The 243793-nt window shown below is 51.9% G+C and overlaps 5 protein-coding genes across 8 annotated transcripts; 4 read left to right on the top strand and 1 right to left on the bottom strand.

Annotated features, from left to right (window-relative positions):
- Window positions 1-6368: 6368 nt before the first annotated feature.
- RASGRF1 (Ras protein specific guanine nucleotide releasing factor 1) lies at window positions 6369-50179 on the top strand. Its single transcript, XM_075043899.1, has 27 exons — window positions 6369-6865; window positions 19263-19369; window positions 20358-20505; window positions 23973-24065; window positions 25297-25550; window positions 27379-27458; window positions 27940-28133; window positions 28652-28761; window positions 30071-30189; window positions 30723-30883; window positions 31578-31641; window positions 32668-32804; window positions 34124-34206; window positions 34967-35215; window positions 35625-35995; window positions 37396-37521; window positions 38166-38336; window positions 38739-38851; window positions 39572-39684; window positions 40330-40390; window positions 42931-43034; window positions 43414-43498; window positions 43799-43996; window positions 44771-44850; window positions 45952-46069; window positions 46426-46494; window positions 49142-50179. The coding sequence occupies exons 1-27, from the start codon at window positions 6590-6592 to the stop codon at window positions 49232-49234; spliced, it is 3777 nt and encodes a 1258-aa protein (XP_074900000.1). The 5' UTR covers window positions 6369-6589; the 3' UTR covers window positions 49235-50179.
- Window positions 50180-50319: 140 nt separating this feature from the next.
- CTSH (cathepsin H) lies at window positions 50320-58260 on the top strand. Of its 2 annotated transcripts, XM_075044733.1 has the most exons (12): window positions 50320-50463; window positions 50558-50589; window positions 50691-50796; window positions 50894-50964; window positions 51502-51606; window positions 51950-52036; window positions 52920-52975; window positions 54131-54212; window positions 54302-54370; window positions 54809-54915; window positions 56801-56926; window positions 57571-58260. In XM_075044733.1, the coding sequence occupies exons 1-12, from the start codon at window positions 50391-50393 to the stop codon at window positions 57644-57646; spliced, it is 990 nt and encodes a 329-aa protein (XP_074900834.1). In that variant the 5' UTR covers window positions 50320-50390; the 3' UTR covers window positions 57647-58260. The 2 variants fall into 2 exon arrangements, with proteins under 2 accessions (XP_074900834.1, XP_074900835.1); XM_075044734.1 differs by lacking the exons at window positions 52920-52975; window positions 54131-54212.
- Window positions 58261-58804: 544 nt separating this feature from the next.
- Window positions 58805-79290, top strand: BLM (BLM RecQ like helicase). The gene is made up of 21 exons (XM_075044732.1): window positions 58805-59018; window positions 59134-60008; window positions 61178-61367; window positions 61810-61931; window positions 63193-63325; window positions 64344-65086; window positions 65903-66079; window positions 66503-66621; window positions 68102-68215; window positions 68982-69080; window positions 69169-69317; window positions 70168-70274; window positions 71021-71181; window positions 71678-71873; window positions 72309-72499; window positions 73500-73647; window positions 74016-74215; window positions 74971-75163; window positions 75620-75742; window positions 77032-77236; window positions 78967-79290. The coding sequence occupies exons 1-21, from the start codon at window positions 58921-58923 to the stop codon at window positions 79148-79150; spliced, it is 4527 nt and encodes a 1508-aa protein (XP_074900833.1). The 5' UTR covers window positions 58805-58920; the 3' UTR covers window positions 79151-79290.
- A 1008-nt stretch (window positions 79291-80298) lies between these two features.
- WDR76 (WD repeat domain 76) lies at window positions 80299-92972 on the top strand. The gene is made up of 13 exons (XM_075044731.1): window positions 80299-80385; window positions 80694-81035; window positions 81863-81955; window positions 83568-83623; window positions 84462-84582; window positions 85357-85458; window positions 85545-85588; window positions 85677-85830; window positions 87663-87815; window positions 89244-89458; window positions 89967-90119; window positions 91684-91737; window positions 92583-92972. Exons 1-13 carry the CDS (start codon window positions 80317-80319, stop codon window positions 92836-92838), a joined length of 1812 nt encoding a protein of 603 aa, XP_074900832.1. The 5' UTR covers window positions 80299-80316; the 3' UTR covers window positions 92839-92972.
- Window positions 92973-94906: 1934 nt separating this feature from the next.
- Window positions 94907-212163, bottom strand: FRMD5 (FERM domain containing 5). 3 transcript variants are annotated; one of them, XM_075043898.1, is made up of 15 exons: window positions 212047-212163; window positions 124638-124742; window positions 119959-120001; window positions 119295-119373; window positions 112573-112670; window positions 110495-110618; window positions 109324-109411; window positions 106686-106774; window positions 105431-105494; window positions 104608-104699; window positions 102561-102635; window positions 101713-101781; window positions 101424-101530; window positions 97178-97530; window positions 94907-96998 (listed from the first exon to the last, which is right to left on the bottom strand). In XM_075043898.1, the coding sequence occupies exons 1-15, from the start codon at window positions 212146-212148 to the stop codon at window positions 96951-96953; spliced, it is 1536 nt and encodes a 511-aa protein (XP_074899999.1). In that variant the 5' UTR covers window positions 212149-212163; the 3' UTR covers window positions 94907-96950. The 3 variants fall into 3 exon arrangements, with proteins under 3 accessions (XP_074899999.1, XP_074899997.1, XP_074899998.1); XM_075043896.1 differs by having other exon boundaries at window positions 94907-97530; XM_075043897.1 differs by lacking the exon at window positions 124638-124742 and having other exon boundaries at window positions 94907-97530; window positions 212047-212148.
- Window positions 212164-243793: the final 31630 nt, after the last annotated feature.

The raw sequence follows: 243793 nt of genomic DNA, 5'->3' as shown, positions 1-243793 counted from the left end.
GAGGAGGCTGCTGATCTCTGCAGATCAATGCCACTGGGAAGCCATGGCGGCCTGGCTTTACGTCTGCAACCCGGTGGAGCTGCACTGGAGAACCGCAGTGGGCAGCGTGCCACCAGCCCAGTGACGCCCAGAGCCCAGAGGCATCTTGCGCCGCAGGGACCTGGCTACTGCTCTGCCCTCTGCGATGGCAGGCGGTGGCAGGAGCCCGCCCGGCAGCCAGCATCTCGCCGGCAACCTTGCGGTGCTGCTCCACTTGGGTTGTGGCATCCGAGCTCCTGCTCTTCTGCTTCCCAGCCTCAGAGCAGGTTCTTGTGCGGGTTTGCTGGGGCACCGAGAGCAGAGGAGCTGCACTGGCCCCAGGCTTCTCAGCACCCGCCTGCTTAAGCAGGGCAGGGCAGGGCCTCAGCAGCAGAGTTTTGCTCCGAGCATCTGGGGGAGAGGGAACTGCACTGACCCACAGCAGCACAGCTGGTTCTCACCTGGGGGAGCAGCCCCGGGATGTGCAATGGAGCTGCCCTGGGCAGAAAGCAAAGGCTGGAGAGGCTGAAGTGTAGGTAGGGAGAGCAGTACTGCTCTGGCTCGCAGCGGGAGGGGCTGCTGGCTGCAGATTTGCACTCGCAGGTTGCCCCCAGGAGCCAGGTTTTCTCTCTCCCCTAGAGACTCCTTTGTCAGGGAAGGTTAAATGCGTGATGGTAGTGATGGGAACCTGGTCTGCCAAAATGAAACACTGGATGGGGCCAATTAACAGAGAACTGTCTGTGCATGAAAGTGCTGAGTCCAACTCTCCTGACGCTGGTGTATCGGAGAGGGCATTGCTTACCGGGCTGGAGCACTGACATTTTGTGTGAACACAACAGATGCCTACTTGTGCTTTGAAAATCTCTTCTCTGTCCTGCCATCGCCTTAGCAATATTTCTGAGAACACAAAGGAGAGAGCACTGGAGCACTGCTAGGGAATTGGATGAAGATCAAGGGCACACTTGAGAGCAGCTCTAAACAAGGGTGCCTTTTGAATCAGGTTGCTTTGTCCTCTCCACAGATGATCTGGTACACCATCAACTCTGCCAGGGTGCCAGGGTGCCTTGGAAATAAATGTGAAGTTACTATTCCTGCTCCTTCAAAGTTTGCTGCTGAGCAAATGGAAAAACTTTGCTTTTGCACTACAGCCTGGTGGGTTCTGTCTCCCTGCTGCTGGAGAGCTGAGCCCTCATGCCTGCAGAGCTGCTCTGAACATCACTTGTCCCTGCTCAGCCCAGCCCTGCCCCGGGATGCAGGCATGGCAAGCAGGACCAGCTGAAACCTCCTCGAGCGGCACATGGAGCACCGTGACACCATACCCACCAGGCATCTGCTGCAGCTAAATCTTAAGCACAGCTTTAACTTGCTCAACCAAGGACGGGACTTTCAAGCTTGCTGGTGTGATTTAGGAGCCCAAGCCCATGGACTTGACTTTGACTACAGCTTGTGCCTTTTGGAAAGCCCAGTCTGGGCAGAGTCCAAGACACTTCGTGTCCCTCATAGCAGTTGGAAGCACACTGTACACATACTACACACAGAAGAGGAGCTCAGGGGGCAGAAAATGAATATCCACACTCAGTGCCGTAAGTAAGCGTGTCCCTGGCTGTCAGCAGCCTGGAACGACGCTGCGTCCTGGGAAAACGCGTTTTAATGACACGAACATCAGCACCTGCCTGCTCGATGCCTCAGCCCTGGGTTGATGGCTCTGAGCCTGACTGGATAAACATGCCCATTTTACTCCCCGCTCCAAGTGAAGGAAACGAGTTTGTCACCAGAAGTACAACCTCCCATTTTTGGTCTCTGTGCTGTCAGGCTGGGAGCTCCTCAAGCAGCGTCTCGGCTGTGCCTTGCCAGCTGCCTGCTGGCTCTCCCCGCTGCCGGCAGCTTCCCGTGGGTGGCAGCCAAGCCCGGCCTTTACGGGAGAGGCCAAGAGGGAGCTGGGGGAGCCGCCAATAAATACCAGCGCCCACATAACCCAGCAGCATGTGGGGAGCTGGGAAGGCTGTGGGTTTTTTTTTTGTCGTGCACATGTTTAGCTTCAGCATCCTCAGCCTGCAGTTCAGCCAGCGAGATGCGCTCAGCAGCCCAAGGGGCCAGCGAGCATCTGAAATCCCAGGGGAAAGGAGGCAGGAGTGCAACAGGCAGCAAGTTTGACCATCACATGAGCTGCATAGTGCTCTGGGGGAGCAGGGCTGTGCTGCCAGCGCTGACTGTGGGACTCCCCTGCCCCATGCTGCTCCACCGTGGCTCATGCCAGCAGGGTGAGGGGCAGCAGCACGGTGGGTCTCAGCCCTGGGGCTTTTTCTGCGAAGATGCCCTTGGCTCATGGGTGTTTTGTGCTGGCAGCAGAGGAGAGGTCCCTGGCAAGCGGTGGCCTGCGGGGCTCCTCCCAAAGGCATTTCATCTCCACTGGCTGGGTAAGGTGGGTGCTGAGAGCCAGCCCGGCGGGGAGCATTTGCACACAGGGATGGGGAACTGTTCATGTGGCTGAGCAAGGGTGTCAACGACGGATAGTGAGCCATCGGGCACCCGGCCTGTGCACCCCGCTGGAGCTGGATGTGGCAAACTGTTCCATCCAAGCTTGAAAGAGGGAGGAGACTGTATGGGAACTGAACTGGTGAGGAGGCTGCTGGCGTATAAAAGAGCCTGCTGCCAGCTGAGTCAACATGAGCCCCGCTAGTGCAAGAGGTTGAAGCACGGGCTGAGAGCAGCAAGGGCCGTGTTTTCCACAGCTGATTATTTTGGCACGGAAATCACAGGATGCGGTTCACAAGGAGTCAGAGCACAGCAACAGGCTTTGCACCTGCCCGGATAACAGTGGCAGGACACAGGGACAAGCACATCCCAGCACTGCGGTGCTGAACGAGCAGGCAGTCTGCCGGAGACCCGATCTGCGCCGAGACCCCTGTCCTGTGCCACACCAGCGGGTCAGGGCTCAGCCTGTGGCTGCACATGCAGACACCCCCCCAGCCCCTAACAAGCCATGGGTGCTATCACCCTCTCTCCTTTACCTGCCTTATTGCTGGGTCAGGAGATGCTCTACCCTGGTCCCCCAGACCCCGTCACAGCGTGTTCAGAGCTGCTAGGAGCAGCAAGTCTCTGCTGGTGACTGTCCCACTCCTGGAGCTCCCCTGCTGCCAGTGTGTCCCCACAGCCCCCCACTGTCCTGCCTCCCGCTGCTCCTGAGCAGCGTTCCCGGCCCCCCCGGCTCTCCCTTGCGAGCGGGCCCTGTGTCCGCCAGTGTTGCTGCAGTAACTGCTCCTTCTGCACGCAATTCTGCTCAGGCTCAAGCCTTGGCTTGGCACGGGATGCCCACAGGAGCCACTTCAATGTTTGTTAAAAAGTTAAATGAAGAGAGAAGAAGCCACTGCAATTAAAATACTTGGAAACCCTGAGAAATCTTTACTCTGGACAAACTCCCTGTCTCACGGAAGCCAGCAGCAGTGAGTCTGGCTCTTCTGTGCAGCAGCACTCAGGAGAAGTGACGAACGCTTCACCTCTGCTTTCCCAGAGCAGAACGGTCACACTGCAAATGCCTTAGAATCGGTCGAAGCAAACGTCACATGCAAAAAATAAACCTCCCTTTGTTTTAGACATCAAAGTTTCCGTATTTGCTCAAGCCTTGCAAGCTGTCAGATATTTTTTCTATTACCCTCCATATCATCTAAGGGGAGTCTGAGCTAAACCAACACTATCTGGGGAACGAAGTCCAGCTGCCTCATCTGGTACCAACTCCACCACAGCGAAACGCTGCTCATCCCCCCCCAGTGCCGTAAGTGCTGCTGTCCTGGCCACCTGCTCATGCCAGCAAGGCAGTGGGGGGCAGCGGGGACCCTCGCCCTGTGGGCAGTGGGCACACAGCATCCCTGGGCACACCACGTCCCCTGACACACTGCATCTCCGGGCATGGCCCCACGGCTGGCTGGAGGGCTCAGCAACTCCTAGGGCACAAGATGGCTTTTCCACTTTTGTCCAGTATAGGAATTATTGGTAGTGCTGGCTTCCAAGTTATTATTTGATCCAAGATTTTGCAGGCTTCCATGAAGGATCTCCCCTTGTGCAACCGCACCATGTCATATGCAGCAGGTCCTGCCTGACTGTCCCTGCCACAACAGCAGGCAGCACTGCCCAGAGCTCGCTCCCTGTGATGAGGAGCTGTGAGAAGGCTCGGCCCCGCAGCTACGGCCACCACTGCTCAGCTCTGCCCGGCAGCTGCCTGCTTGGCTCCAGCTAATCCACAGAGGGACGGAGGGGATGGAGAGCGTCTCAGCTTCTTCTCTGGGGGTTATTCTGGAGCAGCGCTGGGCTGGCAGGATAGGCCGGTCATGGGGAGCACCTTCTGCTGCATGCTTTGACCCATCTTTCACCCCAAGCAGAGGCTGCGGTGGTGAAACGGGATGTGGCACCTCATTGATCAGGCTGGAAAAACGGAAGAGGGGAGAGCCCTGGCCAAGGAGAAGAGTTAGCCGTGCCAGTGGGGAAAGTCCTAGAGCTAAATACCCACTTGTAATCTGGGTAACAGTGGGTGCATTTGGCCGGGAGGACAGCAGCCTGCCTGCCAGCTGAAGGGGCAGGCGGGCACGGGGTGCAAAGGGCAGCGTGCGGCCCCGCTTCCCGCTCCCGGCCGGGGCCGCTCATCACCTCCCCGGCACCGATCCGGCACCCGGCAGCGCTCGGGCCACGTCCCTCAGGGCAGCGATGGCCCGTGTCCCAGTGAGTACCCGGGCCAAGCAGCTCCATCCTGGAAATGCCAGCACCCTTCCCAATTCCAGTCTGTTCCCTCCTGTTGCCATGGCAACCCGTGACCTCACTGAATTCCTTGGAGATCTGCCAGCCTTTTCAGCGGAAACAAAGCTAATTAACACGGTTTTCCTGATGCCCTCCATGTCTGCAGGGGCTTGGTCATGCTTGGGGCTGGGGCCGGTTCCTCTGCCCATGCGGGCAGGCAGCTGCTCATGGGCAGCAGGGTTCACGTGCCGCCTCAGGTCTCACACGTGCCCATCACCGAGGCATCTGACCAACCCAGTGCTCCTGGCTGTGGGGAGCCCCTGGGATATGGGAAGCACCAAGGCCCTCCCTGCCCTGCACAGGCTCCAGCTGCGGCCAGTGCCTGGTTTTCCCAGCTTTGTCCTGCTTGGTGCAGCGCACAAGGCCAGGACAGAGGAGAGAGATTGAAGAGTGAGACAAACAGAAATCAGTGGAGAAACTGGGTCCTCATCTCTCCCGTGTGTGACATCTGGGAGCGGCTGTGCAGTTACCGGGGTGCCCTAAGGAGAGGCAGAGGGCGGGAAGGGAGAGGACGGTGTCGAGGGGTGCCGATACCTCTGCGTGCGGAGGGACCACCTGGCTTGAGGGACTGCAGCGTTAGGGGTTGCAGTGTGCGAGGACTGGATCAGCGCCATGCTGCTGGGGGGGAGGTGAAGGCTGTGCCTAGGACCCGCCAAGGGGAAGGCCACGAGTGGGGATGTCCCACGGTCAGCAACACGCACAGAGCGGGACACGGGGAGTGCTTCCCTGGGACAGCGGGGGGGTTGGCGCCCGAGGTTGGAGTGGGTGCCTGGGGTGTGTGGAGTGGGCGCCCAGCCGAGCATAACCTCACGCAGAGCCCATGCAGGTTGGGGGTCCCACATGGCCTAGGGGTCCTCCTCAGTCTGGGGCTCACGGCAAGCCAGGGCTTGTGTCAGCCCTGGGCTGATCTCAAACTGGGGCTCCCCACTTGGCCCGGGGGGTCCTGCTTCACCCAGGAGCCCCTGTCCACGTAGGGTCCCACTCAGGCCGGGGGTGCCATTTGTCCCCAGGCCCTTCCTGGCCTGAGGCTCCCTTTTGGCCTGGGGCTGCGCTTCACCCAGGGCTCCCAATCAAGTCTGGGGGTCCCTCTTGGCCCGGGGCTCCCGCTCTGCCCAGGCGCCCTGCCTGCCCTGGGGGTCCCATCTGTCCCAGTGGTCCCCCCTCGGCCCGGGGCTCCGGCTGTGCCTGGGGGTCCCACGTGCCCGGGGCTGCCTCTCGGCCCCGGGCTCCCTCCGTGGGCAGGGGTCCGTGCCGGCCCGGGGGTCCCGTGTGCCCGGAGGTCCCGCGCGGCGCGGAGCGGTGCCGGTGCTGCCGGCGACGGACGGGGCGGGCGTCCCCGGCGCCCCGCGGCCCGGGACGGGGCGGGGGGGGGGGGGGGGGGGCGGCCCCGGGGAGCACGGCGCGGCCGCCCCCGCAGCCGGCGGCAGGGCAGGGCCAGCCCCGCCGCGGAGCGGCACGGCACGGCACGGCTCGGGCCGGCGCTGACGGGCTCCCGGTGCCGCCGGCGGCTCCGGCATCACATGACTCGCCCGTCTGCGGGAGACGCGGCTCCGGGACGCGGCGCTCCCCCGGCAGAGCCGCCGCCGCCGGCGCCGCGGGAGGCGAGCGCTGCGCGGGCAAGGCGCCGGGGCTCGGCCGCGGCATGAGCCGCCGCGGCGGCCGCCGGTTCTCCGGAGGCAGCGGGGGCCGCTGATGCGGGCGCGGGGGTTGCGGCTGCTCGCCAGGGACCCGCCCGCCGGCTGCCCGGCGGGGACCATGTGAGGAGCTGGCGGTGCCCACCAAGATGCAGAAGGGGATGCGGCTCAATGACGGGCACGTCACCTACCTGGGGCTGCTGGCGAAGAAGGACGGCGCCAGGAAGGGCTACCTGAGCAAGCGGAGCTCCGACAACACAAAATGGCACACCAAGTGGTTCGCGCTGCTGCAGAACATGCTCTTCTACTTCGAGACCGACTCCAGCTCCCGGCCCTCGGGGCTCTACCTGCTCGAGGGCTGCGTCTGCGACCGGGCGCCCTCCCCCAAGCCCTCCCTCTCGGCCAAGGACTCCCTGGAGAAGCAGGTGGGCGCGACGGGGGCCCGGGGCCGGCGCCCCCCCTGCACCGGCCGCTGTCGGAGGGGGATGACGCCCCGGGGTCGCTCCGGCCCCGGTTCCGGCCCCGCACGCAGCCCCGTTCCCCGGGGCTCCCGCTCCCGCCGCGGACCTGTCCGTCGCCCGGGACCTGCCCCACGCGTGACCGGGGCGGGGGATGAGGCTGGCCTGTGCCGGGGGAAGGGGGGACGCTCCCCGGGGTTGCAGTGCCGGTGCCCCGGCCGCTCTGCCAGCGCACCCCGGGGCAGCGGGTGAGTTCGCTGTGGGGGTGTCGGGCTCAGCCCGGACCCCCCCTCTTTACACCCCCCCTCCCCGCGGCTAATTAGCCGCCGGTAATTGGCGGCGGGGCTGCGGCGCGAGGCGCCCCCTGGCGGCCGCGGGGCCGCGCTTTGCGCAGCGGAGCCCCGCGCCCCACGCGTGTCCGCGGCGCGGCCTCACCGGCCCGGCCGAGGTTTTGGGGCAGTGGCCCCGGCGGGGTGTGTGTGTGGGGGGCCGGGGCTCCCGTGGGGTCGCTCCGTCCACGCTGTGGCTCGGCCGTTCGGTTCTGGTACCTGACGCAGCCTCCCCCCCCCCCCGCACGCACCCCCCGGGGTTTGCCAGGGTGTGGGGGGGTCAGACCCACACCCGGTCCCGCGGCGCGGGCGGCCTGGGCGATGGGTGTACGGTGCTCAGAGCAGGGGGGGCTAGGGGGTGCAGGGCCTTGTTTTCACGCGGGTTTCACCCCGTTCCCACTCCCCGCACGTGCCGTTTGTGCTCCTGTCACAGAGCCGGCTGGACACGCCGCGCATCCCCTCCGCGGGCGGTGGGGAGCACCGGAGCCGGGGGCCCCCCCCCCGTGCCACAGGCAGGGCCGGTCCTTGGCTGCGGTGCTCCTCGCCAGATGCTAATGTCTGCGGGTGGAACAGCCCTGGAACAGCGAAGCCGTCGCGAGGCCCTGGGAGAATCTGGGTGTCCCCCCCTGCCCCTCCCCGGGCAGTGCCTGGGGACCCGGCCGTGGGGACGGCAACCCCCCACGAGCCCCGGGGGTGGGTTTCTCTCCCCTGGCTGCGCCTTCCCTGGGTGGGCAGGGTGGCCCCGAGCAGCGTGGTGTGCAATGCTGGCGACCTCCGGCTTGTTTGTCGGGCGTCATTTGCTGGAGGTCGGGGTGCGCCTGGGCAGCCAGGTGGGGATGGTGCCGGGCAGGGGGGGAGGAAGGACCGGCTTCCAGCCTGGGGGTGCAAATCCCTGTCCATCGCCACGCTAGCTTCCAAAATCACCGCCAGTCTCGTGAACGTGGAGAGGAGCCCGTTGCAGTTGAGTTCACCCCTCGGCCGCCGTGCGTGGAGTGCAGTCGCACACCCGGTTGGGTGCCTGTGTCGCAGAGGGCACCGGGAAGCCCCTCGCAGGGAGGAGCGGGGGTGGTTTTCCTGGCGCTGGCAGCCCAGGTTGGGCGCTGGCAGCCCAGGCTGGGTGCTTGCAGAAGGCACCGTGCATTTTGGGTCCGGCTCTGCAGGTCTTGCATAATTTCTGCCTAAGCAGGCTCCCAGGGAGGTGGTGGTGAGCATGGCCGGCAGACTGCGGGACAGGCCCCATGGGGACCCGCCTGCGGCAAGGGGCAGCCTGGAAGGAAATAAGCCCCTTAATTGCCTCTGGCTAATCATATCACGCTCAGCACTCCAAAAAGCCCTGCCACAAGAGCGAGGCAGTGCAGCACCACCGCTCCATGGCATGTCTCCTCGCTCCCGGCAGGGATCACGGCAATATTTCCCTGTTCAGATCAAAATACCGTTTTTTTGCAACAGCTGTGCCTCCTTGCAGTCCTGGCCCTCGCGTTGGAGCCACCTCTGGCATGCCACACAGTCAGCTATGGCAGCAAGGAAGGGTCTGTGTCTGCAAGGGGGTCACGCTGCTGTCCTGTTTCGTCAGCTGTGTCTCTTTAGGTAGCAGCGTAATAGATGTCGTTGTGCGTTCCTGGTTTGGCTTCAGTCAAGCTTGCTCGCCAGGTTTAAATCAATCTTGCTCACCAGGTTCTGACTCCTCGTGTTTGTGAAGGAAGGATTTTCCACCAGGTAAACATTAAGGGGAAGATGTCACAGCCCCTTTCCATTTCAAAATGCACCTGGATGATTTATCCTTGGTGTAAATGAGACCCTGCCATACCAAATATTTACCAGGGCGCTGATCTGCACCGATTTACCAAGGTTTAGCGTCTGGCTCGTAATTTTGTGTAATTCATTAGGACAAATTTAAATGAAAGTGCTCAAGCACTTGAATGCCCACTGCTTTGCCAACTAATTAATGGCACACCAGATGAGATAAGCAGCAGAATATTTATGGTGCGGATCTGCAGCAAGGTCTGTGCAGGAGGGCGAAAGCGAGCAAATGGCACGCAAAGCTGGCAGGTCTCTGAGAGGAAGGTGTCCGAGTTCTACAAACCAGAGAGAACGTTTTCTTCCAGCTCACCTGGTACCGAGCTGTGTTCAGCATCACTGGCTCTTCCTTTGAAAGGAAGGTGCTGCGGAAATTTCTGGCATTGCCTGTGATCACCATTAATTGTTTTCTGAGGGCATTTATCTATCCAGGCAGTTACAACGGGAGCTATGAGGACAGTATTCCCTGCAGCAGAGGAGTTTCAGGTTTCGATTCCTTCTTCACTGGAGTAAAGCCTGAAAGGTTTCACATTCTCCACAAAGGAGAAATTTTAAAAGGTGGATCTTTCAAAACCCCCCCTTTTTTGAAGTTCACATATTTTGCTTTGGTGGTGGCTTTTTCTGCTGGGAATGCAGGGTATTTTTAGCATACAGTGCATGTGAGAATAAAGGAGGAAAGTTATTTGAAAAACTGAAACACCAAAGAGGGGATTTGGATGCCTCTGGAAACTTTCTTTTCTGTTTTTGTTAAGTTTTTCCACAAAAAATGTTCTTCAAACCAGTTGCATTTGGAAGATATTATTGAGTGATCTTCAGGCTGTAGCCCAGAGGAGGGGTCTGCTGGGTCCTCCTATGCTGCCCTGCTCGGTGCAGGAGGTTGGCATTTGGGCTGCTCGGGGCAGTGGTGCCAGCGGCACGATGGGTGTGCACCCGGCAGTGCTGGGGTGGCGAGGGGGGTGAACCCTCCCTTTTATTACACCGTGGTGTCTGGGCCACGCCGCCTCCTGGGACCTGCTGTCCCCGGTCCCCCTGAGGGTGAGAATGCTGGGATGTGCTTTCGTGTGGTCACGTCTCCTGCCTCTTGGTGGAAGGGGCCATGAGAGACCCCCCAGGACCGTGCTGCGTTGCGGGGGAGGGCAGGCTGGACAGCGGGTGCCCCAGGTGGGACTGCACGTGGTGGGGCGCAGCCAAGGTGAGATCCCGGCAGAGGAGCTGAGCAGACGCGGGGGTCTGGAGCTGATCCGTCCCCGAGCTCGAGGCCACGTGCTCAGGACCTGGAAGGGCCTGGTGTGGGGTGAGGGCTCTCCATCGCGCTTGAGTTGGGCAGTGGGAATCCTGGCTGGGTTTGCTCCGCAGATCCGGCCTTGAGTCATGTTTGCAGACCTGTACCCTGGTGTTGTGAGTTATTCTTAACCAGCAGCCCTCTGTGTCTCAGATGAGAGCCAACATGATGCTGAGTCAAGTGGTAGCACTGTGTGAAACCCTTGACTTGAAACTCAGAAGCTCTCTGGAGCTATGTGTCTTTTTTCCCGCAAAGCCTGGGCTGCTCTTGTGAACGCATAGCCTATAGCTGGAGATGTTCTTCTCCATCTCTGAAGCGTTTGCCAGGGATGGGTGTAACATTTATTGTCTGTGCTATCAGGGGGCCAGGGAGACTCAAGGAAGCATTTTGTACCATGATGCAAAACTGAGGATGAGGGGTCAGTGGGTGTGTGCGTGAGGCCGTGGTTTCCCAGTGGGATGGGAGAAGGCTTGTGGAAATGGTTCCCACCGGCATGTCAGGGAAGGAGTTTGTCCTCCGTCTCCCTGGAGTGTGTGTCCAGCCCCAGTCCTGCTCATTCGCCTGCACAGCTAAGGAGGGCATGAGAAAGCCACGTCTCTTCTCGGCACCAGCAGCACAGAGTAGTGGGTGCCGAGTGGAGACAAAGCACAGTCACTGAGGGGACCCTGTCCAGTGGCACCCACCCCTGAGACACTGGAAGAGCTGGAGGGAAGTGGAGCTGGGGGATGCTTGGGTGCCTCGAGGACGCCTGCCCTCACAGCACGTCGGGTACCTGCAGCAGCCCCAGCCAGCCCGACAGCCCTGGCTCTCTTGGAGCCGAGCCCCAGGCCCCGCTGACGGAGCCGTCCTGGGTGGCAGGAGAGCTCAGGCAGCTCTCCGAGGGTGCAGCAGCACGGGCCATGGGATCCAGCTCTGCCTGTCCCAGCATGAGGATGTTCACCTGGGCTCCTGGTACTTTCAGAAAGGGCTGCTATGGGTGAGCCAGGGACAAATGCAGTCTCACTCTACAGGTGGGACTGGGCAGACACCCACTGCTGGTCCCTCTGATGAGGAGGGTGATGATGGCCCTTCTGGAGCAGCCAGACATTTGTCCAGACCTTCTCCTCCAGCATTAGATGCAAGTGCTTTTGCTGGGTGCTGCTGTCTCAGCCCCCGTGGTGATGATGAGCAGCATGTGCCCGCCAGGACCCCCCAGCTCTTTCCAGTAATGGCCAGGGGAGCTGCAGATGATGGGTTCCCATCTTGGGCACCTCTGCTTAGTGCCCAGCTGGCCGGGCTTATCTGGGCCACAGGCCATGCTCTAGATGAGTGGGAGCAGCAGCAGAGGACCCACAAGTGGCTTTGAACATGGTCCCGAGTTGAGGTGGAGAGGGAAGGGCTCAGAGCAGGGTGCAGCTCCAGTCCCGGTGGCAGGAGGGAACAGATCCCACCTGCAGAGCAGCTTCTTGCTGGGGCGAGCAGGGCGTCCATGGACACCCTGATCAGGGTTGCCCACAGCCGGGGCACCCTCTGCTCTGCTCTGGGGGTGCGAGGCGATGGGGTGAGGATGCTCCCGCGCAGGGTGGCTGCCTGTCCGCCGGGGCCCAGCATGGAGGCAGCAAAGCAAAATCAGCAGGTTGGTACAACAGGGCTGCCTGGAGACAACGAGCGATCCCCGTGCCACGCAGAAATCCTGTGTTAGCTGTGCATCCAGCCGCAGCAGAGTCTGTGCAAAACATGCTTTGCACAGGAGGGTAACGCACTTCTTGTCTTCTAGAAAAGTCTGTTTTTTCTTCGGGGTATCAGTCTGAGTATGCTGCTGCCTGATTGCTGTCTTTCTGATTATTCACATGATGCTTATTCAAAGGACAGGATAATGTAGTGGGATCTGTGTGACTGATGGCGATGAAGCGATTACAGCTGAGTCTGAGTGCAGGACACCTTGCCTCTGCGGGAACTGGCTTTGTCATAGGATGAAAAACTGTTCCCCAAATTTGTCATATAAATCCAAATAAGGCAATTTTGGGACAACAACATTCTTACAGATGTTCTGTGAACAAAGGCGCTAAAGTCATGGAATGAATTGTTCCCCCAGCAGTACACACAACATGAGCGGATGGGGATGCTGGGCAGGTTGCAGACGGGAGCCGCGGCTGAGGTTGTGCTCGTCACCGTCACCAAGGGCCGGCTGCAGGCCAGGCAGCTCCATGCTGGACAAACCGGCGTTTACAGGACTTGTGAACCAAGCAAGGTGCATATGTTAAAGGTACTCATCCACCAGTGGTGGTCAGGGCCATGGGTTTTTTAAACATTTACAAATGGTTTTCCAAAAGGCTGAGGTCCACTGTAATCGATAGCTGCCTTTTGCACATCATCACGAGTGCAAAGTGTGTGTCCCTGCACAGCCCCCAAGGCTGGGGATGGCTTCCAGGCACATTGGGGCATCGCGTGCTCAGCAGTAAATACCCACCTGTCCCAAGCCCCAGTGCAGGTGTCAAACACCTTCCTGAGGTTTTCCAGATTTGGAGTTAAGTTTAGCATCGATGTCTCGGGTACTTGAGCTCCAGCTTCTAAATTCCGCAGCCGGGTGCTTGAGCAGCAGTCCCCTGTGGGGCGGTGGGAATCCTGTTGGAGAAGCTGTCGGTTGTTGGATTGTTGAGAAAAAGTGGTGGTACAGGCGATGCCTATGTGGTACTGGCGATGCCTATGTGCCTGTCTGCCAGCATCACCGGATAATGTGCCAGAGAGGGGAAAAATTGATCTTTTTTTTCTTTTTACAAATATTTCTGCCCAAGACTTAGGGTGGGATTCACATGGGATGAAGCCCCCCACTGCAGAGGGTGCCCTGCCTGCTCGTGGGTGTGGGGCTTTGCAGCCCAGCTGACACGGCTGATGCTCAGCGCTAGTGCCTGTGCATGAGCATCCTTACGGTCCGTCCAGAAGCAGAAGAGAGAAATTGCAGCCTCTGGGATTTTTTCTTATTGTCAGCAAGCAAATGAGCTGCCCGACCACCCATCTCCTCCTCTGAGTCCCAGGTCCTGTCTTCCCAGAGCACATGGTAATGTAGGTCAGGGAAGTTAAAAGCTGTCATTTCTGGCTGTGGATTTTTAGACTCATCCATCCAGAGCAGGAAAATTCTCCTCCCTTGCCCTTTATGTCAGCTGTAATAACCATCAGCTTCGTGAACAGGCGGCCGCATACCTATCTGCCACGGGCGGATGGAAGGCAGGTGGGTCCCCGGCGTGGCGGGGAGCATCCCTGTTGCAGAGGGATGGCGGTGGGCATCTGCCGCGGGGTGGAAAGGCCCCTGTGATGGCACAACAAAACCGCTTTCTGTGGGAAAGGGTGATGGTCACCGCTTCTGCGCGGGCAGTGTTGCTGGGGATGTTTCTGTCTTGGTCCTCCCGCTCTTATGCTGGCCCCTTCAGCAGAGCCAGGCACCATCTGTGACCAGCCTTGGTCTGCAGGAAAGTCTCTCGGCTGCATTGGTCACAACATCCAGAGCGGTCTTGCAAATTGTTCAGGCTGAAAAATGCCCTGCTCCAAATTTTAAAAAATTCTGGAATATGTTGATTTTATATTTTGGAAATAATGCGTCATTTTAAAGCTTATTTGAATTTATTTATTGTTTACTTAACAAGAAGCAAAGTAAAACCCTTCAAGAGCTTAGCTGGACCACCAGCAGTGGGTTTTGCTTACGGCAGGCCTGGCTCTGCTTTGCCCTTCTCTGCCTTTACTCCAACAAACTGGAAAATTTGCTGTTTTGTCCCCGGCGCTGTGGTGTTGGTGCCTGCCCGAGGGTCCCGCGGCACCAGCTCTTTGCTCCATCTGGAGCCTGAGCCGATGGCTGGGCACTGGTCGGGTCTGCGCGAGCAGAGTGGGATGGCACAGGCCAGCCGGGTGTTGGGGAACTGAAGCCCTGGCGTGTGCGGCTTTGCAGTGGGGAGCGGGCACAGGAGGGCTGGGCAGCTCTCACCGTGGACCAGTGAGGGCATGGCACGGAGGCTGGTGCAGCCGCTGGTGTGCCATGCCATGAGTCCAGCAGGGAGCCTGGCTCCCTGCAGGCGTGGAGCCCCACGGGAGCTCTCTGGCCACCCTTAAACATCCCTGCTGAAACGCCACATGGCACCTTATTGTGGCCATGGGACACGGGGATCTGTGTCTGAGCAAGACCCCAGCATGGGAACCCTGAAAGCACAATGGCAAATGTGCTCTCTGTAATCATCTCATTGGCTTTTACCGAGGATGTGGAGGATAGAGGATCCTGAGTGTCCCAGCCACGGTGGGGGGGAACAGGCGTGAGACGGACATGGGCAGGCAAGCGGGCAAAGCGCATCTTGGGGTGTGCGGGGACCCACATCCCGCAGTGCACAGGGACCCGTGTCCTGGGACAGCAGGGACCTACATCTGGGGGCACACACGCAGGTTTTGCTTCACCGGCAATGGGCATGGCAGGAGAGCAGAGCCATCGCTGCGCTAACTGTGCCAGCCCAGGGACATTAGACATGTGGGAGGACATTTCTGGGGAGATAGTCCCTGCACATTAATCACTCGGGTAGTCTCCTTCATTAATTCAAAGTCATTTGTTGAGGTTCTGCAAGCAGAAATAGCTCCTGAGCAGCACTTTGCTATTATACTCTCCTCAGTAAAAATAGCCAAGCTGGTGCCGGGGGTTTTTTGCAGAAAAAGCGACAGAGGGAGCAGAGTTTGGGCAATGGGCTCAGGGGGGCTGGGGCTGTGGTGGGTGCTGGGCCAGGTCCCCCATGGCTGGGCCACCCTTGAGCAGAGACCCAGGCACGCGCCAGCCGGGGCACCCCAGGAGCAACCGCTGGGAATGGTCTCGTGAGCTGCCGGCTGCTGGCCGGTGCTGTGGGGTCCCTGGAGGAGCAGCCCCTGCCTGTGCAGACATTGCCTGGCCCTGTCCTGCCTGCACCTCCTGAGCTGCAGATGCCCGACACCTCTCACAACAACACTCGGCGTCCAGGTACGGGACTTTGGCAAACTACCTGCTGGAGCTGAAATTCTCTGTGCTGGTATCTGCTGGGGCTGAAGCAAAAGATGTTGTTTGCCTCTGCTGGAAACCACTTGCAGCCATCTCCCCGTGAGCCTCGGCAGCTCGGGGTCTGCAGGACGGGTTCGGCTTCTGCCGGCTGCCAGGGATGCACCTTGTCTTCCCCCGTGAAAAGCAGGAGCAGCCTGTTGAGCCCTAAAGATGGGAGAGAGGAGGGGGTCTCTGGCATCACAGGCTGTGTCTCCTTGAGCCCGGGGTCTCTGCACATCAGGGGCTTCAGTAACGGCCCCCTGTGGTGTCCAGTGCCTGCCCTTCCCTGCAGCAGGCAGGGCTTGGGACAAGCCGGGCAATGGTCGCAGGGCTGCGGCTGGCTCCGGGTGGGTTTTTTAACGTTTCACTTTGTGACCTGAAATACTCCTATGTCAGTATCTCAGGCAGAATTGCTGTGTCCTCCTGAGGTTTCCTGAAATAAAACCTCCCCAGCACCAGGGGCCACGCATCCTGCAGCGGGTGCTCAGAAGGCACCACGGAAATGGGGGAGGCTGGAAATGCCCTGTAATGAGGGACTTACTTAAGGAATTGCATCTGCATAGTTTGCCAGGAAGCGGAGTGAGAGGTGGTTTGAGTAAGGGCTGTCAGTGCCTCCACGGCTGGGAGTTAATGAGGTCTTCACATGAGCAAAAAACGGATGTGAGAAGCAGCAAATTGAAGCTGCGGGTAATTCGTGCTCTGCACTAGGCAGGGGTGGCCCAGCAGCACAAACTGCCCTGGGGAAGCTGGATGTGGGGCGATGCTGGAGGCAGGGGCTGATCCTGCTGGTCCCTGCTCTTCGCCAGGCGCTGGTGAGCGGCTGGTCCCATCTGTGGGTCTGTCTCACTCCCCGGCTGGGGCCGTGCTGCCTCCGAGCCTCAGCCCCCAATACAGCGAGCGCCGCTGGAAACACTCCTGGGCTGTCGAGTTTGATGTGTCACTGTGATAACAGAGAAGGATCATAATTTAGGTGGAGATAAAAGGTGGTGGGAGTTTTATTATTCAAATATAAAATAACTTCCTCCTTTCAAGCACGCTGCACTTCCTGGGTATTGTATGGGGATAAATCAGAGGGAGCTGCGGCGCGTGTGCTCGCAGGAACCAGCTTTTAATTGAACATGGAACAGCAGTTGGGACCGAACCATCCTGGCCGCAGCCCCACGGTGGCTGCCGGAGCTGCCCCCGGCTGCAGTGGGAAGCTTTCAGCCCCACATCGTCCAGCTCCACTGCTGATGATGTTGAAACTGCCATTTGCAAAACCTTCAGGAGTTTCTGGGTTTAAATTAGATGAGCCAGAAGCCGTCTGACCAAATGCTTTTGATGCTGGTGTGTTGAGAGGTGCCTCGATGGACCTGGCGGGGGAAGCAGGGGGAGAGGCAGTGTGGGCAGGGTGGGTGCCTGTCTCGGGTCCCTGCCACAGTCCCTGCCGCAGGCTCTGCCACCCCTTATTTTAAAATCCGATGAGTCCCAAAGCTGTGCGAGGTGCTGCTTTCCCAGAGGACCCCGGTGAAGATCAGGGTGCTCTAACCTGGTGCGATGCCTGGTCCTGCCTGTGGGTGCAGGACTCTGAGCGGGTGCGCTCACCCGCAGGAGCCCACAGGAGTGCTGCATCGTCCCCAAGGACCTGCAGCACATGGGAAGGGCAGCCCAGGGCTCGCCGTCCCATCCCCTCCTGCTAGGCAGGAACCAGTTTGGGGGAGGCACGGAGGCATCTCCCCATGTTTCTGGTCCTGGGGGGACTCAGCCAAGCTCTGGCTGTGGGCATCAGTGGAGTGTGGGGCGGTGAATGCATGTGGCAGCGTTGGGGAGGTTTGTCCCTGTGGCACTGGGAGCACTGGGGCTGAGAAGGGGCTTTCCCACCCCTCGCGTCCCTGCGGCCAGGACAGCGGGGCTGGGGAGCGAGTGCTTGGCAGTGCCCTGGCACGGCTGGTGATATTCCTGAGTCGGTGTTTAAGGGGGAGGATTTCCAGACTTGCCAATCTGACGAGCTCTTTTCACTGCTGTTTGCAAGGGAAGGGATGTCAGAGAGATGGGCATAAAGCAGAGAGGCGTAACTACCCGCACAGTTTAAGACACCAAAAATTTCTGGCAAATTTTCTATCAGAATTCTATCTTGTTGCCAATAAAAGCCTTCGGGGGTGGGAGGGAGAAGAAAGGGGGGTGAGAAGTGAAGGGCTGTCGAGCTGCTGCAGCTCCAGACGTGTCCCACGGACAGAGGCGAGCCACCAGCCTGGCTGCAGCGGGACGGGGAAGGGGTGGGAGAGAGATGATGGTGTGTTTTGCCATGAAGAAGACTCCATAAAGAGAAAACTTGTCTGCAGGATCAGCAATAAAAAGATACTGCACCTAAAGGATCCTGGATAGAAGTAAAGGGGATGCATCTTCACAGGGTCGCAGCAACAACCAGTTGCTCCCCAAAAGGTGAAAGAGCTGTTTCTTTCGGGGCTCTGGCATGGCCCCGGGGCAGCATGGGGTCCCCAGGCTCTCCCTTCTCCTCTGCAGGACCCAGGCAGGCTGAGCGACCTCAGAGGGCGTTCCTCAGGCTGTCACCCAGGGAGACACGAGCCCTGGGTGGGCATGGTGCTGGGTGGGGGAGCTGAGTGTCCATCCATCCATGCTACCTCCACCGGCATCATGCGGGAACAGCGACCGGCTGTGCCTCGGCTCCCCTGTGCCCCGGTTTCACTGAAAGCCTCCTGAATGCATCGGAAGGTCCTACTGCTTAACACCCCTGGGCCTGATTAGGAGTGGGAAGGGGACGAGAGTAAAGGTGCTCGGGGAGGGGGAGGACAGGGGAGAGCTGGGAGGGGTAGGGGTGGGAGACGTAGCCCTGTTTTGGGGAGGTGTGGTGAGCGGTACTCCCCGTGTTCAGCACGGGGATGGTGATGGTGCTGGGCTGCCCGGCTGCACTGGGTGAGTGCCAGCCTTGCCCTGGTGCAGCATGCCCCTGCCCATCCCTGCCTGCAGCCCGGCATGGGGGCAGGTTCCCACGCAAGCTCCTGCCTGCGTTGTGGTGCCCGTCTCCGTTTTCATGGCATGCCAGGGTCTGTGCTTGCAGCCGGCTGCTGCCTGCTGTCCTGGGGAGCCGTGGGGTGCGTGCCAGGGAGCAAGTGGCTGCTGCAGGTTGGGTTTGGGGTTCTTTTTTTGCCAAGATACCTGTTAATTCAGATCCCTCGTTAAACCTAACAGAGGAGCAGATAATGTCAGGATGAGCTTTTTCTAGTGGGTTTCGTTTTAGCCCAGTTATTCCGGGCAGTATCCAGCATTGCAGCGTGGTACCTGTTTCCTAGGAGACTGCACAGGAGCAGCACAAACCCCAGCCGACGCGGGCTGCCACCGCGCACAATTAACACAAATACTGTAAATGTCAAGGGAGGCTAAATATAGTCCTGCGCCGAGTCCTCTTACACCGTTGCCCATTAGAGCCTCCCAGCTCGAGCGGTGCGAGCACATGGGACCAGGGCTCTGCCCAAGGTCAAGCCCCAGGCAGCAGCGGGGCTTTGTTTCGGTGCCCGAGGGTGCTCGCTCCTGGCACAGGCGGGGATGCAGGCAGCCTGGTGCCGGGGTCTGGCTAAACATCCTTGCTCATCTGCCCCTTGCCCCGGGTAAGGGTTGTCCCCAAGGCGATCGCTGCAGGCTTAGGCCTGCAGCCTCCTGGTCCTTGGTGGGTTTAGGTTTATCTGAAACTGGTGTTTGCCCAGCAGGATTTCCCCTCGGAGCATTTCTCAGCCCCGTCCTCACCCGCGGCGTGACTGTGCTGCCATGCCAGCAAGGAGCAGCTTTTCTCCAAGCACTGAGAGCAGCACATCTTGGCCGTGCTCCTGGTGTTTCAAAATGTTTTTCTTTAAATTAAGCGACTTGTAGTGGATCATAAAGTGCTTTTCTAATCGCCCTGTGCGAGTGAGCGGTAACCTCACCCTCTGTTTGCTCCCACAGCATTACTTTACCGTTAATTTCAACCACGAGAACCAGAAGACCCTGGAGCTGAGGACCGAGGATGCCAAGGACTGCGATGAGTGGGTGGCAGCCATAGCTCATGCCAGGTATCGCCCTCCGCCAGCACAGACCCAGGGACGGGGGTGTCGGAGGCAAGGCTGTGCCCGAGGACGGCTTTGGGCAGGGCTGCGGGCAGGGAGCCGTTAAGCCAGGCACTGCTGGCAGGCAGAGCAGAGTGCTTTTGGCCCCTAGCCCCATGTCAGGGACCCTTGTGCCGAGCAGGAGGCTGCATTCAGACATCCCCCCTGGCCCCATGCCTGCCCATCCCCGTCCCCATCCCTGTCCTGTGTGGGGCAGCCGCCCCGGCATACTGGCACTGCCTGTCCCAGCCTTGTGCTGGAGGGATGCCTGATTCATCATTGGCTTCAAAGACCGTTGGGAAGGATTTCATCTGGAATAGCAAAAATGGTCAGAAATGTTTTTCCAAGCTCGTCTTTCTGTGCTGTGGGAATGCTAGTACAGCCCACTTGCCCAGGGGAGAGCGGTCAGGAGCTGGCACGGCGCAGCCACATGTCCGGCAAAGGAGAGTGCTGGGCTGGTGGTGAGAGGTGGGGGGCAGATGAGTTTTGTATGCAGGAAATTAGAGAAGTATCATCTACTGCAGCGCCTGAACAAGAGCAGATGTTCGTAAGAGCTTGTGCCACAAGTGTCCTCCTTCTTGTTAAACTTTTGGGATGTGGTAGGTGACAGGCGTTTGGCCATGGTGTTGTATTTTTTTAGTCTTCTACCATTTCCTTAAAATTTGCATTGTCTTTTCTGTTTGCATCCTTGTGGGGAACCGGAGTCCTCTCCAAATTGGTCAGTTCTGAGTAGCAGCATCCCAAACTGCAAGAGCCATCTCCCGGTTTGTTCACCCTGTGGGTACCCCAAGCCGGAGGGGCAAGGGCAGCATGTAGGCAGCCAGACAGGAGAATGCCCCCCGCATGCAAACCGCAGTATGCAGACACCTAATTTTGTGTGCACATCCTGGGGGGTGCATGGCGGCAGGTCTGCGGGAGCAGAGATGCTGATGGCCGTGTCTGCCTCTGCCTGCAGCTACAGGAACCTGGCGACGGAGCACGAGGCACTGATGCAGAAGTACCTCCATCTCCTGCAGATTGTGGAAACGGAGAAGACTGTTGCCAAGCAACTCCGCCAGCAGATCGAGGACGGGGAGATCGAGATCGAGCGCTTGAAGGCCGAGGTGAAGAGCCCGGTGTCGCCCCACGGATGTGCTGCTTCTCCCCGGGGTGACCCACGGGCTGTGGGTGGGTGGGCGGCATCGCCGCGCTGGCAGGGACCGGGGGACGTCGCAACCGGTGTATTTATGCTCGTTTTAATGACATTAGGCTGACCCCTTCTGTTGCAGAGAGGGGTGAGGGCATCACCTTCGTTGGAGGGTTTTCTTGCAGGAGTTGTGCAGCGAGTGGCTGTGGCTGTGCTGCCCAGCGCGGTGCATGTGCAGGGCTCGGTGGGGTCTTCTGGCCCCAGGACGCTGCCACGGCAGGGAAGGGTTCACTCCAGCAACGAGCGCTGGCGAACGGGCTGGTGAGCCGGTCCCTTGGGTTCAGGAATAGGTGTCGGAGGGGGGGGATGGAGACTTCTTATCGTATGATTTCGCCTTCCTTACTTTCATCCTAGATACCTTGATTAGACCCCCTCTGTGTGCTGTGTGCCTGGTGGTGACATCTGCCAGGCGGTGCAAAGCTAGAGGAGTAACTGAAAAAAGGAAGAGGCGTCTGTGGCCTCGGGAGGGATCCTGTGCCAGGTGCAAGCTGCATAACCCGAGTACATCAGGGAATTAATGTGCATGGTGCTATAAAGGAAACGGACACTTCACTAGGAAGGGAGAGTCTCTTCAATGGGAGCAGCCCATAAAACCTGTTGCCCATAACTTGTCCCAGAAGGTCTCGCAGCAGTTTGCTGTTCAGTAGTGTGCGACGTTCGGTCATAGGAAGGGTGACACAACACGGGTTACGGCAGACAAAGCAACAAAATGCAAAAATGACTCAGCAGACGATGCCGAGGGAAGCTCGCGTCTCTAAGGCATCCGGGGAAGAGGATGCTTGGAGGCGTGGGTCTGCCCCGTGCTGCCTGGTCTCTGCGTTGCACAGCTGTAGCCGGCCCTGGGTACCCTCTCTCTGCCTGGGTTTCAGCTGCTGGTGGGTGTTGGTGCCAGCGGTGTAGCGAGCGGTGGGGCCGGTGGGCATAGGGCACCCCAGAACCAGTGCTGCCGCCGGCCTCGTCCTCGTGTCTGGCAGGGAGGGTCGGGCAGAGGCTTCATGGTGGAGGCTGCTGGGAGCAGATCCTGCTGGGCTGAGATGTCAACCCTGAGTCAGCCAAAATCTCAAAACTGCCAGGAAGGAGGCAACGGCAGAGACACTGGGGACAGGAGTGGTTTGGCACCTCCTTGTGGTGGTCTTTTCCTTAAATTTTGAACTTTTGAGTTAAAAAGTGCAGGTTAATAGCAATCCCTGACCATGAGTCGGGGTATGCTGAAGGCTGCTTTCAGTCTTGGGGAACTAGCGAGCTGCAAGCCTTTCCCAGGAGCAGTTTCGGCACTGCTGAATTTGTGCTCTCCAACAGAACAGGATCAGCACCAAAACCGCCCTGGCCACAGCCTGCGGCACCCACTCAGTGAGGAGGTTTCTCCTGGTCCAGTACTGGCCAGGAGCTCCCCGGGTCCGGTCCAGCCTCCGAGTCGGGCTGAGCTCCGCTCCCCCGAGAGCACGGCCGGCGTAAGGGGCAGGGGACGCGAGCAGCAGCAGTGGGTCATGAGCATCCCAATGAGCTTTCAGTCAGGGGAGGTGGAAGATGTGTTGTGAAGCCTGAAATTAGCTCGGGGGTCGGGATCAGAGATGCCAGCCAGAGCTGCAGCCCATCCCATCCCCTGTGCCCAGGTACTTCTGATTTTACCCTGCATCGGGTTTTGGTTTTTTACGCTTCCACATGCTTTGAAGCAGAGATCAAATAATCAGCCTCTACTTTAATGTGCAAATTTCACTCACTCAATTTAAAAAAAAGAAACCAAAATAAAACCATGGCACCGGCAAACCCGCTCCATGGGTCCTGGCTGAGATGCACCTGGAGCTGGCTTTGGTGGTCGCAAACACTTTGATGCAGAGGGGATGCGGGGGATGTTTGGTGACTTGAGGCTCCATAGGAAGGCACAGGGAGAGGAAAAAAATCTCTAAAGACTCTTCTAAAATCTAATCCCGTGGAATAAAATGGGGTGAAACCGCTAGAGCTGTGTAGGAGCTGAATCAGTGCCTGTGAGCCCGTGGCTGCTTTCTCTGGTGTGTTGCTGCTCCTGCTGAGGGTGGTGAAGCTGGGGGCAGCTCAGCTGGGAGAGCAGGGATGCTGGGGGGCCGGTGCCCTGGCAGTGCCAGTGCAGCCAGCCGAGCCACAGCTGGGTCACGCTGGCAGCGTGCCATCAAGGCGGCAGCAAACTCCGCTTCTGCCAAACCACCCCTTCACTGAGTGGGGCCCGCTGGCTCGAGCTCATCCCCAGCCCCGCGCCCTGCCTCCAGGTGCCTGGCAGTGAGAGGGGCAGTTCCTGGGAAAACACCTTAATTTTGAATGTTGGGAAGTTCGGGTCTCTTTGGGAGACCTGGACACTGAGAGGCAGCTGTTGAGCTTCGTTCAGACATGGTGACTGGACTGACCCACTGCATTTTTAGTTTCTTATGGCATGAAAACATGTAGTTCGGAAGAGGCATTTCACTTAAAATCTTCAGGATTTTGTGGAAGTCACCTCCTTTTCCCAGGCCGTGACAGTGCAACAGAAGCAGCTTCTGCCTCTGTCTGCTTCCCCTGGCAGCTGTCTCTTCTTATCCTTTATTTTGCTTTCCCTCCTAACCACCCAGACACCAAAAAACCAATATGCGCTTGGCGGGTATTGCAGTTACTGCTGCCGTCAGTTGCCAGCGTCACTGCGAAACAGAGTCTCCAAGTAAAAAAGATCTCAACTCCTTTCTCTCCAAAACTTTTTGGAAACTACTGTTTGAAAGTTATTTTCTTATTTTTGTTATTTTCTATAAAATCAAAATTCAAATCACATTTTTCCCAATTTTCATGTTCTGAATGGTACATTTTCTGTTTTCCTACCTTTTTCTGGAGCTTTATAAATGGTTGCGACCGTGGGGGCAGGGACATGGCAATGAGCAGAGGAGTGAGAAAAAGTACAGGCGAGAAACAGTAAGAATGCAAATGCTTGAAGCGAACGAGATTCAATCCAATTTGTGTTGAAAAGCTGTGACTGGATGAGAGTTTGTCCCTGTCTGCAAGTTTTAGGGTGCAAATGACTTGAGATTTTCCTGCCATTTTCTCTCCAACTCATGTTTTAATGACTCCCCCGTGAAGGCTTTCTTAGGAAACAGGGATGTGGTTTGCATTGGGTACCTGGCAGGATTTCCAGGTCCCTGTCTCTGCGGCATGTTCGGTGGGTGCTGAGGGTGCCAGGGAGTCGGCGGTGCCCTGACGGCTCTGCAACGTTTCTTTATCTGCTTCATCTACCAATCTCCCATTAAGACAGAATCAGCACAATAAGTCCCTGTATCTGTAGTTAAGCTGGAGGCACTCGCCATTCCCTGGCACTGCGCCACAGCAGGATTTGTCCTCAGCTCCCGGGATGTGCCGGGGCGGCCACTCACGCCCACCGTGTGCCCGCAGATCGCCTCCCTCCTCAAGGACCACGAGCGCATCCAGGCCGGCCAGACCAGCGCGCCCAGCGATGATGACAGTGACATCAAGAAAATCAAGAAGGTGGGTGGTGGTGGGTGAGCGGCGCGGGGGCCGGAGCCGGCGCTCGGCGGGGTCCCGGTGCTCGTGGCGGCGTGGCAGACACGCTCCATGTCGGGCTGGCGGAGTGGTGGGCCTGGGGGAGCTGTCTGAGGAGGTGCCTCTGCTAATGGGGATTTTTAGAAGGAAAATGTGTTTTGCAAAACTGGAAACCCTTTGGTTGGTTGTGTCTGCTCTGCGGGGCACTCCCTGCTTTCCCCGGGTGAGCAAGGCATCCCTAGCCCTGCTGGCTCACATGCAAACAGCTCCTCTTACATCTCGCTCCTCCCATGGCTGTGGTCACGTCTTTTATTTTTGTGAGGAAAAAGCCACTGCCCCAGCAGCATCCCTGCAGGGAGCAATAGACCCCACAAGCAAATTGCTCCGAATACAGCACTCTTGGGGAGAACAAGCCGCACTTGCCAGCAGACGTGTCGTGCACCCTGCTCCCACAGGCAGTTCCCTGAGCCCAGCAAACACAGAGGTGTGTTGGCCTCCCAGCAGAGCCACAGAGGGGACTGGCACTGCTGCCACTCAGGGAGTGGGTCCTGCCCTCACCCAACCCCCAGGAAAACCTCTGCTGGCCCTGGGCACCCGCTGCCCTGTGCAGGGGATGTGGGGTTGAACCCCACAGACTTGGGGCAGCAGGCAGCAGCCGCATGCACGGACGGAGCTCTGGGCATGGACCGGGATGTGCTGCGGATGCTCATTTACATGAGGAAGAGTCAGAAGCTTTTCTAGGTATCTTAATCCATCTCTGCATGTTTGGGTGCCCAGACACGTGCTGGCTCCAGGGGGGCTTTGGTGCCCCAGTTCACCAGGTGACTGGGACAAAATGGGTAGGACGAAGCACTCAGCAGGCTGGGAGTCTCCATACCCGCACAGTCCTGCTGGCAGGAACGTGCCTGGCATTGTGTCCGTGCCCAGGGAGGTCAGGAGTGAACACGGGATCCTTGCTTCTTGTAGGAGTCTTCCACGCATCTCTGTAAAAGGGAAAAGAGGACTTGCAATAAGCAAGTGCATTTAAATGAGTTATTGTTCGTTTCCCAGCCGGGAGGATTCAGAGCAGCACCAGTAACAGGCACCATCGTGCGCACCTCAGCACAGAGCCAGGGAAAACTCACTGCAGAGCCACTGTCCCTGCGCCGTGCCGAGCGTGGGGTGCCTGCCCGGCTCGTCAGCCCGGACCCTAACACGGCCGCTGCTCCCTCCACAGGTGCAGAGCTTCCTGCGGGGCTGGCTGTGCCGGAGGAAGTGGAAGACGATCATCCAGGACTACATCAGGTCCCCCCACGCCGACAGCATGCGCAAGAGGAACCAGGTCGTCTTCAGCATGCTGGAGGCAGAGGCTGAGTACGTCCAGCAGCTCCACATCCTCGTCAACAACTTCCTGCGGCCGCTGCGGATGGCAGCCAGCTCCAAGAAGCCTCCCATCACGCACGACGATGTCAGCAGCATATTCCTCAACAGGTGAGCGCTCCAACAGCTCTGTGGCACTCCGGCAGAGCCAGCAGCCTCCGGGCAGGTGTTGGTGTCTGCAGCCCGCTGCCCTCCCCCGGGAACGGGTGTTCGGGTGCTCGGTGTCGGTGGGCTCCCTAGGAGCCTGCAGCCTGGTCCCCAAAGCTATGGATGGAAGCTCACCATCCCCATGGGACAGCGGCACAAGCAGCCCACTGAGTGCTTGGCACTGACACGAGGAGGTGCCCTGGGGGCTGATGCTCCAGGTAGTGGGTCGGGGCTGCCAAGAGCCTGTCTGTATGAGGTCCTGGCTCTGGCAGTGGGGTGGACGGTGTCCTTTGGCATTAATGGCAGCTCGTAGGTAACAACGGATGAGTAAAGTGGGGAGGATGCAGGTCTCATGTGAGATGCTATGGAGGGGCAGGTGTAGCCTCTTCTGCAGCTGCGACAGGGGGTCACAGCTGCTGCAAAGCGTGCCGAGAGTGGCCGTGCCTGGGTGCTGGCAGGGATGGGAGGTGGCACTCACTGGCTCCAGCCAGGCCACGGTGATGCCAAGTGTGTCAGTGGTACGTGCCAGGTTTAATGGCAGCTGCAATGGCTCTGTCCCCTGGATGGTACCGACACCACCAGCAAGTCTTACCAGCCAGCCCTGCCAGCCCTGGAGGTGCTGACCACATGTCCCTTGTGGAGGGGACCATCTCCAGGAGCAGTGCTTGTGGCTCCTGGTGTTCGCTCCTGCACCTCTCCACGTCCCTTGCTGCTGCTGCTGCTGCTGTGAGCTTCCCAGACTGCATGGGGAGCAGGGAGGGACCCAAACTGCAGAACCCAAATTCCAGTTTTCCCCCACATCTGGGCTTGCGTGGAGCCAGCACCTCGTCTTAGGCTGGTGCAGGCAAAGCAAGCGCTCCCAAGCACCCCTCCTCTGCCTTGTCTCATCTCCATGGCCTGAAGTAGGTTCCTTGCCGTGAGGTCTCTTGTAGAGAGAGGTCAGCTCAGAGCTCCAGCCAGGAGCACCCTGTCCTGCCGAGGCTGGGGAGAGCAGGGGTGCCCTGGGCGGGCAGCATCATCAGGGCAGGGAGGCAGATGGGCATCTTGAAGGGCTGCACGCCCACCTGGCATCGCCCGCCTGCGGGAGCGGGGCTGCCCTGGCTTGGCACAGCTCTGCCTGCCATTGTGCCCTCCTCGGCAAAAGCTTTTGCCCATTCCTGCTCTGCCTGGCCTGGCGGGCAGCAGGAGTGGTCAGGCAGGGCTGGAGAGTGTGGGGCATGTCTGGGTAGGGCAGAGGCAGAGCTGCCTGGCCAGGAGAATGCAAAGGTGATTTATCGACTGCTGGAAATCAAACAAACCCCATGCCTCACTGTCGGCAAGGGACAGGTACCTGCAGAAGACATCAGTCTCCCAAAGGGAGTGGAACCGATAGCCAAGGGGATTATTAATTAGCTCCCACCCTGCAGCTAATGGGGTCGGGGGTGCGCACAGCGTCAAATGGTGGGTGCTGAGGGCAGGGGAGCTCACAGTGCTTTCGCCCCGCTGTCAGCACTGCTCTGTGGGGCTGGGCTGGGAGGGGCGGCTGGCTCATTCCCCTACAGGAAGGGGGGTCTGGGCTCCCCTGCGTTTCGGGCTTGACTTCTGAGGGGAGCTTCAGGCTGCTCGGTTTCTCCCTCTCCTCCTCTGTCCTCATCCACCACTCCCTGTGTGTGTCTGGGGACCCTCTCTGTACCCCACCTTGTGCAGCCGCCTCCCCAGCCAGTCCGAGGGCTCTCCTGCTGGTGATTTCATCTAGTTACTCATTATTTGCCACTTGTTCATTTGTCTTTTCACCCCTTGGTTTATCTTTCAGCGAAACGATCATGTTTTTGCACCAAATCTTTTACCAAGGCCTGAAGGCAAGGATATCCAGCTGGCCGACACTCGTGCTGGGTGAGTGCATGTTGCCTCTTCACTGTGTTTCCTTCCCACTCGCTGGTAGAGCCGAGCCCGTGCTCCTCCTCCTCATGCAACTCAACAGGCATTTTGCAGGAGTGAAATGCATTGCACAGCACGTCGTTGCTCATTCACGTTGGTCGCGGAGGCGAGGACCGGAGCAAAAAACCCCAGAGAAACCCAGTTCCTGCGTTCCTGGTTCTGCTGGGCGGTGGAAGGGGTGGGCTGGACCGTGCATGGGAGAGCTGATGCTGAAGAGCATTGCTGTGCCCGATTAGACCCTCAGCTGGCTCTCCAGGGTGTTTTTAAAACCCAAACTGTGCAGAATTGGGGCTTGCACAAGCAGCAAGAGGGCCCGGAGGGTGCCCTGGGTGGGACCCTGGGGTGAGGAGGGTCAGGAGCTGGGGGGGCTGTGGTGGGACCCCAGGGCATGGGCTGGACCAGCACACCCACCTTCTCACCGCCTCTCTGCTCGCAGCTGACTTGTTCGACATCCTGCTGCCCATGCTGAACATCTACCAGGAGTTTGTGAGGAACCACCAGTACAGCCTGCAGATCCTGGCACACTGCAAGCAGAACCGGGACTTTGACAAGCTGCTGAAGCACTACGAGGCCAAGCCCGACTGCGAGGAGAGGACCCTGGAGACCTTTCTGACCTACCCCATGTTCCAGGTGATTGCTGGTGCTGGGATCGGCCCCAGAGATGCCACCACAGCGCTGGCAGCGAGGGATGGGCTGGGTGGTTCAAACCCCAGCCCCACAGCAGGCATTGGGTGGTGGGGAGGCAAAGCCTGGACGAAGATGGCCTGGGGCTGCACCCTGCATGGTCCCACACTGCTCCTGGGACCTGCTCAGGCCATTGCTGGGCTCGTTGGTGCTGTGGGAGGACTCTGTGGGTGAAGCTGCTGGCTTCCCGATTACCCCACACTTCTGGGATACGGATGGGGCACAGCAGGGTCCAGGGCAAAACCCCACGCCGTTCCCTCCCTCTTCATTAAGTTTTAGCACAAGGAGCTTTGAAGCTTTCTTAACCTCCCAGATTCGGGGGTCTGAGGCACAGTGTCCCCAGCCACGGCGGCTCTGGGAGCAGCGCAGTGTGGGCGCCCGCAATCCTCTGTGCCCCCCTGCATCCCGCCCGGCCCCTGCACTGTGCCGTGGCTGATGGCCCGCTCTGCTCTGTTCTGCCGCAGATCCCCAGGTACATCCTGACGCTGCACGAACTGCTGGCTCACACCCCCCACGAGCATGTGGAGAGGAACAGCCTGGATTACGCCAAGTCCAAGCTGGAAGAGCTGTCCAGGTCAGACCCACTGCTGCCCATCCCTGCCTGCCCCCATCTGTCCTGGCAGCGGGGGCTACGGGACCGGGAGCAGCTCTTGCACCCGGGTGGTTCAGGGTGGTGGAGGGGCTCTTGGGCAGGCTGCTGGCACAGTGTGCTACCCTTCTGGTGGGCAGGGGCTGGGGCAGGCAGACCCCGACCCACAGGGTTTGGAGAGGGTGCAGTGCCAGTGGGACCGGGTGTTCGTAACAGCACCCGCAGGGTGAAGCCGGTGGAGACGGTGATGGAGGGCTGTGCTGTCCCCCTGGGGTGGGATGCAGAGAAGCTCAGTCCTCAGTTCTCTCGGAGCCCATCGGCCATTCCTGACAAGGATGAAATCCCTCGTGAGCCGTTGGCACGGGGACATCTGCCTGCTCGTGCAGGGGGTGCTGTGGGTGGCATCATCATGGGGAGCTTGCCCAGGTGCCTCCGGCTGCCCACGCACCCTGCCTGCTGCTCAGGCACAGGCAGCAAGCAAAGCCCTGCACCAAAGGTGTCCTGCGCCGTTTTAGCTGGGACCTGCCCTCCCGTTGCCCTCGTCTTCTGTGCTTCGAAGGCTGAGACGTTCCAGTGCCATCTCCTGCCCTCCTGTGCCAATCCGTCCCTGGGGCCAGCAGGATGGGAGCCTGGCTGCTTCTGGCTGTGGGCTGTGTTTTCCAGGGCTCCTTAATGAGGAAATATGAGGTTTGGAGGGATGGGATGGCTCTGAAGGTCTGGCTCTGTCCTCCTCTGTCTGGCGTGGCTTTGCTGCTGGGTGCTGGTGGGGCTGTCCCATGGGAAGGGGCCAAGTGCCTCCAAGATCCCTGCAACGAGCACCCAGGAATTGGCCGCGATTCTCCGTTTCTGATCCTCTCCCTCCGCAGGCCATGGACCGAAGCGTTCTGTGTGTCCTGTGCCAGCGTATTGTGACGGCGCCAAATTCACCAGTGCTTCTCGGTCCTGAGGCGATCCACAAAGAGTTACCATCCCTTTTCCCACTCCTCAAGGAGCAGGGATGTTGGAGGGGGCTGGTGACGGGGGGGATCTGTCTGGCCTAAATCTGAATTTTGTGATTTCCAAGCAAGAAGTGCTCACGTTTCAATATTTAGAAATCTGGAGGTACGGTCCAGGCTGATGTGTAGGTTACCTCCTGAGCTCCCAGGTCTGTATAGATACAGATGACTGCTGTAATTCCCTTGATATTCCTTTGGGTTTGGTCTTATGTAGCGCAGCCCCTGTCGTGTCCAAAGGGATCTTCTGGTAAAAGTGCAAATCTCATCCGAGCTCCAATTTTCTCTTCTCCCTCCTTCAGGATAATGCATGATGAAGTGAGTGAGACCGAAAATATTCGAAAAAATCTGGCGATAGAGAGGATGATTATCGAAGGGTGTGAAATTCTGCTGGACACCAGCCAGACTTTTGTAAGACAAGGTACTGTGTTTGTGTGGATGTCCCTCCCCTCCGCGGTTAATGCAAAGCCCTGCAGCCCCCGTCCACCTGTCCCCGCATCCCTCTGCGGCGTGGTCTGGTGAGCTGTGACATTTAAGTATATAACCCATTTCTGAGTTTTCTCTGCTCCAAAGCCCCTCACTTTCAGACAGTCTCGGCACTGCATTTTTTTGCATCACGGAGCAGGATGTGCATTTTAGCGGTTACTGATTTCCTACCACCAGAGAAGTAGCAGGATGCATCCTGACCTCCTGGGCATGTTCGGTCCCAGAGGAGCACCCATGCGATGTGGGTGCAAGGGTGGGCTGGGGGCCATGGCTGCTGCTCCCCTGGTCTCTGGGGCCCCAATAACTCACACAGCCGGTGGCTCATGGGGCCAGTCCCAGCCCTGGTACTTGGGGACACACTTGCCATTGCCCCGCTCCGGGCACACAGTGATGCCCCGCTCCCGGGGACCGTGCCCTGCAAAACTGTCCCTGATGCCGATGCCAGGGACGGATCTCTCCCCTGCGTAGGGTCCCTCATCCAAGTGCCGATGTCGGAGAAAGGGAAGATCACACGGGGGCGGCTGGGCTCCCTCTCACTGAAGAAGGAGGGCGAGCGGCAGTGCTTCCTCTTCTCCAAGCACTTGATCATCTGCACCAGGGGCTCCGGAGGCAAGCTGCATCTGACCAAGGTGCGGAGGGTGGGGGGGCTTGGCAGCCCCCAGCGAAGGGTCTGGCAGCTGCCGGGCTTGGAGCAGGCGGGCGGGTGAATTTGTTTCACGTGGTCCAGATGCCTTGTCAGTGATGTGCAGAGCTCTGAGTCATGGGCAAAGATGAGAAACTGCAAGTTCTCGATAAAAGAAGTTATCCTGATTTGCAGCAGAAACCTTGACAATCTATTCAGTGAGAAACTTAAATTATAGCCTAGGTTTGTACATAACGCTTACAGTCTCCTCCGGTCCGCTCCCAAGACTCATGCTTTTGTTGGTGGAAGTTTTGTAGCTAATTGAGCAAGAATCTTACAGAAATTGCTCATTACTGGCATTAAATTATCAGTTTGAAAAATTACAGTCCATGGCAAAGAGTTGATAATTACAACAACAGACTTTTGGAAAATTTAATTTAAAGCTCATATTAAATAATTTATAAACAAATTAGTTGATTGGTTATACAAGGAAAACTGTGATATCCCAGCAGTCAGTAACTGCTTCTTTCCCAGTGAAAGCAGACGCTGCGCTGGCCGCTTGCTGTGTGTGCACCCACAGCGGCATCGCCCTGTCCCCATCCCCAGGGCAGTGGGCTGCGACGTGGGGCGGGGGGCCGGGGCAGCCCCCAGCCACCCGGCGGGGGGATCCTGCCACTGAGCCCCGACTCCCACCCCTGCAGAACGGCGTGATCTCCCTCATTGACTGCACGCTGATAGAGGAGCAGGAGAGCACCGACGAGGACGGTAGGTGCCCCCGCGGCCCCGTGCCGGTCAGACTTCTCTTGGGGCATGCCCAGGGCCCCGCTCAGCCCCCACCCGTGGGCACGGGGTGGGGGGGTTGGCTTCTGCGTGTCCCAGAGGGTGCAGTCGCAGCTACTCCAGGACCCTCTTTGCTGAGGTTGCCAGCACCACCAGCACAGCAGACCATCTCCCACTGGGCACCGCAGGCGGTTTTGGGTTTTGCAGCGTGGTCACCCCATTGCCAGGGGGGACAAAGCCCTGACCCAGCAGGGCCAGGGAGGTGCCAGGGCTGTGGGTCCCACTGGAGGCTGCACTTAACGCCAGAGCCTTGGCAGAAGGTTGCTGCCAGCCCCGGCAATGTTTTCCCCGGTTGGAGGCAGCTGCCGTGTTCCGTGGCTGGGGACCGATGGCAGCATGGTCAGTGCTGCCAGTGTCCCTGTCTGCACGTGGTGTCCTCCTGGGCATTGCTGCCATCCGTCCATGTGGCGTAAAACCAACTGCAGCAGAGTTGGAGCAAATTCAGATGCTGAATAGATTCAAGGAAGTCATGATCTACTGGCTGGATTTAATTAATTAAGTAAATTATTTACTGTGAACCAAACAGATGCACATTTATGCAAGTCTGACCTTCCTGAGGCAGTCAGGGAGTATCACAGCTCAGTGGAGCAAGTGGAAAAAGGCAAAGATGCTGGATGTCCTCAGCCAGGCCAGCTTAACTGCAGACTTGTGAAAAAACCCAGGCTCCTTTCTCTTGTCCTTGTGATGAGTTTTCTAACACGTGCTGGGGAGCCAGGTTCTCCCCTGGCACGCAGCGCCGGGGCCCCAGCAGCGAGGCCGTGCTGCGCTCGTGGCGTGCAGACTTTACTTTGCAAACACGGAGCCTTTGCCCAGCAAACCTGTCGTGCCCTTGCTGCAGACAACCCACAAAATGCAACAAACTCCTTAAAACCTTAATAAAAGCTATGCTGGGGGAGAGAGGGTGGGGAAGTCTTTTCACAATCACTGTATGTGGTTTTTCCTTTTCCAAAGCAAAAACATCAGGGCAAGACATCGACCATCTTGACTTCAAAATTGTGGTGGAGCCAAAAGATTCCTCATCTTTTACGGTTATCCTCGTGGCCTCGTCCAGGCAGGAGAAGGCTGCATGGACCAGCGACATCAGCCAGGTAGGACAGACCTGGCAAGGAGGTGATGTTGGGGCGCAGAGTGCCTGGGGATGAGCAGCCACCACGGGATTTCTGCTCGGCTGCCCCTATGCAGGCTGCTGCAGCGGCTCTGGGCACCCAGAATTAATACTTGGCATTTGCTGTGTGGCTGCGGTTCTGCTGCCTGCCCTTGGGCTGTGGCTGCAGCGGTAGTGCCTGGCTGGGTTTGCACCCTGGGTACTTTCCCAGCACCGTTGAGGTGCTCGCAACCTGCTGTGGGCTGAGGTCTCACTTCACTGGGCTGCTGTGAACAGCACGGGTGGATGACCAAGCCTTGGGCACCCAGGGAGAGCAGTTCCATGCAGTGGGTGACTTGGAGCTGGGGTGCACCAAGAGCCCAGCCATCACTGAAAGCTTTCTCGTGTCTGGTAGCTCCAAGAGGAGGAGGTGGAGGAGGAAGGGGACACAGCCACAGCAGGTGGGAGCAGGGTCTGTCCCACTGGTGCTCTGCCTGCACATGTAGATCTGTGGTTTGGATTTCTCCTCTGACTCAGACATCTGGTACAATTTACATGTGCTCATCGTTTGCTTTATGCAAATGACTTTGAAGATATTTTTTCCCAGGTGGGAGGAAGAGAAAAAGTTATCTGTTAAATAGGGATTGCCTCCTGGCCACCTCTGTTGTACCACGTTCTTGCCTGAGTCGCCTTGCCGAGCTTCAGTCCTCAATGAGAGCCATGGGCAGGAGCTGGGGTCTGGCCCCACGCAGGGAGGTGGCTCCCAGCCGCAGTCAGCCAGCAGCTCCTGGTCCCACTCTGCGCAGGGGCTGGGGCCGGTCCTACCCGCATGGGGGTCTCCAGCCCACAGTCCTGCCCAGCAAAGCCCTGGGTGGTCAGCCGGCAGTGAAGGGACTGGTGCCATTCTGCTGCTCGCTGGGTCTCCCTCTGAGAGCATCCAGCAGCGCAGGCTGGGAGGGGAGTTTAATTATGGCGGTACAGGATGAGAGCAGGTTTCTGGCAATTCTCGCAATACCTTTGTGTCTGCCAGCACATCCTGAGCCTGGGCTGGGTCCATAGTGGGAGACCTGAGGAGCAGCTCTGGGTGATGCTTCCCCCAGAACAGGGATGCAGGAGCATTATCATGGAGCTCCTGTTTTCAGGTGGAAGCTCTTGCCCTTCCCAGCCCTGGTGTCCCATCAGGAGCGGCAGATGCAGCTAACAAGGACGTGTCTTGTCTGGATAAGACCAAGCTTGGGCTCTCTTATGGTCCAAGCCGGGCAGGCAGCGGGGCTGCCCTCACTGCCGCTGCCCTCTCCCACCTCCCATCCATGTCTCTTCCAGTGCGTGGACAACATCCGCTGCAACGGCCTCATGATGAACGCCTTCGAGGAGAACTCCAAGGTCACCGTTCCCCAGATGATCAAGTGAGTGCTGCCACGGCTGTGTGCTGCGGAGAGCCCCGGGCTCTGCCCGGCCCCATGGCACAGCTCCCGTGGCAGCCGAACGCTGCCGAAAGCCCTGGGAGCCTGGCGGCTTTCCCATGTGCTCAGGCTCTCGGGTGTGCTGTTCCCAGCACGGTGATTAGGAGTGCTAATTATCTGGGAGAGGAGATTTGTGTGGGGAGGTGGGAAGGTGGAAGGGGAGAGCGCAGAGGAAAAAATAATAATAGTAAAGGGAGAGGGGTGTGAAACCCCCAGAGGAGAGGGGCACAGGGGGCTGTCATCCCTGTGGGTGCTGGGGTGCAAGGGCTGCCCTGGCCTGAGGAGGGACACATGTGGCACGAGGGGTGCCGGGCACAGCCGGTAGGATGGGGCAGTGTGGGGGGCGTCCTCACCACATCGACCACCCACGCTGCTGTGGGCCTGCTGTCACGCATGGGAAAGGGTCTTGGTTCGTGGGTGTCCCCCAGGGACAGTCCTTCCACGTTTTTTGCACAAACCTCAGCTTGTTGAGCACTGTGCAATGTTTCCACCCGTTGTGGGGTGCGGATTTCCTAGCTTTCCCCTGGGAGTATTCCTGCCTGTGTTTTATGTAGGGACACCCCATACGAACGAGGCTCCTTTGCTGCCGAGAACCTGTACTGCTTTCCATGGTCCCCACACATCTCGGGGGGGAAGCTGCTCGCACGAAGCAGCTCTTGGTTTCGTTCCAGGCTGGAACCACAGATATCTTGTTTCTCTGCAGGTCTGATGCCAGCTTGTATTGTGATGATGTTGACATTAGGTTCAGTAAAACGATGAATTCCTGCAAGGTCCTGCAGATCCGCTATGCAAGCGTGGAGCGGCTCCTGGAGAGGCTGACGGACCTGCGGTTCCTGAGCATCGACTTTCTGAACACGTTCCTGCATTCGTACCGCGTCTTCACCACTGCCCTCGTCGTCCTCGACAAGCTCATCACGATCTACAAGAAGCCGATCAGTGCCATCCCTGCACGGTGAGGCTGCGCGCGGCATCGCTGCAAGGGCCCGTGCCGGTGACCTGTCCTGCCCCTGAAGGACCGGCAGAGTTCATGGAGTGGCTGCGGCATCACTCCTCTGTCCCAAGTCAGTCCTCTGCTCCCCAGACCTGCCTGGTCGTGGTGCCACCCCAGGGCTGTTTCACCTGGTCCCCATGAGTTGTGATACCTGCAAATCGGGGAAGCAGATAAACCCGCGCTCTGCGGGTGTCCCCGCTCCTGCGAGGGCCAAGCGGTGGGAGCAGGGCAGCAGGGGCTCGTGCCGGCTGTGCTGTGCCCGGGGGGATGCCCCGGACACCCAGCGCTGCTGGAGCTGCCAATGGGGGATCTCCACGACCTCTTGGGCAGAGTAGGTGTGAGTTCGGCCTTTCCCTGTCTCTCCACCAAGGTCCCTGGAGCTCCTGTTTGCAAACAGCCAGAACAACAAGCTGCTGTACGGCGAGCCCCCCAAGTCCCCCAGAGCCAACCGCAAGTTCTCCTCGCCTCCCCCTCTCTCCATCACCAAGTCCTCGTCCCCCAGCCGGCGGAGGAAGCTCTCCCTCAACATCCCCATCATCACAGGAGGGAAGGCGCTGGACCTGGCTGCTCTCAGCTGCTCCTCCAACGGCTATGCAAGCATGTACTCCTCCATGGCTCCCTTCAGTAAGACCACCCTGGACATAAACAAACTGTACGTGTCCAGTAACTATCCCAATAAAATCCCTGATGAAGGAGAAGCCGCCTCAGAAAAGCAAGAGGAGTCACTGCCAAGCAAGCAAAGTAAGTTGCTGTGGGTTTGCAGGCGGGTGGGTGTCCGGCCCAGGCAGCCAGCAGGGAAGGGGCCGGTTTTGGTGGGTGCTCTGCAAGGGGTACAGGGACATGTGCGGGGGATTGGGCACCCCGTGCTCGGGGGCTTTGTGGCAGCCCTGGCCTGAGCTGGGGCAGGCAGCCTGGCTGTGTGCTGGCGAGGGGTGGATGCAGGGAGCCTCCAGCCCCACAAGCAGGCACGCAGCAGCCCCCCGTGTGCTGGGGAGACCAGTGGCAGTGGTGGTGGTGCTCCTGGTGATGCGGTGGCTTGTGTGGTGTGGCTTCCAGGAAGCCCAGCGATGGGATACTGGGGGAAGAGAGCTGGAGCTGAGTGAGTAAAGCACCGCAAAGGCCACAGGTCATTGCCCCATTGAGCATCCCTCTGCCCCCCTGCGCTGACGTCCCTGGGCATGGCTTTGAGCACAGCAGTGGAGGACGAGGCTCCCCACTGCTGTAGCCCCGCGAGACTGATTCGGCAGTGCAGACCCCAGGGACCCTCTGACTTTAGCACTCGCCGTGGCGTTTGTGGCTGTGGGCTGAGCTGCGCTCCCCACCCACTGCGCAGGGACGGGCCCAGCACTCGCACTGCCCCATCTGCACTGGGATCACACTCAGCACCCAGCACCCTGAGCTGGGACCCACTGGCTGCGGGGCACTGCCTCAGGGCTGGACCCCTGTGCAAGCAAGGCTGTGTGCACGACTCTGGCACTGCTAGCAGTTTCCCTGTCTTTAACAAAAACGGGAACAGGCTGCAGGCTCTCTGTTTGCACCTCGATGTTATCCTCTCCCTTGCCGCAGGTTGTGCGAACACCCTCTGTGCCCTGGTGCCCAAGCAGGGGCTCCGAGAGGGGTGAAGCCGGTCTGTGGGGTAGCCGTAGGTGAGGGCAGAGGACAGCCCAGCCAGAGGCGGGGGACAGACTGCCCCAGCTCCTCCTGCAGCCCTTCTCTGGGTGATTTCCCAGTGCCTGTGCCCTGCGAGGGAGGTACTGCATCCCACCCCATCGCTGCGCATGGGGTGCAAGGGCTGGAGCTCGCCTGCGGTCCGGCTTGCTGTCACCAGCCCTGGGCAGAGCCTCCGAGCTGGTGATGAATGCACCATGCACGGCACAAAGAGCTCCTGCCTCCTGTGGGTTGTGTCCTACCTGAAAGCTGAGTATGTTGTAATAACAAAACAAAAAAACCCACCCACCACAAAAAAAAACCACCCCAAAGAAACCCAGAGTAACTGTGGGAGTCTGTACCTTTCCTGTTCTTGGTTGCTCTGTGCCCAGCTGGAATGATTCAGACTTTAGGGAAATCTGGAAGAGCTAAAATGTGGCTGCAACATGCACGTGTCCAGCAGTGATGGTAACTGGGTTCCCTGTTCCTCCCAGGCTCAGAGGTATCTGTAAGGGAAGAGTCGGACACAGATCCCAACCAGAGCGATGAAGCAGAAGCTGAAACTTCCCCAACAAAATCTCCGACAACTCCTAAGTCCATCAAGTGCAAAAATTCATCAGGTAACAAGTGAGCCAAGACCTGTCCTGCTCAGGAGTTGCCCAGGGCTGCCTGCTGACCTTGAACCTGGCTGTGCAGAGCCGATAGAGGTGCAGGTGTAAAACTGAAGCAGACATGAGAAAGAGCAGGACTTTACCCTTTATTTTCCTGCAAGGGGACAGGGAAGCACAGAACCCTCCACCCCTAACACAGAGCTGTTCTGCACATCTTACCAGGTCTTCTCACCCCTTTCCTCCCCTCTTGAGCCTGATCTGGTGCTTTAGGAGCGAGTTACGCTGCTCGAAATGTGAGCCTGCACTGGCATCAAGCATAATTTATCTGCTCGAGTCTCCCCTGTAGCTATCTTAACACTGTCTATAGCACCTTGTTGGCTTCATTCCTGCTAAAGCTGTGCTGGATAAATTCTTGCAGCGTGGTGGCATCCAAGGCTGCCCATTTCCTTTGCTCCAACCCTGACAGGGTGGAAGCCAGGTCTCCGTGAGGAGCAGTCTCACGTTGGCTGTCTGCACCCACCACCTCCATGAGCCCCGTTCCCACCCTGCCCTGACCAGGGGGGCTGGCGAGTGGGGGTCAGGGCTGCGGGAGGGGACTTGGCTGCAGCGGCAGCGGCAGCCGGAGTGGTGTTGGCTTTCTTCTCCCCCCCCAGATTTCTCACTGTTTTCTTACAACAATGGCGTGGTCATGACGTCCTGCCGGGAGCTCGACAGCACCCGCAGCGCCCTGTCTGCTGCCTCCGCGTTTGCCATTGCCACGGCGGGAGCCAACGAGGGGACCCCCACCAAGGAGAAGTACCGCAGGATGTCCCTCGCCAGTGCAGGTACCCTGCCCCGGGCCGCCGAGAGAGCAGGGACATGTTTTTGGGGTGCCTGTTTCCACCATGCTCAGCTGGATTTCCCTCCAGGAGCACCCTGGCTGGGACCCAGCCCCTGCTGAGGGAGCCCAGAGCACCCACAGCCCAGTGCCTCCCCGCTCCGGGCTGTGGTCCCTGGGTGCCTGGGCACGGAGGCTGCCCAAGGAACATGCAGGTTGCAGGCAGCTCAACCCTTCGCACCCACGGCTGAGCACCCCGCTGCCTTGTAACGCGGAGCCTCCCCAGCACTTGCGTTTAAGAGGCAGTTTAGGGATGCTTGGGAAGAGGGGCTGCTCCTTCTAGCAGTGCTGAAAATACCCGTAAGCAATTCTCAGCGGACCTGTAGCGGTGCTAAGGGGTTGCTGGCAGTTTCAGGCTTTCCGACGGACCAGCGGAATGGAGACAAGGAGTTCGTGATCCGGAGAGCGGCCACCAACCGGGTCCTCAATGTGCTGCGGCACTGGGTCTCCAAACACTCGCAGGTGGGAGGCGGGGGGCCGGGTGGGGGGTCGGCGCCGCGGGGGCCCTTCCTCCCCACTGGTGTGAATTGGGCTGCGTGCTGTGTGGCTCTGCCAGGCTCCAGCTGGAAAGACAATTTGGCGCTTCTTTTTTAATTAAGCAAATGAGTGGATGTGGGGAGGAGATGAAAATTGTGAAGCAGGGGAGCTGGGAGCCCCTGGCGCAGAGCCGGGGGCCAGGCGTAGGATTGCAGTGTTTGCGTATCTGGTGTGCAAAGGGATAGAGCCAGGATCCACAGTCATCCCCCTGGCTGGGCTTGGTGGAAGTGGAGTAACTGGGTTTGATTGCTGTTAGGGGGTTTCAGGCTGGGGTTAGGGTTAGGAAACCACATGACTCTCCTTGCTATCCCTGTCCCTCTGCAGCTGGTTGATGGGGGCACTGGGAGCGGTTCAGTACTGGTTGACACTTGGAAGCCCTCATGCCTCTCCCAGGCCGGGTGATGCCAATGCAATGGTACAGAATGAGCCCGGTGCCTTCCTGGCTGGTTCCCTTTTGCTGGGCACTACAGGCTGGGATTTTGCAGGGAGGAGGGAGCCTCTGCCCTTGGCCGAGCAGCCGCCCACGTTGGCACTGTGGGGTCATCGGTCTTGGCTGGGTTTAAATGGGCAGAGAGTGGAGCTGCTGGGAATCAATGTTATTCACATTATAGTACATTAACACCGTGACTGTGCCGGCTTTGGCAGGACTTTGAAACCAATGAGGAGCTGAAGTTCAGAGTGATCGCCTTTCTGGAGGAGGTTATTCACGATCCCGAGCTCCTGACCCAGGAGAGGAAAGCAGCCGCCAACATCATAAGGTGAAGGGCCGTGGGTGGGAGGTTGCTTTTTCCTGGATGCTGTGCCAGGCTTTTGGCAGCTGCTTCCCGTTCTCGCCTGGGATAAGAGCAGTCACAAGGTCTCCTGGAGGGGCTGTGCCTGCGGTTAGGCCCTGGGGCTCGGGAAGTGCCGAGGAGGAGGATGGGCAATGCTGGCTGCATCTGTCTCCCCAGCGCATCAGGACCTGATCGGGGGCCGCGGGTGAGGCGTGACTCCCCACCCTCGTGCCTGCACACATGCAGGCATGGCCAAGGTGTGGAGTTGAACCCAGTGAGCACGTAGCCCTTCCCACTGTCAGCCAGTGGGATGGCACCGTGTCTCGCCATGGCCAGGGGCTGTGGGCATCTCCGATGAGCTGGGCAGCTCTGGCCACCCAGGTGCACGTCCGCCCCGTGCTGGGGCCAAGGCAGCTGTGTCTTGCCGCAGGAGTGATTCATGTGGGGCCGGCTGTGGCCTCGGTCAAGGATTGTTTTTCTCTTTAAAATGGGAAATGGGACTTAGAAGCATTCTTATGCATGCCAAGTGTTTAATCTGTGAAAAACCACAAAGTCATGCTGCAGCTCCATTGGAGTTGTGCAGGTCTGATACTTTCCCAGCCAGAGTAATGCTGTCTTTTCATGCCGTAGGACCTTGACGCAGGAGGATCCAGGAGACAATCAGATAACCCTGGAGGAGGTTGTACAGATGGTAAATACCCTTTCCCTTTGTCATTCTGCCTAGTAGCTCAGCATGGTGGTAGGGGAACAGCTAAAGATCCCCGTGCTCCGGCGCACCTGGCTTGGTGGAGAGCAGTTCTCCAAGCCTGCTGTCTGGGCGTACGGCTACAAAGCAGGGAAAGGTTTTCCGGGGACAGGGCCAGCTGTGAGCACAGCTGGATCTGTTGCAGACAGAGGCAACACTAACAGCTCACCAGCTGTTTAGTCCTTCTGCACTGTCGGCAGGATGGCTGGAGTGGGCATGGAGACGCGCCTGCCTGCTGATGCCGGTGCCTGCCCGAGGGACGCAGGAAAACCCCACGGATTTTCACCATGTCCTCTCTGTCCCCAAACCTGTGCCAGTGCTGCCGCGCGCTGGTTCCAAGTGACAGGCACTGGCCCAGCTGGTGTCGGTGCTGCTCCCCCAGGACCATAGCCCTGGGAACGTGCAATAGATTTAAAACTGTCAGGGTGGCTGCAGTGCATTTGCTGCCTTCCTGCATTAAAAAAATCCCCGAAGTCTGCTCCCAGAAAAACACAAGAGCCACTTTAAATTGGCCTGGTGCACCTGAAACAACAGCTGCTCTGTCCCCTGGGTGTGCCGGCCAGCTTCTGGAGTGGCTGAGGCCCCTTGGGGTTTTTTAAAGTTTTTGTCTGTAACCATGGGTGCTGGAAACTTCCTTTGAAGAAAAGAGGACAAACGAAACCAGAGGGTTTCGGTCTGCCCTTCAATCTGAGCAGCTGAGCCGCAGTGACCTGCGGTCAAAGGCACAGTGGGGACACAAGGGAGCCCTGGATTTTGGGGTGCACATTGGGGTGATGGGGGTTGTGGGTTCTCTGACCCCCTCCTCCTGAGCTGGCTGTGTGCATTGTGCTGCCTGCTGAACCCTCGGCTGGGATGCCCTCCAGGGTGCTCAGAGCCCTCCTGCATGGCACCTGTGCTGCTGAGTGCCACCGGTGCCACTCACCCACCCAGTGTTTGCTGTCAGCAGCACCCTGTGCTGTGGCAGGATGTGCCCCCACAGCCTGCACCCCTCCAGTGTGCACCCACCGCCCCGCAACCTCTCCATGGGCCCCTGAGCTGAGCAGAGGAAGCCCAGCTGGTGTTTGCTCCCCGGGAGCTGCTTTCGCAACCCCCTTCCTGTGGCCAGGAGGGCATTTTTGCAACGGGCTGTTAACTCAGGCAGGCCACGACGATTCCTGGAGCCGGCTCGCTCGTGGGTACCTGGAGCCACTCTGCTTTTCCGAAACCCCTGCTTCGGAGAGGGTGCTAGAGGGAGGCGATGCCTTTCTCAGGGCGAAGCAGGCACCCCAGAGCAGGGGGCTCAGCTGGTCCATGGCATCGCCATCCTGCACCCCAGCCACCCTGCAGTGTTGTCCCTTTGCACCACTGTCCCGGTGCACCGCTGGCTCTGGCCAGAGGACACTGGAATGCGGCAGCGTGTGTTTCAGTGAGACATCCCTGAGCAAAGCAGGGACAGGGCTGGGCCATTTGCTGTTTGCCTGTGGGCAGTGCTGGGGAGGGCAGTGGGGAGGGTCTCGTAACTGGCTGCAGTGGAGGCAGCGCGGAGCGCCCACACCCACGCTGCGACTGCTGCCCGGCACGCTCTGTGCTTTGCACCTCGGCCCTTGCAGTTCTGTCCCAGAGCCACCCGCGGTTCCCGCTCGTGCTGCTCCATCCCAGTGCGATACCAGCCTGGCCCCTCTTTCCCATGCACCCCCTATGCTGCGAGCTGCTACAGTCCCTTTTCCCGGGACCCGGACAGGAGAGATGCTGCTGCTCGTGGCAGGTTTTTAGACAGTTCCCTGCTGGGAGAACCCTGCGTTTGGGCTGTGTTCACACCGAAGTGCAGTGAAGCCCGTGCAGGCTGTCACTGTCAGCTTGGGTGGCTCCGAGCATGGGGCACACCGAGCCCCCCCGTGCCTGCAAGCGCTGCTTGGCCAGAGCCAGGCAGTGGGGACAGGGGATGTCCCTGTTCTCCTGCTTTTCTGGGCATCCCTTGGAAGAGCCGTCCCAAGCAGCAGCAGGGTCTGGGAGCTGCCGACCCCATGGGCACTGGTGGAGCGGTGCTAGCGAGGCTGGCTGAGCTGCCTGGCAGGGGTAGCTGGGCACGAGGCAGCAGCTCAGCAGCACTGCTCTGGCTGGGATCCCCTGGTGCTTTATTAATTAAACAGATGTAGAGCAAAAAGGCAGCAGTTGCAGAAGTCAGTGTGTGGGGATCCGTTCTGCAGCTGACACCTAATTACTTAAATAGAGAAGATTAGTTAATTTTGTGTCTGTACATGTACATGGATGATAATGTAATTAAAACCATCGGGTTCACAGGGCTGTGTGAAGCCAGCACTTCTCAGTGCTGGCAGGATGTGGGATGCGGTGCCTCTGGACCCTCAGACCAATGCAGCACCGCATACGCCAGCTCTGCTAGGGAAAAGCCTTTGGCTTGGGAGTCCAACTTTGGCTTTGATTTTACATGCATGAAATGCAGAAGTTCTTACTATGCTCTTAACCAATGAGCCCACCCTGTCGCTCAGGCTGAGGGAGTCAAAGCAGAACCTTTTGAAAACCACTCGGCCCTGGAAATAGCAGAACAGCTGACGCTGCTGGATCACCTGGTCTTCAAGAAGATCCCGTATGAGTAAGTGATGCCCATGAGTGAGGAAGGGCTGTTCTGGTCACCCAGCATTCTGCGGCCACCTGCTGCCCCCTGGCCAGCCTGGCCCAGGCTAAACCCAGAGGGTGCAATGCCTTCCCAGCTGCCGCCTGCTCTGCAAGTAGCCCAGGCTGGGCTCAGGCCCAAATCTGAGGCCTGACCCTGTGGCTTATCTGCTGGCATCCCCGGGGTGACCCTCCCATGTCCATCACACTTGCAAGTGCATCCGTGTGGTCCCTGTCGGGCAGCGTGGGGGGCAAAGGCCACAGCTTCTCCATTCCGTGTGGGTGCAGTGGAGCTTGCAGGGCTTGGGCATCCCAGAAAAATGGGAAATAAATGTTGACCTGAACACTGTCGTTTGCAGAGAGTTCTTCGGGCAAGGTTGGATGAAGCTTGAGAAGAACGAAAGGACTCCTTACATCATGAAGAACACAAAACACTTTAATGATGTAAGTGCAGCCACAGTGGGGGACAGGGAGACAGGCAAAGATGAGGCAGCGCAGCCAACCTGCCCCTGGCATTAGCCAGGGACTGGGATGTACGAGGTTTATCTGCCCCCACCTGTGCTCCATGGATGTTACGTGCTTCAGGGACCTGTTGCAGTTTAAGCATCTCCTGGTGCGGTTGCTCCTGCTGGGACTACTGCAGTGAAGGGAAATCTCTTTAAAAAATGCAGCGAGGCTGGAGGGCGTGTAGCTGTTGTACAAAGTCCACCTGATGTGTGGGCTGTGACTGGTGTCTCCCCAAAGGTCAGTAACTTGATAGCGTCGGAGATCCTCCGGAACGAGGAGATCAACGCACGGGTGAGTGCCATCGAGAAGTGGGTGGCGGTGGCGGACATCTGCCGGTGCCTGCACAACTACAACGCGGTGCTGGAGATCACCTCCTCCCTCAACCGCAGTGCCATCTTCCGTCTGAAGAAAACCTGGCTCAAGGTCTCCAAGCAGGTAGGAGCATGGGGCTGACCTCTCATCTGGGAGGCAGAGGAGGGTTGGATGGGCTGAGTGTGATGGTGTTGGGATGACATAAGACACATGCACTGAAAAAACAGAAAACGGAGTAAGGTTTTTGTAGGTCTTTCCCAGGAGAGAGGTGGTGTGCAAGCAGCTCAGACCCTGCGTTACTCTTGGGTTTATTCATCCCACAGGTCAGATGTGCAGTTAAAGAAACCTTTCCTAAAGAGTCATTGTAGCTGTATACACATAGAGACACTTTAAACCGGTTTTTGGGGCTGCTCAGACCAATTATGGATGAGCAAAATGAATTCTTGTGTTATGTGGTACAGAAATAGCTTGTACCTGCACAGTGCAGAGCCTGGTGGAGGCCAGGGGCTGCCGAGCCAGAACTGCTGTGTGGGCTCATCTGAATCTGGAACACCGTCTTTTTTCCTGAGAAGTGATAAACCTGTAAATTAAAACAGGCACTGGCAAAGGCAGAGGTGGGAGGCAGGGGAAGGAAACAAGTGCATAGCCTATCTTTATTATGTGTTGGAGGAACTTTGCTTTCAAGTGCTTGCTCAGCTCCTCTGGATGTCACCAGGAGCCGGTGCAACGGCCAGGACAGAATTTGTACCTGCAAAGGTGTCGAGCAGCCGGACAGGGGTCATGTGCCCCGGCGGGATGAGAGCAACCCTGCGGCTCCACAGGCTTCAACCCCCCTGGCCGCGGGGATTGGGATTTCTTCCAGGGCCTTCTCCAAGTGATACTTTGGGTTTCTTGCAGACGAAGGCTCTGATCGATAAGCTACAAAAGCTGGTGTCATCGGAGGGCAGGTTCAAGAACCTGAGGGAGGCACTGAAAAAGTGAGTGAACGATGATTCTCCTCCTGCACTGCTGCTGTGAGGGGGCTGCTGATGGCTGGCCCAGGGTCCCCACAGTGCTAGGGGACCTGGATCCCACCCCGGCTCCTGCACTGCGAGCTGGGGCTTTGCTCACAAGATCATTTCAGAGCCTGCACTAATGCATGTCTTGTTTAGCAGGCACAGGGCAGTGGCTTGCAAAGTGATCCTGAGTAATGAGCTGCTCCTTTGAGCAGTGGTGTGGAAAGACGAGAATAAAAGGCATTGCAGAGGGGGAAATCATTGCCAGACACCACAAAACTTTTTTTGCCCTGTCTCCTTACAGACTCATAGTTTAAACCCCCAAGTGTACAATATTTAGTCATGGTTTCCCACCAGCCGGTGCATGTCACTCCAGCTAGCGTGACATGCCTTATATGCAGCACACCGGGGTGGCTCCCGAGTCAGAGCATTGCACAGCAGAGAGCTGGCGGTGCTGCAATACCAGCCAGCCCCACACCCAACCAGAAACGACATCGGGCTTCTCTGCCAGCACTCAAGTTCCCCAAATCCTCATTACTTGGTGTTCGCTTGGTCCCGCAAGTCGAGGAGCACGGTGCTGTGGGTGTGTGGGGAGCGGGGTGCTGAGCTGCCCTGGAGCTGGTGCATCCCCATGGGCTTGTGCATGGCAGACACCCACGGGCTGTGTCCCATCAGCAGCGCACAGCAATCCTCCTCGGGGGACTGGGCTGGGGTGCGGTGTGAAGGGCGGGGGGCAAGCTCAGCGCCTGCACTGCCCTCGGCTCTCGGCAGGGGTTTCGCTGGGTGTGGGGGCTGAGGCCAGCAGGGAAGGCTCTGAAAGGTCTTTCCAACCCTCTGCCAAAGCTGCCCCCGACTCACCTCCTGCAGCCCGCAGCTTCGTGCGGGGCATGGCCGCAGCTCATGCTTGTCCTGCTCTGCCCATGGGGATGGCGGCTGCAGGATGTGGCCCAGGAGACCAGCAGCTTTCCTAGGGAGAGAATCCTTCAAATTCTGCTGACTGTGAAGTCTGACTTTCCTCCCCACTCCAAAGCCCCAGAGTAAGGCAGTTTTCTTTTCTTATTTGTTTTTGGCTTGCTTCTGAAGTTGCGACCCTCCGTGCGTCCCCTACCTGGGAATGTACCTGACCGACCTGGCGTTCATTGAGGAGGGGACCCCGAATTACACAGAGGATGGCCTGGTGAACTTCTCCAAAATGAGGATGGTGAGTGTCCCAGTCCCACTGCAGTGGGTGTGTGGGGGACAGGTTGGAGTGATGTGACTTGGTGCCGTGGTGCTGGCCAGGTCTGTGCCCACCCTGTGCAGTCCTCACAGCCGGCCGTCACCTGCACAGCACCAGAAGGCCACACATGTCCCCCTGCACGCGTGCATGCAGCCAGGGTTGTCCCTGGTGAGGGATGTGTCTGGAAGCAACAAAAAATCCCTTTGCATCGTGCTGTGGTTGAAAGGTGCAGACAGAGTGCTCTCCACCAGCTGCCTGTCGCCCTCCCAGGTGGTGGGACGCAGTGCCGGTGGTGATGGCTGTGCTGTAAACGGCTTCTGTGTTTTATCTCCGGACAGATTTCACACATCATAAGAGAGATCCGCCAGTTCCAGCAAACCTCCTACAAGATTGAGCACCAGCCTAAGGTACAGCCTTGTCCTGAGAGCCACGTGCTCCCTCTCCTCCTCCTCTCCCTCTCGAATCACAGTGTCTAAGCCTTCAATATCTAGCAGCTCCTTTGGGGAAGATACGATGCTTCTGTAAGAAATTTAAGACAGAAAATGCTAGCAGAACTAGTGCAGGTGTGGGGGCTTGTGTCAGGTGAGGCATAACGGAGGGGGACAAGCACAGGAGATACGTAGCGACCTCCCTGCTCCTCTCGGCATGCTTGTGCCCTGCCACGCAAACCGTAAAGAGCTCATTGCCTACGCAGCATTGCTGGCAGAGCAAAAGGATGCAGCTTCCTGCCATCCGAGCCTTGGCCAGAACGAGTCAGCGCTGTCCCTGCCTGTCCCTAGCTTTGCTGCCATTTCTTCCCAGCAGTCAGGACTGCCCTTTCACTCTGGTTCTTCCTGCAAGCCACCGCGATTGTGGGCACAAGGGTCAGCAGCCCGGCACGGTCTTGCCCAGTTGGGGCTGGAGCGTGGCTATGGTTGGACAGTGTGGCAAGAGAGCAGCCTGGAAGGGCTCCCGGGGAGTGGGTGGGTGCTGGGGATGGAGCTGTCCTCCACTGTGAGCCACTTTCGGGCAAACGTCGTCCGAGGCAGAGACCTGTGCGCTGCAAAGGTGTGGGCGTGGGTCTTGCTGCAGAGATCCCTGTGCCACAGGAGAGCAGCTCCAGGACTTGGAACTCAGCCAGAGCTTGTGTTTTACCTGGCGGGGGAACGAGAAGCTGTACCTTTCCTCATCCATAGGGCCCTTCCATGGGAATGAGTAACGAGTGTCGGTGGCTCCTGTGACCGCTGCCCTCATGCCCCGCACTCCCTTGCCCTTTGCTGCCCATCTGCTGCAGCAGGAGCATGGCTGATGCCTCCATGCTGGGAGCAGCGTCTGTGCCTTGCTGCAGGCTGTTGGCAGCAGCGCAGGGGACGGAGGGCGGCTGCAGCAGGCTCCCCCATGCCTCCCCCAGGATGCCGCAGCGGAGGCACCGCTGTAGACGGCAGCTACGCCCGGATGCAACAGCCGTCAGGCAGGGCGGGCAGTGTGGCGAATGGCCAGAATGCTCCTGGGGCTGCTCTCTGTGTTTATAAAGTGCATGCATGCTCCTTGCCGGCACAGCTGGGACACAGTGCGGAGGCTGCCCTCCCTCAGTGCCTCCCTTTCCCTGCAGCAGGCTTTGCACAGAGTAGGGCCAGGCTCTGTGTCCCCCCGGGCCTTCCGCGTGCAGGTGAGTTATCCTGGCACCAGCAGAGCCCACCCTGGAGATGCTGAGAAATAGCTATTTTGGGGCAGCACTCCCCACCCCAGGCTGGGAGTAAAACATGTCCCACCCCCCCCGCATCCTGGTGCTGGGTGGCCTTCGCCTCGTGGTGGCCCCCAGATGTGTGATGAGATGAAAGGTCTCAGCCACCCTCGCACTTCCTCTGCTGCGGCACCGCAGAGCCACCCAGGAACTGGGCTGGTTGGCATTGGGGTTTCCACTGTCTCCGGCACTGCTCTTCTCCAGAAACATCAAACCCTCCTGAAACGCTGCTGCTGCCCCACAGGCATCTGCCAAACCTGCCCGGTGCCCTGACTGCCGCGCCATGTTGTTGGTGATCAGGCTGGGCCAAACCGCCCTCCAGTGATGCCAGTTTCCATATGTGGTGGCAGGAACAGCCCAAGTCACTCTGGACCACAACCCCTGGCTGGGCTGGCAGAGGTCAGGGAGCTGCGGGCTCTGATTTTAGCCTCTGCAGCGCCGGGCAGCCCCAGCTCTGCCCTCTGCACTGTTGGTACCTGCCCGAGACTGGGCTCACGCTGCTGCCTTTTCTTGTCCGGGCACCCCAGGTAACCCCTGCCTCCTCCCAGCCTCTGCTGCTCAGGAAGAAGACCAGCATCTGTGAAAGCAGCCCACTGCCCCAAGAAAGCTGGCTGAAAACAGCCAACACCAAGTGCAGCAGGGAAGGGTAGTGCAGGTGGTGCTGTGCGTGGCTGCACATCGCCCTGTCTCCCTGCAGAGGTGGGATACAGCTGTACAGAATGTTCTGGATGCTGTTGCGGGTGACAGGATGAAGCCCCATCTGCACTGCCAGCACTTGCCAGGCAGAGGCTCTGTTGCCGGCTGCTTCTTATGCTGGCTGGCTCTGAACCCCAGGTGCGGTGCCTTGCCCCGGCATGGGCTGTGCCCCTCTTTGGCATCAGGTGCGCACACTGTGCTGCTAACCAGGCCAAAAAGTAATTTGGGAAAAATCTGCCAGGAATTGTGAGTGGATTTTCTGCTAGTACCGAAGCAGATGTCCTGCCCTGTCAGCAGCATTCCTGAAGCAAGAATGTTGTTCCCCACTTACATGGTGCCTTAATTATCAGGATTTTGTGTTCTCAGCAGGAGAGAACTTTGTGCCTGATAAAATTGTACCAGAGAGGAAAACTAAGCAAGAAAAGCAGAAGAACAGCTGAGGACTAGGCAAGACTTTGCAATCCTGGGATGAAATAAGCACGTGCAGTGCCTGTGTTGGTTGGCAGGAACTGCAGGCACTTCTCTGCGACTCAGAGATAGGCTTAGGCCTTTATCATTTCCCAATTTCAGCATTTATCATTGGCTGCAGCAGAGGTGAGTCCTACCCATTAACCGTTTGGCTCTCATTTTTCCAGGTGACACAGTACCTGCTGGACCAGTCATTTGTGATGGATGAAGAAACCCTTTACGAAGCTTCTCTGCGAATAGAGCCCAAACTGCCTTCTTGAGCCCAGAGCAGTGGCCGGTGGCTGCTCGTGTATACACGCTATACCATACTGTATATATCTGTTTGTTTCTGTTGGACGCCCTGGAGTGACTTCCACGTATGTGCTTCTCCAAGCAAACCGCCCCCCTCGTTCTTTGGCCGCAGTAGACCTCGCGTAGGATTTCCCACGTCGTTTAAGGTTTCACGCCTCGACACTTTGCTGGAGTCCCCATTTCTTTTCGATGATGTTACTTTTGTCACTGGTTCTTCTCGAGGGGGCTGGCGGTCGGGCGGGTGAACCCGCGCGTTCCCACGGGGCTCTCGGGCAGCACGAAGCAGCTCTCGCTCAGACAGTATCAGCAGTAACATCCTGTGGCAAACTCTGTCAGGCAGGGGAAGAGAACACGTTAAAAGTTAATCTCTCCGCGCAAAGCTGCCCTGTCTCTGTGTGCCACCCCCTCCGCGCTGGCCCGGCACCAGGGGGGCCTCTCGGCCGCTGCCCCTGGTCCCTCCTAAGTCGGGAAGATGGAAACGTCCCTTTGACTCTCCTCGCTGCATACGGCTCATGACAAGCTTCTGTTGATATGCTATAGATCCGTATACCTTGTGACCACTATGAGTAACATGATGTAGAATTAGAAAAAGATGACCGAGTGTTTTTATTACATATACTGTAATCCTGTCTAACCACCTTCTAGCAGGAATATAGTAATGTAGTGCTTATTCTGTGAATATTACCATGTATTTTTTACATTGTACAGTATATAAACACAGTTTAACTTTACGGTGGCAGGCATGCTCCACTCTAACAACCAGAACACTTTTGCTGTAAGCAATACCTCGTGGTATGAGAATTCTCTTTCAAGCCCTAAAACTATTTCAACTTACAGCTTGTTTGGAAAAATATTTCCATTTTTTTGTAAAAATATATGTTTCCTGATTACCTCTTGCTAATAAATCTATTCTATCTCAGGGTGAACCGGGACTTGGGATGTTTTTATCGGCGGGTCAACGCCTGACCCGCAGACACCCCCCCTCCCCCGCCCTTCCCGCCTCTGCGGGGACGCCCCGCCCCGGGGAGGGACCTCCCCGCCCCCTTCCCCGCCCCCCGCCCCGCCTCTCCGGCAGAGGCTCGGCTCGGCTCGGTTCGGCTCGGCTCGGTTCGGTTCGGTTCGGCGATGGGCTGGGCCGCGTTGCTGGTTGCGGCCGCGCTTCTGGCGCTCGCCGCCGCTTGGGCGCCCTCCGCTGAAGGTAAAGGGGTACCGGGAGGGGGTGGCTCGGCTCGGCTTCCGCGGGGGAGCCGAGCCGAGCCGAGCCGCTGACGCTTCCCCGCTCTCTCCCGCAGAGGAGCTGCAGTTCAAGGCCTGGATGCTGCAGGTAAAGCTCCGGGGACGGGCAGCGGTGGGAAGGAGCCGGGCCGGGGGAGTGGGGGGCCTCGGGGACCCCTCGGGAGCGGCTGACGCCCTGTGTCCCCGTAGAACAACCGGCGGTACGGCCCGGACGAGTACCCCCGCCGGCTGCGCATCTTCCTCGGTAACAAGAGGCAGATCGACGAGCACAACGCCGGCAACCACAGCTACCAGAGTAGGAGCCGCTTCCCCCCCCCCCCGCCCTGGCCTGCTCTCGCTTTGCGCTCTGATCCGTAGTGAGCAAAACGTTCCCGTTTCCTCCCTTCTTCCAGTGAGCCTGAACCAGTTTTCGGATCTGACCTTCGCAGAATTTAAAAAATTGTACCTGTGGAGAGAGCCCCAGGTAAGTCACAGGAGGAGGGGGTCCGGCAGGATGGCGGAGCCCGAGTCGCAGGGTGGGGGGGGGGCTCCGCAGCAAGCTGCGCCCACCCGTGGGTCGGCACCCTGTCACTGTGCTGCCTGAAATCCACTTTGCTAAGTGCAGTGCCCTGTCCCGCCAGAGCTGGGGTGAGAGTGAGGTGAACCCCCCCCTCCATCCCCAACCTTCCCAGCTTTCAGCTGTCTCTGCCTCTTGACCCTGGCTCTAGCCAAATTGTCACTTCTGCTTTCAGCTTTGCAGGTCCATCTTTGTTTTTGTGGGTAGGCCTGATCCCGGCTGGTTGGGGAGTTAGGAGGTCCCTGAGCAGTGGGGGTGCGGGCTAGCAGTGCTCTTCCAGGGCTGGCTCAGGTCTCCCCAGCCAGCGTGGCTGTTGTGCAGTGAGCCAGGGCTGCACAGGTAGCGTGGCAGTCACCGCTGCCTCCACTCTGGGAAGGGCGGCCGTCTGCGGGCCACTGTGCCCCGGCATGGTGGCTTGCCACAGCTCTCCTGCCTCGCTTGCAGAACTGCTCAGCCACAAAGGGGAACTTCCTGCGCAGCTCGGGGCCGTATCCCGACTCCATTGACTGGAGGAAGAAGGGAAATTACGTGACACCCGTGAAAAACCAGGTGAGGAGTGTGTGTCATCAGCGACACACCAAGAGCAGGCCGGGAGAGGGGCTAACCGCTGCGGGCAGGGCACTGTGCCAGCAGGAGGAGTGCTGGGGTGTGCCTGCCCACAGGGAAGCAGGCTCCCCCAGGAGCCCCTCCGTGGCTGGGGCGAAGGTGGCTGGGGCAGGGGGAGGCCATGGGTCCCTGGGCAGGGGCCAAGTGGAAGGTGAAGCCCAGCTGCCGGCAGGGAGTGGAAGCGATGTGCTCCTGGCCTGCCCTTCTGCCCTGGCCCTGGTGTTTTGGGGAGGCTGGTGACCCTGCAGCACATTATGGAGCAGTTCCTCTCCGGTTCCTAATGCAGGGCCCCTGCGGGAGCTGCTGGACCTTTTCCACCACAGGGTGTTTGGAGTCTGCTATTGCTATTGCGACGGGAAAGCTCCTCTCTCTGGTAAGAGATTTTCTTTTCCTGTGCACTGACGGCAAGTCTTGCTTCCAGTTATCTGCCGGGGCTGCCAGCAGGGCCAGCCCACTCCTGTCTGGGACAGCTGCCAGCTGCTTGTTCCAAGTCTGGCTGTACATCACTGTGTGTGGCTGTGGCAGGCACCCCCAGCCCTGCAGACCCCTTGCAGCTCTTCGCAAGCCAAGCAAAACTGCTGGGGAGGTATAAGGCAGCATGGTCGGGAGCTTGCTGTGCCTGAGGATGTGCCTGTCACCATCCCCTTTCGGGGTCTGAGTGTCCTGCTGCCCTGGGTTTGGGCAGAGCCCTTTTCAGAGCAGGATGAAAGTGGAGGGGCTGGAGGCTGACAGGTCCCTGCTGCTGGGAGCAGGCATGGTTAGCTAGAGCCATGTCTGGTGCTGCTAGCCGGCAGGAGCTTCTTGCTGCAAAACAGCTTGCTGCAAGCAGCATATTGTGAGACTGTTTATTTTTAAACTCCCAGAGGATTTACGTTCTTGAAGAACTAGAAAGACATTAGCTGCTTTTATGACTTACCAGAATAGCTGAGGGTTGGGTGTAAGTGTTAAAAACAAACTTGACCTTTGAAAGAGATCTCAGCCAGTGCTCCCGTGGGTGGGACAGTGTCCTGGCAGGCGTGAGGAGGAATGCCTCTTGCAGCTCAAGCATCCTGGGCTGCTGGCTCCACATCTTCCTTGTCCCCCTCCTTGGGATGTGGAGCTGTTCAGCCGGGTGATTCCTGCTTGCAGCAGGTGAACAGCCAGCTACATGGATAAAACCAATGCTCCTCGGTTGCCTGCCACCCGGATTGCATTTTGTATCACTTATTCCGAATGCAGGTGTTGAATATATACTTACTCAAAAAACTTTTCCTTAGGCAGAACAACAGTTAGTTGATTGTGCCCAGGCTTTTAACAACCACGGCTGCAGTGGGTAAGTAATATAAAGTAATAAAGAATAGAAATGGGAGTATCTTATGTTCCATGATTGACAGCCTTCCTCAAGATCTAGTGTCAGGATCCTTCCAGATCTTGGAATGGTTTTTGTTTTCCCTTGGCTGACACATGTCAGGCAAAACAGTTTTGGCTTTGGTTTGGTTTCCTTATTTTAATTTTGCCCTCCCTAGAGGTTAGAATGTTTCACTAAATCTCCAGTATTTCCTAACCTCTGTTGTTCCTGTTGTTTATTAGTTTTTCTTCTGATATTTGTTTTGTTACAATGTCTTCTGACATTGCAGTCACGCGTGCTACATAGCTAGGCTTTAACATGCTCAGGGAAAGCAAGGGGAGTTTTGTCTGGTGCACTGCTTATGCGTCATGCGCATCTCATGGCACTTTAAGGAACCCACAGAAACCTCTGCTTCCCCTTTGGTAAATTCCTACTGGCATTGCTAGAGAAGGCAGAAAATAAAGCTTTCTGAAATCTTCTGTTTTGTGTAAGATAGGCAGTCCCTGAGGAATGCTCAGAGCTGAGCAAAACCACTCTTGGTGCTTTTTACTTTTCTCATGACTCCTCCTTAGTCCTTTCCTTGTCAGCATGCCCTGATCACACTCTCCTTTTCTTCCCTCTGTGAGATGTGCTCCCCAAAGTTGGCCGGGGGAGGAAGCAGCTGCTTGCTGGAGGTGTGGGTCCCTTGTCCTCCCCCGGGCTGTGTAGCTGGGGACCTCAGCCACAGCATCCAGGCTGCAGGCTGGGCAGAGGTCACGGATAAACACCTTGAGTGTGCAAGGCTGCAGAGCTGAGCTGGCACTGTTGGTGCTGTGTGGACAAGGTGGCCTCATGCGTTTGGGCCTCCTGTGTTGGCGTTCTCCCCCAGGGATTAGGCACCCCTGAGAATGAGGTCTTCCCGTGCCTCTGTAGGACCATGCCAAACAGCCTGATGGGCTGGAGTCCCAGACAGGGAGATACTGCAGGAACAGACTGGAGTTTATGCCTATAGAGGGTCTGGGATACACCCTGTCCTTCCCTATCCCCCCAGTTTGTGGGAACGGTCTGTAGGACTGTGGGGGAATGTTCATGGATTTGCTCTGCAGAAGCCACAGCGTTACCATCCTAATGAATCTGCATTCTGGCTGTGTTGTCTTGCAGGGGCCTGCCAAGCCAAGCCTTTGAATACATATTGTATAACAAAGGGCTCATGGGGGAGGACACCTACCCATACCGGGCCGAGGTACTTCCAGCGCAGCTCAGGTGTATTTCTGCAGTGGCAGAGCAGGGTCCAGAGCAGGCTTTAATACCGGTTCCTTTCTGTCTGCACAGAATGGCACGTGCAAGTTCCAGCCGGAGAAAGCTATTGCATTTGTCAAGGATGTTATCAATATCACGCAGGTAAGGCCCTGAGGGTTACTTTTCCGAACTTCAAGGGCTGCGCCAAGCCTCCCCTGGAAGGTGCTCAGAGGCTCCAAGGTGTGCCAGGCTCTGCAGCACAAGCTGCAGCCTGCTTTCTCTTTGGAGAGGAGCGAGCCGCTGGCGTGCACGCTCCTCCTCTCCTGTGTGCTGCTGACTCCCTTTTCTGAAGGTGGCACCAATGAAGTGCTGTAGTCAAAATACAGGCACTAGGTCTGTGCCTGCTTTCCACAGTGGGTGCACCTCCAGACTGTAAGACAGTCTTGGTTCTTGTCTTTCAATGCAAGCAGTGCTTGTTTCCTTGTCTGCAAGCAGAAAGCCAGGGTTAGCCTTCCCCTGTGCTCTGACTGCTGCTCCGGGGTTCTTGACTGGTTCCAGCAAAATCAGGAGATAAATGACCCTAGAATCCTCTTCTTGCAGTATGATGAGGATGGCATGGTAGAAGCTGTGGGGAAGCACAACCCGGTGAGCTTTGCGTTCGAGGTGACAGGTAACTTCATGCACTACAGAAAAGGAGTCTATTCGAAGTAAGTATTTCTGAACCTGGGAGGTTGAGGGTGAGGGGAAGGTGTAGGGCTGGAATCACTCGCATCCCCATTTCTCCTGCTTTGTGGCACTGGACGCCAGGACACTGGACTGCATTCTTGCATTTTCTTTTAAACAGAAAATAGAAAACATAAGTAAACTGAGCCTTGATATACTGATTTCCCTGGGGGATGAGAGCGCAGCACAGGGAAGAGGGAACAGTGTGCTTGCAGCCCATTTACTGCTAGGAACCAGTCCAACCTGAAGACCAGCCTGCGTTTGGAACAAAGCTCAGCAAGTCAGGAAGCTCGGGAGATCCTTCTGCAGCCCTGCCGCAGAGCTGGCGGAAGCCTCTTCCAGGGCTGATGTGTGTGACCGTGGATGGTGGCAGGGTCAGCCCAGGTGTTGTAGCTGAACACATCTGGTTTACTTAGGGCAAGTCCTAACCAAAGTAAGTTTTCTGTGGGACTCAAGTGGCTCTTCCAGTGCTAGACCTCAGAGGGGTGGTGGTGAGCGGTGTAGCTGCCTTCACGCTGCCCTGCACCTGAGCTGGTACGTTTGCAGATTGTGTTACAAAGGCAGGGGTCCCTGCATCGCTGTCCTCTGCAGGGCAGGCAGGTCCCCCAGCACCTCGTGCCAATCCCATCAGGTGCTTACCTGCCTCTGCAGCTGGATGTGTAAGAAAAGCAGCAGAGATGAAAAATTAGGTGGAGACATGAAGTGACCTAGCAGAAGGTCTCGAGTATTGGGTCAGCTCTATAGCTAAGGCAAAGAGCTACTTAAAAGGATTATTATTTTATTTTGGAAAGACTATGGAAGCTAACTGCAGCAGGATAGGTTTCTATTAGGCAAGAAATTGGGAAAGTGCATGTTTGGAGAGAACTAGAAAAATACTTGAGAGTAATGAATCCTCAGTCACGTAGAACTGCAGGGAAAATTAAACTAAGAGTCTAAGCATGAGTGATCTGCCCCAGGGAGCTGCAAGGGAAAGAGTAGGCAGCACCGTGAATTTGAGTGGCTTTGCTGTTGCAATGAAGACAGTAATCTCAAAGTTTAAAGCAAGCAACAGGCAGATGTGAGGAGTTAAAGCAGGTGAGACAGTCAAGATACTTTGTAATAGGATTCCAGTTTGAGGAACACACCAAGTTATCTTGTAGATTTATAGTCTAAGGTAGATTTAAAGTCAGAGTGTATGGAATAATTGATGCTCCAGTGGTTTCAGCCTATGGTCCCCAGACCAACTATTAACAGATTGAAGAAAAGTAAATCTGTTGTGGGGATTTTTGATCTTTTACTTATCTGCAATTTGAAAATGTTTAAAAATAGGTGCTCTAGAGATGGGAGCTCGTACCTTGTGTTGTCTTGTTTTATATCACAGGTGGCAACTTTCATCAAGTGCAATTTAAAAGCTGGAAATTCAGAGGAAATGCAAGGAAACGTGTATTTAGACTGAGGAACTAGCTGTTCCCTGTGCAAAATGTGGAACAGTGCCCCTGAACTTTGGGGCAGAACAAACTGTTACTGGGATGCACTTAAGAGCTTCTGGTTTTCACTGGAAAAATTCCTTTGCTCAGTTTTTTCATTGTAGCTCATTCTTGTGTGACAATGTTGATCTTAATTCTGAACAAAAGCCTGCACCGGGTGCTCAGATCCGTGTAGCCTATTGCCCTGACTTCAGATATGGCCAGTAATAGTTTCTGAGTGAGAACAGAGAGCAGTATCTTCTTTTCTTGGCTTCCCTCCCTACTCTCCACAACTGGAAGTTCAGAGTATCCAGTAGTTCTTTTTGCAGTTGGGAGTGCAATCGAGAATGCTGGCTAATCCATGATTAATTACAGGCTGTTTTTTCATGTAACTAATCTGCATTATTTTCCCTTTTCTTTGCAGCCCACGATGTGAGCACACTCCTGACAAGGTGAACCATGCTGTCCTTGCTGTGGGCTATGGAGAAGAAAATGGAACACCTTACTGGATTGTGAAGAACTCCTGGGGCCCGCTGTGGGGCATGGATGGGTAAGGAGGTCCCAACGCTACCTGACCCACCGTGGTCTCCCTGTACTTGGTAAAAAGACAGTCGTGTCTGTCGGATTCCACCCACCTTCATCAGCCCCCAGGTCGCCCTTACGCTCTCAAGCTGAAATTTCGCAGCTGTTTCATACTCTGGGAGGATGCAGGGGCAATCATCCCAGCCTCGGCAGTGAAGGAGACATGGCTCTACAAACCAGTCCTGGGGTGACTGGTTAGAGCAGACCCGTAGATCAGTAGCCCTGCCGTTGTCACCAGGGGCTTGGCCAGCGTGTGCAGAGCTGCCATACTGGTGGTTCGCCTGGTGCCAGGAGAGCACTGTGCCTCTTCCGTGGTTACATGGCCAGAGAAGAATGGGTTGTGCTGGGAGTGAGTTTTCACTCCAGCTCTGCAAGTATTTCCAGCTGCTAGTGAAATTTTTCAGAGTCAGGTGCTAACTCTGCTAGTTTGTGATATAAGGGGGATGGGGAACAGCATTGCCTGGCTAACTACTGTCACAGGTATTTGGTCCTTGCGCTGGCATGAGAAAGGAGCTTGCACTAATGAGAGCAGTTGTGTTATGCCACTATCTGTCATGCTGACTCCGCCGGAGGAGGGAACACTCACTCAAACACATTTCTTTCTCTTTTTAGGTACTTCCTTATTGAACGTGGCAAGAATATGTGTGGTCTTGCTGCTTGTGCATCTTACCCGGTTCCTCAGGTGTAAGAGGAGAGTGCAGGCTGGGGAAAGTGGGCATAGGAAAAGAAATGAGTGATTGTGTACAAATTTCTGAATGCTAAAATCAAGAAAGTGAGAACAAGATGAAATACCAGTCTGCTGAAAGTTGTTACCTTGTAGGCAGATTCGTTGGCTTGCACACAGCTTCTCCCAGTAGGAAGACCCGTACCTCCTCTCCCCAGCCAAAAGCAAGTGTGCTCCTGTGCCGAGCGCCAGACTCCTGCTTTCTCCTCCTGGCTATGGCATGCTCGCAGTGTGCGTTGCTCGCCCTGTCCCAGCTGAGGCCCTGTGCCTCTGCTGGGGGGCTGTCAGCAGCCAGGGGACACTGCTTGGATGGTGGAAATGCCACGCAGTTACCGGATTTTAAGATGCTGCCCCAACAAAGCTCACCTGTTCTTTCAGGTGGCTGTTTCCCAATCAACGGATGTAACTTCTAGGGATTTTTTTATTTTCTTTGAAGGTGATTTTTCCTTTCTCTAGAGAAAGATGAGTGCTGTGATTTGTACTTTTACTCTATTTTCATTAAATGTATTTAGTACTTTTTGTATTAAAAAAATAGGGTATTTTAATGCAAATAAAGAAGAAATGATTTTAAGAGTCAATGAAGAAAGCACGAAGTGTATTGCTAACAGTTTATAAACACACCTTGGTGAAGGGAGGCCATGCGTCAGTAGGGGGCACGTTTGTTGTGTGTTATTTCATGCTAAAATCGGCCACTGACTGAATAAATCCGAGTCGTCACCGGTATGGTGTGTGCTCTCCGCGGCCCTGTGCGTTACCGGCACCGTGGGAGATGTGGTGTTAAGTCTTTGTTTTCCGATGCCGGAGCAGGATCCGACCCCGGGGGTGCCCGACGGGGGCACCGTCCTCCAGACAGCTCCTGCGCGCGACAAGGCCGTGCAAAGGAAGGTAAAGACCTTCCCGGGATCACGCAACTTGCTTTCATAACCAGCTTTAAGGCGCCGGGGGCGGGGCCTGGGGGCTGGCGGCGGCCGCTCTCCGCCCCGACGGCCTTTCCCCACAGCTGACGGCGCCGCCATTTTGTGCCGAGGGGCGGGGCGGAAGCCCGCCCTTGCCATGGAAACGGAAGCGCCGTGCCGCCACTTCCGCTCCCGGCGCGTCTACCCAATGGGCGGGGCCGGCGGCGTTTTGGCGCCGAATGCGAAGGGGGCGCGCGGCGGCGGCGGCGGGCCGGTGGGGAGCGCGGACCCGCGGCGCGGAGAGCGCCCCCTGCCGGCGGGGTGGCCCTGTCCCTCCCCGCCATGGCGGCCGTGCCGCAGAACAACCTGCGGGAGCAGCTGCAGCTCCACTCGGCCCGCAGCGCCCTCAGCAAGCCGCCCCCGCCACGGAACCGGCCGGCGTGAGTACCGCGGGGCCTCGGGGTGGCGGCGGGCGACAGAGCTTTACGGGTGCAGCGAGCTCACTGGGGAGCGGGAGGCGTCCGGGATGCTGACGCGGGGCTCGTCTCTTTGCAGGGGCTTCACCTTCAAGAAGACCTCCCTGGCTGGCGCCCTGCCCAGGGAGCCTCGGGGCTTCTCTGCCGCCTCTGCGTTAAGGGAGAAAGACGTTAACACCTCCCTGGTTGCCCTCGCCTCACCCCTCCCTGCCTCCAAGGACAAGAAAACCCAAATCCAGGATTTCTTTCCAGTGGCAGCCAGTCCCCACGGACGGGGCCTCGAGCCGGCCTGTGCGAGCCCGACACTTGCCAGGTCTCAGGAGGTGTCAGAAGTCCCCGTGGCCTCTGGAAAGAGGAGTGTGACCGAGGGGCTGTGGGGTGCTCCAGCCCGGGAGGCCGTGCCCAGTCCTGTGGCCGGCCCTGTCATTACCATAGAAGATGAGTGGGATGACATGGACGACTTTGATTTGTCAAGAATCGAAAAGAAGTATTGCAGACCGCCGGTCCTGTCCCCCAAAGGGCAGCGGGCCTCCTGCAAGGCCTCCCAGAGGTCAAACCCTGGCCTGGATGAGCCGCCGGTCCTGTCCCCCAAAGGGCAGCAGGCGTCCTGCAAGGCCTCCCAGAGGTCAAACCCTGGCCTGGATGAGCCGCCGGTCCTGTCCCCCAAAGGGCAGCAGGCGTCCTGCAAGGCCTTCCAGAGGTCAAACCCTGGCCTAGATGAGCCGCCTGGCTCTCCCGGGACCGTGGGTGACAACACGGGGCCTTGCAGCCATGGCGCTTCAGGGTGCAGGGAGAACTCTCCAGAGGCTGAACGACAACCCTTGTCGCAGCAATCTCTGATCTGTCTTGAGGATTCAGCTCCCTGCAGCGGTAACAAGGCTGTGGGTGAGATCCTTTGGGAGAATTTATCTGCTGATGTGATTTTGGATGATGATGGGGAAGAGGCTCGCCCAGGTAACAGTTTATTTTAAAGTACCAATGAGCTAGAAGAAATTATGTTTGTGTTTGCACACAGAGGGCTTGATTTTTCAGAAATCGGAGGGAGCTGCATGCTCATATCTGATGAGCAGTTGTGGGTACGTGGATTTCATCTGGGTAACTACAGCTTGTGAAAGTGCAGGATTGTAAATAGTGGAGCATTGCCTCTGCAGCGGAAGTAGCAGCTGGTCTACATGGTAGTATTGGGGTTGCAAGACTGAATCCCATATGGAATTCCAGAAATGAAGAGCAATAATCTATAGGGATGTTATAGAAAGAAGCATTTTTAAAATTCATACAAAAGAGACATAAAATCATCTTACACCTAAATGTAATTATGAGAAATATTAAACCAGAAAAAGAGATCTCTTTCAATTTAAAACAAACCAACAAAAAAAACCCACGAAAATATCTCCAGCCCTTGATTACGACCAAAAAGTTCATGAGTATCAGTGAGAGTCCTTCCTTGGCAGCTCCTGTGTTCCATGTAGCTTCTCTATTTTATATGGCTTACCTGTTATGCTTTGAAACTTTTGATCTTTATTTGTGAAATGAAATGTTTATGCAACGGAACAATATGGAACAGTATTCTGTGATGCTGCTGTTACACTAAGTGGTGAAAGAATTTGTGAACTGTATTTCTCTTCCTAAGACTATTTTGTTACCTTTCCCCCACTTTCCGTGAAATGAATTTTAATGTGTTAATGATATTGGCCTTTCTTAGTAGGATTTCTCCTAGGTACATGTAAATTTACCTTCTAATTCCAGTATGGGGACTATGCTAGCCAATGAGTCTACACTATTTTTAAGCTAGTATTTAATATAACAATAGTTTTCTATAAAATCTCTTGTAGGAAAATATACCTCTTAAGTTTTTCTTTTCTGATAGGGAAAGGTAACAATAGGCAAGCTGTTTAACTTTTCCACTTAAAAGAGGGTTTGTTGGGGTTTTGTCCATTGGTTTTTAATGGGGGAGAAAAAGGGAGCAGTAATAATTTTTTTTTTCCTTTAGAAGTCAGAAACTGTATTAAATGAGTGTTTTGAAATCTGGCTATTAATTTTTTCCCAGTGTTCCGTTGCATTTTTGTTTATACCAGAATGAGTTTACAGTGTTACCCAACAATATTAATACACTTCTTTTTCAGCTTCTAATGATAAAAGTGGTGAGAGCCAGAAGCCAAGCAGTGATGAGAAAAACAGCCCCCCGGAACTGGATGAGGCTGACATCGGCCTGTTTGCAGGCACTGAGCTTGAAGAGGATGATTACTTAGATACTGTTCCGCCCTCCCCTGAAGAAGAGATGCCTTCCTTCTCGCCTTCTGTAAAAAACATTAGGTAAAACAAAGTTTATTGATAAAACTGTCTGTCTTTAGGATGGTTTTAAAAAGTATGAAAACAGACATGAAACCAGTGCTTGTTAAAAAGTTACAGATTGAGTTGATTGTGTCTGTTGCTTGGCAGGTTAGCGGTTGACAGTTGCTATTAATGTTTTATGAAATACTTTTTTTTATGGCCAATGTTTAAGGTAGCTTTTGCTTCAGAAAAAGGAGAGTTATTTTTCCTTTTGTAGTGGGAGGGGAAAAAAATTATTGAAGAAAGTCTCTACATGTTGGCATGTAGGATGAGTGGCAAACTGCTCAGCTACTTGGATTTTAACAAATTTGTTCATCTTTTACACACATCTTAAATGCTGTTATTCTGAAAGATAAACTTCTTTTATGGAAATGCCTTGATTTACAGATACCTGTATTTTAATGACTTTTTCTTTTGATGTTAGTAATATTTTCAAAGAATCTCCTACTGGTGGAAGATCCACAGCTAGCAGCATTGAGTCCAAGCCTGGGAAGGTTGCCACAGTGCAGCCTGTTGCTAACAGTGATCCTAGTGTGGAGGATGCAGGTACACGAAACATTTTGAAATTTTATGTCTCAGATTTTGGGGATGGTTTGCAACTAATTGTTCTCCTGTGTATCCCATGTAATCTGAGAGCATTAACTAGCAGTTGACTGATGGGGACAAGGAAGCAGAGGACCGAGTCTCATACAGGATTTTCAGATGTTGTGTATACATTGTGTAGACTCAGGGATGTTGTCTGATCCTGATTCTGGGTTTGTCAGTACCAGTCTGGGATATGGCACAGACCTCCTTTTCAAAACTTAAAAGCACGGATCAACCAAATTGTTCCTGAAGTCAGCTATGACACAAAGACACATCACTGTAAGCTGGAGCTGTGCCAGCACTTCCGTTTGATTCCCACAGATTTGGGAAATACTGAGCTAAAATGTTTCTGAGTTTCAGTCACAGAATGAAAAGTTACTAAGTACAAGTGTGGCATAGCCTGGTTTTAAGGCTGCAGGTTCAGACTTTCCTCTCAGGGTATATATGGAAATGTAGCTTATGGTGCTGTTCTGTAGTGCCATTTAAAATATTGTGTTTATAAATGCCCAGAACAGTGTTTTCATATTTCTGTTTTAACAATGCTGTTCTGGAAATCAATTTAGTCAAGCTCCATCTTGTCATACTTTAGTGTACCTATAGTGAACTTCTGATCAGTGGACCATTAGCTTGTTGCAAGAGACGCCCTTCTGACCCAGTAAATCAGAGTTAGGCAAGTGTAGCAGAAGCCAGAATTTAGTCTGAGGGAGCACACCCCCAGTAGCAGCAGTTCGAGGTACAGTGCAGCTCATTGACAAAATCCAGATGGTTCGCAGTGGTACCAAATTTTAAAGGGAAGGTCATGAGGTGACAAATGCTGAGTTTCACTTGTGGGAGGTTTTCTACAGTACTTTCTAGACTAGAATTGCAACGTAATATTTTGAGAAAAGGTGTTTTAATGTGTTTGGGGAGGAGTAATTTGAGATAAGCAAAACATGTAAACTTGAATGTTTTTTGGAAATAAGTTTCAAAGAACTGTAATGAGGTTTCAAAAATATATATAGATGGATAATTAAAAGGCAAGGGCAAAAATATGTAGACTGGGTGAGTTCATGCACACAGATACAGTTTCTTTATGTGAATGGACTTCTTAAAAATATATTGAAAGTAAATTATTTGGACTTATTTGTTTCAATTTACTGTCTTTTGGGAGAGTGATATCGTCTTGTTACATATTCTAATAAAAATTAGTATTACTGTCTGCTAAAATCACTCCATCTAACAGATAAAGGCTTGCATTTGGAACAGCAACTCTATGGCATCATGGATGATATCTGTAAACTGGTAGATACCATTCCGCTTCATGAGCTTAAGTTTCTGTCCTGTGCAAAAGAACTTCTCCAGCAGAGAGATCTCAGGTACGCTTTAATAAGCAGTCTTCTGCGTTTCCATGCTCTGTGTGAAGCGGTGTCGTGCCTGCAGGTGTCTCCATCACACTGAAAAGATGATACGGAAGGATTTTTTAAAAGCTTAAAATTACTGACCGAATGAAGAAAAAGAAAAAAAATCAAAAAAACCTGCTGAAAATTTTAACAATCCCAGTGTTCTACCAGAAGAAAGGGTCCAGTTTCACATTCAGTCTGAGGCATAGGTAGTCCTGTATCTTTTCTCTGGAAGCTGACTGGCACCAGATACTTCCAAAGAGGCAGAGTGATGTGATATAACCTGCTAGGTGTCATCCTGATTTCTTGTAACAGGAGGCATTAATTTAATATTCTGTCTATGTGACTCACTATCACTGACTACAGTGATTATGAGTTCTCCTAATATCCATGTACCTGTCACCTTTCAATCTGATTATTGCTACTGCAGTCTGCTGCTTTAACTTCTGCATGGTTTGATGACATAATACGTGGATGAAGTATTGAGATTTGGGATTTTGTTTTGGTTTTTTACTGGACTGGGACTATGTGCTTTTTCTGAACGTTCTCAGTAAAACTAATTTATTCTATTTCCTCTTATTACCGTAGTCAGACATAGTCTTTATAAAGTACATAAAAACTTAATTTGGTTCAAGCATATTTTTACTTTTTAAACTTCAGGTTTGTGCCTCTAAGGATTTTTTGTTTGTTTGTTTGTTATGCTCTACCTTGCCTAGATCAGTTCCTTGCTATTAGGAATTCTTTTATTTTATGTCCACAGAGAAGATGTAGTAATTTTGTAATTATTTTGTTCAACTGAGTTCTGGTATTATTCTCTCTTCCCTGGATGTGTTTGAAATATTTTTTAAATATAGTGACACAGAATACGACGTAACCACCATATGTTAGTATTTTAAATAGGAGAGAGACAAAACTGTTTAATGTATGTTTTAGAACTTGATAAACCATTGCTTGTGACTAAATATTTTCTTCCTTCCCTTACTATCTCTCCCAGGAGAAAATTGCTAGCTAATTCTGTCACTTTGAACAAAAGTAGCATAAACAACACTTCTAGAAACTGGAAGGCATGTGTGGACCAGGGCCCTCTTGTGTGTCCTGGTAGTACTCTGTGTTCTGGCCCGAACTGGAGCTTCGGTTCTGACAGGAACTCGCCAAAATCCACAAACGTCCCATCTATGTTTTCTGGGACTGTTAATTCAAACAATTTTTCTACCAAAAAAAATCAAACCTTGGATGCCTCTTACGCTTCAAAGCGAAGTATTGAGGAGATCACCTGCCCAGAAACTACAGCACTGTCTTCTTCCAAGGTAAATGGCAAAGAGGGAGCTTCTCTCAGCCTCTGTTCTGAGATGTCCTTGGACAGCAGCTGCTGTGAAAAACCAGGGGTGAGAAACAGTGGAAACCAGCATCTGCTGGAGAGGCCTCTGACAAGCACAGCTCTGAAAGGTCAGAGCAAAGCTCCTACTGGCATTCCTGCAGAAGACAGTTTAGGTATGAATGATACAGGCTTTGACCTTGATCACTTTGATATTGATGATTTTGATGAGGACTGGGAGAATTCGGTGAATGTTTCGGTACCTGAGACACCATCTACGCCGTCGTATCAGCCTGTCAGGGAAGGGCCACCTGCCAAATCGCTGTTGTCAAAGATAATGTCCAGAGCCAAAGGGTCTTCTGTTGTATCAAATCCTGCTGCTCCGAAATCAAGCTTCTTGATGGTAACGAAGAACCGTTCAGGTAAATTGTGCTCATCAGGATTATTGTCTTTCCCATTTAAAATTTTTATTTACTTATTTTTAAACCTAAGGCCAAGTAACTTACTGTAGGTTACATCAATGCCTTTTGTTTCTGTGGAGATTTCTTTTTGCAAAGTCATCTTCTGTTTTTTTCCTCCAAGTGATGCCAAACTTCTTGAATATTTATTTGCCACGCAGGTTGCAGGCTGCTGGGAAGATGAAGCTGCTAAAATAGGAAACCAGAATGTTTCTGTGTTTTAATTAAATAATGATTCTGTGGTTGTTAATTCAAAGCTGTACAAAGCTGTTTATGCAAAATGTTCAAAAACGGGCACTTGTTGAAGCAAATCTAATCCCTCTGGAGCACAGGGGTGGGTCAGTATTATTTGTGGTTACTGTAGGAATGGGTTGGTAAAAGGGGAGGTGAAAATGTTAACCCTTTCCATCAGCTTCTCTGTCACTGATTCAGCTAGCACCTACTGTTAGGTACCCACAAATAGCAAGCCTATTCATAGTTGTTTGTGACAGAGATGAAGTTTGTCAGCGTAGAGACTATGCGTTTTACACAGTCATGGGTGAGAAGCTTGTTTCCAGAGATTTGCATATAATCAAAATTCACATTTCAGCTGGTCTTAAATTCTAGATGAATGCAATGTTTTTTAGTAAGTCATGATTTGAGTTTGAAAGGTTTTGAAAGATTTAAACGGTTGAAGTGGTGGCTAAGCCATCTGTTACAGTGAAGCAGTTTTATGTTGCAAGAGGGATAGCGCAACTTGATATTGTAACTTATTGTGAGTACATTTTCTTTGTCTACTAGATCCACTGGTTAATAACCCTGCACTAGAACGTTTCAAGGGTATGAAATTTTCCCATTCTGAAGAAATGATGAATATATTTCACAAAAAGTTTGGTTTGCACTATTTTCGGACAAATCAGTTGGAGGCCATCAATGCTGCTCTTCTGGGTGAAGATTGCTTCATCTTAATGCCCACTGGTATGTATCTCCAAACATCACACAGCTGCAGGCTTTTGGGTCTGGCACACACTTGAGAAATAAAGACCTGAAGCTCTTTTTTGCAAGGCCTGTGACAAACTTTTCACTTTTTCTGTGCCTTTGTGGAGGTGGCAATAAATTGTGCTGCTTGAATCCTGTGGCTGCAGGATTTCTGGAATATTGTATGCACTGTGGTATTTTGAATGAGGTGATTGAATTTCTGCCTTCCATAATGTTTCACATGATAATTCTTCCTTATCCCATAGGTATCATATTAGAGGCAGTCACTAGTAAAAGTTTATTGTTTCTGAAAGTGCTGTAAATTGGGAAGAAAATAGGTCTCCCATCTTCCGCTCCTTCTCCACACTGTCTCCCTTTCCTCTTGATATCTAACATTTTTTGTGTTCTGTGTAATCCTTACAGGTGGTGGTAAAAGCTTGTGCTACCAGTTACCAGCGTGTGTCTCTGCTGGAGTCACTATTGTTATCTCTCCACTGAGGTCGCTGATAATAGATCAAGTACAGAAACTGAAGACTTTAGATGTAAGTTCAAACAGCTTTATTTAGTTAAACTGTGGATAAGTGAATTAGAAATCTGAAATTTTACAGCAAATCTTGTATCTCTCAAATATAAACTACAAAAATTGATTAGATGGAAGCTGTAAAAGGCACACAAAGTTGTCTAGGAAGAACTAAATTAGATGAACTAGAATACCTTGGCAGTCTAACCGCTAAATTTATTGATGCTCATGTGTATTTGTTATTGGAGTTTAGTTTTCAAGTACAGATGCCTGATTCTAAGATTCTGAGAGTTGTATTTAGACACCTAAATAGGAGCAGCCTAGCTCTGTAGCAGAAATAAGCACTAACAATTCCTGAGTTAGGAGCCTTCTGGAGATGCTAAGCATTTCTAGAAAAGTAATACACAGAGAAAAGAAACGCAAGAAATGCAGAAGATGTGTGTTCCTAAGTCCGACCACTTATGAACTGCTTTTGCCTCGGTGAAGTGTCTTTTTGATCCTTAATGTATTATTGAGATTGAGAGATCAGGGAAACAAAGGTGGATAACATGTTTTAGGGCAAAAATACAGAGATGTTTTGGGGTATGAGACCAAAGGGACTATGACGAAGGGTTTTGAAGCTCAGACAAGTCCTTCCCTCATCAAGTACAGTTTTTGATAGTCTAACTAGATAGGGCCCTCGAATGGTTGTCTACAATTTAGTGATTGTTGCACAACGCTACACTTTGGCTGTGCTCTTCGCTCTTTCTGGTGTTGTGGGGTGCCATGGCTGTAAAAGCCAGTTAAATGGGCTCTGTGACTCCTAGGGATTTGTAGCTGCAGAAGGAATTTCCTCTGCAGAACTGCAGCTGCCTCTTGCAAGAGGAAGAGGAGACAAGCAGGCAGAATTGGCTGTATTGGTATGACCTATTCTTACCTCATTTTTGTCCTTAGGATCCAATTCCTTTGTTACTATTTAGCATGAATATTAAGTTATACTTTCAAATTTAATATTAAATTGCTGCTCCAAGTTGTATTCAACCTCTTCTGATGCTATGTTGTTCTATGTTTGTGGGCACTGTTATTGAAGGTGTTACCATGTTTCTGTCCTTTTTGGAAACTTTGTTTCTTATCTTAAGAGGTCTGTTGTCTGAATTCAATCTCAAACTTACAGTGTATTGAGCAATAAACAAGCATCACATCTATTTTCTTTACTGGAAAGAGAGTTCAAAGAAAGCAGACAATTCCCTAAGTCAGCTGTTGGTCTGCTGGTAGAATTGGGAGCAGAATAATAGAATTTGGCTTATAGTCTTTTGGTTTTATCATTAGAAAAATTCTGTGATATCTACAGTATGGTAGGTGTTCAAATGCTATCTATAATAACACAAAGAAGCATTTAAAATGTGTTCGTTGGGGATAGTAAATACATGTACTTTTTTGATGTGCTTTAGATGTGGGACTGTATTTGGAAGTTATTCTGTTTTGTGCATATTGAAACTTAATATTTTTTTTTTTTAATGTAGATTGCTGCAACACATCTGACTGGTGATAGAACAGATGCTGATGCTTCAAAAATATACATGCAATTGTCAAAAAAGGACCCTGTAATAAAACTTCTGTATGTTACCCCTGAGAAGGTTTGTATTTAATTTGAATTGTAAAATCACGGAGGCAACAAGAGAAGGATTACTATGAAGTATTAAAGGGGAAACACTGAACTTAGAGTAGGCTTCTGGGGAAAAAAAATTGTTAGCATTTTTTAGGTAATTCAGTAAGACTCTGTGCAGATATAACTAATTTCAGTCAGTAATTAACCAAGAATGAGAACTGCGTATGTCTCTACAATCTAAATTCTTTAAAAAAAAAAAAAAATCCCATGCCCATCCATTTTGATATATCTTACTACATATTAGTGGCTAATTGCTGTCAAGTAGCTATTAGAATCTAGACTACTATGAATAGGATAATACAGGGGAAAAATATGGAACTGTCAAGGTCATACGTGATTGTCAAAAGATTGCCTTGTACTTAATTATATGCTGCCATTAAAAATTATGTTATTCCACAAGAGCTTTGTAAGAGAGGACTGTTTAGTGTGCTGATTACGTTTCTTTCTTCAGCATTGTCTTTCTCTGTCTTTCATGACATAAGTCATTTAAATTTACTCAGATTGTAGGACCTCTGGGTAGATGATCCTAGAACCTTGCAGTAATCCCACACCAGCTGCTTCATTGTCAATTAAAATGAAGCTGATTGCTGTCTTCTTTATGCCTTCAAGCTTTACCTGTGCAGTCAAGATTAACTTTACTGTACAGAACAATTGTTTCTGTATCCTTAGTCAGATGGGGTGACACTTTACTCTGTTAGTTTGCTTTCTAATGCTGCTGGTGGATGTGTACCTAGATTTGTGCAAGCAACCGACTGATGTCAGCCCTGGAAAATCTCTATGACAGAAAACTCCTAGCGCGTTTTGTCATTGATGAGGCCCACTGTGTCAGCCAGGTAAAAACCTTGATTTGTTTTTCAAAATGGCAAAAGACTTAGTTGGAGCATCTTACTCAGTTATACTTAAATTTTGTTTTTAAACTAGTGGGGTCACGATTTTCGACAAGACTACAAACGACTGAATATGCTCCGCAAGAAGTTTCACTCTGTTCCTATGATGGCTCTTACTGCCACTGCTAACCCCAGAGTACAGAAGGATATTCAGAATCAGCTTGAGATGCTAAAACCACAAGTGTAAGTTGCTCAGCAGCCTCCTGAAACAATTTGTTTGTGCTGCAGAAATTTTGAATGGAAAACTTAGTGAAGTAAGAAAAGCATTACAGGTCCATCTGAAATACTTAGATAATTGTATCTGATTAAATGAGAATATATGCGTGGAATTTAATGTGAGCTATATGCAAAATATTAAAGTAAGAAGAAAAACACTTGCCAAACTCTTCCTTGCATGATTAAGGAAGCTGTTTAACAGAAACTAACATCATGACATTTTCTATGTCACTGACAAAATGTGCAAGTTGTATTTTAGGGTGCTTTTCATGAAATGGCTGGAAAACTGCAAAAGCTGGAAGTGTTCTTTAATTAGCATTGCAGTAACATAGATAATGAGGTACCATTGGGCCTGGATTGTATTGTAGTCTTTTCATTGTACATGATAGAAATATAACAAAACAGAATGCTTTGTTTTTCTTATTTTAGAAATGTATTTTAGGGAAGAAGGAGGGAGGTGACACTATATTTTGCAAATTTGGTCAGTCAAATGTGGATGCTATTACTCAAAAGGAAAATGAAGGCAAGGCAAATCACTGTGTGCATGTTTGGTTTATGGGCATTTCTTCCTTCTACATAGTGCCATGTAGCTTTGGGTTTTTTTCACAGCCACAGGAAAAACGCAGAAATTTTAGACCCAAAGTATGGGCGATGTAAATCTCTGTGGGCATAGTGGAACAATAATTCTATTGCAAATAATGCAGAACAAGTAGTAGTTAGTTGAATTTGGGACATTCCAGTCAATACCTAGCTTGTTGAAAGGATTATTGCACCCATAAAGCTGACAAGCACCCATGACACCCATGTCATCTTTTAGGTTTACAATGAGCTTCAACAGGCATAACTTGAAATATGATGTATTGCCCAAGAAGCCAAAGAAGGTGGCCATGGATTGCTTGGAATGGATTAAAAAATATCATCCACGTGAGTATTGAGCAGCATAGTGTGCTTGCATGCATTTTTATGAACTACTTCTTAAGGCAGGAAGAGCTTTTATAATGGTGTAAAAACCCGAAACTTGCACCTTTCTGTAAGTGACTAATATATTTACAAGAAAAAACAGGTTGGAGGCAAAATGATATTGATAATGGGAATCAGATTTATGGGCATCCTAAAGTTAAGAGTTAAAGTTAAGATGGAAAAGTAAATTATGGTAATGCTCCTGAGTAATCTTTCTGGAGGTTACCAGACCTTTTAGCATCGTGTCTTCAGAGTATAAAGGTCATCTAATATCCATACTGTTTTAATTGTTTAATTCTGTTGGTCTGCTTATCTATAGTTCCCTTGAAGATATCTTCAGAGATTCCTGTCTTTCTAGGCTCACTTTCTGGAGTCATGCAGTTTCTGCTGCTGGAAGTCAACTATACCAAGCTCCCTTCATAGCTTCTCTAGGGCTGTAACCTAGTATATCATTGACTAAACTGCTCTAGCTCTTGATTTATGTAGTTAGTTATTCACCAAAACCACAGGAAATTGGGTGAGGAAAAACTAACAAAAACATCTAATATTAATAAAATTAATTTTCTTTGTTATTAAGCAGTTATTGCATTACACTTATATTTATTCCAATAGGGAGAAGTTGGTATTTGCTTGACAGGTATGACTATTAAAACAAGTGAAAGGGAATAAAGCTGTATTGTAGCGCAAATCTTTTTTTTATGTATTTGCAGATGACTCTGGAATAATTTATTGTCTTTCACGTCATGAATGTGACACAACAGCGGCTATTCTGCAGAAGGAAGGTCTTGCTGCACTTGCCTATCATGCTGGCCTTGCTGACTCCAACAGAGATCTTGTACAAAAGAAGTGGATTAATCAAGAAGGATGCCAGGTAAAAGAAAAGCAACTGGGGGAAAAAAGTTAATAGAATTTAGAGCACTTTTATCCCTCTTGGCCTAGTAGATGAAAGTGAAGTTGTGTAACGTTATGCCAAATTGGATGCAGTATTGAATAACTGATCCGAACAGATCTGCCAAAACACATTAGCCATCTTCTTACTGGGAGTTTTACAAATCAAAGTCTGCAGCGCAGCACCAGGTGATGATACTCCAGGAGGAAGGAACTGAAGCAGTACAAGGCTTCTGAAACAGCTCTAGGCACACTGCTGAATTGTATATTGAGACTCAAATTTGGAGTTTTCCCTTTGTCTGGAATAGCTCTTCTGAAAGGAGAGGTGTTTTTGCTATTTTGTACTTGTCTTGCAGTGTTACAATTTAAATTCTAGGTTCTGCAGTTTTGTAATCCTGATCACCTGTCTATTTTCGGTGCAGAGTGCTGCATGAATAACTTTCATAACTCTGTGTAACAAATTATTATTTCCTTCCTAGGTTATATGTGCAACAATTGCCTTTGGGATGGGAATTGATAAACCTGACGTACGCTATGTTATCCATGCTTCTCTTCCTAAATCTATAGAAGGTTACTATCAAGAATCTGGCAGAGCTGGACGAGATGGTGAAATGTCTCACTGTCTGCTCTTCTACAGCTACAGTGATGTAACCAGAATTAGAAGACTAATACTAAGTGAGTTTTCATGTTTGTAACTTAATGGAGACAATATTAAAGAAGTCACTTAGTCACTGGTCTCTGTTTCATTTTTAGACTGTGTTATTTTCTCATTTAGAAGTGCCATATATAGTATGGTATTGCAAAATGGGAGAACTGTGCATCTTTACCTGAATAGTTTTCTGTAATGGAAGATTTTTGTCACTTGTACTTAATGTTAGTCAAAAACATTTTGCTTCATACATATCCATCTCTTGATTCTTGTCGTTCTAGTCTTATTTCCCTTCTCCATTCTTTAAAACTTTAGAGGCAAAATCTGTCCCAGGTTAGTTCTGTACTAACCTGCTCATCTTTTTTTAAGCAAAAAAGAATATTATGTTTTGTCTATCTGATAATACATAAAAGCGCAAAGGTGCAGATTTAACAAATACAATTGAATTTATTGCTTTTCAGTGGAGAAAGATGGAAACAGTCACACAAGACAGACCCACTTTAACAACCTGTACAGTATGGTTCACTACTGTGAGAATGTAGTTGATTGCCGGAGAATTCAGCTTTTGGCCTACTTTGGGGAAACTGATTTTAATCCCACCTTCTGTAAAGATCACCCAGAAGTAATTTGTGATAACTGCAGTAGAAAGAAGGTAAAAATCATAGCTCTTATTTATAGTGTCATCAAACTGATTTTGCATTTAGCTGCATTAAAAAATGGTTACATGACATTTGGGAAGGCAAATGGAGAAAATGAATAAGATGTCTTGTATTTTAGTGATGCTAGATGCTTTGGATTATTTCCAGGGTTTAACCTAGAGTAGAATCATACAGACTATCCGTGGACTTATGATGCTCCTATTTCTGTCAGAGGAGGACTAGTGAGGTGTAAGAATGTTCCTTAGTGTCGATTTTTCTTGGCTACGGTGCTTATAGGAGGCAGGAGCTAATATAAGATCCACTGGAATGGCTGTGGGGAAATCCCTTCCAATGCCTATTCTGATGTTTTCAAGGCAGCTTTGTGCTGCCAGAATAGCACGAGTGCCACATTAGGAGGTGTACACTGCTTGAGGTGGCCCAAAGATTAAGGTTTGTGCACCAAGGATTGAAGCAAACTTGTTAGTGGCATGAACAGAGTAGAAGAGAAGATAGCTGTTGAAGCAGACAGGGAAGGGTTACTGAGCTCAGTTTTATATCTGATGATACTGCTTGTCAGTCCTGTGTTTGCAACAAAATTTGGCTAGAATAATGCGTATTCAGTCCAGTCTTCTCATTTTAATGCATATTGGAAGTGTAAGTTCTAGTGCATGGCAGGAGAATAATTACAGGAATACTTTCCAAATCATTTACCTTGATTACCAGTATTCATGCAGCAATCTTGCACCTCACTCTATGGAATTAACACAATAGAGATGATATACAATCAGTTGGTATGTATTATTGCATTTTCCAGGGTATTATCAAATTAAGAATTCCTGTGACTATATCGTATCACTGTAGGTATACTAACTAGAAAATGACTATTTCTCTGTTTAGAACAAAATGAATTCATGAATGGAAAAAGCTCAATAATGAAAAATAAGGTTGTCAGTAACAACTTGCATTAGGACAGAACCACATAACATTGTTTCCTAATCAAGTCTATTTTAATAGGATTACAAATCAAGAAACGTAACAGATGAAGTGAAGAGCATTATAAGATTTGTACAACAGCACTGTGGACAAATGGGACGAATAAATGCGAAGAGAAATACAGGTTCTGGAAGATACACGTTGAATATGATGGTAGACATTTTCTTAGGTGAGTGCTGTTCTTCCAGAAACAACACCTAAATAGACTTGCTGCATAAATTCCTGACTAAGGATCAGGAGGTCTGTGCAATACCAGCAGTGGTTTAAAATAAGATATGTTTTGCAAAATTATTCTTCCCAGGAATCTTTTGGTGGTAAATGATCCAAAATAAATGAGACTAAAGCTTTAATCTGTTTCAGGTTGCTATAGTGATAATATTAGTTCTCTGGTGGTGCTTGGAGTTTCTGGTGCTTAAATGTGGTTTTTCTTATGTGCATAGACTATGGAGTACCCTTGGGAATCTTCCACAGGTCTGTAAATACATATGTACGTAGGCTTTCTAATCACAGGCTAATCCTGTGATTTCTGTTGCACAGGTACGACAAATGCGAAGATTCAGTCTGGAATATTTGGGAAGGGAGCTGCCTACTCAAGGCATAATGTTGAAAGACTGTTTAGAAAACTGGTCTTGGACAAGATACTGGATGAAGACTTGTATATCACAGCTAATGACCAAGCGGTAGCATATATAATTCTAGGAGAGAAAGCTCAGGCTGTGCTAGATGGATTGCTACAGGTAACAATTTATTTTTTTTTCTTGAACATATTGTTTTAAGGAATGTGCTACAGTTTTTATGTAGCATATACCCTAGGATAGTTTAAACATAGTTTGCCTACCAGCTGAAGTACAGGAACTAATCTTTAGCAGATGCAGGGAACAGAATCCAACACGCATGATTTCTAGTCCAGTATTCTAATAATAATGTTGTGAGGCGAAAGGTGAGTTTGAGAGGATTGGAGAGGATTAAATCTTTCTCTTCTCCCCCCATCCATTTGATTCCAGCTTGACAAGAAAGGAAAGTTATGGCCAACACAGAAAAAGCTAGCTAGGAGGAAAAGAAGGAACAGTGCTGCCTTCTGCATTTTCTGCTCTATTTTTTTCCAGTCATTGGTGAGCTCTGATGGAAAATGCACTTCAAGAAGGTCATGGAACGAGTCCCAGAATTGCTTGAGGCAATGTCTCCTCTGCATTAGTGCTGTGTTTGGAGAAGAGAAGAGCCCTCAGCATTAGACCTAGTGACCTCTGTTTGAAGCTAGCTGTGAATTGGGTTCTCAGGATTTTTCTTCCCTGTGTTGTGTATACTCTGCTTGTTCTTTGTAGAAGAAACTTAGAGATGGTCGAGTAGCCTGAAAAAAAAAAAGTCTATACTGGGTAAATAGCGGGGGTTTTTTTTGGTCCTTCACTGTTTTCCCATGTTATCAATCAGTGTTTTAGTGATGGCTCTGCAGTAACTCCCCTGACAGAAGTTATTGATGGGCTTATTTTAACAGGTGGAGTTTCATGTAACAGAAAGTGCCAGTGCCATCAGAAAGCAAAGGGCTTCCACAGCAAAAATGTCACAGCGAGAAGAGATGGTTAAAAAGTGCCTTGGGGAACTTACAGACACATGCAAAATGCTTGGGAAAGTCTTTGATGTGCATTACTTCAATATTTTCAGTACTTCAACTCTAAAGAAAATAGCAGGTAATGTCAGCTTTTCGTTACCTGGAACCCCTGTCGGCAGTAGACTGCATGTGCAACTGTAGCTTTTGCTGACAGAAAATCTACAGTTTTTAACATTTAGCAAAAAACGGTTTAAGTATACATAACTAAGCGAGTCCTATGGAAGTAGCTGACAGCATAGACTCCTTGGAGTGGCAGTTTATGCTGTAGCAGTCCTGCTGGGTAAGTACAAGAGCCACCCAAGTAATCATACTGCAAAACAAACTGGGAAGCACTGTCAGAGAAAACTTTTGGACCAGCTTTTGTCCTAACCAACTAGAAGCAAATCCACTAGAATAAAGGCTTACTTCCTTACGAATATAATGTATAGGGTGGAACTAAAAGGAATTAATTTCCTCCAGAATACTCTACCATGATCTCTCTTTAAAAAAAGTTAGTTTGTTTGACATGTCTAATTGGTACTTTGTTACATTACAGAAACCTTGTCATCTGATGCGGAGGTTTTACTGCAGATTGATGGTGTCACAGAAGACAAATTGGAAAAATATGGTGCAGAAATAATTAAAGTGATGGATAAGTACTCTGGATGGACCAAACCAGGTTTAGTATACTTTGTACCTACATGTGTACTTTCCTGTTTAGTACCCTTCTCTCCTCTATCAGAAGTTTTACTCAAAAGTTACCTTGTTTTAAATACAAATAACTAATTCTTACAGTTTCATAATTACAAAAAGGGAGCAACTGCACACTTTCAGAACGTACAAAGGTCTTTGCTATCTTCTCACTAGTTAAATTCAGCATACCTCTGAAAGGCTAAAAAAGGAAAATAAGAACTAAGCAGAGTGCTCTGCTCCTAACCTATTAGTTATTGGTACTTATGTAATATGCTTAGTTATAATGAAAATTCTGACCTTAAGGTTAAGGGTCTTGCACCTCCTGCATATTTTTCCACCTGCATCTACTATGTATGTGGTAACATTGTAGCCTGGCAGATAATCAATAACTACAACCTTTTTATTTTTCATAGTAATTGAGGTCAGCAAGTTCAGGTCTTCACTGACTAGCCCTTGCTCAAATGTGAAGAACTTTCAAAGCTAGGTGTGGAAAAAAAAAAAAAAAAAAAAATCTATCAGGTCAGAATTGTGGTGTTTCACAGACTTTGCACAGCTCTAACCTGATACACAAAGTTCAGCCTAGTGGAGAATTGAGACCTGAGACTAGTAAATATGGTAACTTCACATGAGCATAGCATGTAGCCTATGTTGTAATTAGAATACTTAATACAGCTTGGCTATCAGATTAGACATCGTGACCTGCAATTTTAAAGTGATTCATGTCTACATTTAAGGAGGCTGTGCTTTCATACACCGCAATGTGAATAAATGCATGTCTACAAACCTGATTTTTAAGTATTTTATTCTACTGCCTGTGCAAAGAATCGCATCCCTCTTGATCGTGACCGACTGAGGAGGAGCTCTGAGCTGTCTGAGTCTTTTGGTGTCTCCTGATGCTGTTTTTAAAAACAAGTGCCATATCTGACTAGTATTTATGGTATATTCCATAACTCTTTCCAGCTGACATGGGGAAGAGAGTGTAAAGGCAAAAAGCCCAGTGTTACCAAAATAGTTTATAGACAAGAAGCAAAGCTAGAGAAAATAGGACTGGCCAGCATTCTTTTATGTCATGAGATAAACCAAAACTGCCTTCTGTCCTTGCTTTACGCCAACCTACGAAACACCTTTAGCTGAGCCTGGAGCATCACCAGGATGAAGGCTGTGCAAAGGAGGTTTTGAACAGCAAGGAGAGAAGTTTTGGTACAATCACGGTGTTCTGACTGGCCCAGGCAATTATCTTGATTTTGTTAGTTTTAACTCACTGTCTGTCTGTAGAAGATGCCTGCCAAAGTGTGGATACAGCTATGGGAAGCACTGGCACACCTGAGAGTGATGAAGAAGCAGAAGGTGTAGTTACAACCTCCAGCTATTTTTGCAATAATGCAAACCAAAGAAGGAAAAGGAAAAGGCCACCAAACTTCAGAGAATCAAAGAGGAAAAAGACAAGTAATGGTGGTAACAAGCAGTTTCATCCCAAAGGGTACGTTGCTTGTGGTTGTTCGTAACTTTTCCTTGTCCAGAATAGCATGATGATGATGAGCCCAGAATTGCACTGTTATCCTGTGTTTTCTTGAGTAATTATGGGCTTTAAGGATGGCATTAAAATTATCCAGGTACCTGGTAACAACTGCTCTGCTTTGGTTTTCTAGCACTTTTTGTTTAAAAAGCTCCTGGTGAGGAAGGATATTTAACAATTGTCCTTTGTTTCTCACTTTTGACTGCTACAAGCTAAGTAGTGACACTAAATTTCAGTGTTCTGCCATAACCATTATTAGCAGGCTGACTGGATTCTGTGCTTGGAAACATAAAGAGGGCTTAAAACTTCAAAGATTTGATGGAATATTTGAACTTAGTTCCCCATCCCTCATTAATTCTATTCTCCCGCTGATTGTACCATACAAGGCAACGCCTACATCAAGAGCATAACGTTTGGATCCAAGAGTCTGGATGGTCTTGAGCTTCTGGGGCAGATCCACCACCAAACTATCACAGGGTGATGAAGAAGCCAGGCTGGGCCTCATCCTTTGAGTCAATGACCTTATTTTAGCAGTTCATGTAGTTCTGAGTCTGGTAACTCAAGTAGTAGCAGTTTGTGCTGAAGGTCCGTGCTTTGAAACATGATGATTAATCGGTGCTGAAAGGGAAAAAACAAAAAAGTTGAAATGGCTGGAGAAAGTCTGCCCTTCCCAAACTCTCTTTAAAAACAGGGGGGGGTTATGTTAGAAAACTTGAGCACCAAGTTCTTATCTGGGTTTTATAGGTAGGCCTTTTAAAGGTTTGCTGTGCTCATAGCTTGCCTTGCACAAAAAGGAATTAAAGTTCCCTGTACTGTGGCATGGTCAGGTTACTTTATCCCTCAGCCTAGAAATTTTACCTCATTTGGTACCTGAGATAGAGAACATGAGGTACAAAAGAGCAGTTATGCAGGTAACCTATGTCTTGCATTTCTGAAATAATTCTTTGAATGGGGTTTTATTCAGTCTATGTGTGTCATAGAAATTGCATTATGTTTCAGCCAGGAGGAGTTAAGGCCATTCGGAAGAGTATCTAAATGATACTAACGTGCTCTCCAAAATGTTCTGTAAAATCCCCAGCTGAAGACTCATGCCTAAATTTTAAAGACTGTTAGGTTTTATTGGTATATTAACTACTGACATTTTACCACTTTAATATTGCATTCATCATCAAAGGGAAAATATGGTCTACCTTACTAAAACTCATTGCTTTCTGCCATTGTCTGTTCTTTCCAAGGATGTGTCCTTCTCTGCCCTGTTTTCCCTCTTTCTGGTCTTTGTTTTTTGTAGCAGATAGCAGTTCCCAGCTCAGTAGGTTTTACTCCCACCCTTTTCAACTTCCCATCTACTAAAATATTAGTCATTAAATGCTGTTGACCCTGAAGTGTCACTTAATGTTGATATTCTAATTAGATTAATAGGAGTCAGGTTGGTTCAGCATTCTCTGTCCCTGTTTCAGGCTGCTTCTTGCCCTTAGGCAAATGCCAGAGCAACAGCTACACTTGATTTACATTTCAAAGGTATTTTTTCAGCCATGTGTATTAAAAAAAAAAAAAAAAAAATAAAAAAAATGAAAGCATAGTCTTCTAGAAAAATCTAAGGGTGGTGTACATGTAAGTAAGCACACCATGGGTGTAGGGAACGTTGCAAGTAACGCAGATGTTTGACACATGTACCTTCTCTCTGAATTTTGCAGTGGTTACAGCAAGTACAGAAGGACCAAAAGGCCATCTAGCTCAAAGGCTCCAGCTTCATCTGGCTGCAGTTCAGCATCGTACAGTGTTAGTGCCACACAAGGAGCTGCTGGAAAGCTGGGGATTATGGCACCGCCGAAACCCAAAAACAGACAATTCCTTCAGCCTTCATATTCAATATTCTAACTAGGCAAATGTAAATACTGTATAAAAGCAAGCCCTGAAGATGTAATCATTGTTCATTAAATTTTTGTTTCATTTGCTAAACCTTCTGAGACTTGTACATTTGTCAAGTACAAAAACTCCCATTAAATAAATGTTTTTAAGCTCATAAGTTTATTTGGACCTTTCTTTCTACTCTAAACAAATAGAGTTCTGACTGGTTTTAGAAACCCTGCTATTTCAGTGAAAATATTCCCTGTAAGCCTACTTCACAGCTACCTCAGGGATGCGCTTGAGACCACAAATCAAAAGCGGTTACTGGAACTGCACATCCCAAAGCTGTGCTTGTCTCTGTTCTTCTCCCTTGCTACTTGTGTAAGTACTTCAGAGCTCGATAGCTGAGCTGCTCTTCTGAATATGTAAGTCTTGGGATGCTCACATGAGATAGAAAATATAATTAACGGTTGTAGGTTGTAAGTTGCAGATACTGAGGCTGAAGGGCCTCCTGGGAGTGCCAAGCCCTGCCCCAGGTGTGCCTTTTTTTTTTAAATAAAAAACCTGTGATCTTGTCACAGGCACGGTGAAGGGCATTTGAGCTGCCCTCGGCTTCCCCTTTCCTGCCTTGCACAGGGAAACCCTGGTGAGTTCAGACGAGGGGTTTAGACACGCACCCGTGGTCTGTACACGCCTGGCAGCGCCCGGCCAGGATGAACCGTTTGCTCGCTTGACTGGCGCGGAGGATTTCATCAGCTATTTCTGGGCAACGAGTCCGCCACGTCTGGTCTTGTGTTTTGTCTGACCCACCCTGCGAGCCTCCAGCCCGTTTCAATTCACCTCACCGTTAAAAAAGTTCACTTTTTCTCTCCCGAGCACGCCAAGCCGCGCCGCGTATTTGTCGAGCCTAATTCCCTCGCCCCTCTGCGCCGCCCAGCGTGACTGGGAGCCCTTACCAGCGCTCCCGGGGCACCTACGAGTAAAGGCGGGGGCCAGCGCGGGCTCCGGGCTTTTGAGGCGAGCGGGGCGGCTCCGGGGCGGCAGGGAGCCAGGCGCGGTGCCGTGCCCGCGGCGAGGGCAGGGCTGCGGCTGCCGCCGCCTTGGCGGGAAGGCGCGGTGGGCGGGAAGGCCGCCCCCCGACCGGAGCGGGAAGCGGCCGCTCCGCCCCCGCGCCCCGCCCGCCGCTCAGGCCTGCCATGGCGCTCGCGCAGGCCGGTACGCTGGAGCCGGAGGAGTTCTCGCCGCGCACCCGGCAGCGGATGCAGGTCCGGGGCGGTTGGGCTAAGCGGGAGCCGATGTGAGAGCTGCCTGCCCGGGGCTGGCGGAGGGCCGGGGCGGGGAGCGGTGGACGGGACCGGCGTGGAGGGGAGAGGGAGAGGAAGAGGAGAGGGCGGGCGGGTGGAAGGAAGGGGCCGGGGCCGTGAGGAGAGGGTCCCGGGGCCGTGAGGAGAGCGGCCGGGGCTGGGGCGGTGTCGGTGAGGAGCGGGGCGGGAAGGCGGGCGTCAGGCGGGGGGGCACCGCGGGAGCCGCCCGGGCTGCGAATCCCGGCCGAGCCCCCGGTTTCCCTCCCCAGGAGTCCACCCCGACGGGGATCGCCGAGCTCCAGCTCAGCCCGGAGCGGGGCGAGCGGCGAGCCGGCGCGTCCCGGCAGCTGCGGGTGCTGCTCACGCCGCTCGCCGTCGCGGGCCGGCGGCTGCCCCAGAAGCGGTTGCTGGGCGCCTACGGCGGCGGCGGCGGGGGGGTTGCGGAGGGCAGGGCGCCGGCCGGCAAGAAGCTCTGCCTGGAGCCCGGGCCGCGGAAAGCGGCCCAGGCCTCGCCCCCCGGCACCCCGCCCGCGGGCAGCCCGGCTGGCGACGGCTTGGACGGCGTGTGGGATGCGGAGAGCGACGGGAGCGATGGGGCAGAGGCTCTACCGGTGAGTGCCCGCGGGGGAACCCTCCCCGCTTGTGTCCGCGCCGCTGCGGGGATTCCCCGGCCCCGAGCCGCTTCCCCAAAGCAGCGGCGGCGCCAGCCGGGAGTTGCTTGCTCCTTGGCTGCAGCGAAGGAAAGGGGCTTGTTCTGCAGTTCGCAAGACGCGCGTTTGTAAAAGTAAAGTCTGGAAGTCTTTTTCCTCTCTATGTAATCTTTTTTTTTTCTTTTTAACTTCTCTGACTGGCAGTATAGAACTTCGTTGTACCCTTTCAGAATGCCTAAAGGATGAAGAAAATGTTCTTGCTATCAGTCAGAGTATAAAACCTGGTGGCAGAAACACCAGTGTGGTCTTGTGCTGTCAGTAGCTGTCTTCCATACGCTTTTATGGATAGATACAGTCATGAGATATGATAGCTTTGCCAATGTTCTTTTATATTTAAATCATCATTTCAACTTGTCAAGTCTACCTTCTCCTCTATAAAAGATAAAAATTGTCTAAGACTGTATGCCATTTATGTGCGATGTTTGCTGTATTGCTGAAGTTTTGTTTATTGAGTCACTTCAGTATTGTTTTCGTTCTAGCAAGATTTTGGTGAACTGCCCTTTTTGTAGAATTAATGCTAGGCATAAGTTTTGTAATGCAAGCTAGTACCTATGGACAAGTGTTGGTATTGATATGGGATCACCTCACTTCGTTTGTTTACAAATACATCAAAACACTTTTAAATAATTTAGAGAATCAATTTAGAGACTCGCTTCCCAGAAGCCTGGGACATCTCTTGCAGGCCATGTAACTGTACGATGAAGAGTAATTGGCTTTTCTTTTTGTAGGATGGATACTCAGAGTTATCAGCTTATGAAAGGAAAAGACTAAAGAACATTACAGAAAATGCTAAATTCTTTGCTGCTTTAAAGCTGCATGAGGTTTGTATAGCTTCTAAGTAGCACCAAAATGTGCTCTCCAAGTGTAATAAATGTTCTGTCATCCCTCTTGTTGTGAAACCCTTTCCTGACAGTGGCAACTGTGTGAGGAAAGCCATGAAAACTTCCTGAGACATCAGGACTGCCCTGACAAGATAAAAAAATGGGGTTTTGTGCTGCTAGTTAGCTTTTTCCAAAGAAGAGAAGTCCTCAGTTAAGCTTACAAAACAGGAAGAAAGCAAAACTCCACTTATAGGCTATTCTGTACCAGCAGTATCCAGCCGTGCTAGCATGCGTGGTCCCAGCACTGCGGACCCAGCGGCACCAGATGAGGTGACCCTTGGGTAAAATGCTCATGTGAAAGTGCTGGTACGTGTGTGCGTTCTGGGCAGCATGAGCACGGTACATGCAGCATCCTGCTCGCTTGTGTAACTCGTGCTCCCACCCCTTCCTGTGTGCTGCGTTCCCCGAGGAGGGCATCGAGCTCTTGCGTTTTAGATGCAGTGCACACAGGTGAGCTGGTTATCTAACTGAAAGGTTGTGGGGCCTGTGAGGCACCAGGTAGCAGGTCTCGGGCTGTTGGGAGAGTTCAGGTCACCACCCTGTGCTGGACAGGCTCTTGGGAAGAGCCTGCGGGGAGTCCTTCCCCCTGTTCTGCCAAGTCTGGGTGGACACAAGTGTGTCATAATTCTTCTCATGTTGGAGAAGTTGTCTAGAAGGTTAAGGCAGTGGTTTTTCAAACGCTATCACTTGAGTAGATCCAAATCTTTGCCCTTCTTTCTGCACTGCTTCATTCTCTTACATTATTTTTTTTAATTCATAATATATCCCTTTTCTGGCTAGTGAGTGAATTACTTCCTTGAATGGCTGCATGCTTGCTTGCTCATTATACCAAGCTGCAAGACATGGTTGAGCCTGACTAGTAGGCAGTAAGACTCCTTACAACCAAGACTGAAACTTGAGTAAAAATAACTCCTTTTCTTCCAGTTATCCTCAGGGAGGTCAGTAAAGGCTAGGCAGTCTGACTGTAATCGCAGCACTGACCACAGAGTAGTGAAGACTGGCAAAAGGAGCTATAGTCATCTCAGTTACCATTAGCACTGGCCAGTATGGGCTGCCAAACCCAAGAAGCAGGTAAATCTTTTCATGGCAGGGTTCATGCTGCTTTGGCAGGAGTCATAGTGGAGCAGTGGTCTTAGTGGTCTTAGCTGGACATGCCTAAACTTTTCTGGAGTCCAAATTAACTAAATGCCTGTCTTCAAAATGTAATGGAGAAGACGCTATGAATGGTGGCCTCTGTGGTTATAGGTTCTACTTTAAAAGTCTTTCTGTGTTTCGTGCATAGCATTTAGAGTATTTTCTTTGTTCTGTGAAGGGAAGGGCTGCAAGACATCCAGACTGTGCTCTGCTCCTGCACACAGAAATCGGGGAATTCTTGCTGGTAAATGGAAGCAAAGTGGACACAACACAGCTTGATTCTTAAAAATCCCTTTTTATTATTGTTATAAATAATTATGATATAGTTTATTGCAGCCTTTACATAATTGTATTTTTTACAGGTTAATCTTTTATGCTTGCTATATGTATTTTTAATCTTTTTTATTTTCTCTTTAAGTCAGCTGCAAAACTTCATCAAATTGCAACTAAAAGACAATCTCGTGTCACCAGAAGGTAAAATAACTGGATATGAGATTTGTATCGCTGTTCTTTCATTGTGTGGTAGCCGTTTTAGCAGTTCCATCTGTACACACAATATACTGCAAAGAGGGAGAGCTAGTGAGGAGTCTCCTTATAAAGCTAAACCTGAATAACTGATTATCTTAAGCTGTGTGAATTCATGAACAGGTAGTGCTTCTCTTCTGCCATCCTTTGGAAGAAAAATGATAGTATTAATGTCTTTTTTGTCAAATTACAGAATTTGTTCTTTTTGTGATATTTGTATTAAGGTATTTCAAGCGCATTTCTTTTTTCTGATGATATTTTTGCATGATGGCTAAAGAAATGTTAAATCATGAAAACAAATGATAGGAAAAGGTGTGGGAAAGAAAGAGAGGGGGAGAACTAGATGCAAGAGATAGGGTAACCAATTAGTGTAGGAGAAAAGACATTTGGCAGTCCCAGGCAAAGCAGAAAAATGAGCTTAAGTCCACATAAAGAATAAGATATATGATGAAAGAGGAAAAACATGACTAGATCAGTGAGTGGAAGGATGAACTATAAATAGGGAGGGCTGGGAAGAGAAGTGACAGTGGCAGGATGTATTACAAGTGAAATAAAAATACAATACATCTATGTGCCTTGCAAAGTGCCCTTTTTGTTGTTCATTGCTCTCACTGAAGGAAAAAGTAATCACAACCCTCCTAAAGTGAATCAGAAATAGTTAGGCTGTAAGTCTGGGCCAAGGTGTTAGAGCTATACGTGTGAACCTGCTCTGTAGTCTTGTACTTAAATGCAGAGGACTTAGGTTATTAATTGTGTCTGTACTTTTGAAATGTTTTAATTGTTCTAGAGCTAAGGCTAAAAAGGCAGAAGATGAAACAGTACGGCGAAGATCTATGCGCTTACAAAGAGTAGAGCCGTCAGGAATTCCAATGCCTAAGATGCCTGCCCAGCCAGAAGCAGAGGAATATGTAAGATGGGGAAGGGTTAGAGGAGCTGTGTATACACAGAAGCTTTATAAAAACAGTGCCGGTAGTTGACTGATAATACTTGTCACTGCTGAGCTTATTGTAAAAACCTTCAGACATCTGGGAAGGTGCGTTACACAGTGGCAATAATAAAAGGTAAATTCTTTCATCCTCAAGCATCTTGAATAGCAGGCTTCCCATATTCTCTCTGAAAGTTAGTCAATGTTCTGTGACTTAAGTTTATGAAATAGTGCAGTTTTGGATGATCAGAAGGGTCCTGAGGTAAAATGTTACGCATTTTTCAACAGCCTGTAGATTGGAGCAGCTTTAAATTCAAAGTTTTATTACTCTGTTTTACCGTTATTTCACTGTAACTTTTGATCTGGTTTATTTTCCTTTGAAATATTTACTACCTTTTTGACATAGTTGTATAGCAACAAGTAAAAATTCTACTGCTCTGAGAGATGGGAATTTAGGTCTTCCATGGTGCTGTAGAATAAAGCTAAATCGCTAATACAGTTCTTGAAGATCAGCCTTACTGGAGTATCAGAAAGGAGAGAAAAAAACACAGGGTAGCTATTTGTCTTTGCTGCTGTGTTCAGTAAAGTTATATTTATCTTTTTAATAAGATTTTGGTACAAACTTTTTTTTTTAATGTTTATTTCTTGTATTGTCGTAGATGTGTTCTCAAGAGTATCCGGTGTGTGGAAAGTAACAATTCACCCTATTTGTAATTTTAGTTGTTTTGAGTTACGAAAATTGCTAATGTCATTCCAGCCTCAAGTTCCAGCCGGACCTTTACCAATGGTTCCAGAAGATCAGATGGGGAACAGTAAATTGGCAGAGAACTTATTGACTACATGGATGAGGATAAGTGAGGTGGTATTATTTACAAGTAGTTATTTTTGGATGACATAATTTAGCTTGGGTTCTAATTCTGATAAATATTTCCTTTCTATCTGTAGATGAAAGCTAATGATACTGAAAAGCGCCCGTGTGACATGAAAAGGTAATCTGAAGCCAGCAGCTAAAAACTGGGTATTGTCTTGTCCTTCTTTCTTCTCATGAATAGCTAATGTTTTAATGATGTTGTCTAGATACGAAGACAGCCTGAACAGCATGGTCCTTAGTGAAGATAACATTAAAAAGGTTGTGAAATACCGAGTGTGTTCTATGGCTATCCATCCTTCTGAAAGCATCATCTTTATAGCAGCTGGAGACAAGTCTGGGCAGATCGGTCTCTGGAATGTGGTGAGTTGTTAGAGGGCTCTTCACCTGGCAGAGCTGTTTGTTGTGGGACAGGGACAGATTGAGCACAGCCTGGACTGTCATTTTTGTCAAGCTTGCGATGGTATTTTAGACTTGTCCTATTCTTACAGGTAACGCCAGGGTGTCTGTTAAATTGAGGCTCACAGAATTGTTTGAAAGATCTTGGTCCTCGGCAAGCCCAGGTTTAATGGGAGTAAAGGTTGCACTGGTAGTTTTTGGGGGCAGCATGGAAGAAAGTGGATCACTAGCTAAAATAGTATTATCAGTGAGGGTTAAAATTGCAATTCACTGTTGAGAGATTCAGGATCTAATTACAGTACCCTTGTAGCAATACCACAACTAGGTTTTGGAGAGTGAGGGGAAATGGATGCTCAAGTATTTGTTTTTTGAGTTTGTACAAATTTGGGGTAGCTGCAGTGAGTCACTGTTTTTCCAGACAGCAGAGAAAAAATTGCTATGCCAATATATATGCTGGCACATATTTACATACATTGTCTCTCAAAAATAGCTTAGCTTTTGGCACTTCGAAAACTTTTGAGGGATTTGCAGATAGTCTCACCATTGTTTCTGAATTGCCTTAATTACTCCTGCAGCAAGAATCCTTATTTATGTCCTTGACTTACACCTTTGTAACTTCCCCCACCCTGAACACTCCGCTTTGATCGTGTGTCATCCAAGCCAGCTGCTTGAAGTTCACACACGTGCAGATTTTCTTTTCGTTTTTTGCAATGCCATTAACCTCTTGAGTTTCAAGTAATTTCTGTTTTGACAACTTCAGGAAACTGATCAACTAAATTCAGCTCTGGGACTCTTACTCAGTTATAAAGAAGTTTTAAACTGCTCCATCCAATTTAGAAAGCTCTGACTGCAGCTGCGGTTACTACCTGTCAAAGAGTGTGATCTGGTGATGGGGAGGCTGAGGTCTCCAGGTGCTGCAGGCTCTCTTTGTGGCCTTGCAGAGATGTTTCAGTGGAAGCCTAGAGTTGTTAAAGCTACTCTTTACCCTCTTGTGCTCTTTTTTTTTTATTATTTTCCTGAAGTGAGTTGGACCTGAACAAGTTTGGGAGCAGAGTAATCTTTGTGGAATGAATGGTTCTTGGTCCAAAATGGTCTATTCAGTTTCTTTGAAAATAACAGAGCTTGAATGATGCCAATATTAGAAGAGAAGATACAGGAGATTATGCTTTACATTTGGTTCGGGCCACTGTAATTTAGCTTGAGTTCCAAGTAACCTAATGCATGCATATTTTGGTGTAAAGGTGTAAGCATACATGTGGTCCTCAGCAAGGTGTTCAGCTGTGGTAACCGAGAAACCAATTCTGTCAGTGAAAAAGAGCCAGATACAGCATTGATGACTGTAGAAGTTGCAGCTCTTCCTAATTAGAAAACAGAATTCTGAAACTAAGAGTAAATTCTTATTGGTCTTTTGAGCTAAGTTACTTGTATAATGGTGAAAATGGTAGCAGGAGGGAGGCCATAGCCTAACAGTGCTGTGTTGAATGGTCCACGTGAGGGCAGTTCTCTCTTCCAAGCAGACGTGAAACTCCCTTTGTTTTCCAGTAAGATGTCAGCCTGGGCACGCTGTGCCCCAAAGCAGTCCTGCTGCCTGTGTTATCTGTGCTGTTGTCTCCACACATCAAGCACTCTACTGCCTCCTTCGTGCAGTTATCCAGAGCAGACTGAGAACATTTGCGTAAACTGAGAGTTTACTTTGAAAGTTGCAGTAATTAATAGTAGTTATTAATAATTTAATAATTGTAGTTATTACTACAGTGATTAGTATCTCTGCCCATTGAATCTCAATTGTTTTCCAGAACTGTAAATCTGAAGAAGGAGCACATGTCTTTATTCCACACAATTACCCAGTCACCTGCATGCATTTTTCTCCATTTAATCCTGCGCACTTGCTGTCTCTAAGCAGTGACAGTCTGCGGTGTGGTGATGTTACTAGAGCTGTCTTTGATGAGGTGAGTGTTCCCATGGTTGTGCTGCAGACTCCTTGGAAATCTCTTGATATGCGCTGCTGTGAAGTTTCAGTCTCCTTGTACCCAAGTTGTTATTTGTTGGTTGTTTTGTTAACAAGAAAGTTCAAGATTCCATTTCCACAAGGACACATGAAGTAACCTTTAATTAATATCATAAAAATACGGAGATGCTTCCTACTCAATAAACATAGTAACAGCTTGGGTACTCCCAATTTCCTTCCTGCAGAGATAGTTGCAATTATTGAATTTAATTTCATATCTCTGTACTTAAGCAATATGTGCCTCTTTTCAAAAGCATTACCTTTTAACAATGACAAACGAGAGTGATTTAAAGAACTAAATCTTACAAACACTCCCTCCCGCCCCAAATAAACACTGTAAAACAACATAAAGCATGAGTTGATTTTGCTTTTTTCAGGCTTCAAGTGAGCAAAATGCTATGACTGTCTCCATGGTGAGCCAGACAGCTTAACTGAGGAGCTTCATGATGCTTGCTTTGTTTGCTTATTTTTGACAGATGCCTCTGCATTGATCAGCTCTCCAACACTGGAAAATATAACAAGCTTACAGCAGTTTAAAGCTTTTTTCCCCAACCCTTACAGGCACCATAATCTTGGTGGGGTTGGAGGCAGGCCAGCTGCTTGGGAAGTATCTGCAATTGGTCGGTCAACAGGACAGGAAGGTCCGGGGGGGACTCTTTGTTTGAGACAAATGCTTGCAAGAATGTGTCTTTAGGTGTCGGGGGAAGAGAAATGCTGTTCTCCTGCTCCATTGACCTTATGCCAATTTACACAGCCTTGTGATACCTCTAGGAGTATTACTGCCATTGGAAAGAATACAACTGCAAATGGGGAGAATCTGCGCACCTAGAGAGCTGGAATATGGAAGTTTTCCTGCAGTGTTATTATGCTTGTGGCTTATTGTTGCTTTGAGAGGAAACTGCCATGGGATAAGGTGGCTTGATGTCCTGACTCTGACCTCCCAAATTATAGGAAGCCAAATTCACATTTCTGCACCCAGTTAAAGGTTCCTGGAGCATTGGAGAAAGGAACAGTATCATTAATCCTTACTCAGTATGCACTCGAGGATAACAGCCAATGGATTACTGGAACATAGAGGTGATAGTGTCTTTTAAGAGTTCTAACAGAGAACTCAAGAGTATGTTGTTGCTAGTTTGTTTTGGATGGTTAATTATCTCCTCTGTGGAAAGCATACCAGTTTTACAGAAAGGTTACCTACATGGATAGCTAAGGCTGGAGCTATAAACTTAGGTAGTCTTCATTAGTATTTTTAGTATATTAAAAAGGGAAACCATAAAATCTACAGCCCCTAGAGTGTTTTGGGTATTAAGAATAACTCTTTGTATTTCATTGAATAGTTTTGGTTACATCTGACCTTTTCTGTGCTCAGATATGCAGAAGTGAAGAAGACTTATCTTCCTTTGACTTTTTGGAAGATAATGCCTCCACTGCAATAGTAGGAGACTGGGATGGCAGTGTCGCTGTTGTGGACAGACGGACCCCAGGAACATCTTCAGAGCTTTCTGCAGACATTGGCTTCAAAAGAACAAGGACAGTCCATGTTCATCCAGTGAATAAACAGTATTTCATTGCTGCTGGCTCAGTGTATGTAGCTCAAAATGAACTGCAGTTATTCTGTGTTTTCAGTGTTCTGTCTGCATTGGTGACTGAAGTCAGCTATAAATGACACATTTGGAGGGCAGGAGCAGCTGTTGATGAGGCAGACAATTTGAGAGCCTTGGTGTATAGTCAGAGCTGCTTTGATCTTTTTAGAAAACAAGTTTTTAGTTCTTAGCAGGATTTAAAATGTGATACGCTTTGACTTTCCTTCACCTTTTGGTAATGGGTACAAAATGGTCTTATGAGTCACTGTTTTTTGACAGATCACAGTGTAGAGGGATTTTAATGAGCTGTTGGTCTGGGCTGGTTCTGGTGCTCTCAAAATCCTTTGGAGCCACTGGCCGTTTGAGTGAATATACACTGCTGAAGTAAAGTTCTAAACGCAGCTCATGTAAAACCCGCAGTGTCTCTTGAGAGTTTTTTGGTAAATGGGTAATAAAAATAATTATTTCACTATCACCTTGTAAAGTATTCTGTGTGGTATGTATTGCAGGGATGTTTGTATTTATGATGTTCGATACCTGAAGCCTAATGGGAACAAGCCTGTGAGCTCTCTTAAAGGACACACAAGAAGTGTTGCTTCTGCATATTTCTCACCTGTAACCGGGAACAGAGTAGTGACGGTGTGTGCTGATGATAAACTGAGGTAAGACGGCATGGGAAGGAATAGTCTTTATGGAAAATGTCAACTGGTGGGGGTTTTTTATTATTATTAGGTCCTATCTGCATTACCCATCATTGAGAGCTTTCTGTCTTTATCACTTTTTCTAAAAGTGATAAAGATTTATTTGCATTGGCATTTTTAATGTTGTTTTTAATGATTTTTTGTTTTGGTTTTTTTTTTCCTGATTCTCATTTTCCTGAAGAATATTTAACAGTGAACAGTAAAATATGCAGGTACTGTTAGTCTTCAAAAACAAACAAAACATATCCAAACAAAAAAAAACCCGAAACCAACCAAAACCCTGGCTTATGAATACAAATACGGTATGTTTTGAAACTGAATTTATTTTTAGCTGCTGATACTTAAAATTATGATAATAGCAGCTCTTTTGTAACTAGTCTTACCAGTTGATAATTTAAACTCCTGTGAGTTGTTTTGTATTAGAGATCTAGGGTTTTTTCTACTTTGCAGTTTTGCGACCATAATTTAGGTAATCTAGTCATGTAAATACCCGACTGTATCCGCATATTTGCCATGTACATGATTAGAAGTCCTAAATTGTATCACAGAATAGCAGGTACGAAATGGGGGCACCAGTTAAGGCCAGGTTGAAAATCAGGCTTCTACTCTACAGATTGCATTTTAAAAGAAGGGGTAAATACATGCATTCTGGAAAGAATCTGAATATGGTGCAGTTGTTACAGCATTATGTTTTGTCTGGAAATTTGATTTTCTTTCTTCACCTTCCACATACACAGGAAAGAGTTCTTTTGTGCAAGTTCTGCATTGCTGTAATGCTTTCATTCCTGTGATGTGTTTACTGTATATAATTGAAGATTTGTTCTCTGTAGTAGGCTTCATTATGAAAATTGTAAATCCTTGGTGCTAACAGAGCAAGCATCAGAGTACAAAATGCATATGAGTAAACCAGAATATTTGTGCTCGACAGAATGCAGAAAACAGAAAGAGGTTCATTTATTCACTGTCTCCTCCAAAGAAAAAAGAAAGCAGCTTTTAACTCAGCAGCTCATTGACCTTTTTGCCCCAGGGAGGGTGGAGTCCTAAAAGTTTTTCAGGGGCAAAGGAGAACCCAGAACCGGAGATCTGTTGATGGTTTCTCTGTCAGTCGAGCTCACGCCTGCCTGAGGAAGTCCTGGCACTGGAAGCTGTTAGTGGTGGGATTTCACATTTGTGTGTTTTCTCTTCTCTTGTGTTCTTCCTTGGGCAGCCTGTTTGTGCAGTGACTAAATGGACAGCATACTGGGGTAGAGGAGCCTGTCATTTGTCCTAGCAAGCCATTCTTGTTCCCTTCCTATAACAGCTTTCAGAAAGGATGACCTTCAATTCTAGCTAAAAGCAAATCCAATTCAAAAAGCAAATTTAATAATTGCAGTTGGAATGTTGGTGCTTATATTTGAGTTGGATGTCTGTGTGCTGTTTGTTACTATATTCCAGAATCTTGTGTGGTCTGATCTGTGTTTAATGAGGAAAGGGCTACCTTTTTTAACACGTGTACATTTTATTAACATGCTGTTCTGTGTTACAGGGTCTATGACACCACCTCTTTGTCACCGACAGTTGCAGTTCTCAGTACCATCAGGTAAGCCGAACTCACTGGGGCTGACAGCACGCTATGGCCGTTCTGCTCAAGTGCAGTTGTGGCACAAGTGATGGGTGTGTAGAGGCTACGCGGTGTTGTGTTTCCAGACAGCCTCGGGGTCTTTGGCTGCTGTGGAAGCAAGAGCAGCTGAGTACCCTTCCAGCCTGAGAATTTGCCCTAGTCCTCACGGGTGCCGACTGGCTTTTGTTTGTAAAGCATGACTGGGCCACAGCCTGCTGTGAGTCGGTCAAGTCTGCAGGGAAGTTTTAACGTCTGAACAGACCATTTTGTGACTTTTGAAATGTGTTTTGTTTCAGAATGCTTTTTCTTTGTGCATTTTTTAAATATCAAAGGTTACTTCTTAACAGTAAAGCGCATGTTTTTGAGTGAAGTCTCGCCACTTGTAAAATACCTTTGTGCTCCAGAAGGGCGAGTCATTGTCAAGATTGGTTTGCTAAGGAGCTAGAACTAGATGAGCGACTGGCTTGAAAATTCTTAGTTTGCAATTTATTGAATGGCTTGATGCATGTTTGTCCTATTTTCACTAAAATATGCAACCATGAAGCGTAACTACTTTGACTAATAATCACTTAAGTCAAAGTGCCCTCTGCTTTATCATCTTACTCCATTGCATTTCTTTGTCCCATCCCACCCATCACAGGATAGTGATCCACTGAATGGATCTGAGAAGCACCATCTGTCCAGTGTGTGAAAGTGCTGATGGTTTAGAAGTCAAGGAAGAGGGGTTTAAGCAAAGAGGACATAAATGACAATACTTAAAAATACTGAATTCAGTAAGAGGAATGTTTATCTCTTTCTTTTTCTCCCTGTTTGTTTTTCTGAAGACATAACAGTAACACCGGACGCTGGTTAACCAGGTTCAGAGCAATATGGGACCCTAAACAGGAAGACTGCTTTGTGGTGGGCAGTATGGCACAACCAAGACAAATAGAAGTCTTCCAAGATACTGGAAAATTGTTGCACTCTTTTTATAACCTTGACCTCCTTAGTTCCGTGTGTTCCATTAACGTGGTTCATCCCAGTAAGAACATCTTAGTGGGTGGCAACTCCAGTGGTCGCCTTCACGTGTTCAAAGAATAAAACACGTGGCTCAGATATTATTAATTTTTTTGCATTAAATTTGTCTAATCTGTATTAAGCTGTTCCTAAGCTAACTATATTTTCTCAGGACAAAAGTGTATTTTAAAAGCTTTAAAATAAATCTTCTAAACTACTTTTGGCGTTCTCTTCTTTAATTAAAATAAATTATGACAGTCAGTTTGTACCAAAATAGATATTTTTCCCCAATACCAAATTCTTATTTTTCAGAAAAAGAAAAAATGCTGGATCAGTAGGATACTTGCTACATGTGTGAGGCACTTATTAATGATTTTCATTAGAGAATCTGGAGCACTCATTCTCTGCCAGCTTGTGTGGTGTTCCCATCATCTCTCTTTAAGGCTAGCAGGTGTTCAGCATCCATGTTGTCAGCAAAATTTGTCCCTTGAGTAAGATGTCTGATGTCTAATTAAATCCTTCCTGGAGGCAGAAGGAAGGTCTCTGTGTAGGCTGGTGCCACTGGGCACAGTTTCTAGGGAAGCTCCATGGTGATGAGTTGAACTTGGAGTTGTCGGGGTATAGGCGGAGCAGGCTGCAGAGGGGGGGGTCCTGGGCCATGCGTTTGGGGGGGCTGGCCTCAGCTCCCCTTTCTGCACCTGCAGGCCCCTCTGAGGGGGGGGGATGTTGAATCTGACTGAAACAGCTCAGCGGAGCTTGCGTTAAAAATTGTCACTGATGTGTGTCATGTGTCAGTGACAACAAATGCACTTTTAAAAATGGTGAGAGGCTGTTGCTGTTACAAACCTATGTTTACTGTATTCCAGTGCTGACGGGGGGTCCTGCAGGAACCTGCCGCTGCAAGGTCAAGGTAAGGCTGTGGTTTTGCAGCCAGTGCAGCAACTGGTGTGGTTTGCTTTTGCTCGACAGGAGGCAGTTCAGCGGTAGGAAACATGAGCGTGCTCTTATCATTTTGCTGCTGTTGCCTCAGCGCTCCCAGCTGATCCCCTGACGGCAGGATGAGCGTCCTGCTACAACTGGAATCCCCTCATGTCCTGAAGTTACTCTGGGAGGAAGCTGGGAGTTACTCTCTGGCCTCTGCCACTGCTCTTAGTTTCAGCATGCACATTCCTTGCCATTCACTGTGCTTGGATGAGCAATGGAATCCTACTTGATGGGTGCTGTGCACACCTGGTTAACAGCTGCAGAACAGGGATCAGGAGGAAGCGGGGCTGTCTGTGTCCAATTTGCCATGTGCGTGGCTGTGCTGGGCCGTGTCTGCTTCCCCCGCAGCAGTGATGTGTGTTTGTAAAGCAACATGAAGCAGATGGGTTTTAGGCCAGTGGCAGCCAAGGGCAGACTCTTCCCGTGCCCGGCAGAGTCCTGAACTGCTGGAGCAGAGCTCGCTCCCCCGCTGCACTCGTGGCTGCTTGAGGCTTCTCATAACTTTGGTGAGTGGGCTGCTAAAAGGCCAAATTCCTTGTGGGTTTTGAGCCGAGTTTCTACTCAAGTAAAACTCAATAAAATTACCGACACTGTAAATGCTAAACAAATCTCATACCAATGCTGGTTTTCATGATATTTAAATATTTATTTAAATTTAAAAATACTTTTCATGGCACCAATGATTTATGCTAACTAAGATATTGAATATGTAGAAAAAGGTACATTTTGAAGGAAAAAATGTAACTTACAGTATTTGGCACATGAAAGGTTAATTTCTAGATTCTTTTTTTATGAAAACTAAGAAATTCACATTTTCAGGTATTTTACCGTCTACTGCTTAAAGATGCAGTATGCTATTATGAGATGTTTTTTCTGATATAAGAACCTATGGAAACAACATTTTAATATAAAGACAGGTAAAACTAACAGGTAGTGAAACACAAGACGTAATATGGAACGTACAGGAAAAACATACAATGAAAAATCACCAGTTCTCGTGGTTTTGCAGTAAAACGCTGGGTGAAAACTGCAGAGGTAAACTAGGTCTGGCATTTATCGCTATTCTAGAGTAAGCCGATGTAGAAGGTTTCCAAGGTCAGTACTTAGAGGCTGCACTTTTTGTTTGGAAGGAAGATGTCTCATGTACAGGGCGCGCGGGGCCGGGCGCCTCGCTGGCGGACGGGGCTGTGCTGTTAGACATCACGCAGTACATCAGCAGTGAGGAGGAGGGAACACTGCATCTTTAACCCGGGGCAAAAAACGTCAGGTTCAGGACTACCACGCACTGCATAGAAACACCATTAACTACGGACTGAGGTAGGAACACTACACTAAGAGTTAATTTTGCTATGTTGCATAAAACAGGATTATCATGTAAAAATCGATCCTCTGTCTCCTGGCAGCGCTCATAAGGGCTTCTGCCTGCTCAAGAGTTAGGGGCTGTACGCCAAACCCTCCTCAGCCCTTGTGCTGTAAGCGGGCGGCCATGGCTGCGTCCTCAGCGGCGAGACATGACGGCTTCGGTCTTTATTCCCCCCCCGACAGACAGTACTTAAACGGGACCTCTCTCTTTATTGCAGTGACAAACGATCCAAGTCTGGCCAACTTCTTGTGGTGTTGGATCGACCAACATCATCATCGTGCTCCTTCGCCAGGTGCCAGCTGAGTGGGTCCGGACCAGACGGGAGCCAGCCTCGGCGGGGAGCGGCGCTCGCGCGTGCGTGTGGTAATGGGTGGTGGGATGCTCAGAGACAAGAACACGGAAATCAGGCTTTTTAAAACTGCAGTTATGGCCCCAGCTTACGTAAAATCTCTCCCTGAGATGAAATAAAACTTGCTCACCTTGTTTTCACCTTTTTTAGTTATGCATGTCCAACTTCTCAATCAAAACTGAACAGAACTGGCTTTTATTGCTCCCTGTGTAAATAGACTGCTGCTTCCCAGGTAACTGAAGGTCCCGGTGGTTATGTCACAAGTACGATGAGTTGGTTTTATTGATTTTTGCTTAAGAACAGATAGGTCTAATGGTTGTCCATTGGCTTGTTCAGTGTCACCTCTGCTCCTGTAGTTCTGTCCTTTTTATCTTCAGAAAAGTCACAAAATTATAGCTCCTTTCTCTATTCCAAAACTAGCAATGGGTTAATCTGGTGTTAGGCTTCCAGGCTACAAAAGCGTTTGCTCTTAAACCATTTGCTCAATGTGAACCGCTTGGTACAGTGCACCATGGTCACCCAATCCATAAAGTAAAAAAAGACTTGATTAGATTTGATAACAAAATAGCATTTTGTTGTTAAAATAGACCTTGAAACAGTCTCTCTTTTTTTTTTTTTGGTGTTTTTTTTTGTTGTGTTTTTTTTTTTTTTTTGTACAAAACAGGTACGACTTTCGGAGGCTAAAGGTCTTCCTAATAAATCCAACATGGTCACTACCGGCTATGCGCCCAGGCTTGGCTGAGGGTGCCTGGTGTGCTCTCGCCTGCCTGTGTTCTCCCTGCCCTCGGGAGCACCGACGCTTCAAGGCTTAGAAAAAGTGACGAAAGGCTTAGTCTGCAGCGCAGGGCGAGGGCTCCCGTCCGCTGGGTGATTGCTGTGCTGCGGGGAGCCGGCTACTGCACCCGCCCGGGAGTGGGGGGGAACTGGGGCGTCCCCCGATGATAGCATCGTGCCACGCGTCGCCGCGTAGGAGACTCCGGTCGGTTAGCAGGGAAGGATTTCTGCAAAGCGGTACTTGGAAGGTGGTGGTGGTGGTGGTGGTGTGCACAGTGGTGGATTTAATAACGTAACAGTACACGAGTGTTTAAATTAATACTCAGTAGCACCATTGCTAAAGCTCCTGCATAATACAGCATCGCAAGCCTCCCGGCCGATGCTCGTACAATGATGGGTGGCAACAGTAAAAATAAATTCCTCTCTTTGCTCGGTGCTTCCGAAGTCGTACGCGCGTCTGTGAGAATCGGAACGGTAAAGTGTTGTGCGGGCTCCGGGGGTGGGAGCAGCGCGGCTGAGCGCGGGGAGGAGGAGGCCCCGGGGGGCTGCGCCCACCCCCGTCTTCCTCCCGGAAAGCCACCTCCTCGGCCGCGCCGTGCTCTGGGTCGGGAAGGGAGGATTAGTGTGTGTGCCGAAGGCGCCCCGGTGGGTCCCGCGCGCGGGGGACGGCGGCAGGTCTCTCCCCAGGCCCCCGGCTAGTTACGTGGCGACTCCTGCCTTCAGGTGTCAATGAGCAGGTTTACCACGGCGCGGACTTTGCAGGCAAACCATCGCCTGAGGGGACAAAAGTATTGGTAATGGAACTGCTCGAACTCGGGGGTCTGGCGGATATCACGGAAAAAGGCAGTGTCAAGGTCGGACTCGGTAAGGACGATCAGGAGGAGGAGCAAAACAAAGAGGAGTCCAACTGTCACAAGGAGCAAACGGAGGACACTTAAAACAAACTTATTCACCTGTTCCGCCTGCGCCGCCCCCAGGCCGCCGGCGCCCGGGCACAGGGCACGCAGCTCGCCGCCCGCCTCCTCCGCCTCGGCCGCCGCCGGCGTGCCGGCCTCCGACTCCTTCTCCTCCTCGATGCTGCACGGGGCCCCGTTCGCCTGCCGCGAGAGCAGCATCAGCTCCAGGCTGTGCTCGGCCACCGGCGTGGGCAGCACGCTGTCCGCCGGGCTGTAGTTCTCGTCGGCGATGACGGCTACCCGCTCGCTGCTCTCGGCGCGGCCGCTCCGGCCGGGGGCCGTGAAGGCGTCGCCGTGGGAGGCCGAGCGCACCGGGGTCGAGTGGGCGCTGTCGCGCAGAGACTCCAGGCCTGGGGGGGGGACAGAAAAGGGGGATGCTCTGGTGCCGGGGACGTGGAAATGGAAACTCTCCCCCTAGCCCGGCACTGCCCCCAGCCCCATGTACCCTCACGAGGTACGAGCTTTTTTTTGTGGTGGTTTTTGGTCCCTCGGGGCCAGCAGCTGCAGCCCAGCGCCCAGCCGGAGCCCACGGCAGCCCCTTCTCTGCAGCTTGTGACTGCAACGGTGCCTCTAACACCTGCGGGACTTGTCGCTGTCACCGACAGCCACTGGCTGTCAGTCTGGACCGCAGGCAGGGGCCTGGGCTTGTCATCAATCGATCACAAACACATCCGTGTGCTGTAACTGCTCTGAGGTGACAGCCCCCCCCCCGGCAGCCGCCCGCGGCGTGCTTGAGGCCCCTCTGCTGTCGGCACCGCCAACCCCAACCGCGGGCAGGCTGCCTGTGCTACCGAGATGCAGGCAGGGATGAGCTGGGAAGAGTGGCTGTAGCGGGGCAGGGATGGGGTGGGGGGGAGAAACACACCCTAAGGGGTCCATGCTGGGGCAGCTGGTGAGTCCCTGCTGGCCCCGAGCTGGGGACCGGGGGCAACTCTCCCTGTGGCACCACTGGAGACAGCCGAGCCTGCTGCAGCCGATGGGGCAATTCTTACGGATTTACCTCCTGGCCGGCACAGCCTCGCCCCTCGACAAAAAGAGGTGCAGTGAGGTCCCGACCAAGCTGGAGCCCTGTGCGGGCAGCATGGCTGACCTCGCTGTCGACAGCGCCTGCCTTGAGGTGATGAAGTAAAAGATGACCTCGGGATGGCAGGTGAGGAAAGCGAGGGCTGCACCTGCCTGGCAGGGAGGAGATGTCCTGGGGCTGCAGCCCCATCACACGCGGGAGACTTCCCCACAGAGCGGGCTGTAAGTCAGACCGGAGTCACCGACAGTTCTGATTTCTATTGATTCACTACAAAAAAAATGTCTTACACACAAGCATGGGAACAAGAGCCGCATGAAGAGCTGTGTGCCAGCCCAGCCAGCCGCATAACACAGTTGAGCTAGAGTCACAGCCGGGCTGCCCTTTGCACCAAGGCTGAGCATGGCGGGCAGGATGAGGGGAACTCCTTCTCTACACCAACTAACTCCCCCCCCTCCCCTTCCAAGTCCAAGAAACCCCACAAGCGCGATGCGGGGTAGGCACCGGTTCTGCCGTCACAGCATCCCGTGCCTCGGGGAGGGTTTCTGAAGGCAGTGGTGGCCAGGACCAGCGGGTCCCCAGTGCCACCCCGCAGCTGGCTGCAAGGGGAACGGGGCTGGACATTTCCCCTGGTGGGGAGGGCACAGCACAACAAAGCACCATGGCACAGTGTCACCGGGCGCCCCGGCCCCGCACGCTGCCGAAGGGTGAAGCGAAGAGCCCAGAGCCTGTCCTGCCTGCATTCCCCGGGGCTTTGCAACCTCATGCTTGTAAATACTCCCTGGATGCCTCTGGATCAGCTCAGCTTAACATACGGGCCACCACGGCACTGAGTGTGAGTGGCAGCTGAGGCGATAAGCACAGGCAAGGAATAAACACGTTCTCACTCCGACAGCTATGTTTTCTCGTGTGTCGCAAAGCTCATATGAACATCCCCTGGCTGCACCTGCTGTGTTCCTGACAGGTGGGCACCCACCAGGGCGGGCAGCACCTCGGCTCCCAGGGAGGGCAGCCGATGTCAGGGGGGTCCCCTGCTCATCACTGCAATGATGCCGGTCCCCCCCACCAAGACCCAAGCTTTCCTGCCATCTGTTTGCATCACAGGACTGACATAAAAAGCTAGAAAATCTGGGGAAAGCCGAGTCCAGCCCCAAAACTGGAGCTGCTTCGTGGTAATAACGACCGAGACTCCAGTCAGCATGGGCGATCCCAGCCCGCTTCCCATGGCATGCATCCTGCATCCCACATTCCCACATCCCACATTCCCGCATCCCCCTGGGGCTGCAGTCACAGGGAGCCCACAGGGACCCCTGGGGCCACTCCTGCCGAAGAAGACCCCAGACCCCATGCAGCCCGGCAGCACAGCGTTACCTGGTGCGGGTGCGTCCCTGGGACGGTGCAGAGCATTGCGGCTGGGGCCAGGGAGAGCCGGGAGGAGCGGCAAAGCCCCCAGAGCCCGGGGCAGCAGCCGCGGCCCCAGGGCCAGCACCCGCACCCTCACCTCCCGGCAGCAGTGGTTGACAAACCGCAGGTGGACGCTGACTTTGGTATTAATCTTTATCAGGCACTTCACCATGGTGGCACGGGCAGCGGCTGGCCTGTGGCAGTGGGTGCCCGCAGGGACTGCGAGGGGGCGTGGGGACGGCTGCTCGCCCGCCGGCACCGCTGACGCAAGCAGCGCTGGAGCCACTGGCCCCGGGGTTGGGGCTATTTTGGGCTCCCACATTTCCACGGGACCGAGCCGAAGTGAGAGTGAAGAAAAGCAGCTGCTGGGGCAGGGGTGGTGCTGGGAAGCCGTGCCAGCTCAGGGTAATTTATTGTGGGAGGCTATTTAATGCTCTTGCCGCTTCGCAACAGCACGCGGGGGAGAGGGTGCTCACATTTAACTGTCTGCAGGGCTGCCGCAGCTGCCAGGCACACTCCTGCCCCCCAAATCAGCACAGACATCAGCCCTGGGATCCCTCGATGGAAATAAATACCTTTCCTGCTCTGAGGGACCTGTCCACTTGGGCAGGCAGCATTTCTGCACCCTGTCCATGCTGTAGCCGGGGGAGCAGGATCAGTGCAGCTGTGCTGGGGCAGGGGCTGGCCCCGCAGCCCATCCAGGAGCAGGGCACAACGGCAGGGTGCACCCCCTCCCTCACCCTACGCTCCCTGCCACCCCCATTCCCTCGTCCACCTTCCAGTTTTCCAAACTCCATGCACCTTCACATGGCCCTGACACACACCAGCAGCGCCCGCCACACACACTGCTCTCCGTCACCCCAGCGTCACTGGGAACCAGACACTGCTGTCACCAGCGGGCACAGCCACAGCCCCCAGCATTGTCCCCAGCCCCGTGGGGCCGCTCCAGGGCTGGTCCCAGCGTTTTGCCCTCTACCGACCCTCCTTCCCAGGTGCATCCCACCCCCGCACGGCTCTGACCCCGGCTGCAGCCCTGCCCTGGGTCGGGGGGTACCAGCCTCCCCACCGCAGGCTGGCACAGAGCTCCAGCCTGGCAGACTGGCAAGCCGTGGGCAGTGGCCATCAGCCAGCCAGGAGCAGCTCTCAGGTGGGTGACAAGTTCTTTTGCAGACCAGCTTGTTCCAGTACACAGTCAGACCCCAGCCCTGCGGCTCTCAGTAACACTCTGCTCTGCTGGGACCCTGCTGGGTGCTGGCGTGCTGCTCCAGGCAGGTTTGCTTTGCTTTCAAACCAGGGCAGTGTTTGGAAGAGCAGAGTGAGGCATGCCGGCATGCGCTGGACAGGGCTGCCGGGGTGACTTCAAAGCAGGGTTCACTCACCTCTACCCTGGGTCAGAGCTATCAGGGCAACCTGGAGCCATTTGCTGTGTTTCCAGTTTAATCTAAAGTAATGTTGCTGAGAAATTCTCCTCTGCTTTGCTTCTGTACTGGAAACTTCTGTCCCACAACTGGCCCTCCACTTTGCCTGGGCTCAGCTATTGTTGCCAAACTGGTCCCAAGCTGCAAGAGCAACATCTGGTGCCGTCCAGACTTGCCGTAAGGCCCTGGGGACACGTCAGTGTCCTTCCCTGCCCCAGCACCCTACATCAGCATCAGGGGCTACAAAAATCTGATTTTCAGCTGGATGCGTGCATCGGCTTTTTGTGCATGCATGTGTGCACGTGTGTGTGCACATGCACACGTACGCATGGCCCCAGGGCCGGGGCTGCCCCGGCTCCCGAGCCCTGGCAGTGGCAGGGAGAGCCACCCCGTGCCCTACCTTCCATGATGGAGATGTGCACGGCTCTCCTCCGGGTGCGGGGCACGCTGCTCAGGCGGGGGCCGTGGGTGATGGAGGGGCAGCTCCGGCTCGGCACCAGCCCTGCCCTGGGGATGAGAACGAGGACAGTGTCAGAGCCCGGCCAGCGCCAGAGCCCCGTGTACACGGCAGCTCTCCCGCTTTGGTCCTGTGGCCCCCTCCGCCACCCCAGGGAGCCGGGTACCAAACCCCTGGGAGGCCCCGGCCCCGTGGGCTGCTCCGTGCTGCACCACTGCTGCTGGGTTCTTACCGGTGAATCTCGGGCGGCTCCCTCTTGATCTTGGCGCTGGACTCCATCACCTCCTTTGCAACGCGGCCACTGCGGGTGGTTCAAGAACAGCAGCCGTGAGGACGTGAGCGCCGCACCGGCGAGCCACAAGCTCCCCCCGTGGCACACCGTGCGCCAGCACGGCCTGGCCCCCTCCCCACACACAGGAGCTGGGGCAGGGGGGCTCTCCCTGCAGCTCCGGGGGAAAGCAGAAATATTTGCTGGAAATAAGGGTGATGGGAAGATCAGGGAAAGGCTGGGCTGACACTTCTGCCACCACGTTTTGCTGCTTCTCCTGGCATGAGGTGCTGGACACCACGGTGTCACATCCCCTCTGGGGGGGGACAGACCATGGGCATCTGGGCCCTCCCGTGCCAGCAAGGAGGGTGCTGGCATCGTGCACCTCGCAGCTGGGGAGGCACCGGGGTCTCTTGCCCTGCAGAGATACAACGTCCCAGGTCCAGGCTCTTGCTCTAGGGCCAGGGAGGAGCAACACCCCTCCAGGAATTTAGGAATTGTGGTGATTCGTTTCACTCCATGTTGTTCTCAAAAACCAAGCTCCAAAGCCCCTGGTCCTCTCCCCTCCTCCACTCCTGTCCCTCCAAAAATCTGCCATTTTGGGGCTAGGGAGAGGGATGTCAGCTGTGAAACACAGAAAGAAGTAGTGATGGCCTTGTTGAGGCCGCAGTGCTGCAGTGGGAGGACCTCCGGCGAGAGGAGGACTCTTAGCAAGTCCTCGGACCGCTGCAGCCCTGAACTGCTCCCCACAGCACATCCAAAGGAGCATCCGAAAATACATCCAGTAGCTGCTACTTACTGTCATTATTTACCTGTATCGGAACCGGCTTCCCTTGAAGAACAAGTTGCTGCTGGACACCGTCCGGACCTGGCTCGACTTCTCCAACCTGCAACGGCACCAAGAGCTGCGTACGCGCCCGGGCAGGGTACGGGCCCCGGCACCGCTTCACGGCAAAGCCTTCACCCAGTTTTGTTTTCAGTGCACCATGGTGGTGACAAGGATAGATGGCTCTGCTGATGCTCTTACAGCATCATCCCCGCCAGACAGACCCCCAGCATCAAAGGGAGGGAGCCACATGCCGCCAGCAAATGGCAGCAGGACCAAGTTACAAGAGCAAAGCCCTGGAGATGTGAAACACCACCAGGAATGAAAAAAGCCACCGGCAGTTGTGGGGTGGCACCGGCTGGCAGGACACGAGCACCTGGACCGTCGTGGCATCACCCTGCAGCCCTCTCTGCCAGCACAGCATGTCCCTGCCAGCAGCGGGACCATTGCCCAGCCCGTGCCCAGGCTCCAGGATGGACCTGCTACCAATGGCTTCCCCAGCGGCTGGAGCGGGGCTTGGGCTGCAGCTCACGCCAGGTCCTCCGGGTCCTCCAGCGAGCACCTGCATGCAGGAGCTGCACAGGGCTGAAGCTCTCCAGGGGGCTAAAACCTTCACCACGACCTCTGCATTGCAGGGGTGCAGGAATCGGCCCGTCCCAGGCAGGCCGGCGCTCGCTGGGGTCAGTCCGGCCAGCGGTGGGTAAAACTGCCGGGAGGGAAAGTCCTGTCTCCTCCTCATCCCATGGGAGCCAGTCCCTCGCCCCGGGGCGAGCCCAGCAGCACCTTGGCCGAGCCCACAGTCCACTCCACCGGATGCATAATGCAGCGGTAATTTACTGACATGATTAATCATAAAAAGATTTGTAAAGCAATATTGCAATTTCATTTCATGTTAATATAATGAGAAATGAAACCTGCTGATTGCAGCTGCTGATTGCAGTATTCCCAAAGAGAATACATCACACACTTTATCTCGCATCTTGCTGATTAAAATAAAACTCATTACAAAGCACAAAGCAGGCTATTTTTAAGTTCACCATGAGCAGGATGGTAAAACCAAACCATTCCACCTGGCACCTCCCTGTTTTTTTGACAGACAGTCCAGCCCGTGACCTCTCCCTTTTTGTTTGACAGCCCAATTAACCAAACCAGGGACAAAAATGCTGCCTTGGTGGCCATGAACCAGGGAGCCCAGAGCTCCTGGGGAAGGACAACACCTTCCCCATCCTCCCCGGGTAGGAGCTCCCACCGCCCAGGTGAGACCCCCAGCCCAGAGGTCCCCCAGAGCCGGGCAGCTGGTGGGGATGGTCCCTTGAGCCACTGTCCCCAACTGCCCAGGCTTGCGGCTGCAGCCCAGACTGCACGTCATCTCCCCGGTCCCTTGAATATTTCCCATGAATAATTAACTTGTTCCCAAAGCGCTTAGATGCAAATTATTTCTGAAAGTTTTTGAGCCTTCCTCACTAAAAAAGGCAGGCTTTTCTAAAGCACTCCGGGGCACTGGCGCGACTTCAGTGGGAATTTTCATGCAGGATTCAGCACAAACAGACCCTGTGAAGCCATTTTGAAAATCCACCCTTGAATATTAGGTCAGAAAATATTCCCTGAGTTTTGCCAGCATCCATCCCTGCTGCACCTTGCACCGACCATGTGCCGCACTCACAGCGCCTGAGCATCCGCACACACGGGCCGGCTCCAAACAAGCTGCCGTTAACCAGGAAAATGCTAAAACATGTCTGCTGTTGCAGACAGGACGTGTGCCGGTTGCTCAGCATTGAAGGCTTAATCTCCAAACAATTAGTTTTAATCTCCTGATTAAAGGTTCACTGTGGAGGGATGAACACACTGCGGGGGGTGGGAGGGACCCCGTGGGGCAGAGCCCCCATCCCAGGGTGCCACACGGCTGGTGACAGCCAGTGCTTGAGCCCCAGTACCTGGATGGAGCCCACGGGCGGGTGGTGTGCAGGGCAGAGCCGACCCACGGGGAGATGCAGAACACACCACCACGCGCGCCTGGGTGACCCCGCACTTACTTGTAGAAAGCCTGGTTTTCTATCCCACACTTCCAGAGGTGCTTGCAGGCTTCTGGTGTTGGGGCAAAATATGTAAGAACAATTTTCTTTTCCTAAAGGAGAAAGACAGGGAGTTGGTAGGGGAACAATGAGTGGTGCCCGCTGGGCAGCACACTAGGAGTGTGGATGGAAGCCAGAGCAGCCGGAGCTGGAGAGCAGCACTGACACAGGGCAGATCCTCCTCCAGAGCAGCTCAGGACACCGGGAGATGTTGGAGCATCAGCTGACACCCCAGCATGGCGCCTCACACAAGGGATGGGCCACCATGCATGCCAGTGACCTGCCACCCACCTCCTCTGGCTTACCTGCCTTTTTGAATATCCAGAAATAAATTTTTTAAAAACATCATGCTGATGGCTTGGGTGGGAGCCGATATCAGCCAGAGGTTTTCAGGCTGATTTTATCAACTGGGGCTAACCGAGCATGATGGCGGTAACAAATAAGCACAATAATCCCAAATACAGCACGTGGCCATGGCAAGCAGGCATGGCGAGAAGCTGCTGGAGGTCCCGGGCTGCTGCTCAGGGCAGAGCCCTCACCACGGCATAGCCTGGGGCTAACCCAGCGTCTGCAGGCTCTAATGCCCAGAGCAAGGTGCCAACAGCAGCAGGGAGGTGACCCCAGCGCTGCCATCGAGCTGCAGCCCCTGCCACTGCTGCCACTTGTACCGCCAGGCATGGGGTGATGCTGCTGCAGGCTGCAGCCTGCCAAGTTCATGGAGAACCTGCTGAAGGAACGACCGTGGCTGCGCTCAGGAAGTCCCAAGAGAAAGGAGAGCACTCACCTCTTTCTGACTTACGTATAAATAGAAAGTCTTCCCTTCGAATTTCATTTTGGTCACCTCGTTCCTGAAAGGACAAGGACGAGCAGGTGAGACGCTGCACGGAGCCCACCGCAGCCCGGCTGGCTCGTGGGCGCAGCCCCAGCCAAAGCATTTGCTGCGAGCTGCAGGGTGAGAGCTGGTGCTTTGGGGATGGCAGCGGGACAGCTTCAAGACCCCGTTTTCCATCCCTGGGTCCTTCCATCACCTGGGCAGTGAGAGGAGCCCAGGCTCAGAAACAAGCAGCTGGAAAGGGGGATGCCCTGGGGTGAAGGTGATGGTCAGCGGGGTGTCCCAGAGTCACTGGGACCTCATCACAGGGGCACCGGCCGGGTGGCAATGCCAGCCGTGAGGGACACACTGGCCAAAATCCAAGATGCAGCAAAGACCGAGGAACAACACAACCAGGTTCAGAAGGACTGGAGGAGCTTTCGGGAGACCCAGCCAACGTGCGGATGATGCAAGTTAATGTAGACAATGTAGAAAATAGTTAAGTCTGGGGCAACAAAGCAAATGGAGAGAGAGTGCAGCTCACAGGAGAAAGCCCTGCTGTGTACTGACCAGGAGCGAGCTTAGGGGCCGGGGTAGAAAAGTCCTTGGAGCCAGCAGCCCAGCGTACAGCTGCAGCAGGGGAGGCAGCCAGGCTCCAGGGCTCCTCCAAAGGTGGGACAGAGCAAGAAGTGACACCCTGAGTGCGCGGCGTGGCCCCGCTCGGTGCCGTTCTCCCTGTCCCAGCAGCGTCCCACTGCCCCGGCAGCACAGCGACTGCATGGCACCGTGAAGAGGACCTGTTTTCTCCCCTGCTTCTCAGATGCGGGCATGCAAGCTCACGGGTGCGCTGGTGCAAGTGTGTGCAGGGCATGGGGTGGGTTTTCCAGCTGGCGCAGCATCGCTGCCCTCCGTGTCCTCTGCTCGGAGCCTGTCCCAGCTCAGACGTGGGCACTGGGTGCACTTACCGCTGTCCCATTACAGGCACGTCGCCCGTATCCCAGTGTGGTGCGAGTGCCTGGGGAAGGCACCTGGTGCTGGGACCACCCACATGCCCCATCCATGGGAGCTCACCCGAGCACCCCTTGAACACCCTGGGGTGACGCAGGGCACTCATGGCCTCTGCCCCACAGCACCGCACACAACTGGCGACAGAGCGAGCAGAAGCGAGCCGGCCGGCACGGCTCCAAGCGAGCAGGGCGCTGCAGGTGATGCAGGGGCAGGAACTCACCATTTAATGAAGTGTACTCTCTTGTTTCCCTGCAGAACGACAAAACCGAAGGGAGTGAAGGCCAAAAACGCCGCATTCCCCGACACATCCTGGAAGACAACACCAATTTCTCATCAAAATGTTTGAGCTGGCAAAGCTTATACATCAACGGTCACCCTAAGCCCTAAGGGTGGTGGCAACGTAGAATCCTCCGTGCCGTCTCTGCCAGCGGGACACTCCTGGCGGGTTCACCCGGACCGTGACACCCTGCACACACGGTAAAACCCGCAGCTGAATAACGGGGCAGCTGGTCCAGTGGCACTAATGAGGAGAAGCCGCAATAGAGCTTTCAGCCGCAGCAGTCCCATCTGCTTACTAGTGAGGAATAAACAGCGAAGGCAGTGCCCCACCAACACTTTCACTAGTAATTAAACCAGGAAGTGGTAAAAACCCATTACACTTGACTCCCTTAGAGCCCTGCACAGCCAGTGCAGCTGGGCGGCATCGAGACAGTTTAAAACCAATAATTAGTATCATGCACAGAGCAAGGCAGCAGTTTAACTTAATCATAATGTCTAGACTCCAGGGAAGTGATCATTAACTGCGCTGATGTGCACAGAAAAAACAGATACATGCTGAATTTTAAAAATATTATGAAACAGTTGTGGCTATTCAGTAATTGTTAGATTCGCCCTGACTTTTATTTGGCCGGCAGACATTCAGATGGCTTTCAAAGGATGCTGAGCTGAAGGGAAGGTGCATGCCAGGCTCAGGATTTCTGGTGCATTGGGCTGGAAAAGCAGGCAAGGAATTTTACAGGGGCGGTTGCGGAAGAGCAATGTCTGATTGGTGTCTGCAATGTTTTATTGGGGGAAAGCATGGCACAGGGCATCTCAGTGGCGAGCAGAGCTGCTCCGCATCTGCAGGGCAGCTCTGCTTGCCGCTGGGATGCCCTGTGCCCAGGATCTCCCCAGCTTGGGGGCACAATGCTCCCCCTCTGCTCCCAGTTGTGCCCTTCCCCGCCTTAATCAAGAGGCGAGACATCTTCTCTGCTGTTTGCTTTCCACCCCAGGATGCTGGATCTCTGTGACTTTGCTGGCACGGTGCTGGGACGGCAGGGAGCCAGCACTATGATAAGATCTTCCGAATTTGAGCAGAGAACAAATTGGTTTTAAAGCCAGATTAGATCAAAAATCCGTCTTCATCTGTCAAGGGTGAATGGCTAAAAGCAGAGCCCTGAACCTCAAACCAATACCCTGCACAAGGCAAGATGTAACTCCTCAAACTCATCATGTCTGAGATGCAGCAGCCCTGTCTTGTGGACGAAGGAAGATTTCTGTGCATCTTCACAGAAACCAGCCTGGCAGCAGCTCCTGCAGCTCAGACCTTGGGCTGCCCGAAGCGCTTTGGCTCTTTCCCAAATCCAGGGAAATCTTCAGGAAAGGGAAAAGCTGTGTCTTGGTAGAGGGACATACCGTCCTGGGGGGTACAGACCCCCTTGCCCCTGCCCACCACTGACACAGCAACCCCCTCAGTCCTGCCCTGCCTATGGCTGGTGCTGCAGCCATGGACAGCGAGCAGGGCAGCTCGGAGATTAATGGGGTGTCAGGCTGGAAGCTGCACAGTTTTGGAGTTGCTGATTTGGGATGGGAGGAGTGGGGGCGAGCTCCCCATGGTCGGCGTGGGGGGGGGAGCTGGGGAGCAGGGTGTCCCCAGGAAAGGTGGGGGATGCTGGGGGAGAGGACGGAGAGCTGAGGGTGCAGAGGCTCGATAGGGGCTGGGGATGCTAAATGGGGCACAGGACCCCACAGGGAAATAAGAGCAAAGCACAGACACCCCAAGCTCCAGTGCTGAGCCAGACATGCTGAGGATCGCTCCCAGGGCAGCATGGCCCAATCCAGCCAGTTACACAGGAGAGCTGAACCAGTGTGGTGATTCAAGTCCTCCAGCTGGCAACCTCTTCAGCAATAACAGACTGCCAGTAAATGGGACACCCCCCCCACCCAGGCCAGGTATATTTACCGCAATTGTGTATTTACGGGGCATAATTCAGTTAAAAGCCCCAGGGGACCACAGAGCAGGCACTGCCCTTAAGAGTGAAATTCTCCATCTGCTTTGCATCCCACATCCATCTGCATGGGATGGGATTGTAAGGGACCAGAGAGAGCCACGTGCAATGACATCTACAGTCAATAAAAAGCATTTCAAACAGAAAACTGGATTACCGGCCAGGGAAGAGCAGAGTGATAGACTGTCTCTGGCAGATTAATGCTTGTTGGTTTCTCAGACACATTACTGACCTTGTTACTGCCTCCAAATTACATGCTTTAGCAGAAGATGATCGGCCACTGTCTTTTATAGCTGTCTGCACATGAAAACACTTTCGTATGGATTCCCTAAGTAGTGTCTGGAAGGACTTTGGAGTAGCCACCCTCCCCACTCCCCTCTGTGCACACGTGCCTGGTTGGGGCTGGTTTTTAAGGCCGGAGAGGGCTGTTGGCTACAGCACATCCCATGTACCACGGCTCTGCCAGCACCAAAGCCTGCTGACAGGTGACAAATGGCTGCACTAGGGACCAGTCACTGGTACCTCTGCAGATTGTTACCGGCTGGAGCAAGAAATCCAATGCAAGGAATAGCGTTCAGAAAACTGGTTTACCTTGCAAGGGTGTGGGTCAACCCCGTAGGTCTCCAGAGTCTGGGCTTTCCTGAGGAAATTCAGCTCTGAAGTAGCTGGTGTCTGCCCACTACAGGAGGGAAAAAAAAGTATTCCATGGTAGACATGAACGTGAAAGTCAGCCCTCAGCTACAGGGTTTCTGTTAACGACAAGAGGCATCAGTCATGGCATATTCCCGTTACATTCATTAGCACAATCAATCTGCAGCAGGAGACCAGCACTGAAACCCAGCCTTTCTTCCCCTGCCAGCTTGATCTAGCAGGAGATAAGCTGAACCAGCAGCACTAGAAAGGACCAAAATTCAGGAGCATCTGCAAAATTTAGGGCTGAATTTCCTATACGCAGCGCAGGCATTTCTTCAGGTGGGGAGGAAAAGGGAGTTTACCGGGCAGAAGGCAGCAGCCCACAGCACGTAAGGGCATGGCTCTGCCGGGTTTCTGGGAGGTCGAAACCCCACTGTGCTCCCCGGGGACCGGCACACAGCCGTCCGGTCGGGACGCGGCCCTGGAGGCAGCGCCAGTGCCATGGGAGGACGGGGCTTTGCTGACTTTGCTGACGGTGTCTCACCCCTCATGTCCCAGAGCAGGGTGAAGGCAGCGCAGGGAGGTGGCAGGAGGGGATCTATGGGGGACAGGGGGTTGGTCACTGTCCCCACCCCACCAGGGAAGACCAGAGATCCCCTCAGGTTATGCCGGCTGAGCCAACAGCCAGGAGCAGGAGAAACCCCTCAGTCCTCCCTGAGGCAGGAGGGATTGGGGCTGACTTTGCACCAGGACTGGACTGCCACATTGCTGGCATACTTTTTTATTTGTCTGCACTTTCTGTGGCTTGTCCTTGGCTGCTTGATCACATTTTCCTTTCAGCGAGCAGAGGTTTGGTGGGAGATGGCAGCTCCTCTTGCAGGGGCATTTGTTGTGATGCTTCTATGCCACTAAACAACCTGCTTTCCTAAAGCTTGTGCTGCTCTGCATTTTTGCTATTACCTACGCTGCCAAGAGCACTGCTGGCTCTCAGCTGGATCTGACGGACCAGAGCAGGGAGTGCTCATCCCATGGCATGACTGAAAATCCCAAACAGGGATAAAAATCAGCCCAACATCAGTAATCCCTGCAGCAGCTGACAATCCCACTCAGCAAAGCCGGCCAGCCGTACCTCAGCTCTGACTTGTGGATCTCCGCAATTTTCCTCTCCAGTTTCTCTGAGTGTTTGGGGAAGAACTGGAACTTGGAGCTGTAGCCTTCTGGGTGCTTCCCCGGATCATAGTCCCCGATCTCAGCTGGGGGAAGGCAGAACCAGTCAGGAAGAGCAGCACAACCCAGACCACAGCGTGCATCCCCATCCCGGCAGCGCCCACCTTGGCAGCAGAGCCGGTGGCAACCAGGCGCAGGGTCAGGGCTCAGAGCATCCCAGGAATGACGCTCCGACCCAGCCATGCTTCCCATCAGGAGGGATAGTTTGTAAGGCATTAACTGTATCCAATTAATTTCACTCTTTGCTTGGGAATCACCTGGCAGCAGATGGTCACTGTCCCAGATTTATTAATTCCTCAGGCTATGTGAACCTCCTGGGAGCCACGCTAGGTCCGTGCGATGGCAGCCCTGGGGCGGTCGGCCTGGAGCACCCCTGGGGTACCCCCGGCCCCCACCCCGATCCCAGCTGGCTGGGAACAAGGCAGCGAGCGAATTCTGCTCACCCTGGGGATGCAACTGCGCCTCGAAAAAATATAATTAGTTGGAAATCTGTGAGGCGACATTGAGAAAAGCTCCTTCCCCTCTTTACCTACCCCGGGGAAGCACTGCTGGTGATCACGGGGACAGGCTGACCCAGCCGCTCTGCCCTGCAATGGTGCGGGCAGGGATTGATCCCTGCCTGGAAAACCTGCTTCAAGCCTGGGCAAGCTGCAAGCGCAGCGACAGGTCTGTCCTCAAGACAATCCCAGCAGCCCTGACCCCGAGCACTGAGACCAGGGTGCGGAAATGCCCGAGACAACCAGATTTCTGCTCTCTCCTTGGCGCGGGCCGATGCAGCTCCGCTCCCTCTCCCAGCACCCCACGGGAGTCAGCAGCGATCGCCGCTGGCATTTCACTGTAGCATGGCTCTGTAGCTGGTGTCTCCTGCCGGGATTTACAGTAATCCAGCAGCCTCCTGCCACTGGGGATGAAAGGACCTTGCTCTCATTTAATTCCCTCCAGCCTCAGGTCCTAAGCGAGATGGAGACGTTACATTAATTTTTATGTTTCCTGCTTAAAACACTAGAAGGGGGGAAGTATACCAGCACTGTGAAATAACTCCAAAATACTTTGGAGCTAAAACTTTTCTTTTTTGATTCCTGGGGCAATCCCCTGCCAGCTTATGCTGGGGACGGGACCACAGGCACCGCGGGACTGCAGAGAGGGGGTCCGGCATTGCACCGAGCCAAGCACCCTTGGGTAGGGAAGCCCACTTGCATGCCCAGCATGGCGTTGCTAATGGCATGTCATGGTGCCTTTCCACCACCAGCACCACCCAGCTCTTCCAACAGCCTGACGACCCCTCGCTGAGCATCCAGGTGTTGCACCACGCCAGGCAGACGCCACCTCCATGCTCTCAGTGCCACAGGCAGTGGAGGCAAGAGCAGGCAGGAGAACAGGCAGGAGGGCAGATCAGGCAGAAGCTTTTCAGAGGTTTTCCCACCTCCTGCTCTGAACTCCACCAGCGCGGCTGCAACTTGCTGACAAAAGCACTTTCTTTGCCGAGGCGCTCGGCAGCAAGCAATGAGCTTACCCAAGGCTGTCTTCATCCGTCCTAGCAATCAGCAAGACTGCATTTCACTCTGGAGCCCTCTTTGCAACTGCAAACTGTGGGCGCTTGCCAGTTACCGCAGGCTGTGCACAGCCCCAGAAAGAGAAGTGCTTTGTCACCAGGCTGCTTCTGCCTCTGGACAAGCGCAGAACTAGGAGACACGGGCTGGATTAGCTGAGGGATGCTCATGGGGACGCTGCTGTCCCAAATGCAGGTGGGACAGCTCAGGGAGCAGACGGCAGTGCGGTGCTTCTCCTGCAGGTGAGACCCCAACGTCAACCCTCACCCTCCTCTAGCCCAGCACTGCACGGCACAAGCACAGCCTTGAAGCATGAGGCCTGCACTGGCGGGATGACATTTGTATTCTAGGTGCGGTGATCTGTTGTAAGTGAAATAATGTAATCACTACTTAGCATGAAAAGCAAATTTAACTTGTCAAAAAGCATTACCTTGAAGGATATAGGCGGCCAACAAAGCAGCATCCGAAGTCTTGCAGAGGAGACGGCCGTGGTAGAGATCCCTTTTGATCTGCAGGAAGACTAAATACCTGAGGACAGAAGAGATAGTCCATCTATTAAGCAAAGTTTAAATTACCTAAACAGGCAATTTATATGTGAAATATCTGCCACGAGACACTTGCACTAACATTTCTCTCCCAGCAGCCCATTTGCAAGACATTACACTTGCTAGGAGCAAACAAGTGCTAATTACTGGGCAGTTCCGCCAGTCAGGGCCGGTGCTGGGGCTCAGATCTACACGTCCCAGCCCCGCTCCAGCCCGCAAGGACACGGTGCCTGCTCTGGGGCCAGCACCCGACCCGAGGGCTGATGGAGGTCTCCACCGACCCGGCTCCTCACGGCATGGCCACTCGCAGCAGGGCAGAGCTGCTGGCAGACACAAAGGACTCCTTGGGCACAGAGATACTCGGATGCGCATTCCCACCAGGGAAAACATGGAAAGGAGGAAACTCATAGACAAGGAGGTGCTGGTCCCTTCTGTCTGCCAGCCCCTGGAGTCCCCCGTGCTGCTTCATCCTGATTTGGGCAGTGGTGCCCGAACACAATTGCAACTACCCCAGCCCATCACAAGGTCACCGGGGCCGAGGTGCCCAGGGATGATGATGCTCTGAATGGGGTCTCGTGGTCCCCAGCCCACCAGCAACTGCTGCGCTTCCCAGTCCTGCATCCTTGCCCGGCTGCTCAGCTTCCCCATAACGTGATTTTTCTCCTTCCCCAACTTTCTGTATCCTTCCAGGTCTCTGCGTACGCACCAACTTCCCCCCTCCATGCTCGCCAATGATCAACACCACATCATCTAGAGTGAGCTACTTCTTGCGCTCACCCGTCTCTATCTTCATGCCCAGTGAAAAGATAAACTATGTTGGAAAATTACATATTTGAATAAATTTAAACCTAAGTAACAGTTTGGGCTGAGTCATGTGGCAACGCGTTTGGGAAAACCTTCTGATGGTAAAACTTAAGTCATAGAGTGAAGGAGCAAAATGGAAATTGGAGTGCTCAGAAATGTGTTTAAATAATCAGACTTGCACTCTGCAATATCTCAGTCACGCTTCATTTCTCAAATCCGTATTTACGATGAGATAAACCACTAATTTTCACAGATAAAATACATTAAAGAGAAATCCAGATATTAAAGTGTACTCAGTCCAAGGGAAAGTGAATATTAAGCCCAGGTTTCAGCTGCAATTGCAGGCACACTTCCAACGGCAGCAAGCAGGAGCAGCCCACCCGCCTGGGGGCTCGCCCTGGGCCCGTGGGGGGCCCGTGGGGGGCCGTCAGGCCCAGACCCTAGTCCCTGGGCAGACAGCCTGAGCCCGGCTGGGCTGCAGAGCTCCACGCTCACGTCAGCTGCAGGGCACAAATGGGGCCAGAGGTGGCTGCAGTCCCGACGCCGGGCTCATGCTTTACCCATGAGAAGGAGACGAGGGTCTTCTGCTCCCAGTGCCCCCCCCCCACCTCTGAAGCACTGGCAGTCTCCGCAGTTGATGGTCAGGGCTTTCAGCGCTCAGGGTGACCAACGCCACTGCTGCTGGAGCATCCCCGCCTCAAGCCAGCCGGGATGGAGACCCCAGGCTCGGCCGGCAAGCACCGCCGGCACCCTCGCCCAGCACCAGCCCTTCACCGCACCAGCCCTTCCCAAGCACCTACCATGGACCTCACCAAAAATGCACCATCAAATGGGTTTAACCCTGCCAATCCCCCCAGCCCCAATCCCCCCACCCCCGAACACCCCTGTTCCCTTTAAGCAGGGAAAGTCTGTAGATCTGAGCTGATTTTACAAACAAAAACCTTCAGCAGGTGCCAAACAGGTTTTCCAAAGTCTTGCCCGTACCTTGGAAATCTCCCCTGGAAAGGGGAGTTTCCTGAGGCAGCACTGGGCTGTGGGGTGAGGCTGCCTTGGAAAAGGACGTTAAAGGTGGGAAATATTTCTGAGCTTGCAGCAGTGAGCTCCATCCAGGCTGGCTCCATCCCCCATGCTCTTTGGGTCCAGCTCCCACCCTCCACAAGGGTAAATCCCTGACCTGCATTTCAATTCTCCTTACTGTGCTTGACAACTGCAGATGTTTGCTAAGCTCTGATTAAGGGAAAGAAATACAATTAACATATTGTATGCACAGCTTAATGCCCACATAATAGCTGCCGTTACTCAGAGATGATGTCTTTGGCCATTTCACATTTAAATTAAGGCCTGATGGCTGCACAGGGTTGCAGTTGCTGGGAGTAAACATAAAATCTGCAACTATGTAAACTCCTCTTAAGCAAAACAAGGAGATGTATCCCTGTGAAACTATTCCTGGGCACTTCTGTGGGTCCCCTAAAGTGTGCCTGTACTGAAAACCAAATCAATCCTATCTGAGAAAGCTGATTACAGCGCATGTCCTGGCAGCAGCAAAAAGACTGGCATTCTGGACATGAAGACACTTTTAAACAGGCCCAGCAAATGTGCACAGGGCTCTTTACAACTGCTTTCCTCCTAATCTGCATCTCCTGTCTAAGGTCAGCCCCGAAGAACTGAAATTTTCTCAGGCTTCCAAACAACAATTTAAGAGTTTTTTTAATTTTGGTTTTTGGGTCCTTCTGTGAAACACAAGCGAAGCTTTCATTAGTTTTGTACATTATCACGGGGAAACCAAACTCCAAAAGAGTTTTTGAAACACCTCACCATCCTCTGCTTCTTCTGACTGATCCACTCAACAAAAATACAGAGTTTATTAATGCAAAACTGAAGTAAAAAGCTGAGCCCAGGTACATTCCAAACACGCTGCAAAGCAGGCTGCAAAAGCCCAGACATCCTCTTTCATTTGCTGCCTGCAGAAATAGACTGAAAATCCCAAGAATTAAATCCTGGAATATATTTAGCTCTATCAGTAAGCCTACTTAATTCTCGACGTGCTTAGCGAGGACCCAAGCTATTCATCAGGAATATGTAATGGCAGCCAGAGCAAAAGGAGAAATGGCAGCCCAGCACAGGGCCAGGATGCACAGAGGGATTCGGGGCTGCACGGCTTCAGGCTGCTGAGACTGAGCCATTATGAGCGAGGGACAAGGGCTACTTGCCACCATTTGAGGGTATCCGGGGCCAAGACACTGAGGGTCCTGCAATCTGCAGCAGCTGAGTGTCCGCAGGGCGACATGGCATTTACAGCCTGCTTTGAAGATATCAAGAGAAGCCTGTGCTACTTTTGTCCCTGTTTTTCACAGGTGAGGCGTGGGGGCTTCCTTCTCCAGGACTGACGATCTCCTGCCTTGGACTAAGGTAAAAGCCAAGGTAGGAAGAGGGGAGCGCTGCAGCTGCAGACACAAATAATAATGTTTTTTGCCTACACCTTTGTGCACAGATGCAGTTCACCGGCTCTGTCTGGAGCCCTTACCTGGCATTTTGGCAGATGGCAACCTACAAATTTTGCACCCTTTCACACCCCAAACCTAGATCCAGGGCATAGCCAGGAAAAGCATTTCTGCAGTCATTTCTTCACACATTGCTTCTCCAGATCATCTCCCTGGCCTGGACTTCACATAAGGACACACATGAATGACTAAAAGCAGAAGAAAAGTGAAACATTTCCCTCCTAGAGCTTGTTGTGAGACTCAGCCGGCTCTTGCTGCAGTGGTCCAGCTCCAGGGGGCCAGCAGCCAGCACTTTTTGCCCCAAACCACTTCTGAATCCTTTGAATTGACTCGATACTTTTCTTAGCAGTCCGCAGATGCCCACATGCCAGGAGCGAGCTGACCGACTTTTGACAGTACAAACAGGCCCCTGCTTCGAAGCCAGGGAAAACCAGCCAAATAGTCTGAAAATCAGAACAGCAAAGCGCAGCCTGGTAGAGGGGAACCACAGATGCTGCCGACGCTGTCCCAGCGCCTGGCCAGGACCCCCTCTGCCCTCCTGCTCCTGGTCGCTCCCCAGGCAGAGCTGTCGGATGCTCCGGAGCTTCTGCTGGCAGCAGTATGAGAAGGTGAGAAATCTGCAGTGCAGCCGAGCGCTCCACACCAAAACCTGACGCTTTCACCCGGTGGCAGCTGGGCCGGGCTGCTTTAGCATCGAAGGAAGGCTGCCAGCCCCTTAGTCATCATTTATTTCTCTCTGGTTTTTACTGTCAATTTTTGGATGTGTTTAAGAAGCAGCAGCTTTTCCCCACGATACAACAGAGTCTAAAGGGGAACTGAATCTGTTTGGGGGTAGGCACAGACCTGGCACTGTGTGAGATCCAGCAGCTGCTGGCCTGCCTCCATCTCTGGAGCTCGAGGACAGGAGAGAAGAGCGGAGAGGAGAGAAAAGGAGAGACAAAGATAGGAGAGGTCCCTGCATGAGCTGTCCCCGGTCTTCATATGACATTGGAAGAGGACAGCTGGTGAGCAGCAGCTGCTACCCAAGAGGTGACAGTCCCCTGATCAGCCAAAGCACCCTGATGGCAAATCCCAAGCCCTCTCCTGGGTGCAGGGCTGGCAAGGGACCTCGCAGCCCCAACAGTAACACCATGGACATGTGCTGGGGACAAGTGCAGGACAGACCCCAGGGGACACCACTGAGTTACAGAGGTTCATCCATGCCACTTCTCCTCTAATTACATCCTTGGCAAACGGTCCCTGCCAGAGACATGATGGGAGTCTCGGTGAACCCTGGCGCTGACCCATCTGCCCTTCTTCACTTTCTGTGTTATGGGTTCATTTAAAGCTGCTCAACCTGGGTGAGAATGCAGTGGGGAGCAGAGTGGCCTGCATGCCCCCACCACCTGGGAGGGCGGCAGGGACCCTTTACTCCTGATCTGAGGAAAATCTGGAAAACATCTAAGTGTGGCTGAGGAACCCATTTCCAGCTTTGCTTTAAAAGGTGACAGCCGCCCCGCAGGGAGCCGCAAAAGACCCACCACGGAGAGGGTGCATGCCACCACTGCCCCAGTGGTGGTCCCTGCTGCCACAGCCCCTCACCAAGACCCCCACCCAGGTCTGGGGTCTCGCTGCCATGGGCGCACAGAGGGGCCAGGCTCAGCTCTCATATCTAACATCCCAGGGGACAGCAGAGCGCGGTGAAAGCATGTTGTGGTGCCTGACACATCAGCAGGGTGATTAAAGGCAGTTCCCTCTTTTCCTTCTCTAGCAGAATTGGGGGACAAGGCCCCATCAGCCCTCCGGGCTCTCCCAGCTCTGCCACCTCTGTGTCGAGCCCAGGCTGAGCCTACAGGCCAGGTCTGCTCCCAGTGCCACGGCATGCTGACACGCTGCCTTTCACACCCTCACCTTGTCTTACAATGCAAAATTCCCCACAGCACCTTTAAACATCTCTAGCAAATTTTATTCAGCATTTAATGAAGCCTGCGCACCCAAGACCTGCTGTGTTTGGGAACTCAAAAGCAAGGCTGGTGTCACCCACCCAGCCCTCGGGTGAGGCTGAAGCTCTTCTCGCTCCCCTGCACCACTGCACGGTGGGCAAATGATGCAGTCTGCACCCCGTGCTGGGTGCAGCAGCAGTGGAGGCACTGCAGCGGCGAGCTGCCAGCAGAGCAAGGGGTCCTGCCCTGGTCCCGGGCTAGTGGGGGACAGTGGGGTGCCCATGCCATGGCAGTGCTCTGTGCCCTTGGCATGCTCCCTCCAGCTTGCCTGCACCCGGTCCACACCATTTTTATCACCTTCTCTCTAACAAACCCCAGGCTTGTAAAGACAACTATGAATATTTGCAGCAATAATGGCAAAAGGTTCCAGGGGAAAAATGCAGAAACCTTTAGCAAAGGTGTCAGCCCAGCTGCCTCTGGCAGACACCCGACCCTCCACACCACGGCAGGCGGTGGGGGGGCCTGGGCTGTCGTGCCCCGGAGATCCACAGTCACGGCTTGTTTTCCAAAGCTGCTGCGATTTCTCCGTGAGTGCTCTTCATGTCCTTCCTTCTGTCAGGAAGAGTGGCATGAAGAGCCCCTAAAGATAGAAACTCGAGAGAAGTGCTGTCAAGTTTCTGCATCTCAGTTTATCACCCATTTCTCCTAGAGCATTCATGCCCCTTACGTAAAAGGGATGTGGCTAATTACTTGCAGGGGACATCAAGGGAACTGAAGACACTCAAACCCTTCCCGACAGACCAAGCACACGTAACGGCACCTTGAGCTAAGGACATGCTCAGGCACTGGCACTAACAGCTGATTCAGAAGTGGCAAGAGTTAGCAGAAGCAGAACACGGACTCTCGCAGGAGAACTGCTGCTCCTGCTTGAACCCACCTTCCTGCACTGACCAGGACCGGGGGGTTCCAGCTGGAAGGAGAGATTTTGGAGAGCTGCAGGGAAGGGCACTCACCTGGTGCAGCCCAGGAGCCGTTCTGCATTGGCAGGACGGTACCGAAGCCGCTATGGACGTTACGGTGAGCAGTGCTGCACTCTGAGCACTTTGCCCTGGAAACGCGGGTTTTGCAACCAACTGCGGCCAAAGACTGAGTCAGTGGGTTTAAACGCATGGCTAGTGCTCCCTGCCAGGCACGGCAGCTCCACACACAAAGCACAGGTGGGGAGTTCCACACTTTTCCCCCGCAGCTGGGACAATCCAGAAACGTTCAGGTTCTTTTGGAAACCTAAATGGCTGTTGCTCTCCCTTGGCTATAAAATGAAGCTCGAGAGAGCGTGTTCCTGAATTGGCCAAGCCTTCGCGCCGGGTGCCCCATCCTTACCTGGTGATCTCCTCCTTCAGAGCAGCGGGGTCCGTGGGATAAAACTTCACACGGAAGCACATGGTGAAGGGAGGCTGGGCTGCAGCGAGAACAGTGATACCTCAGTCACCAAATGGCAGGGTTTGTCCCCTTCGTCCTCCCAAATAACCCCGCTCGAGGAGACGGTCAGATATTGCTGGGGGTCTCACCTGCCTTCCCCATTACCCCCAAACACACCCAGCTACCCTTGGCAAGAAGGGAGCAGACAGGCATGGGGCTATTCCCCACTGCGGTGGCCATGGTGGGAGCAGATGTCACTGGTAAAGCCATGGGGAAGCGCCCGCGGCACTCTCTGCCGGCTGCTCACCCCGCTCTCCAGGCAGGCCCCGGTGTTGGTGAATCTCATTTGCTCGTCCCCATCATTTCTGTCCTGGTCTCCGGCAGGGCTGGTGCCCTGTGCCCCCGAGCTGTGGGGGCATGTCCGGTTGTGACTGCAGTGGGACTGGTGGAGGATGATCCCACTTTTGACCCAGAACAGCTTTGTGGATAATCAAAAAGGCCCTTTATCTGGGAGATGTGCTGGGAATTGACCCCGGAGGGGAAGGACTGAAGAAAATGGAAATACATCTAAAATGAAAGGAGCACATGCTGCCTGTCCAGGACATCTGCTCGCAGCAATACTCACCCCTCATCTGCTTCACAACCGACTTGGTAAATTCCAGCCAATGCTGAAACAAAAAAGAAGGCAATTAAAGCAACTCAGTAACAAATACTTTCAGTTAATAACATTGACTCTTCAGGGCAAAATTAAAGAAACAAAAAAACCCCTCTGCTTGAAATAAAAGCCTATGCTGTGGCAGATCCATAAGCTGGATGGCAGAGGAGGTGGGAGGGGGTCTGCAGCCCCTGCCCAGCTGGCTGGCAGCCGAGGGAGGGCCCAAGCAGGACCCAAGCCCCAGCGTCCCCAGTCTGACATCATTTTCTCTGCACGGCCCCAGGGAAAGCTGGGTCCTCTGCGTCCCCTCTTGGCAGCCCCATTGGGTCGAGGTGGAGGCACAGCCGGGCTCTGGTGATGCTGGGGTGAGCGGCTGCGCTTGCTCAGCACCCAGCAAGGGCCCTCTGCCAGCCCCAGGAGAGGCGCCGGGCAGAGCAGGGGCTCATCGGGAAGCATCTCCCTTTGCTCAACAGGACATGCCGTCCCCAAGTGCAGTTTTCTAACAGCGACAACAACGTGGCCAAAGTACATGGCAAAGGCATCCTTCTTCAGCCTGAGCAACCTCCCGCTCTCTGTGCTCTGCTCACCAGCTAGCTGAGTAAGCAATCACAGCAAGGAGGTGAACACGTTTTGTGCTGAGGCATCTGGTCCCCAGTTGTTAAAATCACCCTTCACTGGTGCCCCGTGGCTGCACATGTGCACTGGAGGGCATTGAAGAAGCGCATGGACTGGTCACTGTGATCCGATTTCTAAAGCCTAAATCAAGGTCCTGCATGCAAAAAGTACAAACCCACCTCCCCGTGGGCTGGCAGCTCTGGGGAATGTGGGGCTTCCTTGGGGCTCTGCCCCGTGTCCTGCTGACCCCACCACAGCCATGGGGCCATGCAGCTCCCAGGGTTTGTGGCTGCCCGTGCCACCGTGGTGCCAGCAGATGGGAGCACCCAGCAGCAGCACGGTTCTGCCGGGGAGGGCGATCACTCTGCAGCACTGGCTGCAATGACCGGCTACAATCACACAAGCTAACCCCAACCAGAACTGGGATCTATAATTACAGCATGACACCGGGAAGGTTAGGTTCAAGCCTGTATTTCTGAAATTACACTTCTGCGCCATCAAAAAGAAACCATCAAGCTCTGCCTGCAGCAAAGCCTCTGCAATAGCTGCTGCTTTGATTTGACCTTCTTTGGGCAGGCACATTTAGGAAACAAAGTGCTGTCAGTCAAGAAGCGGCTTTGGATGCCTGTGTGTTGGGAAGAGGGAACCCCAAAACAGCAAAGCAAAATGACTATAATTAAGGCAAACACTAGTTAGCACAAAGGATTACAGATCTACAAAGATACATCACTGAAATCTGGCATTGCCATAGAAAACTCTAAATATTAGTGTCCACCACTGAGAGAAAACCAGTGAGTGGTGGCTCCCCATGGCTGCACAAACTGGTCTGGGTTTCACTCGGGCATTTCTGGGGTGCGTTTGGCACCTGCTGCAGATGGGCTGTTGGCAACGCTGCAAAAAACAGTGGCAGGGGTCAAGGGGGCCACGGCATGCCCTGTTACCTGGGGGTCTGGGTAACTCCTGTGACTGTGCAGACACAGCCCCTTGCTCGGGAGGCTTTGGGAAGCCTCGGGATGAGGGGGAGTCCTGTGGGAATGCAGGGGGCTGCAGGCTGTGCCCCAACACTGGCAGCAAGCAGTCCTAGGGCTCCAACAGCAGCGTCAGGGACAGGGAACGTCATGGAGGGTTCCTGCGGGAAATCCCTGCCCCAGTCCCAGGAACCCACCGCAGGACCAAGGGAACTTCCAGGTCACGACAGTGCCCACCATGCTGGGAAGAAGCACCGTTGTCTTTTGGAGTGGGCTGAAATGGTTTGAGTGCTGACATCAGCATCCTCTGACCCAGACTCAACAGAGTACTGGGAAATGATGGGTAAGGAGGGAGGATTTTTTCTCTCTTTTTCTTCATGTTTCAGCATCTCTGCTGTCCGTCGCCCTGTGCTCTCAATAGAAGCATCTCACTTGCAGCAGCCCCAGGGCAGTGCACAGGCTCCTCCCGGCCACGCTTAAAAATTGAGAGGTTTTCAATGACTGCCGCCTGCCCTCCTGGCAGGAGATGTAGCTGTGCCTGGAGTGCGCTGCGGGCTGCGGCAGCCGCCTCTCCCACATCACACGAGTGCTGTGGCTCCCAGCCCAGCCCCAGGCAGGAGCAGAGTCCGGCCCTGCTCGCTGTGCCCCCCCCAGATCCTCCCCAGCCCTGGCTGCCAGTCAGGCACGTGGCAGAGCACAATTTCAGTAAGAAATATTGACTTGTGCATCAGAAATAATGGACGGAAGTGGCAGCTTAGTTCATCACAGGCTTAAATGCAGCACTCAGCCGAGGAAATGCTAAACCTGGGCAGCTCTTTGATAGCCACAGCATCCATGAGCTGCAGGGCTGGGGGTGGCTCTCCCGTGGAGGAGTCTACCCCCCAAAGCAGTCCTGTCCTGGGATGCTGCTCAAAGCTGAGTGATGGCTCTTGCCTCAACTCTCATGGCCTGAACTGAGTCAGATTATTTCCAGGAGAAGCAAAGCACCAGTAAAAGGAGTGTCCTCGGCATCACCGAGCGTGCCAGCTCTGCCTCCGCGCCCCTCTCCCCCCCTCTCCCAGAGGGGCTCCCACGCTGCTGCAGGCAGTCACTGCCTGCTTTGGGCTTTGCATCCAGAGTGCAGAAGAAGCAGGCCCTGGGCACTGACCCACCACACGCGACAGCAGAGAAACATCCTCTCTTTGCACCAGCTCGGACGAGACATGGACCCTGCGTTCTCCATCTGCCCACTCATTTGCTGCAAGAGAAGATGCTCCAAGAAAAAATCCCAGTACACCTCCTCCACGCAGTGACTGTGCTGAGGGGTTTTCCAGAGTGCCATGCGGAGCTCTCGGTACGCGCAGGCTTCAGCAGCGCTTTCTCTCCACCAACTGTGCCCACAGAGATGATGCATAATAATGCATTATGCACAGGGTTTTATTTCTACATGTGTTTAAAGATGCGACTCACCAAAAAGCAGGGACACAAAGAGCCAACACAAATGGAGCAGCAGTTAACGATCCCTCAGCATCATGCAAGAAAAATGCTGCTCTCCAGCACTGAAGAGCCACCACTCCACAGCCCACTGCAAATCCAGCCCTCAGACAGGTCATGCATCAGTGTGACAATGATGGCCAGGAGGCAAATCTGGGAGAAGGCTGGAGAAGTTGGGAGGGAGAGAGCCCAGAAAACACAAGTTGGGGGGGTGAGACCCCACGAGAGGCAGCAGCATCACGTGCTCCCTGATGGCCGTGACTTAGCAAGGTGGGGAGGACGAGGAAGAGGAAGCTACTGCTCTGGGTGAGAAAAGCCACATGAGTGTCAGTGAGTGCCCCTGGAAGGGAGATGGGGGGAGCAAGGAGCCCATATGGGCCCCATCCCACTGCAGACAGCAGTGAGGGAGCAGACCCGCACCCAGCTCCTTGCTTAACAGTGGCTGCTCCCTATAACAGACATGGCAGAAGGTACCTTGGGGAGCAGAAATTGTTTGTTACGGTGGCTTATATTGATCAGCAGGAAGTGCAACACAAGATTGTTATTAATAGCTATGCCCGCAAGTGTGTTCACAGCACTTCTCATTCACAAACCTCAAGTGCTCTAATAGCAAGCAGCAATTTAACATGTATTTGTGCGGAGCTTGCATTCTGCACACGTTTTAAAAGGACCGTGGACAGTCAGTCCTGAAGAAGTGGCAGGGCTCACTCACACAACTTCTGCATGGAAATCCAGCTCGTTGGGACCGCGGCACACGGGACCCACCCGTGGGGCTCTGCCCCTGCGAGAGGCTGTGCCACCCTCTGCCCCGACCTGCTGCAGCTGCCCAGGGACTCAGCGGGACCCTGCACAGATCCGTGCTGGGAGCTGCGCTGCCGGGTCAGACCAGGTCCTGCCGCAGGGGCTCTCGGCTCTGTGCACTCCGATGTCTTGTTTCACTCTCCATTGCCTGAGGCGACATGCACAAGTGTTTAGATTCTCGGCACAAAGCTGTCACATGGCCTAATCTCAGTGTTAAATTTGACTCTGTGCTAGAAATAGTCCTGCAAACCCAGTGTCAGGAGATCTCCCTCTTTACCTTTGCAATTGCATCAAATCCTCTCACTTTGCAAATGGAAGATGCTTTCACCACTCGCGCAGGGCTCTGATAGCCGTGTGAGTTCCTCTGGGCTTGCACATCCCGACTGATGCTGAGGATGTATCAGCGGAGCTGGGACACTGATGCTGCTGCTGCCGGAGCCCAGGTGCACCCTGGCCCCCCCTCCCTGGGGCTGCAGCACGAGACTCAGTCCTGTCTCTAGCAGAAGAGGTGGGAAGGGGTGACAGGTCTCCTCAGGGTGCTCAGGGGGCCATGAGTAGATGCCCTTCCCACAGGCAAAGCAATGACCCTGTCAGGGCACCCATAACCTCCCTCACCCAGCAGCAGGGCAGGGGAGAACTGCTGGGGAAGGGACCCTCATCACTGCCTAAACCAAATTTTGTTGCAGCCATTTGCCTCGTGTTCCAGTCCGCAGCCGCGCCAGCAAGGACCAGTCTGATACCACCGAGCTGCAAGAAACCCCATCACCCAGCCTGGGCAGGAAGGACTCTCACCCTTTGCTTGTCAGGGTCCACAAACCGAATGCCGAAGTAGTCCTTCTCCAGCAGGTTCAGGTGGTGGCAGAGAAGGTCAAACAGGTACTGGCCCTTGGCATCTCTCTGCAAGACAAAGAAACTCATTTACAAAGCGGAGGAGGAGAGCGGTGGAGCAGAGGAGCTGGGGCACACTGGGTGGGTGCAGGGTCCAAAACTTGCAAAGTGACAGCAAGGACGGTACAAACCCTGCCAACTTCCATAGTGCTTCACCAGCGATATTTTCAGCTCAGAAACTGTCTCCCATCCCACCCAAGGGGCAGCCCAACAGCAGCTGGGAGCAGGACCCCATAACGCAGTGGTCCCTGTCCCCATCCAGAGACCTGCGGCTCACACCCAGGCGAGATCCTGAGGCTGTCCAGGGCTCGGCAGGAGGCTGCAGCATCGGCCAAAAACCCACGGCCACTTGGACAACAAATCTGCATCTAGGCAGCTCTAGGCAGCGCTGCGGAGGTGAAGCTGCCAGGGCAGAGTGTGCGGTGAGAGCACGGTGAGAGCGCAGTGAGAGCCTGAGTAGAGCAGAACAGCAACCACCCCAAACACGGCCTGAATGCTATGAAACACCCAGGGTATTTTAAAAGCATAAAGAAAACTGTGACCAAGGTCAGAGTCTGTCTGGGAATCACACCGCAGCTCGAGTCATAGTGAAGTGTTAGGTGGGGAAGCTGTGAATTTTGGGGTCTGTTTGCCTGGCCCATGTTTTCAGGCAGATCAGCAAGGTCACAGCTTTGCTGCTGTTGCGATCCCTGTTGGACACCCTCACCATAGGCACGGCACAGGTCACTGTCAGCTCATTGCTTTCGCTCTCTTCTGGCTCTCTTAGTCTTCCCGTGGTATGGCACTACGGCATGAGTCCAGTGCTGACCTGCCTGGTTTTAGCATATTTCTTCTGTGCCCTTTTCTGCTACTGAGCTTTTAGGAAAGAGCCTTCCCCATTCCTTGTCCCTGGGGCTCTGCATTGCTGCGGGCTGTGGCAGAGGGATGCCACAGATTTATACTTTCTCCAGGACCAACCTGTGCTGCCAGAGCCCCACTCTGGAGAGAGCGGGACTGTCTAGGCAATGAGAATTACAGCTTTATAAGTTCCTGTGCACCAGTACAACTTACAGCTAGTGCTAGACAGAACATTAATGGAGAATTTTAAAGTATTATAGATATAAAATCTGAAACATCTCAAAGTTATTAAAAAATTAATTTCCAGTGCTGCAACGACTGAAGCACACACTTAATTTGCGCACTGTGAGCTGCTCCACAGCAGTGCTGGGCCCAGGACACCATGGTTCTTCCTATGTTTGGTGTGGAAATGCAGCACCCAAGAGAGTCGGAGACCCCAGGACCCCGGTGACACCCACTCACAGCCCCCCAGGACCACACTCACAGCTCATCCAGCCGTGGGGGTCACCGCTGGAGATGGGCCATACATCCTCTCTGTCAAAAAGATTATTGCTATTTTTTCCAGAAATGGTTTTCTTATGTGCCAAAGGTTTGAAGTCAGTAAGCCAAGAAGAATTAGGAATTATACCGAGGCTTCTCTGGTTCAACGCTTCCTTTTCTCTCCAGAATCACACCCCCAAAGGCCATAGAGCCCCCCCATGAGAGCTGATTCATCAGCAATGGGATTTGCCCAGACCAAGTGTACAGCTGTGCAACACTGTATATCCCTTATATGACAGCAATTTAACTACTCCAAAATTTTCCATCAAACTTAAAATTGACCACTGTAACATTTTGCTCATGGACAAGAACCCAGGTATACCCGAATAATTCATGAACCTCTGCTTGCAGGGTCCGTCCCAGGGCAGCGGCTCTGTGCTGAGCAGAGCTGTACCCCCGTGGTGGTCTCAGCCCCTGAGGCTCAGCGCTTGCTAAGAGTGGGGTCCTCTCAGCCTGTGCCAGGTTTGGGATCAAAAACAGTATTTTATGTATTTCTGAAAAGTTTAAACCAGGTGCTGCTGCCCTGGGAAACCCCCTCGCCTGGGGCCAGAGAGGGAGAACAGGTAAAATGGTTCGGACCTTGCTGTCTTTGTCTCCTTTATGGCACCCAGGAAATGGCACCCAGGTGCCTGGGCTGACGGGGATGTCCTGGCAGGATCTGGCCCCTCAGCCTGCCAGCCTTCCCTGCTGCCTGCCCTCGGCCCCGCTCTGGGGTTTGCCGGAGGACCTGGGAACGGCTGCGCTGCAGTCGATGGGGGACCTGCTTTACAGTGCCGCGTCTCCACAGATCAAAGGCTGCTCCTGGCAGCCGACGCTGCCTCCTTCAGATAACACAGGTTTCTGTTTCCTGACAAATATATTTAACACGTGCATTATCTGATCAAATAATCACTCAGCAGACACAGGCCGTGCAACCGGGGAACCCCACGGGTCTGGCATTAACCCGTTCCTGGGACTTGGTACAGTATGATAAATGCCTCTGCACTTTAAATAAATAGTGCTTCATTCAGAGAGTCATGAAATTCAGGCTGCAATCATGCAGCTGCTAAAATGAGTTGCCCTCGGTGCTGGAGCCGAAGCCTGGCAGGCACCAGGGCAGCAAAGGCGATCTGATGGGGTGACCCGCGGGCAGCGCTGCTGCTGGAGCAGGGTCATCCCGGTCCAGGGCTGCAAACCCTGCCTTCGCAGGCGGCCGTGCAGGGAGAGCCCGTCCTGCTCGCCCGGCTGCTGCAGCGCTGGCGCTCGGCCAGCAGCAACGGGCTGATGGAGCGTCTTGGGCGGTCGCACGCAGAAGTCAGCAGGAGAATCGGCCGCGCAGCATAAAGGAAAGGGCTGGGGGGGGACGTGGGGCGTGCGGTGCCCACCCCAGCTCCGGCCGAACCAGAAGGAAGGGGAAGGACAGACAGCCGCTGCGCCAGATGGAGCAGCAGAAGGGAGACCCCGATGCTGCCCAGCAAAGCTCGGCCAAGGGGCAGGGGATGCTCACCGGGACCTGCTCCTCCCAGAAGATGATGGCCTCGAAGCGATTGGCGATGTGAAGTCTCCTTTCTGCCCCAGGGCTGGTGCCGTTGTGGTCGTACTCCAGCTCTACCGCCTGCATTTCCCGGAGCCAGGCCCTGTGCTCAGGCATCAGCACGGCAGTCTCGCCAAAATACCCAGAGGCAATGGAGAGGATTTGTCGGCTGCTTCTGAGGTTCATCCCTGCAGCCTCGGGCATGCCATCCCCCCAGGGCTGTCTCAAGCCACCCCCAAGGCACGGGCTGATCTGCACAGCCTGGCAGCCCTGGGACCAAGTCCCTGCTCTCCCCTCCTTTACCCCTCGCTCGCTGAATGGCGTGGGACTCACTCGGGCATCAGCCAAGCTTAAGTCAAGTCTTAAAAAGCCTCCTGTAGCAAATGCGTTTGATGGGATCTGCTTGGGATGCACTCAAGGGCAGCTTTTTATGCAGCGACTGATGCACTGTAAAACACACGGCGTTAAAAGACAGTCGTAGCCTGAGTCCTCGGGGGTGTTCAGATGTCTCTCCCCCCAGTGAGGGACATGGGCATGTTCACCGTTATCACAAGCATCACATCTCTGCAGATTAAACAGAGCCGCCCCCCCCCCCCCCCCCCGTCAGCCTTGTAGCCGTGTCCCTGTGGGCTGCGTGCACACGCAAGAGAAAACTGACTCCAGAAGAGCTTCGTTTGAGCAGATGAGACAACTTTGAGATGAAGTTGCAGCAGCTGGGTGCTCCCCCTGAGAGCACCCTGACGTGGCCGAGCGGGCTCTGCTCAGCCCTGCTCGGCCTCTGCACCAGCCACACCAGCGTCTGCAAGACACGAAGCTCCTCTGGTCTGTGGTTTGCAAAGCCTCCCTGGGCCAATAAACAGGTCTGCAGCTTTGCTCTCACACACCGGGGGTAACAGTGAGGTTTCACTTTCCTGCAAGTGAATCCCCTGGGAGGGATCACAGAGGGTCCTCCAAGGAGCATCGGGGAGATGGCTGCGTGTGACAACATCTCCCACGGCTACTGCGGCGACAGCAGGTGCCATTGAAAACCAGCGCTCGGCCACGGCTGCTAGCTCATTGCTTTGTCCTGAGGGCACCTGCGATGCCTGTGGGGCTGCAGCCCAGAACCAGAACCAGCCCCAGCCCCAGTCCCGCCGCTCATGCTGCCCATGCAGCAGCCGTGGGTCAGCATCCTGCTCCAGCACCGCAGCTCCTCAGGGGGATGCTGGGCACACATCACCCCAAGAGAACGCAGCCAAGGACTCCAGGTGTTGTTCCTGAGGCCACGAGGTTGTTTGGCACCCGAGAGGACGAGTGTCCTCGTGCCAGCCAGGCTGCCGCCGCTGGCATGGCACAGCAAGCTGCCCTCGTGCTCACCTGGAAGAGCCCGACCTTGCAGCCTGGCCAAAAAAGGTTCGCCCAACCTCACCTGGCTCATGCCAAAGTAAAACAGCACTGGGCTTTTGGACCTTGCTGTTAAAATACAGCAGAGCAGCCAAAAGCCTGCAGAGCCTGCAGCTGGGGACGGCTGCTGGCTGGGCACCGCAGTGAATCCCAGCCTGGCTCAGCTCAGCTGACTCACGCTCTTCCCCAATTTATTACTGTGTTTTTAAGCAACTCTCCTTGTTGTAGAAACAGAGACTTGAGGCAGCTGTTCTGGGCCGAAAGAAGGTGAAGCAGCAGGAGAGTGTTGAGAGTGGTGCCATGAGAGCTTGCACCGAGGCAGCTGAAGCATTTTGCAGCCGCAGCACAGCTGGGGAGATGGGCTGGAGCTGAGCAGGCAGCGGTCCTGCCAAACCCATCCCGGTCCTTGGGAGATGCTGAGACCATAAACAAACAGAACTCCCCACAGGCAGCAAGTCCCGCCAGCCGATGGGAACAATGCTCTGACAGCGCAGAGCTAAAATTTCAGGAATTGTCTCTGCCTGCTCTCCTCTCCTGCATCCTCCCACCTCCACAGGCCAAACAGAAAAGCCTGCTGTTCACCCTTGCTATGATGTTCAAATGCACCTGGCATTGGAAAAAATGAAAGATTCCCACTTCCATACTCAGAGAGTGAAACTCGTATTTCAGCTGCTGCTGGCCGCAGCCTGCCCTGCACACTGGACTCTCACCAGGCTGGGTTAACGGTGCTGGTCGGCCCCCCCACAGCTCTGCTGCATTTGTTGCAGCCCTGCAGCCACTGCCGTCAGCCAGGGACCCACTGGCAAAGCCGCAGGCCGGGCACCAGCCCCCCGAGGCTTCCACGCATTGCGGCCATGCTGGGTGGGCACCTGCACAGCAGCTCCCATGCATGGCCACCCCCGGCGCTGCCCTGTCCTCAGGAAGCATCCTTCGATGGCATCCAGCAGAGACCACCCTGCAGAGGAACGAGATGCCAGCCCACGGTGGGGAAAGCAGACGCACCAGGAGCAGGAGGGACAGCGGGGACCCCAGGGCCATCCGCACTGGTCACGTCCCCTTTTGCATGGCTCGAGGACCAGAAACCTGGAATTTGAGCGCAACTGCTCGGCTCCAGCCCAAGCCAAAGGCAACCCCTTGGGCTGGCAAAGGAGGCGTCCCCCAGGACCCCAGCCCTGGCAGGGCGGAACGCCCGCCTTGCCCCGCAGCCCTCCCTAGCTCCCTTGTGCAGAGACGTTCGTTTAATGAGGCTGGGAATCGGCAGCTACTGCTCCCGCTGGGGATGCAGATGTGGACGGTCCCAGGCCAGGTCCCCGCGGCTGCGGTGCCCACCCATTCCCCCCCCAAACCAGACCCTTCAGGCCTGCGCCGCTCGCCCACCGCCCTGCTGCGGCTGCGCCCAGGGACACGGAGCAAAGTGCCTGCGGCTCGGCTGTGCGGGGAGCTGCCAGCCGGCTCGCCAGCACGCAATTGTCACCGGCACTGCCGGCCGCTGCTCGGGAAATGAGGCCACTCATTTATGAGCCTGAATACAGATTTAGGTGCCAAACTTGGAAAACCGTGGCCTAGATTGTGCTTTATTAATAGGCTAATTGAGTCTCTGCGTGTATCATCCATCACTGTCAGACACAACCACCGCCCGGTACAGGCTGTGCGCCTGGCTCAGGCACAAGGGCACAGAATGGAAAGGAATAACAAAACCTGGCAGAATCCAAATCCCTTTTCCTGAGTTAGAGCAAGTTATTGTACTTTCATTAAATAATATTCATTTTTTCAATAAGGACTGAAGCAGCAACATGGAGCTTGAGAAAAGAGAAACTGCAGCAGCATCTTGTGAGCAGTAGAACAAACACCCAAGCCTTGCTTGCCTAACAGGCACAAAATAACCTTCCCAGATCAGCTGTTACGTGCATTAGGAAGACTGGACCTCCTCCCAGATTATATCCAAAATAGTAATAAAATACAGATTTTATTTTCTTCTTCTAGAAGAGATTACTTTCCAGGCTGAACTAAAAGGGACATCTGACACAGCCACAAAGGTTAAAACAACTGACCATATAACAGAAATTGTAGTTGCACAAATAAAGACGTACTCGTAAATTATTCCCAATTAGACCTGAAGGGCTGTTAGAACCAAAGCAGCTGCCTCAACACGTGCACTCTCCCTTCCCCCTCCGCTGCCAGCGGTGCGTCGCACATCTGGCGGCTCTGCCTGAGCCCCTGCCCTGCCGCAGGCAGCGCCAGCCAGGCACGCTGCTCATCCCGCTACAGCAATGTGGGCTCTGTCCTACTCATGCTAATTGAACTTTCCCACTCAGGAAAGTCTGTTACAGACAACAGTCACAGAAAATGCCAGAGAACGCCACAGAAGCGTGAACCTTTCTAGCTAGACGAGAAGAACAGAGGGGACGATTCACCATCCCCAGCATCACTCCCCTCCTCGCGTCCCAGAGCCACTTTTGCAGGGATTTGCTCCAGGCTCCTCTCCCTTTCCCTACCCGTGCCCCAAATTAGCATGAATGTCCACATAATGCTTTCCTCTGCAATTTTAATACAGAGAAACAGCAACGAAGGACAAATCAGACATCCCCCCCAGTCCAATGGAATACGGTGGAAGTGCAAAAATGCAAACGGCATTACAGGGGGAAATGCTTTCTCTTTGATCTCTCTAACTTGAATTAAACATATTCTAAATTAATCATTATGAGTATGTCTTTCAGGAAATTATCTGAACTGTCTTTACAAATCACGACTTAAAAGAGCTCTCTTGCATAATATCAGCTTAAATATTCTATGTTTTGATCTTTATATGTTCTTATAAAGTAAGACTTATATCTGTCTTAAGGTTTGCAAGTTTTTGAGGTCAGCCTTTCAGGGTACAGCAGTCTAATGAGAGACTATTGCCAGCTGCACCATTAGCAATCCCCACTCGCACACACCGTGAATGCCGCACGCCAAGCTGACACGCACCCCACAGAGTTATTTGCTGCCAAATACTAACACCTGCTAATAACTTTTTTCTGTCTTAAACTTCTGTTACATATAAAAACTTGAGGAACTGCAGATAAGCATAGCAGCATGTCCAGACACATCTGGATGCTGTAGGGTGGTGCATTGCTGTTATTAATGTCAATTGTGCAATTGAGCAGGACAGCAAGGAGCGTTCCCGGCAGAGGCTGATTTGCAGAGGCAGTGCAGCGGCTGTGCCAGGAGCCAGCAGCACCGTGCTAAGGTTGTGCTACTGGCTGCTGTTCGAGCGCAGATCTGCCGAGGATAACATGGATTGCCAGTCACTCGTGACGTATCACACTGAATTGTTCTGACTCATAATAGTCCCTAATTTTGCCTAGTCTCGTGTTAAATGAGATGAAGATGTGCCACTGCTCGCAGAAGGCTGCATTATGGCATAAGCAGGCAGAAAATCTGCAAACCTGAATTTTTCTGTGATGGTCCCTGCAGCCGCGCCATGCATTGGCCCAAAGCACTAGCGAAACCCAAATGGTTTCAGTGCTGCAGGGTAGTGTGGCAGCGTGGGGCAATGCCATCGGGGGGCCTGACGCCCCTCAGCTCAGCCCATATCCTGCATCCTCCCTCGCACCCGATCTCGTCCAAGGGGCTGGGATGTCACTGGGACCAGTTCTCATGGCACTCCCTGTTTCTGCGGGCTCTCTGGAGCCCCCAGCACATCCCAGTACTCCAACTCACAGCCTTGCTGGACTTCTGCAGACCAGCTGAGCTTGTCAGGGCAGCGGGTGGACTTCAGGATCAGACTCTGGGACAAGACCGATTAAGGGCTGGAAAGGCTCCGGGGAGCACATTGCCTTGAGATACAGCTACGTGCACTCGTGGCAACGGCCACAACAGCCACGCTCAGCCTGGCTCGCTGCCCTGCGCCCACCCAGCCTCCCCACACCCTCGGGTCGCATGCGCAAATTTTCCTGGGAACGTGCCATGGCCGTCCAGCCCCACGCACGTGCTGCCGTTCATGAGTTTATCTGCAGCCGTGGGCGCAGGCTCTGCTCTGCTCCTTTCTGCCAGCACTGCCTGCCACCCACCAGGGCACGGTGGCTGCCTGGGTGCGCTCCCCTCCTGCCACCCGGCCAAACCGGGGGGGTCTCTCCCATGGAGGAGAGGAGCTGGATGAGGAACAAACCCTGCGGAAGGGGATGCTGTCACAGGAGAGAGGACTGGTGCTGGCTCCGGGAATCCATTGCTACCTGCACTGCTCCTCTACAAAGCACTTTAGAGCCGTCCAGCCCCGCAGCATCTTTACGAGGTACCTGAGGAGCATTAATGTGTCAGCAACAGCTTCACACAGAGATTTACTGCTTTCTGCTCGGGGAGGAGATGGGTTCATCAGTGGCCTCGGAAACGAGCTCTTCCAGGGAGTTTTATGATCCCTTTTTACGGGGAGACAGAAAGACGACACTGTGCCGATGGCAGGGAGATCCTGCCAGCATTTTCCAGTAGCAAACACACCTGTCCCACAACTCAGCAACAGAAACCTGCCTATGCTGAGGACTGCAGGGTCTGCTTCTCAACAGAGCTCAACAAAACTTTGGTTGGGACCCATCTGGCTCTAGACCTGCACCATGGCAGCAAGGACGCTGCCAGCCCAGCATCGTGGTGCCCCTTCCTGGCACAGTGCAGAGGAGCTGCCGAGCACCTCGCCACGCTGAGCGTCAGCATCTGTAAAGTTTCCGAAGATGAAAAGTGCAGAATGTTGCAATTTGGCACCCATTACTGCAAAAGAGTTTTTCACGACCTACTGCAAAACAGAAACAAGGTTTCTACAGGGAGATAAGTGCCTCCAGCACTATCAAACAGATGAATCCCAGATGATTTTTAAACTTTAAGAAGATTAAAGTAACCTTGCATTCTTAGCTTTTCTAAGCTCCTCAGCCAAAATTAGGGTCATACACAGCTAAAAAAAAAAAAAGAAAAAGATATATAAAAATAGTGGCTCATCTATAAATGAATGGTGTGCCTCACTTTAGTCAGGAGCGTTCCCCATCCTGCCAAGCATGGCAGCTCTCGGGCAGCACGTCTGCATGCCCCAGCCATGCTCTGGAGCTGTGAACTCACTGCAGCAAGGGACAGCTTTGCATTGCAGGATGAGACCCTAGTCTGTCCTAAAGTCTTGCTTGTGGAAACTGGTAGCAAAGCTATTTTTTAAACTATTTACCATGCGCCATGACATTTTTGTTTCATTCCAGTTTCTTAATCAGGTATCACACAGCATCAAGCCCAAAGCCATATAAGAGTGTAAGCTTCCCACATCAGCCCGAGCACCACTGCCACCCAAACCTGCCATCTCCACAACCGGTGCCAGACGAACAAGGCCAATTTCCACGATTAGTCTGAGCACAACCAGCCCCTTCACCAGCCTGGCCCCTTCCCACAGCCTGCCGGCAGCCAGCCAGGTCCTGCCAATGGCCCTGTGCACAGTGACGTGTCTGCTGAAAAACCCCATCAGCCAACCTTAAATGTGCTTCTTGCAAGGGGAAGGTGATGGTTGGGTACCACATACTCGCTCCACCATCGCCTTACCCAGCGGTCTCACAGTGCAGGACATCTCAGAAATCCCTCAGCAGGCAAGCTCTTCCCGTCTCCTTCAGCGTGCTCGTACTGCAAAACTTCAGAAGCACCAAACCAGACTGGCTCATGCTTTGCAGGGCTCCTTGTGAAGGTCCTGCCCCAGCTGGTGAAGGGGCTGGTCCCCAGGGAGGGGACAATGCGGGGGGGGGGGGGGGAGCCCAGCAAAGCACAAGGGGCTGCAGAGAGCAGCTGAATCCCAAAACCACTGTGTTCACAGTCAAGGCTTTGCAAGGCAGGTGAGCACGAGCTGCGGTCACGGGGGGATGCTGGAAGTGTACTCGCTCCAGATCGAAAGAAACAGCAGGGGATTGTTTGCGTTATTCAAGCAGCCACGATACATGCCTTGCGTGGCAGGGAAGCAATTCCCATGGCCACAGGCTGCAGGGGGGGCTGGGAGCAAAACGGAGGGGCTGGGGCCCTTCTACCTCTTGCCAGGGGAAAAAGGAAAATACATCAGCAGAAGCTGCAAGGCATCCCGCATCTCCCAGTGCACAGGGGGAGAGGAGGAGGTCGGATGCCCAGAGGCACAGACAAGTTCAAAGCTGCTCGATCTGGGCTGGGAAAAGCTGGTGAGCAGCGGTGATGGCTCTGCTGCACTTTGGCCCAATCAACCACCCCGAGAGCCATCTCAGATCACTCCAAACTGCGTAATAAGATTCCCTCTTCCCTCCTGTGTAATAATTTTGTGTTTCCTTCCACACAAACTGGTGGGCACCTCTCCTCTGCTGTGCCCAGCACCGCGGTCTGGCAGTGCCAGGCAGCTGCCCCGAGCCAGGGCTCCAGTGGCTCAGGGCAAGAAGGGGGTTCAGAGCCCCAAGCAGCCCATCTGACCTATTTCGAAGCCCCAGTGCCTGGGCAGGGCTGGATCTGCTCCACGGATGTGGCCAAAAAGAACTGGTGAGGAGCAGGAACAGAGTTGAAGAGGGGCACTAGGGCTTTGCAACCTACTGGGTTGACCTCCCACGTCAGCCAGCTGTGGTTCAGCCGTTTGCAGAGTGCCACTTGTGTTCCAGCTCTCCTGCCACAAAACGGCCGGGATGTGGCAAGCGGCGGCACGCCGAGCCTGTGGTCGAGGGAGCCCGAACAGCCCCAGGGCTGCAGAAAAACTCTGCTCCCCCGGAGCAGCACCGGCCACCGCCAGCCCCAACTCATTCTTGCCGGACCCCCAGCCTCACTGCAGTGTTTGCACTTCTGGAGCTGAAATGACAAATTACCCCACAGCCACTCTGCGGATTAAGCACAGGATTTACAGAAGAAATAGCAGCAGTTGAAAGCGGCTCCTTTCTGCGCTATTTGGTTTGGAAATCTTATTGTGGGGCTGGCCAGTCCTCCCTGCTTCCTGAGCCTACGAGAAGATTATTTTTTAAAGAAAACTGTCAAAAAAAGTCTATTTTACAAAGTGAAGTTTAAGCTTAAGTCTCTTTGGCAGCAACATCTGAGCTGGGAGAGATCAAAGAACCACCAGCTTCACTACCAACATGAGAGATTTTCGCTAGCAATTTGATTGCAATATTGTGGTTTAAATGCTTCATTTTCAAAATTTGGCATTTTACTCTACAAGCCTGGGATTTATTATCCCTCAAAGTTACTCTTCACTTTGCAGGCAGGGCGAAGTTCTCCTAGCAGAGCTGTCTTAGCCCTCAGGGTAAGCCCGCGTCTCATCTGAGCTGCGGTATGAGGAGGAAATGGACAAAAACATGCCTGAGAATATTCATCTCCAGACAGAGAACAAGCAGCTCAGAAATCCGTGACTACACCTGGAGCAGAGCGTCCAAGCCTGCGAGGCTCTAACGGGGTGCGTTACCTGCAATGACCCCTCTCTCCCGATGGCCCCCCCCCCAAGAAGGGGCTGCGGAGGTGCAGGAGCAGCCTCAGCACTGGCCCGGAGGGTCCCCCACCAATGTCAGCCGGGTGTCCCCGAGGAGGACAGCACACTCCCCAGTGGGGCAGGAGGGCAGAGCACCATGCAGCTCCCCCACCGTCCGCTGCTCCCGTGCAGGTGCTGAGACCTTCCTCCTGCAACTCCTGCCCTGTCCCCCCATCCCTCTCCCTGTGCCCTGCTCCATTGCCACAGAAAGAATTTATTATTATTGGCTAGTTTGCTGCTATTGCACCAGCTGACGCACTTGATCCACATAAGCAGGGCACCGGGTGCCCACTGCGGGGAGGGGAGGAGTGGGGTCACCCACCCTGCCCATGACATCTCCGACTCAAACACATGGAGAACGCGGCTGGCAGCAAGACCTCAGCAAAAGGCTGTTGTGCTCGAATGTGCTGTGGCAGGAGCTTACACCTTGTTTCCAGAAATTACTTCACAACACCAAGGAGCCTCAGTGTCGTAAAAAGCCCCTGGGAAGATGCTCTCAGAGCCATCAGTGAAGCTAGGACTTCAGAAGAGTGCCATTCCCAGGAATGGTCCCTTGGTTTCTGAGAAGACCCAGGGGGGAATGAGGCCTGAGCACGAGCAGCCCGGTGCAGCAGGGAAGAGAGGGGTGAGCACGGGCGCGTTTCCAGCCAAACCTCTGAGCCGCAGGCTGGTGCCCAGCTGCCGCAGGGATACCGGCCCCACCACAGCAACTGGGAAGGGATGGAGGGGTAAGGGCTAGAGGGGAATGATTTTTCTTGGGGGGATGCTGTGGGTGGCTTCCAAAGGCAGGCCCAGTGTCGGGGAAAAGAAGGATAAAAAGGCCACTGAGAACCAGGTGGCTGGGGAGGACCTGGAACAGGGACCCATGGACACCGAGGAGCACCGGCCCCCAACAGCGAGGTGCTGGGGATGCACTGCTGCCCAGACCTGAGCAAACCCACCCTGCCCTGGGCCACCAGGCATTTTCACATGTGCCAAACAAACAGGTCTCCATGAAACGCACACAAAAAGCCCTTTCAAAGGCAGTAACAGAAGCAAAGTCGCCTGAGGAGCAAACGGCAGCTGCGAGCAAGAAGCAAAGTGGGAAATGCAGAATAGTGCCTCGATAGCCCCAACTCCCACCTGCTCCACCGCACGCTGCAGCCCCCGGAGACTTGGTGCCAGAGCCCACAGTTACCTTGCCCACCAGAGGAGACTCAGAGTAAGGAAAAGGGTTTTTACATAACACTTGAATGTAATCCTGTTATATTTATAGCATATGCATTTCAGTATTAATTCCCTGTTATCTGTAATCCTTCTTCCTAGCTGACACAGTAATTTCTGTCTTCAAGACTTATCCAGGGAGTCTGCTCTAGAAGTTCATAAAGCTTTTGAAAAGGAAAGTTACTAATGAAGTGGCTCATGGAGCCTTAAACTCCAGATTATCGATTCCTTGTTTTAATCCACAAACAGGTTTTTAAAAACCTTTGACATACCGACGTATGCGAAAGGTCCTTCATGGCTCTCCATCACTGAATTTCAGCCACTGATATTTCTGCTTATGTCCCCATTTAGGAAAGAATCCACTGTGGGACAGCAGTTCAGCACATTTTAAAATCCTACAGCATAATTGGGGACTTACCCCTCTAGAACACACCAGCTTCCCACCAAGTAAACCGACGTGGCTGTAACCCTGTCCATACCTCACTACTGCATCTGGTGAGGTTTCATCTCATTTGATGAGGAAGTTTTCCTGACGCTCTGCACTCCCAAGGGCTTTGGAAAACTTGCTCTGTACTTTCCCCTAACCTCACAAAGCCCAGTACTGATGCCTGCACTGCAGCTCTCCAGGCACAATCCCCACAGCCCTGGCATTTTCTCAGCTTGGAGCAGGATCTTGCTGAAAACAGAGCAAAGAAACGGGAAAGCAATGCTGTCCTCCCCCATCCCGCATCCCCAGTGAGGGTGGCTCATCCCTGCACCCTCTGCATTGCAGAGGCAGTGCAGACCCCGGTGAGACCGATGCTGCACGGCTGTCCCCTGTCCTCCCCGGCGCTGATTCCGGGATGTTGGGATAGACCCTGGCTGGGCAAAAGGCACCTTGCTGCTGAGTCCCATCTCTCTCAGGACAGCAGCTCCCTCGTGCCTGCCCACTCTGGCTCCTTGAAAAGGCACGGATGGAGGCACCGGACCTGCGGGAGCCGAGGGCTGTCAGTGCCAGCACACACAAGACCCTGGGCAGCACAGACAGGGCTGCTAGTGACCACCAGCTACTGTGTTTTACACAAAATAAAGCCAAGCAGTTCCATCAGAAATGTCTCCTCTTCAGGCTCCAATCCTGCTGCCTCGGTACTGGCAACAGGGCTATCTGTTTGCTATTCTCACAGCAAAATATTCTTCAGTCAGTCACAGTTAAGAACAAGCACGGCACGAGTTTCTGCCAGAATGGTGAGTTTAACACCATTCAAATATTTATCATGGATTAAATACAGGAGATTTTTAAAAATTAGCTAAAGAGAAATAAAGAAGTAATTTCTTGAAATAATCCTAACAAGCACTGCAGTCACTCGCAGTTTCCAGATGGGCTGCGGTAAACCAGGCAAGGTGAGCAGCGAGGCGCCAACAAGGCTGCACGTCACCCAGGGGTGTGTGAGGAAAGGACCAGCCAGTCGAGGAGCACAGGAGACCCTGCCCCAGTAGGACCCCCTGCATCAGGGCTGCCGCATCACCCTACCCAACAATCCCACAACAAGGGTTGTATTTCTGCTTGGGCCGATTTCACAGCCAGCTTTAAAGACCAATGTCAAGAGGTAGCGGTGAATCTTTCAGAAAAAATCCAAGCTGTGCTTGACATCTCAAGCAGCCTCATTTCTGCAAAGGAAACCTAGAGCAGGGAAACGTTCTCTTTGCCGAAGCCCCGAGTTGGTACTATATGCAAGGGAAGTAAGTTAATACCGAGCAATGGCATTCTGCGTCCCCTGTGACATCTGAGTCTCGGAGCTGTATTTAGTTTTTAAATGAAAACTCCACCATGAAAACTCCATCATTACTTCTACTTACTTTTAGCACGATCTGGACAAGCTCTATTAAAAGGACAGAGAATTCAGCTGGCTCACCCCAAGCTCTCTGTCGGGGTGCTGCTCCCGGGGCTCAGGGCTGCCGGAGCTGGGTGCTCTGCTCTGGCGCACGCTCACCTGAAGCTGCTGCTCCCGATGTGCACATGGCACCCGCTGAAACCCGCGATGGGCACTTCTCCCGTGCCCACTTTCTAAAGCAATTGCATTCCCCTTGCTTTGCATCACTGGGGGGTGCTTCTGCTGGAAATAGGGTCTTTTGTGACTCGATGGATCCCATCCAGCTCTGCTGGGTATAATGGCTGAAGGCAGCATAGGCAGCAAACTGCAGCAGTGTCTGACTAAAGCATCAAGTCCTCTGCAGCGTCCCTGGGGCAGCCACACAGGACTCGAGCAGGTCCACGTGTGAAGCCATTACCAGGGGATCTTATTAGGATCTCGTCTTGCCAGGAAGCCCAACACACTAACATAGCACATCCAGGCTCTTCAGGAAGTGCCAGATCAGAACCGAACCAAATCTCAGCCCCTCAGGTCCTGGCGAGACAAAGTGGGAGCAATTCCAGACTTTGCTTTCCCAGTCACTCATCAGCTCATTTGAAAAGCAGAGAACCACTCTCTGGGAAATCTTTGCTTTTACTCGTGCATCTTCCTAAAACCAGCTTTAGGTGCATCCCTTCCCCCAGCTGGGGACGGGGCAGAGGAACACTATTTTATCTAGAAAATTAAAGGATGAGGACAGGTTACTCACAGCTGAGTGTGAAGGAGGCAGGACCCTGGTCCAGCAGTAAGGTTCAGGATGACACAGCCATCACCGGGCAGGGAAACCCACGGAGACCCATGCTGTCCTCCCCAGTCCCAGGTCGCAGAGGAGCTGGTGAGCAGGAGGAAGCCTTGGCCAGGGCAGTGCCCATGGGAACAATAATTTCTGCCCCTTGCAGCAAAGAGCAGGAGGCCCAAGCAGGGTAAAAGCTGGACGCTAATGTTTCAGTTGGGCTGCTTGGCTCACTGGAAGGACTGTTTTGCCTCAGAATAATGCAAAAATGGCAGCAGAGGAGTTCAGACGCTGTGAAACACTCAGCCCGTGGGACATCCTCACAAAGCTGTTTTGGCTGTCTGCTGGTCCATGGGCTCACCGGAGGTTTAATCCAGGGACGCTGGAGCCACAGCCTTTTCTCATGCAAAGCTGCCACCAAAATCAGGTGGGGCTGGAGCTCCCCCACTCCTGTAGCCATCGCAGAGCCTGGTGACACTGCAGCCACACTCATCTACGAGGGCTTCATAGCATCACGGTGTCAACATGGCAATGGAAAACCTGAACATGAGCGATTGGGAGTAAGAAAAAAAGATTCTGTTCTGCAAAGTCTGAGGTACTGACATTTTATTTTGTGAAGAATCTACTGCTCTGACTCATTTAAAGGCAAGAAATAGTTTTTTCCTTGTTTCCCCTGAACACCCAGGGGGTTAACCTAGAGCCCCAGCATCGCTTTGAGTTAGTGATTTCTTTCATCACCAGAAATATCGTTTCCTCCATGCCGACATCAGAGAGTGCAAGGCAGGACATCCCCATCTGCTAATCGTGACCTGGAGGAGCAAGATCCTCGCTGGCATCAGCATAGGTCCTGCCGCAGAGCCTTCAAGAGGATGCACAAAGCACCCTTCAGCCCTGAACACAGCTCTTGAGCAATCCATACATTAAGTCCCAGTGACTGATGACATGTCACCTTACATTTTGCTACTTAGTGCTACCATGTAACTTTTATGAATTAAATTTAGAATTTATAAGTCTATAATTTAGAGGCATTGAAAACCTCTCTCCATAAAACCAAATTGGTTTTTCCGATAACTCAAACTCACTTTTTTCATTCATGCAATCTTGGAGTGGCTCCATGTGTGCTCTTGTTTAAATTGGCAGTCTTTTTCCATTAGCACGCAAAAGATTCTTGGTGCAACTAATTCTGGTATGTATTATTTAGAGGCTGATAAACATGTTCATAGTAATCATCTGATGAGGAATACTGCCTTGTCAGAAAGTAAGCCCTATTTGCTGCATACAAGAAAGAGATCGTTTTCATGGAAGTCTAGGAACTAAAAATGCTTTAGCAACAGCTTCACTTGCAATGGCTGCATGACCCAGCAAAGGGCAGAGCTGCCTGGGTTTGCTGCTGCGAACAGGATGGCTGCACTTCCAAATTCAGACAAGGAACAACTGAAGTCTCGGTGACCTCTGATCTGCAAAGCAGTATTAGATGCCACATGGTTTGTGTCAAGTAATGCTGTACCTGAAATTTTGCATTTGTACCTGGCAGTCGCGCTGGCTGTAGAGTAGCTCTGGGACCAGTGCAAACTGGTAACTGCTCCTTGGCCACGAGCCCCGTATTTCCACAGGATCCCAGAACTGTCAGCTCTGGCTCCGCATCCTCCAACTTCAGCAAAGCTGGGTCAGACCTTGCAAAACTAAGAAGCAGCTTGCAGAAGAAAGGACAGCAATCATATAGGCTGTGCTAAGCAGCACCCTCTCCTTTACACCCCTGGAACCCTCAAAGAGGTGCAGAGGTGCTGTGAAAGCCCCTTGCGAAGCCAGGCGTGAGGCAGCCCTGAGGCAAGGGCAGAGGGACTGGGATTTGCAAGGTCCCACAGGGAATCTCCCTTTCGAAGCAGCATCATCTTCCAGACCTCGCGGGAACGAGCTCTGCACTTTGTGGTCAATGCTACTGCACAAGTAGCCGATGAAAAATAAAATAAAACAAACAACAAAAATAAAAATCCATGTGCACTACCCACAACCAGAAACCCAGGCACCTCCGGTTTTCTTGGCAACATTCCTGTGGAGAAGCTTGCTTCTCTTCCAGCAACTGAATGCAGCAAAAAGCTCATGGGAGAAAAGAAAGAGAAGTATAAATGGTTCATAAAAAATTTACTTTTCATGAAAGCAAAGTGAGGCGTTGGAAGAAACACAGGGCAAGCGTTACCAAAACACCTAGTGAAGCCATGGTCCAGCTGAGCTCTTCCTTCACGCTCCCCTCTGAGCATCATGTCCCAGGGATGTTGCTGCAGACAAGCCCGAGCATCCCAGTGTGCCCAGGAAGATAGAACGAGCTGTTTAATTTGTTTGTACTCCACAAGTGTCCCCAAACCCTTGCTATCGTGTTGTGTAAGCCGCTGAAATAATTTGGTGTGAGATGTTAGACTAAAGCCCTCGGCCAGCAGCATGTGTAAGACCTCTGAGTAAGCAAATAAAACCCATGAGCCAGATGTGTACCCCACTCCTCCACTGAGACCAATGCCAAGGTTTACAGCTTCCCCCCAAATTATTTCCCAGATAAGACGTTCACCTGCACAGTGTCCTGGATGGAGGGAAGGGAGTACAGCTCTGGCTCCTACAGACTTAAAAAGAGAACCAAAATAGAACAACAAAAAAATAAGAGCAAATCCTGAATCCAAGCACAAGGTAGAAGTTCAAAACCCCAATTCAGAAACAAAACTAAGAGCAGGTTCAAAAGCAATTAATATTTAAATCTCCCTGAATTGCACCTCAAGAATAAAGATCATCAGGAAAGGAAGCGACATGAGCAAGCCTTGTGATTAAGGCAAAACAGATCTTATTTGTGTTACAGAAAAGACCATATGTGGAATCCTTTTGGGAGACTGTAATCAGTCAGATTAACATGATAATGAACTCTGATTTACCCAGCGATGGGAAGATCTTTGTCCTCAGAGACATCGCATTGCTCACTGAATATTAACAAAGACGACTTTTTTTTTATAACCACTGCTATCACTTGACTGCAAGATTGTTAATCCTCCCAAAAGGTGATTTCCTAGGGAGAGGGAGGAGAGCCATTTTAAGGTGTAAACGATCCACACTAATAGAGGGGCAGACAGCGGAAACTTTCCAATAAATCTGATGCTGTCTTCAGCAGAAAATGAGATACAGACACAAGCACTGCGTGATGTAAATCTCCACGATGACAATGTTATTTTACCAACAACACTGTGGAATAAACCTCAGATAACACGCTGGGCACTGCGCAAAGAGTACCTGCAATCTCTTTTAGAGTCCATCCAGCAGCCTCTCATGGGGCTAGAAAAGCATAAACTGGGGGAACATGCTGCTGTGAGCCCTCTTTCCAAAAAGGGGGCTGAGGGAAGGCTGTGCCAGCATCGGTCTGCTCTGGGACAGCCCCTCGGCCCAGCCAGCATGCTGCAGGCACTGGGGAAGCAGCACCAGGAGCCATGCTACTGCCTGCTCCCCTCTCTCCTTCCCTGAGCGAGGGATGCTTTGCTCAGTGAGCAGTTTTGGGGGATTCAGATGGGCAGAAGCAATCACGCTCAACCTGCATCCCACCACCAGCATCCTCATCGCCACCAACAAGGATGGCTTGGCCAAGGGGGAGCTCAGGCAGATGCTGCTGGACAGCACTGGGATATAAAAAAGACAAAGGACAGAGACCTTTGGAAGGGGAATCTGCCCCCAGAGTCACCTCCGAGGGACCGAGGGCCATGACCCCGCAGGGATGCAGCAGCGCAGCCGGCCCCACAGCACACAGACCAGCCAGCCCCTCCATGGCAGCTGGCAAGGGTGGGCAGCACCGTCCGGCAGCATGCACGAAGCAAGACCCCTTCAAGGGAAGCGGCACCAGCACCGGCTTCTTTTCCCCTGAAGCCGTGGCCAAGAGAAGCAGACAGGGGCTCCAGCGCAGGCAGGCAGCGGCGCAGGCAGCGCAGCATCGCCTCTGCCAGGCAGGGAGCCGAGTCTTGCCAGCTGTCAGCCCTGGGTCGGGAAGCGTGCAAGCGGAGACGGCAGGCACGTTTGATCACAGCTCTGCTCCTCGACTAAATGCTTTACAAGCTTGTTGAGCAGCTGGGTGTCGACTTCAGAGTGCAGCAAAGAGCCCTTGTTTTATTCATCAGAAGCCTGAGACAAAAACACATTCGGATGAGAACCCATAATGGCAGCAGAGCCCCGCAACCATTTATTTTATGGTGCCCATTCCTCCGAAGACCCGCTCTGGTTTGCACAGGACCACTGCCCCCTGCGACCCCCTGCAAAGCCCAGCGGCAGCCCTTTGCCGCGCCGCCTCGGCAGACGTGGCTGGGCGAACACTGCAGCTCCTGCAGGGAGCAATGCCGCGGCAGACGGCAGGTCAGCTCTCATCTCCCCAGGCACTCCAAAGCACCGCCTGACACCGGCCCAGCTCCAACCGGGAATCAAAAGCGCCGACCTGACACAGAAGATGCCGTGCAGGACTCCCGCTGCCGGCAGCTTGTGGCGTCAGAGACCCAGGGCCAAGGCTGCTGCTTGCCACGGTCCAAACCCTGACGAGCGGCCGTCCCGGCCGTACCCAACACGTGCCAGTGCCACTCGCTCCACCGTGGGGTCTAGGGGCTGGAGCCCTGGGCTCAGCCCTCAGCCTGCCCACGGACGGGGCTTCGGGCTGCACCAAGGGCTTGAAAAAAATTCCCAAAGCCCCACTTTGCTGCCCAGGTCACCCAGAGCTGCCTTGTTTTTTCCCTCCTCTCTAAGCAGATTTTTCTCTCTCTTCATTAGGACTTTACGATGAAAGAGAAGCTGGCCTGGAACTGCAGAACAGCTCTGAGATCGTTCTCCTGCACATCACACATAGACCCTGCAAATCCACCAATCCTTTCCTTTTATCATTTTGGGTTTCAGTAGCTCAGGTCCACATCAGGTATTTACAGCAGGCTGCGGTTTTCAGAAAAGAAAAGGAAGAAAAACTGCTTTAGCTGACGTGGTTTTATTTCTAAAGGCTAGCTGGTGTAATATCAGGAAAAAGCATGAGAAGCGAACTATTTGTCATCTCAGCAAGGCCTTTATTTTGCCTGTGGGTTTAATGTCTCAAAATACATATTCATTTAAATGCAAATTTCTGGTTTCACCTGGGACCCAACAAAAGCTTTTTATGAAATGAATGTTGACCCTTCACATTGACTCTCCATCTCACCCTGCTTTCTTCTGTAAATCAAAGCCTTTGAAGATGACCTGGACTTTCCCACCTTGCAGGGAAGAAAGCAGCGCTCCTCCTTGATGAACCGCAGCCATTAATTGCCAACCCTTCTACACCTACCCCAGCCCAGAGCAAGGCAGGACGTGCACCAGGAGAAAGGTGCTCAGAGATAACAGACTTCTGCAGGCAAAAGGCTCCCAGGAAAATGCACCTCGACTGCCTGGGAGAGGCTGGTCAGGGCTGGCTCACGGCTAGTGCCACGGCACTGCCCCGCAGCGCCGCAGGCTCTCGGCAGACCTAGGACACCAACCCCGTGGAGATGCCGAGCGTCAGCAACGTGGCACGTCCCAGCAGCTCTTCAGCAGGCAGAGGATGCCGCAGTCCCCTCCCCAGGGGTACAGGGGGACGCCCAGGCAGCCCCGCAGCATCGTGCAGGCCACCCTTCAGCTCCGGAGGAGCCCCCGGGGGTCTGCAGGGGCTGCACAGCCCCTGTACCCTCCTTCTGCTCCCTGTCCCCGTACCGGGAAGGGCTGGCAGCTCTACCCTGGGGACAAGCTGTAGGCACAGGGGTCTGCAAGATGCTGTCCTGCTGAATATGCTTGTTCCCCACAGACCACCGGGAGCCCACAGCTGCCCCGTGGTGCGGGGGAACGGCCCCTGGCCGGCACAGCCAGCACCCTGCTAGAGCAACGTGTACAGCACACTGCCGTGGAAGAACAAGCCCAGAGAAGGGCTCGGCACAAAGCTCTGGCAGCACCGGTGGGACGTTTCCAGCTGCAAGGGAGCAGGGCTTTGCTCAGCTGTTGCTATTTTTAAATAAAAGCCCCCCAAAAGCCTCCGTCCTTCCAGTCACATGCCAGTGTCACACACGACCTTTTCAGATTAACCCGAGAGGGCAAAAAAACATTCTCTTGGTAACGTGATTTGGGGAATGGTTATGCGGGTTGACATCTTCCCCTGAAAACACCCACAGGACACAGCGCTTTGGTATTTTGCAGAAAACACGTCAGGGAACTTCAGGCCCTTTCGAGCTCAGAGCGGGTGCCCGGCAGGCGATGCTGCACCCGATGCCAGCCCCTCACTTCACTGCCCACCTCCTCTGGGGTCTCCCCCCCCTCCCCTCTACAGCACCTCACTGCAGCTGGGATTGCGTGGAGGAGCTGGAGGGCACTTGGGCATCAAGAGGCCATCGCTGCAGGGAGCAAAACGCAGCCCAGCTTAAACCCCAGCTGGGGAAAAGAAATAATCAGTTCCTACGCAGACTGCGAACACAGATAAGGAGTTTGTTTGATATTTAAAGCTATGGATTTAGGCAAGATCTGCAGTTAACATCTGCAGGAAGGACGTGCCATCCTTCATGGGAAACTCTTGAGGAAGCGGAAAGAAAACTCATTCCATCCATTTCCCAAGTTCTCTGGCAGGATCCAGGTATCCACAGCAAGCCATAAGTAGATTTTTTTTTTTTTTTTTTTAAACAGAAACAAGTGACCTTATTTCTCTGTTCTGTCCTGATCGCTGGGGTATTTTACTCCCTCGGCCACATCACACTCCCTGGCAGAGGACAGTTGCAGAGACCTTGGGGCTATTCTCCCTGCTGCCAGGCAGGAGGATTACTCAGAAAGACACTGTTTTAAGCCCAGATGGCTGTGTAAGCTCTACCGCAGCCGAGAGAGACAAGGGGATGAGAATTGTACAAACTAATGGCCTGTCCCCCCCAAGCCGTGCAGGAGGTGCGCAACAGCCCTGCGGGGCTGAGTCCGTCCCCTGTCCACCCAGGGCTTCTGAACGCCTGTCCCGGGCCCTTCCACCCACGCAGCAAAACACCCCTGTAACTACACGGGGAAAGGTATGGATAAGTCCAGTAAGAAATCAAAAGCCTTTTTGCAAATCCCCCAACCCCTCGCTGATAGGCAAATGGGGGGAGCAGGGACCTGAGGTTGCACACGAGAAAGCACACAAAACCAGCCCAGATTTCTAAAAGCAAAAGCATTTCCCATCTTACATTCTGTAAAATAAGTGATCTAATCCATGCCAACATCGCAGGCAGTGCATTGCTTTCATCGCTCCGTACGCTTGCATACAGCAGCGCCACACGCAGCACCCCCCCAACGCTGAACACCGGCCGGCATCAGAGGGTGGCAGAGATGGAACGGAGGCCCAGCCTTACTGCATACTAAAACCCAAATGCCGGCAGAAAGATGCCTTCCCGTTAACTTGTTTACTTTCCATATCAAAAAAGACAGAATAAAGGATTCTTAGCTCCACTCAACAAAAGAATGTTTGACAAAGCATCACTCTAGAGATGAGAAGCAGTCAGACAGGCGGGCTGAGGCTTTACAGGAATGTTACTGCTGCATTTGCACAACAGAGAAGAAACAGGAGCATCCCGAGGGAGGGGGAACCCACCAGGCGTCCCCCACAACCTGTGCCAAACCCACCCATTGTCACAGCCACGCAGCCAGGGAGGAACCAAAGGCACTGCCACATGTCTACTGGATAAACCGCCGGCGTGACAAGCCCACAACCTGAAAAGTGTAAAGCCACAAGCACCTGGTGCTCCGGAGCCCCGTGAAGCCCATTTCAAACCCTCCTTGCTGAGCCCCTCCAAATCCAGTGTGGGGCGGTGGGCGAGCACCGGGGCTCCGAGCAGCTCCTGGGGCAGTCTGGGCTCCATAAAAGTTCAGCTTCCCAGTATCTGGGGAAGCATCAGCTTTCCATAAAAGCAGGGAAGCGAGTGACAAAGTCTCCAAAACCCATAGCTGCTCACATGCAGAGGTGCCTGGCCAAGCTGCTCTGCAGGGCTGGGTCCCCCAGGCTCTTGGCCCTGCAGAGAAGTCAGCTCCAGCATCTTCCATCACACCCAAAACCCCTAGCACTCAAACCCAGCAGGTGCCTTGGAGAACTGCAGCATGAAATGATTATGCCAAGGTTGCAAACAGGCACAGCTTCAGAAATGCCAGGTCCCAGGCTCCTGCCCGCCGCAGGCAGCAGAGAGAGGCACATGGGGACCTGGGGCCCACCAGCTGTGGCTCTGACATTTCTGCATAACCTTTAGTTACTAAAATTACAAAACCTCTTATAATTTAATTCCCTCATTTTATATGGTACCTATGAGCAATATGTAAAATCCTGTCTCAGAGGCCATGCAGGAGCCCTGTCCCACCCCACGTGCACCCCAAAGGCTGAGCCTCCCAGGGGTGCAACACCCTTTCCAGGGGCCTAAGGGGATTCTGGCAACACGGCTCCCATGCCCCTTCCCTGCCCACAGAGCGGGAGGCTCCAGCAACGGGCAATGACTGTTCCCAGCACAGCATGGTCAGCTGCCTATCCATTTATATGCAAATTAAAGATGCCATCTTTGCAACACCGAGCCAGCAGGCTGGGCCCAGCCCGCAGGTGCCAGCGCTTTTGGGTACCGGTTCTCGAGCACATCCAAATCAAGCCACTGCAGCTCACCCTCTGAAAAATCACCCCTCCTGCAGGCAGGAGGGCCGTAGGAAGCCAGGGAAGCATGCTGCCAGCATGGGATGGGAACAGAAGTGTTTTAACAGTCACTGAGATTTTAAATTGAAATCCAAAGCTGTTCCTGCTCCCCAGATCACTGGTGAATGCCGGGGGCAATCCCTGGGAACGCTCCAGGGAGGGGAGCCGATCCCTGGAGAAACCAGGCAGAGACCCTGGCCATAGCATGGATCGGGATGTAGTTGGGCAGTGCCCACACTGCCAGGCAGGTGCTTTGGAAATGGGACAAGTGGGAAATTTTGGATGCCACAGTGCAGAGCCAGAGGTGCAGGCAGCAGGACCAGTGCCCGGTGAGCAGTCGGCTCCCACCTCTCCCTTGGCAGGAGGGAAAGAAGAGGCACACGGGTACGTGGCAGGGCTGCCCGGAGCAGGATGCCCTGAGCGGGCTGAGCTGAGCAGCCACCTCATTACACTAAGTGGAACGAGGTCATCCTTCCTAATTACTGCCATGCTTTATTGCCTGGCTAAAAACGTGACAGCAGGTTGACAGAGATGCCATTTGAACCTTCACTGCATAAATTGGGGTGATTCTTTTGACACGAACTGCAGGCTGCACTGCAAAGCCCATGTCCTGCCTGACAGGGCCCATCTGAGCCAATTCTGGGGGGAATAAGTGAGAAACCAGGTCCTGCCAGCATGAGGGGCAGGAGCGTGAACCTGGCAGAGCACCGTGACCTCCGCCTGCACCCAGGGCAGCCACCACTCTCACAACCCCCCACCTCTTTTAAATAAGGAAGTGGATTTTTAAAACCACCAATTAAATGTGTCACCAAGTCAAGCACAGCCAGGGTCCCGCAGCCGGGTGCAGGCTGTGCTGCAGCTTGGGTGGGTGCATTCCTGCTGCCTTTCGCAAGGACACCCCAGCTCTGCGAGTCACCTGCTGATGATTTACTGCCAGGGAGTATTTGGAGATGGGCTTTACAGAGTCCCCCAGGCAGGCTGTAATCTCATGGGGATTTTTTCCCCAGTACTGAAATGCAGCCCCCCTGGAGCATGCATGGGCAGGAGGCACAGAGCAGGGCTCGGAGCAGGGTGCACGCTCTGGAGTGGTCCGTGTATTTTTGCTTGATGAAAGAGCGTGGGAATTACAGCTGAGCAGAGCATAATCAATCCCTTTGAGCTTGGCCAGTTCATTAAACAGATTCCAACAAGTTTAAACAAATTACTTTATCACTTTTTAAAAAAAATCAACTCCTGGCAATACTAAAAATCATAGACATTAAAAGAAACGGTCTGAATTCTCTTGCCAGAAGCCACATTTTCCATGTTCACATCAGTGTCCTGGACAGCCACCGCTGCCAGGGCAATGACATTAGTTTTAAATGCTGCTTAGAGAGAATTTCATATTTAGAGATAAAAATAATCCACAGAAACATTGCCCACGGCTCTCCCATGGGCTCAGAAGCAGCTGAGTTTGTACACAACCTGAATTTTAGGACAGATCTCCACTGACAGCAGCAGTTTACAGGAGGGATCCCCTCGGGCACAGGTGTCCCAGGGACACCTGCCCTGAGCACCTCCATCACATGGGGACCTCAGCACCCCACTGCACACCTGGCCCCAGCTTCCCCAGCCCAGCACACAGGCTCTCGCCACAGCCCTCTGCACCGCAGATCCCCACGCTTGGGCACAGGGCATTTGCCCTTTGCAGCAGAAGCAGCTTTGGAACCCAAACTCCACCCACAGCCCAGTGCATTTACAATGCATTCAGACAAAATACTGATTAAATGATGTCAGGCAGGAGGATTACTCATGTTGATGTGGAAAGTCATTGTTTTAAGCCCAGATGGCTGCATAAGCTTTACTGCAGCCCAGATCAGCGGATGAAAATTGCACGACTTAATGGAAGGAGACTTCCGATCGAGTGCTTGATTGAAGCTAATGCAAGCTGAATATCCAAACATGAAACACTAGATTACTCTGCTAGCAACAGCTCAACACTAAATACAAATTTTTTTTCATTCTGTGCCGTGCAGAGCTGCTCTCCCTCTGTATACCACAGGGCACACATTTTACAGAAGCCAGTTCAGACACCCATGAAATGAATGTTTCCTTCAGAAAGCCTTTGGCATGAGATGGGAGCCCAGCAAGGGCAGGCAAGCCTCAACAGTGGGTGAGCACATGGAGAACCAGGATGAGCACGAGAGGCAAGTGCAGCTGGAGAACGCTGTGCAATGGAGCAGAAGCAGGCGGGAGCTTGCCAGTAGGTTTTATCTTGTCAAGTGAAACCAAAATTGGGTCACAAGCCTAAGAAGTCCTACCTATAAGTACTGTCCATCCTCCCAACATCACAATGGGGTCCCAGCTTCTGCAGGAAGATTTCCCATCCCTCAGACCAAAGCCTAAATTTAAAAATCCTTGCTATAGCCTTATGTGGCAATATCTGAGCCCACCCCAATAATCTGGAAGGGCGGAAAAGCAAACAAAGCTGGGTAACCCTGGCATTGAGGAGTAACTGAACATTCAGTCCTTTAAATAAAATTAAATAAAGGAGATGAAAATGTAACTCAATGCATTGGCTCTTCAGTTTATTTTAAAACACAGGCCTGCAGAAGAAATAAAAATAATTACAGAAATGAAGTCATCATGCCTGCACTATCACATTCAATTATCTCAAAGTTGACAAAAGACTAGGCCCTGAGGACGAGTCTCCCTTTACACAGCCGAGCCAGGACTGCTGCCAGGACAGCCCCAGCATCACTGGGGTCGGCACAGCTCCCCACCGCCACAGAGCTTTCATTTGAAACTATTTTCCTTCCTCTGCTATGTGATGGTGATGAAGCACATCCCTGCCCATTGCTGCGGGCAGAGGCTCTGCTCGGCAGTGGGCACCGGATTGCTCTTCTCCCCCCGTGCCACACCAAAGGGCACTGACCTTCTGCCAGCACAGGTCTCCTGCCCCACACGGTGCAGAAATGTGCTTTTTCCAGCTTCCCTGCTACTGCTGCTGGCTGATACTTTATCTCAGCTGCCACCAAGTTCAAAGAGCCTCTGGCATTATGTCTGAAAAGGCACTTATTTAGCCCTGGGTCTCCTGTGACAGCACAGGTGTAGTGCCTCTGCCCCATCAGCTCCCTCAACCAGGCACACTTCCACCTTCATCTGCTTTGCCAGTTAGGGAGAGCAAGACAGTGCACCCAACACCTCAGCAAGGCTGTGTGTCTATTATTAAAGAGGAAAAGTCCTTCCATCAGAGGCTTCAACAGCCTGTTCCGTAAGACAGAACGACTTGTGGGAAAGTTCGGAGTTGTCGTCGAGTTTCTCCAGAGCATGGGAAGATGTGAAGGAAAGAAACCACTAAATGGTGACTCAGCTCTGACAAAGTAGCTCCGTGGCAACTATTTAAGAGATGCAAGAAAGGAGAACACAGGAGACCTAACAAAGAGGAACACAAAAGAAAAACCTCTCCTTCAGGCAGAGACAAGCACAAGCATATGAGAAACTTTCCAGCATGGCTGTATTCTAGATGCCTCCACAAATGAGACATCTGATCCGTCCCCAAAGGATGTTTGTCTGAATTAAACTCTCTCCCAGCTGGGATCTGCAGAGGGCAACAGAGGTGCCAACAGTTGATAATGAATTTTCACCAACCCAGGACAGTCAATCTGGGGGCAGCAGGCAGCTGAAGCCTCTGCCAGCTTTCAAAGCACCATCCCCAACAGCTCCTTTCGATAGGTACAAGGGCCCATGCTCCTGAATGCTGCTCCCCGCCAGCCCCGCAGCACCTTCAGCCATGCGACAGGGACACTCCAGGCCCACAGCCACATGCTCATCTCCTTCCCCCGTTTGACATTTATACGATGCCAGACACCACAGTCCTGAGAAACGTCCTCAAAGCAACGACTACAGCGCAAGAACTTCATTCTGAGCATCCCAGGGCGTCCTCATTTCCCAGATCTCAGGTACTGCAGAAACAGGGAACTTGTCAAACACACATCCCTGTCCTGCAGCCCAGCTATGTGCAGAGAGGAGGATGCAGGCTCTGAGCTGCTCCATCACTCCAAGGTCTGCACCACCGCCAGGTCCCACACCTGCCTCTGAACACAGGGTGGGATCCCCTTGGAAAGTAAACTTCAGCCCTCTGATAATTAACGCTTCAGCCTTAAAAGGAGCCTGCAATGGGCAGACAGGAGAGACACCAACCCCACAAATTGCATCCTAGATTTCTAATCGGCACAGACTGAAGAGACTGCAGTGATCAGATACTGCAATGCGTGGAGAACAGCAGTGAGCTCGCTGTCCCTTGGGGGCTTGAGGCAAGAACCACAAATTCCCAGGACACCAGAGCAGTCGGAGCAGGGTCAGACCTGCACAAGGGCCAGGCTCCCGCAGCGAGGAGGCTGCAGCAAGCATCCTCTGCCCAAAAGCAAAGCCCAGCAGAGCCCTGCACAGCACTGCCCCTTGGGGCACACTCGCCCCAGCCACACAGGGAAATCCGCCTGCCCAATTAGCCAGCTGCATGTGCAATTAGCCCACCTGCACTGGGTATGCACACAACACTGTCTGCACAGCCTCTGCAGGTTATCTGTCTGTCCATCGGCAGTGTCCCATATACACCCTAGCTTAGAGGGAGCCCCAGTGTAGAGCACTCTGGGCCACCAGCCAGGGCATGCCACCAGTGGGCACAGTCTGTGTTTAAAAAGGAGTAATTTTTCCAAAGGGGGACAGTGAGAGGATTCATGAACACAAGGTTTGCTTTCACAGATGAAGTCTTAAGTGGTCTTGTACTAAAGTTTCAGCTGCTGAGAGTCACCCACCTCTTGTTCCTGTATATGGACACAGCTGTATATAGAGGGAAAGAAAAAAGATTTTTGAAGAAATAATAGCTGGTGGACGCAGATGTACATTATCTTTCAGCAGCCTTGAATCTTGCAAATTTTCTAGTATGCTGTTATCATTTGGGAACCCAGCTTTTGCAACTGGTTTATTAGGGCAAAAATCACCCCTCGTGAAAGCCTGCCAAACCAGTGAGATTACACTGGAATTAAGTTCACTCTGCCTTTACTGCAGCTGCTTATGGATAGGCTGGGATCCTCATTACCCCAGCAATGAGACCGAGGCCTGGGATCTTAAGGCAAGCTTTGCAGTATTTGAGGGCTCCCTACAGGTTCCACCTTTATACCATTGTATAAAAACATATACTTGAAGTATTACTGGAATATAAATTAATCTTATTTTCTCTACAACAAACAACTGCATGAATAACAAACACCAAAATATATTCCAGAAGCCATGCAATTATGAGTAAACCTGCAATTACATACTGCTGCTTGCATGCAAACCATGAAGTTAAAGCCATTCATTTGAACAGAGGTCTCAATGAAACGGGCTGCGGAGAGGTCTATAATGCAGTACAACATATCTGGATTCAGAGATCAGTTGCCATTTCAGACCCAGAAAGGAAAAAGAAAATGTGATGAAACCATTTTTCACAGCAGATATTACTGGATCTACCTTAGACAGAGCTGATCGTACTTAAGCCTCATCCTTGTAACTGCCAAGCAGTATCAGTTCCCATTTCCTTTTGCAGCGCATGGCTCCTCACCTGCAACCATTTGCAAAGGACAGCTTCAGGCAGCAAAAAGCTCCATCAATGACAAAGGGAACAACTGAAGCTGGCAGACAGGGAGAAACAGCAACAGGGAGAAATAACACAGTCACCAACATGGCAAACCCCCACCCAGGACAGCACAGCCCCCGCCCTGAGCACTGCCCCAGGCGCTGCATCATTTGCCATCTTTGTCTGCAGAAACAAAAAGAAGGATTTTAGGAGATGTGTCATGAAAAATGTCCTAGGGACACACTCCACGGGATTTAGGTCAGTTTTGCCCTTTCTTTCCTCTTAGTATGGGTGTGGACATGCAACGCAGAACTACAGGAATAAAAACTCCAGAGATTAGAAGAGAACAGTATGGAGGAACTCAGAAAAAAAAAAATCTGATTCCAACTAAACCGCTCAGACACCTCCCATGTTCCTCAGCTGGGATGAAGTGGCAGCGAGCAGGGCTGGGGACACAGCCCCAGACGAGCAGTGTGGCTCTGGGGTGCGTTTGCCAGAGCGGGGTTTGGAGGCTGAGAGCGAAGCACAGCTCGGGCTGCAAAACCTCCCCAGCCCCACAGCTCGGTGCTGCCCACCAAGCCAGCTCCAGCAAACCCAGCCAGGCTGCCGCTCTCCATCCCCAGCAATGCATCCCTGAGAAACGGCTCCCAGACTCAGCTCCTCTAGCTCCAAGGCCAGATAAGAAAAATACATCTTCAGATCTTCAGCAGAACCTCATTGTTAATTTTAAAACATCACCAGATTCTGCGCGAGAAGACCCATTGCCCTGCCGAGCTGCCCCGCTCCGGTGCAGGAAGAGGCAGCAATAACGCCCAAGAGCTCGCTCTTTCCCCTCCTGCTGCATCTTGTATTACTGAGAGCATTTCAAATTATTCATGTTTAAAAGGCCCCTCAACCCACATCAGCAATATTTACCTCCCTTAATTAAAGATGGCAGTAATAAACATGAAATATGGACCAAAAAAAGATTTTAATAAATACTGCCTCAGGGACCTTGGAGTCGAGCTGGAAATACTTAATATCAGATGTTGCACTGTTGTGAAATTAAAACAATATATTGCCACATAAAAGCGATATTAAAAATAATTATTGTAAATTGGTCTCGGGTAGGCTGGAACCCCCCCAGGCAGGAGGGAAAGCGCCTTCCTGCGGTTTTCCCAGGAAAATCCACGTGCCTGCCTCAAGCCCCAGAGCTGCTCCTGCAGCAGGACCATCCCATGGGAGAACCAAACATCTGTGTCTTCTTCCAGGAGCCGTGGCCATAAACCCTTTCCCCCTGCCCCCCCATCCCTCTTCTCAGTCACGGATTTCAAGGTGACCAAACCTGAAAATAATTAGTCAATGCCTAATTAGCTTTCCCCTGCCCTGCAGGGCCTGCAGGGCAAGGACCCAGCTCACAGTTTGCATTCAATGGCAGAATTCAAATATTTGCATTCAGAAAGAGAAAACTCTTGGCAGACTCCAGGTTTAAGCATTTAAATTGCAATTTCTTTGGGGTAGGGACTGTCTGTCACTTCAGGGTTATGCAGTTTCCCTTACAGTCAGAAATTCATCTCATTTTATACCTCTGCAAGAGAAAGCTGCAGAAGTCTGAAGGAGAACAACATTCTGCCAATAAATAGAAAGGATATGTGTAATAAATAGAAAGGATGGGTGTCAGCAGGGGCAAACGCCATCCCTCCAGCACAATGCTGATCCTAGGAAAAATAAAGGATCCACGGATACAAGCCACTGATACTGGAGAGCGGACACCAAACACTGCTTCTGAAAAATGAACCCTGTCAAATCTATTTGATTTTTTGATGTGTTTAAAAATTGGTTAATAAAGGCAACAGTGTTGATTTAATATATTTAGACTTCCGTAAGACACTTAACCTGGTATTGCATGACATTTTGATTAAAAATTAGAATGATACAACATCAACATGACACACACTAAATGGATTAAAAGCTGACTGCAATGCAATTAGGATGCTGAAACCGCTGGGTGTGTGTTTAACAGGGATCCGTGAGAAAACAGGTCCAATTCCCAAGATTTTAACCAAAAATCTACAAGAAAAAACAGCATTGCTGTGAAGTTGGCAGACAACAGAGCAGCAAACAAGAAGATGCCAGGCCACCGGTACAGAGCAGAGTTGCTTGGTAAACTAAACACAAATTAAAAATCAACATTTTCTCTCTGCCAAGTGAAGTGCACGCACCTGCGAATGGGAAGCACATACATACTTTTCCTTCATTAAGGAAATTAAGTGTCCCTGCCTCATGGCAGAGAAGGGACTGAAGACCATGGGGTGGTGGGATGATGGACAGAGGGACTAGGGGAGCCGTGGGTGCCAGCAGGACCCGGGCACTGAGGCAGGGATGTTACCACCTGCCTGGCACCAGCGGGAGCACTACCAGCCCCAGCGCTTCCGAAGAAGGGTCACAAGAACATAAAAAAAATCAGAACAACGTAAAAATATCCCCCCTAGGCCAGAGCAGAGCTTCAGCCCTGCCTGCCCCAACACCAACTTGACAAAAGAATACAAGAGCAAGCAAATAAAGTAAATCTTCCCCCAATGACTTCACCCCCACTTGCAGCAGTCCACACTTTGGGGTTACTTTCACACACAGCCTCAGCACCCCCACTGTCCCCAAGCACTACGCCACACAACCTCGGTGAAAAAGCTGGTTTTGAACTTGTTCCTTGACAGAGGAGCACGTCCTTCTGCTCCACTCCCCCACCGCCCATCCCCCTGTGCTCCTGCCACCATGCTTTTATTGCTGATGGCCCCTCTGGACCGCTCTCCTGCTCTTCACCTCCTCTGGTTTTACTCCGTCTGTGAGGACCCACCTCACACCTTCCAGCACAGACCCTCACCACATCCCACTGCAGGCCATCCTTCTGAAAAATGGCCATTTCTGCCTCATCTCCTGTCACACCACAGCCACCAATCCCCCAACACCCCTTCCATCCTCCTCCGACAGCTTCAGCAAAAGGTCTCACTGGAAGTGAGGAAAGCACAATGGGATCCACATTAAAAATCACAACTGGATTCAGGAGAGAGATACTTTCCAGACCATGGGAATTCCAGGCAAGGTGGCTCTATGACACATCACCAGGGAGGCGAGACATTCCAGCTCCCCATCTGTGAAAACGATGATTGAATTAAAGGCAAGATGGATAGTGACAGCGAGGGTGGTGACACGGGCGGCATTTGAGGGAGCAGAGGCTGTGTGGACTGGTGGGGTGACAGGAAGGAAGGATGCTCTGAGAGGACATGCCCCTGCTCCCGCTGTGGGTTCCGCTCATCACGGGCTGAGCCCACTGCATAGACGGGAGGAAAAGCATTAAGAGTCTGCCTGAATTTCTCAAGTACATACCTATCGACACTAGGATTTACATGTTTTAAAATCCATATCTGAGTTCTGGTGCTCTCCAAGAAATTGCCAACAGCTTTGGACTTCCAGGATATTTACATCTAAGATAATATTCAACAACAAAACTGAAATGTATCACAGCTTATTTCGACTAAAAGGGGTTTACTACAGCTTCTGGACCACAGTTTGGGGAGATTATTACAAATTATTCTTCTGGCCAGAGTTAGGACAGAGATTTCAACATCAGTAGAGGAAAAAGCACAGCCAAAGAAACCAGAAACCGAAGGCCTGCTGCTGTGGCCGGGCACCATGCCAGCCAGGATCACCAGTCCAACCCATGCCGGTCACTCTGCAGATCCCCTGCAAGCCACAACCTTGCACTGCCTGTGCAGGCAGGGAGCCCACCCAGCCCAGGGGCTGGGAGACCCTTCCCCAGCTCCAGGGAACCCAGCACCCGCAGGAGGCACCTGCCTGCACCCGCTCAGCTCCTCCCACCGCCTCTCGTGGGGCTGAACTCATAGAATCACTTGGGTTGGAAAAGTCATCCCTCTTCCTCGCCAAGGGGAGATCAGAGGTGGACAGGAGTGGAGAGGAAACCCAAATGTGTGGCTAGAGGGGCAGCCCTGCTTAGAGCCCACAGTGAAACAACACTGCAGGCCAGCGGGTGCAAAAGCTATTTATAGTCTTGCAAAAACCCAGACACTTGTGACTCAGCATCAGACACTGTCCTGCAGAGAGAAAACCACTTGCTACAAGATTTTGGAGTAGCTACTAGTAACTCACCCACTTTATCTTCATTACAAAAAAACCCAGAAGTGCGTCAGTAGTGACGACCACTGCAGCCAGTGATGCTGGAGGACCGCAGCAGCCGAGGGGGACGGGAGCCATTTGCACCAAGAGCCCTCTGAATGCAACATCAGCCCGACCCCCTGCAGCCAGCTCGGGTCTCGGTCAGGACCAGACATCACCTTCTTCCCACCCAGGACCATTGCTTGTTTTTTAACTGGAGTGAGGAGAAATACTCCTCCAAGGTGCCAAATGGAAACATAATGTGATTTGCAGCAGCTGCCTTTTTCCGGCTTTGTATTTTTTTCCCTATAAGGTTTGGTAAACATACCAGCCTGGGGTTTTGGTTTGGTGCCTTTTCCCCAGTCCGTGGGTCATAGCTTACATCCAGGGCCTCTCCTCTCACTATCTGCTCCAGGTTTCTCAGAAGAAAGCATTGATTTTGTGCCATCTTTCAGAAATACATAACCTGGCACCTGCACCCCCAGCGGCTTCTTAGGACTTACCCATAATATTGAAGCCAAGCACTTGAACTCCCAGATAAGGCAAGGACTCTGAACAAACACCCTGCCTCTGCAGTAACCAGTGCTGTCTCTTTTTCCTGCCACTTAAAGCTCTGAAAGCTCAGCTCTTTTGTAAAACCTTTGACTCAGCACCAGCCTCAGGCTAAGCAGGGAGCTGAGGGCATCTCCCACAGCAGGTCCCAGCACACAGCCTCCATCCCATCCCACAGGTAAGTGCTGTAGGGGTCAAAAAAAAATAAAATAAAAAATCCTTCAATCTCCTGGAGACCCAAAGGGCCTCCTACCCCACTTTGCTCAGCACAACCAAAGCACTCCGTGTGTGGCTTTGTACTCACCATACGAGCATCCTGGAGCAGCACGCAGCTATCCGCTACCAACAGCCCCCAAGAGCTCCTTACCCTGTGGCTGCTCCCCATAAATAAAGTCTGGTCCCACCTCAGTGGGTTGGAGCAGAGGCTGCCCAGGTGGGTGCACTTGGGGCTCGTTAACACCAGGGAGGAGCTCTCACCCAGCCCTTGCCAGGAGCCCCGGGGGAGGAACGGGGCTGAGTGTCTGCTGCAGGGCAGGGAGGCAGCTCCTGTGGGGTCAGGCTGCTGGGACACGCCGTCCAGCTGGTCCTCGTCATGCATGCCCCTTTCTCAGGGTGCTCAGCACCGTGCCCAAGGTCCTACAGGCTAAAATCTTCTTCCTTGATTTCAGGCACAGCATCAGTTTTCCATAACACATGTAAGAGGAAGAACCATCTCACCACATACAACCCCCCAAGATATTTTTCCATATTCCCAGGTAACACAGGATTATTTACCACCATCAAAGGGACCTCCCAGCAGACAGCCGCTCTCATCTCCAGATTTTCTTCCCTTACTTTTGCATTTCACCTCCAGTTCTGAATTGCTGCAAGAGCTGCCCTCCCAGGGTTCACCGATGAGCAGTCTGAAACTGTAAATATTCAGCAAAGGTTCATCTTTTGTTTCGACAGGAGTCCTGGGTCAGTCACTGAGCTGCAATGCCAATTCGCAATTCATCTCGATATATTGCGACAAGGAAAAGCTTGTGCATACAAATGGCAATTTTTGGGGGGGTAGACCAGACTTTTTCAGCACCATTAATGCTAGGAAAGCAAAGCAGCTGATTTCTCAGTTGTGTATCTCCATCTCCTGTGTCCTCATGGTGGCATCAAAGTCCCCATCCTTGTCCACTGCAACTGCCAAATTGGACTTCACGCAATGTCTTTTCAGATGTGAACTTCACTGTCGACATTTGTCCCAAAGATGAATGTGGTATTTTCCTTGTCTGACACCCAACTGAATAAAACCTCACACTTCAATAACATCAGTGGAAATGAAGATAACCTCACGGGACACAGAGAGCGAGTGGTGCTTCCCATTCAGAAACCCAGTGCAGGTTACGGCCACGGAGGCGGTGCATGCCACTCCAAAATCTTCCAAAGCAGCTTTACCATTAAACTGGCAAAAGCACTTCACCATACTTACCGCCCAGCTTAAACCAGGCATGAAATGAGTCTCGGAGCCCACAGGCTCCAGCCAGCTGTAAAGGAGGACAAAGGCACAGGGGACAGCCAGGCTGTGAGTGCCAAGGTGGGGACACCCACGGCTGATCCGCTTCCCGGGGCTGTGGGGGGCCCACGACGGCCCCCGAGATGAGGAGTGGGCTGTGAAGGGCTGTCTGCTGTCAGCGTCTGTGCTTAACAGATCTCCAGTGCCCGTGCCTTTGCCAAGACCGAGCTACGATGCCAGAGGTGCCAAATTGCTGCACTCCAGCAGCTGAGGCGACAATATCTGCTGATTATTTATACACAGAACAACATATGGCCACTAGCAATAACTGTGTATTAAGCAGAACGTTAAAACAGTTTTACTCCATCCTTAGCCAACCTTCACCATCCATCAGCAGCACAGATTATTATTAATCACCTTTTCTGCCCTACCACAGAAGTCAGTCAAATGGGAATGCTGCAAAATATTTTCTGTGATGAACTTATCTTATAGTTACTGGCGATATCAATCATTACTTTAATATTACTGATACTTAATATTTCTGCATAATACAGAAGCTGTGTCCAGTTGCATCTCATGCATGTGTAGACGAAAAAATAGGCCTTGACAGGTCTTAGCTGTTGTAGCCCGCTTCAATGCAAGAGAGCAACGTGGGTTTGTCCTGGCAGAGGATCCAGTCTGAGCACCAGAAGGTCACATTGCAAAAGCATGTTTGCAGGAACAGCCACGTACATATTCTGCTCCTCCTCTTCACTTGTATGGGAATATGAAGTAATGCTAAGGCAGGACTTGCCCCCTTTCTGTAGATGAAAATTAAGTGCAAAATGGGGTTTTCGTATGGAAATACTATCATTTGCAGGGGCTAATGGTTGCACCTGTAAAGTGGCAGATGCTCAGGGGGAGGCAGAGCCCCGGCAGCAGGAGGGGAAGCGCAGGAGGTACCTGCAGGGGATAGGGCGGCATCGCACAGCCCCCCCGCAAGCAGCACTAACCCTTCTCAGATTTGCATGCGTGTTTTTAATGATGAGAAAAGATCCATCTCCCTGAAGGTATCTTCTCTGACATCATGGGTGACACCATCAGTCCCTCTGCAGTTCTAGAGAAAGGAAGACAAATGCCTCTTTTCTGCTGAATTCTGCTGCTGGTGATGAAGAGGAGCAGCAGGCAGCCCACAGCGCAGACCTGCCAGCCTGGCTCCCCAAGCACCCACCAGTGCCCGGGCACTTGCGGGTTAAACCGACACACTGCTGCTGCGAATCATTGGCACCAAACTCCCGAAATACAGAAATAGTCACAGCTCTGCTCCGGGCCATATAAAAAGCATTAAATTGACTGCAGTAAGATGGGTTAATTCCATCTTGGCTTTCTGAAAAAAAATCACACACAACTCAAATTCCACTCAGACTCGCCTATTTTGAAGTCACCAGATAACTCCAACCTTCTAATTTTATCTTTTGAATAAAATAAGCAAAAAAAAAACCCCACGAAATGACAGGCATGCATTAACAACAGTGTATGACAAAACTAGGCCCATGGCTTTTAGATAACTTGAATTAGACAAAGAAAGACAAAATCTCCATCATTTCCCTTGGTAAATTCTTTCCACACTTAAGTACACTTCCTGTTAAAGTAACGGACAATGCTGCCAATGTTACACTCATTTCAGCCCTCAGTGACTAGACCTTGTAGCATTTGGGGGACTAACTGGGATTAAAAACCCATTTAATATCTGGTTTCTTGCCCATATCCCTCTACCTCCCTCCACTTAGACTCAACTTTTAAAATTAGTTTCTGGTCTTCATTTTAATTTTTTTTTTTTTTTTTTTTTTTTTTGCTATTTTGTGTAGTAATCACTCCTGGGCCTGACTGAACAACCTGGCTCCAACGGGTGTCCCAGCAACCCACCACATGCCTTAAAATGCAAGTGCAACCTTTAGGTAGAAAAAAAGGCCACATTTTTCCCCTCTGGAGGAAATGGTTTAGCATTTGAGTCCAACACCCTCATTACCTGCTGTCGTTATTGCCACTTTTAAAACCTGCAGAGAGGTGTCCTTCCTGAGCTGTGCCGTATGACTTGCAGCTATCAAACAGGAATCCCAGGGCAGCTTTGCCTAACACTCATCATGGCAATACTTTTTGACTAATTACTGCTATAAAAAGAAAAAAGCTGTCAAAGAGAATTATTCAAATTTTGCAATACTGAAACGGAGACATTTGTGATAGGAAATGGTGCCCCTTCAGACTTCAGTTGTGCCTGCAGTAATTAAATCAACCCTTGCAGCACCTTCTAATGACAATTTTTACTACACCCATCTTAAAATGCTCAAAATGCACAGAAAATTTGGCGGAAGGTGGCTCGGGGTAGCGGGAAGGGCTGGGAGAGCAGGAAACCCAGCTGGAGGGATTGACTTCAAGGTTTCTACTCTTGCTTCTATAATCCAAATATTAGCCCTTACATCAGCACAAAAACCCAAGGGGCTCCAAGCCATGGCTCCGTGTGACAGAAAATCCCATTTCCCTTGCTGGGATGTGCCCCAGCTGTGGGATGGAGCTCGGTACCAGCGCGACCCAGCTTGACTCGGGTCTGCCCGAAAAAAGCTGATGGTGATGGATATGGGGGCACATCAGTTCTGCCTCCCTTCACCCCTCTGACTTTAACAAAGAGATTCTGATTTGCCAAGTAACAAGCAGCTTTTAAAGTTTTAAACTCAGCCTTTCATACCCATATGGAGCAAGCGAAGCCTGCCTCCTCCTCAGACGCCCTGCAGTGAAGCCATTTGTGAAGGGTAAGATTTAAACGCCAAACCTCTGGCACCAAAAAAGTGCATTTTCTGCCACAATCTCAGAAACAGATGACGTAGCAAACTTCCTTGGCTGATGCCCTTAATGCCTCCATGCAGGCATTGAAGCAGGAGAGAAAATGAACATCTTAGCTAAGCCCCAGCATGGAGAATGACCCTGTCAAAAGACATTTGTGGGGTATTTAAAATTTCCAAATTCCAAACCAGAAGGCCTCCTGAAAATTACATGTGGGAAGAATACATGAAACTTGCTTTCTACAAGGTGAAATACCTGCACTTGTTGCTGTTAAAAACGTGATTTTCTTGCAGCTACCTTGTAATTTGAAAAGAATGAGCAATTTTGGATTTCAGAGTGATTCCAAGCAGTAATTATACAAGTGACTAATGGGTTTATTGGCATCACGGTCAGCCTTCACAGGACATTTGTGCTGTACCCAGGTCCTCTGCTGTGATCCTGTCCATGGAAGCTCTCAGGTGTCCGAGCCAAGCCAGTCCTGAGCATCCTCAAACCTCAAGCTGAGCTGGCTGCCATCCACCCTTGGGGGCCTCATTCTCTGTAGCCCTGAGAACGGGGGTCCTGCAGGCACTAAAGATGAAGGACAGGGTGATTTGGTCTGTTACAGACCACAGCAATGTGCTGAGGACCAACGTGTCTGGGAGGTGATGTGGAAGGGGGCTTGCTTTCCCGCTGCCCCGGTCAGGTGAAGGCTGGACCCTCATGGAAATGCTCCGATCCTTGGACAGCCTCCTCTGTCTCAGTGAAAGCCAAAGCAAATGCTCAGCCGGACCAGGGGGGTTTGCTCTGGAGGCTTCCCAAGCGCACACCAGCCAGCGATGGGATACCACCGTGTCCTCTCCAGCTTGTCCAGCCTGCCAACCGTGGGAAAACGGGGATTTTCCATTAGCTCTGGCAGCAGCTGAGCAGGAGGAAAAGCTAAACCTGCTTGAAAACTGAAATCCTAGAGAATTTGCTGTTCGGATTTTGTGGTGAGTCCCAGGCAATGCGTCAAACCCAGCAACGTGCAGGTCCATTTATCATAGCTTCTCTTTCCTGCAGCAGTGGAAGTCGCTGCTTTTCCTGCTGCTTCCACGATTAAATAAATCCAGGGATCAACCAATCCAGACCCTTGGCCAGTGTTTGGGCATGGGGACAGGAGCCAAAGGAGATGATGCGGGGCTATTGCTCTGCGTGCTGACCGTCAGGACAGTGGGCTGACTCATGACAGTGGAGCTTGGGTCAATGGGCAGATGTCCACAGAGACCATCAGAGTCAGGCAGAGGTGAGCAGGAGGTAACGGAGGGACAAGTTAATGAGATGGATGGGAAGGAGACCAGGGAGCTGAGGTGAGGTGAGGGGAAAGCCAGGACTCTGCTGGGGGGTTCCTCTGCCATCATGGGGTGAACCCAAATGGAGCGGCGACAGCTCTCCATGCTGCTCCCCTTGCTCTGTCCCAGGGGAGCTGCAGGGCACGGGCTGGAGGCTGCTCCACCGTCGATCTCCAAGCAGTGCAGTGTTTAAAGGAGGCAGTTTGTTTTCTGAGGGTTTATTTTTCTTGCTGTGCAAACACGGTGACTCAGAGGCTCCCTTAGGGGGATGGCTGGCTGCCATCCTCAGTCCGACCTTCAACGTACAGAGCAGCTCTAAATGAGAGTATCTTCAAACATCTAACTACCACTGGCACGCTACAGTTTCTTTTGGTTTGGCTTTGGGGGGGTGGTACAGAAGATGAATAAAATGAGAATAAAGAGAAATCAAGGCATTTGGGCATGGGCCTATATTATTAGCAGCATCCCAGCTGAACAAAACTGTGTTTCAGTATCCTGCCCCATGTGGATGCTACAGTGCCCCGAACCCACAACTGCTGCTCCTTTGCCTCCATGGGGGGAAGACGGGAAAGGGAGGGCAGAGCAACGTTTCCAAACACCACCTTTAGGTATTGCCCTAAAACTTCCTTTATTACCAGTCAAGTCATCTGGAAACAGCAGCAGTAGCTTCATTCCCCAAGTATTGTCCCTGTAAGTCAGAAAAGCCTATCCTTCAGCAGCAAACTTATTTAAAATATTTCCCTGTAACTCTAAATATTGCCATCTGCTCTTTCTGCCAGTCCTGCTCCCCTTGCACAATTAATCCCTGTCTCTCCATCCTTTCTGCCAAGCATGAACTATAAATCGCCCCGTCCCCTTCCTCTGTGCTCCGGCAGCGCTGAGCCTCGCTCCACCATCCACCGCCCTGCCCCAGCGTGGCTGCCAGCCCCGCATCCCTCCCAAGCCCCTTCTCACCGTGCTGCCTCCTCCTCCTCCTCCTCCTCCTCCTCCTCACTTACAGCAGGGCAGCCTAGTCCTTGTCTCATGAATCAGCAACACGCCTTGGCACATAATGTCCCCATGCTGCAATGTTTACAGAGTGACCCTCGTAACAGCCTGGTGTCTGGATGAGCCTTCAAGATCATTTCAGTGCCTTATGTTGAAATGCTGTTGTCCTTTGTCACATAAGGTGACCTTGCAAAGGATTTGTAAAGACTGTACACAGTCTTTACTTATGTGTGTGTGTGTGTGCGCGCCGAGGGGAAGTTCTTGGACAAGTTTTTAGAGGAAGAGCAGGATTTGGAAGAGGCATCTCTGCTAAGAGAGACCACGGCTGTCCTGCAACACGCAGCCACATCACAGCTCTGCTTCCCCACAGTGGAGGGGCACACGTACTGTCTGGATGATGCTGCAAATAGCGTTGCATTCCCTCTCCCTCCTTCTCTGGCACGGCAGAGCATGAGGCCATGTCTCCCCAGGACATGCAGGGCTCTGCTCGATGGGCCAGCCCTGAAGGGCTTGTTTGCAAATGCAAATGATAGGGAGACAAAAAAAGGGACAAAAAGGGCATTTGCAGCTCCACCACCTTGACAGTCTTCTGCTAGTGCATAACTATCATGGGTACCCTGACCCCAGCACACAAGTGACAATCATTTTGTTCCCCAAACCACTGGACATCCTGCCCATTGCAACCAAGCCATGGCTGCAACTGCCCACTACCTCCCTGCTAATGACTGACAAAAATCAGATCTTGCAGCGTTAGAACCTCTTTTGTCTATCTCGTGCTCCTGGGGGAGATGGGCTCGGGATGAATAAAATTATTAACTGCACATGACAATATGGAAATTCACTGCCGTGGGCACCACGGCCGCAGATGCCCCAGATTCGGCTGTTGCCAGCTGCGGCTGTACAAAGATCTCGGTGGACAGCCATGAGTATTTTTATATGAGTGTGACATCATGCGCAAAAGTGTCACATTGTTTTATGTCACGCAGGCGTCCACGAACAAGCCCGTACGCCTGCCAAGGGGAAGCAGCAATCTGCTTCTGCTGCCCAACCAGAAGGTAATATCATAAACAAGCCCATGCAGCTGCAAATAATCCCCCAGAGCCGATGGATTGAGGGGACTTGGTGGGCAGTTGTTTTTCCAAAAATCTCCATGACCCTCTCTTTTCTGGCAGATGCCCTGGGGTCTGGGGACCACTGCAAAACCCTCTGGGTGAGGCAGATGCTGGCTGGGGCTGTGCCCTGAAAGCTTCGTGCCAGGTCTGCACCCACTTTGCTCCCTCCATCCTCCTCCTCGCCTGGCGTGGGACCAGCCCAGACCTGCCAAGACAGCCCCTCCGTAAAATCAAACCCTCAAAACCAGAACCAGAGGGAGCAACATGGGCAGAGTAACCCAGAAAGCCCCTCAAAAATATAGGAACTAATTGTCCTGGGGGAAAAAAATGCAACTAGCTAATTTTTGGCTGAGCTCTATTTCTAACCACGCAATTTCTTGTATGTCATGGGCCTTTTCTCCTTGTTCCACCAAGTTTGTTTTCCAATTTGTTCGCTCTAAAGCCTCTCTTTGTGTTTTCATTTAAATTTTCACCTTCACTGCTTTCCTGAGCAAAAAAACATCGGATGAGAAGGGAGCTGAGAAATCCTGCACGGGCACGCGGGGATGCAACCACCGTGCCCACGGCTGGATTAAGCAGCTACTGTCAAACTGCTGCTCTCGGCTCTGAAATCAGATTCCCGACTGGAGGAGTACCCCAGCATCCAGGGCATCTCCTTCCCTGCGGCCAGGTCTGGATGCAATGAAGGGCAGCATCTCTGCCCCAAAGCTCACTCCCCGGTGAAGGCAAGGACCGTGACCTCTGCAGAGGATGGGCTGACCGTGGGCGTGCAGGACCGGGAGGCTCATTCCCGGTGCAGGGGATGCCCAGAGCCCCTCCGCTGCGCAGGCAAGCACAGCTTTAAACACCAGAAAAGACTGGGTTTCCTACGTGCTTGTTCAAGGCTTGATGGTCTAAAACATGTCGGGCACACTCCGGATTCTGAAAAATAATGTGATTTGTGCAAACAGGCCTGGAGAGCTTTGCCGAGATGCTGTGGTCCTTTCCATGTGATTTTCCTGGCACTGGGGCTGTGCTCTGTACAATCCCCAGGGACGGTGACCTCTGGGGCCACCGAGATGTTCGGTCTCAACTGACTTACAACGGACACCAGAGCCCAGCTCCCCGCTAGCACGCCAGCACTCCCGGGCAGGTAAAGCTCAGCCCCGCGCTGTACGGTGTGCTTACCGGCAGCGCTTCTGCAGGGTGGTGTGTCATCTGCTCCCGGATCACAGACATGAGCCACTCCAGCATCCCTGCCTGCCTTGCCAGGAGCCATCCCGCTCCGGTCCTCTCCACCATGAAAACACCCACAGTAATAACAATGCTTCTAACCTTTGCTGTTTTCACTTTTCATCTATTCAATTTATCCCGTCTATATTTTTTTTCTTTGTGGTTTGAAAGTAAATTATAGGCGTACTTTGCTGAAGGAACCAGTTATATGAGCTTCTGTCTGCTCTCCAGTACAGAAGAAATATTGCCACAAGATTTTGTTTTATGCTGAGCTCTTCCACTCAGGCAAATGAAGCATGTTGCTTTCAAGGCTCAAGGCAGGCTCCCCCAGGCTGCAGGGAATGTTGGCACCAAACAACAGGATTCAGATAGTCAGGAATTTGTACAAATGAGCATTAATGCAAAATGGCAGCAGATCCATAGGAAGATGCTGTCAAAATTGGTAATTGGAAAAACACACACCTAGAAGAAACCCTATCAACCAACTCCCTGTGTGTAGGATGTACAGAAATATATCCTTCTGACTACAATCTCCCTTTTGAGAGAGATTTTTTTTACCAAAATGCAGTAGATTATTATTATTTACCCATTATCGGGGCAACATTGTCTGCCTCTGACCCCCAAGAAGACCCTCTGAGGACGGTATGTGCATTCTCCCTGGCAGGGTACGGCTGTGCACAGCTTTACCCAGGGAAAGTAGACGGGGCCCCCGGGCACAGCCCCGCACAGGAGCACCTCACCCTTCACGTGAAAAATAAGAAAAAAGAGGTGGACAAAAATTAAAAATATGAAGTGCAAAAGATCATGGAGCTCATCCCCATCAATCACTGCGAGTTTCACGCTGGCAGCACCAGGCAGACGCAGGCAGACTGGTCCCACTGGGACCAAAAAAGAAAGGGAGGGTGATGCTGGCCAGGAGGGGGCGGGGGGGGGAAGGAGCTGGTCCCTCTGGGGGATGCTGCAGGCAGGGGAAGGGGAGCCAGGGAGTGAAAGGCTGCAGAGGGGCTGGGAAGGGAAGAGCAGAGCGAGGGCAGTGCCAGGACCAGAGGAGGGTCACGCTTCCCTTCAGCAGCATCACACGCTGTGTTTTCTCCCGCGCAGAGGCTTCCTGCTGCGTGCCACAGCCCCTGGCAGGGGCAAGGCCAGTGCGCTGCCGAATTTGGACGGGATCTGCCCGTGGTCGTTCCGATGCCACCTCTGTGCCAGCATTGGCTTTGGGTACCAGGTTCCCACAGGGGTCCGTCCCAGCAAGTGGCTTTGCAAAATTAGGACACGCACACACGACAGGGTGAACACATGCCGTTCGTCAAACACTGTAACTTCGCTTCTCTGCAGTCCCAAGCACATGCCTGCCTGCGAGGAAGTCAGCATCATTAAAGGCTGCTTGTGAAAGGTAAGCGTCGCTTTTTGCAAGTTTGCTCTCAAGGAGAAGGACTAGAAGGGCCCACATGTGCCACATGGCAATGTCACCAGCACGGTCCCAGCAGCTTGGACCAGAGGTCCCCCAGTCCCTCTCCTGTCTCTGGCAGGGGCTGGCAGAGGTTGCTGGGGATGGATGTAGAAGCAGTCAGGACCTGCTGTGCCACCTGCCTACATAAGCAGTTTCTATAAAAGAAAAGATAATTACATAAAGGATGCAACAAGTTGGCGACCCCGGTGCTACCTGGCTGTGTTTGCAGAGCTGGGAGCGGAGCAGGAGCTGGGGACAGTCCCAGCACGGGCACCAAACAGCAGCTTGGTAGCTGGGGGTGCAAACAGGGGGCTCCAAGTCAGCTCTGGGGAGAGGCTTTTGCCTCTGCACAGCCTTACTGTGCGGGATGCTGGAAGGCTCAGCCTAACCTCAGTACCTGCATCACAAAGGGGGAGGTGAAAATACTGGGGAGGTTGCAAAAAGAGACAGAAATTGTTTGGCAGCCAGAAAACCTGCTTTGCAGTGGGGCTGCTGAAGAGCTCAGCCTCTCTTATATATCAAAAAGAAGAGTGAGAGGTGACGTGATTATCATCGGTAAGTGCCTTCACAGAGAGAAAATATCAGCTACTAAAGGGCTCTTCAATCAAGTAAAGAAAAGCAGCACAAGAACCAGCCTCTGGGAGCTGGAAGCAGCTGAATTTGAATTAGAAACAGGATGCAGTTTTTAAAAATAAGAGATATTAAATAGAGGAATAAACTGCCCTGGGAGGTGGTGGATCCCGCAGCTCATGGTGCCCCCAAATCAAGACAAGTGCCACTCCGAATGCAGGCTCCAGCAACGTCCCTGGCTGCCCGCTGCCTCCACGCTGCCGCTCGCACCCGCAGCCCCAGGTGAGGCAGCACGGATCCGGGTGCCCAGCCGCCGGATCCGGGTGCTCAGCCACCGGCAGGCAAGGTGGCAGGGACGCGTGCCTCGGGGATGCTCGACTGACACAGCGTATGTACATGTGCCGGCTGCCTCCCTGCAGGTCATCCGTCCTTCTAAATATTCTGATTTGCACCGTGCCTCTAAACAAACTTACAGCGTGACCACCGCTGGCACGGGGCACGCGTGGCTTCTGTGTAAAGGAAACACAAGATGGGTGTGGAGGAAGGATGTGGCGGGACTGGGACTGAACGTGGGGACGAGGGTGCGGGAGCCTTGCACGGGAGCTGAGGGAGGAGGCTGGTGGGATAGGGGCACCCACCCGGACCCTGCGACCAGTGCCGGAGCCACCCTCACCTCTGCTGCAGGGGCCTTCTGGTATCCAACCCACTCTCCACCACCGACTTCCATGCACACAGATTTTTAAACAAAGGCAAACGATCCAATTCCCTGTAAATTTTCCCTTTGGAGACAGCTCTCCTCACCCAGCCGGGCGGTGGCACACAACACCGGCATGAGCTTTGCTTTGAGGAAGGGTATTCTGCTGACATTAACCACAGTATTTGGGAAAGGAGGCAGGAATAAATGGGAATACTTTGTAAAGTGGATGCGAATGCGGCAGTTCCTGTGAAGGCATTCCTGGTAGTTTAAAATGCAAATACCCCAGCCCGAGAAGATACAGATCTGAGAAAGCGTTAATGTGAGCAGGCTCCAAGGCAGCAGCTGGGAGCATCGCTGGAGGATGCCGTAGCCATGGCAACAGGAGGGAACACACTACCACACAAATCAAGGACATGGTTTTATTGTCCAAGCGCCGAGTTTTTTAGACTAGTTTCTAGGGACCGCGTGTTAATAACGGTTGCATCCTATTTATCATGGGCCTTTATTGTCTCTGTAATGAGCTCTCCAGGTTTTCCTGGAGAGCGTTTCCTCAGAGGCTGAACGCCAGAAACGCAACTCCAAGTTAAGTGGTTTGCTTCGCTGGCAATTCCCTCCCATGCCCACATGCTTTGAAATACAGAGCAGACTGATTAACTATTAATACCAGGACAGTTACAAACAACATATTATGCCCTGTTTTGTGCCACTTTGTTTCGAACACACCCGGAGCTTTCCCTTTCAGGGGAGCCACCGGCAGCACAGGAGGGCAAGAAACAGCGAGGCTCCTCACCCCGCTGCAGGTCAGAAAGCATGATGTTTTCCCCGCGGTCAGCTGCGCCCTGCCATGCACTCTTGCTTGGCCATGGCACATCAAGAAGTTGGTGCACACTGCAGCAGTTGCACTTCCCAGCAAACTTTCGGCTGGTTCCCAGAGCCTCCTCTGGTATTTGCCGATTGAACCGCGCTGGAGCAGCCCAGGGGTGGCACTGCCTGGCGCCCAGGAGCTGCACACTCCAGCAGTTTGGGTGAGGATCAGCTCAGGTGGATGACGACAATGATGATGATGACAAAAAATGGGGTTTGGCTGTACACACAAAGCTACCTAGCATGGCTCAAGGATAATGCCATAACCACAGGAGTAAAGCCCGGAATTCCTTTCCTACTTACAAATACGGCAATAACTATTCCTGTGCTGTTAAATCATTTCCCGTATAGAAGGAAAGCTTGGCTGGATCCAGTAAGGTTTGCCTCCAATGAATGCAATTCCCTAACCCTTTTGCATCACAGCAGTGATACACCGGCCACCCTCACTGAAATCTGCCTTGAAATCAGGGACCTCCAACATCACCATCTCCTGAGAGCCCAGACACAATCCCACACAGGGTGAAGGCACATATTCACCAGCACTTAGGAGAACTGAACATTGCTGCATAAAATAAACACTCGTGCTACCATTGAATGTGATTTATTTTAGTTAGTGCACTGTTTCTAGGAGTAATTTTGTTGGATGAACATCATCAGACCATTGGCTTTTTAGTCTTCGAGCAGGAGTATAAATGTCACCCTGAAGTGCTGAACATTGCCTATATGTGGCTGGAGAAGGGAAGCTGGTTTGCTAGATGGGGTTATCAGTTTTCCTCATAGATCCACCGCTCCTGGCACCTTCCCAGCCTGGGTGCGTGGGTGAGAGGGAGGGTGAAATGGGGCGAAAGCACCTCCAGCTCAGCAGCTGCTGAGCCCCTGCACTGAGCTGGAGATGCTTTCACCCCATGTTAGTTTAAATCCCAGCAGTCGTTGCAGCACCGAGGAAGGTGGATCAGCTCAGCAAACCTGCTGGCAGCAGGCGCTGCCAACCCCAGCTTTGCAGCAGCTTTACCTCCGTGCAGCCTCGCTGTTCCCAGAGACGCAGGATTTACCACCCCTGCCTGGGGCAGAGCCGCCCCGTCTGACCCCGTGCCAACAGCCCAGGACCCACCAGCATGGAAATCCTCACCATGCCACAACAGAGCCATAGGCAAGTGCCAACGGTTTGTCCTGCAGCCTCAGACAACTCGAGGATCCCACGAATGCCCCGTGTGGGCCCATGCCTGGTGCTCCCCAGCCAGCGGCCAGCTCGGAGCGGAGCTTGGCAGAGCCCCGGCACCACATGCCATCGCTGAGAGTGGCCGCCGGCAGCTCTCAGGGCCAAAAAGATCTGCAGGCTTACCAAGGTGCAGCTCAGAGGGCAGGCTCGGCTTAAATTTGCTCACCTCGCCCTGCTCTGGCAGGAGGTGGCTGGTGTAGAGTCTGAAACCATTGCCCTTGGGAAGGCTCCAGAGAAATAGCACCTAAAAAAGTCTTAAAGGTGTATTTCATCTCACGTACAAACTCATATTCTGAGCAGGTCTCCATCCCAGCAGTCGCCACGTTTCTGTATGACTTTCACCAGCTACAGGAACCGGCGACCAGGTTTGGTTTTGCATTCAGCATTTGCCATGAACTGTTAATCCCTCCGCGGCATTGCCAGCTTTCCGCTCCATGACTAGCCCAAGCCAACCGTGGAAAACAACTCAGCCATTCAAATGTACGGAAAAGTTTTCTTTTCATTTTAAACCAACAAACGCAGCCACTAACCCCCCCTTTCTGCTTAATGCAGTTTTGCATCAAAGCACCTACAAGGCAACTCATTTATACCAGGCAAACTTCTAAGGCTTGAATTTTCCCTGATAGCATGGCTGGAAGGCTACAACACCGCAGCAGGTCAACAAGTTGAAAGCAGTATTTCATCTGGCAATTTATTTAAATAAATCTTTCAAAAACATGAAATAAACTATAAAGATGGAGACTGTCAAATTGACTGCACTGACTGAGCTCCTGAGTAGAATGACCAAACATGAAAAGCAGCAGCAGCAGCCTGTAGGGCATCGAAAACCACGGCCCAGCTACCCATGCTTCTCCGGTAAGCTCAGCAGGGGCAGGAGGATTAACCAGCCCATGTCTGCAGAGCACTCAGCGAGATAAAAGCAATAGGCTTAAAGATGAAAAAGAGTTTTCATTCATTACTATCATTATCGTCATCATAGCACTGATGTTGTTCCTGCTATTACCATCCAAAGCCAAAGACAGAAAAATGGGAAGCTGAGCCCTTTGCCCCATCGGGAAGATCTTCCATCAGCTCTCCCGCGATGGCCCTTTGGGGTGGCTGGCTCCTGCCCACCGACGCTGCGCCTCCACCTCCCAGCTGCTTCACATGTACCTGCCACCGTCCTGCAACACGTTCATACAGTTTGCACGGTATATGGACCTAAAACGACACTCTTGCTGTATTGTTTATGTGGGTGAGATTGGACAGACCTGTGGGCTCTGGAGCAGGGTGGGGCAGGGACCCCCTGCAGGGTTTTTGGGGACGGGCTGGAGCCCCACTCCCAGCTCCAGGGACAGGAGGTGCTGCCACAGCACCCATAATGGGGCAAACCCATGGGTTTTCTTTCTATGTTAGCACAGGAGGGAAAGGGGCACTAGCTGACCATGCCACTACCTGCAACGCGAGTTTGGGGGCTGAGCCCCTGGGGTCTCCGGGAGTGGCGCTGGGGGCTGCATGGCAACGTGCAGGATGAGGACTCGCTCTGCCCCGGCTCATGCCACAGGCAATGGCACAACCTGGGCGCCCAAGAGACAAACTGACCGACTCCTGTGGAAAGTCACCAGCTGCCACCAGCTGTTCCTCGGCAAGGGGGTTTTTTTTTAGAAGGTTACAAAACCCCAGGTCTGAGACGAGCCAAGACTGCGCAGCCCCTACCTGGGAGAGAATGAGAGCAGCCGAGGGAAATTCCAGTGCAAATAAAAGTTTTCCTGCCATTGTCCGTGGGGTGAAAGAGGAGCTGGAGCAAGTGGCCACGCATGCTTTGGGTGAAGAAAAGCCCCTTTGTGCCGTGCACATCGCGGGCATTGTTCGCTGGCTGCTCACCCTCGCACCAGGGCTGCCCTGCTTGGATGCCAAGGTTAGCGGAGCCTGAGTCATCGGTCACGTAAGAGCTGCCTCCATTTGTGCCATTTACTTCTCTTTTCTAGCATTTTACAATTAGGCTCGGCTCTCTCACTAATTCCTCTTTCCTCTTCACTATGTTACATTGGCGAAGAGAAGAAATGATGGAGACTTACTAATAACACACATCAAACCATTAGTACTTATGTTGGATCCATCGTGTACTCCAAAAATCTCAGCCTCATCCAAATCTGGCAGAGGGAAACTATTTTGCTAAAACCAGCAAAGACTGACCTGGACTGGGCTCCTGCTTAATCAGAAATTCTGAAATGTGGAGGAAAAGAGAGCAGGTAGTTGTATTTTTGTGCTTGCAATGCATCTCTACCTGAGCACAAGTAACTCTACCAAAAGGTGAACACTCAGGGCCCTCCCCGGTTGCCCTTATGGAAATGTGGTGCCATCGTGGAGGGCATGGAGTCGTGGCTGGCTCACCAGTTGGACCAGGAGCTCTGCAGCCCACGGCACCAGGAATCAAATGGGCTGCTCAGGGAAAACCAGGAAACAAAGGTTAATCCAGCAGCTGATGGCTGTTGTGCAGATTAAAGACCTGGCAGGATCTGTGGTCTTTGCTCTTCTTTCATGGATCCCTCCAAATTAAAAGCTGCTTAGAAAATCCTAGATTTATTGTGCCTTAACCCTGGATCTCACTGTGTGCATTTGATGGCCTCGACCCATTTCTGCAGTATCTGGTTCAGCCCCACTCTCCAGCCCGAAAAGGAGCTTTAGGACCTGCATCCCAGTTCCCCCATGGCAGGGAGACTGTGTCTCTTCTTCATCCCCCCCTCGCAGAGGGGGATCAGCCCCTGCTTGCCCATGGCAGGTCCCTGCCGTGCCACCCCTGCTCCCGCAGCACAGCGCGGCACAGCACAGAACAGCACGGCATGGCACGGCTTCACCATGCTGGGCAAGTCACTCTGGTGATGCCCATTAGCTCTAATGGGAAGCTACACTGCCATTACTTCTCATTAGGGCTAAATGGGCGCTGCACAGATAACGCGGTTACCTCTGCAGAGACACAGCAACGTCCCCGTCAGCTAAACAGACCATCAGGGTCACAAGCCACAACTTAATTCTCTTCGATACAAGAACCAAATTAGTCCGTGCCGTGGACTGGCAAAGAAGTTCATTAAAGCAGGATGATGCAAGATGAGTGCTGGGCTTCGTCCTTTGTCTCACAGCCCCCACACTGCTCTGAAGCACAGAGAGACATCGCGAGCCAAAGCAGGGAGAGACCTGGGGCAGCCCAGCAAAATCCTCGCCCCCAGCACTCCAGTATGGTAGGACCCTGCAGGGTTTGACATCTCAAAAACTGTAAAAGTCTCTGGGCTTGGAATAATCCTCTGGTCAGCTAGAGGGAGGGATACGGGGAGGGGGCAGACGTGTAGGGAGCACTCCTCCCGCTCCAGCATCCCGCTCCAGCATCCCGCTCTGCCAGACCAGTTACTTCCCACTGTCCAGGCAGCAGATACAGGGACTCCTTGTTCATTTATTTCACATGTTATTCACATTCACTTCAAGTTAATTCAGTGTGCCTACTGGGTCATGAAAGGTTTGGTTTTGCACATTTATCTCCCCTTACAAATTCAGGATAAACTACAACTTTTTTGTAGGGCTGCAGGGGGAGGGAGCCACTTTTCATCCTCCCGGATCCAGCCCAACCTGCTCTCTGGAGCAGTTTGCGAGGCCAAACTCTTGATCTGCCCCAAGCATCTTGGATTCTGAACAGAAACTTGGTTGTTTCTGGGTCTACTTTGATGTTATGTTTTCATAATGAAGCCATTTGCAGCATGAGAATTAGGATTGTGTAATGATTTATACTGGAGATAACAGCTTTGCAGGAGCTGCTAGCTGAGAGCATTGGCACTGAATGGAACTTGCAACGGAGGATCCCAGCCTTGGGAATTACTTTTTTAAGTGTTAGTATTTACTAGAAAAGATTTTGATTTCTAATTCCAGAAAAATAAAGTAGCTGAAGAGATTCGCTGGTCTGATTTGGGCTTGCAATAGCACAACATGGCCTCGAGGTTGGCACCACTGCTTGGCAGGCTTATTCGGCAGTCTGCTCACATCCAGCATCCTGTGGGTGATGGGAAATGATCCAGAATGCAAACCCAGGGAATGTTTAATTTCTTCCCTCCACAAACTTACTGCCTTCATCCCCAGGAACAGAATACACAGAAACAGCCCCGTGCAGAAGATAAGGTTCCCGACTGCCTGGAGACGTGTCAGGCACTTACGGGCTGTCTTCAGTGCTGACATCTGTGTTGCGATCATGCTGGAAACCCCCAGCCCGGCGCTGCCGAGGACAGGGCAGGAGAGGACGAAAGCCCAGGTGAGACCTGCCTCGGCACAGCACGGCCGCTCCGCTCCAGCTCCGCTGCAATTGCTAAGGACGTATTTTCACAACAGGTAGGTAGTGAAAATGATGCATCTGCCTGTCCCGGCTGCTGCCTGGCTGCCGCTCCTTGGGTGTCACCGTGTGCTCAGCTGCTCGGAGCAGCCAGCCCAGACACCGCAGCAGCTGCTGCCCGAAACCCAACAGCATACATTGGGAAGCCGTGCCTGCACTCTCACTGATCAGCGTGAGTCCTGCACGAGCCCTGCACAGCCCAGCCACGGCCCACGGGCTCTCTGCGTGAGCCGGGCGAAGGCACTGCTTCGAACACCCACCTCCTCCTCCGAGCAAAGGCAGAGGGGAACCAAACGCCCAAAGCCACCAAAGTCACCGCACCGGTGACCCAGCGAAATGGAGCCAAGGGCACAGCTGTGCCAGCGCGGCCGCAGCTCTCCACCCTCTCACCCAACCTGCGGAGCCCCAGTGTGGAAACCAGTGCTGCTCCTCCGCTCGGGTATTTCCATAACCAGGGAGGAGGAGTGTCTTCTGTCAGTAGGGGTTAGTTAGGCTGATCGTTGCCACAACGAACTAACCAGCTCTGCCTGTTCCAGGGGAGATGGCGGTGTCGGCAGGTGATACAAATGGAAAACAAAGAGCAAAGGTCCATCACCTCCAGCATACATCGCGGCCCCAAAATGCACCTCTCTGACACTGCGGGTTTGCAGCTTCTTTTAACAGAAAACACAATATTAAAAGGCTTGGACACCTATGCAACAGCAGCACCTCAAAATCACCGTGCTCGTGGCAGACGCAAGAACACACTGCTGGTCTGCAACAGCTAATTAACCTCAGGGCAGCTTCAGAGGCAGCTCATAAATTGAGGACTGCCTTGGTCTTCCCCCGGAGCACCCAAGAGCCACCGCTCCCAGCAGCGATATTTAGCTAAAACTCGTAGGTACAGACCAGGGAGGGACCTCACAAGGAACTTCTGCTTGATCCCTGCAAAGGAGGCAGCCCCCACGGCCCCAGTACTGGAGAGGGGCTCGGGGGTGACATGGCTGAGACAGGGCAGAGCTGCGCGTGCACGAGCACGTGTGCGTGCACCAGTGCCCCTGTGATCCTCCCGGGGCACGTGAGGGCCAACCAAACATACCTTGGAAACCCACACCAAGACTCTTACTGGTTCAAACTAATAATTATGAATAAAAATAGGACTAGAGTTGCTGGGTTGCATAATGAGGAACCGTGAGAGAACAAGCCTGGGGGACCAAGCCTGGGGGATGCTCGGATTCGTTCAAACTGCTCTTACAGCTCCAGCGTGGTTGGTGCTTTGTTTTGCTGCAGGAGCTGTGACCGCAGCTGGGCTGGCAGTTGAACCCAAGAAGAGGACAAAAAAACCTACCACAGTCCAGAAAGTTGCAGATGGCCTGGAGCAGAGAGATGCTGGAGCGATGAGCTTATCTCTGCTCAAGTTCAGCTGCAGAGAGCACACGGCTGATTAGCCCTGCTCCGAGCCAGGACCTCATCCCGCTGCGAGGGCCAGGGCATGGGCAGGAGCCCCCCGGGAGGGCGGCATGAACCTGCATTTAAGGCACAGCAGAAAGGGGTGCTTATGCAGAAGTCAGAAAAGAGAATGAAAGGGGGCTTTGCAAACAAGGGCAGCACAGTGAAATAACATGGGGAAGGGAAACTGGGGGGCCAGGTTTGCTTCCGAAATGGGAAGGGTGGAAGAAAAGGGCTGGGTGTGCAGCCAGTGGCACCGTGCGGCTCTGCCTGCGCTGGAGAGGGGTCTAGCTCTGCTTTTATCTGGGGAGGAATTGGCTTGAACTGAGGCTGCCAGCGGAAGGATGATCCCGACACAGCCATCCCTGAGAGGCTCCAACGCAGAGGGGGCTCGGCAGAGGAGTGGGACTCGATCCCGGGAAACAGCCTCGTGTCTGCGTTCCAGCAGAGAAGCCTGGCTCCGGCAGGCGAGCTCTGCCCAGGACTCACGGCTGGGAGAGCACCAGGAGCCCGTGCACCCGCCAGGATGTGTGCTCCCCCAGCAGACACCTGCCGGCAGGCAGCCCCACTGCCTTCTTTTTTGCTGGAGCAGGATGAACTCTGCATTCACGTAACATCGTACCAGCAGTGCGACGTCTCCGTGACACGCACGCTCGCAGCATGCAACACACAATTAAATATTTAAGCATCTCGTTAAACATTCAAATTGAGGGCGACCCAACGCCATCACTGGCGTCCGTCAGGGCAAGAAAATAACAAACACCAGCAACAAAACTTCAGCTGTAAAACTCGTGTGCAAAATTGTCCTCGGTTTTAGTGCCAGGTGATCAGAGGTTACCCAATGCCCACCCGGGCTGGAGGACAGAGCACCACAGCCAGAGCCCTCCGGCTTCTGTCCGGAGCCCAGGGCACCCCGACTCAGGACCGCCCTGTGCCAGCACCGCCACCCTCGCGCAAGCTGACCGGTGCCGATTCCCTGCAAGGGGCGGATGAGGTCCGTGGGTGCTGGGGCTCGCGGTGACAAACGGCACCGGTTTCCCTCCATGCGTTTGTCCCTCGTCCTCCGCGTTCCCTTATTGCTCCGCGATGGGCAGCCCTCGTCCGTGGTCCGGGGCTTGCCGTAGTCTCGGAGGCGGCAGCGGTGCCGGCAGGTCGGGCAGGCGAGCGCAGGTGCGGCGGTGTTTCCTCGAAAGCCGCTCGCCAGACGCCCGCCGAGAGGGACCGAGGCCAAGGGCAGGGCTGGGGCCAGCGCCGGCACCCTGCGTGGCCCGGGACCGTGTCCCTCGCCGCTCTGCCAGCCAGCTCCCAGGCCGCTCTCCCTGCCAGCCTGCCCTTCCCTGCCCTCACTGAGCTCGCCTTCAGCCCCTTTTGCCCACAATCCCCCCGCTTCGTCCCGCTCCCTGCAACTGCTCTTCACTCCCAACCCTGCGCAGCAGCTCACCGGCCTGCACGTAGTCCGGAGCATCTGAGGTTTTAACCTTCCCGAGGCTTCGGCCATACGTTTCCCTGTGTTTGTATTGTCACTAGATGAATACCATCTGATTGCAACAAGACAGAGGACCACTGTGCAAATACCAAGTGCTGTTTGTACACCAGAGTCCTCCTCAAATACAGTTAAATCTCCGATGCTCTCTGGGACTTTTCAGTGTACATTTTAAAACATCCCCTGGTTGCTCCTGTGCTGGGAAGCAAACCATTTACAGCCCCATCACGACCATGACCAGAAGAATCGCCCTGTCCCATTTTAACCCCACTAAAGAGCTGCAGCACCCTCCCAAGTGCCCAGGTCAGAGCTGCACCGATAGCGGCGGCAGCTTTCACTGTGACAGGTTTCCCATCAGGTGTTACATGAACTGCAGTTTAGCACAACAAGAAGTATCATCCTAACATTCCTAAATCAATGCATTTGTAACTGTATTTCAGTAAATACCCCCAAGCTGCACCAAGCCCCGCGCTCTGGTAGAGCCATCGCTGCCCGGCACTACTGAATCAGCGCTAACGTTTTGTGCTTGGTTTATACCCTGTCGATTCGCAAGGCGACAGGAAAAATAAGATAGGGGCTCTCAATGTAATTTCAGCTTTTAATTCCTCTCGCTGCTTATCAGCAGGGATGCAGACACCTGAACAAGAGCCGACTCCCATTCAAACCTCAGCATTTGTCACAGGCACTTCAGAAAAGTGATAAATCCCCTCTCTGGGCAGCCACCCGGCTGTCTCCCGCTGCCCACGCACACGGGTGCTCGACACCCATGCCATGAGGGCAGCCAGCGGACATGCACTAGCATTTGCAATTGCATTCCTGCCATTAAACTGGAAGCACAAAATGGGAATTTTATTGTGATGATCAGACCCAAGAAGCCACCAAATCCCGAACCGAAACCCAAGTGCAGCTGCAATACTGGGGGGGGCTTTCCAAGCACCTGGCTCTCCTTAGCCAGGGGACACAGGAGCAAGAGCTGCAGCATACCCAGCTGCAAATGTTCCTAGGCTAGTCTATTTAAATGGAATTTTTAATGTTTACTTTTTACCCCACCTTTCTGTGCAGTCAGTGCACTGAATCATCTCTGTTTGATTAATGCCTAATTAATTTTAAGAAGTCCACGCACTCTAAAAACACATTAACCAAAAAAGCCTGTCTGTGTGGGTGAGGGTTACTGATCTGCCATTCATTCGCAAAGACAAATGCTTCATTTTTAATTGGGACACGCAAAATGATTAATTGAAATTTTATCTTTTCTGCACATACCTAAACCATCCCAGCAGAGCTGCAGGGACATCTCCCCCACAGATACACATCTTTGTCCTGTGTGAACAGGGTGTCAATAAGCTAGAGATTTCATTTCAAGAACTTAATCAATAATTTAGAGCTTTTCAAGTGGTGTTTATCCACTCCAAAGGAAACAAAATATTTATCTCTCAATCTTTAAACCCAGCCTGGTACTGGAAGTAGACCCAGTAACTTATAACCCAAAGGCACTCCAAAGCCACACAGGGACTCTCTCCTCTCCTGTGCTCGGCTGGTTGGCATGATATTGGAGAAACTAGTCCAGCTCCACAACGGCACAAAAAATCTCTTGTGGATTCTGAATCCAATTAAAATTATTTCAGGCTTAATGATTTGAGGTGCTGCTGGTGATGGAGAGCTCCAAACCTTACTGCAGTGTATAAATCCTATTTTTATGCTGTCCCTCAGAAGCAAACCAGAAAAGGAGTGTTCCCTGCAGCAACGGGTCTCCTGGACCCTGGGCGAAAGCTTCAAACACACCTGCAGCAGTAAGAGACCCCATGTCAGGGGACCCTCGTGTCCATTCCAGGGGCATGAGAAGATGCCCAGCCAGTCCCATGCCTTTCAGTGGGGTGCAGGTTACCAGCTCCCCATCTATAGCACAGATGACTAAAATGGGGAAAACGTGATGCTCTCCTCAACAAAATATAAGAAAAGCAAATTCATAGTCTTGGCGCCTGGTTATGGGCACTTGCTTTCAGTACGTGGCACCGAGTGGGTGAGAAAAACTGCCCCACGGAGCAGAAGGCAGCACAGATGCACAGTCTTGCCGTTTGCAAGCCTTCCCGCATCCCTAACGTATCGCCAGACCCCGGAGCATTTCTTCAGTGGAGGAGGAGAGTATTTAATGCACGAGCAGGCAAGGAGCTCCTCTGACCCCCAGCAAAACCCTCGCTCCCCTGGCGAGGCAGCCGTGACTTTGGCCAGGAGCAGGCAGGGAGAGCAGCAGCACCGCTCTGGGGGGCAAGGGGAGACCCTGCCCCAGAGCACCCAGCTGCTGGGTGCATCCTGGGCAAATCGCTCTTCATGAGCCTCCCCAGAGCAGCCCAGCATCTCCCCGCCGGCAGCCGGTCGTGCCAGCGACCCTGCGGAGATGGGAAACGGGAGGCAGAACCGTTGCCAACCCGTCGGACCATGAGTTGCTCCGACATTTCACCACGCTCGGACGCCTGGAGAGATGGGGAGGACTTTTTGAGCTCAATCAGATCTGAAGACACGGCTCTCAGGCACTGTCCCAAGGGCTCCACAAATTGCAGCAATCTCCTTCTCTCTCTTGGTCTTCCTTCTCACTCTCATTTCTCTTCCCCCTCTTTGCTGTTCTAATAATTATCCAGGCTGACAGCCTTTTACGCTCTAGGAGCTCCTGAAAATGCTTTGTCCAGAGCCCTTAAACCTTAGAGATACCACCGAGCCTGCAGGAACAAGTGTTACCAGGACCTGCAGCCATCCCCGCCCAGCATCAGCTCCGCTGGGACCTTGAAGGCCAAACAGCAGAGGTGGAGATAACTTGGTTGGGTTGCTGCTGTTGTTTGCATCAGTCAAAGCTTTGTTCCCATAAAGCTGCCCCTAAAGGTTTGCCGGCAAAGCTGGGACTGTGCATCCTCACCAGTGCCCCTGGCTCTGCTGCCTCACCCACAGCAAAGGGGGCCAAGGGATGCCAAGCTGGAAGCCCTGATGGCTGGGGCAGACATCTGCCACCTGAACAGAGCTGGGTTTGTCTTCACTGTGAATTCTGCAGATGAAAAAATACCACATGAAATTCCAAATCAAATGTTGTTTTATTTCACCTTTGTTTATCTACTGGAAGGAGAGCGGAGCAAAACTACCTTCCCCTGCACAGATGCACGGGAATAGCTCTCCAGGTGGGCATTGAGCCAGAAAGGATAATTGCTCTCATTTCCCACGGGCTTTCCCCCGGTGCTTGGCAGTGCTGGGGACCCCGCACTGGGGGTCGTGCTGCCCTACTGTCCTCCCACCCCACACGCGCCCGGAGAAGGGATGGGGCAGACCCAGCAGCGGGGACGTGGAGGTGAGCAGGGCAGCACTCTGTCCCACCGGCCTGGGATGGGTCCCACCTGGGAGGGGTCTCTCCTGCCCCCCTGAGCCCTGCTGAAGCCCACCAGTCCTGGGCACGTCGCTGGCTCCCCTGCCCGACATCTGTCTTCCCCACATCTCTAACCTATGCCTCCCTCGTTGCATCTCTAGCCTGCAGCATCTTACCCTGCCCACCTGCACGCACGGAGTGCGGCCCATCTCCTTGGCAGCAATTCCTGCTGCAACAGACCGACAGCAGAAACCCCCTGGGCTTTACTCCTGCTCATCTCCTTTTCCCTGATGCTTGCACAGAGCAACACCTCTGAGACCCACTGCAGGGGCTGTTTTCTGCCCTTCCTCACCCCGGCTCTCTATCACGGGTTTATCTTCTGTCTTAACAAAGAAGAGTCTGTTGTCACCTTCATGCTAAAGAAGCAGACCCGCCGGCGCTGGTGGGTTGAGAGCCCCAGGCAGCGCGGTGACACGCAGGTGATCCAGGGAGGGAGAGCACATCCAGCGCTTCCTCCATCATCTGTTGGACAGAAAGCGATGGCTCAGCTGGCTCGCCCAGCGCTCCCCACTCCGCAAAGACTGGCTGCAGCCCCACGGGGAACTCCTGAGATGTGTCAGCACTACGACAGGTCAAGTCCTGGACTTAACAGCCTTGGGCATGCCCTTAAAAAAACCTACCCAAACAAGTTGCACTTAGAGTGATCAGATTGGAACAGAAACCCAAACTGGACAAAGGGACACATTTTGTTTTTACGGCCACGACTAAGCAAAACAAGGGAAGCTCTCCCAACAGTTCAACCTCATAATTTTCAAAAAGCGACTGAGCCGTGCTGTTCCAGAAGTGCAGCTGTGTAACCCCAGAGTGTGTAAAGCCAAGGTATCATGTCTGCAGATAACACTTATCCAGCACAGTGTGTGCACAAGACTCTGCGACTCCACTTTAATGTAAAAAAGGTTCTGCCTGTCTGTTCCACTTACTCACATCAGACCAGGTTTCACATATGATTAGAGAGTGTCTCTGCTGAAGGGAAGCAATGTTTTGTGAAACCTGTGGGAATAAAAATGAAAATACACCTAAGGAACACTCACACAGGTTAGAGAAATCAATGCAAGTTGCACTGATTTGATCAAGAATAAACATTCTGATTACATTGTCCATCACTCATGTATTATTTGCGCTACAAGAACCACTGAAGGGTCTCAGACCAGCGTGCGTTTACAGGCACACACACATATGGGACAGAGAAGTAAAGGTAAGAAGGTTTCTCCTCCCTGACTTCAGAGAGGGGCCAGCCGATTCACCCACACCCCACAGGCCGTCCCAGTCCCACGGCAGCGCTTGGAAAAACAGCCTTTGGTCCCACCAGCTCCCGGCTCCTCCTTGATGTCCATCTCTTTATAAGCCCAATGCTGTCAGAGAGGAGCTCATCCTGCGCACGCTGCCTGGTCCGCCTGGAGATGCTGCTGGAGATGGCACCTTCCCTCCTTCGGCCCCTGACCTGAACCCAAGCCCCGTGTGAGGGGCGGCCATCCCTGACTCCCAGCCCCACTGCTATGGTGGAAACCGCACAGACACTGGATTTGGTGGTTTGGTTTGGTTTTTTTTTTTGAAACTCCAATATTAGGAAATTCCTGGGAGTTTCAGTTCTTCAAAATGAGATGCTATTACTGACAACAGCAGTAAAAAAATGCAACCAAGCGCTGCTATGTGTGGTCCTATGAAGAAGGAGATGCATTGCAGTATGGATGCACTTCCCACCCACTGAAACTCCACAGAAGAATTTGGGCTTAAATAGCTAGGAAAGGGGGAGTCGAGAGGGCCCTTTCACTGCCGCCCGTGGAGACAAAGGCAGCGTGCCCAAATTTACCCACTGCAGATGCAGGGACCTCACTTGGGGAAATAGTTGGTGGAGCAATTCCACCAACTCAGACCAAGTTACCCTGGAGTAATGTGAGAAAAATTAAAGTCACGAGCACACAGGGGTCCCTAATTCGTTAGCAGGAGAAAAGACGTCGTGCAGAGAGCACCAGCACCCTGAGTCTGCTGCCAGAGACGAGCCATGCCTTCTCACAACACAACCGCTACAATACCAGCGTGTGTCTGCACAAATAAACACAAAACACATGCTGGTAGTAGATGAAGAGGCAGAAGTGATTTTTGTATGCATAATACATTGCATTGGAAAAAGTGCAGCCCATAAAAATGATGTATGTGCACCTCACCCTTTACTGGGCAGACCGAGCTCAGTTCCTGCGCACGCCTTCTCCTGTGAGAGTCACAAATGCTGCTTTACTACAGAGTATTTAAATCCTGGTCTTGCGGGCAGCTGCTGCCTTCGCACACACAGCACCGCTGAGTCCTACCCTCCAGTTCACCAGTCCTACCTCCCTCAGCAGCTCCGGGCGCGGGAGCCTCACTTGTGAATCCCGCACGGAGCTCCCGGCTTCCAGTAAGATCCCCAGCAAAGCTCGGCAGGTGAGGATGGCCAGCAGCCGCCCCGCATCCGTCCAACTGTCCATCCTGCACAGACCCCGGGTTATGAGAAAGGCACTGCACGTCCTGCACCTGGGGCTGCTGCTGTCACTGCTGCCACCGCACCCTGCAGGCATGGCCTCGCCGTGGCCGTTTTCATCTATATGTTTCTCTAAATCGCAAAGACACATGAAGCAGCTACCTGCAGACACGAGAGTCTGCTTTAAAGCTGCTCTGCTGCGGCACTAAAATAACAGTGGAAACAGAACAGCAAAGGACCTGCCAGCAGTCCCAGGCAGGGCTGCGCCCACAACATCCCTCATCCCCAACACCGTTTAAAACTGGAGAACATGTTTAGGAAGGCTGAGTCAAGTCTATGAGTACAAGGGCTGCTCAAGCTGCTTTATTTCATAGAATGTATCTAAATCTGGACAGTTTCTACTGCTGCAGCAATGATCCCTCGTGCCGACACTGCTCCGGAGGGGGAGGCAGATGGGCACCATCCAGCACCGTTCCCATCCCGCTCCCAGCCGCCGTCCCCTGCCCACGCACAGGAGCCGGGCAGCACCCTGCCGGCAGCCCTTCCTCCGGCAACGCGCCAGGCGGCTTCAGAGGAGTTCTGCTGTAATAAGGAGGGGAAACGAGAGCGAGACCTTCTTGGCTACAGCCTGGTCTGGTGCCACAGCTCAGTATTTGTGTGTGTACAAAATACAGCTGCTGCTGAGGCACATCATCTACAGCCCATCGTGTACATGGGAAGTGCCATCCTCTCCATCACCTGTCAGCTGCTCATTTAAATGGCCCAGAATCACTGTGCAGTGCACGGTCTGTGTTTTCAGCATGTCTGTACTCAGTCTGCTGTGGGTCTTATTACAAATCCCGTCTGCCCAGATTCTCCTCGTAACCTCGTGGAGCAGAGAGACCACCTCAGTTATCGAAGATACAGATCCATTCTCAGCTGTTGCTTTTTACGGAGAAGCAGGAAAGGCAAAGCAGAAACCAAGCAGACTTCAGCAAAGGCTGGCTTAGCACGCATGACTCACGCTGGGCTGGTTACGTATTGCACATTAGTGACCTTTAAAAACCTCAAGGACTTTGCAAATTGTGTCAGTCACTTGCCTGATTAGACAACACAATCATAATTCACTTAGCTACACAGGTGGGTTTCTGGCTGAAGGTTTCACTTTTCCAGGGGCAAGAAGTGATGTTTCCACGGCAAAAACTAAACCAAGTTACAAGAGGAACTGCTCCTCTGGGCTCAGCACTCGGTGAAAGCGGGTTTCTAATGGTTTGCTAAGGACTGGGCTTCACTCAGCATCTCCCCAGGATCTGAGAGGCCATGCAAGCTCCAGGGCACCAATGCCGAGCTGAGATCCCACTGAGGAACCGTTCTGACGCAACGAGCTCCCGGGTCCAACCTCCTCTTTCTGAGGGGAACAGGGACGTTTGTACCAGGGAAGTTTCCTGGGCTTGGTCTGAACGTGCCAGGCATTGATGCTGCAACCCCTGGGCCAAAGCAAACTTTCTCCAGGATCCTGTCCCGAGGTACAAACCAGTGCGCAGCAACTCTTCCCCCTGCCCCCATCGGGCACTGGAGACCCCTGGGGACCGGATCCCTGGCAGGATGCGTGACCAATGCTTGCCCTGAGCACGGACCGGGGCCATCCATCAGTGACTGAGCGCCCTGCGTGGGCAAACCGCAAATGGCTCAGAATAAAAAGCTTTCCCCAAAATACAAAGTGCTGCGCAATGGCTTTTCAGAGCCGTCAGCTCGTACATTATTCGCTCAATTAGGTCCTTACTCTGCAGAAATAGATGGGTAAATAGATAGAGGAGTACAATCCTGTCATTCTGAGCTGCTAAAAAATTAAGGTGGCTGCACGGTCAGTGCTGATCGCGTGTCAGAAATATGCAGCAGGGGGAGAGAGAGAGAGAGAGAAAGGCAAGCTTTGCCTGGCAGTTATAAGAATTGTGATCTCCCCTTGCAATCAAGGCAGTGCCTTTGGCTGCAAGCAAGTCTTTGTATCAGGCCTGATACAGAAACACATTTTCAAACTGCTCGCTATCTCCAAGATCCACGGCTCCCTATCTATCACTCAAAGTTCCTGGAGTTTAGCAAAGGAAATAGAGGCTCTGGACTGTTGGAGATTTAATTCAAAGCCTCTGTAAAGATGCACATATCTAAACTGTCTTCAGAAACACCCCCAGATTTTAGCAGGATGCCAAGGCAGACTCTTCAGCATGCCCAGGGGCACCTTTGCTTAGCCCGTCATGGACAAAAACATGCCCTTCACAGCATCACAGAGATTGTAAATGCAAACAAAAGGTAGTGGAGGACAGGGGGAACCCACCAAGGAAACAAGCAGTTGTCTGTCCCTCCCAGTGCTCCCAGCTTAGCATGGGGCAAAGGGCAGACGGGGAGCAGCCAGCCTGTGCCCGGCAGGGATGCGGACGTTGGCCACGCAACCTGGGGACATTTAGGGGAGGGGAGCAGCCTGGAAAGAGCGGGGCTTCAGAGGGAAGCTGATCATGGGACGTGGAGGAAGAGCGAGGGTCTTTGTAATGAACATGAATATTCTCAGCCTTTCAGACCACCTTCTCCCAGCCCAGTCCAAGTCAAAACCCCATTGGTCAGGAATTGCCAAAGGGTGTCCTTCTGCCAGCATGGTATCCAGCCAGCATCAAGAGCCCTCAAATTGGCCCTCAAAGCTTGGATGACAACATGCACCTCCCGTGCACACCAACTCATGCTGATGGCAAGCGCTCAGAGGTATAGTAGCCCATCCTGTGTAACACCGCTCTCAGAAAGACAGGTTGCCATGTGCTTGCCAGATACTTCGAGACTTTGCTCACTTCGAGGCAGGATGGCTTGCTCCCTCCAGGCAGAGGCTCGAGCATTTTACTACAAAATGACAACAGAAGTGCAAAAAAAGTAAGATAATAAAACTCATCATCTTATCCATCCTCAGCCGCTTTGCAACATTCAGCTCGGTTTTGCAACATCATATAAATCACATTTGAATCACCGCCGGTACGGAACTGCTATCGCCTGACCACCTCTGGTAACTCTACTCCTCTGCTTAACGAACCTCATGCTACCAGAAGCATTTTGCACTCAAACGGCCTAAAAACGCTGCAGCGTCTGCCTTGCCCCAGCAGCACAGAGACTGTGCCCGGCATGGGAACTTGACACATCCAAGAGAAGTTGCTTCCCTGCGTGGACGGAGTGGAGCAGAGGAGGCTGGCGCAGACCCGGAGGCAGTGGCGAGGCTGGGGGGGCCAGGGCAGCGTCATTCCTGGGGAGCACTTGTGGCATGGCAGGGTCTGGGTGCCAGCCCAGCTTCGTGGCACAGCACCCACAGCTCCGGAGACCCCTCTGGTCCCAGCAGTGCTCAGCATACCAAATACCGGGGGCAAAATGCCTAGGGCTTGGTGTCAAGCAAGCCAGCAGAAAGCCACTTCCCATAAGGTGGGAGGGAAAAAAGCAATCACCCTTGTAAAGCAGCCCCTGGTTGTAATTTCCTAACCTGGGCAGCAGGTCCTGCCCTCCCCAGGACGGGCAGGGGCTCTCGGCCAGTGCTGACAGCCTGAGCGAGCTCCTGCTCCCAGCAAGGGATGGCCAGGTGATGGGGAGCCCCACTTGCCCTGCCGATGGCAGAGACACTCCTACCAGGAAGGCAGGAGGCAATTTCCCGGCAGTTCCTCCGGCCCCGCACCGGGACACCGAGCCCAGGAGTGTCACCAGCACCCGTGGCTCAGCACCCTTCCACAACACTGAAACGGACAGGTTGTGCTTTTGAGGCTCTCGTCTACAACAAAACAGTAATAAAGGAACAAACCGGCACAGGATGAAGAGCTTCCCGCCGCAGATGTGTTCATTAGTATTAATTACACTGAACGTCCTGCACCAGCCAAGGTGGTGAAACACGGTGTTAACCAATTAAAAGATAAAGATTTCATGCCTTGGCCTGTAACCCCGCGCTCTAAAACACGTATCCACCGCTGTCACATCCTTCTAACAGCGAGGACCACGATTACTGTTAACGCTTTGCTTATGTTGATACCATGCTATAGTCGTTATCTGCAAGCAACGGATCACTCTGGTTTTATTAAAGAGACAATATTTATATTGCAAAGGAGTTGCTCTAATTGCACAAAGGCACCGCAGCTAATTCTCTCACAACCACAGCAATTTATACTCCCACTGTGGGTTTGGGCCCCTGCCCCTCCAGCCCCACGCCTGCCGGGCTGCAGCAGACCCCCCGAGCTGGGGGGGGCAGGCTGGGGGGCATCTGCAGATCGAGCCGGGCAAAAGCATTCGGCCACGTCCCAGCCTCCTGCCCGGAGAATCTCATTAAACACCACCCGTCACCGCTGCTCTGCTCGTCAGCGCCGGCTGTCAGGCCGTCCTACAGCACCCGTCACTCCGCTCACTCCGCTGACTGCATCGGGAGCCACTTCAGAGGGCGGCGAGGAAAGGGCTGGGGTCCTTCCCCCCTCCGCAGGGATTGCATAAGCAGCCGGCTTTTGTCCTCGGAGCCGCACAGCCAGCAAAGGCACGTCAAGCAAACCACGCTCGATCCTCTCTGACAGCTTCTTCCTGAAGAACAACGGTCGCGACGTGGCTATTAAGCCTGATTTCTAATACGGGCTTTTATTTTAAAAAAGGTTGTGCAAAATAATATGCAACGCTGACAGTCCAGGACTTCAAAATCTCATCGCTCGTGTCAGCTCAGGGCAGAAACACAGGCAGAGCATGAGGTGCCATGTGAAGGAGCGCGTCCCCAAATCATCCTCCTGTTCAGATTCTCTGATGTCTGATAGAAAGCTTTAAGCCGCAGCCACTGACCTCACCGATGCCGGCAGGAGCGGGGGTGGGTTTATACAAGCACTTTACTGGCTATAGCCATGCTTGGAAAAAACAGATATATGAGGAAATCCTGTCTCCATAAAACATGAGTTACGGCTTTACAAGCTTTTCCCCTTGTAGCAATGAGCTCACATACCTGGGGCGGCTGTAGAAACCCAAAGCTGGAGAGGTTATATCCCAGCATTGCCATGTGGGAACGAAACTGCAGATACATAAATCTGGCTGTAATTGTGGAAATACATTGGAGACTGCGATAAAGAAAGGCCACAGGATTACACAGGCTTGGGAAATGCATTGTACTGTAAGATCAGCACCTCTGCCTTACAAAAGGAAAATTGATTCAGACAAAAAAGTTCTAAATGGTTTATATTCTTAATATGTTATCAATCTAGTTACAAAGATGTAACAGCGGTAGATGTAATTTACCTATTTCGTGCAAGCACTAGATACTCTACAACACGGTAAATTGATTTACAAAGCTGGGAGGCAAAGCAGTACTAGAAGAGATTACTTATTGACTCAGGGAGAGCAAACCATTAGCAGGGGAAAGACGGGTCCATCCCTGCCCTGCCCTGCCCCCTTCTCCAGCAGCCCCCTGGGCGTCAAGAGCTGATGGGGAAGAGAGGCTTCAGAGGATGCACGGGGGGAGTGGCGGCTTTTAGGGTAACCTCTTGTACGGCAAACCTTGATAGAGTGGGTGGCATGTTGTACTTTCTCAATCTATATCGTAATTTCTGTTAAGATAACCCTTAGCTTTGGAAAAGCATTTTTAAATACTGGTTTGAAGAAATTAAATACATTAAAATATTCTTTCATAGATGGGAAGCTGACTCCTGCCACCTCCTGAGATGACATTCACCTTTCATGTACTCTCAATAACAAGCACGGCAATGATGCTACCACTTATTCCAGGATTTCCCTTAAAAGCAGCGCAGGCTAGGGTGATGTGGGATGGAGGCCATCGCTTCCCCAACACCCGTGGAGAAATCAGGGAGGGGCCGATGTGCCATCCCTTATCTCCCCACAGATGCTTCACCCCTGCTGTGGGACGTCTGCCCTTTAATGTGAGCACAGAATCCATTAGGCTTCTTGAAAACTCTCTCTTTGTCAGCCAAACACACCCTATCTTCAGCTCTTTCCCACCAAAAAGTAATTACCTTACGAGCTCATTACGACTACAGGATGTGCAATTACTGCCTGGAAATAATGCACTATTTTTAGCACACCAGAGTAAAAAGTGGCAGATTGACAAGAATTATCCCTCAAGCAGTAAGGCAACTGGCTTGGTCAAACTGACTTTTTTTGGCTAGAAAATAAGTTCCTGTCCCTTCAGAGCAGGTGAGGGACCACCAGCAGACCTGGTGCAGGGTCCACTGCTGCCGACGGTCCTCTCGTGTGTCCTGCCCCAGTTCCCCGGCTGGTGGATATGCTTGGGTTGGGGATCTACTGCTCTGCCTCCAACTCTTCTGCCGCATCTTCACACATGGATTGGTTACAGCAACCCCTTCGTGGTCCCAGGGGTATCGCATCTCCCTTCCAGGGCTGGCCTGGAGCCACGTGTCCCATCTCCAGCGCCAGCACCCTGGAGTCAGCTATCCTGCTGGAACCACCGTAACTCCTGCAGGGATCCATGCAGAGATTGTGGGTGTCCTGAAGACCTGGGGAGGGAAATGGTCCAGTCTTGCCTTCCTGGAAGCCACCAAAATGCAAAGACAAACAGCCACACATCCAAGGAGAGGAGGATGGAGGATGACCCCAGAACACAATCTGGTGCCCAAGAAAAGGAAGACGCTCGACCGGACACTCAAAATGACAAATATCCCAAAGATGCTGCTCAGGTCTCTAGGATTCCCCCGTGACTGAGAAGACCCTTTTGAATATCCTCCCGCTGCTCCTGCTCCTGTTGCCTGTTATGGATGTCGTCTCAATGATGAATACCAGGGTGTCATCCTGCACCAGCCTGGCGACATGCACATGAACTGAACGTGCTGGCAGTCCTGGTGGCCACCCCACTGCCCACCACAGATCCCAATGGGGCAGACAAGGCTGCCCAGGCCTCACCGCTGCCCAGGAAGGGGCCACGGGGATGAACTATCCAAAAGAAAAAGCCCTACTGCCCCATTCCCATGGAGACTGTCATGAGCACAAAAACCTCTCGCTGTGCTCCTCAGCCCTGGCGCACAGCAGCCCGTGGTCACCATGGACAACTGCAGGCAGGCAGAAATATTTCTGGGTCAAGAGAAAGCCCAGGAGGTAAAATGCTTGAAGATTTCAGTGTCCAAGGGAGAAAAAGGTAAAAGAAAGGGCCAATGCACATGCAAATAACGGTGTCCCTGGCTGGAAACAGCCAACCTCCCCAGTCCCTGCCAAGAATTCCCCATTCTCCTCCCCAGACCATGGGAACAGGTAATGGTCTCATGCCACCTTCCCTCCCGCAGCTCCAAGTAGAGCATTATTTATTCACCCACCCACAGCACACATATCCCTGCAGCCCTGCAGAGCACCGAGGCTTTCGCCGCACTGATACAGCTCAGAGCGGTGGCCCTCCTGCTCCCGAGCCTCAGTTTTCAGCAGGCAGATGGCACCACGTAACATGCTCCAGGGAGGTAAACCTATGCTGTGGACACAATAAAATGCCCTCCCAGTACATCATCCCAGGTTGTGAGATAAATTCTAGCTGAGGCAGCCTCAGCAGCCACCAGCCACCCCTGGGCACCGCCGCCACCCAGCCCACGTCCTCCTGTCCTTCAGCAGGTCCTCTGCCCCACTTCAGAGCCTTGCAGGAGCTTCCTAAAAACACCGAGCACCCAGCCGAGAGGCCACCGTGCCTGCAGCTGCAGACTCGATAGGGACCGAGCTGCAGCTCTGCCACGTGCACCGGCCACCCTGTCCCTCCCGTCGCTGCTCCCACCGGCTGAAGCGGCTTCAGGAGAGGTTTCACCCCACGGAGCCGTCCAGCTGTGCCCTCCTCCTCCACCGCAGATCAGCTCAGCAGATGAATCCCAAGACCAAAGCTATTCAGCAGGCAGCAGATTCAGGCGTGATGGAAGGGGCAGAAGTGAGAAGAGCGTGCAGTGAGAAGAGTGCAGAGGAAAAGGGAAGATGCTGGAGTATGTCTGATGCAACTGGGCACAGGAGGGTTTCCTCTGGGCTATCCTTTTAAAAAAAAGTTTTACCATAACAGAAAAAAAATCCAGGCAGTTTTTAAATTAAAAAATGCACCCCTGTGCCATGGCAGAGAGGAAGGAGGCGTTAACATTTCCACTTCTGATGATTTTTTAAATCTCCTGCACAATAATCTTAGCCCAATTTCCAAGGAACCAGCACTCAGTGGGGCCCTACGGACCACGTGCAGGCGCTGGTGCCGTCCTCCTCCATGCGCTGGCACTGCCCCGGGGGAACCTGCAGCCCAATGCCTGCACGATGCCCAGCGTGTCCCACCAAACCAGCACCGCTTGTTCTGGCCCTCGGCAGCGTTTCCCTACCACAGCAACAGGAGGAGGCTGCTCTCTCGACTGCGCAGAACATGACCGAAAACCAGCGAGGGAGGAGGGAGGGAGGGAGGGAGGGAGGATGGAGGAGTGTTGCCTTGAAGCTGTGCAGACAAATCGCCTCGCTGAAGAGACGAAGAGACGATCCATCCCATTTAGTTGAGCTTTGATTAGTTCAAAGGAACCCAAAATCCTCCCAGCTGTGCCGAGAGCTGCACAGCTTCCCCAAACCCAGCTGCTACGACGTGACAGCCCGCGAGGCCCCGCCGCGTTGGCGCTCGCAGCCGCGGTGACAGGTCCTCCGGCACCCCTGGGCAGGGGAAGGCGCTTCAGGAACACACCGAACGACGGGGTGACTTTGAGTCACTGAAGAAACGTCTGAGACGTATCTTCTTCTCCTCAGGCTGCTTCACTTCCCTACGGGTGATGGAGAGCCGGGGGCAGTGTGGGGGGTGGCTAGGTGTGCAAGGAGGGGACAAGCCCCGCAGCCAAAACCCTCCTCGCCTGGCCAGCACCGGCACGTATCCTGCATCCCAATCCCACCCGCTGCACGAGCAGTCAGTCACCTTTGCAAGTGCTGTGCAAAGCCCTGCCTCGCACTATAAAGAGCTCTCTAGGAACAGACTTTATGACTCCTTTCTAAATCTCAGCTATAAAAATATACATGCAATGCATGGCTACCTGCAGCTACCTCCTACCAGCCGTACAGTGATGCTCTCTGGACTCTCTCCATAAGCAATGACAGATACAAGAGCAGTGTAGGATGATGTCAAATATGCTTAAAATGTGTATGGATTACAACGCCATAAATATTTTAAGGGCTTGAGTGAATCTCTTGCTAACCTTGTACCAAGCTCCACTGGCCCTCTCAGCCCTTCCCTCGGCAGTGGATGCCATCCAGGCAAAAGTATCATATTTTTACCCTGGTGCTATCACCATCTCTAACTGACACTCTAAATAAAGGCCAGGATAATTGTAGCACTTACAGAAGAATCACGTGCATTCAAAATAGTCTCTTTTGGCTTCTGTAGTTTGTCAGATGATTATATTTTCCCAAACACACGTAAAAGACAGCATGCCATAAGCACTCACCCTATTTGTGCTTGCTCTGTATAAGTGTTATTTCATGCCAGCTTGGTCACTTGCAAGAATTCAACAGCAAAATGGCACCATATTTCCTTTACCCAGCCACTGAGAAAATACCAGGAAAGGGAACTGCACAGCTCCTTCAGCAACATCAACATGCCAATGCTACCAGCATACAGCACAGGGTGCACCAGCACAAGTTTGCCCAGGAAGCTCATAGGCAAAAGTCATGCCCATGAGTTTAAGCTCATGGAACTTAAATAATCCTATCATTTGCAGACAAGCTGTTACGGTCATCAGGAACTATTTGGAACGATTCTGGCCAGTACCAAAGAGAAACTCATCCCTCTGGAATGGGCACACTGGAGCTTCCAACAGGCACAGGATTTGCAAATCCCACACTCCAACAGGCACAGAGCATCGGTCCCTGTGCCCCCCCTGGTTCAGGTCCTGCAGAGGTGGGGAGCTTGGTCCCAGCCTGCTGCCACGCAAAGGAATATATGTCCACCCACCCCTGCCCTGCAGCTTTTACCCAGGTATGATCAGAGGGACATCTGGTTTTGCCAAAACAACCCTTGCCATGCAGTATGTCATGTCACAGCCCGTCCTGCTAAGGTAAGGTCTGTGTGCATGAGAGACTGGCCAAAGAGAACTGGACACTCTACAGTCATCACAGGATGCTAAAAGAAACAAAGATTGTAGCCACTGGTATGTAAACCAGCCAACTACACCAGCCCCAAGAATGCCACCAGCCAGCAGAGCCAGCACTCGCAAAACTGTGACCAGAAATAAGACAGCCTTTTAAATCATCAGCCCTTATATAATGCGTGCGCAACTGCCTGCCCACAACATATGGCAGCGTCACTAGTATCTACGTACCCAGAAAAAAGCATCTTGGTGCCTGCCTCCAAGCAAAGAGTAACCTTGCTTTGGCTGGCAGCAAGGTACCTGCACGCAGGGAACCAGCGGGGAGGTGGTAAGGAAGACGCAATTGTTATGTGCAACACTGCAAAACAAGGGAACACTACAAACACCCCTGCTCCCCTTCAGCTCTTGGATGCACCAGCGCAATCATAAACTTCCCTTCCCCTTTCCCTAATTTAACCGATTCAAGAGAATCGTTCACATATGCATTTTATTTATTATTATTGTAGCACACAAAATATCCAAGTGTGGATACTGTTAGGAAAGCATGAAGAAAAGGAAGAAGCAGCACTGGCACCTGCTTGCACTGCCTGCAGAACCCCACCATGCAGTATGGAGTAGGAGACCATTTCAGTAAGGCAGGCAAGACAACATTTATAAAACCAACTTAATAGTAACTGACAGGTGGCCACAATTCAAAACAAGCTCCACAGGCCCCACAGAAAAATCAGACACTGCGGTACCCAGACAGTATCTGATGTGCTCTCCTGCCCACTGCCCCTGAACCTACCGCCAGCATGTTCAAACTTACTGAGACCACAGAGCAAAGCGTGCATCGCATCACGAAGCTCTCCCAGCACCAAGGCAGTTACCAGTTTAAAGCTGCATGTTATTCCAAAAGCAAGTGCAAAGGGGCTTATTTATTTACTTACTTCCATGTTTACTTTTGCCTGCTTCGTTTGTTATTGTAACACAAGCTGGATCCTTCCCCACTTGCCTTACGGATGCTGCTCATCAGCCGCGTTTCCAAAGGTGGCCTTCGCCAAGACGCTCCGCTGGGATGCTCGCCCTGGGCACCGCCACCAGAAGCGGTCCCACTGCTCTCTGAGACGTGTCCTGCAAGGGACTAATGTCAAACACACCCAGATGTGCCCCCCAGGGTGATTTGTACCTCTAGTGCTGAACTCCCATCTACCCGGCAGTCTCTGAGCAGTCTCAGAGAGCAGTCCCGTGGCCCCAGCACAGCACCCGGGACAGGCAGTGCAACTTTCAGCACCGTGGGGCTTGCAGTCTCAAAGCAGAATTGCTTCTGCTGGTCTGCTGACAGTGTTTTAAAAATCCAACCGCGCCAGGACAAGGAAGTTTCAAGTAACAACTAATTTAAGGAGACATTTATCTGCAGCACTGGTTAATCTGACTGCATTAATTAAAGAAACGCTATTTTAGCACAACTTATTTGCCTAAATGGTGCTTTAAACCCAGGTGACCTTTTCCAGAAGTTCACAGGGCAAGGTTCATTGGAGTCTGTGTCTACCTTCAGTGCTTCCCTGCATCAGCCAGCACCACAACTATCAGCACGCAGGAGCAGAGCTCTTAACCCACCCTGGGAACCCCCTTCCACAGGCAGGGACACTTCCCACGCGCAGGCGGCAGCTCCACGCTTCAGTTTCCATGAACTAAGTGTCCCATTCAGATGAAACTGCAGGTTTTACAGATGAAATAAATAAGGAACGGAGGAGGGACGAGATCCCACCCATCAGCGGTCCTAATCCCCTGCACTAGATGTGAGCATCCCAGGGCATCCATCTGGGGTGAGGTCCACGGAGGAGCTCAGCCCGCTCCTCCCTCCATCGCTGGTGCTGAGGACCCAACCGATGCTGAGGGCCACAGTGGCATGGGCCCATGGAGGAGTCCCCACAGCCCAGCAGTTGGGACAAGGCTGGATCCTGACTAACACCACTGGGTTACAGCTCCTCGTTATCACTTCCAGGGGCTGGACGTGAAGCTTCAGCACAACGTCCCTGAAGCAGCAGCGGGGACGAGGGCATCTCCCAGGCGATGGTGGTGTCCCCTGCTCAGCATCAGCCCTGTTCCTCTGTTCCCATGGCAATTCCCAGCCCCGCCAGCCACACCGCGACGTTGACTTTTCCTCTCTCTCCATAGAGATCCGTGGAACAAAGCAAAATAAAACAATTAGGCAGTGTCTGCGGGGGTCAATGTGCAGTCACTCCTTTCAGGCTGATTTACGGTTTCCCAAGTCCCATGCAGAAGCCAATGTTGAAGCCATTCTGGGCTGCTTTTTACCCTTATTCCCATCTCGTGGAAACTGCACAGGGTATAAAACTGCAGCCCAGCTCAACTCACCTCCTAATCCTTGCATTTATCCTACAGGCACCACGGCCATGGAGCCACTGCCAACACCTCTGCCAAGCCCCTGGGGCCGGCCCTGAAGCCGTGCCTGCTGAAGACGGCACTTCTCCGCAGGGGTGAAGAATAAGCAGACAAACAAATACAGGGAATGGGAAATCTTGTGGTAAGAGGATTTGTTAAAAGAACAGCCCAGCATTTCAGTTAAGGTCCAGCACTGGTGAGGGAAAGACCAGCACCCTTGCAATTGGGGAAGCTTTTTGCCCACTGCACCTGAACATCAGGAAGAGCAGCCCATTTTCTAGACCTGGGGTACAGCATTCACTTCCATCCTGGGGACTCCAAGTGTTGACTCAGAATTTAAGTCAAGAAGAGCTCAATTAGCTGTAACAGAAAAAAGTCATGGAAGGAAGATGGTGACCTGGCAGGGGCAGCTGCCTACCTCCCCAGCCCAGGCAGGGTGAGCCACCCAAAATCTCTCCCAGTCTCAGGGAACCATTTAACTTGCCAGTGACAACTTCACGAAGGACACCAAAGAGGGCTGCAGAAGACCAGGGCCACCAACTGCCACTCAGCAGCCTCCTGGCTTTCCAGCACGCCCTCCCCACCTGGGGTCTCCTGGCCCCCCAGCAAAGCTCCTGCCGGGGGGCTAATCCCTGCTGCCAGCTCCCAGCACTGGTTCTCCAAGCTGCCCTGTGCCTGGGATGGGCATCAGATCTGCTGGGATGCAGGAGCCTCTGGCTGCTGCAGGCAGCTGGCCCTAGGCACCTGTCCCTGCTCGAGGCACAGTGCCTTCCTGCACCCAAGGGCCACACAGGCTCATTAGGAAATAATAACACAGCAGATGAGGCTCAGAGAATACATCTTCTCCCTGTTCGCTTCCAGGGGGTGAACGAAGAGCCGGAGGGATTTGGAAATTTCTGCCTTGAGCGCACGAGGTTGAATTGCTTGTGCTCTCCGTTACTAATGCACTCCCCTGGCAAAATCTGTGTCCACTCCCTCTTCGCCCAGCGTTGCAGGAACCGTAATTGAGTTGCAGCTCAGCCATGATAAGCCTTCCTGAGGTGAGGCTCCTGGGGGACAAGCCCTGCCCCAGGCTGGAGCCGTCTCCTGCTCATCCCCGTGCCGTCACCAATGCCAGCGGTACTTTGGCACTGCCATGCCCCTCACAGTTATCCCTTACGGGGGACCTGCTGGCCACTGCTGGGTTTTTTACTTCTTTGTACCCAAGAATGGATCACCTCCTCCTCAAAAATACTGCAGTTGTGTTTCAGGCTCAGAACCATATTTCTGGGGGTTGCAGGTTTCGGGTTGGTTAAGGAGGAGGAGCTGTGACCACAGCACCGGCCCTCTCTGCTCAACCCCGGGCTGCTGGAGCTGCCCCTCCAGGGGTCCCGCACCCTGCAAAGGGCTGTGGGGCAGCGGGTGGGCACGACGGGAGCTGAAGGCTTCAGCCTCCTCGCCTGGTGCGAGGCACAAAGGGTCGGGACGTGCCCTGCACTGGGACAAGCCAAAAGCTCTGCTGCAGGCTGCTCTGCTTTTCCTTTGCTTGCAACCCTGCAGTGCAAAGCAACATCAAGCTTGTACAGTGAAATCATCCTCCCTGCCCACGGCACTGGCCCTGGCAAGTCCAGGAACCCGAGCGCCGAGCCAGGCAAACGTCACATCCTTCTTCACGTATCCCCTGCACCCCGTCTCTCACCAACGTGTCCTCAGAGAAACTTGGATGGATAAAGGACTAGCTGTTAGCCCAGTTTTGCAGCTGAGGGAGGCTGTGGCGCAGGGAGGAGCCGTGGAGGACCCAGAGCAGCACCCTGCCGAACCCGGGGTGCAGGGGCTGCGCTGCCGCTCCCCGAGTCGGTTTACCCCCCCTCAGCAGCCCCAAGACACCGGCAAGACATGACATGGCTCATCAGCATCAGCTCATGGATGCAGAGATTAACCATGTCTGAAACCCACGTCTCTTTGGAAAAGCCCAGCAGAGCTGACTGAGAATTACACGCTGCCCGCAGAAGTTTAAAACCAAATCAGCCTAAAATGCCTCAGACATTGTTCTCCATTAGACTCGGTGACATCCTCGTAAGAGAATGCCACATGTTAATTAAAAAGCCCTATGGAAATAGGAACACTCTCCGCTCAGTGGTACTGGGGGTTACTAAGGAAAGCCTCAACCTTATTTCTTTCCTCCAAGCCCTGTTAGTTGTGTTTTTATTTAATTCTGGGGGACTTTGCCAAAGGGCCAATGTGTTAACGCTGACAGTGGGAAGCATCCCGTAAGGGCAGAGAGAAATCACTGTCATCGTTATTTAAGGCACACTACGTTGCCATTAATTTTGTATTAGCATCTTATTTATATCTAGAACAAACCCCAAATGTTAAGCTGGGGGACACGGTACCCAACCAATACCAAGGCACTGTTAAGGAGACATGCAACTCCCACTCACACCAGGGGAAGCAAGGCGAAGCAGAACACAGGCTGCCATCACTAATCCACTCAAATGGCAGCTACCTCGCAGACCCTCTGCTTTATTCCAAAGCCCCAGATGAAGAAATCTGTCACTGGAAAGCAGAAGTCACAACTGGTTAAAGCCTCATCTGTGGGCTTAAGGAGTTGCTTCCAAGAAGCAGTGACAGGCTGGGGAATCATTCCCTGCAGGTTTGGGGTTTTTATATCAACGTGCAAATGAGAATGATGTAAAATAATAAACACATAGGCAATAAAGGCAAGCAGAAGAAAGGAAGGACAGTAGTAACACGGACGTGGACCAGAACACAGAAAAAGTCCATTCTGGATCAGGAGAAGAACCTTAATTTTGAGGAACAGCCCAGGAACCCGAGATATAGGCAGGAGCTTGGTCCAAGAGAGTTACCTCAGGAGAGAGGTCTGACAGTACCACTGCAAGGGCAGGCGGCGAGGCTTGGTTCGGACAGCAGTCCCGATGGTGTGAGGGTCATGGGGGTCCCTGTTCGGATGGAGGAGGGTGGCCTGGCACGGCGGGGGACACTCCCAACATCTATCACACCCCTCTTGCCCTGATCCTGTCTCACCGTTGTCTCCAACCCCAGCCCTCTCCTCGGCTGCTGCATTTTCTATTGCCCTCACGTTTTCTCTTCTCCACTTCCAATGGCCCCAGGAGCTCCAGGTTTTCAGATCCCAAAGACATTCTGTTCTCATTACACATTTCCTTTGGAAAGCCATTGTTGTTTGCAAGCCAGAAATATTAGTCAGCATACTATATAGTGCAGCGCTAATGAGAATTAAATCGATTCATGAAAAGTACTTGCTCAGCATGTTTATTATCTATTTTTCAAACATAACTATATTGGATTCTGTTTTTTCTTTTCCAGTCCCAATATACTGTCCATTCTATGAGTTAAGTATATCGATAACATATAGTTACAATCGCTATAAACTACCTAATCTATATATTCCTAAAGTCTCTCTCTAGGTCCAGAATGGCTTAATCAATTATTGTAATTTTTTATTAAAGAAAAATTTTATATAGGCAGCTAGATGCATTCTTTTGGGATCCCAGTTTATGTGCCAAGCTAAAAGCCAATACAAACTGAAACAGCCCTGCTATAAAACCTCTGAAAAATAGAAAAACCTCATCGACATGACAGATATGCCACTACAATTAAAGGCTTTGGTAACAGATGTTATGCAGCCAAAATATTCTATTTCCAGGTGCAGCGTTGATCAAATTTTGACATCCAACATTAGCTAGCTGACAAACCCAAAACAGGTCTCTCTCTGACCTCACAAAGCACGATGCCACAAAGCTTTTTTTTAATTACCATTTATAAAAATGCCTCGTCTATCTGGTGAGACACCAGTACCTGGCGAGTATTGACCCACCTTACTTCACTCTTTCCCACAGCATTCCAAACCAGCCTACGATTTTTCTCCGTGCTCAGGAGTCCAGCGCTTATATTCTTTACTGCCAGATATGAAAGATTAAAATACGTGCAAAGCTTGAATTTCCAATGAGATGCTCAATGCAGAAAACTGGCTCGCCCAGGGAAAGAAAATGGGTCTCACCATAAGCTCAGCTCTGGCAGGACCACAACCTGGCCGGGAGCTGAGGGAGGCTCCCAGCTCAAAAATCTAAAGCAAATATCTTAAAACTATTATGTTAATATTATTAGGGCACAGCCAGCCCGTGGCTCTGAGCCCTGCAATGCTTGTGCCTCTTTGGGAGGAATTTCCTAACCTTTGCATTTTCACAATGTGAAGTACATCTGACAGACCCGGACAGGTTTTTCAGTCTGTTCCCTTGTCCACAGAAGAGCAGTTTCCATTTACATCAACTTTCCTGGTCAGGACCAAAGACTGAACAATATGGGAGAACAGACCCCCTCAGTTTCCATAAGGAGAACTGGGATCATCCACTAATGGAAGCACAAAGTTGATCCTCGGAGCAGCTAAAAGATCCCGTGGCTTAAAATACAGCTCTGCTCTACAGACTGATTATGTAAAAATGGCACCATCTTGCTCAGTAGCACAGCTCCTGATGTGTATCTGGAAAGACAGCTGCTGACTTTATTGAGTAAAATAAGGTTTTACTGTATTTTACCCCTGCTGTCCCCTACAGATAACAAGCCAGAGGAAGCACGACAGCATCTCACATTTTGTGCATGTGTGTAGAATAAACTATATTCCTCACAAAATTTCAGCTGCCAAGTCGCTTTTGCAAATGAAGACAATGGTTACCAGTGAAGGTAATCTACGCGGATGGTAATTGCCAAAGTGTAATTAAGGGCAAAGTACGGTCTGCATCTTTAAAATGACAATGCAGGAGGAACAAAGTGCCCAGCTGCTCCCCAGGACCATGCCAGATCAGTCCACTGGCAGTTACAAAAATTCTATATTTGCTTAGAAAAAAGTGCCGTTCTCCACTGGCAGTCTGGAGCACACTTCACACAACTTCCCTCTGCACTGGCCCTTTTCAGAAAAAAAATCAGACCCTAAGGTCCAGGCATTTTTTGCAGATATTCAGTTCAGTCTTGGCCATAATTACACAACAGACATGACAACCTCTGCGCCGTGCGCAGGAAAACTGCCCGGCCAGCCCCAAATCCCACAGGTCACCTTAGAAACAACCATATCTTGGTACATCTCACCCGGTAAATTCCTGGAAAATCAGATCATCACAAAATCTGTGCCACAGAGCAATGGGAGAGAAAGATTGCACATGACTGTCACATATCCACCCACCGACCACGTACCCGAGGGACAAGGTTGCAGCGACTTCAGACCTCACCACTCTTCCTCTCGTTTCCAAACGCTACTGAATGCAAAAGGCAGCAGTTACTCTTCTGTCTAGAAATGAAAACACCGTAATGGATATTTAATAGCTACCTTCAACTGCAAGAACTCCTTGTCAATGTCCTAAAAAATACAAAATAAAAGACAGGCTTGTTTAAATAAGAGGCAGGGGGTGGCAGTGGGGGGAGACACATAGAATTTGAGTGTGAAAATTAAAAATATGTTTTCATTTAAGATGGTCAGGTAGGCATGTGCCTGCCAGCCCGGGACCGATGGTTTATGGGCAGTGATTTCATGCACGCACCAACGTCTGAACAACAACACCCTATGGGGATGACGGGGGAGAAGAACCATCTCCCAACCTGCTGGGGCGACCGCTGCCCTGACCCTGCTGCCAGCACAGACAGGCGCAGAAATCTGGAAAGAAAGGCGCTTCCGACCGCTTCCTTTTCTGGAGAGGAAGGAGCTGATCTTCGGGATTTCTGCAGAAGAGCTGGCGCATCTCCTGCCCCGCTCCACAGTGCTTCTGCCCCACCACCCTCCAGCACCCCTGAACACAAACCACACAGGCAAATACACCTCCGGGGTGACATATTTAATGAGATTTCATTTCAATTTTAATTCTTTTGTTTTTCTAGAAGCAAAATATTTTAAACATAGATAAAACTGTCTAATACACACATTTTTATTTTCTAGAAGCACCAGTATTTTACACGCTGAGGGAGCACGTCTCAGCAAACTGGCGGTGACACGCGAAGCCAGGCATCTTCACTCTGCCATTGCAGCCCACTTGTTGCAGTGTAACAACAAAAAGCATTCGAGTCCATGAGTCCCAGCAAACATGTTTCCACGCAGGGCGCCAGCTCGCACGCACCTGCCCTACAGCGCCCCAGACGCTGCCCTTCATGCTCCTCTTCCTCACCGTGCAAAAACGCCCTGGTAGCAGCAGGGCTCACGCAGGGAGCTGCTCACCCCTTGGTCCACGCTGCTCCACCCTCCGAAAGGCTGCTCTCGCCCCCATGCACATGCCCTGCAGACTTTGCAAAGGCAGGGCTGTGACTGCAGGAGTTTCAGCTCGGGGCATCGCCCAGCCTGCACGAATGCCGTCACATCAGCCCAAGGGCTCCAGAGCTGGTTTGGCAGACCATCACCTCCTAAAGGAAAACCCGGCTTGTGTTTCATGCTCAGAAGATATCCCTAGGTTTCTGTATAAATGCAGATGACCATATAAACCCTAATTCTGACATCCTTCTTTGTGCGCATGGCGTCTTCTCACTTCTTCACATCTTTCTGAAAACTCACCCCTCACTTCTTCCACATCTCCTCCTTCATCCTGGTGCTCAGAGCAAAGCAAGCTCCCCTTCAGCCTGGCCTCCACCAGCAGTTTGCTCTGTAGCTGGTTATCCAGTTCTGTGAGGAACGTAATAAAACCAGACTGCACCAGCTAACAGCGCCTTGTGCAAAATTCGGGTTGGTTAAGATGTTGTCATGCTTAGGTGAGAGCTCAAAAAAACGTTCAAGGTATTAATTCCTCTCTGTCATGACCGAAGACAGTGGGTTTGCCTTTCTCCTGGGCTCTGGCAGCAGCTGGCAGAGCTCTGCTGATAAGGTGAGGGAGCACAAGCAAAAACGTCTCCTGGGATGATGAAGGTGCCACATAAATCTGAGTAGATTTTAGAAAGCCACCAAGAGCCACAGAAGCTGTAACTCCATTGGGAATACAAGGGGGGAATCCACAGGAGGTGGCCAATGAAGAAACAAATTAGGCTAAGTTTTTCTGAGTTCTGAAGCTTCTAAGAGGCTGACAGAAACAACAACCAGAAATAAATAACTACAAATCCTGCCACAAGAGGGGATTTAGCCCCATCCTTTCAAATCATCCCCCCAGCCCTGGCAGGACAAATTCAGGCCCACGTATGCGCACACATTAACTGTAGTGTTGCTGCAGCTGTCAGAACCCGCTCTCCATCTCCTTCTGGCCATGCAAGAGCCACAGTCTCTGCAGACACTCGCTGTGGATTCATCAGCCTTGCAGGCAGTTCCAGATCATCAATATGAAATTGCTCTCATACTGCTGTGATAATTTACTCTGAAAAAATTTCAAAGAAAAGAATTTGACCTGAAACCTTCTTATTTGCAGAAGCAACTCCAAAGCTTTCTGTCACCAAACAATAATTGGGTTTTTTGACCACAAACAAGTGGCTGATGACAGAAGCACCGTTCAATTCTCTCTGCAACAGCACCGACATCTGACCCCTGCGCTAACGAGGTATTGTCTATTCTTGACAAAATTGATAGCAAATAAAATACAGCACTTCTTCTTGCATGGCAAATCCCTGCTTGCTCGCCAGCCTTCTCCAGTAATGTGCTGTCATTTCTACCAAGTGACAGTAGTGCCACACTTCCTCGGCCGTTTGGAGACCAGGAGCGCGGTGATTTTGGAGGGTTTGCTCTACAATGCCACCCCCTACTTGAAGACACAGCTGCCCTGCACGAGGCAGAGGGATGGCTCCCGTTTCGGTGGGAGCACATGCGTGCTCTGCTCGGTGGGTCGGGTCGGGATTCCCATCAGTCCTGCACAAACTGTGCTCACCACAGGGTACGTGACATTCCTACAAGTCTCCCGGAAGGTTGAAGTGCTGAGGGTACCACAGGGTTTGGTTTTCCCACGGGCAAACTCCCACCTCACATAGCACGAGACAAACATAAGCACACACCATCCTCGAACACGCAGGACCAAGTGCCCATGAGCTACCGAGTAGCTACCCTCCAAGCCAACAAGGACTCCACTTTCCACTGACACCCAAAATCACCCATCGCTGCGCAGGCAGACACCATTCCCAGTGCCCCTACCCATGCTTATGAACCCACCTTCACGCATGACGCCACACACCCCAGAGAGGGCAACCGCCCCGACGCGAGCTGTGGAGGAGCTTCCACAGACCAACAGCATCTCCATCGGGACCTTGCCCGCTACCATTGATGGCATCTCCGTGAGGGTCTTGCTCGCTGTGCAGTGTTTGCCCATCTTCATACAGGGCTTCCAGGAGAAGCCAGCCTGCAAGGTTTCGGCTAGAACACAGACGTGCCAGGTGTACCAACAGACAGGGATCACAGACACTTTCGGTGCCTCTAGTCTTGTACGGGGCAAACCGAAGCGTCATGCAAGTCTCAGCTTTGCTGGAATGTGGCCACAGACGTCAGTCCCACATACACGATCCCTTTGAGCTCCTGAAGAGTGAGTCAAAAATTAAAAATAAGTGGGCTGCTCAAGGTACTTTTAGTATTCCCCAGACACCTTAAAAAAAGCCTCCTACTGTGCATTACCTAATTTTTACATGACAGAAGCAGAAAATCTCTTCTTTCATGATGCTACTGTACATGTCTTCCTACAGTGGTATTACCGTGTGTGCGTGCATGTCTGTATATATATATCCATATTTGTCTTCAACATCTTATACGGGAAAGTGATAAGCAAAGTAGTTCTTTCAGGAGACTGTCTCCTAAGAGGGGGATAGCCAGCAGTTTCACAGCAGGTATAAAACAGGTATGAAAAGTTTACAGAAAAGAGACATTTCAAGCTGGTGAAGAAATAGCAGCACTAGAAATATTCTCGATGGATCTCCATAACAACTTGTGTTTCTGCCTCCCATTAAAAATGAGAGTAAATATGCCACTAGTTTTTCAGTGGACATTTAGTGGCTGTTTTCCTCAGCTGCCTTTTGTATCCTTTGTATTTAAAATTATATACTTGGAAATAAATTTAAAAGGAAAAAGGAGACAAAACCCAAGAAACTCTCAGCTTTGACTGTTACTTTGTCTTCAAATTTATTGTGTATTTCAGGCAGTTTTCTTCCGAGCCCACAAACCATATGTATGTAAATGTTTGAGCAGGGAATGAAGGATGCTGCCCTGACAGCATGCAGCTCTGCTGAGATTTAGCTGAGTGAGAATGATAGGTTTCTGTTGCAAATACATTTCCAATGCTATAAATAAAAACATTTCTTTGAATAGAGCCAACAGCAAACTGGCCAAAGAAACCTGTCGGTATCGCTTTCCCCAGCCGTGGGACCCACAGGCTGGGAGGGGTGCGATCCTGCACCCGCTGCAGACCAGAGACTTTGCTGATGGACTTCTCCCTGCTACCACAACGCACTGGCAGTGCTGCAGTGGCTTTGCCGAAGCCTCGCCTGTGTCGGACCATGAGACCAGGCGATGCTGAGAGAGCCTGACCCGCCGCGCAGACCCGCAGCCTCGGACCCAAAGTCCGCCTTACTCCACGTTTCTGACAACCGGTTTGGCATCGCTCCCTGTGACGGCACCCCGGGATCAGGCTGCAGGTGAGAAGGGAAGGCTCTGTGAGCAGGCGTAAACTTCTCGGCATGAAGCCTCGTGGTTTCTGGCGCTCTCGGCAGCAGGGAGCAACCTCCGGTGCAGAGCGCATCACCTGTGCTCAGGACTTCAGACGAGACCCCACTGCAGAAGCAGCGGTCTGCTAACCTATTTCCCGGCAAAAGCAATTGGGAACTCTCAGAAGATAAAAAGATAATGAACAAATAACCTTCACAGTAGCCAGCGCTGCAAAAACCCAAGGTTCCCCTTTGTGTTGACTGCCTGTTATTAATGATCCTGTCAGGTCTCCTAATGAACTTTGTGCTTCATGTGGAAAACGTCGGGTTTGTCCAAGAGCATAGTCAAGAACTCGTTTTCCTTTATTTCCAATCTTACACAAGAAAGTTCTTACGTTCTGAATCTAGGAAACCGCATTTTTGTATTTATTTTCTCACATCTCCACATTCTTGTAGTACTACCGAGGTTTGAAACAAAACGCCACTGTCTTTTCAGGAAAATGCTTGATGCATTGAGCAATGGCAAATCATTAATTATTTCAAGCCTTTTATACCACCACTGACACCACAGTGAAGAATTTAAAACATTTCCTCAGACAAGCAGCTCAGTCACAGCAAAACCGCAGCACAAGAGCATTGCTTCGTTTTTTCAAAGCTTGCTTTATTCTAACAACGGCTGCAAGGCTGCCTCGCTGGCAAACTGCTTCGTGTTTGCATTTGGAGACATGGAGCACAAGGTGGTAAATATAAATTAAATATACTGCTAGACCAGACCCTTGCCATGGAGATGAACCAAAGCCCTTTGGGAATGGCTGCCCCTCTCTGCCGGCCAAGCCACTCCCTGGAGATGCGTCTCGGGGCAGTGACACCCACGGGAGTGGGGTCCCCAGCACCCATGGCCAGCAGCCAGCACAACACCAAGGGACAGAGCGTTAACGGGTGTTGCTGCCTCCTCACATCTGATGGCCCCCACACCGCAAACTACTGCCTTTATTGCTTTTAAAAGGTACCCCCATGGCATGTACTATTATTAAAATACCAGCTTTTCTGAGTCAAGAAAGCCCAACATCTCCATGTTCAGGCAGCTGCTGGGGGCCTCCTGAGTCCCGGCAAGTGGCTGAGACCCGCAGCCCTGCTCGCCGGCAGACACAGACCATCCCCAGGATCCCAGCGGAGATGGATGCTGGGACAGCATCCTCCCCAAACCAGCAAACTACTGGAATATACAAAAAAAAACCCCAACAACAAAACTGCTTATGGATGTGCCAACCCAGCTGCCCTGACCCACTGCACACGCTGCCTCTGCCTGCAGCAGCTCTGTCCCCCCAACACTGTCCCTGAGCCCGCCGGGGCCAGGGCTCCTCCGCCTGCTCGGATGGGCTGTTGGGGAGTGAAAATTAGGGCAAAAGAGAGGAAGGTTTTATCCAAGCTCAGACAATGAACCATTCGTTCATCATGGGAATATTACCGAAGTAAACTTCAGATAATCAAATAAAAAAGGCTTTATTTAGAAACAGAATATTCAGGTATTACCTAGCAGCACTGAACCCCTTCTCACATGCCTTTATCAAGCACAGCCAGAGGTTAGTTTTGTTGACAGGTTTAACCAGGGCCACTATCTGAAAGGTAAATAAGACCTCTTAAAATCAGCTCTGCCTCTGAGTGCTTCTTTCTTTTCCCCGGCAATGGAGAAGCCAGATGACATGTCGGACGGGCCACACTTCAGGGAGAGTATAAAGCCTGTCCACAGCCCCACATGCCGCCAGGGTGAGTGGCACAAACACAGGGGTACAGCAGCAAAAATACACATTACAAACTTCCAGCGAGCAGCATCGCTCCCCAGATGTGCGCCGTGATTAACAGCACTGCGTATGAAAATGATGACTTACAGTTTGGACAGTTTCTCCATATTTAAGTAAAAATAGAAATACATAAATTAGAAACAACAGGCGTAGAAACAGCCTGGGCGAGGAAACACTACGGATCTCAGCAAGACGTGAAAAATCTGCGCTTGTGAGGGAATGACCTTCAAAACTCATTCACCGCTCGCAGCCTGTATGGTGACGGTTTTTCTCACTTGCGAGACATTATACATTCCTACTATGTACACTTTAATTTTGCACGGACTATAAATACTCGCCTTATAAGTCAGCATGAAAGCAATAGAAAACAAATATTTAACTGGGGTAACCTTGATTTTGAGGGTAATACGAGCCAATTCTTTATACCTTAGGTCATGCATGCTAAATACCAGGATTCACTATTTACTATGCTGAACATAAAATAAGCCACTGAAATACGTGATCAAGTAGTATTTTCTCTTTAAAAAAAAAAAACACATGCAAAATGACAACACCTTGTTAAATTATCTTAAGGACAGAAAGTCCAGATTTTTCTTAACTGCATTGCCTACACTTACTCTCCCAAACTACGGGTTTCCATTTAATTTGTATCAAAAACAACCTCTGAGAGATGAGTTAGTTTTGCTTATGCAAAATAAACTAGGTTGCCGTTGTAGTTGTTTACTGGGTCACACTTTACAACCCAGGTGGGGGAGGAAGGAGCGGCATTAGCATTCTTCAGCCGTTATTTGCACAAAACACCGTATTTATCTATTTTAGACTATTTAAGCAAAACTGACGGTGCCTCCCATCGCCTGCAGCACTCCTCGGTAACCATTCTTCAGCATTATCATTTAAAGCATATTTCTGCCTGTAAATGAAAAAATGCTCCCTCCTCCTCGGAACGGCAGGACGGGGAGAACTGGGGAGACCCAGCAAAGGCTGGGAGGTGGCAGTTGTTGCTATTTACATCTTGAGTCACCTTTACTCCAAACTCTGCCCTGAATTTTCCACTGCCTACGGGCTGGGCTGAAGCCAGCTGACACCAGCAGGAACAGTTGCGAGTGCTACAGCGTACAGGTTTTCGGCGAGCTCCCTCGCAGGGATGATGATAAATGTGGGGATGAAGAGTAAAAGCAGCCGGAGCAGGGATGCTCCTCTCAGCCCTCCAGCCGCCGGGTCCCGTTACCTAACTAGTTGCAGCGGAGCCGGTGAGCGTGTTTTGCTAGTTTTTAGAAAGAACGACCTCCCACGGTCTCTGCGCGCTGAGCCACGGTCCCGCGCAGCCCCCGGCAGCAACCGGGCGGGGGGGCGACGGCCCCGGGTCCGGGTCCGGGTCCCGGTCCCGGTCCCGGCACACGGGGAGCGGCAGATGCGCACCCCGTCCCCGCCGCTCCGGACTATTACGGACCGCCACCGCTCCTTAGGGCAGAGCTGGGCGCTAATGAGGGGGGCAGCCGGGATGCGGCGGGGGCAAGGGGAGACTCCATCCCTGCCCAGCACCGTCGCCGGTACTTTACTTCGCACCGAAGTCCTCCCCGCGGAGCGCGGAGCCTCCGCAGCCGGCAGCGGAGGGCGAGCACCGGCTCGGCTCCGCGGGGCACGGCCGAGGCTCTCCCCGGCCCCGGGGTGACCGTTCCGGGCCGCCCCTGCCCCGCTCCGGCCCCGGCTGCGCTCCGGGGGCTGCGGGCACCCCCGCGCCGGCTGAAGGGCGGGCGGCTCTCCGCGCCATCCCCGCACGCCTCCGCAGCCGTGGGAGGGGTGCGGGGTCGCAGGCGTGGGGGGAGCTCTGCCCCGGGGCTCCTCGCCGCCGGCAGCCGCGGCTCGTCTCCCGCAGCGATGCTCCGGTCGCCTCCCGAGACGGAGGAAGGGGGGGGGGGTCTGCCTTTGTTCGCAGCGGCGGGGCAGGACCGGGCCGCCCCCGCCGCTCCGCTCCTTTTGTCTGCCGGCTCCGGGCGGCAGCGCGGCGGCTCCGGGGGGCTGCGCGACCCCGGCGCGGGGCCGTCCCGTCCCGTCCCGTCCGGTCCCCCCGAGCCCCGCGGGACGCTGACCTGGATGGTGCAGGTGTACTCGCTGTCGTCCAGCAGCCGCACGGTGCAGTTGTACTCGCGGTCCAGGTTCCTGCTGCTGCCACTCATCCACCTGCTCAGCATCTTCCCGAGCCGGGCGGCGGAGCAGCGGGCTGCGGAGCGGGCGCGGAGCGGCGGAGCCTCCGCTCACATCCCCGCTGCCGGCGCGGTGCGAGGCTGGAGGGGGGGGGGGGGGGTGCGGAGGACGCGCCCCCCGCCCGGCTCGGCCCTGCCCCCGCTGCGGGCCGAGCGGAGCGGAGCGGCGCGGAGCGGAGCGCGGTGCCCGTGGCCCGGGCCGCGGCGCACGGCGGGCGGGGTGGAGGCAGGCCCCGGGGGGGGGGGGCACCCGGCGCCGGCTGCGGGGGCCAATCTCGGCGCCGCGGCGCTGACGGGCTCCGCCGCAAACCAATGCGGCAGGGGCGGCGCGGCCCCGCCGCCTCCGCTGAGCAGCCCCGCGCGGGAGAGAGGGAGGGAGAGAGGGAGGGAGGGGGCTCCGCGGGCGCGGAGGGGCGGGGGGGGGGGGGGGACAGGGACGGGGAGCTGCGTGCGCGGCGCCGCGCCGGCCGGCGGGAGGGGGCGGCGGGGGTGCGGGGCTCCCCCGGGGACAGCGGGACACGCTGCGGGGCTCGGCTGCCGCTCTCCTCACCCGCTGCCCGCAACTTCTGCCCGCGGGGGCTGCTCCCCGCAGCCTGACGCACCCGGGGGAGGGGAGGGGAGGGGAGGGGGGGGCAGCCCCCGGTTTGTCGGGGGAGCTCCCGGTTTGTGGAGACAGCCCCCGGGTTGTGGGGGCAGCCGGCGCTGTGAGAGCGCTGCTGTCGCGGGGAGTCTTGCAAGTGATGTCGAGCGGGCTCGGGTGCGTGCGGCCGGGGGTACCCCGGCCCCCCGAGAGGTGGGGAGCTGCCTTTCTCCATCCCGGCGAAGGAGGAGGCTGCGTCCCTGGGGAGGGCAGGTGAATAAGCCCGACCCAGCAGGCCTGCAAGTCACTGCCAGAAGCACCGGCCTGCAGCCGGCTCTCTTGCCAGGGACAGGTTCGGGTTAATAGGTTGCTATTTCCATAGAGGGGTCAGCTATCACGGCCCTTTGAGCGGAGCAGCATGCCCGCCCAAATGCCGAGGTGGTCCCTAGGGCACAAGCTTCTCTCTTAGTGTTCGTTCGCTCTGGAAGGAAACTTTTACATCTCTGGTTATTTCACAAAATGGACTCTAAAAGTGATCGGTGTTTGCTCGGATGCAGAGGGTGCTGCAGTTGGTGCTGCTCTGGAGAAGTGAAATACCTGGTGGCAGTGTCAGCACCGACCAGCCGGCAGCACTGCAGATCTCTGCCTCCAGCCCTGGCCATTCCCTGCCTGGGTGTCACGTTCCATCCACAGCCATCCCGGCACAGAGGAAGGCCCCCACCGAGGGGTTCAGCATTGCTCCCACCACCACCCTGGCTCAGTACATGCTGAAAAACACCTGAGCCAAACAGGCTACAGTGAGGGTCCGTGTTAAGCTGCCTCTGGTCTATCCCACTGCACCACGGGCCCTGTCCCCACTGCGCTTTCCTGACTCAGCTCATCTTCGCCTGGAGACTCTCGTTCATCCCCTCCAGCTGTGTTCGCAGGCTGCAGTGCAGCTCCCGTCCTCCCTTCGTGAGCCCCAGCCTTAGACTCCAACTGTGCAGCTGTCTAACTGGTCCCCGTATTATCTCTGCTCCGACTTCGCTCATTCCCTGCCTTCCCAGCCAGAAAGATGGTTTACAAAACTGTGTTCCTCACTTTTCCCTAAGCAGCACAGGCTCCCTTCCCACCAACCATTCCAGACCTCTCCTGGCTGCAGGGCAGCATCCCTTCTTGAACCGCGCCGCCCAGCTGAGCTCTTCCCAGCTCCGCTCGAAAGGAGAACTGCTCCAAGGCACTGGTGGCTCTCCGGGCTCTCATATCTCTGACACCATCCCCACTGTGGGGAGCCCACATTCTGGTGTGTGGGGCTGGGATCCTGATGCTTTTCTTGGGGGCCATACGGTTCAGGGGTTTTCCCCATGACGAGCGACCAGAGATGAGTCTTTCCCAGCCCCTGCCTCCCCAGCCCCAGCCCAGCTGGCCGCACTGGGTCTGCCCGTCAGGCTGGGCGCACCCCTGCGACGGTTGTGCTCATGGAGGCACCCCAGAGGGGGATCAGGCTCAGGTATCTTAGTATCCAATAGGCAATTAATCTAAATGTCCAATTAATGTAAATGACAGAGTGGGAAGGAGATGTCACAGGCAGTGGTGCTGCAGCAGCGAGACCTGGACAGTGGGCAACATCTTGAAGACGACATTATTCTGCTAGAAAAAATGATGGCAAACCCAGAGACTTGGCCTGTGCAGGATGTCTATTGGAAGACTGAATTTTGCAGCTCCCCGGGAAGATGGGTTGTGCCCGGCGCGTTGTTAGGAGGCGGGAGGCAGAGCCCAGAACAACAACGGCGCTTTTCACAAAGAATGGGACTCGCTCCTGAACCATCTGGGCACTTTTACAAAGATGCTTGTATTCACTAAAGTAGCTGCTACTTTGTCATGTATCCCACTCTGCATAAATTGTTCATCTGCCTCAGAGCTCCCTTTCTGAACCAGCTGAACTGTTAATGAAGAATGGGATCCTCAGCATTAGCAGGTGCTGCTTTCATCAAGAACAGAAGCTTCTGAGCCAGCTGAGCGGCTTAATGAAGAGAGCATTCATGCCACAGCAGCCACTGCTTTGTCAGGGAGCCTCTCACCCATGCCACGGCTCAGCTATTAACTTTGTTCCTCGACCAAGTGAACAGTTATGCTGAGGTTCCAGTTTTCGACAGAGAAACTGCATTTTTTAGAAAGACCCTCGCTGAGGCAATGCAGGAGCCCCTTGACTGAGTTCATCCCCCTCCACCGCCTCACACTCGTCCTCAGAACCAGGAACGTTGCTGGAGCCAGGCACCCGAGGGCAGCTCTACGCTTCGCTCTCAAACTACCTGAAAAGGTTTCCACCAAGCGTATCAAAGGCTTGGAGATGTCTTTATAAAAATACTCTGTTCCCCAGCTTTGATTGACAAGAATGCAGTTTTGATGAGTAATGTTGTCTTTTTTTTTTTCTTTTTTAATAATTAACACAGTAAAACCTACAAATTCTCCATATTTGGATTCTCCGTTACTTGCAGTTTTGAGTTAAAAAATCCAAAATGCAGCTTTCCAAATATGTATTTAAAGTGAAGTCTTAGATGTATTTGCTTGCCAGTAGGTTATATTTCACAAAGAGATTATGTCTTAAAACCCTGGGGGGACAGAGCGTGGGTGTCTCTGCTGCTCGGAGGAGTGGAGCAGAACGCTCCCCACGAGGGCAGCATGTATCCCCGTCCTGAGGATGGCACTTGCATTACAAACCGTTGTAAAGCATCCGGCACGCAGCAGGACAAGGGTTTGCAGAGCTGTGCATGAGAAACCGTGCCGAGGTGCAGTCAGGATGCTCTTCGCCTCTGCTGCAGGGCAGAAACTGAGCTCTGGTGGTTTCGTGCTGACCAAGGCTGCACCAGCAGCCCCATCCCATCACGCCAGGCTCATCAGCCCTTCTGTGGCTCCTAGGTTTGCTAGGCTGCCTCAGGCTCTGCATCGAACATGCCTGTTTAACCAGTACAGTCAGGCCTAAGTATCTCTGATATATTTCAAAGTACAAACAGCCAATGAAGTGTCTTACTTTGCATTTATTCGGTGCAATAATAGATGGCGCATTGACAAAGTTAACGGTGATCCAGTTTGCTGTGTCCAGGTGATGTCTGGAGAGTACTCAGCTGTCTGAATATTTAATGTTAGCGGGAGCAAAGATACAATAACTGCCTTAAATTCAAAAGTAATGCATTGCTCTTTACCTGTCTCAGGTATTTCAACAGAAAATGTCATGCATTATCTATGTATCTTCCATAATCCATATACATATCATCCATTATAATTATCATCCACAACAAGCTGTAGCTTTGAGAGAGATTGCAGTGGCCTACGAGGTGTGGAGAACAAAACCTGGGTGTTTCCAAAGGTAAGGCTGGCAGCAGAGACCTGACTGCTGGGGGATTCCCGAGCGTCTGGCTCCAGGGATTCGGCTGGAGACCTCTATTTAACCAGCAGCCATGCTCTGACTTGGCACAGTGTTAAAGGATAACTGTTCATCTTTAAATTACGCTAATGTTGTAAGTAATAACTACTTATTGTGCTCAAGATGACCAAAATATGGACCTCTGCTTTAACTGGCATTTCTTGTTTAACTGCAGCCTGTTCTATTTAGACACTTTCTGTGTTTTCTTCATCCGGAGCCAGGAAACGAGGCTGTCAGCTTGGCTTTTGCTTTTCAGCAGGTATCTGAATCTGAAATTATATAAAAGCAATGTTTCTTATCATCTGAGCTCCAACACGACCCCAGTGCCATCCAGATGAGATGTCAAAATGTGGCCCAGCTCACAGGGTGTGCCCAAAATTTAAATGGTCAACAGTACCATCAGCATTATCATTATACTTCCAAATCAGCTGAATTCACAGTCCCTGGTCTGTTCTCCCAGGCTGTCCATCTGCAGCATGAAGTGGGCATCGATTCACCAGTTCATGCTTGCTCTCAGTTTTCTGTACACTGAGAAGAGATAGAAACCAAAGACCAAATTCTCTGTTATCCCTTAATTACATTTTGTTGATGAAAGGTTTTGGAAAAGAAGGCTTAACCTCTTCTTGAAAGAGGCCCACCTAGCTATTGCAACCAACCCACTGCATATCTGAGTTCCTCTACATTTACCTGGTCTGAATCTGGAATAAATGCTTGTATATTCTTCATACTGTATTTTTCTGCAATAATGAATAATTGTAAACACTACAGTCACCAACGAGGGACCCATCACTGGCTTTAGGCCAGTATTTTAGAACTGCATGCTGGTTACAGATGGGAGATTTTTCCAGGGGATGCAGACGAAGGAGTGTTCCACCATCAGTTAATGTTTGTGGAGTGTGGAAGCCCTTTAGCTAGTGTTTGTACATCTTTCATCCTCAGCTGAACACTAATGGCCACGGGAAACATTTGGGCTAGCAACTGAGTTACCTCTACCAGCAAAACTAGGGCAATAAGTTCTAGCTATTTAGCCTTAGATGATGTCCCTCAGACACATCTCCTGTAGCAGTGGTGCTGGGAGTGGCTGGGGAAGAGACATGCCACATCAACAAGAAACTCCCAAGTCTTATTTCTCCTGTGATTTCTCCCAGCACAGGGGGAAGGAGGATGAAGTGCCCCATCCGTATTTGTATGTATGGTTTTGGTACCTTTATTATTTCTCTATATCCTGATATTATTTCTAGCAGCACCATCTGATGGGAAGGGGCTGCTGTGCTCAGAGGTGGCTTCATGTGCACGAGGGATGATCATCTTCCACCACACTCCTGGAGGGTGTTTCATGCTGAGGTGAAGAGAAAAGAAGGCGGCAAAGAAAGGTGAGGAAAGGAGGAAACTCAAAATGAGAGAGAAAGAGAAGAAAAGGGGATGAGGGAGGAGAAAAGGGTGGTGAGGATGAAAGCTGTAAGAGGGCCAGGAGTGAAAGAAGGGGCTGGAACTGTCCTAGCATCCGCCCCACATGTACCCACAGGGAAATGGGTGGTAGCATCCAGCTTCCCGACTCCCAGGCATTTAAAATTTTAACCATAATTTGCAATTATAACCAGAGGATAAAATTTCAGCCTGTTAGGAGGAGGTGGGAAGCTGCAGGGTGATGCACATTAATTACTGTTGACGTACAGGGACAGGCTCATTAGACAGAGGTCTCCTTCAGTTCTAGCACACAATTTTTGGCTCGAGGCAAGTATTTCAGGGAGTAATTATAGAGCCTGTGCTGCTCTGCAGGTCACAGTAGTAGACCTTTTCACTCCTCCTTGAGCTGCAGGGATGCAGAGCAGCTCTCGGGGTGGGGAAGGGGCTGGGAAGAGCCTGGCAAGGAGCAGTGGCAAAACTCTGGCCTCCTCCGCAGCCCCATGTACGGTGGGTTCAGTGCAGGTCGTCACTGCAGGTCACCTGTGGCATGGATGGTGAAGAAAGAAGGGAGGGGGGTCCTGTGCTCAGGTGCCACCATCCCGGGTACAGTCCAGGAAAAACCTTGCTCAACCTCAGCTCTGAGCAGTGTGATTCGTTACCAAAGAGCCTCTGCTCGGCAGGACCAGCAACGAGCCTCCACAAACAACCCGGTTTACAGCAATGTAATTTCCATGGTAAGAGCACTTAGAAGTTTCCATCTGATGTCATGCCCTATGACACGCTGCTTCTCTGGCACAATCTGTCACCCGGAGAGGGAGCATCTCTCCCGAGGGTGTTTGCTGCCAACACTCCCCAGCAAACAAGGCAGAATTTCTAACAAGGTTGTTTGTCCCGGCTGGAGGATGCCTGCCAGGGATGGAGTCCTCTCGCAGCAGATGCAGGCTGTACCCCTGGGTCGCTCTGGGGTGTCTTGTTCGTTCTCCTCCGTCAGCATTGCTGCAGGCCTGCACCTCACCATGGGACCCCCACCAAGGTCTGCTGCAATGCCTTGAGCCGTGGGCAGTGTCAGACGTGTCTCCCCACCTTCACTTCTGGTTGCAATCTGTGGGGCTTGGGTCTTCTGGGAAAATGGTTTCCAGCCTTCATGAGGCAGAGCCTGTACCTTTCATGAGGTTCTCTGTGGGCTCAAAGTCGCCAGCCTTTTTTTGGTCCTAAAGATCCTTTTTAGGCTCTTCATCCCTGGATTTCTTCACTTTCCTTAGGGAGCTCTTTATGGCCGAGCCCCTCGTGGTGGGGAACTCACTGCCCACTCTTGGCATCACGCCCACGGCATCACCGCATCTCCCCTCGCAGAGGAAGGCGCTTGTGAAGGAGAGAGACAGCACCAAGTGTGACTGTTCAAGTTGGCAATTCACAGCAAACAATTGCTTTGACTTCTTTCCCTGCTTGCAGAGCTAATCATAAGTATGTCAGGAAAAGCTTTGCTCCATGCGCTCACGGTAGAGACTCCAGATTGGAGGCACCGTGCTTGTGGCTGGCTAGATGGGGCACGCAGGTTTTTCTCCTCTTTCTGAGTCACTGGTTTGGCAGACATTTACATCACCAATCCTTAAAAGTGCAAATACAACTTTCAGTCTCCTTGGGTACTCACGGAGGTAACACTGAGAAACGCTCTTGGCGTTTTTTTGCTAGCAAGATAGAGTCTGGTTTATATTTAGGGAATACAAATAGGGAATAGTTCTGAATCCAGCCTAGAAATCCATTTAAAATATTCCTATAATTCTATTTACAGGCAGTTTCTGTAAATGTTGTAACAGGCAGAGATAAGGGTATCTCTGTCTCTGTGTCTGGGGACTCTGTACTGTGAACTGGGGTGTCCGTACAAACACGTTACTGGGGTCACATGTCCCCACCAACACACCCAGTGAAATTTTGCCATGACCCACCACTGTGCATTATGACCAGTGCTTGTGATTTCTTTTATGATTCTCATGATGCTTAGTGGTATTCTTCTGAAAGTTCCACTTCTTGCTCTCCATGACTAAGAAGTAATCACAGTCTCTGTCAAAAAAAATCTATCCCTCCTGATTGCAAAAGAAGGCTTGAAAATGTGAGGCATGTGGACCAGAGGGTGCTCAGCGGGGGTCAGAAATAAGACAGCAGGAAAAGCAGCCCTGCGGTTTTTTGCTCTCGATCTTAGGCTTTGCACCCTGGCTCCTGATTTTCAGGCACGAGGTCCTGGATTTGCTAATGCTGTCCCTGATGTGTGTGCAAGAATTTAAGTGTAAGTAAATACTTACTTTTCAAGGATGCTTGAGGGATTTGGGCACATAAACCAACAAGATTTGGGCACCCTAACTCTGCTTAGCTCTGATGAAGCCCCATCCTTTAAGTCCCCACGGGAACCGTCATCTGTGTGGGGCTCCCATCCCGCTGCCTCCCCAGGACTGGGACTGGGCTGCCTGGGCATTAACAGGCGTGGAGAGGCAGCAAAAAAGCCCTCACAATGCTAGAGCCAGCATTCAAACCAGCCAAAATGAGTGGGAGGGTACCAAGTATGGGAAGACCCAGGCACTGCAGGAATTTGGGTGGCATTTCATTGCAGGGGAAGACGGTAATAACTTCCAGCAGCTGCCAAAGGCAGGCACGTGGGGACCGTCCAGTGCTGGTTTTAGGAGCTGTAGGTCTGGGTCTGGAGCCAAGATGAGCAGGAGAAGCCGAGCGTGGGGTTCCGGGTCCTGCTGCGCGTGGTGTGATGGGTGGGATGTCAGCAAGGGAGGATGGCACCGGGAGGTAGGGGCAGGGTTTGAGGGGGACAGGTATCAGGGATGACTCTTCTCACCATAACCAGACAGGCCACCCCATAGTGAGACACTTGATAAGCCCCTGCAAAAAAAAACCCCAAACACAATTGCCTGAACTCCATGTTTTTCCAAACCGCAGAAGAGCAGCCACTGCTGCCGCCACGGGCCTCATCTGCCTGCGGGCTGCCAGCCACATTTGGAGCTGACCCAGGCTCCGAGCTGTGCACAGAGTGCAGCCGAGCTGGTGTATTTCCCACAGAAAAAACCACGGCTCATCCTCCAGTGTTAATTCAAGCTTGCTTCCCAGCCTCTGAGAGGGGATGGAAGATACAAGCCTTTGGGAACCCTCCTAAAATATCTCTTTCCTTGAGGAAGGCAGGGAGGTGTGCTGCCCCAAGGTAGAGCGAGTCTGCTCGGCAGCAGCCTGACCCTATTAATAGCAAATAGCCGAGCACTCTGCTCCAGCCACTCTCAGTAATAGCATAAGGTTTGACAAGCATGGGATTTAATTTGGATTTAATCTAAACTACTCGTGGCATTTCTGCTTTGAACTCTGCCTGATTCTTCCAGTGGCAGGTGGAGGGGCTGCTGCTTCGGCTCTTGTACAGCCTCCCCGGATGGGTGAAACACCCCCCAGGTTTTTCGGCACACGGAGCTACCCCGCGGCAGGGCAGGACAGCCGTGGAGCCTGTGGCAGACAGAGCAAGGGACAGTCAGGAGGACCAGGCTGTCCAGCCAACTTTGCTGTACCACCTTGGCTGCAGGAGTATTTCTGTGGCTCTTGCATGGCACAGGGCTGGCGACTTTTCCTTTCCGTTTGTAAAACATCTTCAGAGCCTTGGTGGGAAGAGGACGTCTGCTCCGGCAGCCCCCGCGCGCTGCTGGAGGCGATGGCTCCGCAGATAAATGCAGAATGACAACTGCCTGCCCTGGCACGCTCCCAGCCTGCAGGTCTCATCCTGCCGTCCTCGGTCAGGCTGAGACGATGCCGACGGGCTGTCTGCGCTATCCCACCGATGTGAGGGAGAATCAAACGCTCAATTAGTATTTTTCCAAAGGAAGGAGGAACAGGTGAAGCTCCGTAATTGAACCACACGTTGCGCAGATCCAAGAGACTTTAAAACAATGTTTGCCAGGGGAAGAGAGGGGAGGGAGCTAGTCAGCCTCGGACATCTTCCTAGAACAACCAGCACTTGGGCACCGTGTAAAGAAAATGCATTTGCATGATGAGTGTTTCAGGCAACAAGCATTGCTTTTCCTAACTTGCTATTATTTTTTCTCTTAAATATGTTTAAAATTACTTTCTTCAAAATGTTTCTAGTAGAACCCTGTTTGAAGAAAATGGACTCCTGGGGTGCTTCTACATCTAAAAATTCAACAGCCTGGGTTGAATATTTACTGCTTATTATCTTCATTTTATATACAGATTTTCTGGCAATCGTAGCTGCAAGAGAACTGCAAAGATAATTTGTGCATTTGCAGACATGTCATTAGGCTGTCAGCAGGGAGTGGATAATCCCTTGCATTTCTGACTGCACATTTTGGGTGGAAAGAGATAAAGAGATTTGTGATAGCTGTTCAAGGCCCACCTGGGAAGGCAGCAAATGCACTGGGGTGCTGCTGCCCCTATAGATGATCTTCCAACATTCTGGCATTTCGATGACACAAACGTGTTTGACCATTCCAGAGTGCGCAGCGAGCCGGGATAACAAACCTTGGGCTGGGCAAGCCGGGTGAGCAGGCTGAGGCTATGCGTGATGCATCCAGCCAGCTTTGCCAGCATTCTGATTTTCTTCATCCTGCCCTTTTGAGAACACACTGTCCGTGGAGCTGGCTTTCATTAGAGCCTAACGAGGTAAATCCAGTGTTAGTCCACAGCCTCCAGTCTGTCCGAGTTACTTCATACCATTTCTATTGATAAGACCCTGGAAAATCAATGTACCGATGATGTCCACCTGTTATTCAGTAAATGGCCTTTTCTCCACAAAATGGATCCTTTTTACAGGTTAATGAATTATAAGGAAAAAGATACATTTCAAAGGATTTTACTCACAGAAGAGGACGGGGGGGTGGGGAGGATGAAAGCTCACTCAGTCTCATGGTGCTGCAGCAGCGGTGCTGGGTAACAAATTAAACCTTTCTCTCCACTTTAGGAAACCCTGGGGTTTTTGCTCCTGCTTTGTTTGGATTTTTTTTTTTCTTTTTGTAAAGTTACCCTTTTATTTAGAGTCAATATGAAATTCTCTCGTCCCTGTGGATTTCTGAATGCTGTCTAGGAGTCAGAGATTGTGCCGAGCTGCAGAAAAGAAATTAAAAAGTAGGTATTGTGCATAGCAACCGTAAGTAGTTCCCATAAGAAAAAATACCCTAGTGGAAGCATATTTAGGAAAGCAATTGGCATCTATATTAACTGGTTTCCAAAATGCAACAGGCCCATTTATCTGGGCTATTATCACAACACTGCCCCCCCTTTTTAGGTTCACAATACAGAGAGCTTTCCTCTTGCCCTTTGGTCTGCTTTGTCACTGCCCTGTCCTATGCCAGCCAGGAGGGGCCACATGCTGGCTCCAGCAGTTCGGTGCTGGGGGATGTGGGTTCTTCAGGCCTGAGGCAGGCAGCAAAGGCTGCAGCTCTTTTCTGGACTTTATTAGGAGGAATGAAGAGGAACGGAGCAGCACGCGGGAAGAGCGTGGCTGCCCAGGGATCTGCAGTCAGCGCTCAGCTGCATTTACCGTGAGCAGAAGAGGATGGTCCAGCCCAGAACGTACGTATGGATGTATTGACAGATACACCTAGTGCTCTGAAGAAGTTACTTTATGTATAATTGTAATAAGAATGTCATTCTGTACTAAGCCAAACCTTTACAAAAATGGAAATGCATTACATTTACATGGTTGTATTTAATATGGTATTAAATACACCCACTAAACACATTTATTACATCAGCACATTCATTAACTGTAGTAATATTTTTATATACTTGATGCTTCTAATGAGTTGAATTAGGAACAAAGACATTGAGAAGAAAGCAGAGAGAGAAAAATATGACTGAAAGCTAACACTCTGAGAGGAGCTCACTAGGCATTCAAAAACTGCCACTCTGCAATCAAGAGCAAAGTATTTCTTAGTAAAAATGTATTCTTGTTGTGAGTCTGCACTTAGAAATTAAAAACCAGTACCTGGCAAATGAGAAATGGGGAAGCAGACATGAGCTGGTCAATTAAAAGTCATAAAATGTACAAAATCGATGAAGAGAAAAAAGCCATCGTATGGGAGGGATCAGGAGCAACCAGAAGAACTGTGTGTTGATCGGGAGCAATTGGACGTGTTGGACCACAGCTCCCCCGAAACAGCGGGACAGTCGACTTTTGTGCACAGAAAGCAGACGGGGCAGTGAGCTTTGCCTTCTGCACCTGGCAGGGAGCAGAGGGAGGTGCCTGAACCACAGAAGAATGACAAACAGGTTTCCAATCTGTTGGCAACCAGGGAAGATACAAAATAGCCACAATCAGGAACACCTGAATAGGAAAAGAGTTGGTTGACCCAATGCTGTTGATTTTGAATACACTTTTGAATACTGGGGAAAATGTGAAAGCAAGCAAAGTGCTGATGCTGTACTGATATTCAAGCAGACTGGCAGGTTTGTAGACAGGAAAGCTAATGGAAAATTTGAGACAGAATTAAGGGACAAAAATATAATTATTGCCAATACAGTTTTATAGACAGTAGATTCTGTCAAATAAACGTGTGCTCGTCCCTTGATAAGATTACAATTAAGCGAAGCTGTGCAGATGTGCTATAATATGGGGTTTGTAAAGACGAGCATCATCTCAAGGTCCAGGCTGAGGAGGTGCTGGCCAGCTGGCAGGTCTGTGGCGCGACCGTGGCACAGCACCATCGCTGCACGGCACTGCTTCCGGAGGGCTTCGCCAGGGACTGGTAGTAATTTTTTTTAATCAGCAAATTGTTAGCAAATGCAAGATCACTGCTGATAAAACATATGGATGATTAACAGCCTGGCAGGACAGTCACTAACAAGGAAAAGCGGCTGAGGCACACAGTGCTCTGAAACTCTCCACTCATCCAAACAGAGAGTGTTTTAATAAGGCTGAGAATAAAATTGGACATGTGAGTGCAAGATCCACTGGCCATGCCCAGGTGGCAGGGCACGGTGAAGATGCTGGAGATTGCTCCTGGAAAGCCCTGGGAGACCATGGGGGGCAAAGCAACGCACCAGGAGCATCCAAAGTGCTCCCTGGCAAGCAAAGGCAACAGCGAGAAGACCAGGGCAGTGAATTTGCCAATGGAAAATTCAGTTACCCAGTGTTTAGACCAACACTGGAAACCTGCATTTGGGTTTGGTGTTTGAGTTCTTAACAGAGATGTGCAGAGAGAGCAGAAGAGAATGAGTAAAATCACTGAGAAGCTGGCAAAAATACCCTACGAGCTCCATCTGTTTAACTTACAAAGAATACTGAGAGTTGACTTTAATAAAGTATATAAATATCTTTATCGTAAGGAAAACACCTGATGGTTAAAGGTCTTTCATTTAACACAGAGAAGGTGCTGAGGCGGGAGACGAAGCACACGGGGTTCACAGTGGGGCCAGGCCGCACTTGGGAGCTGGGCTCGATGACTCCCCACGCCCTTAAAGTCTGTTTCTACAAAATCTGTCTTACTGGAAGGCAGGTTCCTGCACATGGGACCTCCGCAGCCCTGAGATGGGTCTCCTCTGTTTATTCTCACGGGTCCTGAACCTGCGACTGGTTTGGACTCCGAAAAACAGATTTCTAAACACTGTTCTTCAAAAAGCAGACAGGGAAGATGAAAGAGAGAGGAATTAAAAAATGAGATAAGGGCTTTGAAAGCAAATAGCAATTAACCTTCTTGTTCTGAAAATCTGGCTTCCCAGAGCTCAGCCACATCGCACCAGGGAGGGGGAGCACCACGTGCCTCCGCTGCAGCACAGCCCTGCCGGGGACGCGGTGCCGGCTGAGCACCGCGGCTGGCACAGCTCGGCGTTTGCACTGGCTCGGTTGCGACCGTGGGCGCCGCAGCGTGTGTACCGGGAGCAGGGAGGGATGTGACCGCCATACCCACGGTGGCACTGAGAACAGGGCACGGCGGTCCACGTCCCAGCTCCGTGAAGCCAGGGCGATGGAGGGGGGATGCTTTTTCCTTGTGCCTGCTCGGTGCTGGCCTGGCTGCTGCCATGGCCACGGGTGGCTGGTGGGGATGGGAGCACAGCCCAGTGTAACCTGGACGGAGGTCCCACGTCACCGATGTGCTGTGGGGGACGGTGCGTCAGGAGGATGGTGGGCACGTGAGTGCGGGCTGGGCCGTGCCCGGGTTTGGGCTGTCAGAAAGGAGAGGGCAGCACAGGTATGAAGTGAGCGGCCGGTTGGGAGAGGGCAGGACCCCGCTGCAGGCAGGGCTGGTTTCTCCTGCCTGCAAGTGCGTGTGAGACCTCCTGCTCCCCTCCCTGCCATAGCATCTCTTCAGCGGAGTGAACCACCCTTCCTGGGGATTTAACATCCATATGCATCTCCCAGCAGAATAGGAAGACTGCATTATGCAGTGCTGCATTTTATTAGTCAGCTGAAACGACTTTATTACACCCTTGCATAATAAATTTGCTACCGTGCCACTGAAAAAACCCTGCACAACATGGAGCATCAGATGTACTTCAGCAGTGGACAGACACTGTGGCAGAGCAGAAATCACCAGTGGCTGCATCCACAAGTAGTGGCAGGATCCGTGAGCCAAGACCTGTGGCCACAGGGTCAGAAGGAGCCAGGGGCACAGGATGGTGATGGTGGGGGCTCAGCACAGCCAGCCTGGCATGGGGCAGGCATGGCCATGAGGACTGGGGCACACAGCCTCATGGAGATCTTCCCTTCGGCGCCAGGGGCAGTGGCCGAGGCGGTCTCTTGTTCTCCGCTCTGACGTGTGGGCAGCTCTGACAAGCTGCAATTGCATTTTTGCACCTGCCAAGCAGTTAGCGAAAATACGCCCCACTAGAGAGTAACGATGCAGGGCCCGGCACAGCCGGTGGCACCTTCCCAGTGCACAGCATCTCAGAACTGGGGGTGAGGTGGCACAGTTGGACCATTAGAAAGGTCTTGTGCAAAACAAAGGGAGCTGAGAGACCAAGTGAGACAAAGAGCAGAAGGTAAAGATACCCCAGCAAGTGTTGTGAGCAAGGGCAGCTTGCAGGGAAGGGGCTCTGGAGGCAGGCAGGCAGGCAGGCTGGGGCATGAAGTCAGCTGGGAAGAGTGGGATGTGAGCACTATCTCAGGGCATCAGTGGTGGGACCCTGATCTCAGTGTCACTTCTCAGGCTGGCACTTCTGCAAGGCGTGTGTCCCCGGCTCCCACTGTCCACGACATGTGTGCTGGGCGCAGACAGACCTGCGGCCAGATTCCCTCTGCTCAGCAGAAACAGGGGTACCGTCTGCACGCCCCCAGCCTGAGACATTAGCAATATCTGGAAGAGCTGTCAGCATCCTTCAGGAGTGGGAATACTCATAAATATGGAGTGAAAAATAGTTCAGTCAATAGGAGAAGCAGCTCCAAAGAGCGGCGCAGCTTCTGGCAGAGCCCATTGCCATGGTACCTGTCAGCAGTTCGCAGCATTGTTTCACACGTCCTACTGCTCTGAAAGGATCTTTTTTAAGAACCAGCATTTTAAAACTGAGCAATGAAGATAACTATCTTGCTGCCCCATCTTGGCACCCATAAACTCAGTGACCTCAGCAGGTGTTTGGTAAATTATATTAACTCAACTTATTCCAGAATATAAACCCCTAGAAGTACTGACCGGCTGAACCTCACAAAGTCTGTTGCTGATATTTTATCACATTGCAGATGACTTCAGTAGTAAATGGATCCTCCTAACTTGGTTCCTAACTCAGAGATTTGTAACCGTAGCAAAATCAGGGTTTTACTCTAAGAACGTGAGTTTCATCATCAGAAAGGCATTTCACCACGGTGCTTATGTATCCGCCATGCTTCCCTCCGTACTGGGAAGATCCTGTACTCTCCCATGAGGTCACCAGGAACTTCAAAGAGAGCTTACAATCAGGCCTGTAATAGTTTTCAAACAGTTTCTGACCCCTTCTCCCAGTTAACGCCTTTTGCTGAGGCTGCCCCTGCAGGTCCAGAGCCGCTGGGCTCGGCCCCGCTGGGGGCAGTCAGAGGAGCAGGATGCCTGGGCAAGGACCAGGGCTGCCACATCCAGCCCTCTCTGCTGAGCCAGGAGCCAGGAGTGGTCGGCACACGCTTCCAGAAAGACCACAGCCCCTCCAGTCCCAGCATCTTTAAATGCAATGGAGTGCCAACGGAAAAGACAGGGTTCCCATGGGAACGGAAAGTGCTGACATTTCTAAACTAAAAAAGGAAAGAAGCAGCAAAGTATGTGCTCAGCAGGACTATGTGGACATGGACATGTGGGTATACTGCCTTTCTCCCTCTTCTGTGCTTGAAAAGTAAGATACTTTAAAAATAATTCACATTAGGACACTGGCACAGTTCATAGCCACGATGCAAGCAAAGTTTCTATTTATCTGGTTTGGGTGTTTTAATTCAGGCCAATTGCCTGCAAGATTAATTCTTATGCAGGGATGTATTGTGCAGCCTTTACCTGTAATCACATTAAAGGAGACGAAGCATCCACATGAAATCATGCTGAGGCATTTATCTCTCTCATGCAAAATGATTGAGATAAATAAGCCAAATTAAACTGCCATATTGTTGTAGCTAAATTATTTGTAATGGCAGCATAAAATGTACTTGCTGCATGGTAATTAAGTGTCCTAGAGTTTCAGATCCTTAGCTCAGAGAGATGTTTCTCTTTCTGTCAGATCAAAGTGACATTAGAAGTGGATGGTGACTCAACAGAGATGCTGACGTTGGACACCCATTTCTCCAGCAAACCGGCACAGTGCTGTCCCAGATGCAGCTGGTCCCTAATGGACTGGAAGAGGTGCTGCAATCCAGGCTCTTCTGTACAGCACAGACAGCTTCGCCATTTAAAAACCAATAACGTTTTTTGCAAAGTGAAGAAGAGAAGTCGATGAAGAAGTTGGTTGTTAGCTTCTGCTCACTTTAATCCATAACCACGGAAAGGAGTTTCAGAGGGCAGAGAGGATACATCTAGCCACAGAGAAGAGGGGGTTGAGAGTGACTGGAAAGCAGCCTGAAGAAGGGAAGAGAAACAAAAAGGAATTACCAAATGTTTCTGACAGAGTGAATAAAAATAGCAAATTATTAATGTCATCATTTAGAAACACCAAAAAGTGCCAGTTCTTGTGATCAGGGACCAGTTTTAGGGGCAAGGTGGTGCTGCTGCCAGCTGGAAGGGTTACCTGCAGTACCCAAAGGCTCCCACAATGAACAGAAGCTTTCGCCATTGGAAAATCTGAACATTGAAAAAAGCCGCATCTAATTCCCCGGTGGCCAGAGGGGGATCTCCAAGTAAAAGGCAAAGAAAAACTGACTAATTTTTTTCTTTAGGACTCACAGCACAGTTAAAGCAAAGACACTGCCTCCTCTCTGGAGACAGAAAGCCAAGAGCATCCTCAAGCTCATATGGGTAAAAGAATGGATAAAATCACGTGTTTGCTGGAAAATAAACCCCCAAACCCTACAAGCAAGCTGTAGCTACTGCCCTCAGAGCACAAGGGCTGCTGGTGCATCAAAACAGATGTAGTCCAGTACAGGTCCCTTGTGTGCAGCCCCTCCTGCAGGGTGGTACCCAGGCCAGATTCAGTCCTGTGTAACACCCCCGGGCTCTCCATCTCCTCCTGACCCCAAGGCCCATGTGCTGTGAATCAGGGGGAGCACTCTTCCACCCCCACTCCTGCAGCCCCTCCAGGAGGGGATCCAACCGCAGGGGCCTGGGGAGGAGAGCGGCTGGTGGTGCTCAGCAAAGCTTCACTGGAAGTCGATGCAGATGGCCAGACTCCCACCTACCATCCCAAATGCTAAACCCCTTTATGACAAGCTCCTTTTGAACGTTTCTGTCTCTCTTGTTGGCAGCAAGAAGAAATGCATCACTCTGGGAGCAGCTACTGAGGGAAACCCAAATGAATCACATGCAGACCATTTCACCGAGTCCATTGAGAGAGGCGTTTAAACTTTCTACATTTTTATTAAGAGGAAATAATGAACTTCTAAGGAAATGCTTGTATTTCTCTCCTGGTGGAGCAGGTTTCTCTAATCACAAGCAGAGTCCCACAGGCTGCCCAGCTCTGCTACAGCAGGAGAGAGCCCATCTGGGAAATTTCATGGGAAAATGCAGGACCATCATCCTGCTGCCAAAGGAGATGCTGTGGCAGGTTGCATGCTTGTTCCTCACCCAGCACTGCAGAAGAGGGTAGCTGTCCTCAGCCCTTCTCCATTGCACAGAGGGCAGAGCCAGGGAGTCCTCTGTGTCCCCAGCCTTTTCGTGTCCCCCCAGCACATGGCAGTGACTTCTCCTTACCTTAGCCAGAGACCCTGGAGGCATCGGTCCTCACAAATATATCAGTTAAAATCTCCCAGGTATAAATGTGCCTGATAGATCCATATGGGAGCAGAGGGAAGGTGAGGGACAGAGCCCAGGTAAGCCCTTCCAGTGCTCCTCCTGGTCCCCAGGTGAAACCCTGGCCCTGGGAGGTCAGTGGAAGTTCATCACTTATTTCTGTGGGCCCCAAATTTCATCTCCAGAGCCCAGCAGACTGCAGCCTGGAGCACACCTCCACACAATTACAAGTCTGTTTCTCTGATGCTGCACGTGAAAACACAAATATTTTTAGGTACTTGTTCTCACAAAATGTTCAGGAATATTTCCATCCCTCTTTTGTGATTTTTCTTGCACCTGTGCTGGGTTTTTTTCCCCCTTAAAGATGCCCCATCACAATCTTGCCTTTTTGGAAGGCAGAACCACTGTACTGAACAGGCGGATGTGAAGGGAGAGGTTTCCCAAGCAACAGTAACCAGGTGAGAGCAGTGCCCGTCCTCCTCATCCTCCTTGGCGGTGGGGCTCCGGGCGCAGGCTGGGCAGCCGGGAACCTCTCCAGCCACCTGCGCTGTCACCAAAGCAGCAGAGACTGTGGGGGTGCAAATTACTCATCCTGCTCAGTAGCCTGTGGGTGGCATTTGACAATTTGCTGCTGTCATGCAGGTCAGTACACCTCTAATTATAACGGGGCCACTTAACAATAACGGTGCATTATTCAGCTCAAAGGAGAGACAGGCAGCTTTGTGCATGCACGCTCCTAAATGCTGCAGAGCCTATTTTCTAAATCAGCTCATGCCTTGCTCTCACCCTCCTCCCATAGCCTGCTTTCCTGAGTCTGTCTCACTTCGTGACTGCTAAATGACGGCAGCGGGTTTATTGATGCCATGCAAAGCTACTCCAAAAATAAGCATCGGAGATGGGTGTGGGCATCCCCTGCCTCCTGTGTCCACGCTCCCCTCAAGGCAGGAGTGCCCTCGGTGGGTGCAGGGGCATCCCTGCTCCTGATGGCACCAATGAACCCTGCGACTGGCCCGGGGGCTCTGCAGACCCACGCAGACCAAGATCCTTACAGCCACCCTAAAAAGCACCTTCAGCGTGGCAACGTCTTCCCCAGGAGGGACCAAACAGGAACGACTTCCCAGCTGAGGAGCAGCCAGCCACACACCTGGTTTCTCTGCAGCACTTGCATCGATGCAGTACCGAGAGGCACAGTGAGTCACAGACTGGGCAGCATCCCTCAGCTGGAGAGACTGACTCATTGCCATCAGGGAGTACCATGCATTCCTGTCCATCCAGGAGAGACAGCTGACCTGTGTTTCCATAATGAAGCAGGACAGGAAACGTTGCACTTCCAGTATTTCAGGGGGTTCACCATAATAAAGAAGAGTAAGGGTAAAGCCCCTCCTGCCCACTGCAAGTCCATTGCTGGTAGCACTCTAATGAATCCCGGAGCAAGGAGCTACAGAACTGCCCTGTACATTTAGAGATCACATTCACTCAGCTGGCCACTAAGAGGCCATTCACTAAGAGGCCCCATGCAGAACCACTGGGCGTTTGTACAGGCAGAGGCACTGAGCAGCACCCCTGCCTCCTCAGCTCCTCACAGCAACCACTGACCATCCCGTCCACAGCAAAGCAATTTGTTGCTGCCTTCAGGAAGAATTAGTGACAGTCCTGACATCGAGATACTATCAGGTGAGGTAGTTTCCATCCCACTCCTACATGTTTTCGAGACAGGAGGACATGAGACATGCTGCAGTTCCTGCAGAGCCTCCCTGGTTGGCCGCAGTGCTGCTCAGAGTTTGCTTTGGGTGCAGGCAGGGCAGGCAGCTGCCTGGAGTATCAGATCTCCAAGATGGCCAGAGGAAATGGTTGCCATGGACTTGCTGTCTGTTTTGCTTGTGCTGGAGGAGACTGGATGAGTTCTTTTGTCTTCATCCTTTGGATGCCCAAATTGATCCTGGTCCGTGCTGCTGAGGAGCAGGGGCTCCTGCCTGCGCCTGGCAGTGAGCGGTGGATGCCCTGCAGATAGCGCTCCTGGAGGGAGAGTCCCTTGGCTGCTTCACTGGCCCACTCTCGTTAAACTGCAAAGTGCTCTTTTTTGTTTGATTGATTGGCTTAGGCTATAATTCTCTTTTATTTCCAGAAGAATACAGGGAGCTGTTTCTGCCGTTGCTTTCGTGGCTCAGGGGCAGAGTTTCCAATCTGGAGTTAGAGAAGCAAATCCACTCCTCCTTCGGGACAGGGACATGTTGAAGGAAGACAATCTGTTCTTACCAAGGATGGCTTTCCAAAGACAGGACTGTGAAGATGTGCTGACAGACTCTGCTTGTCACTGATGGTGTTTGCTCCACAATTGCTTCTTCAGGGACTGGAGACGCAGGAATCTGTAGTAGGGGACAGTAGTGTTGTAACAGCTTTTTGTTTTGAGCCAAATTCTAATCTGGTCTGTCCTGGGACAACCCAGTGGAGCCTTGCAGCTCAGGGTTAGTCCATCCTAATGTGGGTGTGAACTCAGCTTGAAATCTTGATTTGTCCGGTTTCAAATTGCTTTTGCAGATAGTGAGAGCACACCCCTCCGTGTCACCTCCCCAGGTATCAGGGGAAGAAAGGAGGCAGCTCATTTGTATTCATGAGGCTACATCAGTAGCCGCATTAAGCTTAAAATGGCAGTGCCAGCCCTTAGAAAAACAATATGGTCTCACATACGGTCTCACACCCATAATATGCTGCTGCAATAACATGAACACAGTGAAAATGAGAGGAGTCCTTTCAGCTGAGAGGTCAGTTTGCTGCAGCAGATACAACTAAATGGGACTGAGAAAATGAGGATCCAGGCTAAGGATCAGAGTAGTCTTCCTGCATGGGAATTAGGTATGGGACAAAGCAAGGCAAACTGGTTCAGTAGTACGCTGGAGCATACGATGCAGAACAGTTTTACCTTAGCGGAGGTCTCTTCCACCGCTCCTTTCTTTCCAGACTCAAGCCACCATTAGACTGATTCCTTTCCTTAGGAACCACCTTTTGTCTCAAGGCACCTGTCTCAGCCTGTTTCCACCTCAGTAGCTGCTACAAAAAGATTTAAAGATGTTGTGTTGTCTCTGCACAGGGTAGGAAGTGACAGAAACCTTGTCAAAATGGAATAAGCAAAAATAAGCAAAAAAAAAAACGGTTACAAAAATCTCCGTACAACCTGTCCTTGAACTATCATGCCTGGCAATACTCAGCTAAAGTTTTTGACTGCAAAGATGAGGCTACTTGGGCAGCCTCTCAGCCCTCATTTCTGCCCTTCATCCAAGGGGCAGCCGCTCTTCCTGCAGGAGAGCGGGCTGACAGCAGCTCATGCACTGAGCGGGATCCGAAAACAAAATGAAACGTCTCATTTGTAACACGAGGGTTTTGCTCTTGGCCAAACTATTTTGAACATAAAAGGGAGCTGTTAGAGTAAGTCATAACTGTAACAGCTCATCTTCCCACTCATACCGACCAGCATCAACAAGCAATAAAGTGACAAATGGAGCCTGCCTGAGCACAAGGCATTCTGCTGGAGACTTACCTATTCAAGCAAGTGCTTCTGCTTAACGATCAGAGCCACGTGTTTACATTAAGGACACCAGACAACCACGGCTGTTAGCATATGTATCAGAAGCACCTTTCTTGCTGTCCAAAGGGTAGTTGACATTCTAAAGTCAATGATTATGAGCACGGCTGGGATGGGTATGGCACGCTTTTCATTCATTCTGATGCACATCTCCTGATGGAGCTCCCCATGGATTCATGAAAACATGCAGGGGGCTGAAAGCAACCCTGTTAAAATACTAATTAAAAAAAAAAAAAAAATCCCAGGAGAATGGGTTTTTCATCTAAACATTTATTTTTTTGGAACCTGTAGAATTCAAAGTGACTGAAAAAAGGAAAGAGTTTAGGTTCCAGTGCAGTCTATCTGCTTTTGGTAGCTTAGAAAATAAGTTTGTTAAAATATGTTTTATGATGATTTCTATGATATACCCATTTGTCCACATGTGTAATTCCATCATAGACCACAAAAGCATTTTCAGCATCAATATGGTTCCCTAGGGAAGGAAGTATCTCTCTTTTTTAAATTGCATAAGCCCACCCGTGAGCTGGCCACCAGAGAGCTGTGAGGTTGAGCACACACGTCAGTGGCAGGTGCTGAGAGACCCAAGAGCAGCGCAAGTTTATCCTGCCTGCCGGAGGCAAAACTCAAGTGGGATGGTCACGTTGGGATTGCAAACAGGGTTTGGCCCTCAGCCTATGTGTTGGAAAAAAGAGGAATATAGACAGTGCACGGGCATGCATCCTGTCAGTCGCAGAAGCGAACTCAAAGTCCTGACTTCAGTTCCCTTGAACTACAGTGTGAATATTTTATAACAAGGCAAAAAAAAAGCCATGCAAAACTACCTGCGTTTCAAATTCCTCCACACAAAATGGGCCACAAAGCTCAAATGGGGTTATAAAAGCAATTGCACCCTTAACTCCAAACATTCTGCTCCTCACAGTTTAAATCTAATGAATTGTGCTATTTTAATGCACTTTTAAAATATGTCATCTGTATTCTAACAACTGACCTTTTCCTAATGCCCTTTAGGCATCCAACAAATAGGTTACATCTGTTACTTCAAAAGCAAGACAAGATGTGGAGGCCAACATCTCCCGGGGTTTTGAGTGAAGCAGCCTTATCTTTGTTCTTTAACATAACCTGCAAGGCATGAACGTGAGCACCCAGACTCCAGTCCTTTGTAAGGACTCACAAAGGGGCCCACACAGAGTGCCATGCTGACCCTCACACTTTTGTACGTTTTCAAGATCATCTTATGCTGAGCAACCCATTCCAAAGCACAGAGTTAGATTTTTGCCTACTTTTATTATTTTTAATCTTCAGAGTTCAACCATCTTTCATTCTCTAGCATCATCTTATATTCACAAAGTGAATATTAGAGAAGATGACAGCTGCAGTGAGTAACCACCCAACTGACCTGCTAGGTGTGAAGATGTCTGAAGTGTCCAACAGAGACGGAAGCTTTTCATCCAAAAGGGATCTACCCAAGTGCATTCTGCTGAGACCCAGCAGCCCACAAATCCAACTCTGTCAGCTTCCTCTCTTTACCCTCCTGTGCTCTAGCACTGCGCCACCATTGAAGAGGTCCACATCTGCTCTGGAGTAGACTCAATCCATGCATTCGCTAAAATGCTGGACAAGACCATCTTCTGCCCAGTGCAGAAATGGGCTGTGCTGCAATAGTTGACCGGTACGGAGTTAGACTGGCTGTCACTCTCACAGCTTGCCAGGCTGACTGTGTCACCCCATGTCCTCAGTTAATCCATCTCTAGCCACCATACTAATTCCTCCTTGAGCCAAGGAAAAACTTCTGATGCCAAGTAAGATGTTCTGCTCCTGCCATGCCCAACAAAAGGTAGCAACACTCTGTTGGTAGCAGAGCTGTAGAGGTGGCCATAATGTATTGTCAACCCCAGCTTTGGCCTTTACCTCACACTGTGCATGTGGGGGATGAGATCTGATGAGGTGGAAACCCATCTGATGACCCATGAGAGGACTTTAGGGATCCCCACTGGGAACAGCTTCCCAAGGCTCTGCAAGCTGGTTTATTTAACTTCTACAAGGAGAAAAATCTTTCTTAATCCAGTTTTATGATTAAAAACCCCTTAAAGGCTGCCTCCGATGACATGAGATGTAACTAAACTCCGATGTGTCACTGTTCATCACTCACCATATGCTTTGATGGCCGAAAGTGCGCATGACCAGGAAAAAACCTGAGATGCCCTCTTTCTTGTGTGGCCTTTTTTTAATGAGAAAGCTCTTTGTAAAGGGTTATGATTATTTTTCCTCACTTTTAAGAGGGTTAGCAGGTTTGACATGCAGCAGAGCAATAAAGCACCCTTGATATCTTCTCATGGACTAATTCCTGCTGTCAAAGAAGATGGCTTGCACCACTGAGCCTCATCCTGCCCAAAGTGGCTGACATCAGAGAAGGACACATGGGGCACAGCAGCATCCTCCCCCATGGCTCAGGACAATACGGTAGCCTTAGAGTGCATCCAAAGAGAACTTATGCATCAAACCAGCAACAATAATCTAACAGAAACAGTCAATGAGAGATGTTTGGTGCCTGTCACCTGAAAGAATGAAAGCATTTACCAGACCTGGTTTAATTCATGCTTGAATTTTTCTAACACCATTTACTAGCATTAAAAGGCCATGAAAAAATGTCAAATAATTGCAAAGTGGGAAGTATTTTTGTTCTCATTTTTCACTCGAGACTGGAAAATCCAGCTGTCTTCCCACTGGAGCAGCTAATGGTAGAGCAGATTAATGTGCTTTTGCAATAGCTCTGTGTGTGGACAAGTAACTTCACAGTTGATGTTTGATCCCTGCCAGAGGCCCCAGGTCCCACAGGAGTGGGTCTCCGGAATGATGGAAGTCTGGCTGACCAGACCTGAACCTCCCTGTGCGTGGGGATGGTGAAAACCACAGGAGCTTCTGTGGCCCACCCAGAGCTGGAGGTGATGTTACTCTACCAGCAGCAGTTCTCTGCCGGATCTGGCTGAAGCCTAGCAGGAGTTTTGTATCTCTGTAGAATTTCAAGTGGCTGTCTGAGGAGATGCTGGCTGCTAAATACCCTTGTTTGTATGTTTGGGGGGCTTCAAATGCCTTGACTCTGTTCCAATGTCTGTCTACGCCATCAGAGGAAAACCAAGGTCCAGTGTTTAAGCCCTGGCTTTGTCTCATCACCACCCAGGGTCCTGAAATACGAAAGTACACAAAGCCCAAGAGGCTGGCACAAACTACATCTGCAGGTCAGAGATGAGATTGGTGCACGGATTTACCATCACGCACAAAACCCACGCACATTGTGCAATACTGCCAAATTTCATAAATGTACCATGACACAATGGTTACATCTGGAAGCTATTTCTGTAAAAAGCACATAGATGACGTGACCCTGTCTACTCGAGAAACACACTGGTTTGATGCATACAGCGTTCCACAGTCCATCTCGAAATATGATCTTTAAAAAGCAACCAAGATTTCAAGTTAAATGTTACCGTAGCTGCAGGTTTCCTATTTAGGCGCCTGAAGGGCTTCTGGCTCTGGGGTAGGTGAGGCAGTATTATGCTCTGGTTTAGCTTGATCAGGACATGGCATAAGATAAGTTTGGCCCAACCCCTGTATATTACTTCCATCACCTCTCTCCAGAAGGCTGTGTGTTCACTGGCTCATGCATCTCTAACGCAAGTCCTCATAACAGGGGCAGACATGTTAGTAGGCTGTGGAATATATTCACTTGCCAAGGAAGTTTTCAGGAATGAAGTGAGCTCAGCTCCTCACAGGATCAGGACCATTAACAACAACTTTTTGCTATTTCCAGAAAATAATGGTGTTTAGACAATAAGGTGTTCAGATAATAAAGGCGTTCAGACAATAAGGTGTTCAGACATGGAAAGCAACATGGATTTTCCCACAAAGTTCATGCACTGAGAACTTCAGTTCACCAATATTGGCAACGGCCAGGTAAGCAAGGCAGACCCAGGACCCAAGGTGTAGGAAAACTAGAATCTATGTATGCACGTAGAGAAGCCACTAGGTCAATCACATAGGAGCTAAACCAGGTAGGAGTCGTTCCTAGTTACTCTGTTAGGTTTGATTTACCCTTGTGTGTTTTGTGCAGTATAGGCTTACTCTCGCAAGGCATGGCGAATTCTGATGCAATTCAGCCAACTACTAAATAAGGTGCTTAATTCTGAGCACACTGTTAAGCACTTTTCTAGACCACAGCTGAAGAGCTCAGCACTTGAGGGACAGGTCTGTAAGAATCCAACCCCTAATAAATACAACACAGTAAGATACTGGAGGCACATACAGGGCAAACAGTGTCAAGAGGCCAGATGGCAGGCAGCATCCCACTGGAGAACTGCAATCCCCCGGGCACAGTCCCCAGACTCAATGTCATATTCAGAGCTGCCTCTTCTCTCCCCTCCCAGAAGGCCTTCGCATCCTCAGCGGGACACAGTAATTAAGTCGACATGGAAGAATACAACCATTCTTCAAAGGGATGGCAGATTGTTTGGGGAATTCTCCTGTAGTTGCACAGCTGCACTTGGGGGGAATATGAAGATTGGAAAAGACAAAAAAGGAAAAGGAAGCAAGTAGAAACAGGGGAACAACAGAAAGTGAGGAAGAACAGAGGAGTGTGATGGAGAGAGCGTGCAGGAAAGATAAAACCAAGACAGAAGAAAAATCCATTCTTTTTGCACAAAGTAACACAGAGAAAGTCAGGAATGACAGAGCACATCTGATGCTGTCACTATGCTAACGTAGATGTTCAGAGAGAAATGTAGTCGGCATGAGATTGAATTGTACTGGACTGTAAGTTTAAAGTCTCCACAAACGCTGTGTCAAGGGCTGGAATTTGCAGATCACAGGCTGTCTTCCTTAGCATCTTGCTTGCAAAAGAAACGAGTGACACCTAGCATTATCAGCTCTTGCTCTGACTCTCACAAGGGGGATGCCCCTGCCCAAGCAGCCAGCTCCCACTTAACACCTCAGATAAATGATACAGCCACCAAGATAAGAATTACACTGGTGATTGCACTAGTTAAAAGCAGGGTTGCAAACAAATGAAAGAATAAGATACACCCTTAAAAGCAGTTTGGTTTCTCAGGGTGAGCAGAAGGCCTTGCCCTGTGCAGAAGGCTGGGCTCAGGCGCAGTCAAGAGAGCCCCAGTTTGATTTGGTGATAGACCCTGACGACTTAAGCCCTGCCCATTTAATGGGAAACACCAGAAGTCTCCAGATGCGGTATGATACCTCATGTATATAACACGATATGTGAGCAGTATAAATATTATTGTCAGGATATATAAATTGCAAGCTTAGGAGGAAGCCATGGAAAGACACGCAGCAACTGGCACTGCTTGGGAGGAGATGTGAAGGGACCAAAAGCTGAAGAGCTGCAGGATGATGGTTTGCAGTGTCTCACTGTGTGAGTTTGGGACAGTGCTTCAGTGGCTTGCACAAGGTGAAGAGCAGTGGCAGAAAAAGCACAAGCATCTGCTCGTGGGTACAGCACTGCCCTGTCTCAGGCAGCTAACTGTGAAAGGCAAGGCCAGTACATGATGGAAAAACTCCCCTGAATTAGCAGGGAAATGGAAGGGGTTTGGCATATACTCTGAAACCTGAAGGCCAGCCATAATATATCCTTCAGCCTTCCTGACTCATATTTATTAACAGCTTCACAGACAGCTGGTATTTGGGGTTGAAGATAGCAGGGCAGCAGGAGACTTGGTACTCACAGGTAGGAGGGTACACTCATGTTCAGAAGCATCTTACGTCTTTATTTATAAAAAACTATGGGTCTGGGTGTGACTGTATGGTCTGCTGTGCTTTCAGTGCACCATCGTAACTGCGCTGTTACTAGAAGGTGCTGCCTGACCGCACTGTTAGGCAAGGAGAGGAAAACAGATCTGTTCCCATCCAGCTCTGCCGGGAGACCCAAGTCAGTGTGTGTGCTGGCCTCATTTAATTAAAAATATTTACCAAACATGTTTACGACCATGGTTTGGCTTCAGTTTCATCCATAACAAATACATTTCCAGAAAAACACAAAGAGGAAGAAATCCTCTGAGGTAAGGAGCAATAGAGAGATAAGTCTGATTAGGAAGACAACTATTAATAGCAATTATGCTTTAATTACTGTGCCTAATCTTTTTGAACCAGCAGTTTCGAGCATGTCCTCTACCAGACAAAGAATTTAACTCTTCTGATTCTGTGTTCAGTGAGATGTAGAAGGAAAATGAGTGGATCTACTTCCAGTAGATTCACCAACAGGTAGATATAAAACTGCTTTCAGAATATTTACATAAATTATGCATAAGACAAGATGGCCTCGAAGAAAGGCAGGAGTTGCTCTTTATGGCTCTAACACTGCATGCGGGTGTAAACAATCTTAACACTTCTCTTTGTGTTGATGGCTGTTTCTCCAGGGCAAGGCTATTATGCTCCCAGGCTGCTGCCACAAAACTCGGGGCATAAAAAGGCACTGAAAAGGACATGAAATAGTCTAGACAGAGGGAAGCATTTCAATACTGCTGGAAGGAAATGCGGACTGTGGCTCGGAGCCATGGCTTAGACGGCATTTGAAGTTCTTACTGCCCAGCGATCCAGGCTGGCAGCAGAGTCTGGAGCCAAGGAACACATTCAACTTCCCTGCGTATTGACCCTCTTCAGCGGCAACATGGTGGACGGACAAAGCCCTCTCAAAGCGCACACCTTCACCTTAGTCTGAACCAGGACAAAATGGCCAAGGTGGCAAAAAAACCCAGTTCCACTGACCTCTGCGGGCCGTGGTCAGGTATCCTCACAAATCTTTGCACTTAGTAATTATAAAGTTTTAGCTATCCTGTGGGTGGAAGGTGAAGGTGATGGTTAGCTTGTTAGATCGATACAACTACATTGTGACTTTAACAAAATGTACACAAAAGTCTCCACTGAGAAATCATAAGATTTTCCAGTATAATCTCATATGCTTGATACCAATTTGTGGGTATCTCAGGAGCCTATTCCTATTCTGTCCTATTCCCCCACTGTCTTTGTGGTAAATGTTTTTAAAAATGATCTTCAATAGTGTTAACTTTTGAAAAATATTGAAGTATACAAAAAGCAAGTAGACTTGTAAAAAAAAAAAAGATACTACATTTCAAAGCATTTTCCAATCCTGCAGATGGTGGATCTTGGGTTAATGCAACAGGATAGGACTTGGGGGTGTGTGGGGGCAAGTGTCTTCTTTCTTTTCCATAGAAAACTGATGAACAAGAAGTTTATTGTCTAATGCTAAAAATGAATCTTTTTGTACATCTGAATAAACAATCCTACCAAGCACTGTGGAACAATTGACCTTTGCTTTGAAATCATGCATAAATCTAAAATATACAGAACGATTAGTCGGTGTATCTCAGAACTTCTACAAATAATCTGAATGTCTGGCCCAAATTAAAGAAAGGCCCCAAGATCAAACTTGGCACAAAGACATTGAAAGTTAACACAGTGGAATGGCCAGAATAAAAACCTTGCAGGGGTGAGGGAATTAAAACTGTCAGCAGTGTTTCACCCAGCACATAAACAGGTTCTTCTGCAAGCACAGGGTGCTATGACACCCTGGAAGCTCATTTTCAGCATACATGGCAAGATTAGAGCCACCGGAATCTGTACTCAAGGGCTCTTTGCAATTTAATCCAGCCTTAAAAAGCAACTCATTAAAGAACCTGCTTGCGAAGAGAAAGGGATTCACACTGCTCTTCACTTGGCAGGGTAAAGCAGAACTGAGCGGGCACACGTAGGGGCCAGCCCACGGCAGAGCCCAGCTGCAGGGTGGCTGCGGGCGGGCAGGGCACAGCCGGGACGGAGCTGCGGTTCTCCAGCATGGGAAGTGCCCATTGCCTGAACCTGGCTCAGAGCACGGCAGGTCCCAGCAGAGTGGGCTGTGGAGGAAATGAGAGGAAGGATTCAGGCTCAGAAGGGACTGCGTGAGAGGTGTGTTACAGGTACAGTCCTACTTACATGCAAAAACATCTCTAAGCAAGCAGCTGAGAGTGTTGCCTTTGGGGAGAAAGAACAGTAATTCAGTGAACAGCAGAACTAAAGACACCTGATTTCCAAAGCATCTGTGTTCTGCCCCTACATACACCTCCTGATCAGTCTCCAGTCCTTCCCTCACCCTTCAGCTCAATGGAAAGATTACTCTGTGTCTGTCTGACAACAGTTATCAATTTTCTTGGCACGCTGAGGAACGCGGGGTTTTGCAGACCTGCACACTTCTGCCACACACGGGCAAGAGGCACAAAAGCTCTCAGAGGGGGACTTGCAGACAGACAGATGGCATGATTGTAAAGCTTCATTTCTTGGAAAAACTGGGCTAAAAATGTAGATCACTGTAACAGAAACAGTCTTGAGGAACAGGCGTAAGAAGCTGTACTAAAACCATTTGAGGATGACCTTTCTGGAAGAGGTCTCCAGGAATAATTACTCCTCTCTGGCCGCCTGCTGTTTGCTCCTCCCTTTATCCACAGCAGGATCATGCCCTTGGTGTCTGTTCCTTGGCTGGAGACACCTTCAGCTCTGCACAGGACCACACAGGACACAGTTGATCGCAGCAGCCCTGTGCATACAGCTTTGCCTATACGTAGCCTGCTGCACATCTTCATGCATCCTGAGCGCTGTGATGCTATTAAACTGAAGGGGTTTATTATTTAATCCCAGTCACTCTGAAGTAACTGAATTATCCAAGTTTTAGTTGAACCAATTAACTGATATAATATACGACTCTTGCTTTCTTAAATGAAGAGAAGCATCTTGCTTTCTGCTCATGTCTCACTATGAAAGTGATTTTTTAAACACTTCAACCTAATTCACTTTTTGAGACTGAGAATCCGTTGAAGCAGCTCAGGTGAGGAGAATTGGATGTTGCTCTATGTGGTGCTAACCAAGGAGAAAAATCTCTAGGGTTGTGAGCACGAGGTGAGGCTTAGAAAAACAATGTCCTTCTTAGGATACGCTAGTTTAAAGTCAGGGAGGTCTTGCTGGCTGACCTGCTGTTCTTCTAAAATATGGCTGGAAAGATAAAGCAATCAGGAATAAGCATTTTCCGAATGCACTGGCTATGGTCCTCCTCCAGAAAGTAAAGCTAAATAAAAGGGGGTGCATGTGACTGAGACCACAGAAAACCAGCTACAACAGGGAAGTCAAGGATGTGCACGCACGTGCATAGACTGACCCCAGCACTCCCCGATCCCAAATGCTTCACCACGGAAATACAGCGTTCCCTCAATCTGCCAAATCGTCCCTTCAGAGGTTTCCCTGTTTTGTCATGATGCAGCACGAAAGGAATGTCCTGACCATCAGTTGTTTTGCACAGACAGATACTTCAAATCGAAATTGGAACATGCCCAAGGTGGAGCTTGATGCTGCAGAGCTCTGCAAGAGCAGGTAGCAGAGTTCCCGGGAGTCTAACGTGAATCATCCCCATAGCAATGACCTTGTAAGCGTTTGTTACAGGAAATTACAAGAGTACAGACCTTGATGAGTTCACTGTGAATTAAACAGCCATTGTACCATCTCTTATGTTGGCCTGAAGGTAGCACTAGATTACAAAGGGAAAGTAATTGTACTGGCCCATACAGGCATAGTGATAAGGAACACAGGCCAAAGTGTGGTGCATGGTAAATAGTAACTGTATTTAATGCAAATTATCTCTCAGTATTTCTATCTAGAAACCAACAGTGAATCAGAGGGAAGCATCATGGAGTAATTCTGATTGGCCCTTGCAATGTTACTATAAAAGTTATTATAAAATAAAGGATGAGATATTCTAAATGATACTTTAAATGAAAGAAACAAAAAAAGGAAGAAGATTAAATTACACATTTGTTACTAATGTTTACAAACATGAGACTGAATCTCACAACCTACATACTTTAGTGGATTTTAAATTAAGACAAAACCAGAGGTTTTCTTCCTTTTCTTATCGCGGCATTTGAGCTCCTGTGGTTACACCCTGGGGCACACGCTTACGCTGGTCAAACCAGATTGCCCAGAATTTCCTCTGCTGAGCACATCAGCCCATAGTGGTTGGTGTAATACCCATGTCAGGCTGGGATAAGGTCATAGGAGTCCTGGTGGCACTTGTCCCCATCTGTCCCAGCCTGCCCAGCACATCTCCACCAGCCCTGACACTGGACATCCCTATCCAGTCTATCAGTCCTCTCTACTGCGGCTTTAAATAGGAAATGGGCAAAGGCAGCCGCATGCACTGCTGCTGCCTGGGGTAGTCTCCATACCCCACATGGGCACCCCACAAAACAGCACTTTCACTGGGTAAGAACAAGGGCAATAAGGGGCCAGGG

The sequence above is a fragment of the Buteo buteo genome, chromosome 13 (genome assembly GCF_964188355.1).
Source record: "Buteo buteo chromosome 13, bButBut1.hap1.1, whole genome shotgun sequence".
NCBI classification, from domain to species: domain Eukaryota; kingdom Metazoa; phylum Chordata; class Aves; order Accipitriformes; family Accipitridae; genus Buteo; species Buteo buteo.
The sequence above is the reverse complement of the archived record's forward strand: the minus strand, read 5'-3'. Positions and strand labels throughout refer to the sequence as shown.

Coding starts and splice junctions, on each gene's coding strand:
- RASGRF1 (XM_075043899.1), top strand. CDS start 6,590: ATGCAGAAGGGGATGCGGCTCAATGACGGGCACGTCACCTACCTGGGG. Junction 30,190..30,722: donor CCAGACTTTTGTAAGACAAG/GTACTGTGTTTG, acceptor TCCCCTGCGTAG/GGTCCCTCATCCAAGTGCCG. Junction 31,642..32,667: donor GGAGAGCACCGACGAGGACG/GTAGGTGCCCCC, acceptor CCTTTTCCAAAG/CAAAAACATCAGGGCAAGAC.
- CTSH (XM_075044733.1), top strand. CDS start 50,391: ATGGGCTGGGCCGCGTTGCTGGTTGCGGCCGCGCTTCTGGCGCTCGCC. Junction 50,965..51,501: donor ACCTGTGGAGAGAGCCCCAG/GTAAGTCACAGG, acceptor CCTCGCTTGCAG/AACTGCTCAGCCACAAAGGG. Junction 52,037..52,919: donor CGGGAAAGCTCCTCTCTCTG/GTAAGAGATTTT, acceptor ACTTTTCCTTAG/GCAGAACAACAGTTAGTTGA.
- BLM (XM_075044732.1), top strand. CDS start 58,921: ATGGCGGCCGTGCCGCAGAACAACCTGCGGGAGCAGCTGCAGCTCCAC. Junction 66,080..66,502: donor CTTCATCTTAATGCCCACTG/GTATGTATCTCC, acceptor TAATCCTTACAG/GTGGTGGTAAAAGCTTGTGC. Junction 77,237..78,966: donor AAGCAGTTTCATCCCAAAGG/GTACGTTGCTTG, acceptor TGAATTTTGCAG/TGGTTACAGCAAGTACAGAA.
- WDR76 (XM_075044731.1), top strand. CDS start 80,317: ATGGCGCTCGCGCAGGCCGGTACGCTGGAGCCGGAGGAGTTCTCGCCG. Junction 80,386..80,693: donor GCACCCGGCAGCGGATGCAG/GTCCGGGGCGGT, acceptor TTCCCTCCCCAG/GAGTCCACCCCGACGGGGAT. Junction 85,459..85,544: donor CATGGATGAGGATAAGTGAG/GTGGTATTATTT, acceptor TTCTATCTGTAG/ATGAAAGCTAATGATACTGA.
- FRMD5 (XM_075043896.1), bottom strand. CDS start 212,148: ATGCTGAGCAGGTGGATGAGTGGCAGCAGCAGGAACCTGGACCGCGAG. Junction 120,002..124,637: donor TGGACCCTGACAAGCAAAGG/GTGAGAGTCCTT, acceptor TTTTTGTTTCAG/CATTGGCTGGAATTTACCAA. Junction 101,782..102,560: donor GGAAGCCGGTTCCGATACAG/GTAAATAATGAC, acceptor AACCACCCGCAG/TGGCCGCGTTGCAAAGGAGG.